The sequence below is a fragment of the Bufo bufo genome, chromosome 5, assembly GCF_905171765.1.
Source record: "Bufo bufo chromosome 5, aBufBuf1.1, whole genome shotgun sequence".
NCBI classification, from domain to species: Eukaryota; Metazoa; Chordata; class Amphibia; order Anura; family Bufonidae; genus Bufo; species Bufo bufo.
This window is the reverse complement of record NC_053393.1, coordinates 109956384-110244741: the sequence shown is the minus strand read 5'-3', so window position 1 is coordinate 110244741 and position 288358 is coordinate 109956384. Positions and strand designations below refer to the sequence as shown.

Sequence of the window (288358 nt, the reverse complement as noted above, 5' to 3'; positions counted from 1 at the left end):
GATATTGTTCCACTATCTTTCTGCGCAACATTGTGGGAATTGGTGATCCTCTACCCATCTTGGCTTCTGAGAGACACTGCCACTCTGAGAAGCTCTTTTTATACCCAATCATGTTGCCAATTGACCTAATTAATGTTTATTGGTCTTCCAGCTCTTCGTTATGCTCAAATTTACTTTTTCCAGCCTCTTATTGCTACTTGTCCCAACTTTTTGGGGATTTGTTGACACCGTGAAATTTTGAATCAACGTATTTTTCCTTTAAAATGATACATTTACTCGGATTAAACGTTTGATCTGTCATCTACGTTCTATTACAAATAAAATATTGACATTTGCCATCTCCACATCATTGCATTCAGTTTTTATTCACAATTTGTTTAGTGTCCCAACTTTTTTGGAATCCGGTTTGTATTTTTACCATGGAGGTTACTTTTAGGATGCCTGCACATGGTGCAGATTTTCATGTGGAAAAACCGCAGCATAATAGAGTACCAGCAAATTGTATGAGATTAGACAAATCTCATCTACACGTTCTTTTTACCTTAGGTGCAGAAATAGACCTGATATGTGGATTTTGAAATCTGCGGCATGTCAGGTGTTGCTGCATTTTTCTTGAGTGGATTTCACCCTTTTCAATGGAAGGATGAGATCTGCAGGAAATCCACACCAAAAACCACATAACCACACTGTGCGGCTTTGGTGAGGAATCCATGCAGATTTTCTGCACACAAATCTGCACAGTGTGCAGCTGGCCTAAATGTACAGCAAGGTGTATGAGATTGCACAAACCTCATGTACACTTTGCCGTGCGAATTTAGAAATCTGCAGCATGTCGGCTATATTTGTGGCTTTGGTGTGGATTTCACTCTTTTCAAAGGAAGGGTAAGATCTGTGGCAAAACTGACCTAATACACACCGAAACCCGCAATTAACACTTGTGGTTTTTGGTGGGGTTTGGGTTCAAAGACATAAATTTGTGTGGATATTCTGTACGTTGACCTGCACACTTTGTTGATTATGTGCAGTTTTTCCACATGGATGTTTCTGTGGAAAAAACACTGCATAATACAGTGCCAGCAAAGTGAATGAAATCTGACACATCTCATGTACGTTTTGCATATTTTTTCCAAGCAGAAAATGATCTGCTGTTCCCATTTTAAAATGTACAGCGTCAATTATGTGTGCTAGTTTTAGTGTGGAATTTGCAATATATAGGGTGAAATCCATGGCAAATCTGCAGTAAAAGCCACAACAAATTTGCATGTAACACATAATTATGCCAGGTTTTCATTGCGGATTTGGTTCTCTTGAACAGTTTGTCCACCTACACAAAGATTGTATGGAGCAATAAGTCATATGGACAGGGATCATATCCCAACACCAAATAAAAGGAATACAAAAATCCAAATCTATTATGGTGGGGGTATCTATGTAGGTACTGTGACACAGTAAAGGGAATTGTATGTGGAGGCAGGTATTTTCCTCCCAGTGTGTGCTGCTGGACTAATTAGCAGTCAAGTAAGGTCAAACCTTTGTGTCAGGTGGAGGTAGGAGTCACTCCCGTGGTGGCTCTGCTGGACTCAGGGAGTCGAGTGACTCTTGTGAGGGCTTCCCTGGTGCAACCCACCAAGTTTACGGGGACGGAAAGTCGGGGTGCTCAGCATACATGGGGATTTAAAAGAGTACCCCACTGCTCTGGTGTACCTAATCACGTGTGCCAGCAGGCAGATCCATGAGGTGGCCGTAACCACCAGCATGCACTATAAAGTAATACTAGGAAGAGACTTTCCATTGTTCCCAGCCCTGTGGCCGGCCGTTGTACATACCGATCCCCGGGAGATAGGGAAAGCTCCAGTAGCGAGGCCTGGCCCAGTTGTGGTGTTAGAACACCAAAAACCCAAGGCGGAGGAGCCCACGGTAGGTCCAGTGGGTGAGGGGGATACAATCCCACTGAATAGGATAGGTAGGGAGCATAGGAAGATAGCTCAGCCAGCCCAGAATCGGGCCTATAATCTGGGGTCCGTAACTGTTGCCGGGGAGATCCGGTTTTGGGTTTTGGGCCTCCTGTACAGTAAGTTCCTCACTAGGTGGCAGGGGCCCTACAAAACATCTAAGAAAGTTGGAGACACAAATTACAAGGTACGCCAGCCAGGTCAGCAAAAGCCAAGGCAGGTCTACCATGTCAATCTACTAAAACCTTGGAAGGTTAGGGAGACCTGTACTGAGAACAGCCCGCGGCTGTTCTAGGGGAAGAGATTCCGATCCCTCTGCTACAAGGGAAGCGGCTGCCACAGAAAAGATTACTGACAGCCTTTTCCACTAAACATACTCAGGGGGCCAGGCAGTTTGGGTTACGCCCCCTCCGTAACCCACCGAGATATTGTCACTGAGCCCCAGGCAAAAGTCTGGTTAAAGCCGTACCGGGTGCCAGTGGCTTGGCGGCAAGCCATCTCTGAAGGAGCGATATGGAGTTGGCCACGGCCTGTCACCACCTGGACAAAGAGAGGAAGTCCTGGGTCACCAGATGGCTCTGGTCACTGCAGAACTGTGAGTTCACGGTGGAGTACAGAGCAGGCCGGAAACGCGGAGGAACTGTCCCGGGTGCACTGTTTATGCATGTGTTCACCCCCTCAAGGTTGAACAAAGGGGGGTATGTGACACAGTAAAGGGAATTGTATGTGGAGGCAGGTATTTTCCTCCCAGTGTGTGCTGCTGGACTAATTAGCAGTCAGGTATGGTCAAACACCGGACTGGATTGCAGGTGCCGGTCCGGGTTTTTGTTAACACCTAGCTGCCTTAAAAGACAGCTGGGTTCATGCAGAGGGATCTCTGTATTGGGATCTAAGGCTTGTGGCGGGGAGGAGGGCTGAGACCCTATGTGAGGGGAAACAGGCCTACTAAAGCCTGCTGATGGACTCTTGTTGACAGAACAGGCCGCATGGTGTGAACTGACACCAATCCTGCAAGGTGACATTTTTGCTTGAAAGTGTTTTTTTGTTCTGTGAACTTTCTAACGTGTGAATAAACACTGAACTTTTGGTTTACAAACTGATTGGTGCCTCTATACTGCGTCTGCTTATCCTGTTTACCAGAGCGAATCCCCACAGTACATTGAAATAAAATAGGTACATATGAGATTGTAGATATTATAGACATGAGAATGATTGATTGATTGCTAGACATAGAGGGATGGATGGATAGATATAAGAGATAAATAGATACAGTATGAGAATGATAGATAGACATTAGATATATAGATAGATAGACAGACATATAGACAGACTGACATAGAGGGATGCATGTATAGATATGAGAGATAAATAGTTACAGTATGAGGATATGTAACACCCCAGAGTGATGTTACCACTTCTGCACCTTGCTTTTATCTTTCATGGTCTAACCTGTATGTCACCTATATATTTATTTCCAGGTCCCTCAACATTGTGCATTTATAATACTGTTATGTAACTGTTCATTTTATGCACCTGGTTCACCAGCAGGTGGCAGCGTTTCTGGCAGAGCTATCCTAGATAGAATGGAGCTTACCATTACACCCCCCCCCTTCCCCTCTGGAGAGAAGTGGGTTAGTCCTACTTCCTGCAAGAAGGGTGGGGACCAATTAGAGCTAGAATTTAGTTTACCCTGTCAGCTTGTCAGTACAGCAGAGTGAGAGAAGGATAGAGCAGAGTTGAGTTTGCCTGCCAGTTTAATGCTAAATCCTGCTGGAACCAAGACAAAGCCTGTGAACTGTCTGAAGAAAAGCTGCCATTAAACTTCATCTGAAGGTCTGGACTCAAGTTCTTTCCAATCCCTTAATTGTTCCCCCTTTTCATTGCTTCGGAGCCAAAGCCTGGGGTCCAACAGTATCCACGTAGTAGCACCGTGACACATAAAGAGACATTTAGGCCACACTACACCACTCGGCATTTCCTACATCTGGGACGCGTTATAGGCGGTCCCTGGTGGGAGGTGCCCGTTGCAGATAGATATATAAACAGACTGACATAGAGGTATGGATGGATAGATATGAGAGATAAATAGTTACAGTATGATGATAGATAGATAGATAGATATCTTACTTGTATCTTAGTGCTACTTTATTTGCATATACATAGCTCGCTATCATAGCATGGTAGCTTGCACCTGCTATTAACCCTGGAGAAATCAATCAGCAGGCACTCTGGGACAATGCCGAGGGGAGTTCTGTGACCCCCCCATATCGGCGATCGATGCAAACCGCAGGTCAATTCAGACCTGCGGTTTGCAGTGCTTTCGGAAGTTTCTGATCCCCGCGGTCTGTGACCGCGGGGATCAGACACTTCAAAATGACCTAAATTTTTGAATTTCCAGGATGGCCGAGAGGTTAGCAAGCATTGCTGACACTCTTTTTGAAACGGCCAACATCTGTGCTTTGATGTCAGCCGTTTAACCCCTTCCATGCCGCGGTCTTGACGGGATCACAGAGGGAGGGGGCCCCCTCACTCCCCATCACCCGCTGCTCTGTTGTGGCAGTGGGTGATGGTTACCATGGCAACCGGATGCCTTCACAGGCTTCTGGCTTTCCATGGTGCTGATCAGACTTCTGCTAAAGGCAGAAGTCTGATTAGACTAAGTGTAAAGTGAAAATACAGTACTGTATTATACGGGTGATGGGGAGGGAGGGGGCCCCCTCCCTCTGTGATCCCGTCAAAGGGGGGAAAAGAAAAAATAGTCTGTTTTCACGTTTTTTTTATTCAATATGACAAATGTCATATATCACGTAAACAAAATTAATGAAAGGCACTTACTAATGTATTGTGATTGTCTATATTGCTTCCTTTGCTGGCTTGATTCAATTTTTAATCACATTATTACACTGCTCATATCCAGGCGTCATGACCACCCTGCAATTCATCAGCGGTGGTCGTGCTTGCACACCATAGGAAAAAGTGTCACCCTCTCTGGTGGTTGGGACCGTGGGAATACTTACAGAAACACTTAAGAAAATATGAAAACAGACTATTTTTTCTTTTTTCATTTTCCCAAAAATAATATATATATATCAGTGGGAGAAAACAGAACTAGATCGCACATCCACAATGCTATGCTTTGATCTAAATAAACTCAGCGCCATATTGAAGTGTACAGCCCCCATACTATATGCTGTACAAGAGGCATTAGTGTACATTTTGATCAAAAAGCATAAGCCCACTCACCACACCAAGTTTGAGTGGGAACTACTCTGACAAAAAAGCGCAGCATAATGCGTGGCAAAGTGGCACTTCCCTAGTAGGCGGCGGGACCCAGGAGTCAAACAAAGAAATGTGTCAGCCTCTCTGGTGGTTGGGACCGTGGGAATACTTACAGAAACACTTAAGAAAATATGAAAACAGACTATTTTTTTCTTTCTTCATTTTCCCAAAAACAAAAAATTATAAAAAATGACATAAAATGTCTCACTTATCACAAAAAACATTTTAAAAAAACGCAGACATTATCTAAATGACCAAATAGGAAAAGATAAGTTATGGCATTTAAAGACACATAATTGAAAGATGAGTCTGTTAGGGAAGGGGGAGGGGATAAATGGTCTTGAATTAGTCAATAATTATTGTCATTTACTTAGAGAAGATTAAAAACTAAAGAAAATGGCATTTCTCTGTAAGCAGAAGGAGCTGTTCCCTGACTATAAACTTCAAGCACATTTGGCCACAGGACAGCAGAACCATCGTTCTACCAATACTTTTCAATGCTGATTTGTGTAGTAACATGCCTAGAGATGCGTGTCTGCCCTGTCGCCCTCATCCAAGACTCCAGAATCATAATTAGGCTTTCCTTCACAAAGATTCAGTTCACTGCATAGCCCCGTACCTAAATTCCCAGGCTTGATGGGGCCCATCCTTGGCACCTAACACAGGGGCCCACTCCCTGCCAGCATTCCATCCTCTTACTCAGTGTCTCACAGCTGATAGGTGTTACACGCTGCAGTTCGTTCTTCCTGACTAGCAAAAGAAGCTGGCATCAGAACGTTGTATTTGGGCCTGGAATTCACGTTCTTCTGGAGCAGCAAGGAAACCTGGCATCAGGACGTTGTATTAGGGCTTGGGACTCCCCTCTGAGAGCTGCTTTGTATGAGCATCCCTGACTCAGTCAGACTTAGGTCACCCTTCTATTACAGGGACAGCCATTCATCCGAAATGAAATACCTGGCTGGATGTGGATGGTCGAGGCTTCCCCCAGCAAAATCAGCTGCTTTCTGGAGATGTTGAGAGAACATCAGCTGATGACTCCAGCGGCCACATTTTCAGTGAACAAGGAGTGAAGGAATGACAGCTCCTTTAACTTAGGGGTTTGCTACGAGGTCTGAAATAATTTAGGGTTCTGGTCAGAGGTTAGAATACATTTTTTGGCTTGGTTTGGGTCTGAATTAATTCAGAGGTCAGGTCTGGGGTCTCAATTACATATACAGCAAGCTGTAATGCACAGTGTGCTCTGACTGCTTTTTCCTGCTTCCAGTACATCAACTTCAGGAACTGAATGTTCACTTGTCACCTTATATGTATAATCCACAATTAATATTGACACAATATCAGGGGCGTACATAGAAATCATGGGGCCCCATAGCAAAACTCAGAATTGGGCCCCCCCCCCCGATCAAAAGTTTAATTATTAAAGCTGATTAGTGAAGGTGCGGGGTACATTAGGAGCTAAATAAAAGGTTAGGGTGTGTTAACATCACGTTTTTGCCATCCGTTTTTATTTATATGTTGGGGGGGGGGGAGGGATAAAAAAGTGCTGCACCCTATGCTTTTCTATCCTGCAGAGTCCAGTAGAAAAACCGTATAGGTTAACATATACATTTTTCTTTCAAACTCTATGATGAAGGATGCCACTGTATGTATACATGAAACGAATGGAAAAAACGGGACATGAACTCGGCCTTACCCTTTAAGTTTTATTTATTTTATGATAGGTGTAAATCAGAGGAGAGCCTATAGGGTTAATTACTGCAGCAGAACTGTCCACATAGGTCAATGTGACCCCTGGGACTGATCTTCTGCAGGTCCACAGCATTAGATCTCTGTCTCACAGCTCAACTTCTCCCTTTGTTATTAACAGGGAGCAGAGCTGAGCAATTTTAGTCATGTCCCATCCTTCCCTCAGAGGTAGTCTATCTGGAGCATCCAGCACATGCCACAGGTCCCATATGAAAGAATACATATGCCCTACAGTGAGCAGAGCGGAGGCTCCTGTCTGACCCTCACTGCTGCAGCAAACAGCCCGTCTTCCTGTCAGCTCCATCATGCAGAGCGCTTCTGCTTCCTTCTGCCCTCTCACACAGCCTAGGAGTAGTGAAGGCAGTGCTGTTGACAAGCAAAGAGAAGGGCAGGAGGACCAAGAGGAGGGTCAGCATGTGGGACATCACTGCTGAGAAAAGTAAATGCAGGGCTGGTACTTACCGCACTGCTAGCTGTGGGAGCAAACTTCCACCAAAGACCTCACAGAGGGGCGGGCACATCAGGCACTGAGCTGCTTCCTGATTGGAGGAATCGGCTGCTCACTCTCCCTGCTCCTCCCCTCCTTCCCGCCTGCTGTTGTCAGCGCAGCACTAGCGCTGTGCATAATGCCAAATGAAAATGTAAATATGTAATGGCACTGGGGCGTTTGGGGTGGCAATGTACCCCTCATTGACACTGGGCCCAGGGCTGCCGACCCAAACGCCCCATTGCCGGTATTTATCTCTCTACTGTTAACTAATGCAGCGTGTATTCAGGTCGGAAAGGGGGCGGAGCCATGCAGCCTGGTCGGGCCCCCTAACCTCACGGGCCCCATAGCGAGTGCGTGGTCTGCCTATATTGACGGTACAACACTGCACAATATAATGTTATTCAGTTCACCTACGGTATGTGGTTCCAATGTTATGGCTGATCGGTGTGTAATGTACTGTGCACCGCAGTTGGGCAGCCATATAGCAGAGCAAGTTTTCATTGCAACTTTAATTCTGACGCCCTTTCCTTAGGTGAGGCCATCAGTGCTTGATTTCTTGGAGTCTGCCATGTCCCCTTCATAGTATACACAGGCACAATGCACTGCCCCTTTCTGCAGACCATGCCCAATTCTAATAGGCCACACATCCTTTTCATGACATGGCACTGCCCCCTCGGTGTACATTTGGGTGCCAGAGCTGCATCTGATCCCACACACAGGTTCATGGAGGACTGTAGTACGGGAAGTGCCAGAAGTCTTCCGTGATGCCCAGGAGATTTGCCAACTCATGGAATAGATCTCTCCATTTGTCAGGAGCCTCCTGGATATTCTTCTTTTTTCTTTTCTTTTTGCTTTTTATCTCAAATACAGAATTAAATTAAACATATCGCAAAAAAAGTTAAATACAAAAGCAGAGAAATAAAAATTTAGAAAATTTAGAAAAAGAGTCTCTTAATGGCTGGGGGTAATAATTGCTCCACTCACAGTCGCACACATCAGTTGTGCTGCACTCAGGGCTCGGGCTGTTGTGTGCTCCTCCAGTCCCAGGCTGTAGAGAACAGAGAGCTGCTGATTGGTGGATTAGAATCTGATCAACCAATCAGCACTTCCCCTCAGAGACATGAATGATAATTGCTGTTACCAACTGTCATTCCTGGTTACCGGCTGCAGGAGGAGGAAGATCTCTCCCAGCTCTGCTGCATCACACCCCCCTCTGTCTGCAAGAGAGAAGCATCCGTGTGTCTGTAGTGAAGTCTGCGACCCCTCTTTAGATCATAGTAAGTTCTGACATTGCAGGAGGGGGATCATTACTGTACCAGGGAACTGTATGGGATGATTTATGTGTATGAAGAGGTTCATCTAAAGCACTGCATAAGACGAGCGGAGCTTGTTCATAGCAGCCAATAAGGTTCCAGCTTTCAGACCATTTGGAAAGTGCCTTTGGTTCATCTATTCACTGCCCCCTTTATCGTACTGGTCACTTCCCACCCTAATTTACAGATCACTGCCTTATCTTACAATTCACTTCCATATATTACTGGTCACTGTCCTAACTTACTGGTTATTACCCTACCTTACTGGTCTCTATCCGCCCTATTTTACTGCTAACTGTCCTATCTTCAATTCACGGAGATTGATGATATAGAACACCAAAGAAGATATGTTGGGAATTATGGGTTATCTCAATGTCCTGTTTTTGGGTATGGTCATGAATCAGTAAAATCAGTTTTTTGATACTACAATTGGGGTTATGGATGATATTTATTGTGGGTGACTCTCACAATTTACCCATTATTAATTACTGTATCGCCCATTATCGTATGTATCAGTGATCTTAATAGTCTGACATTTCCACTGTCCTGTCTTAATGGTCATTACCCTATCTTACTGGTTATTATTCATCCTATCTTACTGGTCTCTGTCCTATCTTACTGCTTACTATCTCCCCTATCTACCTGGATGCTTCTCTATCTTCCTGGTCAATGTTCCCCCTATTTCACTGGTCACTGTCACTGGTCAGACAAACAACAGCAACCATGATAACACCAAGGTAAGGAGAGGCGATGATTAAGGCTACTTTCAAAATGGCGTTTTGGCTTTCCGTTTGTGAGATCCGATCAGGGCTCTCACAAGCGGTCCAAAACCGATCAGTTTTGCACTAATGCATTCTGAATGGAAAAGGATCCTATCAGTATGCCTCAGTTTGCCTTCGTTCCGTCTCCATTCTGCTTTGGTGTCCGTCTGACGAAACTGAGCCACAATGTAAGTCAATGGGGACGGATCCGTTTTCTATGACACAATCTGGCACAATAGAAAACGGATCCGTCCTCCATTGACTTTTAATGGTGTTCAAGACGGATCCGTCTTGGCTATGTTAAAGATAATACAAACAGATCCGTTCAGAACGGATGCAGACGGTTGTATTATCTCAACGGATCCATCTGTGCAGATCCATGACGGATCCGCACCAAACGCGAGTGTGAAAGTAGCCTAATTATTAAAGGGAACCTGTCACCGGGATTTTGGGTATAGAGCTGAGGACATGGGATGCTAGATCACCACTAGCACATCCGCAATATCCAGTCCCCATAGCTCTGTGTGCTTTTATTGTGTAAAAAAAACTATTTGATACATATGCAAATTAACCTGAGATGAGTCCAGTCCCTGACTCATCTCAGGGACAGGACTCATCTCAGGTTCATTTGCATATGCATAAAATCGTTTTTTTTTCACACAATAAAAGCACACAGAGCTATAGGGACTGGATATTGCGGATGCGCTAGCGGCCATCTAGCAACCCATGTCGTCAGCTCTATACTCAAAATCCTGGTGACAGGTTCCATTTAAGTCCCCTGCTTTTGGTAGTTCATAGCACAAGGAGAGATGTATCATTCCTGTACACCAGAAAACTGATAAACAAAAGTTGCAAATTCTGTTTAAAATGTTTGTAAATGGCGTTTTACTGCCAGCCTCTCCATTTTTTGAAAGGGGTGGACTTAGACATCAGCCCCAGAAGATTTACTTGATGTATGCCAGTTTTCTGCTGTACATGATGACCGAAATCTATGGCAGCTGTGAGCTGGTCAAGAATTCATTCAGGGCGCATAGACTGTCAGAGGATGCCCTTAATTTGTAACCAGGCGTGAACTTCATGATAAATTAAATGCATCCCCCTGCTCTTGATAAATTTCCCCTGAGATGTTTGGTGAGTGGAAAACAACTCCAAACATGTTCTGACAGTTGCTGGCTACTATGGGATGATGGGAGTTGTATTTCTACAGCAGCACTTGCTGAGCCAGAGGCAGTGGCGTAACTAGAACTGACTGGGCCCCACACCAAATTATTGAATGGGCCCCCCTCATGGGCAACTTCTTCACAACCCCCCCCCCCCCCCCCCCCCCCCCCCTATGCAAGCCCCAGTCCTGCAGCTAGTCAAAATCACTCACTCAGACCAGGCCCTGCTGTGACTTTGTCCGTTTCCCACACATATACTGCATATCATGTCACTGTATATAATACTATTGTGGGGGCCCTTTTACAATTTAGTCCTCATCTCAGGTGGGCCCCTTTTGAGTTCAGGCCCCGCAGTAGCTGCGTCCCCTGCTTCCACTATAGGTACGCTCCTGCCTTTCACAATATTACAGCTATACACACTATACAATGCCAATAAAAGGTCTGTTACCATAATTACAAGAAAAATGCAAAAAAAAGTACTCAAAACAAATATAATTAGGGAGAGTTTACATTTCCGTTTCATTTTCCGTTCTTCTAATGTGTCAGAAGAACGGAAAAAAACAAAAAACTGGATGTATCTTGTAAAAAAAAAAAAAAAAAAAGGATCCTGTAAACAAAAGGATCCTGCTGCATCCATTATGCACATTTGGCATCCGTTTGAGCCATTTCTAAGATCTGTTCTATGAGACGGAAAAAAGTACTGCGTACAGGAGTTTTCTTTCTGTCTAAAAAACGGATCTCAGGTAGAAATGGCTCAAACGGATCCCAAATGTGCATAACGGATGCAACAGGATCTATTTGTTTACAGGATCCTTTTTTTCTGTTCTTCTGACAGATCAGAAGAACCGAAAATGAAATGGAGATGTGAAGTCTTGCTTACTTGAATACACAGAATAAAATAGCATAACCAATTTCAAGCAAGTACAGGAATAGCATTTCCCCTATGCATTCTCAGTATGGGGCTGAATGTATAAATATACACAGGCATTCATTATATAGTATTAGGCCTGTTTCTCATTTCACATATGCATTTTATGCATTGAAATTTCCACCAAATGCCTCCACTGGTGAGATAACTAGGTTCTGTTACATATATATATATATATATATATATATATATATATATATATACAGTATAATAGATAGATAGGAGATAGATGATAGATAGATAATCACACACACACCTTTCACATACATACACAGGGCCGGCGCCACCAGTAAGGCGACTTAGGCAGTCGCCTAGGGCGCCATGCAGCAGGGGGAGCCCGGCGCCCGTTGCGGTAAGAAAAATAAAAAAAGTTGCTTATATAAGTTTGGGCAGCCTGAGCGGCTGAGGCTGAGCGCTTGCCGCTCTAAAGAATCCTGCCTGCGCCTGCTGTGTGCTGTTGTTAATGTAGAGTGGCCGAGCTCTGTTCGGTCCGCGGTACAGGAGCTTTTGTTTCCTGTACCCGGCCGGACTGAAAGGAAGTGCTCACTTAGTGTTCACTTCCTGTCAGTCCGGCCGGGTACAGGAAACAAATGCTCCTGTACCGCGGATCGAACAGAGCTCGGCCACGCTACACTAGAGGTGGGGGGGAATGAGAGTGACAAGGGGGGAGGGGGGGGTGGAAATAATGAGTGACAAGGGGGAGGGGGTGGAAATAATGAGTGACAAGGGGGGGTGGAAATAATGAGTGACAAGGGGGAGGGGGGGGGTGGAAATAATGAGTGACAAGGGGGGGGGGGGTGGAAATAATGAGTGACAAGGGGGGGGGGGGGGGTGGAAATAATGAGTGACAAGGGGGGAGGGGGGGTGGAAATAATGAGTGACAAGGGGGGAGGGGGGGGGAAATAATGAGTGACAAGGGGGAGGGGGGGGGAAATAATGAGTGACAAGGGGGGAGGGGGGTGGAAATAATGAGTGACAAGGGGGAGGGGGGTGGAAATAATGAGTGACAAGGGGGGAGGCGGGGTGGAAATAATGAGTGACAAGGGGGAGGGGAGGTGGAAATAAAGAGTGACAAGGGGGGGTGGAAATAATGAGTGACAAGGGGGAGGGGGGGTGGAAATAATGAGAGTGACAAGGGAGGGGGGGAATAATGAGAGTGACAAGTGAGGGGGGGAAATAATGAGAGTGACAAGGGAGGGGGGGGAATAAGGGGGAATGATGAGAGTGACAAGGGAGGGGGGGTGGAAATAATGAGAGTGACAAGGGAGGGGGGGAGAGAGTGACAAAGGAGGGAGGGTAGAAGAGAGTGACAAGGGAGGGGGGGGAATAATGAGAGTGACAAGGGAGGGGGGGAGAGTGACAAAGGAGGGAGGGGGGGGAAAGAGTGACAAGGGAGGGGGGGGGAGAGTGACAAAGGAGGGAGGGGGGGAAGAGAGTGACAAGGGAGTCCTATTTTTTTCAGGATCGGAATTGCGGATCCGGGTCCGCAGTTCCGGATAGGGGCCGCACGTTGTGCGGCCCCATAGAAATGTATGGGTCCGCAATTCCGTTCCGCAAAAAGAAACGGCTACAAGAAGCTGGATTAACCCTAAGGAAAACATAGCAGTTCTTTTAATTTAAAAGCTGAGAAAGAGGTGGAACATGATATGGGCAGATCATCTGATAGGGGGGGAAGGCGGCAATTTTTATCTTGCCTAGGGCGGCAAAAATCCTTGCACCGGCCCTGTACATACACTTGCCTTTTATGCAGGCTAGATGGATTTGTCAGGCTGTGGAGGATCCAGAAGAGTTTCTAACCCCCCGAGCACATGGCTGGGTGTCTCCTCCTCAGAGAGCAGTGCAGGCCCCCACCCCCCCACTCTGTCCCGACTAGACACTGACAGCAATTTGAGCAAAGAGCACTACTGCCCTGCCGTAATATGACAGTAAGTGAAGAGGGGGGGGGGGGGGGGGGGGAGTTCTTAAGGAAGCTCCAGGGAGATTTTTTTAAGTAGCAGCATAAGCTGCTGCTGACAAGAGCTGCTGTTATCTTCAGTGCGGCCCTCCACTATACGCTGCCTGTGAGGCCAGAAGTTTACATCATAGTACATGCAACCCTGCCCTGCTGACACCCCTGCTACTGCTCCCGGGCCCCTTCTAAGCTCGGGGCCCCGAAGCAGCTGCTTCCCCTGCTTCCCTGATAGTTACGCCCCTGGCCAGAGGTTGGAGACCATTGTTCTAGAAGTTTAAATAATTTCTTGCATCAATCGTTATCAGGGTTTTGTTTTATTTCTAGTTTACATCAAATTTTATATATCTCCTCTATTGCCTCCACAATTGCTTGGAAATTATTTATATGTTGTATTCTTCCTTGCAGGTGTGCACATGTCCATTTTGTAGGAAGGATGACATCACCGCTACAGAGTTGACCGTCTGATACCCTAGCTTGACTGCCCACCTCTCCTGAAGACCCCCTCAGTCGAGTGGACGACATCATCTCTGAAAGAGGGTCCCACAGATGCATCCTAGCAGTTTGAGCACCACTCCCACAAGAGTGAATGCCCTGAGTGATTTCACTGGGGAATTACTAGAGGGTGGTACTTGTGTTGGGATGCACCGCTGGCTGACTATCATCATTGTATAAGATATTGTTTAGGTGTGTGCTGTCAATAACCCCATAAAGATTTGTGAATGTTTAGATTAAATGGCTACTACCAGACAACCAGGAATGGATGTCTAACATCCCATGATCTATGCAGCTTATCTGGATACTTCATGCAGTACGGGAAGTCTAAGTGGCCATTTATGGACAGGTAGGAAAGATAGTTAGCTAACAAATGAGAAATGCATATATGAGTAATAATGTAATGATCAAAAGAGGAAAAAATGTGGCAGGAAAGAATTAACTCTGATTTCTTGTATCAATCATTATCAGAGTTTTGGTTCATGTCTGGTTTCTTTCCACTTTCCTGCTTCTCTTATATTATATAACATTCAATTATTTCCTGGAAATGATTCATATGTTATATTCCTAGTTAAGGGCTTGGATATGTCCATTTTGTAGGAAGGATGACATCACAGCTACAGAGTTGACCGTCTGATAGCCCAGCTCGACTGCCCACCTCTCCTGAAGACCCCTCAGCTTTTTGAGAGTTGGGTGGAGGACATCATCTCTGAAAGAGGGTCCCACAGATGCACCCTAGCAGTTTGAGCACCACTCTTACAAGAAGAGTCAATGCCCTAAAAGCGTGATTTCACCGGGGATTACTCCAGGGTGGTCCTTGTGTTGGGATGCACCTCTGGCTGGCTGTCGTCATCCTTTTAGGTAGATAATGAAGTGTGTGCTGTCAATAACCCCATAAAGAAGCGGAATGTTCATATGAAATGGCTACTATGAGGTTTTCAGGAAGGGATATCTAACATCCCATGATGTATACAGCTTACCTAAATACTTCATGCAGTACATGCAGTTTAAGGGGCCTTTTCTAGACGGCTAGGACAGATAGTTAGCTAACAAATCAATGAGAAATACATATATGAGTGATAATGTAATGATCAAAAGAGGAGAAAATGTGGCAGGAAAGAATTAACTCTGATTTCTTGTATCAATCATTATCAGAGTTTTGGTTCATGTCTGCTTTCTTTCCACTTTCCTGCTTCTCCTCTATTGATATAACATTCAATTATTGACTGGAAATGATTAATATGTTATATTCCTAGTTGAGGGCGTGGATATGTCCATTTTGTAGGAAGGATGACATCACAGCTACAGAGTTGACCGTCTGATAGCCCAGCTCGACTGCTCACCTCTCCTGAAGACCCCTCAGCTTTTTGAGAGTTGGGTGGAGGACATCATCTCTGAAAGAGGGTCCCACAGATGCACCCTAGCAGTTTGAGCACCACTCTTACAAGAAGAGTCAATGCCCTAAAAGCGTGATTTCACCGGGGATTACTCCAGGGTGGTCCTTGTGTTGGGATGCACCTCTGGCTGGCTGTCGTCATCCTTTTAGGTAGATAATGAAGTGTGTGCTGTCAATAACCCCATAAAGAAGCGGAATGTTCATATGAAATGGCTACTATGAGGTTTTCAGGAAGGGATATCTAACATCCCATGATGTATACAGCTTACCTAAATACTTCATGCAGTACATGCAGTTTAAGGGGCCTTTTCTAGACGGCTAGGACAGATAGTTAGCTAACAAATCAATGAGAAATACATATATGAGTGATAATGTAATGATCAAAAGAGGAGAAAATGTGGCAGGAAAGAATTAACTCTGATTTCTTGTATCAATCATTATCAGAGTTTTGGTTCATGTCTGCTTTCTTTCGACTTTCCTGCTTCTCCTCTATTGATATAACATTCAATTATTGACTGGAAATGATTAATATGTTATATTCCTAGTTGAGGGCGTGGATATGTCCATTTTGTAGGAAGGATGACATCACAGCTACAGAGTTGACCGTCTGATAGCCCAGCTCGACTGCTCACCTCTCCTGAAGACCCCTCAGCTTTTTGAGAGTTGGGTGGAGGACATCATCTCTGAAAGAGGGTCCCACAGATGCACCCTAGCAGTTTGAGCACCACTCTTACAAGAAGAGTCAATGCCCTAAAAGCGTGATTTCACCGGGGATTACTCCAGGGTGGTCCTTGTGTTGGGATGCATCTCTGGCTGGCTGTCGTCATCCTTTTAGGTAGATAATGAAGTGTGTGCTGTCAATAACCCCATAAAGAAGCGGAATGTTCAGATGAAATGGCAACTATGAGGTTTTCAGGAAGGGATATCTAACATCCCATGATGTATACAGCTTATCTAGATACTTCATGCAGTACATGCAATTTAAGGGGCCTTTTCTAAACAGCTAGGACAGATAGTTAGCTAACAAATCAATGAGAAATGCATATATGAGTGATAATGTAATTATCAAAAGAGGAGAAAAGGTGAAAGGAAAGAAGTAACTCTGATTTCTTGTATCAATCATTATCAGGGTTTTGGCTCATGTCTGGTTTCTTTCCACTTTCCTGCTTCTCCTCTGTTAATATAACATTCAATAATTACCTGGAAATGATTAATATAAAATAATCCTAGTTAAGGGCGTGGATATGTCCATTTTGTAGGAAGGATGACATCACAGCTACAGAGTTGACCGTCTGATAGCCCAGCTCGACTGCCCACCTCTCCTGAAGACCCCTCAGCTTTTTGAGAGTTGGGTGGAGGACATCATCTCTGAAAGAGGGTCCCACAGATGCACCCTAGCAGTTTGAGCACCACTCTTACAAGAAGAGTCAATGCCCTAAAAGCGTGATTTCACCGGGGATTACTCCAGGGTGGTCCTTGTGTTGGGATGCACCTCTGGCTGGCTGTCGTCATCCTTTTAGGTAGATAATGAAGTGTGTGTGTGTTGTCAACAACTCCATAAAGATGTGTGAATGTTCAGATGAAATGGCTACTATGAGGCGGCCAGGAATGGATGTCTAACATCCCATGATCTATGCAGCTTATCTGTATACTTCATGCAGTACAGGCAGTCTAAGGGGCCTTTTCTAGACAGGTAGGATAGATAGTTAGCTAATAAATCATTGAGAAATACATATGTGTGATAATGTAATGATCAAAATGGTGAAAAACGTTAAAGAAATAAATCATTTCTGATACCCTGCCTGCCTGTAATCTAATTTCATTCATATTAATAATATATTCTGTTGTGCTTGAGAAAATTATACTTATACACGCATAAAAACTTTTTTAACAAGAAGACCTCATATCTTGAGGACCCGTCGAGCCTACCATCAACACCCCCACATTCCAAGAAGACAGAAGACAACTACACATATCTCTTGAATTTGACTGCTCGCATTCTAATAAGTTGTTTACCATGTTCAATACTACATGCTCTTTGCATGCTGTATGTGACTATATTGTAATCTTACAATATATTGCCATATTACTTTATTGCAATCCCCTGCGGGGACCCTTAAAATGAGTGGAGAGGCAATTCTACTTGAACTAGATGATCGCGTTAATTGTCTTATGAAGAATGCCTTCATTAAACTGGGCAATGTTAACCAGTTGTTGACTGCCCATTTATATACATCTGGGGGGGTGTTGCATTTAACTACACAAGGACATTTCTGAGTGTCCTTGCAAAGTTAGGATACTTTCACATCTGCACTTTCACTTTCAGCTATTGAGATCCGTCATAGGATCTCAAAAGTGGGGAAAACGCTTCAGTTTTGTCCCCATTCATTGTCAATGGGGACAAAACTGAACTGAAGGGAACAGAGTGCACCAAAATGCATTCCGTTCTGTTTCATTGTGTTCCAATGACGCACACAAAAACACTGCAAGCAGAGCTTTTGAGTGCGTCCTGGGATGCAGAGCAAGACGGATCCGTCATGACTCTCAATTGTGACAAATTCGTTTTCTCTGACAAAAAAAAAAGATCCGCCCCCCCTTGACTTACAATGGTTTTAGAGACGGATCCGTCATGGCTATTTTAGAGATAATACAATCGGATCCGTTCGTAATAGATGCAGAAGGTTGTATTATCATGACGGAAGCGTTTTTGCTGATCCATGATGGATCCAGCAAAAATGCAGATGTGAAAGTAGCCTTAGCAGTTGCAAGGACATCATGCAGCTGCAGAAGCAGTATTCCCCCTTAGCTGGGGCTAATATGTTGGCCTCTTTTACAGGAGAAATCAGCAATTAAAAGAAATCTTAAAAAATAAAATGTATAAAAATTATAAAACACTACCAATCAGGGGCATTGCTGGGGTCTTAAAAGATCCAGGGCCCAAGCCCCAATGCATATGGCTCCAGTCGACACCCCACCGCTCGCACAAGCACTAAAGATTTTAGGCTACTTTCACACTTGCGATAGCAGGGTCCGGCAGGCATTATAGTGATTGGGGCCGGAGCAGACTTCTTGTGGCATGGTGGGCTAGCGTTAGCACGGATCCGGCAGGCTGTTCCCCCACTGGAACAGAATGCCGGACCCTGCTACCGCAAGTGTGAAAGTAGCCTTAATTGCTTTACTTGCTGCATAGACACTATCAAACATACAGGACTATACAGCAGCACATACTTCTCACATCCAGAGCCTCCCAGGTGACGTCTACTCTGATGTAGATGTTTTCTTTCATCTTCTCCTAGACAACTTATTTCAGCCGTGCCCCATCTCTGCAGAGATTAACGCATAGACATCTTAGGTTCCTCACTTTTCTATCATTCTCCCTATCCTCAAGTCCCACAAGATTCATCTTGCTGCTCTCTGTGCTCCCCAATACCCCCAAATACTATCCAGAAGAAATAATAGTGCCAAAGACATAGTTCCCCCTATAGTAATTGTGCTCCTCAAAGCCCCACCAATAATAATTCCCTTCATTAGTAATAGAGCACCCTACAGTGCCCCTGTTATAGGACATATCAATTATTAATATTTGGGATTTAATATTAATAATTAATATAAAAAAATAGGCAACTGCCTACTTCCTATCTCTATCTCTCTGTTCCTTTACCTTTCTGAACTGTGTGTCTGTACTGAACTACAGTGGCGGCGACTGAAAACTCTATATACAGTATTATGATTAAATACATTTATTAAAACAATACAAAGTTTACAGTCTATTATTTTCTACTATGTATATATTTATACACATGAACTGTAAATATATATATTTATACACGTTAAATATATATATATATATATATATATGGGGGGGCGTGGCCTGGACTGGGAGCGCAATAACTGCTTAGCTCAAGAGCTCCCTTCAGGCATCCTGCAAAAGCGACTTATAAAGCAGTGGCTCACCAAAAACTTGGCAACCATCAACCCCTGAAAGACCCCCACTCCACAAAAGATGCCCAAGCGGGGTAAGAAAGAAGCTCCTAAGCTTCTTACAGCTTTTTTTCAATGGCAAACAATGGCGCTCTCAATCCCGCCACCGCGAGACAGGCGGAAATGGACTCCATGAAATCCAAAATGGCGGACCAAGAAGACCGCAACCGGCGGAACAATGTAAAATTCCGCGGCATTCCAGAATCCGTATCACCAGCCAACTTGGTCAAATTTCTCCAGAAACTGATCATCACTACACTCCATGCTACAGATACGGATGTAATTATTGAAAGGGCCCACAGGCTACCAAAGCCTAAATCTCTCCCTGACTCAGTACCAAGGGATACAATTGCACGTATCCACTTTTATCACATAAAGGAGCAGCTCATGCAGGAGGTGAGAAAGAAAGGCAAGCTACCTGACCCCTTCCAAGAGGTAACACTCTTTGCAGACCTCTCGCAGCACACCTTGGCAGCAAGGAGAAAACGACTACCCCTCACCAAAAGCCTTTGTCACCACGAGATTCCATAGTGGGGCTTCCCAAAGAAGTTTATCATGACCAAAAATGGAGATCAGCACCTCATCACCTCCCTGGAAAAAGGACTCCATTTACTGCAAAGTTGGAGGCTACACCATCCAGATGCCGTCTCGCCTAAATTCCCCATACAGCCGTCTAGAATACCTATAGAGTGGCTATCCACATCACGGGACACGTGAGGCCTTCATACTGTATTCCAAAATGCAGGACACTATTTTATGATTCAACTCCCCAGAGTTGTGTTACGAAACTCTTTTACCCCGCTACAATCTGCTAAGAGAATTAAAGGAAACCTGTCACCATGATTTTGCGCATAGAGCTGGGGACATGGGCTGCTAGATGGCCACTAGCACATCTGCAGTACCCAGGTCCCATAACCTTGCCGGCTGACGTCACAGAGCTGGAGCGCCAAAATCTCGCGATGCGCGAGCTAGCGCATGCGTAGTTCGTTCCCTGTGCTGATGCCAGCACAGGGAATGAACATGATGCCGACACTGCGCATGCGCTAGCTCGCGCATCACGAGATTTCGGCGCTCCAGCTCTGTGACGTCAGCCGGCAAGGAGGAGATTCGGAGGACGCGGGGCGGTGCTGGGCTCCTTTCCGCTTGACTCATCTCCAGCTACAGGACTCATATGAGGTAATTTGCATATTACTCAAAACGGGTTTTCAACACAATAAAAGCGCAGAGAGCTATGGGACCTGGGTACCACAGATGTGCTAGTGGCCATCTAGCAGCCCATGTCCCCAGCTCTATGCGCAAAATCATGGTGACAGGTTTCCTTTAACTTTGTATCTGATGTAATTTTACATAATAACCTCACAACTGTGCATTATAAGCCTTGTTAAATGTATATTGTTGTCATTCTTCATGTTTACCAGCAGGTGGCAGCAATGTTCTGGCAAGGAGCTAGGTTCAGTTTAGTATTTCTGAGCAGGAATAGTTCATTCCAGCTTGGCTCCCCCCTCTGTAAGCAGAGTGGACTGTGTCCATATCCTTACAACAACATCCAAGAGAGTATATAATTCCATCAATATAAAATATATATTTATTGATAATTTTTAAGAGTGTACAAAACACTGTCATAAACAACATAAAGTACGAGTTTCCAAAGTTGTGGCTTTATTGCACAGGTAATTTGACGCTATAGATGTGGTGCTACAACTTTGGAAACTCGTACTTTATGTTGTTTATGACAGTGTTTTGTACACTCTTAAAAATTATCAATAAATATATATTTTATATTGATGAAATTATATACTCTCTTGGTTGTTGTTTTATTGAATTATTGAGCATTCCGGTCATGTTTGCCCATACTAGCTGCAGACCTTGTTGTGTAGTAATGTGTCCATATCCTGCCTCATGGTGAGACGTCCTTTCCTGCAAGCTCCGGTACATGAGAGAGCAGAAGCATAAATTCCTGCCAACCATTGCCAATACCTGCTGGGACCTAAGACTAAAGCTGTATCTTGCTTGGATGAAAGTTACCATCAGTAGAGACAAGTTTGAACTTTACCAAAGGTCTGGATCTCAATTACTGCTGCAAATCCCTCTATTACTCCTACTAGCACCACACTCAATTTATTGCAAGTGATCCAGGAGTCCAGCCGTACTCAGGTAGGAGACACCGTTGACACTATACCCACTACCATACAGAGACATTACACCACTCTGGCATTCCTAACCTGGTGCGTGAGTTACAACACCTTAAAGGGCCCTGCGACAGTACCTTGCGCATGCTGCAATTGGCGTCACAAACAAAACTATAGACTATCACCTACATCTGACCCAGCCATTGCATAATTTGGCATCGGAGTGCATACCCTGGTCCAGCTCATTGCACATGGTTTGTGCAAAATGTGTGGATGTAGTTGACTATATCAAATAAACATTTAGAAGAATAGGTGCACTACTGTGGTGGATTCAATCAACAAAATCTGACTAAACCCTCATACTAATTAGAAAGAAATCGTCATGTACTATATGATGTCTGATTTGCATTTTTTACATTGCTCATGGAATAACATATGAGCTTCAACAAAATCTGACTAAACCCTCATACTGATATGAGACTTTAGCCAATATATACTTATATGAAGGACATACCGGAGCCCTCGCACCACATCAAGGTATCTCAGGTGGCACGGGACCTCACACTAACCTACCTATGCCATATGGGCAGTACCAGGGGAGCTGTTTGCTGTGATTCGGACCTTACACTTCTATAATTTGCCCACTGGCCCCTGGTACTGCCCATATGGCACAGGTAGGTTAGCATTAGGTTCCGTGCCACCTGAGATACCACGGGCTCCGGAATGTCCTTCATATAAGGATATATTGGCTAAAGTCTCATTTTTAACATCAGTGTGAGGGTTTAGTCAGATTTTGTTGTAGCTCATATGTTATCCCATGAGCAATGTAAAAAATGCAAATCAGACATCATATAGTACATGACGATTTCTTTCTAACTTAAAACCAGCCCTGTACCTCACATGGATCCAGAGATCTGCCCATTCATTGCCCCACTTGCTCTGATTTATTTCAAGCTGGCAGCTCAGGAGTTGTGCACTTTCTCAGGGTAGAGATGAACGTACCAGTTCGCAACAAACCGGGTTCATTACAAATTTTGTCAAATTTCTGCCAGCAGACAAACCTGAACCTTTTTAGTTTTGTATCAAACAAATCTAGTAAAACAGCGCAGGGGTTGGGTGGGGGGAATAATTTCAAAACACGTGTATTACCAACCAGACAATAGATGTAGCATTTGAAATCTCAGAGAAAACACCTGAAATACTAGTCCAAACTCTGTATCAGGGCATCTCCACATTTACATTTATTAATTTTTTTGTTTAGCTTTAGGAAATAGCATATGTGTGTCTTACAATACAGAGGGTAGCAGAGAATAGCATTTATGAGTGATAACTAAGGTTAAGCGAACCCGAATTGTAAAGTTCGGGTTCGTACCGAACTTTAGGATTTTTGGACACCGGACCCAAACCCGAACATTTTCGTAAAAGTTCGGGTTCGGGGTTCGGCGCTTTCTTAGCGCTTTTTGAAAAGCTGCACAGCAGCCAATCAGCAAGCGTCATACTACTTGCCCCAAAAGGCCATCACAGCCATGCCTACTAATGGCATGGCTGTGATTGGCCAGAGCAGCATGTGACCCAGGCTCTATATAAGCTGCACGTCACTCTGCTGTTACAAGTGTAGGGAGAGGATGCTGCTGGACTTGTGATTTCAGGGAGAGCATAGGAGAGAATCTAACTCAGCGATCTACAGACAAACAGTTGTGTGGGTGCAGGGCACTATCGTTTTACCCTGCCCTGAGCTCATTGACCAAAAATACTAACTTTTAGAATTCTGTTAGTTAGGTGGGTGGCAGCGGCGGCCATTTTATGCATGCTCAGTGCACCAGCACTGCATCTGAGCTTTTGGGACATTACAAATCACAATTTTTTTGGGGCAAACTACAACATCTGGATTAGTCAGTGTGAAATTTAAGGTAGAAATACACCCATCATTTTCTGGGGTTTGAAAAACACACTTTTTTTCTCTCAAAAAACAGTATTTTTCAGATCTGCAAGTGTTAAATTCAAGTTTAATATATACAGCATTCATATTCTGTTAGCAAAAAACGACTTTTTGTGCAATCTACAACATCTGTATTAGTCAGTGTGCAATTTAAGCTAGAAAGACACCCATCATTTTCTGGGGTTTGAAAAACACACTTATTTGACAAAAAACACTATTTTCAGGCCTGCAGCAACAGGTAAGTATGATGCTTCTAATATTGTAATATTGCTAAGTAACCATGGCAACCAGGCCTGCATTAGCACGTGTGAAATTACAGGCTTATATGCTGCTGTCAAATTCAGTTGTTAAACAAACAGTCGTTTGGGCTCCAAAAATTTAGTTGGCAGCCTTTGATGCAGATGTCATTGTGAGATACACCCTTAATACATTTGGGTTACATTCAGAGATTTTAAATATCACCATTTGGTGCACCAATATTGAATTCAGGCCGACAGAGGTTCAGGCCCTGTGAGATACCTCCCTACATACAGGGGTTTGAATTAGGCATTTTAAATACAGCCTTTTTGTGCAAAGATATATTTACTTCAGGCCTACACAGGTTTATTCCGTGTGAGATAGCCCCCTACATACAGGGGTTTGAATTAGGCATTTGGAATACAGCCATTTTGTGCAAAGATATATTTACTTCAGGCCTACACTGATTCAGGGCGTGTGAGATTCCCTCTATACATACAAGGGTTTGAATTAGGCATTTGAAATACAGCCATTTGAAATACAGCCATTTGAAATACAGCCTTTTTGTGCTAAGATATATTTACTTCAGGCATACACAGGTTCAGACCGTGTGAGATACCCCCCTACATACAGGGGTTTGAATTAGGCATTTGAAATACAGCCATTTGGAATACAGCCTTTTTGTGCAAAGATATATTTACTTCAGGCCTACTGTGCTGTTCTTTTCAAATTTAATTCCTGCACTGTATTATTATCTCCTTTTACCATGTTGTTTCAATGTATTGTTCTCTGGATCAGTATCAGGTTGCATTTGCTTTGTTTCATCACTGGGGAACTGTACAAGGTCCTTTTCGGCCATTTCGATTTAAGGTGCGCTGTCTCTTTAAGAAATTGAACTTTTGAATTGGGGGCTGAAAATTGCAGTGCGGCTCAGATGAGGCACCCCGATGAGGTTCCTAAAGTGTTTTGAGTGAATTGCGGGGTTTTGGTTTGAGGGAGGCCCCGCGTGCGTGAACAGTTCTTATATCATGTGAGCAAGGGTTAACATAGGATGTAGAAAGTGGCTTGGCGAGTAGTGGAGGACTTCCAGGCGAGAGTATATCTACTGCGGACACGCCGTGCTTCCCCTTAGGCCTCATGCACACGACCGTTGTGTGCATCCGTGGCCGTTGTGCCATTTTCAGGTTTTTTTTCCGCGGACCCATTGACTTGAAAATGCACCGTTTTGCAGCCGCATCCGTGATCCGTGTTTCCTGTCCGTCCAAAAAATATGACCTGTCCTATTTTTTTGACTGACAACGGTTCACGGACCCATTCAAGTCAATGGGTCCGTGAAAGAACACGGATGCACACAAGATTGGCATCCGCGTCCGTGATCCGTGGCCGTAGGTTACTTTCATACAGACGGATCCGAAGATCCGTCTGCATAAAAGCTTTTTCAGAGATGAGTTTTCACTTCGTGAAAACTCATATCCGACAGTATATTCTAACACAGAGGCGTTCCCATAGTGATGGGGACGCTTCTAGTTAGAATATACTACGAACTGTGTACATGACTGCCCCCTGCTGCCTGGCAGCACCCGATCTCTTACAGGGGGCTGTGATCAGCACAATTAACCCTTCAGGTGCTGCACCTAAATGGTTAATTGTGCATATCATAGCCCCCTATAAGAGATCAGGGGCTGCCAGGCAGCAGGGGGCAGACCCGCCTCCCTTCCCAGTTTGAATATCATTGGTGGCCAGTGTGCGGCCTCCCCCCCTCCCTCTATTGTAATATCATTGGTGGCCTGTGTTCGGCCTCCCCCGGCCACTCCCCCTCCCTCTATTGTAATATCATTTGTGGCCAGTGTGCGCCCCCCCCCGGCCCCCCCTCTATTGTATTAATATCATTGGTGGCCAGTGTGCAGCCTCCCCTCCCCCCCCCCGATCATTGGTGGCAGCGGAGATTCCGATCGGAGTCCCAGTTTAATCGCTCTGGGGCTCTGATCGGTAACCATGGCAACCAGGATGCTACTGCAGGCCTGGTTGCCATGGTTACTTTGCAATATTACAATATTAGAAGCATCATACTTACCTGCTGGCTGCTGTGCTGTCTGTGTCCGGCCGGGAGCTCCTCCTACTGGTAAGTGACAGGTCTGTGCGGCGCATTGCTTAATGATCTGTCACTTACCAGTAGAATGAGCTCCCGGCCGGACACAGACAGCGCAGCAGCCAGCAGGTAAGTATGATGCTTCTAATATTGTAATATTGCTAAGTAACCATGGCAACCAGGCCTGCATTAGCATCCTGGTTGCCATGGTTACCGATCGGAGCCTACTTGAGCAAGCATTGAGCCAAGGCCTTGATTCAGTCTGCTTACCACCAGAGGAGACAGACGATCCAGTTGATCGCACCAGCGACTATGTACTGAAACAGTTATCTCCATCACCCCCAGTGTGCAGTACTGTCCAAACCAATAACACTGAAACCTCAAAGTCAGCTCTACCAGCAGTGCCAGCGATACCCACAGCACCCAAGCAATCCAATAACAGTCACCCAGACGCGCCCTCTCAAGGGCAGTTATTACAGCAAGATGGCTACCAGGTGTTTCCTGGCCTACTTCCACAGCTCAAGCAGCAGTCATCAGAATCTACAGAGGCTAGACCACAGCTCAACCCTGCAGCAACATCATTCTACCCGGAAGCATCTCACCCTTTCACGCCACGCAGCCTATACGCCCCAGGGGCATCACAAGCTGTCATGGCAACAAGCAGTGAGAAATCAGATATGTCTGAGTTTGCCAGGTTTATGGTGAGCAGAGAGCTAATTAACACCAGTCTCTCAAAATTTGATGACCATGCGGAGAGCTACAGAGCCTGGAAGGCAACCTTCAAAGCCGCCATCGCCAACCTCAACCTAACCGCAGAGCAGGAGCTCGACCTCTTGATCAACTGGCTGGGCCCAGGCTCCACAAATCGCATCAAGAGCCTTAGAACTGTCTATGTGGGACAAGCAGAGGCAGGTCTCGCTGCAGCCTGGCAGAGACTCGAACGCACCTTTGGCAGTGCAGAAGCAATAGAGAAGGCACTATTCAGGAGACTGCAGAACGTCCCCAAGATCAGTCTCAAGGATGTCCATAAGCTTCAGGATTTAAGTGATTTGCTCATGGAACTGGAGCTCGCCAAAAGAGACCCTCGTCTGTCCGGGCTGTGCTACCTGGATACAGCCCATGGGCTGAACCCAATTGTCGTGAAGTTACCATACAGCCTGCAAGAGAAGTGGGCGGCATCAGTCTCAAGGTACAAAAGAGTGCATGACGTCACTTTTCCCCCATTTATTCATTTCTGTAGGTTCATCGATGAACAGTCCCAGATGAGGAATGACCCCAGCCTCGACTTTCTGGAGTTCAATACTACAGCCTCAGTGACACCATCATCAAGGTATGAAAGTATTGTGCATAAACACAGAGATTTTAAGAGCAGCGTGAATGTTAGAAAGACTAACCTACCATCATCTGCAGTACCCACTAGTAAACAGTACACTACCTCATCAGGAGACAAGGCCTTCAATATTGAATGTCCCATTCATAAAAAAACACACTCACTGAACAAATGCAGAGGATTTAGATCCAAAAGCATACAGGAGTGCAAGAAAGTCCTCACCGAGCTTGGGGTATGTTTCAGATGCTGCGCTTCATTGGAGCACATGGCTAAGGACTGTAAATCCATTATCAAGTGTGAGGAGTGTCATAGTGAAAGACATGCCTCAGCTATCCACCCAACTCCACTCACAAGGGATTCACCGGCTGCTGTCACCACCAGTCCTGCTCCAAGTCATGGCGGGGAGCCCCAGAACCACGCTAACGCAGCCACTGCCATTTCCTGCTCATGCTTGGACGTATGTGGGGAAGGCCAGAGTGAGAAATGTTGTGCCCGTATATGCCTAATCAAGGTCTACCCAGAGGGGCTACCAGAAAAGGCAGTAAAAATGTATGCCATCATTGACGACCAAAGCAACCGCTCCCTAGCAGGACCTAAATTCTTTGAAGCCTTTGGAATAAAGGGACAGTCAGAACCCTACATCTTAAACACCTAGAGACTAGCGGCATAGAGACTAGCGGCAGGAGGGCACAAGGATTCATCGCTTGTTCCGTCGGTGGGAATACGGAAATACCTCTACCGACACTGATTGAATGCGATCAAATACCCAACCATAGGGATGAAATTCCTACCCCGGAAGCTGCATTTCACCATCCACACCTAAGGCACCTAGCCAACGTTATCCCACCTATGGACAACAACGCCGAGATTCTACTCCTGCTTGGCAGAGACAATCTAAGGGAATACAAGGTGCGTCAACAGTGTAATGGTCCCGACTATGCACCATACGCCCAGAGACTGGACTTGGGATGAGTGGTCATAGGAAATGTATGCTTGGATCAACCAAAAATCCGCTCATTCAAAACGTACGTGCGTGGAGATGGACGCACAACTTGCATTAAGCCTTGCCCTCATCACTATGAGGTGAAAGAGAAGCCTCCAGACCTCATACAACCACCTGATGACATTCCTCCCTCCTTTGCCGACAACTTGGGAAGATTAGTCTTTCACACAAGCAAGGACGATGATAAAGTAGCTTTGTCAGTAGAGGACAGAGAATTTATCAAGATAATCGACAATGAGTTCCTTAAAGACGAAACCAATCACTGGGTTTCTCCATTACCCTTCCGAGCTACCAGGGTGAGACTCCCGAACAATAGGGAACAAGCTCTGTCTAGATTTAACTCTCTTTCAGCGTACCATGAACAGTAAGCCTGAGATGAGAGAACACATCGTTGCCTTTATTGACAAAATATTCCGTAACAACCATGCAGAACCAGCTCCATCCTTAGGGAAGAAGGACGAGTGCTGGTACTTGCCTTCATTTGGAGTGTATCACCCACGGAAACCTAATCAAATTAGGGTTGTTTTCGACTCAAGCGCCAAACATCAAGGTGTATCTCTTAATGATGTCCTTCTCACAGGTCCTAATCTGACGAATAACCTAGTTGGAGTGCTGATGAGGTTCAGAAAAGAGCTCGTTGCCATCACCGCCGACATTGAACAGATGTTCCACTGTTTCGTAGTCAGAGAGGACCACCGGAATTTCCTCAGGTTTCTGTGGTACAAGAATAATGACACCAACGCAGAGATGGTAGAATATCGAATGAGGGTACACGTATTTGGAAACAGCCCTTCACTTGCCGTGGCGACTTACGGCCTTCGGCGCACTGCATTAGAGGGGGAATCCGAGTACGGTAAAGACGCCAGAGACTTTGTAGAAAAGGACTTCTACGTAGACGATGGACTCAAATCACTACCGACTGAAGAAGCGGCTATTGATCTGCTCAAAAGGACTCAAAGTATGTTGTACCAAGCTAAACTTAGATTACACGAAATTGCTTCAAACAGCCTGGCCGTTATGAGGGCCTTCGAATCAGGCGATCATGTACCAGGATTCAAGGACATTAACTTGGGACTGGACAGTCCACCTGTGCAGAGGAGCTTGGGCCTCAGATGGGATCTCTCGGCTGACTCCTTCGGTTTTCAGATAAGTTGTGCAGACAAGCCATTCACAAAACGAGGAGTCCTATCAGTAGTAAACAGCCTATTTGATCCGCTGGGATTTGTAGCGCCCATCACCATACAAGGTAAATCTCTACTGAGACAGTTTTCTGAAACAGTCAAGGATTGGGATACCCCACTTCCCTCCGAGAAAGAGCAAAAATAAAGAGCCTGGAAGCGATCCTTGTGTGCCTTGGATGAGATCCACATCCCGAGATGCTATATTAAAACCTCACTTTCCTCTAGCATAAAGAAAAGAACTCCACGTGTTCTCGGACGCCTCCACGGAGGCCATCGCAGCGGTTGCCATCCGTGACAGAACCCAACAACCAAAATCACGTTGGATTCGTCTTTGGTAAGGCTAAGTTAGCCCCCAAGCCCGATCATACTATTCCCAGACTGGAACTTTGTGGGACTGTGTTGGCAGTGGAGATTGCGGATTTCATACAACAAGAACTGGGTGTCGACATAGCCGAAGTCCAGTATTACACCGACAGTAAGGTCGTTTTAGGTTACATCCACAATCAGACCAAGCGATTTTATGTGTACGTTAGTAACCGCATAGAGAGAATCAGGAGGTCCTCCAAACCTGAACAATAGCACTATGTACCATCTGAACTTAATCCAGCAGATCACGCCACTAGGCCTATGTCTATAGGTTCCTTTACTAACTCTACTTGGCTTACAGGTCCAGAGTTTCTGCTTGGAGAGGCGGACGAATGTGTACAGGAAGTTTTCAGCATCCAGGATCCGGATAATGATCCAGAAATCCGCGCTGAAGTTAGTGCATTAGTCACTGGAACAAAGGAAAACGCCAGCTTCGGTTGTCAGCGCTTTGAACGTTTCTCCAGTTGGATGAGACCCATCGAGAACGTCCCTGATGGGTGAACAGGACTGTATCTAGCTTCGCAAATCTTATTCATTCCAAGTTGGAAAACAGGACTAATCTATGTTTTTGCATTCTAACATGTTCTTTTTACAGGTTGTTTATATTTTATGGACACTCGTCATAGTGAAATCCCCAAAGTGAATTTCAGACGGGGAGTGTGCTGTTCTTTTCAAATGTTATTCCTGCACTGTATTATTATCTCCTTTTACCATGTTGTTTCAATGTATTGTTCTCTGCTGCCATCTGCTGGCCGGAATTCGTATGCTGCACGCCTTGTTCTTTGTTAAATAAAGTTTTTCTCTCTGGGCGTGGTTTTAGCAGCCTTTGTCCTTGTCACTTCCTGTAGCCATTTTCAGTGCTGCATTCCTTTGTGACTGGAGACACACACCTCGGCTTGTGAAGGCATCAGTTTTTGACTAGCAGTTAGCCTCAGGAAAGACATCCACGTGACAGCATCTACTGCATTCCTGTATTGCATCACCATATGTCACTTCTCTGGATCAAATAAACCCACGTTTGATTGTATCCTCATGTCTACGTCTGGATCCATCTAACCTGAGCATCTGCCGGTCAGGTCTGCTCCACTGCTTGGATACGAAGGTAGGACGGTCACAAAGTCATTATCAGTTACACCTTCATTCGCCTTCATGTGGGGACAGAACACCTACACTGATTCAGGGCGTGTGAGATCCCCTCTATACATACAGGGGTTTGAATTAGGCATTTGAAATACAGCCATTTGAAATACAGCCTTTTTGTGCAAAGATATATATACTTCAGGCCTACACAGGTTCAGACCGTGTGAGATACCCCCCTACATACAGGGGTTTGAATTAGGCATTTGAAATACAGCCATTTTAAATACAGCCTTTTTGTGCAAAGATATATTTACTTCAGGCCTACACTGATTCAGGGCGTGTGAGATACCCCCCTACATACAGGGGTTTGAATTAGGCATTTGAAATACAGCCATTTGGAATACAGCCTTTTTGTGCAAAGATATATTTACTTCAGGCCTACACTGATTCAGGGCGTGTGAGATCCCCTCTATACATACCGGGGTTTGAATTAGGCATTTGAAATACAGCCATTTGAAATACAGCCTTTTTTTGCAAAGATATATTTACTTCAGGCCTACACAGGTTCAGACCGTGTGAGATACCCCCCTACATACAGGGGTTTGAATTAGGCATTTGAAATACAGCCATTTGAAATACAGCCTTTTTGTGTAAAGATATATTTACTTCAGGCCTACACAGGTTCAGACCGTGTGAGATACCCCCCTACATACAGGGGTTTAAATTAGGCATTTGAAATACAGCCATCTGAAATACAGCCTTTTTGTGCAAAGATATATTTACTTCAGGCCTACACAGGTTCAGACCGTGTGAGATACCCCCCTACATACAGGGGTTTGAATCAGGCATTTGAAATACAGCCATTTGAAATACTGCCTTTTTGTGCAAAGATATATTTACTTCAGGCCTACACAGGTTCAGACCGTGTGAGATACCTCCCTACATACAGGGGTTTGAATTAGGCATTTGAAATACAGCCATTTGAAATACAGCCTTTTTGTGCAAAGATATATTTACTTCAGGCCTACAGAGGTTCAGGCCCTCTGAGATACTACCTCTAGATACAGGGGTTTGAATTAGCCATTTGAAATACAGCCATTTTGGGCAAAGAAATCTTTAATTGAGGCCTAGTCTGGTTCAGGCCGTGTGAGATACACCCATTACATACTGTCGTTCTTTTTTACTATTAATTAAACACCCATGTAGGGTAAGATCCTAAATTCAAAAAATATGAGGAGAGCGTCAAATAAGGGACGTGGCCCAGGTCGTGGTGCTGCTGGTGGAGCTCCTGTTGCAGGGAGAGGACGTGGTCGATCTGTGCCAGCTACAAGCAAAAGTGAAACCCCTTCCTCAGGTGCGAGTAGGCGACAAAACCTGCAGCGGTATTTGGTCGGGCCTAAAGCTGATCTACGAATGGTGAGGCCTGAACAAGTACAGGCCATAGTAGATTGGGTTGCTGACAGTGGATCCAGTTCCTTCACATTGTCTCCCACCCAGTCTCCTGCTGAAAGACCACAGTTGGCACCTGCAGCCGATGTCCATCAGTCTTTCACCTCACCCCTTTGCAAATCAGCTAAGCAGTCTGAGCCCCAAGTCATGCAGCAGTCTCTTCTGCTTTTTGATGACTCTGTTAGCAGGGCTTCCCAGGGCCATCCACCTAGCCCTGCCCCAGAAGTGGAAGAGATTGAGTGCACCAATGCCCAACCACTTATTTTTCAAGATGAGTACATGGGAGGACCATCGCAGCACGTCTCGGATGATGACGAAACACAGGTGCCAACTGCTGGGGCTTTCGAAAGCGTGCAGACCGACAAGGAAGTCAGGGGTGAAGACTGGGTGGAAGATGATGTGGAGGACGATGAGGTCCTCGACCCCACATGGAATCAAGGTCATGCGAGTGACCGATGTAGTTTGGAGGAAGAGGCGCAGGGTGCAAAAGCGGAGCGGCCATCCTCTAGACAGTACGCCTCCTACTGACCACTGCAGAAAGGGACCGAGCACACCAAAGCCAGCTCCAAGGAATTCCCTGGCGTGGCAGTTCTTCAGACAATGTGCTGGCGACAAGACACGAGTGGTTTGCACGCTGTGCAATCAGAGCCTGAAGCGAGGCCAGGGGCGGGATAAGCGGTCGGGCACTTCGGACATGGTCCAAGGGCCCGGCCGGGAAGGGGGCCCGCCGGCTGGCCTTTGGGGTGTGCGGAGGGCGGAAAAAAATGAATGACCTTTTTTTTTTCTTTCTTTACCTCACTTGCGCGGCGCGCCTGCAGCTTCCCGAGTCCCGCCCATCCCCAGCCTGCTGCTTGTGATAGGTAGCCTGGCCACCACTGACACTGCCCTCTGCCTCAGCAACATGGGCTCAGGGCAGGCCACGGGGGCGTGACGAGCGGTGCCACGGCGGCGGGAAGCAGGAGACAGGAGTGCAGCCACAGGTCCTACCTAGAGGTGAGCTGACTGACTGTGTGTCAGCCGCCCTCAGCCAGAGCCCCAGATTGAAGACGCTGAACGCAGGTCACACAGCCAGCAGCAGGAGAGAGCTGGACAGGAGAGTCAACTCAGGACAGCTGTTAGGGTAGGTGGTGACGTGGTGTGATGATGATGAATCATACAGTGTTTCAGATGTCTGAACTATGGACTGGAGTCTGTCGGTGATCTTCTAAGTTGGAAATGATGAGAGAAGTCTTCCATTAAATGCAGGCAGGCAGTGGCCTAGCTAGCAGCCATGAAAATGTACCAAGGGCATGGGCAGGCACAGCAGCATCCATTAAATGCAGGCAGGGGGGCCTAGCTAACAGCCATGATAAAAATGTACCAAGGGCAGGCACAGCAGCATCCAACAAACTGGCCTAGCGCTTGTAACATCCTGAAGTATGTCACTAAACCTCTGTATCCCTGCTACAATACAATAATGTCAAGTGTTAATGTATTGTCAACTAGTGTAATGTGGCTGTGCATTATCAACTTATGTACTTCTATGACTGTTTAATATGTATTTGCTGTAATTTTCCATGTACACCAGCAGCCTGACTAGGTGTGGAGGTACTTATCTTCTCCTTGCTTTGGAATCTGTACTTACAGGACTGCTCGCAGGGAATGGTGGTGGCTTCCTGGAGATCTGATAGTTCTGTAGATGGCTGCTTCCTTGGTCTACCAGCTGAGGTAAGGGACTCAGGCTGGGAAGGTTGATCTTGGGCCTCAGCAGAGGCTTGAATCCTTGGTTGGAGTCCCTGTTTCTGGGAGCTCCTATCAACACAGCCTACCCCAACAGGGGGTGGCTGGTACACTGCATAGAACTTTCTTCCCTCCCCCTGAAGTAGGATGTGGGAACAGTCCACTCCTCCTCAGATAGGGGGAAGCTAGCCTGGAATGGTCTATTCCAGTCTAGGAACTAACTCTGTCCATGGTTTGTTTACATATTGCTGCCACCTGCTGGTGTACATGGAAAATTACAGCAAATACATATTAAACAGTCATAGAAGTACATAAGTTGATAATGCACAGCCATATTACACTAGTTGACAATACATTAACACTTGACATTATTGTAGCAGGGATACAGAGGTTTAGTGACATACTTCAGGATGTTACACGCTCATCTGCAATTTTGCGGAACGGGTACAGACCCATTCATTTCAATGGGGCCGCAAAAGATGCGGACAGCATGTCCTATACTTGTCCGCAAAAGAATAGGCATTCTCTATATACAGCCGGCCATGTGCGCTCTTGCAGAGGTCAGCAGGGAGACCATGACCGGTCTGTGGGCTATACAGCCCCATACAGCAAGTCATGATGCCTTGTGATGTGTTCTTCTTAGGCCACGACCGCCTAAGAACACACAAGGCATCATGACTTGCTGTAGATGGGGCTATATAGCCCACAGACCGGTCATGGTCTCCCTGCTGACCTCTGTGAGTGAAGTGTGAGTGTTCTATTTTAATAGTATGGGCATTTTCAGTCAGGGTGATACCCATGATGTTTATATTTTATTGTTATTTAGGTATTTATATTTTTAATTATAGCCAGCCCCAGGCCCAGAGCCAGTCAGCCCCAGAGCCAGCCAGGCCTCAGGCCCAGTCAGAGCCAGCCAGGCCCAGAGACAGCCAGGCACAGGCCTACAGCCAGCAAGCCCACAGCCTGCCAACCAGCGAGCCCACAGCCAGCAAGCCCAGAGCCTGCCAATCAGCAAGCCACAGCCTGCCAGCCACCAACCATAATTAAGGTAGGAGACAACTTGGCCTAGGTATCAGTGAGCTATGTTGTGTTGTTATAATGTGAATAGGAACCATAGTGTTGGAGAGACCCCCCTCCAGGAGCCATTAGACGCCATTGTAGTCTCTAATGTGACCTGGGGGGGACTCTTTCTAAAACACTCTCTGAGATGTCCTCTGCCAGAAAGGCCGCCCTTGATGGCCCATTAGAAAGAATCCCCTCCGTTGTAGTCTCTAATGGGGGCTGGAGGGGATTCTTTCTAATGGACACTGAGATGGCCTCTGTTAGAAAGACCCCCATCCAAGTCTATTAGACTGACTCCATTGTAATGGGGCCTGGAGGGGATTCTTTCTAACACACTCTCTAAAGGACGCTGAGATAGCCTCTGCCAGAAAGGCCGCCCTCGATGGCCCACGATCGTTGCCTCTGCCTCGTACCCCCCTCCCTGTTAAATAAAGACCCTTTATTTACTTAACTGATCCCTGCGCCAATATCCCTCAGCACTGATTATTATTGCACTTTTGTTCTTTGTGTAGTGCGTGGCTGGAGGCGGGATAGGGGCGTGGCTGGAGGTGGGACATGGGCGTGGCTGAAGGTGGAACATGGGTGGGGCCTGGAAGGGGGCCCTTGATTTATTTTGCCCGGGGGCCCTGAGGGTTCTCAGTCCGCCCCTGAGCGAGGCATAAACGTTCTCAACCTGAGCACAACCTGCATGACCAGGCAATTAAGTGCAAAGCACGAGCTGCAGTGAAGTAGACACCTCAAAAACCAAGAAAGGTCTCTGGCTCCTCCTGCCTCCTCTTCTGCTGCAGTCGCGGCCTCTTCATCCACCTCTGGAGTGACAGTGCCACCTGGCACCCCACAAACAGAGGATCTGCCAGCAACACCAACACCTGGGTCACCAAGCATCTCCACAATGTCACACGGAAGCGTTCAGCTCTCCATATCCCAAACGCTGGAGAGGAAGAGGAAGTACCCCCCTAACCACCCGCGATCCCTAGCCCTGAATGTCAGCATTTCTAAATTACTTGCCTTTGAAATGCTGTCATTCCGTCTGGTGGAGACGAATAGTTTTAAAGGCCTTATGGCGGTGGCTGTCCCACAGTACGTCGTGCCCAGCCGCCACTACTTTTCAAGGTGAGCCATCCCTTCCCTTCACAACCAAGTAGGGGACAAAATCAGGTGTGCACTGCGCAACGCCATCTGTGGCAAGGTGCACCTGACTACGGATACGTGGACCAGTAAGCACGGTCAGGGCCATTATATCTCCATGACAGCACACTGGATAAATGCAGTGGCGGCTGGGCCTGAGGCGGATAGCAGTTTGGCGCATGTCCTTCCACCACCGAGGATTGCAGGGCACTTCAGTTTGCCTCCTGTTGCTTCCTCCTCCTACTCCGCTTTCTCATCCTCTACCAGCTCCTCATCTGGTCAGCGTAACACCTTCACCACCAACTTCAGCACAGCCAGGGGTAAACGACAGCAGGCAGTTTTAAAACTTATCTGTTTGGGGGGACAAACCCCACACCGCGCAGGAGCTGTGGACGGGCCTTGAACAACAGACCGATGAGTGGTTTGTGCCAGTCAGCCTCAAGCCCGGCCTGGTGGTGTGCGATAATGGTTGAAATCTCGTAGCAGCTCTGGGACTAGCCGGTTTGACGCACATCCCTTGCCTGGCGCATGTGCTGAATTTGGTGGTGCAGAGATTCTTTAAAAATTATCCCGACATGTCAGAGCTGCTGCATAAAGTGCGGGCCGTCTGTGCGCGCTTTCGGAGTTCTCACGCTGCTGCTGCTCGCATGTCAGCACTGCAGCGTAACTTCGGCCTTCCCGCTCACCGCCTCATATGCGATGTGCCCACAACTCCACCTTGCACATGCTGGCCAGACTGTGCGAGCAGCAGCAGGCGATAGTGGAGTTTCAGCTGCAGCACGCACGGGTGACTCGCTCGGCGGAACAGCACCACTTCACCTCCAATGACTGGGCCTCCATGCGAGACCTGTGTTCCTTGTTGCGCTGTTTCGAGTACTCCACCAACATGGCCAGTGCCGATAACGCCGTTCTCAGCATTACTATCCCAATTTTATGCCTCCTTGAAAAAACGCTCCTGGCGATGATGGAAGAGGATGTGGCACAGGAGGAGAAGGTGGAGGAAGAGGGATCATTTTGTAGGGTTTCCGGCCAGTCATTCCCAAGTGGCTCCGAGGGTGGGTTCCTGCACCCACAAACCCAAGGTAGACAATTGTCCAGCCAGGGCACAGTTCTGGAGGTTGAGGAGGTGGAGGATGAGGAGATGGAGGAGGAGGAACCATGTTCACAGCAGGGTGGCACCCAGACCAGCTCATGGCCATCACTGCTGCGTGGATGGGGGGATACAGAGGACACAGACGATACACCTCCCACAGAGGACAGCTTTTTGTTGCCTCTTTGCAGCCTTGCACACAGGAGCGATTACATGCTGCAGTGTCTCCGCAACGACTGCAGAGTTGCCCACATTCTAACTTGTGCTGATTAATGGGTGGCCACGCTGCTGGATCCCCGTTACAAGGACAACGTACCGTCCTTAATTCCGTCACTGGAGCGTGATCGAAATATGCGCGAGTACAAGGGCACGCTGGTAGACGCGCTGCTGGTGGCATTCCCACCTGACAGCAGGGGCACAGTGGAAGCACAAGGCGAAGGCAGAGGACGAGGAAGAGGTCGCTAACGCAGCTGGGGCACCGCCAGCACCTCAGAAGACAGGGTTAGCATGGCCGACATGTGGTAAAGCTTTGTCAGCACGCCACAACAACCAGCACCACCAGCTGATATGGAACATCGTAGCAGGAGGCAGCATTTCACCAACATGGTGGAGCATTATGTGTGCACAAGCCTACATGAACTGAATGACGGGTCTGCCCCCTTCAACTTCTGGGTCTCCAAATTGGGCACATGGCCTGAGCTTGCCCTTTACGCCTTGGAGGTGCTGGCCTGCCCTGCAGCCAGTGTATTATCTGAACGTGTGTTTAACACGGCAGGGGTCGTCATCACAGACAAGCGCAGCCGCCTGTCGACAGCCAACGTGGACAAGCTCACGTTCATTAAAATGAACCAGGCTTGGATCCCACAGACATTTATACCACCATCAAACATACATTCTTGTACTCAAGTCAAGTGCAATGATTCTTTGTTTTCTTTTTTTTTATTGGTCCCAATATTTTGGGTGCTACCTACCCCAATAAAAAATAAATAAAAAACATTGTTGGCTACCTCCTTCTCCATTGCTGCCTCCACCTACAACACCACATTCACCGCCTCCTCAACCTCCGACTCCATATCCACCTCCTTCTCTGAGTTGCAGGTTAATAATTTGTAATTTTTAGTTATTTTATTTAATTTTAAGTTATTTCCCTATCCACATTTGTTTGCAGAGCAGTTACCATGCTCTTAAGCACATGTTACTGCCTTTTACATCCCTCTAGCCTTTTCAAGGACTATTTTATAGCCATTTTAATGCAAAAAAGTGCCAATTTTAGTGCCCCAAATTGAAAAAATTCTTATTTTCAATTGTTGGGTGACATTTTACCATTTTTGGCGTATACAAACCCATGCTGAGCCTGGGTGACAGGGGCCTAAATCTCTCAAAATCCTCTGTTCTATTGCTGGGTGACATGAACCCCCTTTTCCCGTGAATAAACCCCTGCTGTGCCTGGGTGACAGGGGCCTAAATCTCTCAAAATCCTCTGTTCTATTGCTGGGTGACATGAACCCCCTTTTGCTGTGAATGAACCCCTGCTGTGCCTGGGTGAAAGGGCCTAAATCTCTCAAAATCCTCTGTTCTATTGCTGGATGACAAGATCAGCTGAAGTAAGCTGATCACTACCGCCTGTTGAATTGTGGTGTGCCAACAATAAAAGACATTTATTACTTTGATTTCCACCACTAAAAGGCTACTGTGTATTTATCTGAAGGCTACCATTTGGGAAATCCCTACACTACCCAGTTTTGTGTGTTTCCCTGTGTGGTCCAGGTAGTGAGTGCTCGGCCATTATAGTTATTTGTGTCTTAAGTGTGTCTTTAAGTTCAAGAAACCAGATTTGCAAACCGTTCCATACTTTGTTCCATACTTTGTGTGATTGCATACATATAGGCCCAAAATGTCAAGAAAACAGAAGGGTTCCAAACAAAAGACCCAGAGCTAGAATGTGGGTAGTTGCAGCAGCAGCGGCTACACAGACGGATGTAGTAGTAGTAGGTCGTAGTTTTCACTGCTGGCTTTGGAAGGGCACAGCATTATTATTGAGGAGAAAGTAGTTGAGATTGTGGATTGGATGGCTCACTCCTCCTCTTTGTCGCAGCAGGGTGGCATGGGGGCGACTTCTGAGTCAGGGGTCACAGCGTTCTTCCTGTTCCTCCTCCTTGCAGCCCCAGAGATTCTAATTGTCTCATTCTTCACTGCCCCTTCCTAGTGGGGCCCCTTCCTTTTTCCTAAGAAGTGGCAAGTGGCGAGTCTCCCTGATAACGACTTATGAGAGAGAAGCCACCATTTGGGCTGCCTTGGGGAGGATGCTCAGGAGGAGGCTGGGGACCCCATGCATAGTTGTGTTAGTGGTAGTAGCAGTGGCACCTGTAGCCACAGTACTGGCTGTGTGGGTAGCAATAGTGACAGTCGGGGCAAATGCAGAGCAGGGGAGTGAGCTGAAAAAGCTCACCATGATATCTCACAGTCTGATAAAAGTGGCAGGGAGGATCAGGATTCCAATAATTGTGTGCTGGACAGGACCTGGGAGCTGAATGGGGGTGCTGAGAGAAGACAACATTAGTGGAGGAGGGCGGTGGTGGCAGCGCCAGCAATAAAGAGCAAAGGCGAAGTACCTCCAAAAGACAACCAGAGCCACATCTGCTTCAGGATCTAGGCATGCCACTGGGACTGTAGGTGGTTTAGGCCCAAAATGTGCCAAACCTAAGCCAAGCTTGGCTGCCTGTAGCTATGTGCGAGCAACTTCCATTTACCGTTTTTTCCCCACAAGGCAGGCACACGTAACCACAGCCGTGTACAAGATCTGCAGGATTCAAATGAGCCATGGGTGTGCCAACACAATCATAGGTACCAGAGCTCTATTGCAGCACATGAGGCGGCATCACCAGATCATTTTGGAAAATACAAATAACCAGCATTTCCAATTAGAACTAGTCTGTCCTCCTTCTCCTGATCCTCTTTGTGGGAGGACCAATCTGAATCGCCAAGCAATATAGTGTCCTTGTCATCATCACCTGCTAAGACTGCTTCTTGTCTTTGGCTCTTTATTGTGACATCTATAACAGAGTGTTTGGGCATAAAAAAAACTTTTCTCCATTAGCCATTAGTTTGTCTATAAGCTGACCCCCCCATCTAGCGACATTGTTTGCACTGCAGTACGATTGTAGTAGTGCCTTGTAATCTCAAATGTCGCAGAACACAGGCCTCTCCTTGCGATTCTAGCTGTGTGGCAAGCTACACTCCATGCCCACGGTGGACACCTGGAGCAGCTGTTACATGGGGGACTGTACATGACATGTCTTTTACGGCCCACTGTTTTTTGTGCCAGCGGAGAGGCAGTTGACACTTAGCCCATCTCCAATAGCAGCATGATATGATACAAGGAGCCATAACACAAAATGAGGCAGCACCTCAGCAACATGGCCAGGACAGGTTCCTTTGAACCCCCACCCTCCTTTACCCACAATTTTATTGGAACCGATCCCAAAGAAGGCACTTATCCATCTCCTCCACAGACACTCTCTTTCTATTTTTTCTTGGCCATCCTCCAGTGTGATCTCTGGGAGGGTTTCATCACTATTATTACTACTACTACTACTACTACTACTACTACTACTACTACTACTACTACTACTATTACTACTACCCATAGACAGCCAACCTACTGCCTTGTATGTTCCATGCCATGCTGCTTCTGCTGTCACTGCTATTCTTTCCACTTCCATACTGCACTGCTGCAGCTCCTAATTAAACGGAAGAATTTTTATAGGCCCGTTCACAACGAGCCACTTTTTCTTATGACAATTAACACTTGTGTGTGTCGTATCGTCAGGCATTTTAGCCCTGTCATGGAATAATCTTTGGGCACTTGGTCCCCCAATAAGCCACTTAAAAAAATATAAAAAATGATCCCATAACTAGTGATGGATGAACATTGGCCGGGACGATTCATGAATGCGATCAAAAACCTTCAGGTCATATTTGCAGCCTGCAAACATTTACTAGAAATACACAAATAGTCCCACAACATGGACAGTGATATACCAGAGGGGGATCATTGGCAAAAACTCCCACAAAAAATATGTATTTTAATCAGGGGCCATTTTTATGCGTCTTAAAGGGAAATTCTCAAAAATGTGCCCTGCTGGAGCCTAGATAAATTTTATTTCCTAACGGTTTGATGTATACAAATGTGCAGCACTCCACGTTTTTGTATCCTGCAGAGTCTACTAAAAAAAGGCATACGTTAATGTACTTTTTTTTTTTCTACCATGGAACTGTATGGTGAACGGACGCCACTTTACGGCATCAGTCTGAGGCATCTGTTAACGCATACATTTTTGGTATGCATTAAATGGATGGCAAAAATAGGATGTGAACCCAGCCCTAGTGTCAGAATAAGCACCAGTACACAGCGGAGCAGCGTGGCGGAGAGGGGAGGCCGCCATGTACTGACAGAGCGCTACCTGGTCCTGGTGGTCAGGGATGAGGACTGTGTTTCCCAAGGATCATTTTCTACTGGGAAATACAGGGCACAGTATAATACACTAGAATCTATAAAATGTAAAGATATTAGATAGGAGCGGATGATACACCCACATATGGGCGTTCCTTTTATTTTGGTGTCGGAATAACATGCAACCTTCTCCCATCCCCCTTCCCTTATAAATTCACAATTTTTTTAAATCCACTATTTTTTTTAAAAAACTCCATGCATAAATAAAATTATAAAAATAAGGTTACAACGTTTTTTTCTTATCACAGTACCAACTTCTATCATAATACCAAAATAAATAAATCACATACCAACTAATGTCATTTTCTTATTCTCATATCTTCATAATAATTCACACATCCAGATTCTTCTCCGCTTAATAAAATAACTCCGCTTAACCAATACATCATAAATATTGTCTAGGATTATATCTAATCAAACCATTGTCCATAAAGAACACTCACCCTCACAATTTGTTCCAGCAATCAAGGACTTATTTAATCCAACCGTCTTTCACTATTCAACCAAACAAGGTTTCAAATCCAGGTCGATGTTCAGACCCTCCGGCTGTAGAGACCGAATTCTAAAAATCCATTCCACCTCCCGGCAGTTAAGGCTAGGTCTACACGACGACATTTGTTGCGCGACATTTTGTTGCACCAATGTTGCGCGACATTTTTTATAATGGCAGTCTATGGTGTCGCACTGCAACATGCAACATGCTGCGACTGCGACGCAACAGTCGCAGAAAATCCATCGAGATGGATTTTTATGCGACTGTTGCGTCGCAGTTGCAGCATGTCGCATGTTGCAGTGCGACACCATAGACTGCCATTATAAAAATTGTCACGCGACATTGGTGCAACAAAATGTTGCGTGACAAATGTTGCGCCCTATTTGTCGCGCAACTTATTGTCGCGCGACAAATGTCATCGTGTAGACCTAGCCTAATTGCCGCCACCGGATCTCCTCCTCGCCAGTTCTGTTTGACCCTTTCTATCCCTACGAACCATGACCCCTTAGGATTTTTTCCATGCATTTTTTTAATGGACTGTGTGTCTCGAGCCCTTTTCTGATGTTATTAAAATTATCTTGAATTCTTGTTTTGAGTTTTCTCATGGTCCTCCCAATATAAATTAGTCCACAAGGACACTTCAGGAGATTACCCCCATACATTCACTGGAGATTTCCCCCTTGATATTATAAATCTGACAATTTTTCGATTCTACTTTTTGGACATTTCTCATCTTTTTATCTTCCAAGGTGCGATTTCTGCAAGCAATACGGAAGCCGTACCATGTGAATTGGTTCTTACTCTCTTTCCCAACCTTCACTGGAATATGGCTGTGTACAAAAGCATCCCTTAAGTTCGATGCTTTCCTAAAAAGGAGTTCAGCGTGGGGGGTGTCCGGGCCCTCTGGGGGAGCGAGCGGTCTTGGGGGGGCCAGTGTGAGTGGTGGGACTGTGTCGTCGTCGGTGCAGACGCAGGCGGGGGGCGCGGTTGAGGAGGAGACGGTTCGGTTGGATGATAGGGCAAGGGGTGAAGTTTATGTGTGCTTTGAGGGCCCTTTGGGGGCTCATTTGAAGCAGGAGGTGAGGGAAAAGATTTGGAGGGGGGAGTATGTAGAGATTTTTTCTTTGCTTCCTCTAGATAAATTTAATTTGGATAGAGTGAGACGGGATGAGGGTAAGAAGGAGGAGGAAGAGAAGCGAAGATACCGCCTGATACCGCGTACGTTTGCAAACTGGCTGCAGGCGTTCGCGATATTAGCAAGCGTAATTGGGGAGAAGGTGCTGTTCGGCGTTGTTCTGCTATTTGGATGCAGTTGGGGAGGCGTACAGGGTGTATGGGGGAATAGCGTGGCTGCGGTACGATGAACAGTTCCGGCAGCGGAAGGCGGTGAGGCCAGAGATTAAGTGGGACCACAAAGATATAGCTTTGTGGTTGAAGGTTACTGCGCTGGTGAGACAGGGCCAGTCCTTTCGGGGGGAGGCAGGAGGTAGTGGGCAGTCTAATGTTGCGTCAGCGTCAGCAAAGGGGCTCTGTTTCGCATTTAATGATGGAACATGTAAATTCGGAGCTAAGTGCAAATTCAAGCACGAGTGCTCAGTGTGTGGAGGGGCTCACGGTGCAGCGCGATGCTTTAGGGGGACCAGACAGAGGGGGGGGGATTTCAATAGCAAAGGGGGAGACGCCGGTACGTCTGGAAAGGATGGGCCCGTTTCTAGACAGGTATCCGGATAGAGAGGCGGAGGTGTTGTTGTGGGATGGGTTTTCAGTTGGTTTTCGGATCCCGTTTGTTCAGTGTGAAGCGGTTTTGCTTAGAAAAAATTTGAGGTCAGCATTGGAGCATCCGGAGGTGGTGGCTGAGAAACTGGGCAAGGAGGTCAGTCTAGGTAGGATGGAGGGCCCCTTTTCGGCTCCACCATTGCCGAATTTGCGGGTGTCACCATTGGGGGTGGTTCCGAAGAAGGAGGTGGGTAAGTTTCGGCTTATCCACCATCTGTCTTTTCCAAAAGGCTCGTCGGTCAATGACGGTATTGACCCCGCCTTGTGTTCGGTGGTCTATACCTCATTTGATGCGGCAGTGCAGTGGGTTAAGAAGTTTGGGAGGGGGGCGCTGTTAGCAAAGACTGACATCGAGGCGGCGTTTCGGTTGTTACCGGTGCACCCAGACTGTTTACACTTGTTGGGATGTTATTGGGGGGGGGGGGGGGTTTGTGGACAGGTGCCTGCCTATGGGCTGTTCCCTGTCCTGCGCGTATTTTGAGGCGTTTAGCTCATTTTTGGAATGGGCGGTGGCGGACTCGGCGGGGTGTGAATCCATCATTCATTACCTAGACGATTTCCTATGTATTGGTCCGTCGGGTTCTAGGGTGTGCGCTTTATTGTTGCATACTTTGGAGTCGTTGTTTGGGGTCTTTGGGGTCCCGTTGGCTACGGACAAGACGGTAGGGCCGGTTACAGAGTTGAGTTTTTTAGGGATAGTGATTGACTCATGTAGGATGGAATGTAGGTTGCCCTTAGATAAGTTAGAGGATTTGAGGGGAGAGGTGGCAAGGGCGTCTCGTTTAAAGAAATTGCAGTTGCGGGAACTGCAGTCGCTGCTCGGGAAACTCAATTTTGCTTGCCGAATCATGCCTATGGGGAGGGTGTTCTGTAGGAGGTTGGCTATGGCAACGGGGGGGGGGGGGGGGTGATTTCGCCACATCATTATGTGCGTTTAGGTAAGGAGTTGCGAGCGGACTTGAGGGTGTGGAGTTCCTTTCTGGAGCGTTATAACGGTCGCTCGTTGTTTATGGGTGATGTGGTGAATTCTTTTGATTTCGAGTTGTTTTCGGATGCAGCGGGTAGCAAGGGCTTTGGGGTTTATTGCCGGGGGCAGTGGTGTGCGGGTCAGTGGCCTGACAGTTGGGTGGAGCGAGGCTGGGTGAAGAACGTGGCTTTGTTAGAGCTGTTTCCTATTGTAGTGGCGGTGGTTTTGTGGGGTGACAAGTTCCGAGATAGGAAGGTACGGTTCCACTGTGATAACCTGGGGGTGGTGCAGGCGATTAATGGGTTGTCGGCTTCGTCGGAGTTGGTGGTGAGGTTGTTGCAACGTTTGGTGTTGGAGTGTCTGTTGATCAATGCCTGGGTGGTGGCGGTTCATGTGCCGGGAGTGGATAACGGGGTTGCTGACGCTCTTTCTCGTTCACAGTGGGACCGTTTCCGGCAGTTGGCTCCAGAGGCGGAAGAGTTTGGGAGGGAATGCCCGAGTTGTCTATGGGAGGTACTGGACGAACGGTAGCAAATCTTATTCAGGCATCGCTGGCACCTAGGACGTGGGAGTTATATCGGAAATCATGGCAGTACTGGGAGGATTGGTGCAGTAAGTTGGGTGTGGGGGAAGGGGAGTTAGAGGTCCCAATGTTGTTGTTTGTGGGGCACTGTAGGGAAGAGGGGTGGTCGGTGTCAAGGATGAATAATTGCATGGCCGGTTTGGCATTCGGTTTTAAGTGTAGGCAGCGGCCGGATGTAACTAAGTCATTTTTGGTAATGCGGGCGATGAAAGGGTGGCGAAGGGCGAGTACGGGGGGGGGGATAACAGGAGACCGGTGTCCTTCGGGTTATTGTTGAAGTTGGGGGAGCAGCTGGGGGGGGTGTGTTTTTCCGCCTCAGAGGTTCGGTTGTTCCGGTTGGCATTTTCCTTGGCGTTCTTTGGGGCGTTAAGGGTGGGGGAGTTGGTGAGTCCGTCAGTGCGTAAGGCTGGGGGGTTACGGATGGCGGATGTGGAGTTGTTCCAAGACAGACTGGAATTCGTTATTCGCCGGTCCAAGACGGATGCGGAAGGTCGGGGTCGGAGAGTGGTATTGTTTGGGGTCCCGGATTGCGCCATGTGCCCAGTGAGGAGTTTACGGGATTACTGGGGGGACAGGAGGAGTGGGATGTTGCCGCTGTTGGTGCATGAGGATAATTCCTTTTTGTTGCGTTTTCAGTTTGCGGCGTTTTTTTCCTGGTTCGTTTGGGCTTGGGGCCGGGGGGGTACTCGAGTCATTCTTTTAGGATTGGGGCGGCAACGGAGGCGGCGAGGTGGGGGTTGGGCGACGAAATCATAAAAAGGATTGGTCGATGGGAGTCTGTGCGGTTTAGATCGTACATTAGATTGCATAGTCTGTGAAGGAGCGGCCGGGGGGGGGTCGGGGTAGGATAAGTGGATGGTGTTATGCAATGTCATTATTGTTTGTTCTTGGGTTTGTTTCTCTTTGCAGATGCAGTGCCGGCCCTAGTTTGGATCCTCGGGCATTCGTATGTCTTTTGGGGGGCCGTCCGGGCAGCGGTTCGGCCGGACGGTCAGCAACTGGGGTTCTCGAGGTCCGTGGCGGTGGTGAGGTGGATAGGGCGAAGAGGTATGGTTTGGGCTGGGGTGTTGCCGGAGGTTCACAGGTTTGCAAGGCAAGACAGGGCACCCGAGGTCTTAGTTCTGCACGTGGGAGGTAACGACCTGGTGGCGCGGCCGTTCCGGGAGTTGTTGCAAGGGATAAAATTTGACTTGCTGCGGTTGTGGGTCTTGTTCCCGCGGATGGTGACGGTATGGTCCGATATTGTCCCTAGGAAGGTGTGGAGGGATGCTCGTTCAGTGGTAGGTGTTAATAGGGCACGGGTTAAGGTGAACCGTGCAATGGGACGGTTCATGGCCAAGAATGGTGCTGTGGCAGTGAGGCATTTGGAGCTTGAGAAGGGTGTAGGGGGGTTTTGGCGGGCGGACGGGGTGCATTTGAATGCGGTTGGCTTGGACATGTGGAGCCTTGCAATCCAGGAGGGGATTGAAGTGGCCTTGCGTTTGTGGAGGAACGCGCAGACTTAAGGCGGTCAAGTCTGTGCGTTGGTGGCGGGGGGAGGTCCTTGAAGTTGGTCATATTCACAGAGGAGGATGCTGGGAGGGCTCAATGGTTGGGGCTGGACTCCCAGTGGTGACGGATTTTAAAGGGGCCATTCAGTGGTGCTTCTGAGCTGGAGGACAACGGCTGGAAGCAAGATGGCTAACCCACTGGGGTATTTGCGGTTGTTTGGGGGCTTCAAGGACTTCCCCTCGGGGGGGTGGAGAATTGTTATTTATTATATGTTATGTTTATATGTTAATAAAAGACGGCTGCTGTGGCCGATTTATTCCAACCCAGGTGTCCGTGTGTCATTTTGGGGGGATGTTGGGATGTGATAGAGGTGAGGGTTGGTTATGGGGTTTGGAGTGAATAGAGGGGAGTATGGTTAAGGGTCGAACGGTGGGTAACCAATACCACCGTCAAGGTTTAATCACAGAATGACACTTCTATCAGCACGCTAGCGTGTGTCTTAGGTTTTTCTGAATAACACTATCAATACCTTTAATGTAAGATTTTCTTTTTGGGATAGATTTCAAGTAGGCCTCAAATACCACAAACTAGTTATTTTCAGAATGGCAAATTTGGGAATGCTTTTTCAACCCAGAACAAAAAGTCTGCTTTTACGGTCACTACAAATAACTTGACCAGCTAAAACTGTGCAGATTTGGTTGAATAGAGATGTGAGACCTGTTTTTTTTTGCGCTGTGTGACAGTTATAGGTTTAATCACAGAATGACACTTCTATCAGCACGCTAGCGTGTGTCTTAGGTTTTTCTGAATGACACTATCAATACCTTTAATGTAAGATTTTCTTTTTTTGGGATAGATTTCAAGTAGGCCTCAAATACCACAAACTAGTTATTTTCAGAATGGCAAATTTGGGAATGCTTTTTCAACCCAGAACAAAAAGTCTGCTTTTACGGTCACTACAAATAACTTGACCAGCTAAAACTGTGCAGATTTGGTTGAATAGAAATGTCAGGTCTATTTTTTAGGCGCTGGGTGACAGGCTCAACTTGCCCCTGATGTAATATATGGCCAAAAAATAACCACACTGTTGATGGTTAAATACACTTGGGTGACACAGGCTCAGCCTGCACCAGATGTAGTATATGGCCAAAAAATAATCAGACTGTTGATGGTTAAATGCACTTGGGTGACACAGGCTCAGCCTGCAGCTGATGTAGGATATAGCACAAAATAACCACACTATCGATGGTTAAATACACTTGGTGATAGCTCGTGCTGGCGCACCACAAGTCACAAAATGGCCGCCGATCATCCCATGAAAAAAAGTGATCAAAAAACGCTCTGGGCAGCCTCAAAAAAGTGAGCAAGTCAATAATTTCACTTCAATGATCCACAGCTGCAGATCGATCACAGAATGAAGTCTTTTGGAGGAGTTAATCTGCCTAATCTCGCCCTAACGTCGCAGCTGCAACCTCTCCCTATACTGATCATAGCAGAGTGACGTGCGGCGCTACGTGACTCCAGCTTAAATAGAGGCTGGGTCACATGGTGCACTGGCCAATCACAGCCATGCCAATAGTAGGCATGGCTGTGATGGCCTCTTGGGCCAAGTAGTATGACGCTTGTTGATTGGCTGCTTTGCAGCCTTTCAAAAAGCGCCAAGAAAGCGCCGAACACCGAACCCCAACCCGGACTTTTACGAAAATGTTCGGGTTCGGGTCCGTGTCACGGACACCCCAAAATTCGGTACGAACCCGAACTATGCAGTTCGGGTTCGCTCATCCCTAGTCATGGGTCAAAGTTCGGCGCAATGCAAAAGAATATGGTGAATGCGGACATCGCCATATGTTCGCATGTTCGCCCGACCCCTGGGCGAACCGCAAGGCCATCACTACCCATAATACAGTTTGTGTTTAAACAACATCTGCCCAGATAAAGGATAACATTTTGGAAGCTTTGAAATATGAAAAAGCATAACACACTTGATGGCACAATGTGTATTTAAACACGCTGCTAACACGGTAAAACGTGCGTTTTCCTTTATCTATGTATGCCAGTGTCACTCCGACATCATTTACTATTACTGTCATTGCATTCCAGAGCTTGGGGAGAAAAGAGGGAAAAGGCAAAAATTCATAAAAAAAGAATGAAAAGAGCTAACATGTTATCCTAAAACTTTTGAGTCTTAGGAGACTATAGGGCGTTATATACCCATTTCCAGGGTAATTGGGGCCAATTTGGTTCGGCCTGATCCAATTTGGGTTAAAACCAAACTTTTTTAAAAATGCGGTGAACCTGAACTAAACCAAATCTCGACAGGTTCGCTCATCTTTATCTGAGGGGATGTGTCCTTTCTCCTCGAGCTAGTGCCAATTGGAGGACAGAACTTAGCATATATGTCATTGTCAACCTCAGGGAACTTGACAGAGAATTTTAAAAAGGGCAAACAGAAGGTGGCGCTATACAGATAGCCATCAGTGAATAACTTGCTATACTCCGTTTTTAATTACATGCAATTACAAAAGTATTCAGATCAAGGACTGGTTTGAAAAATGTAGAATATTTTTCATAGGACAACACATTTAAGTTAGAGCAAATTTTATGCAATAAACTGTGTTACACAAGGAAGACCTTATCTTAGCCAAAACTGACATTTTATTTGCAATTCTACATGACATTTTACAATATATGGATTTGTATTATATAGCAGTTTATGTCAGCTGCCTAACCATAATGAAGTAAAAGTAAGTAACACACCTCGTCATATAAATATCAGAATCACAGATCTTTACAGTGTTACATTATGGACAATACATAACAAACATTTAAAGTCCGACAAACAGAAAGAGATGATATTGAATAAGATAATATTTTAGGTCAATGTAATTATAAAAAAAACAAACAAAAAAAAAACTGTTGTGAACCTGTCACATTAAACCTGGTATCTGAGCTGCAGGCAGTATGTTATAGAGCAGGAGGAGCTGAGCAGATCAATATATAGTTCTGTAGGAAAAGATTCAGTAGAACTTGCAATTTATGCATCATTCTGAGCTTTGAAGTCCAGGAGACAGTCCTATCAGTGATTGTCATCCTCCCCTCTATGACTGTGTATCTAGAGATAGCTGTCAGTCACTGATAGGACCGCCTCCAGAATGAGCAGGTAAACGCGTAAATTGCAAGTTGTACTGGATTTTTTCCTATAAAGCTATATATCAATCTGCTCAGCTCTTCCTGATCTATAACACGCTGCCAAGGTTCTATCTTGCAGGATTTAAAGGGAAAGTAACAGTCCTAATTTATTGTACAGCAGGTACCTGGGAAGTTAGAAAAAGTCTAAGGGGGTCAGATCGGGAGACCTTGGGGGCCATTCAACTGGCCCACGACGACCAATCCACTTTCCAGGAAACTGTTCATCTAGGAATACTCGGACCTGACACCCATAATGTGGTGGTGCACCATCTTGCTGGAAAAACTCAGGGAGCGTGCCAGCTTCAGTGCATAAAGAGGGAAACACATCATCATGTAGCAATTTCGCATATCCAGTTGAATGGCCCCCAAGGTCTCCCGATCTGACCCCCTTAGACTTTTATCTTTGGGGTCATCTGAAGGCAATTGTCTATGCTGTGAAGATACGAGATGTGCAGCACCTGAAACTACGGATACTGGAAGCCTGTGCTAGCATTTCTCCTGCGGTGTTGCTATCAGTGTGTGAAGAGTGGGAGAAAAGGGTTGCATTGACAATCCAACACAATGGGCAGCACATTGAACACATTTTATAAGTGGTCAGAAACTTGTAAATAACTCACGAAAGGATAAAGTTATGTTAAAACCAAGCACACCATTGTTTTTCTTGTGAAATTCCCAATAAGTTTGATGTGTCACATGACCCTCTTCCTATTGAAAAAACAAAAGTTGGATTCAAAATGGCCGACTTCAAAATAGCTGCCATGGTCACCACCCATCTTGAAAGGTTTCCCCCTCACATATACTAATGTGCCACAAACAGGAAGTTAATATCACCAACCATTCCCATTTTATTAAGGTGTATCCATATAAATGGCCCACCCTGTATAATGATTAGCATAAAAACTTGATGCAGATAACAGGTTATTTTCTGACGATAAACAGTTCATCCAGCACTGAAGGGTTAAAAAGTATTTCCAGCTTTGAGGATGCATGCTAAAAACATCCCAGGGCATACCGCTTTGCTATAATCCATCAACGTTTCAACTGTTACACAGTCTTACTCATGACTGTCATTGGAGTCACGAGTAAGACTGTGTAACAGTTGAAACGCGTTGACAGATTATGGCAAATCGGTATGCCCTGGAATGTTTTTAACATGCATCCTCAATAAAGTTGGAAATACTTTTTAACCCTTCAGTGCTGGATGAACTGTTTACTGGATTTCACATGCAACGGGAGCAGAGGCTTTATACTGCTATAGAAGCTGGCGTGAGTTCTTTTTTTCGTTCATTGTGATTTTCTGACAATGCATTGCCTTCAAACAAAACAAATTAAAATATTTGGGACTGCTGTAACATCAAATATTTCTCTATGTAAAGCTTATTGTCAATGGACAGATCCTGACATTTTTATTGAATTCATTACATTTTCCTATGAGTGTTTGTATTTCCTGACAATATACAAGTACCTTTACTCTATCACATCAATAAATCCAGTTATTGACACAGGGGTCACCAGTTATAGCACTGATATTTAATATAAAGACTAAACAAAATATGAGTAAGTTAAAAATGTATCCGCAGTCTGGCTGTAGAATTAATTTTAATCAACTTTCAGAAAATACAAATACTTTATTTTTCGGCATAAACTCCCTAATCACTGTTGTGCAGGTTTGAATCCATTGAGTTAGTTCATTTGTGACTGGATGTCCCACTTGCACCTTGCCCCACTTGTAACCCCCACTTATGACTTGTATAAATGAAAAGTAGCATGCAGAGATTCATTATTGTGGTCTAAGGGTATATCTGGTGCCGATATTTATCGAAGACTTTGTGCACAGTATGGAGAAAGGGTTTTGTTGCGAAAAAGTGTATTATGAATGGATAGAGATGTTCAAGGCAGATCAAGTGTCAGCCATGAAGAAGGACAAGATTGATGACAACCTTGAACGTGCATGTGAACTGATTCTGTTGGATAGATGAATGACAATGGATTGTGTGGCAAATCATTTGCAAATCGGCCACGGCTATGCGGTGAAGACATCGGAGCATTTAGGGTCCTCATCTCAGCTAAAAATATTTTTAATCGGAATACAAAACCTTTTTGACAGTTGACAAAGTGTATTGAAAAGCAGGGGATTATGTTGAAAAAAATTAAGTATTTGTTTTTTCTAAAAATGGATTAAAATAAATTTTACCTCCAAAGTTTGGATAACTTTCTACCCTCAGAATTTGATGGAATTACAGAGGGAGCATGCAAAGCAGTGAAGAAGAGTGGCCCAACTGATTGTCAAGCAGACCTCCGGTTTCAGAGATCAAGAACAAAGGGGGAGATTTATCAAACCTGATGCAAAGGAAAACTGGTTTAGTTGCCCGTAGAAACCAGATCAATCAGAATGATCTTTTCATTCTCTAAAGAATCTCTATGGGCAACTAAGCCAGTTTTCCTTTGCATCAGTTTTGATAAATCTCACCCAAAGTTTCAATGCAGCGGGGAGGTTGTATAGCCAGGCCCCATCAGTTGCAGTACATACTAGATGAACTTTTTTATACAAAATTATTTTGAAAAAAAAAATCCCTATGTCCTTTGTATGAAAACAGGGGCATACATCATGAACGCCTACAGAAGTCCTTCAGAGCTGGGTGCATGAGACTTGAAGGGATATTTCTGTCTTGACATTTATGGAATATTTACAGGAAATGCCAAAAAACATTCATGTGTCAACATTGTGTGTCTCTCTGGATGAGAAATTGTCATGGTAAGTATGTAGTAAGCATGCTTGACTGTTTTCAGAACTCCCAGAGAAGTGAACTATGAGAGCTACACGTAAGTTTCCACCTCTTCATTCACAGTCCCAGAGATGGGACTCGCATCTATCGGACATTTATGACACATGCTATGGATATGCCATAAAAGTCCAAGATGTGAGCACCCCTTTAGGTTTAAAAAAAACAACTTCTTTCATTTTAGATTTGCATATGTGAGTTTAGGGTACTTTCTCACTTGCGTTAAAGTTTTCCGGTATTGAGTTCTGCCCTCGGGGCTCAATACTGGAAAAAACTGATCAGTTTTATCCTAATGCATTCTAAATGGAGAGCAATCCGGTCTCTCTCACGTTTTTTGGCCGGAGAAAATACCGCATCATGCTGCAGTTTTCTCTCCGGCCAAAAATCCTGAACACTTGCTGGAATGCCGGATCCGGCATTATTTTCCATTGAAATGCATTAATGCCGGATCTGGCCTCAAGTGTTGCGCAGACCTTTAAAAATGTGAAAAAAATAAATACTCCATCAGTTTTTCCGGATGACAACCAGAAAGACGGATCCGGTATTGCAATGCATTTGTGAGACGGATCCGCATCCGGATCCGTCTCACAAATGCATCCGTTTGCATCCGGATTGCCGGATCTGGCAGGCAGTTCCGGCAAGTGTGAAAGTTCCTTTAGAGAGGAAAGGGAAACAAGGGCCACTGCACCTGTGGTGGATAGTTACCGTATAGGAAATTGTGATATGCACCTAGAGGGGTTTCTGCAGAATTCTGGTGTACATTGAAAACAGGTCAGGAAAGCAGGTTGGAAACTTGGTCAGAAGTTCCCCATAAGCAGCAAAGATTTTTTTAATTTATTTTAACCCTGGGAGGGATCATTGGCCTCAGACTAGAGATTTTTTACATGGCATCCCCAATGGATAGAAAGCTATGAATCATTGGTCTAGAATAACACCCTTTAGAGATACATGGGGACATGTATCATTTGTGGTTGTTTTTGTGTCAGTTTTAAGTCTGGCTTTGCTTTGTGTGCCTGCACCAAATTTCTGAAATGGTGCACCTTAATAATATATTTGGAGTGAGAGTGAGTGTAATGTGGTTTACACCTTTATGTGTAAAAGTAGACCAGAGGTTTGCCTGATGTAGGTTGCAACTTTTTTTGCAAAAGTCTCACATAGTAAATGAGCCATAATCCAGGTCTAATCTCACTTTTGGCCCTTAAACACAGACCACTTTGAAAAGGGGCGAGGAACACCAAATGTTGCAAAATTGACCAAATGTCTCAGAAAAAAGCGCAGTTGCCATGACTTGTGACTTTTGTAAGAAAAAAAAACTGACCTATCCGATTTGATAAATGTCCCCCACAGTTCTTACTTAAATTTGTCAATGAATCTCATAGTGGTGGACCTGTTTAGGAAAGGCACACGATGTAGACCATGACTAACACAGTTCAATTCAGCAGAAACCTCCATCCCTTGAAATGTTTTCATGATTAAATACAGTATCTAGGCACTTTTACATTTTACAGCTTTCATCACACAATCCCATTTGCTTTCTTTGCGTTCCATCTTCTGTTTCTTCGGTTTATTATTTTTAAAGAAGTCCTGTTGGTCTTCATCATCTGCCTCTGATACAATCTCCATTTTCTCAATGATTAGCTTGATAAGTTCATGTTGCTTCTGCATTATTGTGGACAGATCCTTCAACCTAGGATTAAAAACATATTATTGATATTTGTGGACAATACATTTCAAATATAGAGATATTTATTTGAAAATGAAAATAACACATTCAAGATGTCACTGTCACGGACGTTTCCGGCGACAGTGAGTGGCAGGAGATCAGTGAGACTGGCAACATGTAGTTTGATCTGACAGGTTTTCCTTGTGGATCAATAGGCGTTTGTGTTGTTTCTGGTAATTTCCACACCCCTTGCCTCAGGTGTTGCTAATGTGGTCATTTAACCTTTCTTATTTATTGTTGCTTCTCCCACAATGCTGAGCAGTTTATAGCTTCAGTTTCTGTTGTGGATAGCTGATGTGTGATAGCTTGGCGGAGTTCCTGGTGCTTCCATAGCCCCTTGAAATTAAGTCTTTCCCTTTTTGTATTTTGTTTGGGCTCTGTGTGTTCCATTTCCCTATTGTTTGTATTAGGCCTGAAGGAGACTCCTATTCGTCCATCCTTTTGGAGGAACAGGTAGTCTCGTCCCTGCCATTAGCACCAGGATCCTATAGGGCGAGATAGGACTCTAGGTATTTCTGCGTATGAACTCACCTACCTCTGGGGTTTGTTCATACTGGTAGTCAGTCAGGATTTTGCTTAGGGTTTTACTAGGAGGTGTCCATCTTCCTTCCCTAGTTTTCAGGCCTGATTACCTGTCCCCCCCTTCCCTCTTATGCTCAGTGTGGTGTTTCCCTCCCACACTGAAGCGTGACAGTCACATTCTTTTCATAATTACATTGGTGTTTGAGCAGCGGCATAATGAACCGAGTTGCAGAGGATACAACCATAATCGCCCACTCACTAAATTTGTGACTAATTCTAGAAGGGCAGCGCCAGGGCCTGATGCTGGAGCTCATATAATGCAGGTGAATTGAGCACTCTGATGGGGCCCAGCATGAAGTACAGTGACCGTACATGTGATTAAGACTGGGGGCAGTGGGGGGCATTATTAGGGGCAGTGGGGGACACTACTGGGGGCAGTAAGGTACACTGCTGGGAACAGTAGGTGACATTACTAGGGGCAGTGGGGGGTACTACCTGCTGGGTCAGTGAGAGACATTACCAGGGACAGTGGGGGGACATTACCGGGGGCAGTGGAGGACATTACTGGGGGCAGTAGTAGGGCACTATAGGGATATTAGTGTGGGCGATATAGGTACATTATTAGGGGGGTTTTGTTACCAGAGACCAGGGGTGTAACTATCGTGGTTACAGAGGGTCCAACCGGGGGGGGGGGGGGCCCGATCCAAAGTAAGATCCTAACAGGAGCGTAATTATAGCTAGCCATAGCAGCCAGAGCACTTGCTACTGGGCCTCCCTAACATTTTGCAGTTCAACTGCAGTACATAATGGATGGAGATTCTGCTTATATATTTTCCCCCGGTGACTTTCCAAAGCAGCTGATCAGCAGGGGTATATGCTGTTGGACCCCAATGATCTGATATAGGAGACCTATCCTGAGGATAATCCAGCAATATCTAAGTACATGAAAAAACCTTTAGGTGTTAGCATTATGTGTGCAGGTTGTGCACTAGCCTGAGCAATAGTGCATGAAGTATCGCTAGCAAACCCTAAACACTAGTATGTTTAATAACTTTTTAATTCATGCTTAACTTGAATTATATTTATTACAAGTAGAGAACAAGGAAGGAATGTTAAGATATAGCAAGTACATACCTATTTTTCTGCTTCCAAAGTTCCACTTCCATTGGAGCATCATTGTTGGGAGCTTCAACGCTAAAGTCTTCACAAGCAAGGAAATAGCGAAACATATTCTAGAAAAATGCAACATATATAATTTCAAATAATACTCATAGAAAATACTGTATATCATACAGCACATGACAATTTATTTCTAACAAAACTAGAACCAGCCCTGTACCTCACATGTATCCAGAGCTTCCTCCATTCATTACTACAATTGCTCTGCTAGAATTTCTTCACGATAGCAGCTCAGGGGGCATGTCCTTTCTTCTGTAGCTCTCTCCCTATCACTGACCAGGGGTGTGTCCCTTCTGGTGCGGCTCTCTCACTATCATAGCTCAGAGGGCATTTGCTTTCTGCTGAAGGTCTTTCACTGTAACTGTCACAGTTTTTAACAGTAGATATGGTTGTTGGCAGTTGAAGGATGGAATATATATTTAATTTACAAAAGAAACTAGTTTTTCATGCTGAATTATATTAAAATAACATTTAGGGTGAATTCACATGACCATATGTATTTTGCAGTCTGCAAAACAAGGAAACGCAAAAATTACGGATAACGTCGGAATTGCATCCTTTTTTGGTGGACCCATTGTAACAATGCCTATTCTTGTCTGCAAAATGGACAAGAGTGGGACATGTTCTTTCTTTTTTGTAGGACTGTGAAACGGACAGCACATAGTGTGCTGTCTACACTTTTTGCTGTCCTATTGAAATGAATGGGTCGACATCCAATCCACAGAAAATGCGGATCAGATGTGGACAAAAATACGGTCTTGTAAATGAGGTCCAAAAGGGGTTTTCTGGAAGTAGAATATTGATGGCTTATCCTCGGAATAGGCCATCAATATCTGATCAGGGGTTTGAAGAGGCTGCAGCATTCGGCTGAGCGCGGCAACCTCTTTCTAGACCAGTGACATCACGTTCATTGGTTACATGGCCTATATGCAGTTTAATCCGATTCGAGTGAATGAACACAAGCACTATTCAATGTATGGTGCAGAGATTGGATTGTTGTGAGAAGGCTGCAGTGTCACCATAGCAGTGGGTCTTCTTCAAACCGCCGATCAGCAGGGGTGCCCGGAGTCAGATCCCAACCAATATAATTTTGATGACTTATCCTGAGCATACATCAATAGTGAACTACCAGAAAACGCATTTAATGTTGGAACAATCCTTTTAAATGATTAATCACATTTAGAGATGAGCGAAGTTCTCAAAAATTTGATTTGGCTGCTTTGCCGAATTTCACTAAGAAATTAAAGTGCATTTCTTTGTGAGTCGCGGGCATAATAACAGGGAACGGTGATTGCGCCACCACCCGTCATTGAAACCCTCAGATGCCGTGTTCATTGCTCACCTTATCTATTTTAACGTGAAGAGTCCGCTGCAGCCATCTTGATTGAAAAGCGCAAATTCTTGCGCAGTGTGTGATGTCATCATGACGCAGGCCGGCATGGTGACATCATACGTCACTACGCACGAGATTTCGCCCGGGATCGTCAATAAAGATGGCTGCGGAAGACTCTTTGTGCTCAAATGGATGACATGAGTTCGAATTTATTTATTTTTTATTGCCATTTTAGGGTAAATTTACAAGGAAATTCGGCTTCACGGCAAATAGAATTTTCCCTAAAATTCGGATCTAAGTCCACTTCAACATTGTACAGAAAAAGGTGTGAAAAAAATTAATAAGTTAAACATGATATTAAAACTAAACGATACTCACTGATTTGATAGCAACACCCCAAATTCTTGGTTGATTGGGGTAAACAATAGAAAAGACTTGATCCACCCTCTTCAAGAACCAGAATGGCAGTTTCTTCTCTAAATTTGTATGAAGATTCACCTAAGCATAAAAGATACAAATAAATATAAGTATTAGTATTAAATATAAGTATTACCGCTAGATAGATAACCAGATAGACAGACAGATAAAAAATTAGACAGTATAAACAGCATGTTTTCTTTTCTTTTTAGTTTTATAGTATATAGGAAAATAAATTACAGAAATAGAAAAAAATAAATTTTCTCATTTCACTTTTAGTATTCAGTCTAGTAGCTTGACCAAACAAAGTTAAAGTAAAATAATAATATTCTCTCTCTCTCTCTGACACATGTGTACTTTGCTTACCTGCATGTGATAACAAGAATAAAAATAATAAAGGTACCCATATTTGCTCCAGTGTGCCTCCTGCTCTTGATTAGTATATGGACTTTCTTTAATAGCCACATTTACTACTTTTTAACAGAAAACTGATCATTTCAGTTCCCTGTCATTTCTGTAGGATCAGGCAGGGGCAAGGTTGTTCAAATGTCTTTATAGGGGTTGTGCACCTTTTGGGGGGAGGGGTTTTCAAATCTCCCCTCTTGACCAGACCTGTGAAGGGATGGTCTGCTCCGCTCCCTTGCTGTAAAGCATTCGGCTTGACATGGCTGCTAGTGTTGAGCGTGAATATTCAAAAAGCTAATTTTTATCGCGAATATCGGCACTTTGAGAATTTGCAAATATTTAGAATATAGTGCTATATATTCGTAATGACGAATATTCGTTTATTCTTGAATTATTTTTTTTTAACACAGTACACATCAGGTGATCATTCCTCCCTTCTTCTAGCTTGTGGGCCAATGAGAAGGCTTTGTCACAGCTTAGCAACATCCCTAGCAACCAATAGGAAAGTTGCCTACCCCTTACTATATAAGCAGCTATTTCCTAAAGTTTATTGCAGTTATGAAAGAGACAGCAGTGACATTACTGTGCTCTGTGCTTTGTTGTATTACATTAGACAGTTAACATATATATATATAATTCAGATAGTTAGGGGGAGATAGTCAGTGTAGGTTAGATTAATCTATAGTGTAGCTGATAGGTTGTGCTGTCTATACATACATGCTACAGACATTGTGCTGTGATGTCACAAGTTGCACGTATAGCGAAAAAATATGCGCATCATTAATTGCCGGAAATTCGCAAGCGCAACTATATTGGAGCACTCTATCTGCATATAAAGCTATTCTAATGTTCTGCCGTGCCAACCATTTTCTCCAGTCTCAGGAAACTTATACCAGATTGAAAAATGTAGCATAAGTGACCCATGCCGGTATTTTGCGCGCATTACGAGAATAATACATTGCCGATTTTTGCAATCAAAAATATAATCTCGAATTTGCAACTATATGACGAAATATTGCGAATTCGAATATTGCCCCTGCTGCTCATCACTAATGGCTTCAGTAAATTGCTAGCCGTGTCAGTGACCTGCTCCCCATGCATAGTGAAAAATGGTCATATGACGCAAGGCATGCAGGTCACCACTCCAAAACTTGCACAACCCTTTTAATGACAGACATTAAAATAGTGTGTATATAATAGCCAGATCTCTCCCCCATCAAGAATGTCTGATATTGGATGGAATGACACAGATCTCCTATGCACACCATCCAACAACCACTTTGGCTGAACTATGGGTTCAAGTGAAGATAAAAGAGCTTGGAATGACATACCACAAGAGGATATCCAGCATCTGTATGACCTTTACCATGCTAGAGTGGCAGCCTGCATAGCAGCAAGGGAGATGCCACCCAATATTAATGTGACTCTGCCTCTACATATACCTTGCTGCAGAACTTAAATGAATGGGTGCACCACCTTAGTTGTGTCATCATTGACCAAGCACCACTAGCAGTTTATGCTTTGTCAATCTCAGCTCAATCACATTAAGTTTTCCAGGTGTTCAGTTTCCTGTAGTGCATACAGTATATTCAGTGTATAAAAAAACCTGCTAAATCATATAGCCATCATCTTCAATCACTGTCTTCACAGCACTTTTCTATTTTCATTATTTTGCTCCCATCCTTCATATGGTATAGTTTTTTTCATCATATCTCCTCTTAAATGTGTTAGTTACCTGCATTGCAATCCTTTTAAGAGCTGCATTCCGCTGTACTTCTGCAATGTCACCGACAGCCAGACCAATCTATAGGTTCAATAGAAGACAACTTGGTTAGTACAGTCACAATATTGCAGAAGATGAAAATAAATCATGTATAGATAATGTTCATTCTTTCTCAGACAATTCTATCTCATCTTCAAGAAGGCAATATTTTAATACACCAAAAACTAGAGTAACCAAATTTGACTCCTAGGTAAAGATTAAAGGCTATGGGGCATTTTTTTTTTATGATTGCATTTTACTCATTTGGGGCTAAACATATTAAGCCGTTCTGTCACAAACAGTTAACTGTTTTTTTTTTAGCTGTGTGCAACCTGCTTTCACTTTCACTTTGTGCCAGTCATCTAATAATGTCGTGTCCCACATATGTGTGTAAGGGCCACTCCAAAATGTTTAATTATAGTTTTCCTTTGTCACAACTGCTGTCACTTGTCACAAGTTCCTATTACAGGCTGGTGGATGCACTACACACATCCAACACTAGGTGTCACCCTCACACCATATATATAGGTTAGCACACAGGAAGAGACAGGAGATTAGAAATCGGAGTTTAGGAGTGAGGAGTTAGGAGGAGAGGAGCCAGGCTTGGCTCTGTCCTCTGGGCCTTGCCCCAGAGAGTGAAACTACTTCAGCCCATGTAGTTCAAGCCTAGAACTTATTGATCCATAACTGTAATATCCCTACTAGTAACCCTTCCGGGGACTTTTTACGGGATTTTTAGCTCATAATGAGTACAATACACTAATACAAAATTGCCCCCAAAAGGTGTATATAGCCTTTAGGTTACTTTTCACTTCTTGCCTCATACAGATAATTAACCGAAATACGATACATGTCACTCCCCTTTTAACATTCTAGTATTGTTTTGCCCATTTCAACCTTTCATTTGGAAGAAACCTGACTGAAATATAATGTAATTCTCTGAGAATGCATTTTACCTCAAAAAAATTATGTGGCAGTATACGTTGTATTGAACTTGTACATCGGGACCAACCCGAGTTCGGTTCCAAGTTTTAAAATGGTTTTCCAGTTAAAAAATCAAGTATCCTGCGACTTTACGAATAACTAACTGCCTCATCAGAGGCTGTACATTTTAATGCTGTACGGAGAAGGATCTCCGTATAGCATTAATCCGATGTTCTGAGCAAAGCAACTTTGGATGTAGCATCCGAAGCTCGCTTTGCTTATCACTAATCATCACTGATCTTGCCTTTGAGGGCATGTTGTGCTCTTTCTTCTGGACCCTGAACTGTAGACATGATGTTGAGTCTTGGGGCAGGTTTTTTTCCCAGCAGGGCTTCAGGCAGGCTTGGATCTGTGATGTTCAAACTGGGAAGGGAAGGAGAGGCCGAGATCTGATGCTACAGACACTCCCCATGAGTCTTGCACCAGGATGTAAACACAGGGTGCGGGACACAAATGACAATTGCGCTAGTGGAGTCAAAATGCACTCAGAACTTCATCATCTGACTGAAAAAATGCAGTAAGGTTCAAATCACCCATGTTCCCCTGCACCTATCAACAACATATCTGGTTAACTCAGTCCATCAGAACAATGATGAAAAAACCTCAACAATTTTCAGTTCTACAGTATATTAAGTATAACTTACAAGTAAATTCATCAGAAGAATTGGGATTAGCAAAGTGAATATAATCAGATGGAGAAACGTTAAAATGGGTATTTCAATCTGATCATGAAGAAATGGTTCAAGAAAGCTATCATGATAGTTAATATCACCAAGCATCATGGTAAAGGTCTGCATGAGGGAAAGGACAGGGGTCTTGAATGCAATCTAGAAAAGAAGGGAAAAAACAGAGAAGGAATTCACATAATCCAGTTTTGTAGCAAAACAATATTCCAACTCAATAATAACTGTGATATTACTACTACTACTCCTAGTACTACTCCTCCTCCTACTACTACTACTACTACTAATAATACAGTAGTGTTATAAGAAAGCATGAACAATACTTGTCTCCTCTATTAACGGGAAAGTAAAAGAAACCTGATCATTGGACCAACTGTGGGAACTATAGAACAGAAATACAAGATGTTTTCATGAGGTCACGAGAAATAGCTATATTACACCATAGACACCAGTGTGCATATAGTACCGTATGTGAATCCTAAGCACAGTAATATGGTCATGTATGGTAAAAATATTGGGCTGGGCAGAAGCCACATAATCGTTTTGGCCACTAAAAGGTCACAGCGGCTCCTTTTTTAACTGGCTCCTAACCTGCTGTACCGTATGTTGTCAAACCAATGTAATAAGTATATTAATGGATTATAAAAAGTTTACATGGTAACTTACAGTAAAGTATCTGTTTGTCATTAATATAAAGTTAATCTTTAAATGCAGATTTTTTCATTGTTGACCTAGACTCTGGAAAAAGTTCCAATTACAATTAACATGCATTCAGTTCAGGCAAATGACCATGGCCACAGACACCATACCATCACTGTTTGTTTAGGGCGAACAGATACAAAATGAAATGACATTATTTTCCAGGCATAATTAATTAGGTGAGGATTTGTCAGCCACCATACAAATGTCTATGGGAAGTGTCCATCCTTCTGTGACTATACATTATAGTTTACTACAGTCAGGGGCGTAGCTATAGGGGAAGCAGGGGAAGCGGCTGCTTTGGGGACCAAACTCAGCAGGGACCCACCCAGGAGGAGGACTAAAAGATTTTATTGTCAGTGCCCTCTCAACAGTATTATACAATGACAATTTATACAGCAATACTGTAGGAAAAGGATGGAGAGGGCTTCCGGGCCTCGTTACAGAGCGCAGTCTTGACTAGCTACAGGAGTGGGGGTTGCACAGGAGTCAGTGGTTGCGAAGAAGTTTCAGGGGAAAGGGGGGCATTCAAAATTTTTTTGTGGGGCCCAGTCATTTCTAGTTACGCCACTAAGGGGGTACCTTAATAGTGCCACCTGCTTTTTACCCTTAAAAGTAATACATACCTGTGGAGTGAGTAGTACGTAGAAACTTAATGCAAATCCCAAAATCAGGAAAAAGAAGATGACTATAATTCGCACGAGTGTTCTCAGGATCTCCCAAAACATTACTATATATATACCACACGATTCAAATCTAAAAGAATTTTTTAATATATTAAATTGGCTACTTATTTTGAGAGCAATATAATAAAAAAGCATGAATTACATTAAAAACTAGCTGTGTATGTTCCCAATTTACAGGGATATACAGTAAATTTCCTTAGCGGGTGCATCTACAGTATATTCTTCATATTCTTTTAACCACCTCAGCCCCCAGTGCTTAAACACCCTGAAAGACCAGGCCACTTTTTACACTTCTGACCTACACTACTTTCACCGTTTATTGCTCGGTCATGCAACTTACCACCCAAATGAATTTTACCTCCTTTTCTTCTCACTAATAGAGCTTTCATTTGGTGGTATTTCATTGCTGCTGACATTTTTACTTTTTTTGTTATTAATCGAAATTTAACGATTTTTTTGCAAAAAAATGACATTTTTCACTTTCAGTAGTAAAATTTTGCAAAAAAAACGACATCCATATAGAAATTTTGCTCTAAATTTATAGTTCTACATGTCTTTGATAAAAAAAAAATGTTTGGGTAAAAAAAAAATGGTTTGGGTAAAAGTTATAGCGTTTACAAACTATGGTACAAAAATGTGAATTTCCGCTTTTTGAAGCAGCTCTGACTTTCTGAGCACCTGTCATGTTTCCTGAGGTTCTACAATGCCCAGACAGTACAAACACCCCACAAATGACCCCATTTCTGAAAGTACACACCCTAAGGTATTCGCTGATGGGCATAGTGAGTTCATAGAACTTTTTATTTTTTGTCACAAGTTAGCGGAAAATTATGATTTTTTTTCTTTTTTTTTTTTTCTTACAAAGTCTCATATTCCACTAACTTGTGACAAAAAATAAAAAGTTCTATGAACTCACTATGCCCATCAGCGAATACCTTGGGGTCTCTTCTTTCCAAAATGGGGTCACTTGTGGGGTAGTTATACTGCCCTGGCATTCTAGGGGCCCAAATGTGTGGTAAGGAGTTTGAAATCAAATTCTGTAAAAAATGACCTGTGAAATCCGAAAGGTGCTCTTTGGAATATGGGCCCCTTTGCCCACCTAGGCTGCAAAAAAGTGTCACACATCTGGTATCTCCGTACTCAGGAGAAGGTGGGGAATGTGTTTTGGGGTGTCATTTTATATATACCCATGCTGGGTGAGAGAAATATCTTGGCAAAAGACAACTTTTCCCATTTTTTTATACAAAGTTGTCATTTGACCAAGATATTTATCTCACCCAGCATGGGTATATGTAAAAAGACACCCCAAAACACATTCCTCAACTTCTCCTGAGTACGGGGATACCAGATGTGTGACACTTTTTTGCAGCCTAGGTGGGCAAAGGGGCCCATATTCCAAAGAGCACCTTTCGGATTTCACTCCTCATTTTTTCCTGAATTTGATTTCAAACTCCTTACCACACATTTGGGCCCCTAGAATACCAGGGCAGTATAACTACCCCACAAGTGACCCCATTTTGGAAAGAAGACACCCCAAGGTATTCCGTGAGGGGCATGGCGAGTTCCTAGAATTTTTTATTTTTTGTCACAAGTTAGTGGAAAATGATGATTTTTTTTTTTATTTTTTTTTTCATACAAAGTCTCATATTCCACAAACTTGTGACAAAAAATAAAAACTTCCATGAACTCACTATGCCCATCAGCGAATACCTTGGGGTCTCTTCTTTCCAAAATGGGGTCACTTGTGGGGTAGTTATACTGCCCTGGCATTCTAGGGGCCCAAATGTGTGGTAAGTAGGTAAATGACCTGTGAAATCCGAAAGGTGCTCTTTGGAATGTGGGCCCCTTTGCCCACCTAGGCTGCAAAAAAGTGTCACACATCTGGTATCTCTGTATTCAGGAGAAGTTGAGGAATGTGTTTTGGGGTGTCTTTTTACATATACCCATGCTGGGTGAGATAAATATCTTGGTCAAATGCCAACTTTGTATAAAAAAATGGGAAAAGTTGTCTTTTGCCAAGATATTTCTCTCACCCAGCATGGGTATATGTAAAATGACACCACAAAACACATTCCCCAACTTCTACTGAATACGGAGATACCAGATGTGTGACACTTTTTTGCAGCCTAGGTGGGCAAAGGGGCCCATATTCCAAAGAGCACCTTTCGGATTTCACTCGTCATTTTTTACAGAATTTGATTTCAAACTCCTTACCACACATTTAGGCCCCTAGAATGCCAGGGCAGTATAACTACCCCACAAGTGACCCCATTTTGGAAAGAAGAGACCCCAAGGTATTCGCTGATGGGCATAGTGAGTTCATGGAAGTTTTTATTTTTTGTCACAAGTTAGTGGAATATGAGACTTTGTATGAAAAAAAAAAAAAAAAAAAAAAATAAGCATTTTCCACTAACTTGTGACAAAAAATAAAAAATTCTAGGAACTCGCCATGCCCCTCACGGAATACCTTGGGGTGTCTTCTTTCCAAAATGGGGTCACTTGTGGGGTAGTTATACTGCCCTGGCATTTTACAGGGGCCCTAATGTGTGGTAAGTAGGTAAATGACCTGTGAAATCCTAAAGGTGCTCTTTGGAATATGGGCCCCTTTGCCCTCCTAGGCTGCAAAAAAGTGTCACACATGTGGTATCGCCGTATTCAGGAGAAGTTGGGGAATGTGTTTTGGGGTGTCATTTTACATATACCCATGCTGGGTGAGAGAAATATCTTGGCAAAAGACAACTTTTCCCATTTTTTTTTTATACAAAGTTGGCATTTGACCAAGATATTTCTCTCACCCAGCATGGGTATATGTAAAATGACACCCCAAAACACATTCCCCAACTTCTCCTGAGTACGGCGATACCAGATGTGTGACACTTTTTTGCAGCCTAGATGCGCAAAGGTGCCCAAATTCCTTTTAGGAGGGCATTTTTAGACATTTGGATACCAGACTTCTTCTCACGCTTTGGGGCCCCTAGAATGCCAGAGCAGTATAAATACCCCACATGTGACCCCATTTTGGAAAGAAGACACCCCAAGGTATTCAATGAGGGGCATGGCGAGTTCATAGAAATTTTTTTTTTTTGGCACAAGTTAGCGGAAATTGATATTTTTAATTTTTTTCTCACAAAGTCTCCCGTTCCGCTAACTTGGGACAAAAAATTCAATCTTTCATGGACTCAATATGCCCCTCACGGAATACCTGGGGGTGTCTTCTTTCCGAAATGGGGTCACATGTGGGGTATTTATACTGCCCTGGCATTCTAGGGGCCCTAAAGCGTGAGAAGAAGTCTGGAATATAAATGTCTAAAAAATTTTACGCATTTGGATTCCGTGAGGGGCATGGTGAGTTCATGTGAGATTTTATTTTTTGACACAAGTTAGTGGAATATGAGACTTTGTAAGAAAAAAAAAAATAAATTCTGCTAACTTGGGCCAAAAAAATATCTGAATGGAGCCTTACAGAGGGGGGGGGGGGGGATCAATGACAGGGGGGTGATCAATGACAGGGGGGGTGATCAATGACAGGGGGGGTGATCAATGACAGGGGGGTTGATCAATGACAGGGGGGTGATCAGGGAGTCTATATGGGGTGATCACCACAGTCATTGATCACGCCCCTGTAAGGCTTCATTCAGACGTCCGGATGCGTTTTGCGGATCCGATCCATCTATCAGTGCATCCGTAAAAATCATGCGGACATCTGAATGGAGCTTTACAGGGGGGTAATCAATGACAGGGGGGTGATCAGGGAGTCTATATGGGGTGATCACCACAGTCATTGATCATGCCCCTGTAAGGCTTCATTCAGACGTCCGGATGCGTTTTGCGGATCGGATCCATCTATCAGTGCATCCGTAAAAATCATGCGGACATCTGAATGGAGCTTTACAGGGGGGTGATCAGGGAGTCTATATGGGGTGATCACCACAGTCATTGATCATGCCCCTGTAAGGCTTCATTCAGACGTCCGGATGCGTTTTGCGGATCGGATCCATCTATCAGTGCATCCGTAAAAATCATGCGGACATCTGAATGGAGCTTTACAGGGGGGTAATCAATGACAGGGGGGTGATCAGGGAGTCTATATGGGGTGATCACCACAGTCATTGATCATGCCCCTGTAAGGCTTCATTCAGACGTCCGGATGCGTTTTGCGGATCGGATCTATCTATCAGTGCATCCGTAAAAATCATGCGGACATCTGAATGGAGCTTTACAGGGGGGTGATCAGGGAGTCTATATGGGGTGATCACCACAGTCATTGATCATGCCCCTGTAAGGCTTCATTCAGACGTCCGGATGCGTTTTGAGGATCGGATCCATCTATCAGTGCATCCGTAAAAATCATGCGGACATCTGAATGGAGCTTTACAGGGGGGTGATCAGGGAGTCTATATGGGGTGATCACCACAGTCATTGATCATGCCCCTGTAAGGCTTCATTCAGACGTCCGGATGCGTTTTGCGGATCGGATCCATCTATCAGTGCATCCGTAAAAATCATGCGGACATCTGAATGGAGCTTTACAGGGGGGTGATCAGGGAGTCTATATGGGGTGATCACCACAGTCATTGATCATGCCCCTGTAAGGCTTCATTCAGACGTCCGGATGCGTTTTGAGGATCGGATCCATCTATCAGTGCATCCGTAAAAATCATGCGGACGTCTGAATGGAGCTTTACAGGGGGTTGATCAATGACAGGGGTGTAATCAATGACAGGGGGGGTGATCAGGGAGTCTATATGGGGTGATAACCACAGTCATTGATCACGCCCCTGTAAGGCTTCATTCAGACGTCCGGATGCGTTTTGCGGATCTGATCCATCTATCAGTGGATCCGTAAAAATCATGCGGACATCTGAATGGAGCTTTACAGGGGGGTAATCAATGACAGGGGGGTGATCAATGACAGGGGGGTGATCAGGGAGTCTATATGGGGTGATCAGGGGTGATCAGGGGCTAATAAGGGGTTAATAAGTGACGGGGGGGGGGTGTAGTGTAGTGTAGTGGTGCTTGGTGGGACTTTACTGAGCTACCTGTGTCCTCTGGTGGTCGATCCAAACAAATGGGACCACCAGAGGACCAGGTAGCAGGTATATTAGACGCTGTTATCAAAACAGCGTCTAATATACCTGTTAGGGGTTAAAAAAAACACATCTCCAGCCTGCCAGCAAACGATCGCCGCTGGCAGGCTGGAGATCAACTCTCTTACCTTCCGTTCCTGTGAGCGCGCGCGCCTGTGTGCGCGCGTTCACAGGAAATCTCGCCCATCGCGAGATGACGCATATATGCGTGACTCTGCGCAGGGCTGCCACCTCCGGAACGCGATCCTGCGTTAGGCGGTCCGGAGGTGGTTAAATATACTCCATGTAATTATTTCAACCAACGTGGAAATGCGATAAATTTTAATAATTTACATACAATTTAGCATCATTGTAGAACTCTAGACAGATAGATATACAGATATAATTTGACAAATGGGGTTATCTCTACATAGTCTGGCACAGCACTGATTGGCCACATATAACCTTTCATAACTATGAACTCGTATGATTTATTACCTTTGAAGATAAATCAAAAAGTTGACCCATGAAGTAAACACAGCTCCTGCAGCACATTGCCATTTCCAACTAGGCTCGTATAATGGATTTGTACAGAGAGATGATGCAAAAAGGATGCTGGTAATATGGATTGTCCAGTCTATAACATTACTGCTGTCAAGTAGATACTTGAGTTTCTAAAATGTAAAATCATATACAAAAGCATATGATAATAAAAAGTTCAATGCATTAGCTCATTTTCCAGGTCTGATTTACCCCTACATATTTAAAACTATATGAATCTACCCTGAGTCTATGTAGTTTAGAGTGCACAGAATATGTTAAAGGCTATGTAAACCTCCAGGGGCATTTTTTTATGATTGCATTTTATTTATTTTGGGCTAAGAATATTTTTTCATTTAGTGTTAATTGTCCTTTCACTTTGTGGCCGTCATCTAATAAATCTTATCTCTAAATTACTAAAAGGCCATAGACTTATTTATGCCACATTTTTATCAGTAAGATAAGAATTGAGCAACAATGAGTGTTTATAAGATTAAAGATAAGGAGTTGTCAGAGGAGCTGCCTGAGAGAATCTCAAGGATGTACAGAGACAGGGCCTCAAAATTTTGAATAAACTGAAAAAAATATATTTTTAGCTCAAAATGAGTACAATGTAATAATAATAATAATAATAATAATAATAATAATAATAATAATAATATCCGCAAAGGTGTACATAGCCTTTAAGGTCAGAATCACAGTGGGGAATTAGGGGCAATTTTTATGTGATTTTTGCTATAGTTTTTGTGCAGGTTTTTGAGGGCAAGTTAGGATTGTTCCCAAAAGTATATACATTTGTATTCATTTATTTTTAAAAAGATTGTGTATGGCATATCAGAGTATGGGAAGGAAGAAAGCAGTATGCAGGAGGAAGGGGAGAGTTATATATGCTATGAGAAGTGAGAACCTAGGTGAGGCTGCAGGGGAGTATAATCACACACTACTCAAGATCAGTGTCTGGACAGGGATAATAGTAAACAGAAAACCATGGCACACCTCAGATTTGATGCAATTATATCCTTTATTAATCTACAATCAGTAAACAACCTCGATTGGTTCAAAAATGTATCTAGTATTAATGCAATGAGTGGACAGCAGTTCATGTTTTGTTCCCAGCCTGGACCTTGATCACAAGTCATATAGAAGAAGGTCAGGATTGTAGGAATAAAGCATAATACATGTGGTGCCAAACAGCTCTGTGGTGAAAAAGGGGTACTTTTCTCATACCAATCAACGTTATTCACTGAGGATTCATTAACTGTATCCTAATTTCCATTAAATCTGAGGACTTTTGTGGTTTTCTACTTATTTTTGTCACTCTCCACTAAGTACGGTACCTTCACGCTATTTTTAGAGTGCATGCTCTCTACTATTTCTTTCTGTAGAGGGATACAGCATTGCTGAAACAGGAGAGCTAGGGAAGACATCATAATCCCAGACACACAGAAATCACATCTTGTATATATTACTACTTCTTAAGAGCACAGCAGAGGAATAATTAAGTGACAATTTGGGGCTAATCAAACATTTTGCTTCAGTGCCTCTTATTTTCAAGCTACATATCTGGTGGCAGTGTTCTGTAATACATAAAACTATTTATAATCAGGAAAGTCATATCTTCATTATGTCACATACCTGTTGAAAGATCTGAACAATTTCTTTTACAATTCCAAACATACTCATGAGCATTACAATGCCCAAGCAGGTGCGTATGAAATATGTGTCCTGAAAGTAAACAAGATAGAGAAGTAGCGCATCCTTAAACACAACTCATCAATTACTTTGTCCTCATCTCATATCAATACAGTCGTAAACGTATTCCAGAAAAAAAGTCACTTGTATCACACATTTTCCAGCACTTTTTTACTCTGCATCTATAATTTTTTCCGAGCTCAGCTCCTGGAAGAGACTAGCTGAATGATGTTCTCTGACACTCAGGAGCACTGCACTTTCTGCACTGTGTTGTTGTCTTCAATGAAGATGACTGCGACGGCCTCTCCACAATCAAATGGATGAGGTGAGTATGTACTTTTTTTTTAACCCCTGAAAGGCCTCAATGTGACTCTCAGATTGCGCGATCAGCGTTGAATGCGATTCATGAGGAAGTACTTTGTAACAAATCAAATTTCTTGTCTAAGTTCGGCGAATCAACCGAATCGAATTTTTGAAACCTTTTCCCATTACTAATTATAATCCTGCCTGTGATCATAATGACATGACTGCTGAGAAATGATCACTATTCACTATTCTAAAATATATGTTTAACATAAAAAATATGATATAAACAAAAGGTCATGTTCTGGTGGCACATTCCCTTCAACTGTGATTGACATGTTTACTGTATATTGTTTTTCTTTCACTCTTTCTTTTAGAGTGAATCTATTCATTAGACACAAAATCCTATCCAAACAAATTTGAAGAAATTCTGATTCTGAATTTTTTTTTTCAAACATTTAGGTCTTATTTTGAGTCTAACAAATTTGCTCATCTCCAGTGAGAACCATGAATTCAAAGAATGTGAAATGTGAAAGAATGCAAACCTACCTCAAGTCGTAAAGGTTTAACTTCTGCAGTTGAATTGTTACCGTTGGGTGCCCTAGCATTTACTATCAGAAGTGTAAGAGGAATAAGTCCCAGTGAGTAAATAGCCAGGTTTAAAAGATGAGCTTTAAAGCCATATGCTCTCCTGGAATACAAGCAAAGATGTAAGTCAGCAGAATTACAGGTAATATACACATAGCATTTACTGTACAGTCGTGGCCAAAAGTTTTGAGAATTACATAAATATTGGAAATTGGAAAAGTTGCTGCTTAAGTTTTTATAATAGCAATTTGCATATACTCCAGAATGTTATGAAGAGTTATCAGATGAATTGCATAGTCCTTCTTTGCCATGAAAAGTAACTTAATCCCAAAAAACCTTTCCCCTGCATTTCATTGCTGTCATTAAAGGACCTGCTGAGATCATTTCAGTAATCGTCTTGTTAACTCAGGTGAAAATGTTGACGAGCACAAGGCTGGAGATCATTATGTCAGGCTGATTGGGTTAAAATGACAGACTTGACATGTTAAAAGGAGGGTGATGCTTGAAATCATTGTTCTTCCATTGTTAACCATGGTGACATGCAAAGAAACGCCTGCAGCTATCATTGCGTTGCATAAAAATGGCTTCACAGGCAAGGATATTGTGGCTACTAAGATTGCACCTCAATCAACAATTTATAGGATCATCAAGAACTTCAAGGAAAGAGGTTCAATTCTTGTTGAGAAGGCTTGAGGGCGTCCAAGAAAGTCCAGCAAGCGCCAGGATCGTCTCCTAAAGAGGATTCAGCTGCGGGATCAGAGTGACACCAGTGCAGAGCTTGCTCAGGAATGGCAGCAGGCAGGTGTGAGCGCATCTGCACGCACAGTGAGGCGAAGACTTTTGGAAGATGGCCTGGTGTCAAGAAGGGCAGCAAAGAAGCCACTTCTCTCCAAAAAAAACATCAGGAACAGATTGATCTTCAGCAGAAAGTATGGTGAATGGACTGCTGAGGACTGGGGCAAAGTCATATTCTCCGATGAAGCCTCTTTCCGATTTTTTGGGGCATCTGGAATGCAGACCCCCCCATCCTATAACAGTGCCATCCACAGACCCCACCCCATAACAGTGCCATCCCCAGATCCCCCATTAACAGTGCCATCACCATCTGGGGGGTTTCTTTGCTGGGCTGGACTTTTATAGCCCCCCCAAATTTAGCTTTGCATCCCTGTTCTCTAAAGGGGCGGTTTTAGGGGGTGGTCCTATGGGTGGGTAGGGGTGCGGCCAGGGGAGGGGGGGGTGAGTTCCACCACCTTTTCTCTGAGAAAAAAAGCCCTGGTTATCAGTAATAACACCGTACAGAAGTCAATCTAAACACTTGCCTTTTCAATGACATATATCCTAATAATACATGAATAGTATACTCTCGCCTCACCTACATACCATTTCATGAGCAGATATTCTTTACAGACTGGATGTGACAAGAGCTCCACACGGTTGTGTTGTACCATAGCCTACAATAGAGAATGTGGGGAACAAAGTTACAGTTTCCAATGTACGTCTTTACAGTAGTGTGATGACATACTGTGTGTAGAGAGTATGGGAAGAAGAGATATGACACATATTCAAACAGATTTTTACAGCTATCATTAAGTTTAAAGGGGTTTCCAATGAACTTTTTGAGAAGTAACCGGAGATCACCAGAGGGTCACAACTAGAGATGAGCGAATATTTCAAAAATTTGATTCACCGGTTCGCTGAATTTTTATGGAAAAATTTGGTTCGATCCGAATATATTCTCGGCGAATTACGTTAAAAAAACAGCTATTTTCTGGCTGCTAAGAGCCTTTATAGTGGTGTAGAACACTGTGCCTTGTAGTAACACGCATAGTGAGTCTGCTGTGGTAGTGATATAATATTGTGAGTCAGTATGACATGCAGAAGACAGGCATCGTTCTTAGAATCACTGCACACTCACTTATTAGGGCAGTCACAAGGCCAAAACTGACCAAATACAGTAACTCAAGTATGAACTCAACCTTACAGGTCGATGTTAGTGCCAAGAAGAAACGCACTCCTTTTACACCGTCGTCAGCGGATTCACATAGATGTCTACAGAACCTGTTCTATTAGACGCTTAAACAAGTAGAGCCCCCCGACAGAGTGGAGAGGGTGTCAGCAGTAAGTTTGTGTTGACGTCACTGATTCATTTGCCCTTCCTCTGATCCATCAGAACAATAACCCACAAAAAACGGATCCTGTCTGTGGAGCATACTCCTTCACTCGGTCAGCATTTGCTCAATAATCCATTAGTATTGCTAATGCCCAAAAAAAACAGGACTGGATCTAAAACAGAGATGCTACGTGAATATTAATATTTGCATGTCTTCTGTGTTTGGGTTTGTTTTGTACCCACTAGTGTTGGTCGAGCACCAAAGTGCTCGGGTGCTCGAGTAGAACACCTCGGGATGCTGAGATGCTCTACTGAGCACCCGAGCACAATGGAAGTCAATGAGAGAACCCGAGCATTAAACCAGGCACCCCCTGCTCTGAAGAGGAGAGGGTGTCTGGTTCACAGGAAAAGATCAGAAATTGATGGAAACACCACTCAAATGGTACGGAAACAGCATGGGGAGGATGTCTGGATGCATCTTGGACTCTCAGGTCGATGCTCGGAACGATGTTGTCCGAGTAGTTTGCCACTTTTACAGACTGACAATAATACACACAAAACCGAAGATAACATAAATTTTAGAGGAAAAATTGTTATATTTACTTGTATATAAAGTGCAAGTGCTGCCAAAAATTACAAGGTAGAGGCACTCCGATACAACCTGTATATCACATAAAGGAGGGCCTCATTCACATTGTGGAACAATTGTTCAGGTAGTGGGACTCCTACACTCATAAAGCCTATGCACTAAGGGAAAGGGCTGCCAAAAAATACAAGGAACCGGCACTCCAATACACCATTTATTACACATAAAAATTATGATTGATGTCCTGCTGGTGACCCTCTAAAACATTAGGGGTGAGGGCCTGCTGCTGAGCTGACCATCCAAAAAAATTTGTTGGCGAGGGCCTTATGCCGAGCTGACCGTCTAAAACATTTGGTGGGCGAGGGCCTGCTGCCGAGCTGACCATCTAAAACATTATGGGTAAGGGCCTGCTGCCAAGCTGACCATCTAAAAAATGTTTTGGGCAAAGGCTTGGTGCCAAGCTGATCATCTAAAAAATGTTGTGGGCGAAGGCCTGCTGCCGAGCTGACCATCTAAAACATAATGGGCGAGGGCCTGCTGCCAAGCTGATCATCTAAAAAATGTTGTGGGCAAGGGCTTGGTGCCAAGAGGATCATCTAAAAAAAATTGTGGGCGAGGGCCTGCTGCCGAGCTAACCATCTAAAACATTATGGGTGAGGGCCTGCTTCCGAGCTGATCAACTAAAAAAAAATTGTGGGCGAGAGCCTGCTGCCGAACTGACCATCTAAAACATTATGGGCAAGGACCTGCTGCCGAGCTGGCAATCTAAAAAAAATTATGGGCAAGGGCCTGCTTCCGAGCTGACCATCTAAAACATTATGGGTGAGGGCCTGCTGCCAAGCTGACCATCTAAAAAATGTTTTGGGCGAGGGCCTGCTGCTGAGCTGACCATCTAAAAATGTAGGGGTGAGGGTCTGCTGCTGAGCTGACCATCTAAAACATTATGGTTGAGGGCCTGCTGGTGATTCTCAAAAACATTATGGGTGAGGGCCTGCTGGTGACCCTCTAAAACATTATGGATGAGGGCCCGCTACAGAGCTGACCCTCTAAAACATTAGGAGTGAGGGCAGCCTAATAAGCATGTTGATATGATGGAGGTGGAGAAGGACGAGAAAAGGGAGATTGAACCATATACCCTTTTTAGTGGTGGAAGGGGTGCATGGGAATACAGTGTATTCAATACTTCATAAAAGCCACATTTAGAGTGCCTTTATGTTCAGCTGCTTTACTCTGGTGGAGTAGAGAAGTCAGGGGCAATCCAGGCCTTGTTCATTTTGATAAGAGTAAACCGGTCAGCATTTTCAGTTGACAGGCGGATGCGCTTATCAGTTATTATGCCCTCAGCAGCACTAAATACATGCCCTGATAAGACGCTGGCGGGGGGTGGGGGGGAGGGCAGGCCAGCACCTTCAAGGCGTAGAGCGCCAGTTCGTGCCATGTGTCAAGCTTGGACACCCAATAATTGTAAGGCACACAGGGATCACTAAGGACGCTGACACGGTCTGCTACGTACTCCTTCACCATTTTCCAAAATTTTTTCCTCCTTGTGACAGTAGGCCGCACATCAGGTTGAGGGTGCTGGCTGGGTGTCATAAAACTTTCCCAGGCCTTGGAGAGTGTTGCCCTGCCTCTGTTGGAACTGCTGTGTGCAGGGCCGGCGCTTCCATAGAGGCAAGGGGGGCAATTGCCCCCGGGGCCCTGAGTCCTTAGGGGCCCCCCCGTGCCGGCCCGCAACTAACTTTAGGCAGGCAGGACAGTCAGTGTCACACGGAGATGAGCGCTTCCATTGTGGAAGCGCTCATCTCCAGTCATCTGTATCGCTGTCCTCAGGACAGCGATACAGATGGCTGTGCGGCAGGGGAGGGAGAGGTGTGTCCCTTTCCCTTCCTCTGATAGGCTGCCGGCCTAGTGCCTGCAGCCTATCAGAGGCCGACACAGGCCGTACAGCGCAGGACACAGGCCGAAAGAGGCCTGCATCGCATCGCTGCCAAGGAGGTAAGTATAAGTGTTTTTTTTTTCGTTTTTTTTTCTGTACAATACTGGTGGCTACTGTCACATGATGGGGGGGCTCAGGCTACTGGCACATGATCGGGGGGCCCTATGGCTACTGGCACGATAGGGGGCCCTATGGCTACTGGCACATGATAGGGGGGCCCTATGGCTACTGGCACATGATAGGGGGGCCCTATGGCTACTGGCACATGATAGGGGGGGCCCTATGGCTACTGGCACATGATAGGGGGGGCCCTATGGCTACTGGCACATGATATAGGGGGTCCTCTGGCTACTGGCACATGATATAGGGGGGGCTCTGGCTACTGGCACATGATATGGGGGGCATCTATGAGGGCACATTTTACTGGCACATTATTGGGGGACATCTATGGGGGCACTTTTTACTGGCACATTATTGGTGGCACTATAGGGGCATCTACTGAGGCCACAAAGAACGGTTATTTTATATGGGGGCTCTGTATAGGGACATTATATACTGGGACACATTGTGGTGGGTACTATCGGGAAGGGGGGAGAGGAGTACTATGGGGTCATCTACGGGGGACACTTAGGGGTATTTTATGCTTACAAATTATGGGGGACACTGAGGGCATCTACTGGGGCACTATATATCGGGCATTTTATACTGGTACATTATGGGGGGCACTCGGGGGGAGAGGAGCACTATGGGGGCATTTACTGGGGTCACTATATAGGGGTATTTTATACTGGCACATTATGGAGACACTATGGGGACATTAGCTCAACTGGGGGCATTACAAAGGGGTATTTTTTGCACTGTCACATTATAAGGAGAATTATTACTACTGGGGGGGGGGCATTATGGTGGGCTTTATTACTCCCCCATGGTATGACCCCCTAGTAGCAGCACCAGACTCTCCCTGCTCTGCTATCCCTCTGCCTCTTCTCCAAATCCTTATTATGAAAAGTTTCTCATTAGGATAAAACACAACACCAGCTCCGCCGAGCCCCCGGCCAAAGTGTTGAAGTGGTGTCCGAGATCCCCAAGGGCCAAGCCAAGTTATTGTAAGTTTTTAGTTTTTATATGAAATATGTTTATGTTATACACATATAGGCTACACTGTGCCCCAAAATATACAGTTTCTTCTGTAAAAGTCATCAAGTGTCATGGGCGGGCCCCTTATTGTTTTTCGCCCCAGGGCCCCATTTCACCTAGAACCGGCCCTGGCTGTGTGTTCCCCTCGTCTCCCCTCCTCGGTTGGCCAAGGAACTACGTACTCTGCAGCCAGCGTTATCAGCTGGAAATTTTTGGAGCAATATTTCCACAGGGAGCTTCTGGTATTGCACCATTTTGCTTGTCCTCTCCACCACAGGAATGAGAGATGAGAAGTTCTCTTTGTAGTGGGAATCAAGAAGGTTGAGCAACCAGTAATCGGTGTTGGCCAAAATGCGTACAACGTGAGGGTCACGGGAAAGGCAGCCTAACATAAAGTCAGCCATGTGTGCAAGAGTCCCAACAGACAAGACTTTGCTGTCCTCCTCAGGAGGATGACTCTCAATCTCCTCATACTCTTCCTCCTCTTCTACCCATCCAAGCTGAACAGATGGAATAAAACTTCCATGGGTACTACCCTATGTAGCAGAGGCAACCGTCTTCTGCTCCTCCTCATCATCATCCACATGCAAAGCGTCCGTCTTAATTGTGAGCAGCAGGGGCGTAGCTATAGGGGGTGCAGAGGTAGCAGTCGCTACCGGGCCCAGGAGCCTGAGGGGGCCCAAAAACCCTTGTGCCACATAAGACACTGGCATTATAGAAAGTGCATGCTGGTCAATTTACACCTCTGGCTGGAGGGAAGGGGTTAGGTCAAGAATATGGCATGAGGGGGTGCCCTTTCAATGTTTGCCTCTGGCAGCAGGAAGACTATATGCTCCCCTGCCCCTTGCCAACAAGCACTAAAGGAATGGGGGCCCAAGCTGAACTCTTGCACCAGGGCCTGTGTTATTGCCGCTCACCATCTGTGTTGATTCCTCAAAGTTGCATAAAACCTCACAGAGGTCAGACATCCATGCCCACTCATCGCTTGTGAAGAGCGGAAGCTGACTGGAAATGCGACGACCATGTTACAGCTGGTATTCCACTACTGCTCTCTGCTGCTCACAAAGCCTGGCCAATATGTGGAACGTGGAGTTCCAGCGCGAGCTTACGTCGCACAACAGTCAGTGAGCTGGCAATTGCAAGCGCTGCTGCAGCGTTTCCAGACCGGCAGAAGCTGTCGATGACTTGCGGAAATGGGCACACACGCGGCGCGCCTTCACCTGTAGCTCAGGCAAATTGGGGTAGGTTTTTAGAAACCGCTGAATCACAAGGTTGAACACGTGGGCTATGCATGGAACGTGTGTGAGCTTGCCGAGCTTCAAAAGGTGCCACCAAGTTACGGCCATTATCAGACACAACCATGCCTGGTTGTAGGTTGAGTGGCAAGAGCCATAGCTCAGTCTGGTCCCTTATCCCCTGCCACAGCTCTGCGGCGGAGTGCTGTTTGTCACCTATGCAGATCAATTTAAGCACGGCCTGTTGCCGCTTCTCCACTGCAGTGCTACACTGCTTCCAGCTACTGACTAATGTCTGACTGGTGCAGCAAGATGATAATTCAGAGGAGGAAGTGGAGGAGGAGGCGGAGGAGGAGAAGGGGGGGTTGCAGCCGCTAACGTAGGTGGCGGCGGAATCCCTGACGACTCGCTCCCGGCCTCCACAACGTTCACCCAGTGTGCCGTCAGGGAAATGTAGCGTCCCTGGCCAAAAGCACTTGTCCATGTATCAGTAATTAAGTGGACCTTCCCAATAACTGCTTTGTTCAGGGCATGGGTGATGTTACGGGACACATGCTGGTGTAAGGCTGGGACTGCACACCATGAAAAATATTGGTGGCTGGGGACAGAGTACCACGGGACAGCTGCCGCCATCAGGCTGCGGAAAGCCTCAGTATCCAGAAGCCTAAATGGTAACATTTCCAGGGCCAGCAATTTGGAAAGGTGCGCATTTAGTGCTATGGTCTGTGGGTGGCTGGGTATTTGAGCTTTCGTTCAAAGGCCTGGGGTATAGACATCTGTACGCTGCGCTAGGACACATACAGTTGCAAGAAAAAGTATGTGAACCCTTTGGAATGATATGGATTTCTGCAAAAAACTGGTCATAAAATGTGATCTGATCTTCATCTAAGTCACAACAATAGACAATCACAGTCTGCTTAAACTAATAACACACAAAGAATTAAATGTTACCATGTTTTTATTGAACATACCATGCAAACATTCACAGTGCAGGTGGAAAAAGAATGTGAACCCTTTGATTTAATAACTGGTTGAACCTCCTTTGGCAGCAATAACTTCAACCAAATGTTTCCTATAGTTGCACATCAGACGTGCACAACGGTCAGGAGTAATTCTTGACCATTCCTCTTTACAGAGCTGTTTCAGTTCAGCAATATTCTTGGGATGTCTGGTGTGAATCGCTTTCTTGAGGTCATGCCACAGCATCTCAATCGGGTTGAGGTCAGGACTCTGACTGGGCCACTCCAGAAGGCGTATTTTCTTCTGTTTAAGCCATTCGGTTGTTGATTTACTTCTATGCTTTGGGTCGCTGCCCTGTTGCAACACACATCTTCTGTTGAGCTTCAGCTGGTGGACAGATGGCCTTAAGTTCTTCTGCAAAATGTCTTGATAAACTTGGGAATTCATTTTTCCTTTGATGATAGCAATCCGTCCAGGCCCTGACGCAGCAAAGCAGCCCCAAACCATGATGCCCCCACCACCATACTTCAAAGTTGGGATGAGGTTTTGATGTTGGTGTGCTGTGCCTCTTTTTCTCCACACATAGTTTTGTGTGTTTCTTCCAAACAACTAAACTTTGGTTTCATCTGTCCACAGAATATTTTGCCAGTACTGCTGTGGAACATCCAGGTGCTCTTGTGCAAACTGTAAATGTGCAGCAATGTTTTTTTTTGGACAGCAGTGGCTTCCTCTGTGGTATCCTCCCATGAAATCCATTCTTGTTTAGGGTTTTTAGTATCGTAGATTCGCTAACAGGGATGTTAGCATATGCCAGAGACTTTGTAGCTGACACTCTAGGATTATTCTTCACCTCATTGAGCAGTCTGCACTGTGCTCTTGCAGTCATCTTTACAGGACGGCCACTCCTAGGAAGAGTAGCAGCAGTGCTAAACTTTCTCCATTTATAGACAATTTGTCTTACCGTGGACTGATGAACGGCAAGGCTTTTGGAGATACTTTTATAACCCTTTCCAGCTTTATGCAAGTCAACAATTCTTAATTGTAGGTATTCTGAGAGCTCTTTTGTGTGAGGCATCATTCACATCAGGCAATGCTTCTTGTGAAAAGCAAACCCAGAACTGGTGTGTGTTTTTTTTTATAGGGCAGGGCAGCTGTAACCAACACCTCCAATCTCATCTCATTGATTGGACTCCAGTTGGCTGACACCTCACTCCAATTAGCTCTTGGAGATGTCTTAGAGGTTCACATACTTTTTCCACCTGCACTGTGAATGTTTACATGATGTGGATGTGCTAGCTGATGGTGCTTGCGAAGGTGCAGGTGCATGGTGGGAGGCATCCGGACCTGTGTCTTGGACAGGGGATTGGCCAGCACATAACACAGGGGTAGAGGAGGCAGTGGTGTGACCCGCAGACATTGGTCGTGGACCCAGGCGTTCGGCCAACCTATTATGGTGCTTTGATGCCATGTGGTGGATCATGATGGTGGTGGTGAGGTTGCTAGTGTTCACGCCCCTGCTCATATTGGTACGGCACAGGTTGCAAATTCTTTTATCATCCACACTTTCCTCAAAAAAGCGCCAGACTGCGGAACACCTACCCCTTGGCAAGGGAGATTGCCGCAAGGGTGTGCTCCGGGGAACAGTTGCAGGCCTGTTTGGTGTGGCCCGCCTTCTGCCTTTTGCCACCCCACTGCCTCTTCCAGCCTGTTGCAGTGCTGCGGATCCCTGCCCCCCTGTACTGCTGTTCTTGCTCGGCTTGCCACCTTTCCAGGTTGGGTCAGTGACTTCATCGTCTACCACCTCCTCTTCCACTTCCTCACTCTGGTTATCCTCCTGACCTGTTGAGACCTATCAACAACCTCCGTTATAGACAACTGTGTCTCATCCTCATCATGAACCTCTTGTGACACTCATTGCGGTTGACTTATTGGCAACTGTGTCTCATCCTCATCATTCACCTGGTGAAACACTAATTGCCATTCCCCACTGTCATCTTTTTGTGACTGTGGATGCTCAAGAGTTTGGGAATCAGGGCACAAGATCTCCTCATGTCCCTCTCCAAGCGGGCTTGGCGAGAGGGCCAAATCAAGGAATGGCGATGAAAAGAGCTCCTTGGAATATCTGTCACGGCTGAGGATGGGGAAAACCCTCAGCCATGCGATGCCAGAAGATGGAAGATCGCTACTTGGCCAGTTCCACAGAATTTGGGAGCAGGTCACCTCCTAGAGCAGGGGTGTCAAACTCAAATTCATCGGGGGCCGCATCAGCAGTTTGGTCACCCTCAAAGGGCCGGAAAACTTACAGTTACTTGGCTTGGCCCTTGGGGATCTCGGACGCCACTTCCACACTTTGGCCGGGGGCTCGGTGGAGCTGATGAGGTGTTTTATCCTAATGAGAAAGATTTCATAATAAGTATTTGGAGATAATAGCAGCCCCCAGTAATAACAGCCCCCAGTAATAACAGCCCCCAGTAATAACAGCCCCTCTGTGCCAGTAATAACAGCCCCCGCCAGTAATAACAGCCCCCTTTGCCAGTAATAACAGCTCCCCCTTTGCCAGTAATAACAGCCCCCCCTTTGCCGGTAATAACAGCCCCCCCTTTGCCAGTAATAGCAGCCCCCAGTAATAACAGCCCCCAGTAATAACAGCCCCTCTGTGCCAGTAATAACAGCCCCCAGTAATAACAGCCCCTCTGTGCCAGTAATAACAGCCCCTCTGTGCCAGTAATAACAGCCCCCGCCAGTAATAACAGCCCCCTTTGCCAGTAATAACAGCCCCCCCTTTGCCAGTAATAACAGCCCCCCCTTTGCCAGTAATAGCAGCCCCCAGTAATAACATCCCCCAGTAATAACAGCCCCCAGTAATAACAGCCCCTCTGTGCCAGTAATAACAGCCCCCAGTAATAAGAGCCCCTCTGTGTCAGTAATAACAGCCCCTCTGTGCCAGTAATAACAGCCCCCAGTAATAACAGCCCCTCTGTGCCAGTAATAACAGCTCCCAGTAATAAGAGCCCCTCTGTGTCAGTAATAACAGCCCCCAGTAATAAGAGCCCCTCTGTGTCAGTAATAACAGCCCCTCTGTGCCAGTAATAACAGCCCCCAGTAATAACAGCCCCTCTGTGCCAGTAATAACAGCCCCCAGTAATAAGAGCCCCTCTGTGTCAGTAATAACAGCCCCTCTGTGCCAGTAATAACAGCCCCCACCAGTAATAACAGCCCCCTTTGCCAGTAATAACAGCCCCCCCCTTTGCCAGTAACAAACAGCCCCCCCTTTGCCAGTAATAACAAACAGCCCCCCCTTTGCCAGTAATAACAGCCCCCACCAGTAATAACAGCTCCCCCTTTGCCAGTAATAACAGCCCCTCCTTTGCCAGTAATAACAGCCCCCAGTAATAACAGCCCCCGCCAGTAATAACAGCCCCCCTTTGCCAGTAATAACAGCCCCCCCTTTGCCAGTAATAACAGCCCCCGCCAGTAATAACAGCCCCCCCTTTGCCAGTAATAACAAACAGCCCCCCTTTGCCAGTAATAACAGCCCCCCCTTTGCCAGTAATAACAGCCCCCGCCAGTAATAACAGCCCCCCTTTGCCAGTAATAACAAACAGCCCCCCCTTTGCCAGTAATAACACCCCCCGCCAGTAAAAGTATTGTACATAATAAAAATAATAAAAAAAAACACATACTTACCTCCATGTCAGTGATGCGATGCAGGCCTCTTCTGGCCTGTGTCCCACACTGTATGGCTCAGGCAGCGCGATGACGTCATCGCACCGCCTGCGCCGGCCTCTGATAGGCTGCAGGCACTAGGCCGGCAGCCTATCAGAGGAAGGGAAAGGGACACGCCTCTCCCTCCCCTACCGCAGCACAGGCAGGCATCTGTATCGCTGTCCTGAGGACGGCGATACAGATGACTGGAGATGAGCGCTTCCACAATGGAAGCGCTCATCTCCCTGTGCCCAGCCGCCAGCTCGCTCGCCTGCCGCATATCGGCGGCGGCTGCGCGGGTCACATGACGAGGCCTGGCGGGCCGGATTCGGCCCGCGGGCCTTGTGTTTGACACCCGTGTCCTAGAGCTTCCCTAATCTGACCCTGACTCCTAGCTGCATGAGCCGCCCTTGAAGGTAGGAGGGCTCATGCTCAGGAACCTCGGATCCCTACTGACCCTGCGCCGATCCCTGAGCTAGGAGCTGGGTAGACAGCCCGTTCCTCCTGGACGCGGAGAAACAGGAGTCTAAAGTGGCCAAGCTACAAGGGGAACAGAAACAACTTATGGCAATGGCAGGTTAATGAAACAAACACAACACTAACCTGCCACAGACAACAAAGCCTGGAACCCATGTGCAAGTGCTGCTGTCCAGAACACAAACGAACACAGCACACACCACACATCACACAGGAACCCAGGACCATAAGCTGCAATAACAATGAGACCACACACACACCTTCATAACACCATGTAACGTAATTTATGACCACAAGGGTGGCCCTCACTGACAGATGGTATTAGCCAGGAGGATGACTTCAGCTAACCATGGCTGAAGTACCCCTCAGAGTCTGGCATCCAGCAGGAGCTGAATAGCCCCAAGTGGCCACACCCACACCCAGTGTTCACAAACTAAGAAGTGAGTTAACCCTTCCTACACCAGGCAAGGGAAAAAGCCAATTAAAGGGGAAGTGTCCAAATAAACATCACACTGCAGCTGTTACCGTAGGCAACGACATGCGTGGCAACCATGTCCTGGGAGTCAGCCAGAAGGCCGAGACACTGCCACCACATGTACACAATACCAAACGTTGCCACGGGCAGCCACAGTGAAGGGAAGTGTCACAGTGCACGCCTACATAAATCTCGTGCACACCAGACATACAAAGTGCATACATACACAGACACCCAACCAAGTGTAACCGCATGCACTTGACAGCAAGCTGCCTAGCAACAGCTCAGGCTGCTATACTGCCAAGTACCAAATCATGTTGCCAGCGGCAACCACACGTGAGGCAACATACCAGCAGCCCTCACCATGTGGTTGACAATAAAACCAAACCGCAGGCAACTGCATGCGGATCCTGAGTCACGACCATGACCACAGTCGTGACAATATCCGAGTGTGGGACCACTTGTTTGCCAAGACTCTCCATGGTGGGAGGAAAGAGTATCATGGTGAGGATTCTGTTGACCAGACTCTTAGCTACTGAGACTGGACTTTGTGGAAGACAGGGTGGTGCTTAACTGACTGGAAGCATTATCTGCTGCAATCCAACCGACCACCTGGTCGCACTGGTCTGACTTTGAAAGTGGTGTCCTGCGCCGCCCCCTGCAAACTGAGACATGAAGCTAGGTATCGTGAATGAGTGTGTTTCTTATGCTCTGGCAGCAGGCACAGTTTCACCGCACCCAGGGCCACGGCCTCTGTGTGCACCATCAGCAGCACGGCCACTTCCCCATCCCTTACTGCTCGCCTTGCGCATATTAAATGGTATATATGCTTGCAAGTATGTCACACGTACAGTAGCGCAGGCTTTATAAGTGTATGCACAAATAAAGTACACAGAATGTTACAGAAATTTTTAGGATGCACAAACGTTATACAGGAGGTATAGCGCAAGTAATGTCCCCGTTCGTCACCGCCTAAAAAAAAATTACATTGAATGAATGTCACTGATATTTAGGATGCGCAAATGTTATACAGGACATATAGCGCAAGTAATGTCTCTGTCACAAGCGGCAAATAAAAAATTACACTGAATTAATGTCACTGATATTTAGGATGGGCAAACGTTATACATGAGATGCAGCGCAGGTAATGTCGCTGCCACCAGCAGCAAAAAAATTAGACTGAATGTCACTGATATTTCGGATACGCAAACGTTATACAGGAGATGTAGCTGAAACCGTCCACAGTGGACACCGTCTACAGAAAAAGTACACTGGATGTCACAGATATTTTTAGGCTGCGCACACGTTACACAGGAGATGTAGTGCATATAATGTCGCTGTCACCAGCGGTGAAAAAAATTACTCTGAATGTCGCTGATATTTCGGATGCGCTAACGTTATACTGGAGATGTAGTGCAGGTAATGTCGCTGCCACCAGCTGCAAAAAAAATTGTCTGAATGTCACTGATATTTCGGATACGCAAACGTTATACAGGAGATGTAATGTAATGATGCTCAGGTAATGTAACTGTCCACAGCGGACACCAACTACGGAAAAAGTACACTGGATGTCACAGATATTTTTAGGCTGCGCACACGTTAGACAGGAGATGTAGCGCAGATAATGTCGCTGTCTGCAGCGGCCTAACAATTGCAAGCTATTTAGCGCAGGTTGCGCAAAAAATATATATTGCTGCCAGATACAACTATAGTCCTTAAAAGGACTTTTGGGTCTCTAACAAGTTTTAGGAATTTAGTGCAGGCTGCACTAAAAATATATATTGCTGCCACACACAATAGTCTTTAAAAGGACTTTTGGGTCTCTAACAAGTTTTAGCAATTTAGCGCAGGTTGTGCTAAAAATATATCAACAGCATCAGTAGGAGGCCACAGAGTGGCACAATGACAGAGTGTGGAGGTGGCGGCAGAAGCAGCATCAGAAGGAGGCCACAGGTTGGCACAATGACCAAGTGCAGAGGTCGCGGCAGCATCAGGAGACCACAGAGTGGCAAGGTGACACAGTGTAGAGGTGTCAGCAGCTTTAGGAGGCCACAGAGTGGCAAGGTGACATAATGTGGAGGTGGCGGCAGCATCAGAAGGGCACAGAGTGGCAAGGTGACATAGTGTGGAGGTGGCAGCAGCATCAGGAGGCCATAGTATGAGGAGGCCACAGAGTGGCACGACGACGAGAGATTGCGGAGGTGGCAGCAGCATGAGGGGGCCACAGAGTGGCACGAGGACAAGAGATTGTAGAGGTGGCAGCAGCATGAGAAGGCCAGAGAGTGTCCGCTTCGTCTATTCATTTATAGGGAATATGGGACAGAACAGAAGGTTAAAATTTCTCAACTTTATAAAGTGTTGCTTAAAACACGATTTAATAATACGCGTTCTCCGTCGCAAAAGGCTTTGCAAATTTATTGTCTGTGAATTTCCCTCAAAGATTGGGATAATATATTGGCGAATTTAAGCTTATTTTCTTATAATTTAAATCAAGTTTTGATTCAATTTAATAATTAATATTTAATAAATTTAATAATAAAAATTAAGTGTTGCCTAAGACAGAAGAGAATCCGCCAGTCTTCAGTTTATTCGACGACAGGGTTACGAAGGAGAAAGCATTCCAAAAAACAATTTCTCTCCACCTGGAGACGAATCCTGTCAAGATTGATGCAAGTGCGGTATCGGCTGCTCATCGACCCATATACTTATGGGGAACCTACCTGGCATGAACAGACAATGAGAAGACAAAGCATCAAGATAGCTTTGAGCCCGGATAAGTCTAGAAGTTCATCAAGATACGTCACTAAAGATTTTACCGCATATAACTGCAGCGCTGACCGCTGAATAAATTTTGTTTATCAACCGAAATACTTCAATAAAGATTTTACTGCATATAACCGCAGCGCTGACCGCTGAATAAAATTAGTTTTTCGACTGAAATTTGTCACTAAAGGTTTTGCCACATATACACTGCGTGCAGAATTATTAGGCAAATTAGTATTTTGACCACATCATCCTCTTTATGCATGTTGTCTTACTCCAAGCTGTATAGGCTCGAAAGCCTACTACCAATTAAGCATATTAGGTGATGTGCATCTCTGTAATGATAAGGGGTGTGGTCTAATGACATCAACACCCTATATTAGGTGTGCATAATTATTAGGCAACTTCCTTTCCTTTGGCAAAATGGGTCAAAAGAAGGACTTGACAGGCTCAGAAAAGTCAAAAATAGTGAGATATCTTGCAGAGGGATGCAGCACTCTTAAAATTGCAAAGCTTCTGAAGCGTGATCATCGAACAATCAAGCGTTTCATTCAAAATAGTCAACAGGGTCGCAAGAAGCGTGTGGAAAAACCAAGGCGCAAAATGAACTGAGAAAAGTCAAGCGTGCAGCTGCCAAGATGCCACTTGCCACCAGTTTGGCCATATTTCAGAGCTGCAACATCACTGGAGTGCCCAAAAGCACAAGGTGTGCAATACTCAGAGACATGGCCAAGGTAAGAAAGGCTGAAAGACGACCACCACTGAACAAGACACACAAGCTGAAACGTCAAGACTGATTTTTCTAAGGTTTTATGGACTGATGAAATGAGAGTGAGTCTTGATGGGCCAGATGGATGGGCCCGTGGCTGGATTGGTAAAGGGCAGAGAGCTCCAGTCCGACTCAGACGCCAGCAAGGTGGAGGTGGAGTACTGGTTTGGGCTGGTATCATCAAAGATGAGCTTGTGGGGCCTTTTCAGGTTGAGGATGGAGTCAAGCTAAACTCCCAATCCTACTGCCAGTTTCTGGAAGACACCTTCTTCAAGCAGTGGTACAGGAAGAAGTCTGCATCCTTCAAGAAAAACATGATTTTCATGCAGGACAATGCTCCATCACACGCGTCCAAGTACTCCACAGCGTGGCTGGCAAGAAAGGGTATAAAAGAAGAAAATCTAATGACATGGCCTCCTTGTTCACCTGATCTGAACCCCATTGAGAACCTGTGGTCCATCATCAAATGTGAGATTTACAAGGAGGGAAAACAGTACACCTCTCTGAACAGTGTCTGGGAGGCTGTGGTTGCTGCTGCACGCAATGTTGATGGTGAACAGATCAAAACACTGACAGAATCCATGGATGGCAGGCTTTTGAGTGTCCTTGCAAAGAAAGGTGGCTATATTGGTAACTGATTTGTTTTTGTTTTGTTTTTGAATGTCAGAAATGTATATTTGTGAATGTTGAGATGTTATATTGGTTTCACTGGTAAAAATAAATAATTGAAATGGGTATATATTTGTTTTTTGTTAAGTTGCCTAATAATTATGCACAGTAATAGTCACCTGCACACACAGATATCCCCTTAAAATAGCTAAAACTAAAAACAAACTAAAAACTACTTCCAAAAATATTCAGCTTTGATATTAATGAGTTTTTTTTGGTTCATTGAGAACATGGTTGTTGTTCAATAATAAAATTAATCCTCAAAAATACAACTTGCCTAATAATTCTGCACTCCCTGTAGCTGCAACAGTGAATGCTAAATATATTTTTGTCTACCGAAAAATGTCACTAAAGGTTTTACCATATGTAACTGCAAAAGTGAACGCTGAATATATTTTGTTTTTGTACTGAAATAATAACTGCAGAAGTGAAATGCGTATATTTTTTTCTTTTTGTACTGATATAAGCCAGTAAATGCTTTTAGCAGAAATAAATGCACCAGTGAAGTGCACATATATTTTTCTTTCTGTACTAAAAGCTTTTGCCACAAATAACTGCACCAGTGAAGTGCGTATATATTTTTCTTTCTGTACTGAAATAGGCCACTAAACCCTTTCAACACATATAACTGCAGAAGTGAACTGAGAATATATATTTTTTTGTACTGAAATAGGCCACTAAACGCTTTCAAGACATGTAACCGCCGCCGACGTGAACTGAGAATATATTTTTCTTTTTGTACTGAAATAGATTACTAGACGATTTCAAGACATATAACCGCCGCTGACGTGAACTGAGATATATTTTTCTTTTAGTAATGAAATATTCCACTAAACGCTTTCAACACAAATAACCGCCAAAGTGAACTGAGGATATATTCTTATTTTCTTACTGAAATACAAAATAACACATATAACCGCCGTAGGTAGGTAGGTAGGCTGCTGAGAAGCAGGTGGTCTACCCCAGGCACGTTTGGCTCCCGACCTCCCACTGCTGCCACCCTGCTGACTCACTGCTGCCACCCTGCTGACTCCCAGCCATGCTTTCAACACATAACCACTGACGTGAACTGAGAATATATTTTTATGCTGAAATACAAAATAACACACATAACCGCCGCACTGACTGACTGCTACCGCCGCTACTTCCATGAACCCCTGCACCACTACTCCCTGGGTAGGTAGGCTGCTTCGAAGCAGGTGGTCTACCCCGGGCACGTTTGGCTCCCGACCTCCCACTGCTGCCACCCTGCTGACTCCCAGCCATGCTTTCAACACATGTAACCGCCGACGTGAACTGAGAATATATTTTTCTTTTTGTACTGAAATAGGCCAGTAAACGCTTTGAGCAGAAATAAATGCACCAGTGAAGTGCGTATATATTTTTCTTTCTATACTGAAATAGGCCACTAAATGCTTTTGCCACAAATAAGTGTACCAGTGAAGTGCGTATATTTTTTTCTTTTTGTACTTTAATTGGCCACTAAACACTTTTGCCACAAATAAGTGCACCAGTGAAGTGCGTATATTTTTTTCTTTCTGTACGCTTTCAACACATATAACTGCAGAAGTGAACTGCGTATATATTTTTCTTGTTTGAAAAGATGCAAGCCACTAAAGACTTTTCAACATAGCACTTGCACCCCAAGAACAAGTTGCTGGAATGACAGAGCTGTATAATAGCTATTTGGATCCCCAAATAATCTTTCCCTGCACTTGTAAATCGCGTTTCTAGCACTGTCCCTAGCGCCTTCTGACGTCTCTCCCTGCACTAAGATGCTGTGAAATGATTCCTCCCTATCCTTTCCCTGCACTTGTAAATCGCTTTTCTGGCACTGTCACTAGCGCCTTCTGACGTCTCTCCCTGCACTAAGATTCTGTGAAATGATTCCTCCCTTTTTATTCCCTGCACTTATAAATCGTTTTTTCATTTTTTTTTTCACAATGGGGTTTTTCCAATTGCTGTCCCTAGCGCCTTCTCACCTCTGTCCCTGCACTCTGAACGCTGGAAAATGTCTGACTCTAAGATGGCCGCCGTATTTATAGGGCTGTGACATCACAGGGCTTGCTGGCTGCTGATTGTCTGCATGCATGGCATTATGGGTCAGCCCGCCTTTCCAGAGTTCCTTACCCCATGTCCTCGCACGTATAGCCGCCATTTTAGGAAAAATTGTGATTCGTTACCACAAAGAGCGAGAAATTCGCATTCATTGCAAATAGAATTTTTCCAGAAATTCGGATCAAATTCCAATTCGTCTGATTCGATTCGCTCATCACAACCTTCTCTCAGCTCACCAAGCACAGCGCTGTACATCATATAGCGGCTGTCCCCTTGGTATCACAACTCAGTCCCTTCACTTCAATGGTGCTGAACTACGCTTAGATCATGTGACCGATGAAAAAGGTTGCAGTGCTACTGCAAGCACGGGTACGTTCTCTAACAGCCAATGAGAGAGGGTCCCCGATAGAGATGTTGCGAACATAAAATTTTCCGTTCACGAACGGCGAACGCAAATTTTCGCAAATGTTCGTGAACGGGCGAACCAGGCGAACCGCCATGTACTTCAATAGGCAGGCGAATTTTAAAACCCACAGGGACTCTTTCTGGCCACAATAGGGATGGAAAAGTTGTTTCAAGGGGACTAACACCTGGACTGTGGCATGCCGCAGGGGGATCCATGGCAAAACTCCCATGGAAAATTACGTAGTTGACGCAGAGTCGAGTTTTAATCCATAAAGGGCATAAATCACCTAACATTCCTAAATTGTTTGGAATAACGTGCTTTAAAACATCAGGTATGATGTTGTATCGATCAGGTAGTGTAAGGGTTACGCCCGCTTCACAGTGACAGACCAAACTCCCCGTTTAACGCACCGCAAACAGTCCGTTTGCACAACCGCAAACTCCCCATTTGCACAAGGTTGGATACCAAGCTAGCCATGTCCCGTTCCTTGTCCTCACTGACGTCATTGAAGGTCTCTTCCTCCAACCAGCCACGTACAACACCAAGGGTCCCTGAAAGGTGACAACAAGCCCCCTGGGACGCCTGCTGTAGGTGGTCTTCCACCTCCTCAAAGCCGCGTTGCCGCAGGTCCAGCAATCGACAACGACAAGGCTGCTTCTGGTGGTGACCACAACTCTTCCTCTTCATGCTCATCTACGGCCTGATCCAGCACTCTTCGCAGGGCACGCTCCAGAAAAAACGCATATGGGATGAGGTCGATGATGTTGCCTTCGGTTTGACTGACCAGGTGCGTTCAGTAACGCGGCCAAAAAATTCCCAGCTCTGCAGAGGCTGTCCTCTTTTTTTTTTTATTAAAAAAAAAAATCTGTTCTTAACAGTTTAATCTCTGTTTTGTCCCCTATCAGGGGCCGGTGTATGGAATAGATTTTAGGAACCGGGAGATGGAAAAATATGCTTGATCGGTCCTCTTACTTCCAATTTGGGGCACTGCGCGTATGCCTTGCAATGTACTGTGCCACCAGATATGAGTGGTGTGTTTAAGTAGTACTATTCCTATCAGTTTAATCCCTGTACGTCTCCTATCAGGGGACGTGTATGGAATAGATTTTAGGAACCGGGAGATGGAAAAAGATGTTTGGTCGGTCCTCTTACTTCCAATTTGGGGCACTGCGTGTATGCCTTGCAATGTACTGTGCCACCAGATATGAGTGGTGTGTTAAGTAGTACTATTCCTATCAGTTTAATCCCTGTTACGTCCCCTATCAGGGGACGTGTATGGAATAGATTTTAGACAACCGCAAAGAGTTGTCAATAGTTGACACACTCGTGACATAAATTTTATTCCTCTATGCGTCAATCTTGGTGTAGTGATGACTGTGCTCGTGCGCACGTTTGGGAGATTGCAGGAGATGGGGGTTTTTCAAAGTCTATGGTTGTGCTGAGGTAGTTCAGTGACAGTTAAGTGACCCAGGAAACAATGATTCTGCAGTGTGGGCCCATTGCTGGCCTAGTAGGCTTTAATGATCACCTTAGATGATCACAAAGAAAATTAATGTTTTTTCTATGCAAAATTATCCAGCCGATCTCTTTTGGTCTGTTCACAATGAAGCAACGACCTTATCATCTGGGGTGTGCCAACATTGCCATTGCCAACACACTCATAGAGGTGGTCGCTTCATTGTGATACGCAAGCCCCTTCACCACAACAAGGTAACGATCACGAAGGGGAATTGACACATGTATGTGCCTTTTTTTGTTTTGTTTTGTTTTTGCAGCCACAGTGCAGCACCAGAGGCCAGAAAAATTAGGCATGTACACATACCTGAAAAATTAGGTATTGTTGCAGCCGCTGCTGTAGCAGCGGACAGAAAAATTGATGTTTACCAGGCAGAAAGTGCACTAAAACATTGCGGCTTGAACCCTAGTTGGTGGCGGATAAGTCACGCAAGTCATCCGGCATGCAGAGATAAAATACAGCAGCGTGTAGACCATTTTTAGCCCAAGGCAGCTCATCTCATCACCAGGCTTTTTTTAGTCAAATGTATCGCCCACTGTCAGTCCCTTCGGGATCCATGCCTCATTCATCTTAATAAAGGTGAGGTAATCTAGACTTTTTTGACCTAGGCGACTTCTTTTCTCAGTGACAATACCTCCTGCTGCGCTGAAGGTCCTTTCTGACAGGACACTTAAAGCGGGGCAAGCCAGAAGTTCTATCGCAAATTGGGATAGCTCAGGCCACAGGTCAAGCCTGCACACCCAGTAGTCAAGGGGTTCATCGCTCCTCAGAGTGTTGATATCTGCAGTTAAGGCGAGGTAGTCTGCTACCTGTCGGTCGAGTCGTTCTCTGAGGGTGGACCCCAAAGGGCTGTGGCGATGCGTAGGACTTAAAAATCTCTGCATGTCCTCAATCAACAACACGTCTGTAAAGCGTCCTGTCATTGCCGGTGTCGTAGTGGTAGGAGGAGGATTACTTTCACCGCTTCCCCTGTTGGATTCCCATTGTGCTGTAACATCACCCTTATACGCTGTGTAAAGCATACTTTTAAATTTATTTTGGAACTGCTGCATCCTTTCCGACTTGCGGTAATTCGGTAACATTTCAGGCACTTTCTGCTTATACCGGGGGTCTAGTAGCTTGGCCACCCAGTACAGGTCGTTCTCCTTCAGCCTTTTTATACGAGGGTCCCTCAATAGGCACGACAGCATGAAAGACCCTATTTGCACAAGGTTGGATGCCGAGCTACTCATGTCCCGTTCCTCGTCCTCACTGATCTCACTAAAAGTCTGTTCTTCCCCCCAGCCACGTACAACACCATGGGTACCAGATAGGTGACAACGAGCACCCTGGGATGCCTGCTGTGGTTGGTCTTCCTCCTCCTCCTCAAAGCCACATTCCTCCTCTGACTCCTCTTCCTCAGACTCCTCTTCCAGCGTTGCCGCAGGTCCAGCAAGCGATGCTGATAAGGCTGTTTCTGGTGGTGATGGTGACCACAACTCTTCCTCTTCCTCTTCACGCTCATCTACGGCCTGATCCAGCACTCTTTGCAGGGCAAGCTCCAGGAAGAAAACAAATGGGATGATGTCGCTGATGGTGCCTTCAGTGCGACTGACTAGGTTTGTCACCTCCTCAAAAGGACGCATGAGGCTACAGGCATTGCGCATGAGCGTCCAGTAACGTGGCAAAAAAATTCCCAGCTCCGCAGAGGCTGTCCTAGCACTCCGGTCATACAAATACTCGTTGACGGCTTTTTCTTGTTGGAGCAGGCGGTCGAACATTAGGAGTGTTGAATTCCAACGTGTCGGGTTGTCGCAAATCAAGCGCCTCACTGGCATGTTGTTTCGCCACTGGATATCTGAAAAATGCGCCATGGCCGTGTAGGAACGCCTGAAATGGCCACACACCTTCCTGGCCTGCTTGAGGACGTCCTGTAAGCCTGGGTACTTATGCACAAAGCGTTGTACAATCAGATTCAACACATGTGCCATGCACGGCACATGTGTCAACTTGCCCAAATTCAATGCCGCCAACAAATTACTTCCTTTGTCACACACCACTTTGCCGATCTCCAGTTGGTGCGGAGTCAGCCACTGATCCACCTGTGTGTTCAGGGCGGACAGGAGTGCTGGTCCGGTGTGACTCTCTGCTTTCAGGCAAGTCAACCTCAAGACTGCGTGACACTGTCGTATCCGGGATGTGGAATAGCCCCTGGGAAGCTGGGGGGGGGGGGGGGGCAGTTGATGTGGAGCAAGACGCAGCAGCAGAAGAGGACTCAGTCGAGGATGTTTTCGAAGAGGATGGAGTAGGAGGAGTAGAGGAGGTGGCAGCAGGCCTGCCTGCAAGTCGTGGCGGTGTCACCAACTCCTCTGCAGAGCCACGCATTACATGCTTGGCAGCCGTCAGCAGGTTTACCCAATGCGTAGTGTAGGTGATATACCTGCCCTTACTGTGCTTTGCAGACCAGATATCAGTGGTCAGATGGACCCTTGCCCCAACACTGTGTGCCAGACATGCTATGACTTCCTTTTGCACAATTGAGTACAGGTTGGGGATTGCCTTTTGTGCAAAGAAATTTTGGCCGGGTACCTTCCACTGCGGTGTCCCAAAAGCTACAAATTTTTTGAAGGCCTCAGACTCCACCAGCTTGTATGGTAAAAGCTGGCGGGCTAAGAGTTCCAACAAGCCAGCTGTCAGACGCCAGGCAAGGGGGTGACTTTGTGACATTGGGCAAGGAGGACAGCAGTGGTTGACGTGGCTGAAGATGCTGGACCAGGAGGAGGATGGCGGCTTTGAGTTTGTGTGATGCTTGTACTCATGTGTTGATCCCATAGGCGTTTGTAATTTGAGATCATGTGCCTTTGCAAAGCAGTTGTACCTAGGTGGGTGTTGGACTTCCCACGACTCAGTTTCTTTTGGGACAGGTTGCAAATGACATCACTGTTGTCAGAGGCAGACACAAAAAAAAATGCCACACTGCTGAGCTCTGCAATGAAGGCATTCTGGTGGTGGCAACAGCATGCGATGATTGGCGTGCTGTCTGGCTGACCCTGGGTGCCGATGCATGCTGTCTGACTGTGCCACTAGCTCCTTGCGACGACCTCCCCCTGCTTCCAATTCGTCTCCTCCTCCTCTCTGTCTCCCCATCTGAACTTTCCCCCTGTTCTTCTTCCCTCTGAGCGGGCACCCACGTGACATCCATGGACACATCATCATCATCAACCGCTTCACTTGTATCTGACAACTCAGCAAAGGAAGCAGCAGCGGGTACAACATCATCATCATCACACCGTACGTCCATGTGTGTAATGCTGCCTGACTGAGACATATCCCTGTTATCTACATCCTCTGGCAATAATGGTTGCGCATCACTCATTTCTTCCAACTGATGTGTAAATAACTCCTCTGACAGATCAAGTGAAGCTGCTGTGGTGCTAGTGTTGGTGATGGCAGCAGGCGGGCGAGTGGTAACTTGAGAGGTGCCCGAAGTTGAGCTGGAGGAGGATGGTGCGTCAAGGTTCCGAGCGGAAGCTGTAGAAGATTGGGTGTCCTATGTTAGCCAGTCAACTATGTCCTCAGAACTTTTCGAGTTCAGGGTACGTGGCCTCTGAACACTGGGCATTATTCTAGGGCCAAAGGGAATCACAGCACCACGACCACGACGGCCCCTGCGGCCTGTCTCTGCCTGTGATTATTTTTAGATTAGTTTAGTTGTACTATGCGTGCAAGCTACTGTAACACAAGATATGAGTGGCACTGTGCACTGGCAGAAGTTGGCAGAGTAGACGCTGTAGGCCTGACACACACGCTTGCAGACAACTGACTGCTTTTCTATCACATTCAAAAATTATTATTTTTTTTAAATGTAATCTACTGTGACACCAGATATGAGTTGCACTGGTGACACTATGCACTGGCAGGGCCTGAAACACACACGCTTGCAGGCAACTGACTGCTATTCTTTTACAGTCAAAATATTATTATTTTTTTTAAATGTAATCTACTGTGACACCAAATATGAGTTGCACTGGTGTAACACTGTGCACTGGCAGGGCCTGAAACACACACGCTTGCAGGCAACTGACTGCTATTCTATTACAGTCAAAATATTATTATTTTTTTTAAATGTAATCTACTGTGACACCAGATATGAGTTGCACTGGTGTGACACTGTGCACTGGCAGGGACTGAAACACACACGCTTGCAGGCAACTGACTGCTATTCTATCAGTCAAAATTATTGTTGTTTTTTTTAAATGTAATCTACTGTGACACCAGATATGAGTTGCACTGGTGTGACACTGTGCACTGGCAGGGCCTGAAACACACACGCTTGCAGGCAACTGACTGCAATTATATTACAGTCAAAAAAGTTTTTTTTATTTTTTAAATGCAAGCTACTGTGACACCAGATATGAGTGGTGGCACTGGGCAAGTGGGCACAGTATACGCTGTGAGCCTGACACACACGCTGGCAGGCAACTGCAATTAGATTACAGAGAGAGAAAAAAAGCAGACTGATGTTCTAGCCCTAAAAAGGGCTTTTTGGGGTGCTGTCCTTACAGCAGAGATCAGATGAGTCTTTCAGGACTGGAGTGGACACTGAATACACTAGCCTAGCTATCGATTTCCCTATTAAATCAGCAGCAGCTACACTGTCCCTCCTCTCACTAAGACTGCAGCTTCCGAATTAATCTAAAATGGATGCTGTCCAGGAGGTGGGAGAGTCTGGGAGGGAGGGTATGCTGCTGATTGGCTGGAATGTGTCTGCTGACTGTGAGGTACAGGGTCAAAGTTTGCTCAATGATGACGAATAGGGGGCGGACCGAACAACGCATATGTTTGCCCGCCGCGGCGAACGCGAACAAGCTATGTTTGCCGGGAACTGTTCGCCGGCGAATAGTTCGGGACATCTCTAGTCCCCGATGTCGAACACTCATTATTCAGATACTGATGACCCTCTCCAGAGGATAGGTCATCAGTTAAAAAAATGTCAGAAAACCTCTTCTCTATAAATCCACATGCAATTAGTTCCCCCTGGTGGTTAATGAATGCAAACTAGAATGCTTGCTTTGAAAGTCTTTTTTAACTGCTCATTTCCATATGGATTAAGCCGCAGATCACTAAGTATATGGTATTATTTCATTCAGCTGAGCTAGCAAGCCATTGTGCCTGCTTTAATGGTGAATGTCCCGGTGACTAGCGTTGATCGCAAATATTCTAATCGTGAAGTTTTATCGCGAAAATTGGCACTTCGAGAATTCGCGAAGATGTAGAATATAGTGCTATATATTCCTAATCTCGAATATTCTAGATTTTTTTCATCAGTAACCTCCCTTCTTGCTTGTGGGCCAATGAGAAGGCTGCAATGTCTTTGTCAGAGCTTAGCAACATCCCTAGCAACCAATAGGAAAGTTGCCTACCCCTTACTATATAGGAAACTCCCCAGCAGCCATTTTCTGCAGTTTTTTTGCAGTTCTGAGAGAGCAGTGACATTACTGTGCTCTGTGCTTTCATCTGGATCCTATTCCTTATCCAATTACATTAGATAGTTAGTTAGCTCATATATATAATACAGATAGTTAGTTGGAGATAGTCAGTGTAGGTTAGATAGTGATATAGTGTAGCTGATAGGTTCCAGTGCAGGGTGTTAGGTAGTGTGATAGGAATTACTGTTTCTCTGCTGTGCATACATACATGCTACAGACATAGTGCCGTGATGTCACAACAATACTTAGTGCACCAATCAGTAATATCTACTCAGACCTGATAAAATGTAAAGTTGCATGTATTGCCCAAAAAATATGCGCGTCATCAGTGCCGATTTGCTCAATCGCGAAAATATTGACGAGATCATGAATCCTAGAATTTGCGAATTTATTGTCAATAATTTGCGAAAATATTGCAAAAACGAATATTGACTATGCAGTTTATCACTACTGGTGACAGACTCCCCCCCCCCCCCCACACACACTTAAATCATACAATAGCAGTAAGTAAAATACCCCACAAAATCACCTCATGAACCATACATCAAAACAAACTAAGAAACACAGTGTCTTACATTTAATGTAGTAAGGGGCTCATATAAGACTTTGCTTTCAGGTGTTGCTTGTGCTTTTTTTTTCTTAAAGGATAGAGGACATTGCAGATAACGGAAGTTGTACTCAACCTGATGAACAAGAAACGTTTTTGATTAAATTAATATCTGAATCTCTGCTGCATACTTAATCACAAAAATCAACAAAATGACACAAAATATTTTTCTGTTGTAGTGATAGGGCAGAAAATGTTGAATCTTTTTCATATTTAGCTTAGGGCACTTTCACACTAGCGTTTTTGCTGGATCCGGCAGGATTCCGCAAAAATGCTTCCGTTACTGATAATACAACCATCTGCATCCGTTATGAACGGATCTGGTTGTATTATCTGTAACATAGCCAAGACGGATCCGACATAAACTCAATTGAAAGTTTTCTATTGTGTCAGATTGTGTCAGAGAAAACTGATCCGTCCCTGTTGACTTGCATTGTGGGTCATGACGGATCCGTCTTGCTTCACACACATCCCATGACAGAAATAAAACCGTAGCATGCAGTATTGAGATCCGTTATAGGGTAAATAAAAACGCTAGTGTGTAAGTAGCCTCTTTCACACGGGCGTCACGGATTTTGGCCGGATAAGATGCGGGTGCGTCGCGTGAAAATGCGTGATTTTTCCGCTCGAGTGCAAAACATTTTAATGCGTTTTGCATGCGCGTGAGAAAAATCGGCATGTTTAGTACCCAAACCCTCACCCAGACTTTTTCACAGAAGTTCGGGTTTGGATTAGGTGTTGTGTAGATTTTATTATTTTCCCTTATAACATGGTTATAAGGGAATATAATAGCATTCTTAATATATAATTTATAAGTAAACTAGTGATGGAGGGGTTAAAAAAAAAATCAAAAAATTATTTTACTCACCTCATCCACTTCCATCCTCTTCTTTCTTCTTCTTTGAGGAAAAGGACCTGTGGTGACATCACTGCGCTCATCACATGGTCCGTCACATGGTCCATCACCATGCGAACAAGTGGATGAGGTGAGTTAAATTATTTTTTTATTTTTAACCCCTCCAGCACTATTTTACTAAGCATTCTGTATTCAGAATGCTATTATTTTCCCTTATAACCATGTTATAAGGGAAAATAATAATGATCGGGTCTCCATCCCGATCATCTCCTAGCAAACATGAGTGAAAATCGCACCGCATCCGCACTTGCTTGCGGATGCTTGCGATTTTCACGCAGCCCCATTCACTTCTATGGGGCCTGCGTTGCGTGGAAAACGCACAAAATAGAGATTACTGCGATTTTCACGCAACGCACAAGTGATGCGTGAAAATCACCGCTCATGTGCACAGCCTCATAGAAATGAATGGGTCCGGGTTCACCTCACGCATTGCACCCGCGCGGAAATCTCGCCCGTGTGAAAGAGGCCTTACAAACTCCTGTGTTTTTTTTATATTTCTAGCACTTTATTATAGGTATAATAACTTTTAGCACCAGAACATTTGGTTTGTTTGTCTAGGCCAAAAAATGAATTATAGTCATGTCCAGGACCGCTAACAAAGTAAATATAAAAAAACAAACAAAAAGATACAATAACAAAGACTGGTAAAATACATGTGTGGTGTTTGCTGGAGGCAATTTTGATTAATGTAAAAGAAGGAATATCAGACATTATATAGTACATGACATTTTAGTTGTAAAAAGGAGAGTTCAGCAGTTCTCACCTGCCCTTCCTTCACCTGTGAGCATGGAAAATCCGTGTCAGGCCCGGGTAACACAAATGCAAAAAGGTTCAAGGAATCCAGCTCCACTTCGATAAAGGAATCTTTATTTTGCTTGCGGTAAAATCACATCCAATTGTAGTTACAAAAAGTCTTGTCTACGCGTTTTGGGCTACTAGAGACAATTCCAGCCCTTACTCATGACACAGTAAGACATTAAAAGTGGCACTATTTATAAGAGAGACTGCACCTGTCTTCACTAATTGTGATCACAAGACAGGTGCAGTCTCTCTTATAAATAGTGCCACTTTTAATGTCTTACTGTGTCATGAGTAAGGGCTGGAATTGTCTCTGGTAGCCCGAAACGCGTAGACAAGACTTTTTGCAACTACAATTGGATGTGATTTTACCGCAAGCAAAATAAAGATTCCTTTATCGAAGTGGAGCTGGATTCCTTGAACCTTTTTGCATTTATGACATTTTAGTTGTAACAAAGCCAGAACCACGCGGATCCAAAGATTTTCCCATTCATTGCTGCAATTGCTCTGATAGATTTATGTCAAGCTGGCAGCTCAAGGGGAGTGTACTTTCTGCTTGAGCTTAGGGAGTGTATCCTTTCTTCTGGAGCTCTCTCCCTATCATAGCTCAGGAGGCAGTTGAAGGATGAAACTGAGCATGTGCGGCCTTCTCGGTGAGTCGGACAAAGAAACAGAAAAAAACAAAAACAAACAGCAGGTGGCGGTATACAGATACATTTTAATTACATGCAATTACAAAAGTATTCAGAACCAGGTGCTGGTTTGAAAACTGTAGAATATTTTTCACGGGACAACCCCTTTAAATATGTCTAGAGCTGTTTCTTCCATTTTATGCCACACATCTACTGGAGTGTGATTGCACAAAAATTTTTAGAAATTTTAAGAAGTTGCAATTTCTAAATGTGTCTACTGGCCAAGCAGCAAGTTACATGTACATTCACTTTTCACTCCACTTTTACAAATTGACATGTGCGGTGCAAATGGCTCTAATTTATGGTACAAGTGGTTAATAAATGTGCCCCACAGCTGAGATTTCTGGAGACAATGTTGGACTAAGACGCACCAGAATTTCAAAATATCTTCATTTGCACAAAGTTGTCTAAATAAAAAAGGTCTTTGTTGTCAGTGGCAACCAATCATAGTTTTGTATTCTGCTCTTGAAAAATGAAAGCTGTAATGTTACTGGTTGCTATGGACAACAAAGAGATTTTTTCTTTTAGACAGTTTTCATAAATTTGCCCCAAATTATACAGTACATTCACTACCTAGCATTATTGTTTAAATACAGTAATTATTGTGAGCAGTGTGCATTGTGTTTGAGTATGGTTGTGTAAATGAAAATGTCTTTCTGATAGCATGATGATAGAAGTATTAACTGTAACATAAAATGGATGAATGGACAGATAGGCAGACAGATAAATGGACAGCTGGACAGATATATAGATAGCTGAATAGATTAGATAGATAGATAGATAGATAGATAGATAGATAGATAGATAGATAGATAGATAGATAGATAGACAGATAGACAGACAGTTGGCATGTTACATCCACAAACTTCAATGTATTTTATTTGGATTTTATGTAGTAAACTAATATAAAGTAGCAAGTACAGTCAGGTCCATAAATATTGGGACATCGACACAGTTCTAACATTTTTGGCTCTTTACACCACCACAATGGATTTGAAATTAAACAAACAAGATGTGCTTTGACTGCAGACTGTCAGCTTTAATTTGAGGGTATTTACAGGTGAACAGTGTAGGAATTACAACAGTTTGCATATGTGCCTCCAACTTGTTAAGGGACCAAAAGTAATGGGACAGAATAATAATCATAAATCAAACTTTCACTTTTTAATACTTGGTTGCAAATCCTTTGCAGTCAATTACAGCCTGAAGTCTGGAACACATAGACATCACCAGACGCTGGGTTTCATACCTGGTGATGCTCTGCCAGGCCTCTATTGCAACTGTCTTCAGTTCCTGCTTGCTCTTGGGGCATTTTCACTTCAGTTTTGTCTTCAGCAAGTGAAATGCATGCTCAATCGGATTCAGGTCAGGTGATTGACTTGGCCATTGCATAACATTCCACTTCTTTCCCTTAAAAAACTCTTTGGTTGCTTTTGCAGTATGCTTTGGGTCATTGTCCATCTGCACTGTGGAGCGCCGTCCAATGAGTTCTGAAGCATTTGGCTGAATATGAGCAGATAATATTGCCCGAAACACTTCAGAATTCATCCTGCTGCTTTTGTCAGCAGTCACATCATCAATAAATACAAGAGAACCAGTTCCATTGGCAGCCATACATGCCCACGCTATGACACTACCACCACCATGCTTCACTGATGAGGTGGTATGCTTAGGATCATGAGCAGTTCCTTTCCTTCTCCATACTCTTCTCTTTCCATCACTCTGGTACAAGTTGATCTTGGTCTCATCTGTCCATAGGATGTTGTTCCAGAACTGTGAAGGCTTTTTTAGATGTCGTTTGACAAACTCTAATCTGACCTTCCTGTTTTTGAGGCTCACCAATGGTTTACATCTTGTGGTGAACCCTCTGTATTTACTCTGGTGAAGTCTTCTCTTGATTGTTGACTTTGACACACATATACCTATCTCCTGGAGAGTGTTCTTGATCTGGCCAACTGTTGTGAAGGGTGTTTTCTTCACCAGGGAAAGAATTCTTCGGTCATCCACCATGGTTGTTTTCCGTGGTCTTCCAGGTCTTTTGGTGTTGCTGAGCTCACCGGTGCGTTCCTTCTTTTTAAGGAAGTTGTTTTGACCACGCCTAATGTTTTTGCTATCTCTCTGATGTTTTTTTTGTTTTTTTTTTCAGCCTAATGATGGCTTGCTTCACTGATAGTGACAGCTCTTTGGATCTCATCTTGAGAGTTGACAGCAACAGATTCCAAATGCAAATAGTGCACTTGAAATGAACTCTGGACCTTTTATCTGCTCATTGTAATTGGGATAATGAGGGAATAACACACACCTGGCCATAGAACAGCTGAGAAGCCAATTGTCCCATGACTTTTGGTCCCTTAACAAGTGGGAGGCCCATATGCAAACTGTTGTAATTATTACACCGTTCACCTGATTTGGATGTAAATACTCTCAAATAAAGCTGACAGTCTGCAGTTAAAGCACATCTTGTTCGTTTAATTTCAAATCCATTGTGGTGGTGTATAGAGCCAAAAATGTTAGAATCGTGTCGATGTCCCAATATTTATGGACCTGACTGTATGTGTGAAGTGAAAAGAAAATGATATATGGTTTTCAACATTTTTTATAAATATAAATATGAAAAGTGTGGGGTGCATTTGTATTCAGCCCCCCCCTGAGTCAATACTTTGTAGGACTGCCTTTCTCTGCGATTACAACTACAAGTCTTTGGGGATATGTCTCTACCAGCTTTGCACATCTAGAGGCAGGTCAGAGCGTCTGTGAACAGCAATTTTCAAGTCTTACCACAGATTCACAATGGGATTTAGTTTGGGCTGGGACTGGGCCATTCTAACACATGAAAATGATTTGATCTAAACCATTCCATCATAGTTCTGGCTGTTTGTTTAGGGTCGTTGTCCTGCTGGAAGGAGAACCTCTGCCCCAGCCTCAAGTTTTTTGCAGCCTGTACCAGATTTTCCTCCAGGATTGCCCTGTATTTAGCTCCATCCATCTTCCCATCAACTCTGACCAGCTTCTCTGTCCTTGCTGAAGAAAAGCACCCTCACATTATGATGCTGCCACCACCATGTTTCACGGTGGGGATGGTATGTTTAGGGCGATGTGCAGTGTTAGTTTTTCACCACAAATAGCGGTTTGCATTTAGGCCACAAAGTTCAACTTTGATCTCATCTGACTAGACCATCTTCTTCTGGGCTGTCAGTTGAGGTGGACAGCCTTGTCTTGGTAGGTTTGCTGTTGAGTCATACTACTTCTATTTTCAGATGATTGATTGAACAGTGCTCTGTGAGATTTTCAAAGCTTGGATGTTTTTTTAAAGCCTAACCCTGCTTTACACTTCGCCACAACTTTATCCCTAACCTGTCTTGTATGTTACTTGGTTTTCATGATGCTGTTTGATCAATAATGTTCTCTAACAATCCTCTGAGGCCTTCACAGAACAGCTGTAGTTATACTGAGAATAAATTACACACATATGGACACTATTTACTAATTAGGTGACTTCTGAAGGCAATTGGTCACACCTGATTTTATTTAGGGGTATCAAAGTACAGGGGGCTGAATAAAAATGCACACCACACTTTTCAGATTTTTATTTATTGAAAATTTGTAAAACAAATTTTCACACATACTTCCTACTTTGTGTTGGTCTATTACATAAAATCCCAATAAAATGCATTTAAGTTTGTGGGAGTAACGTGAAAAAATGTGGAAACGTTCAAGGGGTATGAATATTTTTTAGATAGATAAATAGATACATTGGTGACAACTCACATAATAATCCCAGTTCTTCTTGTCTCCTGGTGCTTCAATCATACATCTATCCAACAGATGCTAAAAGACAAAGAAAAAATATAACTCTATTAATCCTCAGTATCCTCAGTAAAGTTCATCACTATCTGATCAGAGGGGTCAGACACCTTCAGACTCTTCCGAGGCCAGTGACATCACATTTATGGGTTCCATGGCCTGTGTGTAGCTAAGTCTCATTCAAGTGAATGGGCCTGAGCTGCAATATCAAGCATTATCATTCTACAATTTACGGCATTGTGCTTGGTAAGCAGTGAGGCGGCAACAGCATTCAGTGGCCCTCTTCAAACAGCTAAATAGTGTGTGTCAGGAGGTAGAAATACTGGATTTGGTCAATTATTGATTGAGGGAAATGATCCACTATCCCTCTCTGTGAGTGACAAAAGTATGTGAACCTCTGCTTTCAGAATCTAGTCTAACCCCCTTGTTCAGCAAAAATGGCAGCTAAACATTTCTGGTAATTGTTGATTAGTCCTGAACTTTCAACAGCTCATCTCCCTGTACAAAGCACCTTCAACTCTGTTATGTTGGTTTCCCCCTATAAACCGCTTGTTTCAGGTCCTTCCACATTTCTATTGTTCTAAGGTTAGGACTTTGACTTGGCCATTCCAAAACTTAAACTTTTTTCTTCTTTAACCATGCTTAGATATAACTAACTGTGTGCTTAGGGTCATTTTCTTGTCGCATGACCCACATTCTCTTGAGATTCAGCTCATGGACAGATGTCCTGACACTTGCTGTATAATTCAGAATTCGTTGTTCATCAATTATGGTAAGCTGCCCTTGCCCAGCAAAACAGAATCAAACCATGATCAGATTAGGTTTTTATGCCACTACTGTGGTGTAAATGAGTTGCAAATTATGATGATATGTGCCCCTTAATTTGCAGCTCTGTAACCTTCTCGGCACTTTTACAAAGGTGGTGTTTAGTAGGAGGGGCCCGGCTTCAGGCGCCCTGCCGGATTTACTATAACTTATGCTAGTTTCAGGCATAAGGTATAGCTAAAACTGTTGCAGCCCAAGGCTGGCGTAGACTTCAGTTTCTGCCAGAGACTGACAGAGATTTATTATTTATTTATTAAGCGACAGAAAATCAACATTGACGTATGGGGAAAACCGGGCTTAATAAGTGTCCCTTACTGTTCCAACAGCCTTCTTTCTTGTCCATGTGATTTATAGCAAACTGCAGACAGGCAGCATTGTTTTTTTGGAGAGCAGTGGCTTTCTCCTTGCAATCCTGCCATGCACACCAGTGTCCAGTGTCCTCCTGATGGAAGACTCATGAATATTAAACATTAGCTAATGTGAGAAAGGGCTTTAATTCCTTAGGGGTAACCTTGGGATCCTCTGTGACCTCGCTGACTATTATACACCTTACTCTTGTCATGATCTTTGTTGGTTGACCACTCCCGTGGAGGGTAATAATGGTCTTGAATTTCTGCGGGAGGGAGTATCTGTGGGAGCTAAATTATTTGTGTGCATTGCTGAGTGGCTGTGCCTGACTTTATTGTAAACTATGACTTGCTTTTGCTGCCAGGTTTATTGCATAGCAGCTGAGAGTATACTGTGATTACATTTTTTTTTCTCTTCCTTCTCCAGGGTGTTGAACAGGTGAGTAATTAGGGTGTGGCTGTCTAATTAGAAGAAGTTAAATAGCCAACCTTGAGGGCAGCTCAGTCCTTTGAATCCAAAGGGAAAAAAAGCAGGCTGGTTTGAGAGCTGCATTTATACAAGCAGATAAACGTGAGTTTGTGAGCGTTTGCGTGTTTGAGTTCAAGTGTGTGTTTGTATTAAGTGTGTGACTTTAGATTACGTGACTTCAGATTCAGGAACTTTAGGAGGGTACTACAGTAAGTTACATTCTTATCACTGCACTATAATGTATTTTCTCTTTTCTTGCGTAATCCCCATTTAGTATGTGTTCCATTATTGACAGCGCAGTACAGTGCACATCTTGTCTAATGTATGCAGTCCTGGAACAGCCGCTTGAGGGTGCATATCTTTGTTCAAAATGTGAGCAAATTGCCCGTTTGGAATCGCACATCAAGTATCTAACCGGATGAATTTCAACACTAAAAAGCGTTGACAATTTGGAAAAGAGTTTGATGCTCACTGAGCAAGCACTCTATGGGGTAGATGTGGGGGAGGGTGGTAGCGGGGAGGCTCAGGAAAGTGACGTAGCTAGCTGGATAACAGTTAGAAATCGGGGTAGGGGGAAGAGTGCCAGGGAGGCTAGCCCTGATCTGACACAACCCAACAAGTTTGCACGGTTGGCAGATGAGGGGGATGTCCGTTCAGGGAGAGAACTGCTGCAGCCGGACACTTCCTCTGCCAGTCAGGGGAATATCAGCTCCCATAAGCAGGGGACCAGAAAATCAGGGCAGGCCAGATAGGTGCTGGTAGTGGGAGAATCAATTATTAGGGGTACAGATAGGGCGATCTGTCACAAAGACCGGGATCATCGAACGGTGTGTTGTCTTCCTGGCGCTCGAGTTCGACACATCGTGGATCGGGTTCACAGATTACTGGGAGGGGCTGGAGAAGATCCTGCAATCATAGTCCATATCGGAACCAATGACAAAGTTAGAGGTAGGTGGAGTGTCGTTAACCCCTTAAGGACTCAGCCCTATTTCACCTTAAGGACTTGGCCATTTTTTGCAAATCTGACCAGTGTCACCTTAAGTGCTGATTACTTTAAAACGCTTTGACTTACCCAGGCCGTTCTGAGATTGTTTTTTCGTCACGTATTGTATTGTCAAAAAAGTTTATTTTTTTGCATAAAGAAATACAAAATTTACCAAAAATTTAGAAAAATTTGCAAATTTCTAAGTTTCAGTTTCTCTACTTCTATAATACATAGTAATACCCCTAAAAATTGTGATGACTTTACATTCCCCATATGTCTACTTCATGTTTGTATCATTTTGGGAATGCCATTTTATTTTTTGGGGATGTTACATAGCTTAGAAGTTTAGAAGCAAATTTTTTAATTTTTCCGAAATTTTCCAATTCCCACTTTTTATGGACCAGTCCAGGTCTGAAGTCACTTTGTGAGGCTTACATAATAGAAACCACCAAAAATGACCCCATTTTAGAAACTACACCCCTCAAGGTATTCAAAACTGATCTTACAAACTTTGTTAACCCTTTAGGTCTTCCACAAAACTTCATGGCATATGGACATAAAATTTAAGAATTTCGATTTTTTGGAAAATTTTCCAATATATAAAAATTTTTACAGGAACAAAGCAAGGGTTAACTGCCAAACAAAACTCAATATGGGTTGCCCTGATTCTGTAGTTTGCAGAAACACCCCATATGTGGTCCTAAACTACTGTTTGGCCAAACGGGAGGACATAGAAGGAGGGGAACGCCATATGGTTTTTGCAAGGCAGATTTTGCAGGACTGGTTTTGTTTATACCATCTCCCATTTCAAGCCCCCTGTTGCACCCCTAGAATAGAAATTCCAAAAAAGTGACTCCATCTAAGAAAGTATACCGCTCAAGGTATTCAAAACAGGGTTTACAAATTTTGTTAACCCTTTAGGTGTTCCACAAGAGTTAATGGCAGATGGAGAAACAATTTAGGAATTTCTATTTTTTGGAAACTTTTCCATTTTAATCCATTTTTCCCAGTAATAAAGTAAGGGTTATCTCCCAAACAAAACTCAATATGGGTTTCCCTGATTCTGTCGTTTGCAGAAACACCCCATATGTGGTCGTAAACTACTATTTGGCTAAACGGCAGGACATAGAAGAAGGTGAACGCCATATGGTTTTTGAAAGGCAGATTTTGCTGTACTGGTTTATTTACACCATGTACCCTTTCAAGCCCCCTGCTGCACTCCTAGAGTAGAAACTCCATAAAAGTGACCCCATCTAGGAAACTACGGGATAAGGTGGTTGTTGTTTTGGGACTATTTTAGGGTAATATGATTTTTGGTTGCTCTTTATTACACTTTTTTGAGGCAAGGTAACAAATAATTTAAATTCTAAAATTGTTTCTACATTCGCTATTTAGTTTTCTGGAACACCTAAAGGGTTAAAAAAGTTTGTAAAGTAACTTTTGAATACCTTGAGGGGTGTAGTTTCTTAGATGGGGTCACTTTTTTGGAGTTTCTAGTCTAGGCTACATAAGCTTCTAATGGGACATGGTGTAAATAAACCAGTCCATCAAAATCTGTCTTCCAGAAACCATATGGCGTTTCCTTCGTTCTATGCCCTGCCGTGTGGCTATATAGCCATTTACAACCATATATGGGGTGTTTCTGCAAACTACAGAATCAGGGCAATAAATATTTAGTTTTGTTTGGCTGTTAACCCTTGCTTTATTACTGGAAAAAAAGGATTCAAATGGAAATTTTGCCCAAAAATTGGTGTTTTGGCACCGTTTTTATTTTATATTTTTAATGCTGTTCATCCGAGGGGTTTGGTCAAATGTTATTTTTATAGGGCAAATTCTTACGGATGCGGTGATACCGAATATATCTACATTTTAAAATGTATTTAGATTTTACATTATATTATCATTTTAGGAACAAAAATTTTTTATTTTAGTATCTCCATAGCCTGGGAGCTACAGTTTTTTTGTTTTTTGTTGGGCGACTATCTAATGTAGGAGCTAATTTTTTGCGGGATGAGATGGCGGTTTTATTGGCACTAATTGGGGGTGCATATGACATTTTGATCGCTCGCTATTACACTTTTTGTATTGTTAGGTGACAAAAAATAGCTTTTTTTTCCCCTTTTTTTTTTTTTAACGCTGTTCATCCGGGGGGGTTGGGTTAAATGTTATTTTTATAGAGAAGATTTTTACGGACGCGGCGATGCCCAATATGTATGGCTCTCAGACTTTGGAGACACTAAGCAGGCATCCTCAAACTGCGGCCCTCCAGATGTTGTAAAACTACAATTCCCACCATGCCCTGCTGATAGCTGTAGGTTGTCTGGGCATGCTGGGAGTTATAGTTTTACAACATCTGGAGAGCTGCAGTTTGAGGATGCCTGCACTAAAACTAATATTTTTGGGGGAAATAAAATTGTTTCCGTGTCTCCAAAGTCTGAGAGCGATAGTTTTTTATGTTTTCTAGGGGACTGTTGGGGATTATAAAAATGTAGTACTCCATGGAAGTGTGATACTCCCTGAAGCAATCGATAACGCAGAGGCCCGGATGATCGGGGCAAGTGTCACATTGAGTGGTGGTGTCCTTCCGTATCCCCCTCCTGTGACACACTCTGCATCTTTTTTGGGTTCGTCCCTTCTTTCCAGTATGGGGAACCACACCTGGAAAATGTTGGCCAGGGACGATCCGGGCGCCTCCAATTCCCGAGGTACTCCGGCCTGCTCTTTCCCGGTCTAAAAAAATCTGGTCCTTTAGGACTGTCTCATAGAATTGGAGGAATGTCCCTGTGCTGCCAGCGCTTCGGGATAGTACAAAAGCATTGTACAAGACAACCTGTACCAAGTAGACCGCAACTTTTTTGTACCATGCCCGGGTTTTGCGCATGGCATTATATGGCTTGAGGACTTGCTCAGAGAGATCAACTCCTCCCATATACCGATTGTAGTCGACGATACAATCGGGCTTGAGGACCGTTGCCACGGTACCTTGCACAGGGACAGGGGTGATGCTGTTACCGTGGATTGTGGACAGTATAAGGACATCCTTCTTGTCCTTATACCTGACCAGCAACAGGTTTCCACTGGTAAGGGCACGGGTCTCACCACTGGGGATAGGTACCTGGAGGGGGTGGGCAGGGAGGCCGCGCTGATTTTTCCGCACGGTCCCACAAGCGGACGTGGATCTGGCGGCAAGGGACCTGAACAAGGGAATGCTTGTATAAAAGTTATCTATGTACAAGTGGTAACCCTTATCTAGCAGTGGGTGCATAAGGTCCCACACGAGTTTCCCGCTAACACCCAGAGTGGGGGGACATTCTGGGGGTTCAATACGGGAATCTCGCCCCTCGTACACACGAAATTTGGAAGTGTACCCTGAGGTACTCTCACAAAGTTTGTACAGCTTCACGCCATACCTCGCCCGTTTAGTGGGAATGTATTGGCGGAAACTGAGTCTGAGAGACTCATCAACCGCGACCTCCCTTCCAGGTACGTAGGCCTGTGGAAATTTGGCCCCGAAGTGATCGATGACCGTCCGTATCTTATACAGATGGTCATAGGCAGGATCACCTCGGGGAGAACATGCTGCATTATCTGCATAATGCAGGCATTTCCGGATGGCCTCAAACCAGGGGCGTGTCATGGCCATACTGTAGAGTGGGGTCTGGTAGAGGACGTCCCCACTCCAGTATTGCCTGACACTGGGTTTTTGCACTAGACCCATGTGCAGCACGAGGCCCCAAAACGTCCTCATCTTGGCTGCACTGACCGGTGTCCAGCTACCGGGTCTAGCCAAAAAGGAGCCCGGGTGCTGAGCAACGAACTGTTGGGCGTACAGGTTCGTCTGCTCCACCATCAGATTCACAAATGGGTCACTGAAGAAAAAACTAAAAAAGTCCATTACAGTGAAGCCCACTGTGGGAATCTGGATTCCTGGATTGCCAACAAAATCCACTGGGGGACACCAGCTAAGTTCACCGGTAGGGGGCTCCGGTGGGCTTATTTGGTGGGCCGGGAAACCAGTACGAGCCCCAGGGCGGCTCTTACTGGTGTGGGCCACAGGGTCCCTAGCATGTGGGGCCCCTGGCTCCGCCTGGCGGCGTCTCCGCCGCCTTGGGGGCTCATCGACATCAGATGATGATGAGGAGGATGTGGATGACAAGAGGAACGTGGGGTCATCCTCATCCTTACTGGGGCTCTCGGAGTCAGAGGCAATCTGGGCGTATGCCTCCTCGGCCGAGAACATCCGGCGGGCCGTGGGTATGTGTGTGTGCGTGTGTATGTGCGTGCATGTAAAACTTTATTGTATGTGCGTGTGTGTGGGGGCACGGGTGTTCACGTACTTTTTAGTAAAAAAAAGTGTTTAGAAAAAAAAAAGTTCAAACTTGCTGATCAGCGGTACAACGCTGTCTGGGGGGGGGGGGGGGGGGAAGTGGCAGCACTCCTGGGTGGGTCTAGGGTCTCACAGCTAAGTGCTGTGGACCCCAACCACCAGAAACAATAATGCAGATAAAGTTTTTTTTTTTCTTTTTCCCTAACTAACTCTCCCTTCTATCCCTGCCTAATCGTGCCTCTCCCTCACTGACCCTAACCTACCTGGAGGGTGATGGGTGCAGGAGGTTGATGGGTGCCGACAGGGGGTTCGCAGGAGCTGGTGCAGAACGGTGCTGGACGGTGCAGGTGCAGCAGCAGGAAGAGGAGGGGAGAGAGGAGCCCCGGGAGTTTGAATCTCCCGCCTCTCTCCCCGCACCAATCAGCACCAAGAACAGCACCGCCAGCACCAAGGACAGCAACGCCGCCCCCAAATGCTCGGACTGTGATTGGTGGTGTGTAATCACACCACCGATCACCGTCCTTTTCCGGTTCATCGGGTCACCGGAGACCCGAATGGACCAGAAAACGCAGCAAACCGCAGGTCTGAATTGACCTGCGGTTTGCTGCGATCGCCGATGCGGGGGGGGTCACATGACCCCCCCCCGGCGTTGTGACAGGATGCCCGCTGAATGATTTCAGCGGACATCCTGTTCCGATTAACCTCCGCCGCAATGTAGTTTTAAACTTATGACGTACCGGTACGTCATGGGTCCTTAAGGACTCGGCAAATATGCCATACCGGTACGTCCTAAGTCCTTAAAGGGTTAAAAATGATTTTAGGGATTTAGATCAAAAGCTTAGGGCAAGGACCTCAAAGGTAGTATTTTCCAAAATACTACCGGTACCACGAGCCACACATGAAAGGCAGTGGGAGATTAGGGAGGTTAACAAGTGGCTCAAGAACTGGTGTACGAAGGAGGGGTTTGGGTTCCTGGAGAACTGGGCCAACTTCTCTATTGGCTACAGGCTCTATCGTAGGGATGGGCTGTACCTCAGTGGGGAAGGGGCAGCTGTGCTGAGGAGAAGATGGCTAGAAGGTTGGAGAAGTGTTTAAACTAGGGACTGGGGGGAGGGTAATTAAGTTATAGGATGGGAAGATTGGAAGAACTGGAATTAGTGATGTGTGGGAGAACTATGACATAGTAGGAATAACTGAGACATGGCTGGATGATAGCTATGACTGGGCAGTTAACGTACAGGGTTACAGTCTGTTTAGAAAGGATCGCCAAAACCGGAGAGGGGAAGGGGTCTGCCGTTATGTAAAGTCCTGTCGAAAGCCCACAGTCCGAGAAGATATAAGTGAGGGACATGGACATGTGGAGTAACTGTGGGTAGAAATAGATGGAGGCAAAAACAATAATAAATTACTAATAGGAGTTTATTATAAACCACCTAAAATACCAGAGTCCACAGAAAATCTGCTACTAAAGGAGATAGATGAGGCGGCAGATCATAATGAGGTCGTTATTATGGGGGACTTCAACTACCCAGATATAGACTGGGAAACTGAAACTTGTATATATCATAAAAGAAACAGGTTTTTGGCAATAACCAAAGACAATTACCTTTCCCAACTGGTTGAGGACCCGACTAGAGGGACGCCCATACCGGACTTAGTATTAACCAATAGACCTGACAGACGTGCAGGTTGGGGGACACCTGGGAAATAGTGACCATAAAGTGATAACCTTCCAATTATCATTCAAAAGAGTGTTTCTTCAGGGAGGAACAAAATTACCAAACTTCAAAAAAGCTAAATTTAGCCAACTAAGAGAGGCCATAGGCCTAACTAACTGGGACAGTCCTCAAAAATAAAAATACAGCCACAAAATTGGATATTTTTAAAGCATCCTAAAATCTAATTATAAGAGGTACATACATTATGGGAATAAAAGGTTAAGGAACAAGAAAAAAACAATGTGGATAAATAGAACTGTAAAGAAAGCAATAAATGACAAAAAGAAAGCATTTAAATCACTAAAACAGGAGGGGGGCGAAAATGCATTGAAAAACTATAAGAAAAAAATAGAATATATAAAAAACAAATAAAAGCAGCCGAACTAGAGACCGAGAGATTAATTGCCAAAGAGAGCAGAAATAACCCTAAAATGTTCTTCAATTATATAAATGGTAAAAAGTATAAATCTGAAGGTGTTGGCCCCCTGCTGAGTAATGAGGGGGGAGTTGCAGAGAGCGATGAGGAGAAAGCAAAGCTATTAAACATTTTTTTCTCCACTGTATTGACTGAAGAAAATAAACTGTCAGATGAAATGTAGAATGTAAAAGTTAATTAATAAAAGTGCCCTGCCTGACCCAGGAAGAAGTACTTAAATATCCTAAGATAATTAAGTAATGTCATAGCCAGACCCTTATTTCTGATATTTAAGTACTCTATACTGACTGGGAGTGTTCCACAGGATTGACGCATGGCAAATGTGGTGAAAATATTCAAAAAGGGTCCAAAAACAGAGCCCGGAAACTATAGGCCGGTAAGTTTAACATCTGTTGTGGGTAAACGGTTTGAAGGTTTTGTAAGAGATGCTATCTTGGAGGATCTCAATAAAAATAAGCAAATAAAGCAATATCAGCATGGCTTTATGGGGGTTCGGTCATGTCAAACTAATTTAATCAGTTTCTATGAGGAGGTAAGTTCTAGACTTGACAGCGGCGAATCAATGGATGTCGTATATCTGGACTTTTCCAAAGCATTTGACACTGTACCACATAAAAGGTTAGTATATAAAATGAGAATGCTTGGACTGGGAGAAAATGTCTGTATGTGGGTAAGTAACTGGCTCAGTGATAGAAAACAGAGGGTGGTTATTTATGGTACACACTCAGACTGGTTCACTGTCACTAGTGGAGTACCTCAGGGGTCAGTAGTGGGTCCTATACTCTTCAATATATTTATTAATGATCTTGTAGAAGGCTTGCACAGTAAAATATCAATGTTTGCAGATGACACTAAACTGTGTAAAGTAATTGACACGGAAAAGGACAGTATACTGCTACAGAGGGATCTGGATAGATTAGAGACTTGGGCAGAGAAGTGGCAGATGAGGTTTAACACTGACAAATGTAAGGTTATGCACATGGGGAGGAATAATGCAAGTCACCCATACATACTAAATGGTAAAACACTGGGTAACACTAACGTGGAAAAGGACCTAGGAATTTTAGTGAACAGCAAACTTACCTGTAAAAACCAGTGTCAGGCAGCTGCTGCCAATAAGATAATGGGTTGCATCAAAAGGGCATAGATGACCCTGATGAGAACATATGAGAGAAAATGGAGAACCGCACTCTGAAAGTTCCGGTGCCAATCAAAGGCTAAAATAGCCACATTCATGTAGTAGAAATTGAGGCACTCAGATTTTGGTTGCATTTAAGAATTTTTTTATTCATGCATTATTTTCATGTTCCAGTTGCCCAATTTATGCCGAAATCAGAAAAATAGAAAAAACTGACCGGACGTTTCGGTCTCAAACGGACCTTCCTCAGCGGTCATAAATTATTTTATCTGTGTGGCATATGGAGTAATCGGCAGGGCGCTGGAGGTGCCGATATTCACGATAAAAATTTGCGATTAGAATATTATTGATTAACACTATTGGCGGAAACTAAACTCTTTAGAGATGGTTTTATAACCCATTCCAACCTGACAAGCATTAACAACTCTTCTTCTGAAGTCCTCAGAAATCTCCTTTGTTTGTGCCATGATACACTTTCATAAACGTGTTGTGAGGATCAGACTTTGATAGATCCCTGTTCTTTAAATAAAACAGGTCACCCACTCACACCTGATTGTTATCCCATTGATTAAAAACCCTGGGCTCTAATTTCACTTTCAAATTATCTACTAATCCTAAAGGTTTACATACTTTTGACACTCATGTGATATTGAATCATTTCCAAGTCTATTTTTGATCCATTTGATTTGGTAATCATTATCTACCTTGTGTGAAAATCTGATGTAGTTTTAGGTTATATATACAGCATATATATGTATTTATATATATATATATATATATATATATATACACACACATGTACATATATACGTGTACACACACATTTTTTCTCTGTGCAAATATGTTTCATTCAGTTTCTGAGTAGACATGAAAACCAAAAATGGTGAGATCATGGGAAGTAGTCTAGATGTGACTGTATTGTATGTGCGTTGTATGCAGTCTACTGTAATCAGACAACATGGGGAGTCATATGAACCTATCAACAAGTTAATAAACAATGCCAAAAGCAATTACAAAATTCCATTTTTATTTGCCATGTTAAATAGAATAAACCCGCACCTTGAAGCCCTCTGGGAGATGATTTACCATTTCCAGAATGGGACATTGAAAACTAGATTTGTGTGAAAATGTGACGAGCACTTCTTCCCACCTACAATAAAAAAAGAAGTGTAATAATACTTACCCATACACAACAAAACTTTCATAGATAAATGTCCATACATACTGTTCACAATAATACATACACAGCTACAGTGACTTTTAATGAAAGGCAATTCTACAATAAACTTTCCCATAAAATGCATCCAGATACATTAAAGTTATTGCAAGGAATTAATAAAACATGGAATTATTACTTGTAGAGCCAATACCACTCTCTAGACACAACAGTGACACCAGACACCATGGACAAGAGTGGTGCTGGTTCGGAAAGAAAACAGTCTTGTTATTCTAATCTCATACAACCTCTAATCTCATACAACTAATTGGTGTAATCTTAAAGGTATGGCACTTTCACTTCTGTGTGTTCAGATGAATACTAGACTATGGGTAAAGACAGTATGCCAGATGGAAATTCAGAAGACTTTTACTAAATATTGTTATTATATGAATTGTTTCCTTTGTGAATTATCAACATGGCACCTGAATCATCGCCACAAGATTAATTAAAGTGCCATTATCTCAAAAACCTTTAATAGTGGCAGTCTGGGTGCCTAGACCCTCACTGATCATGGGAATAAAGGGACAAAAATGTTAGCATAGCAAGTCTTAGCATAGCTACAGTATCTAGTGTATATATACGGTTTTATGACATTTTACACCCTATTTTACACCCTTAAAATATGGCTTAGCTGTTCTTTACATCTGTCATAGACTGGAATGGAGTTAGATGACCCAGACCTTTTACAGCCGCCTCAATATTAATTAAAAACATGGATGCAAAGTCAACTTTGTTAGAAGGCCCTCATCCTCTAGATAGCTGTGGTTCTCAGAAATGGGACCCATACCAATCAGACATTTTAGGGCCCAGTCCCATGACAGTAGTCAAAGAACTGCCACATTATTTTCATCTGTCATTGACTGATCTATTTCAACATAACTGGCTAATCAGTTTAAGGAAAGAGCAGAGATATCACTGATTTCTGTATTACTTTATGTGCTTGCATATAAGACAGAATCGTGTTTTACCTATCACTCTGAATTGCCATCAAGACCACATCCTTTCTTCCTCCACGTATTGCCTCATGAATAAAAGAAGCCTCAAGTACATTTAAAGTTACTGCTGCTCCACTTTCCAGCAGAAGACCAACAGCTTTGGAGTGTCCCTCACGAGCGGCTAGATGAAGAGGTGTGTTCTACATTAAGTAATAGATATCTGATTAGTGCAGAGAAGGACAGCATAAAACAGCAATCAAAAGCCACATTTTGCAGTGAATATTTTTTTCTCTTACATTAGGAATTCTTATAGTTAATACTTCAAGATTCAAGTCCTTCCTTGCAACTCCATCTCTTTCTATCTTCAATCTATGTGCAGTCTTCGTTAAATAATTTTATCATCTTATCGCCCCACAATCAGGTTCAGGGGCAATTTATCCCCAAATTATGGACACCCAAACATTTATTTGGACAAATTGGAAAACCATAATGAATGATACAGATTATGGGTAACACATGTCTGTACCTCATTATTCTGATAATAGTTAATTATGAATATTTACTGTGAACTGTAAAACAATCAAAATTACTAGAGACCAGCAAAGTTTTGAAAAAGTCAGTAAATGCATTGTCTAGCACACAGGAAAACAGATGAAGGTATGGTCTGGCACACAAGAGGGCTGATAAAGGCGTGGTCTGGCACATAGGAGAGCTAAAGACTTCTATCACTGGAATATGTTTTAGAAATGCCATAAATAACCATACTAATAAAGATTAATGGATTTTGTTGTACTTGCATTGTTTCAGTTATCAGTTTACCTTTTCTTTATCTGCTTTATCAATAAGTGCAATAGATGTATCCAGAAGAACCTTGATGGTACGAGTGTAACCTCCAAAGGCTGCACAGTGCAAGCCTGTCCATCCACGATAATCACTTAAAATAAATAAACCAAAAGCAGCAGTAATGAGGAAAATACTAATAAAATTACATGGTGGATAAAAAAGTTTTGGTTTTATCAGAACCTCCTCTAGCAGAATGATGGTAATGATGAAAAGGATGCTGATAAAACAATAGAAATTGGTCCAGCAACTAATTGGTGTAATCTTAAAGGTATGGCACTTTCACTTCTGTGTGTTCAGATGAATACTAGACTATGGGTAAAGACAGTATGCCAGATGGAAATTCAGAAGACTTTTACTAAATATTGTTATTATATGAATTGTTTCCTTTGTGAATTATCAACATGGCACCTGAATCATCGCCACAAGATTAATTAAAGTGCCATTATCTCAAAAACTTTTAATAGTGGCAGTCTGGGTGCCTAGACCCTCACTGATCACGGGAATAAAGGGACAAAAATGTTAGCATAGCAAGTGTTAGCACAGCTATCTAGTGTATATATACGGTTTTATGACATTTTACACCCTATTTTAGCAATTGCACATTGAACAGCTTTTACAAAAGACCTCACTGTCGTACTTCATGTGAAAACCATACCTGCCCTTTCTACAGTACCTGCAGAATTTATTTTTCCCTATTGAATCAATAAGAAGATAATATAAGAAAATTGAAACAAAAGTATGAGTTCTAAGTGACATTGCTTTTCACTGTAGCATGTTGGCTATTGACCTTAGCCAAGTGGATACCCCTACACACCACCATTGCTCTCAGTGATGGTAGATGCAATATATAATATCCTGTACAGCTCAGTAGTCTCTCCTATGTAGACATGTGCTATGAGAACACTAATTCTTGCAGCCATCCATCTGCATTTTTCTCCACAGCTTCCCTTAGTTGACTGTATACTGACCCACTACAACTTTTTGCTTTAAAAGGTTCTGACAGTGGGGGATGTCCAGAATCATAAATCTTCTTCCCTGTCTCCTCCATTTCAGTGTTTCAGATTTATAATAATTTGGATTCCAGACGTCAAAAGAAATCAGAGAAGAGATCAAACAAGAAATCAACAGGGTAAAGGGGCTGTGCCTGGTTACAACTGCCACTGTAACAAACCCTATAGTTATACCACTGGTGGAAGGACCAGATTAATGTACTTTGAAATCACTCCACACGTTTCGGACAGTACATTTCCAGCAACATGCTGAGCATGCCACTAAAGTTCTGTATATTACCAATAAGCCTACATGAGGGTGAGATAAGTATACTTCCAAAAGTGATTCATATTTGACTTATTTACATATGTGGAGGAAGGAATAGTTTAATTGAAGTTTATGTTCATACCTTAAAAGAAGAGCTCCCCTCTTGAGTAAAAGAAAAACTATTCTGTCATGTCCATTTTCAGCAGCTAAATGCAGAGGTGTCATTCCCTTTTCATCTGCATCATTGAGAAGCGTAGCATCGGGCACAAATCTTAAGAGCCGGTCACATGTGTTGTAACGACCATATCTTTGATAGGAAACAGAAATATTGGTTTATGAATATAAAGAATCTAGTCACTATAAATGTAAAAATGCATGCAAAACCTATGCATTCAACATGTCTTGTGTGAACCCAGCCTTAAAGAGTCACTGCTATTTCACACACTTTCATTTCATTTATTGAATTTTGTAATTAGCAAATTTGTAAATCACTTCATTTAAAAACTATGCCTGCATCCACCTAAAAAAAGCTGTAAAGTTGTAGTCTCACTTCTACCTAATTAAGACGGCAGAGAGGAAGTGGGGGCGTGTCAGAGCTAGCTGAGCCTGATAAAAGAACTGCTTCTACACCACTTCTGATGATAACGGGAGTATCCTGCTTCTCTGTAAGTGTAATTTATCCCTCCTTATCTGTTCTTTGAGCAAATATAGTGTAAACTAAGTGAAAGAAAGTCACAGCAGTACAGTACTAGCAGATTCCACAGAAGGGAGACACCCCCTGCTTGTAAGAGAAATGAATCTAGCTGTGCAGTTAAAACAGGGAATAATTAGGCTAAAAAGACATTAGGGAAGCCCAAAAAGACCTATATATAGCTCCCTTATTTATGGATGTCCTGGACAATCCATGCTAAACATGAACATATTCAATCTTATGATTTTCTTCAGATTATTAGATTGTCCTTTAACAACACTAGGGAATATACTAAGCTTTGTTGTGCCCTACAAAATATGCGCCATAAATGAAATCCTATGCTGATGTACTTCCTAACCTTTAAAGGGAATGTATTACTGATATTTTATTTCATAACTAAAACATGCCTGAGCTGCCCTCTGCTCTCTGAACAGCAGTTCAGTGATCGGCTTGACAGCAGCCACCCAGACACAAACAGTATCCTGGAACTGACTCATTGCCTTCTATAGGAGCATGTCTGGGACATTTCCAAAGGTCCCTATGCAGGAAGGGGGAGGAGATGAACCTTCTACATCATCTATCAACAATTATTTGATCCTGTGTTATCTTCCAGAGTTCTACAATACAGGTGTTATCTGTCATTGTAACCCTTCTTCTTGTGAGGATAATGAGATGACTGAGAAGTGATCATTACTGAGCAGAAAGTGTCAGCCTGTTGTATCAATAGTATGTGTAAAAACCTTTCTGGATTAGTTTTACATACTGTATAGATAGGGATGTAGAAAATAGATATATGTTTGAGCTAAACTTTGATTTAAAGAAAGGGTCATTTTCTGACAATGCATTCTCTTTCACTTTTCAATGTATGGTAGTTTGTTAGCAAAGTCCTCCTTCTTTCTGAACTCCAGCAGCACCGAAATCTCCAATCAGCAGAAATCCTCTGCTGCAAAGTTGCTGTTGATTACTGACTCTCTGATGGATACAGATACCTAGGGCTAATCAACTACATGACAAAGTAACATCTTGAGGCCCACATATATGTTAGTGTATTGTCAACTGAATCCTGATGAGAACAACGGGTTTGGCCAACACTCCACTGTGTGCACGGAGCTCCCAACTCTCCCCTGACAGAATGAGCAAAATGAGTATTTTTGCCTGATCATTTTATTTTGTTCTCCCTGGGGAGAAGCAGCCACCAGAAATCTCTGGCAGTGGCTTTCTCCCCTCTCCCTATCAAATACACATACACACATGGAGGAGGCGAGGGGGAGCCGGGAGTTATGTCTGTCGCCCAAACTATCATCCATCTGACAGTTATTGAAAATGTATGGCCGCCTTTAGGCTAGACTCACTTCTGAGGCCAAACTACAGTATTCTATTCCAGCATAGGAACAGAATACTGGAATTATCAGATCCGACACGTACCAGACACCACTAGCGCCCAGTGCTCCACAGCAGTATTTTGTCCTGTTTTTTCTTATTTATATTTTTTTTTGCTGGAATCTGCAATGGAGGCTCCTGCCGGAACCTTTGCTGCAGATGTGAACTTAGCGTTACAGTAAGTACTGCAGCATGATTTTTAATGTATAACTGGAGATATACATTAAAGGGTCATTAACTTTTCATTTTTTTTTTATATATCATAGAGACATATTAAATTCAAAAGTTTAGATCAGTGGGCGATCATGGACCCCCATGATCTCTAGACTGAGGGGAGAGAAGGTGTTCATAGCACGCTCTCCAATGCTGAGGACTGAATCAAGATGGACTCATAGACTTCTACTGAGCCTGTCCTGTGCAGTGAGGAGAAACTTCTCTCCCCTTGTTTATCAGACTCCCATTGATCTAAACTTTTAATACTGTATGTCGTTATGACATATGAAATGTTTTTCAAAAAGCTGGTGATCCTTTAACATTATTACAACCAATAAAAGTGTGCTACAATACCAGAGTGCATAAAACGTACAAAGCAGCAAAGTGCAGAGCTGATCTTTTATTCTTGGTTTTGGAATACAGAGACACATTAAGTCCAAGAAGATTGTTCACAGAGTTTGGAACACCATGGCGGCAGGCATAATGTAGTGGAGTGCAACCATCTGTGTCTTCATCACTCACGAGATTCTTTACGTCTGCCCTCTATAAATAAAAATTGTTGGAAAATATCCATTAAATGTAAATAGTCGACATTATCTGTGTTGAAAGAGACATTTAGATCTAACATCATTTACAGTAAATCTATATAGTTTTATCCAAAACGTGAACTTGTTTTATGTAAAGATGAGCAAACCACTCAAGATTTTTTTCAGGTCTGGTTTGCCAATTTTTTAAAAAAAAGTTTAGTTGAGATCCAAATCGATTCAGGGAGAACCAAAGTTGCTCCAATTGCCATGAGAGTTGGTGTATTACCCCCTCTAGCGTTCTAGGTCTCATAACTTAAAAAAAAAAACTTGTTATGTCTTTTTGTTTATTTTTTATGATTTTTTTTTCTCTTCCCCTCCCCAAGCTATGGAACGCAATCACAGCAATAATAAATAATGTCTGAGTGACTCTGACATACATAGCTATGGGTAATCGCACGTCTGATGGCGTTAAAGTGAACAATACCTAAAAAAATTGAACAATACCAAAAAACATTATTACAGCCTTGTGGAAATGTAATTCACGAAAACCGACAATTGAGACTAGTTTCTCAATTTCACATTAACACTCAGAAGAAGATTGCTGCATTACCGTGAGCATTGCTGCAGTAATCATGTATATATGCTGGTTAATTAAATTGAACACCCCCCCACCCAAAAAAATAAAATAATTACAACTGTATGGAAATGGAATTCATGGAAATGACACTCAATTTCACGTTCAGATTCACAGGTAGATTGCTGCTATACCTTGTGTATTGATGCAGTAATTACATATATTTGCTGCTTAATTAAATTGAACCCCACAAAAAAGGATTCTGTGTGCTAGGAGGCACAGCCAGCCACAGCCATAGCTTCTGTCTTCACTCTCCCTGGCTGTTAGCTTCCCTGCTTATCCCTAATCTACACACAATTGTTCTTTGTAAGCTTAGCCTTTCCTTTTACTCTCCCTAGCAATAGAATACAAGTTTGATTGATTTATTATTGTCCCTGACCCAACCACCCTCATTCACAGCCCAGCACAGAATGGCATTCTGCTCGTTCTGCTAGGGCACCTCCCGGCCTACTTCAGCATTGATTGGCTCAACCAGGCTCTCTGTCAGCCTAGGAGCCAATCAGGCAAGCCCTCCCCCCCCCCACTTCCTCTTCATGCAAGACCCCTTCTTCCTCCTAAATGCTTTTTTTTCATTCTGACATGTGCACTAAAATGGCGCTATGCACCGCTTTATTGGATTAGTGTAAAACAAACCTGAAAAGATTCTGAACTGGCTCACTCATCTTTGGGTTTCATGGAAACTATTGTAGTACTACTATACCGTATTTTCCCCCCAAAAAATGGGGGGGAAATGCCCCTGCGTCTTATGGGGCGAATACTGACATTTTTACATCACAGGCTGCGATGTATGAGCGAGCGGTGAGGGACTGGGAGGAGGAGCTGGGGGCCGGCAATTGCGGCGGGGCCGGTGCAGTCACTGTACTCCGGCCCCGCCGCTCCAGTGCTACACTATACAAATATAACATGTATTATTCAATTAAAAGTGATTAAACATGCCCCCCACTTTTAATATTACTGTACACCCTAACAGCTTCTGTAGAATGTAGGCAGGCCGGGCGGGCGGCAGCGTAACTCCCTGATGTCACGTGCCTGCGCCGCCTACATTATGAATGAAACAGGCGGCGCAGGCACGTGACGTCAGTGAGTGATGCGCCGGCCGCCCGGCCTGCCTGCCTGCGTTGTACAGAAGCTGTTAGAGTGTACGGTAATATTAGAAGTGAGGGGGCATGTTTAATCACTTTTAATTGAATGAGACATTTTATATTTGTATACTGCAGCACTGGAGCAGTGTGTGTGTGTGTGTGTGGGGGGGGAATCTGTGGATGACAGTTTTATGGGAGACATCTGTGGATGGCAATGTTAAGGGGTGGGGGGTCTGTGGATGGCACTGTTATGGGCTGTGGGGTCTGTGGATGGCACTATTATGGGCTGGGGGGTCTGTGGATGGCACTGTTATGGGGTGGGGGGTCTGTGGATGGCACATATATAACAGTGCCGCCCACAGATCCCCCATAACAGTGCCATCCACAGATCCCCCATAACAGTGCCATCCACAGATCCCCCATAACAGTGCAATCCACAGATCCCCATAACAGTGTCAGCCACAGATCCCCCCGTAACAGTATCCTTCACAGATCCCCCCATAACAGTGTCCGTCACAGATCCCCATAACAGTGCGTCATCCACAGATCCCCCATAACAGTGCGTCACCCACAGATCCCCCCATAACAGTGCGTCATCCACAGATCCCCCATAATAGTGCCATCCCCAGATCCCCCATAACAGTGCCATCCCCAGATCCCCCCATAACAGTATCCTTCACAGATCCCCCATAATAGTGCCATCCACAGATCCCCAGTAATAGTGCCATCCACAGACTACCATTAGTTCCAAACCCACCAAAAGCACACCTTTTGGTTAAAAATATTTTTTTTCTTATTTTCCTCCCAAAAACCTAGGTGCGTCTTATGGGTGAAAAATATGGTAATTTAGAGAGTGAATGTAGTGCTGCTGACATGGGTATACACAGCACAGAAATGGACAATAATGCGTGAGAGTCAAGATTTAAAATGTACTTATTGTTTTTGCTTTTTTATATTCATAGAATTAAAATATATACAAAATAATTGCTGATTGTTCGCCTGCTTCCCTTCACACTGCCATTAAAGAGGTTATCTCATGTTTAATGTAAAAAATGAAAATCAGACATCAAATAGCACATGGCAATCTCTTTCTAACAAAGCTAAAACCAGCCCACACAAAAATCCAGAGATCTTCTCATTCATTGCTCTAATTGCACTGCTAGATTTATTTCTGCTGCAGCTCAGGGGGCATGTCCTTTATGCCGCAGCTCTCACCCTATCACAGTTCAGGGGATGTGTACTTTCTGCTGCAGCTCTCCCGATCACAGCTCAGGGAATGTGTCATTTTTCAGGGTGTATGTTCTTTCTCAGGGGGCATGTTTTTTCTCCGGCAGTTCTTTCTCTGTCACAGCTTCTTAACAGTAGATAAGGCTGGTGACAGTTAAAGAATGGAATTGAGCTTGTGCGATGACCTCAGCAATGTTACTTGGGTGGACAGAGAAATAAGGAAAACAACAAACAGCAGGTGGGGCTATGCAGATACATTTTATTGAGTAACGCAATGATTATACTAAAATTTTAATGACATGCAATTACAAAAGTATTCAGATCCGGGTCCAGCCACTTAAATTTAAAACGTTTTAAATTACGCAACACTGGCTCATTGCAGTCACCATTAGGAGTAGATTGCGAAAGACCGATATAATGACATTACAGTGAATTCCTGATGAGGCAGTGCAGAGAATGGTAGTGGTAGAGGCCCTGATGAAGTGTTGTGTCACAGTTTACTCCCTGGGGCCATTGCTCCTGAGTAGAGTTGAGCGAACCCTAACTGTAAAGTTCGGGTTCGGTGTTCGGCGCTTTCTTGGCGCTTTTTGAAAGGCTGCACAGCAGCCAATCAACAAGCGTTTAGCTGTGTGCCCTTAGAAGCCATCACAGCCATGCCTACTATTGGCCAAGTGATTGGCCAACTGCAGCATGTGATCCAGCCTCTATTTAAGCTGGAGTCACGTAGCGCCGCCCGTCACTCTGCTCTGATTAGTGTAGGGAGAGGCTGCAGCTGCTGTCAGGGAGAGATCAGGGAGAAATATTAAGAAGAACTGCCTTTTTACTCAGCGATCTAAATCCAATGTGTTTTGTGGGTGCAGTGCACAATTATTTTAAGCCTGCACTGAGCCAACTTCTGCTGAAAACGAACTTTTTTTTACTTCAGTTTGTCACTATCAATACCTAATCGGCAGCCATTTTATGCAACGATAGTGCATCAGCACTATCTATCTGCATGTCTGCTAGTCCAGAAATACAGCTTTTTTGCTGACTGTGCTTAAAAAAACTTTTTGTTCATATACTGGTCATCTTTGATTACACGTGCATAGGTGACAGTCACATTTAGGCCACAAATACGGCCATTTGGTTACTGCGGTTAAAAAAAAACTTTTTTTTCATATACTGGTCATCTTTGATTACACGTGCATAGGTGACAGTCACATTTAGGCCACAAATACGGCCATTAGGTTACTGCGGTTAAAAAAAGACCGTTTGTGCATATACTGATCATTTTTTATTAAACGGGCATTGATTACAGTCACATTTAGGCCACAAATACGGCCATTAGGTTACTGCGGTTTAAAAAAAAACGTTTGTTCATATACTGGCCATTTTCGATTAAACGTGCATTGATTACAGTCACATTTAGGCCACAAATACGGCCATTTGGTTACTGCGGTTTAAAAAAAAACTATTGTTCATATACTGGTCATTTTTGATTAAACGTGCATTGATTACAGTCACATTTAGGCCACAAATACGGCCGTTTGGTTACTGCGGTTTAAAAAAAAAACGTTTGTTTATATGCTGGTCATTTTTGATTAAACGTGCATTGATTACAGTCACATTTAGGCCACAAATACGGCCATTTGGTTACTGCGGTTTAAAAAAAGCGTTTGTTCATATACTGGTCATTTTTGATTAAACGTGCATTGATTGCAGTCACATTTAGGCCACAAATACGGCCATTTGGTTACTGCGGTTTAAAAAAAACTTTGTTCATATACTGGTCATCTTTGATTACACGTGCATAGGTGACGGTCACATTTAGGCCACAAATACGGCCATTTGGTTACTGCGGTTAAAAAAAAAGTTTGTTCATATACTGGTCATTTTTGATTAAACATGCATTGATTACAGTCACATTTAGGCCACAAATACGGCCATTTGGTTACTGCAGTATAAAAAAAATTTTTTCTCATACACTGGTCATCTTTGATTAAACGTACATTGATTACAGTCACATTTAAGCCACAAATACGGCCATTAGCTTACTGCGGTTAAAAAAACGTTTGTTCATATACTGGTCATCTTTGATTAAACGTGCATTGATTACAGTCACATTTAGGCCACAAATACGACCATTTGGTTACTGCGGTTTAAAAAAAACTTTTGTTCATATACTGGTCATTTTTGATTAAACGTGCATTGATAATTCTGTCACATTTAGATTACAAATACGGCCGTTTGGTTACTGCGGTTTTAAAAAAAGTTTGTTCATATACTGGTCATTTTTGATTAAACGTGCATTGATTACAGTCACATTTAGGCCACAAATACGGTCATTTGGTTACTGCAGATTAAAAAAAAACGTTTGTTCATATACTGCAGCATGTGACCCAGCCTCTATTTAAGCTGGAGTCACGTAGCGCCGCCCGTCACTCTGCTCTGATTAGTGTAGGGAGAGGCTGCAGCTGCTGTCAGGGAGAGATCAGGGAGAAATATTAAGAAGAACTGCCTTTTTAAAAAAAAAAAAAAAACTTAAGGAGTTTGAAATCAAATTCAGGAAAAAATGAGGAGTGAAATCCGAAAGGTGCTCTTTGGAATGTGGGCCCCTTTGCCCACCTAGGCTGCAAAAAAGTGTCACACATCTGGTATCTCTGTATTCAGGAGAAGTTGAGGAATGTGTTTTGGGGTGTCTTTTTACATATACCCATGCTGGGTGAGATAAATATCTTGGTCAAATGACAACTTTGTATAAAAAAATGGGAAAAGTTGTCTTTTGCCAAGATATTTCTCTCACCCAGCATGGGTATATGTAAAATGACACCCCAAAACACATTCCCCAACTTCTCCCGATTACGGAGATACCAGATGTGTGACACTTTTTTGCAGCCGAGGTGGGCAAAGGGGCCCATATTCAAAAGAGCACCTTTCGGATTTCACAGGTCATTTTTTACAGAATTTGATTTCAAACTCCTTACCACACATTTGGGCCCCTAGAATGCCAGGGCAGTATAACTACCCCACAAGTGACCCCATTTTGGAAAGAAGAGACCCCAAGGTATTCGCTGATGGGCAAAGTGAGTTCATGGAAATTTTTATTTTTTGTCACAAGTTAGTGGAATATGAGACTTTGTATGAAAAAAAAAAATAAAAAAAAAAATAAGCATTTTCCACTAACTTGTGACAAAAAATAAAAAATTCTAGGAACTCGCCATGCCCCTCACGGAATACCTTGGGGTGTCTTCTTTCCAAAATGGGGTCACTTGTGGGGTAGTTATACTGCCCTGGCATTTTCCAGGGGCCCTAATGTGTGGTAAGTAGGTAAATGACCTGTGAAATCCTAAAGGTGCTCTTTGGAATATGGGCCCCTTTGCCCACCTAGGCTGCAAAAAAGTGTCACACATGTGGTATCGCCGTATTCAGGAGAAGTTGGGGAATGTGTTTTGGGGTGTCATTTTACATATACCCATGCTGGGTGAGAGAAATATCTTGGCAAAAGACAACTTTTCCCATTTTTTTATACAAAGTTGGCATTTGACCAAGATATTTCTCTCACCCAGCATGGGTATATGTAAAATGACACCCCAAAACACATTCCCCAACTTCTCCTGAGTACGGCGATACCAGATGTGTGACACTTTTTTGCAGCCTAGATGCGCAAAGGTGCCCAAATTCCTTTTAGGAGGGCATTTTTAGACATTTGGATACCAGACTTCTTCTCACGCTTTGGGGCCCCTAGAATGCCAGGGCAGTATAAATACCCCACATGTGACCCCATTTTGGAAAGAAGACACCCCAAGGTATTCAATGAGGGGCATGGCGAGTTCATAGAAATTTTTTTTTTTTGGCACAAGTTAGCGGAAATTGATATTTTTAATTTTTTTCTCACAAAGTCTCCCGTTCCGCTAACTTGGGAAAAAAATTTCAATCTTTCATGGACTCAATATGCCCCTCACGGAATACCTGGGGGTGTCTTCTTTCCGAAATGGGGTCACATGTGGGGTATTTATACTGCCCTGGCATTCTAGGGGCCCTAAAGCGTGAGAAGAAGTCTGGAATATAAATGTCTAAAAAATTTTACGCATTTGGATTCCGTGAGGGGTATGGTGAGTTCATGTGAGATTTTATTTTTTGACACAAGTTAGTGGAATATGAGACTTTGTAAGAAAAAAAAAAAAAAATTCTGCTAACTTGGGCCAAAAAAATATCTGAATGGAGCCTTACAGAGGGGTGCTAAATGACAGGGGGGTGATAAATGACAGGGGGGTGATCAATGACAGGGGGGTGATCAATGACAGGGGGGTGATCAATGACAGGGGGGTGATCAATGACAGGGGGGTGATCAGGGAGTCTATATGGGGTGATAACCACAGTCATTGATCACGCCCGTGTAAGGCTTCATTCAGACGTCCGGATGCGTTTTGCGGATCCGATCCATCTATCAGTGCATCCGTAAAAATCATGCGGACATCTGAATGGAGCTTTACAGGGGGGTAATCAATGACAGGGGGGTGATCAATGCCAGGGGGGTGATCAGGGAGTCTATATGGGGTGATCACCACAGTCATTGATCATGCCCCTGTAAGGCTTCATTCAGACGTCCGGATGCGTTTTGCGGATCGGATCCATCTATCAGTGCATCCGTAAAAATCATGCGGACATCTGAATGGAGCTTTACAGGGGGGTAATCAATGACAGGGGGGTGATCACCACAGTCATTGATCATGCCCCTGTAAGGCTTCATTCAGACGTCCGGATGCGTTTTGCGGATCCGATCCATCTATCAGTGCATCCGTAAAAATCATGCGGACATCTGAATGGAGCTTTACAGGGGGGTAATCAATGACAGGGGGGTAATCAATGACAGGGGGGTGATCAGGGAGTCTATATGGGGTGATCACCACAGTCATTGATCATGCCCCTGTAAGGCTTCATTCAGACGTCCGGATGCGTTTTGCGGATCCGATCCATCTATCAGTGCATCCGTAAAAATCATGCGGACATCTGAATGGAGCTTTACAGGGGGGTAATCAATGACAGGGGGGTGATCACCACAGTCATTGATCATGCCCCTGTAAGGCTTCATTCAGACGACCGGATGCGTTTTGCGGATCCGATCCATGTATCAGTGCATCCGTAAAAATCATGCGGACATCTGAATGGAGCTTTACAGGGGGGTAATCAATGACAGGGGGGTAATCAATGACAGGGGGGTGATCAGGGAGTCTATATGGGGTGATCACCACAGTCATTGATCATGCCCCTGTAAGGCTTCATTCAGACGTCCGGATGCGTTTTGCGGATCCGATCCATCTATCAGTGGATCCGTAAAAATCATGCGGACGTCTGAATGGAGCTTTACAGGGGGTTGATCAATGACAGGGGGGTAATCAATGACAGGGGGGTGATCAGGGAGTCTATATGGGGTGATCAGGGGTGATTAGGGGTGATCAGGGGCTAATAAGGGGTTAATAAGTGATGGGGGGGGGGTGTAGTGTAGTGTAGTGGTGCTTGGTGCTACTTTACTGAGCTACCTGTGTCCTCTGGTGGTCGATCCAAACAAAGGGGACCACCAGAGGACGAGGTAGCAGGTATATTAGACGCTGTTATCAAAACAGCGTCTAATATACCTGTTAGGGGTTAAAAAAAACACATCTCCAGCCTGCCAGCGAACGATCGCCGCTGGCAGGCTGGAGATCAACTCTCTTACCTTCCGTTCCTGTGAGCGCGCGCGCCTGTGTGCGCGCGTTCACAGGAAATCTCGCGTCTCGCGAGATGACGCGTATATGCGTGACTGTGCGCAGCGCTGCCACCTCCGGAACGCGATCCTGCGTTAGGCGGTCCGGAGGTGGTTAAAAAAACTTTTTGTTCATATACTGGTCATCTTTGATTACACGTGCATAGGTGACAGTCACATTTAGGCCACAAATACGGCCATTAGGTTACTGCGGTACTTTTGCCGTCAATGAACCCCTGCTGTGCCTGGGTGACAGGGGCCTAAATCTCTCAAAATCCTCTGTTCTATTGCTGGGTGACATGAACCCCCTTTTGCCGTGAATGAACCCCTGCTGTGCCTGGTTGACAGGGGCCTAAATCTCTCAAAATCGTCTGTTCTATTGCTGGGTGACATGAACCCCATTTTCCCGTGAATGAACCCCTGCTGTGCCTGGTTGACAGGGGCCTAAATCTATCAAAATCGTCTGTTCTATTGCTGGGTGACATGAACCCCCTTTTGCCGTGAATGAACCCCTGCTGTGCCTGGGTGACAGGGGCCTAAATCTTTCAAAATCGTCTGTTCTATTGCTGGGTGACATGAACCCCCTTTTCCCGTGAATGAACCCCTGCTGTGCCTGGTTGACAGGGGCCTAAATCTCTCAAAATCGTCTGTTCTATTGCTGGGTGACATGAACCCCATTTTCCCGTGAATGAACCCCTGCTGTGCCTGGGTGACAGGGGCCTAAATCTCTCAAAATCGTCTGTTCTATTACTGGGTGACATGAACCCCCTTTTGCCGTGAATGAACCCCTGCTGTGCCTGGGTGACAGGGGCCTAAATCTCTCAAAATCGTCTGTTCTATTGCTGGGTGACATGAACCCCCTTTTCCCATGAATGAACCCCTGCTGTGCCTGGTTGACAGGGGCCTAAATCTCTCAAAATCGTCTGTTCTATTACTGGGTGACATGAACCCCCTTTTGCCGTGAATGAACCCCTGCTGTGCCTGGGTGACAGGGGCCTAAATCTCTCAAAATCGTCTGTTCTATTGCTGGGTGACATGAACCCCCTTTTGCCATGAATGAACCCCTGCTGTGCCTGGGTAACAGAGGCCTAAATATATCAAATTCCTCTGTTCTATTGCTGGGTGACATGAACCCCCTTTTGCCGTGGATCAACCCCTGCTCTGCATTGCTGACAGGGAGCTAAATTTAGTGAAAACATCTGTTACTGATCGTAAGATGTGCGAGTACAAGCGCATGCTGGTAGACGCGCTGCTTATGGCATTCCCACCTGACAGCGGGGGCACAGTGGAAGCACAAGGCGAAGGCAGAGGAGAAGGAAGAGGTCGCCAACGCAGCTGGGGCACCGCCAGCACCTGGGAAGGCAGGGTTAGCATGACCCAAATGTGGAAAAGCTTTGTCAGCCTTGGAGGTGCTGACCTGCCCTGCAGCCAGTGTATAGTGTGAACGTGTGTTTAGCATGGCAGAGAGAATTATCACAGGCCGCAGCCAATGTGGACAAGCTTACGTTTATTAAAATGAACCAGGCATGGATCCCACAGGACTTGTCCGTACCTTGTGCAGAATAGACATTTATACCAGCCTCAACCATCCATTCTTGTACTCAAGTGCACTTATTCTTTGTTTTATTTTGTTATATATCCCAATTTAAAAATAAAAAATAACACAAATCAGTGTTGGCTACCTATACCTCCTTCACCGCCGCTTCCACCTACACTGCCACGTCAACCTACACCGCCACATCCACTCATCCACCGCCCCCTTAACCTCCTACTCCTAGATCCAGATTTTTATTTTTTATTTTTCTGTATTTTATGTTATTTTAAGTAATTTCCCTATCCACATTTGTTTGCAGAACAGTTGTCATGCTCTTAAGCACATTTTGATGCCTTTTGCAGCCCTCTAGCCCTTTCCAGGATTATTTTAGAGCCATTTTAGTGGCCAAAGTTCAGTTCGGGTCAAGTTCGAGTCCCGAACCCGAACTTTTTTTTCAAGTTCGGCCGAACCTGCCAAACCCGAACATCCAGGTGTCCGCTCAACTCTACTCCTGAGGATTGGTGCCATAGAAATGTAGTTGGAAGAATGAGGCCAAATTTGAATGTATAACAGTCACTTTGTACTAAGTGCAAAGTATAAAGTCAGGTACATTCAATAGCAGCTGATTCAAAGTGTAATTTCTGACACCAATAAGGAAGTATGGAGGCATTTTAAATGGCTGCAACTTAGGGGTTTAAATATCCACTATTAGGTCTAGACTTTAGCTTGAACTAGCCTAGTAGTAGTCTTGGGTCATAGATATCTGAGATATAATCCCTCACCTTACAGCAGTAAATAATATGCAGGTTTTCAGCTTTTCACTCTGTTGTCTTTACTCTTAATTATTTGCTTGTGGCTGGATTACATTGATCTCTCTGCAGAATCTTTTACAGGAGCTCTGCAGTGTGCTTCCTCTCTCAGGCTACACAGGAAGTCCCCCTCCTGGCAAGAAGCAGGACCAGCCCATGCCTACCAAGAGGGGAGGAACAGGGTGGTTAGCCCTATTCCTGCCAACCTTTTTTCCATCCATATCCCTGCTAGTACTTATGGCCAAAACTAGAGCTGAACGATGTTTTGAAAAATTTGATTAGCCAACTTCGCCAAAGTTAGCCAAGAAATTTGATTTGTTACAAATTAATTAGTCACAAATCACTATAAATCAGGTACATCCAGGCCATTCTGCTTTATGGTATGGCCACACAGAGCGGCCATGCTGTGGGCGGGTTTCGGCCATGCTGCGGCGAAGAACCAGGCAGCCAATTAGTTTCCTGGCTTCTTATTTTCACTTTGTCACCGTGCAGCCGCCATTTTAGAAGAAACTGATTCGTTACCACAAAGAGTGAGAAAATTCAGATTCGTTGCAAATTTGCAGATACCCAAAGACATGGGTTACTACAGCAGCTACAGGCAAATAGAATTTTGTCAAACCTTAAGGAAAGCAGGGAGTTTGAAGCTCTGAAGCAGAAAATGCAGCATAGATTCACATAAAGTATTATGGAGACTTACATTTTCTTAAAGATTGTCTAAGCAAACCTATAAGTACAGTATGTAAGCATTCACAATGTACAAAATGTACCTGTAGAAATTCCTCTCTGATGTTCTTTAACCCTCCTGGCTGCAATACTGTCAGATGAAGAAAATTCCTTCCAAAATTATCCGTCAGCTTTACATCAGCTTCTAAAATTGAATATATGTCAGTGCATCAATAAATCAGAAATCACTCCCACAGTCCTGGCCACCATAGAGGCTGGAGCATTTTCCTATAGTGTGCAAGCACGCCCGCCACTGATGGATTGCAGGGTGGTTGTAACTCCTAGAAACGAGCAGTGTATAATGGGATGGAAAAATGAATCAAGCTAGTAAAGGAGGCAATATGGATAATCAAAAATAAATTAGTACGTGCCTTGTATTAACTTTCTCTACATGATAAATGCCTTTTGTTGAAGTGAGACATACCCTTTAATAGATTGTCATCTCTCCACCAACTGTGGTGATGTGTACAGTATAAGTGCTGGGAGACGTGTATATCCCACCCAGATAACTCAGCTGGGTGAGATAACTGAAATCCATAAAGCTGCAATGGTTTCAGCAAAGTGTAATTTGTTGAGACAGTTTTGTCTAGATGTTGTTCTGGGCTGGATTTCATGTGGACTGGGGATAGGTTTGGTAGTGGGATCTGCCAGTCAACACCCTTCCACTACATACCGTATATTGTCTTTTGCCTGCTGCTGTAATCAAGGAGGAATAAAACAACCCTCTGTGTATGAGTTAGAGGGACAAAGGCTAAGGAAGCCTGGGAGAGAGGGGAGCCTGAGAGGCTCTGTGTGGTCTCAGCCAGGAGGGCTGAGGGACCACGAGACTTTGTAAAGCCTGAAGTTTGGGGGGCCCAGTGACGCTTACGGAAAGAGGGTCACACAGTCAGAGTCGGGTGGACTTCTGGACCATCTCCCCCCAAGGGTGCTGGTGTGGTCACAGCCTGGAGGCTGCTGAACTGTGTCTGAGGAAGCCGGATCTAATCCCGTGTGTGAATGGCGCTCTGTAGGAGAGGTAGAGACAACACGTGTATTAGGTAGAGCCCAGATGGGCAGGTGTTTATGTGTGTAATGGTGCTGAAGTGCCAAAATAAAGCACCTTTTGTACTTGAACCGCGTTGTCAGATGAGAAATCTGTGATTGCGACCCCCTGAGAGAGAGTGATCCCTTACACAACTAAAAGTTTAAGAAATGTAGAATGGCAACTCTGAATCATACAGTCTAGTGCCAGAGTCATATCTTTGTATTGCTTATTTTATACTGTAGCTTGTTTACTTTCATTCAAAAGCAATGTTCCACCATCCAGAAGCTTGAGAGCCATATATTGTTCTTGTGTCCTTGTATGTGGCTCACCAGCTGGTGGCAGCTGTGAATATCATTGTTCCCTAGTGGGCCCAGGCATATTATTGTGCTATTGATTATTTTAGCACAACAATCAAACCTACCACCAGAAATGACCCACTGGGTAAGCACCATATGACTCGGTCACATCTTTGACTTTTAATACTCAGTGTGTCTTGAAGTCACTTTTCAGATGTTGAAGTGGTTCAGGAGCAAGAGAAGGTTAGGGACCTCAATTGTCTTCGTGTAGCTTAACAATTGTATGTTCAACTTGTGGTTTAGTCACTGTGGCATTTTATCTCAAAGCACCAGAGATGTTGCTACAGCCTTTGCTTCACCTGGGGGGAAAAAATTCTGTTTGCTGCACTAGTCCTGTATCAAGATACCCTTACCAGGGAAGAATGACTAGCTGGGGTTGCTGCTAAGACCCAACACCCAAGGCACACATCCAACCAGTTAAGTTTCCTGGTCACAGTGTTTCTCAGTATATCACAGTGATGCTTTTGAATTGCATGCCAAATATTTGCTCCAAAAATAAATATAAAATAAAAAAATAATATTTAATAAAATTAAATAAAGTATTTTTTTTTTTTAAAAGGGATCAAAATATGAAGAACAACAAATATGTTTTACAGCAAGTTTTGAGGTTTTTTATTAGGAGTTTAGCATTCATGTATAGTACTCAGATTTACTATAATATTGCCAGAAGACTTGTAAGTGTTTGATCTATACCTTTGTCAAGAAGTAAATTTACAATCTTCCAAGAAGAACAAGAAGTAGCCATCAGAAGAGGCGTGCGCATCTCGTTATCCACACTGTCAATATTTGCTCCCTGTAAATAAGAGAACAATGTGAGCACACAGTGGAGGAAGCATGAGATAAAAATGTAAAACCAATATTAATTGTACAGAAAACTAGTGAAAAGACTCTCATCTGTGGTCTCTAATAGACTAATGCTCTACTATAGCACCATAAAATTTCAAAGTTAAACACCAAAGAATGAAAAGAGCTAAATTATAACATGAGGGCTATTTAATATATATAGGATCCCTTAGTCTATGTATGAAAAGCAAATATTTTTTCAAAGGTTCAAGGTCTACTATAATGCTATTTGAGAGAAGATAACAGCCAATGCATGCCATCTGACCCCTTAGATGCCATTGTCAATAGTGACTGTGGCATCTAAGTGGTTTCAGAGGGGCACTGTCACCAATAGCCACTCCAGCAAAAATGATTTATGGGGTGTAAGTGCGTTTACATTGCAGCTGGGGTTCTAATTAAGGATCTTTGTGTAACTAATGAATAGTATAAATAATAATTCAATCACATTTTATTTTAAAAAATCCCTGTTAAAATTATCTTTTTCCCTGAAAAATTTGTTTTTTTAATAAAAAAGAAAAGAAAAAATATCCACATAATTTGTATCAATGCATCCATAACAACCTAAACTTATCCTGCACATTGCAAGAATTCCTAGGTTTGGTGTATCCATCACACAAAAAGAAAAAAAAAAAAAAACAATAAAAAAGTCTTATGTACGTAGTCCTAAAGGATACCAATAAAAACAAGTTGCCCACAAAAATAAAGGGTTTTTATTGTAGTAAAGTAGAAAGTAGTAAGTAGTAAAGCTTAAAATGTATATAAATTTGGTATTACTGTAACTTTACTGACCTAAAGAATATAGTTATACTGTTATTTACGACACACAAAATTTTTGTTTTTCAGTCCCCTACAGAACAAGCTAATAAAAGTTAACGAATTAGAAAAACAAACCCTCTTTGACTTGAAGCAGTGCTTTAGTAATCAACTCCATCCACAACACAGTGGAGCTGTGTAGTTCTGGTTCCTATTTCCAGTGCCGGAGCTATGGCAGAACAGCTTTTATCAGAGGAGGTGCCAGGAGTTGGAACCCTGCCTATCTGATTTTGATGCGATATCCTAAGGCCCCTTTCACACGGGTGAGTATTCCGCGCGGATGCGATGCGTGAGGTGAACGCATTGCACCCGCACTGAATACCGACCCATTCATTTCTATGGGGCTGTTCACATGAGCGGTGATTTTCACGCATCACTTGTGCGTTGCGTGAAAATCGCAATGTGCTCTATATTCTGCGTTTTTCACGCAACGCAGGGCCCATAGAAGTGAATGGGGTTGCATGAAAATCGCAAGCATCCGCAAGCAAGTGCGGATGCGGTGCGAATTTCGCGCATGGTTGCTAGGTGACAGTCTATTCACTGTATTATTTTCCCTTATAACATGGTTATAAGGGAAAATAATAGCATTCTGAATACAGAATGCTTAGTAGGTGATCAATTGAGGGTTAAAAAAAAATAAAAAAAATAAACTCACCTTCTCCTCTTGTTCGCGTAGTTCCTGGTCTCTTCTTTACTTCTTTAATGATGAACTACCGGCTAGGACCTGTGGTGACGTCAGATCACATGCTCCAATCACATGGTCCATCACCACGGTGATGGACCATGTGTTTGGAGCATGTGATCTGACGTCACCAAAGGTCCTTTAGCCCACAGCTCATCATTAAAGAAGTAAAGAAGAGACCGGGAACTACGCGAACAAGAGGAGAAGGTGAGTTAATTTTTAATTTTTTTTTAACCTATTGATCACCTACTAAGCATTCTGTATTCAGAATGCTATTATTTTCCCTTATAACCATGCTATAAGGGAAAATAATAACATCTACACAACACCTAACCCAAGCCCGAACTTCTGTGAAGAAGTTCGGGTTTGGGTACCAAACATGCGTGATTTTTCTCACGCGAGTGCAAAACGCATTACAATGTTTTGCACTCGCGCGGAAAAATCGCGGGTGTTCCCGCAACGCACCCGCACATTTTCCCGCAACGCCCGTGTGAAAGAGGCCTAAGGATAGGGCGTCAATATAAATGTCCCATCAATATAAAAGTAATCTGTATATACTGCTCTAAAAGCCAGATTAAACATGTAGCTTTTTCAGGGTCTGTTCAGGGAAAAACTAATGGTTTTGCACGCAAGTTTGCATTCAATATTTTTTCCACATGGATGCAATTAGTTTTTGATTCATTTTTTACACATGCGAAGTAAAATGGATTGCATCCGGATGCCTTCCATTTTTCACACAAGCCCCATTAATTTCTATGGAGCCAGGGTTGTGTGAAAAACACACAATATAGAACATGCTATGATTTTTCCTGAACGCAGAGTGAATGGCTATGTGCACAGACTGATTTCATTAAGTGGGTCAGTATTCAGTCAGAATGCTACACGTTCACAACACGCATCACATCCAGAGGTAAAACGCTCTCATGAGGACAGGGGCAAACTGGGAACTTAAAGTGACCCTGGAAAAAATACTAAAAGTGGCCCCGTTTTAATCCCCTCGAAATTGATGAAAGGCAGGGCCAGCAATACCATATCGTGGCACATTATACCACCCCAACAGAGGCAAATATCACAGTCCATCACAAAATACATCCCCAAAAACTTCTAATGGCCGGCCGTGAGGAGGGCCCAGGTGGCCTCCTTGGCATCGGCCCATGGTGAGATTTCCCTGTAAGGTCTATGGCCAATCCGCCCCTGCAAGTGGAAGAGGCCTTAGGGTCCAGGCACAAGCCTTCACCATGCACGGAGTGGTCCTTTATATGGACTTGTCAGCATGCTGTGTAATGCCAAACAGAGCCTGTTTGAGGCACTAAATATGCACTAGCCACAGAAGGAATTCTCCTTGGGTAAAAAAAAAATGCCACCTGACAAACAAAAACTCCTCTTGTGTGTTCTGTGTTTTATACTTTTCAAAGATCTTCAGCTAACATCTGCAGCTGGCAATTTACCTAAAAAATGCACCAAAAACACAGGTAGAAAAAAGTCAAGTGTCTACTAAAAGTTGCAGAACACCTCTACTAAAAATCACATGTAAAGGCAACCTTAAGATGACTCAGAGAACAGTACTTACATGGTGAGTCTTAATAAAGGGAATCCTCTATAATAATAAAAAATAAATAAATAGTGGTGCTAGGTGGACACTGGGCAAAAAAAAAACCTTATTTTTAAAGGTTTGTAAATATTTTTTGTATTAATCTCTGTCCTCTGTTTCTATAGCTACCATGTATATATGTATATGTAAAATGGAGTAGTTTGAATTTGGACCAGTTACTAGCTGTCACGACGGACGTGCACTCAGAATAAACGATAACACACCAACCAGGCTCTGGACGAGAAACAGGGGAAGGGTCACCTCCTAGTTCATCCCTGACCTCTTTCCCTGCGCTGCTCAGCCCACAGGCAGACCTTGAAGGGAGGTGTGCTGTGTCCTCCAGCCTGGACTGACAAAACCCTGAACTCCCTGAGATGGTGAAGTGGGAGGATAGGAGCAGCCTGCTCGCACAGAACCTGGATGGGCTAGATGACACAAACAACCAAGCTAGAAATGCCACTTATCTCTGAGAGCAGGAACTGACAGCCAACCTTCCCTCCAAACTTCCCAGACCAGAATGATCAGTATAATCCGCTCAGACCACTTAGCTGGAGGCCATTTAAACTAATGACTCCACCCAGTGCACCTGATGAGAGGCGAATCCAGCACGACACCAAAACAAATACTAAACTCGTGCTGCTATCCTGGCCGACCTTCGCACATCGTCAGAGTGGGGCATGACACTAGCTATAGGAAGAAGTAAGTGGTAGATGGAAAGATAGATAGATAGACAGATAATCTAGTAATCTATTCAGCTATTAGTTTACCTTCATATAATGGCATTGTTGATCAATCATTCACTGGCCAAATGATGAGGCAGTGTTGTAGGCAGGTCCAAACTGACAGAAGGTGGGGAATCAGAAGTAGGCAGGGAGAACAAAAGTAGGCGGTGCCAGCAATACCGTAGTGCAGCACAAAATACCGACCCAGCAAAACCAAATACCACAGTGCGGCATAAACTACTACTGTATAAGCATCCTGAGGATGGACATACAGTTGATTTCAGGAGGGCACTTGCGGGCACCAGCCAGGTGCGTTAATTAATGCTGAGAGCATTAGATTGCTATGTACCAGCCCAGCGGCCACGAGAAGAGCTCAGGTGGCCCCCTGGACATACTCCCATGGAGAGTTCTCCATGTAGGGTCTATGGTCAGTCCACCCCTGATCATAAGTGTTGTTTTGTGGTTCTCAGAAGGGAACAATAAACTTGCACGTTTCATTATTTGGACTTTGAGAACTACCAAACAACCCTCCCCCAAGGAGTGAAATTTGATTTGAAATGAATGGCCCTTTGTTAGGTAATATGCTGATGGGAGTGATTCACAAGGGTATTTAGAAACATGATTTTAATTTCCTCGCCATATTATTTAGTAATGTTTTCTGTGCCATTAGTTTTATCGATTGCGACCAGACATATTGCTCTAACTAGCCATGATTACTAATAGTAGTTTTATTACAAGTCATTATTGATTAAGTGCTTAGTTTATTGTAGAAAATTGACAAAAATATTGCAACAGAAATCATAAAACATTTTATCTGTTTATACAGTTAATTGAAAATGTAGTTACCATTGATAATAAATACTCTGCCAGGTCCACATGATCAAATAGGCACGATCTGTGGAGGAAAAACAGCACCAAGATGGTAAATGCAAGAACAAAAAGCAATAGTTAAATGGTTAATAAAAGCAAACATGATTATAGCCTTTAAACTATGAACTTTTTTTTAAATATAAAATGAACATTATGCATTCACTCTACTCATTTCTACACACATAAGTAAAGAAAGCTAAAATTCTAACACTTCTAGGTAAAAAAGCAAATAAATTATTTTGTATTATTTTTTCCTTCCCTTTTCTAAGGGAGATACCGCATGCTGGGTATTTTCTCCGTCCAAAGTTCCGGAACACTTGCTTAAATGCCAGATCCGGCATTATTTTCCATTGAAATGCAGTAATGCCAGATCCGGCCCCAGGTGTTCCGGAAAAACGGATTCGGTTTTGCAGTCTGCGCATGCACAGACCTTTAAAATGTGAAAAAGATAAATACCAGATCCATTTTTCCAGATGACAAGCAGAGAGACGGATCCGGTAATGCAATGCATTTGTGAGACCGATCCGCATCCGGATTCGTCTACAAATGGTATCCGTTTGCATACAGATTGCCGGATCCGGCAGGCAGTTCTGGCAATGGAACTGCCTGCCGGAATCCAACAACGCAAGTGTGAAAGTACCCTTAATCCCAATGAGAATCTTTGACAAGACTTGAAAATTGCTGACTGACGCTCTCCATCCAGTCTGACTGAGCTTGAGCTATTTTGCAAAGAAGAATGGGAAACATTTCAGCCTCTAAATGTGCAAAACTGCTAGAGACATACGCCAAAAGGCTTGCAACTGTAATTGCAGCTAAAGGTGTTCTTACCAAGTATTGACACGTTCCAGAATTGTATTTATAACTTAAAATGTATTTATTTATAACTATAAATTTTATTATAACTTCACACACACTTGCTACTTTGTGTTGGTCTCTCACATAAAATCCCAATAAAATACAATACATTTTGTGGGTGTAACGTAAAAAAAAATGTGAAAAGGTTCAAGGGGTATGAATACTTTTTCAAGGCACTGTAGTTCTCTAACTTTGTAAAATTAAATAAAGACTGCATTCAAATTTATTCCCCTGAGACCTGATCTTGGGTTTTACAGCTGACAGCAGATCATCCTGGATTCGGAAAGAATGTACAGAAGTAGAAAGGCTGAAATTGTCACATAAAAGGAATCTGCTACCATCAAAATGCAGTGCCATATGTCAAGTGGGCGGCCCTATCAGTGATTGACAGCTAAATCTGCATGACTATGCATACAGGGAAGGCTGTCAGTCACTGAACAGGTCCACCCACAGAACTCCTAAGCATAAAAAGAGCAGATATTTAAATGTATAAATTACAAGTTATATTGAATCTTTTCCCATTAAAGCTCCTCCTGCGCTATAACATGCTACCTGAAGATTGCACTGCATTTTCATGGTGACAAGTTCCCTTTAAAATGGATCGGACAGGTCCAATTTGACCTATCTGAGGGCAGCATAGATCAGAGGGATGCATTTCAAACAGGACTTTGCCTGTACTTCATTTTGTTGCACAAAATAAATGTATAGCCTTTATATTCCGGCCCCAAAACCACAAATCAACCACTGCTTGGCTGAGTGCAAACAAAAGATATACGTTTCTCAGATATACAAGTGGCTTATTACCAACCACTAGAACAAAATTACATTGACGTGTTTCACCTCACAAGAACAAATGTCCACTTTGAGGCTCACAATCACAGTAACAGCCTCCCCAGACAGGTTCTCACTCCTCAGATGGCTATCTCTCCCTACAGCACTCTTTACATCTTGCCGGGAAGAGAATGAAAGGCCCCATTACCAACTTGCCTATCATTCCATAAAAATCCAGGCCTAAAAACAGGACTTACCAAAGTCCTTAGTAAACTATTGTTTCCTAGGGATACTCAGCGTTCCTGGAATCCATATATCTCATCCAGATTTCTCTGGAAGAGATACTGTACATACTTCCTGGAGCCTAGTATACATATGAGAGGAATCTTGGGGAAATATAATGATTTTTCCCATCACTGTCTCACAATATATAAAATTAGCTCAAGCAGGGAAGCATTAAAGACCTGACAGATCTACTTCAAGTATGTATTTGTGCATTGAGCTGCACTTCTACAGAGATACTGTACATAGCTGAGAGTTGCTTTAACCCCTTAAGCCCTATTTCACCCTAAGGACCAAGCAATTTTTTGCAAATCTGACCAGTGTCACTTTAAGTGCTGATAACTTTAAAACGCTTTGACTTATCCAGGCCATTCTGAGATTGTTTTGTCGTCACATATTGTACTTCATGACACTGGTAAAATGAAGTAAAAAAAAATCATTTTTATTTATAAAAAAATACCAAATTTACCCATAATTTGTAAAAAATTGCAAATTTCCAAGTTTCAATTTCTCTACTTCTATAATACATAGTAATACTTCCAAAAATAGTTATTACTTTACATTCCCCATATGTCTATTTTTTGGGGAAGTTACAAGGCTTAGAAGTTTAGAAGCAAATCTTGAAATTTTTCAGAAATTTTCAAAAACCCAATTTTTAGCGACCAGTTCAGGTCTGAAGTCACTTTGCGAGGCTTAAAAAATAGAAAACACCCAAAAATGACCCCATTCTAGAAACTACACCCTCAAGGTATTCAAAACTGATTTTACAAACTTTGTTAACCCTATAGGTGTTCCACAAGAATTAATGGAAAATAGAGATACAATTTCAAAATTTCACTTTTTTGGCAGATTTTCCATTTTAATAATTTTTTTCCAGTTACAAAGCAAGGGTTAACAGCCAAACCAAACTCAATATTTATGGCCCTGATTCTGTAGCTTACAGAAACACCCCATATATGGTCGTAAAACGCTGTACGGGCACACGGCAGGGCGCAGAAGGAAAGGAATGCCATACGGTTTTTGGAAGGCAGGTTTTGCTGGACTGTTTTTTTTTTACACCATGTCCCATTTGAAGCCCCCTGATGCACCCCTAGAGTAAAAACTTCATAAAAGTGACCCCATCTAAGAAACTACACCCCTCAAGGCATTCAAAACTGATTTTACAAATGTCGTTAACCCTTTAGGTGTTCCACAAGAATTAATGGAAAATAGAGATACAATTTCAAAATTTCACTTTTTTGGCAGATTTTCCATTTTAATAATTTTTTTCCGGTTACAAAGCAAGGGTTAACAGCCAAACCAAACTCAATATTTACTGCCCTGATTCTGTAGTTAACAGAAACACCCCATATGTGGTCGTAAACCGCTGTACGGGCACACGGCAGGGTGCAGAAGGAAAGGAATGCCATACGGTTTTTGGAAGGCAGGTTTTGCTGGACTAAAGATTATGACCAATCTGCCAAAGCAGAGCCTCTTAAAGATGGTGATTATGTATGGCTAAAGAACAACCATCGCACAAGCAAGTTGGATAGTAAGTGGGAAAGAGAACCCTACATCATTTCAGATATCCCAAATCCAGCAACTGATACCTACGAGATCACCAGAGAAAACAAATCACCTCAAATAGTTCATCGCAATTACTTGAAATTATGTAACAAGGAGAAAAATACTCCAAGAGGAATTCTTCCAGATGAGAGTGTTACAGAGGAACATCAACCTCCAATTCAAGTGCCTGAACTACCAGCTAAGTCAGTAGAGCCTATACAAACTGTTGAAAGGCTAATGAAGGAAACAGATCCACTACAATGGTTCCTTACACCCTGGTTAAACATTGCTCTGCCTGCACCAGTCAGTACAGTGGCACATCAGCCAGAGGAACCACCTCAAGAAAAAGTTCCGGAAGTACAAGAAAATCCAGAAGTACCAAGTTCCCCCGAGCCAAGGTTAGAGGAAGAACCCCTACTTCGTAGATCCAGTCGGATTACAAAGGAACAACTACCTGCTCGTTATAGGGAATATTTAATTTCGAATCAATGGAGAGACTTTCCAGATACTCCATTTTAATGTGGATTACAAATTTCACTTTTTGATGAGACTACAGAGCCCGAGTAAGAGACTTCTTGACTCTGATTATTTGCCTTACTCCAAGGACTCTCTACGGTCTTATTTGTTTTGTTGATGCAACGTTCAAGCCTGTGCCCAGAGATGGACTCAAACGCATCTAAGCCTCTGTGTTTGTTCATCATCTTTACATCCCCTATGCTCAGGGAATGGACTCATGCCCTGTGAGCCTCCTGATTGTCACCATGTTCATCATTTTCCCCATTATGGACTATCCTGGTTTTATTGTTCCGCTGTGCCAGCTCAGCACCCCTGTTCATCAATTTTCAGAGAAAAGAGACAATGCCCCTTTTCCACTTGTTTACCACCAATTGTGATGTTTTGCCTGATAATTTAGAATTGTGCCTAACCAATTGCTTTTCAGATCTCAAGAAAAAATATTGATAAGGGTTATGGTACTGTTCTTTATGGCTGCAGGATTGTTATCTTTTGTATTTTTCAGGAGACCTACATCTTCGTGTCGAGGCCGACACAGGTTAAACAAAAGGGGTATGCAGCATCCCACTACCCTCGTGGGTACTGCAAAGTTGTTGTATTGTATTTATATGCCTTTTATAGCCTGTTGTTAAACTGCTATATGTCCTTATGCATAATCCCCGCTAACAGGTGTATTAGCATGCATTTACACTGTGCTCACCACTAGGGGGAGATAACACCTCCCATATATAAAGCTTAGCTCAGGCCTAGCCAGTTCAGTCTAGTGAGATCAGGTTTCAGAACTAGTTCCAGTGGCAGTTGAGAGAGACCAGTTGTGCCAACTGCAGCCTGTTATCCTCATTTTCTCAGCTATATCTCAGCCCAGAGCTGAAGCACTAGATTTATTCAGAGACTACTACTGTAAGGAGACCCCCAAAGGGTTATTGGACACCTCTTCTGAGTGCCTTAGGACCTTTGGACTCCACCGTGAAGCATATTTCAGCCTTTGGCGACTTCACAAGCCGGGACCAGGACCATTCCTGAACTCTACTACTAGTAAGGCTACAATTTCCCCTTATCTCATATCTAGAGAGGGACCTACACCTGTCAGCAGAGGACTAGCAGCAGGTTTATCTCTGTACTGAGACTGTTTAATGCATTGGATGAACTGTTATCAAGAGTCATCTCCAGTAAAGTTCAACTTTGAGTTTCACCTTGCTCGCCTCAGACTGGGTTCCTCTATTAATACAACAGTAAATGGTTGTACCTCCATACAAAATGTACTGGCGTCACGATTACAAGGGACCTTGCCACTGGCACATTAATACAGAGCACCAAGGGCACCTCAAACCAACATCTGGCCAGTGTCCCTTACACCAGGGAGTGCCCCAGAGAATCCTTGTGCCATTCTCCTTTTCACTTTTATGCAAGCCTGCCCAGGGACGACATAACCACGAGTAACCAGAACTGTATTTACCTCGGCCCACCTATTGCTCACACCGTGACCTCACACATAATTCCCCTGCAAGGTCTGGCATATATAAGCTAACTAACTAACTAACTAGCTAATGTAATGTGACACAGCAAAGCACAGAGCACAGCAATAACACTGCTGTCTCTCTCAGAACTGCAAACAAATTTAGAAAATGGCTGCTAGGGAGGTTCTTATATAGTAAGGGGTTGGCAACTTTCCTATTGGTTGCTAGGGATGTTGCTAAGCTCAGACAAAGACATTGCAGACTTCTCATTGGCACACATGCAAGAAGCAGGGAGGGATCATGAGTTCAGATTAAATAAAATCTAGAATATTTGTGAATACGAATATGTAGCACTATATTCTAAATATTCGCGAATTCTCGAAGTGCCAATATTCACAATTAAAATTCGCAATTCGAATATTCACGCCCAACATGAATTCTTTAGAAAAAAACTGTGATTCTGGTGGTTGTTGATCACTTCAGCAAGATGTCGCACTTTATAGCATTATCAGGTCTACCTAATGCTAAAACTCTTGCACAAGTGTTTGTCGATAACATTGTGAAGCTACATGGTATTCCCTCTGATGTGATGTCTGATAGGGGAACTCAGTTTGTTTCCAGATTCTGGAAGGCGTTCTGTACTCGCCTGGGGTACAATTGTTCTTCTCTTCGGCCTTTCATCCTCCGTCGAACAGACAGACTGAACGCACTAACCAGAATCTGGAGACTTATTTGAGATGTTTTGTCTCAGAGAATCAGGAGGAGTGGTCTTCATTTTTGTCTTTGGCCGAGTTTGCCATAAATAACCGTAGGCAGTAGTCCACTGATAAGTCGCCATTTTTGGGGGCATATGGGTTCCATTCGCAGTTTGGCACATTTTCTGGCACTGAGACTTCTGGTACACCTGAGGAGGAAAGATTTTCCTCTTCTTTGTTATCTATTTGACGGAAAACTCAAAATAATAAAAAAAAAATTAATAAAAAGGCAACAACTATAAACGTATGGCTGACAAGAGACGTATTAGTGGTCCGGACCTGAGAGTGGGTGATTCTGTGTGGCTGTCCACAAGAAACATTAAGTTGAAGGTACCTTCTTGAAAGGTGGGTCCAAGGTTTATTGGTCCAAATAAGATCTCTGCCATTATTAACCCGTTAGCCTTTCGTCTTGAACTTCCGCAGGCTTTAAAAATTCATAATGTTTTTCACAAATCATTGCTGAAGAGATATGTTGAACCTGTTGAACCGTCCTCCTTGCCTCCCCCTCCTGTCATGGTGGACGGTAATCTTGAATTTCAGATCGCCAGTATAGTGGACTCACAAATTCTCCGTAGATCCCTTCAGTATCTCGTTCACTGGAAGGGTTACAGTCCAGAGGAGAGAATGTGGGTTCCAGTGTCCGACGTTAATGCGTCGCCTTGTGAAAGCCTTTCACAGGGCTCATCCGGATAAGGTCAGTACTGGGTGTCCAGAGGTCACCCGTAGAAGGGGGGGTACTCTCAGGGTCCCTCCCATGACAGAGGTTAGAAGATCTGAGAGACTGGCTGCACGTGAGGTTATCTGACAGCCTCTCTGTTTCCACTTGTTGCAGTGTTGTTGTTGGTAATGACCACACCTCTTGTCTCAGGTGCAGCTTGTGCTCCTCTATTTAGTCTGGACTCACACTTTATACCATGCGGTTGATATTATCTGACATTTTCTATTGAAGATAAGTTTACTTTTCTTTGTATTTTGGTTGTTCCCATTTGCTCGTTGTTTACTAGGCCTCAGGGAGATGCTGGTTCGTTCATCTGGGAAGGAAGCAGTAGTCTCAGACCCTGTCACTACACCTAGGGCTACTCAGTGTTATGAGGGCCTAGGTTTCCAGTGTATAAATATTTCCCACCTTTAGGGTCTATTCAAACAGGAGTCATGGCTAGGTTTACGGTTTCCTAGATGGTTACCCTTTTCCTTTCCCTAGCCCTGAGGCCTAGTTCCTGGTTATTTTCCTTCTGTTGTTATTCTGGTGCTCCTCCCCTCCCCCTTCATCGTGACACACAAACTATTAAGTACAGTTCATGCTGCAAGTGATGTAGGATTAGTAGAGGCACCAATGTGAATGGCACAAATTCATTAGTGATCGCTATGTGTTTGCCTTAAAGGGGTTGTCTCACTTCAGTAAGTTGCATTTATCATGTAGAGGAAGTTAATACAAGACACTTACTAATGTATTGTTATTATCCATATTGCTTCCTTTGCTGGCTGGATTAATTTTTCTATCACATTATAGACTGCTCATTTCCATGGTTACAGACCACCCTGCAATCCATCAGGGGTGGTCGTGCTTGCGCAATATAGGAAAAAGCACCAGCCTATGTGCGCTCCCATGGTTCCTGCCACCAGAGGGGCTGATGCTTTTTCTTATAGTGTGTAAGCACGACCACTACTGATGGATTGCAGGGTGGTCTGTAACCATGGAAAAGAGCAGTGTATAATGTGATGGAAAAATTAATCCAGCCAGCAAAGGAAGCAATATGGATAATAACAATACATTAGTAAGTGGTTTGTATTAACTTCATCTACATGATAAATGCAACTTACTGAAGTGAGACAACCCATTTTAATTATATTATGACCACATTTGTGTCACACTTTTACATTTAGCCATGTATTTATGCGTGTATTGCTATAAAAATCCTTAGTGCTAACCATTGTCCTATTTTGAGTTCTCTTTTAGGGATTACGCTGGAACAATATATTATAATGTCTTGTCTGAGTATTGGAGAGGCATTTACCAAAAACGTTTAATGTCATTAAATTCTGTGCTTTATTACTTGTGGGGCATTATTACTACAGGGGGCACTATAGGGGAAAGTATTACTACTGGTGGCCATTATGGTGGGCTTTATTACTACTAGGGCAACATGGGGGACATTATTACTATTGGCTGCACAGTAGGGGCACTATTACTACTTAGTGTACTGTGGGAGAGAATTATTGCTATTGGTGGGACTTTTGGGAGCACCCTGGCACAGTATCAGCTTAGCATAATTATTTTTGAAGGACACTATGTTTATAGCACTATTACTCTCATTACCACTATTTTCTGGGAGCAATTATTTTGAAGGTAATGTGTGTCAATAGTTATTGAAGGGGGCACTATCTGTGTGGTACTAGCATTAATAGGGGGACTATGTTTCTATCTGCAGTATAGTATTGGGGGTTTCAGGATGGGGGTGTTCAGATGGTTTTATTTGACTCCAATAAAAGCAAAAAATACCAGGCTAAATGTAAAATGGTGCCACAAATATGTACATAAGCAGATAGCATAGCTCTTCAGCAGTGTCCAAACAGGACAATTTACCTTGAAGGGATCACAAAATGCTGCCACTGACCTGTGAGACCTATTGAAAATATGCTTTGAATAAGAGGTATCCTGCTGGGTGAAACCGCAGACATGATTTAGTCTACCTTTATTAGAATATGGAAAATGTTTCTATTTCCAACGTTGCATGTAAATATAAGGTATCTGTTTTAACAGCATGCTAATTTGCTCTCTGTTTCTGCATAATGTTATATGACACACGTTTATGTTGATTTGCCAACAGATTGATCATCTAATTTAATTGTTATGGGGTATATAGCCAGTATTTTTGCCTGCATCGCACATACTATGAGACAGATTGTATGGATCAAAAAGTAAGCAATATTTTTATAGATGAATATGTCCACTGTTCCAGAATAAAACCTTTGATGTTTTACCTGATTGTCGTTTGGATTGCTGGCTGTTCTTCTGTACAGGTGTGTTACAGCATGCTCAAGCTGCCGTGCACCTATTAAAAAAATACTGTGGCCCTGGTGAGCTGACTTTTTGAGCTGACTGTGTTCCTTTAAAGGTATAGAGATGCATATTTCTGTCCTTAAAGGGCCATTTAACTTAATTAGTAGTTCATAATAACTCGCTGAAGGAAGAAGTTTTACATAGTACTTACCCTCCCACACTCCACCGATGTTGCCATCTCCGCTGTACTGGGGGCTCTTCCGATTGTGTCTCAACTGGATGTCACCGCTTCTTTTCCTGCTCAGTTGCATTATAGCCAAGGCAGCTGAACAGAAAAAGAAGAGTTCACATTCGGTCAGGACCAGGGCGGAAGAGCGCACAGCCTGCGCAAGATCAGGGACGGGTGAGTACTATGTAAAAGAGCTTAGTTTCACAGGTTATAATGAACTAATAATTAAGGCTACTTTTACACTTGCGTTGTTGTTTTCCATTATTGAGATCCGGCAAAGGTTCTCAATACCGGAAAGAAAACATTTCCGTTTAGTCCTCATGCATTCTGAATAGAAAGAGATCCATTCAAGATGGATCAGGATGTCTTCCGTTTCGGCAGCATTTCGTTTTGTGACCGGACATAAAACCGCTGCAAGCTGAGGTTTTGTTTCTGGTCATAAAAACGGAAAAAATGGATCCAGTACTGAAAACAATGAAATTCAATGGTGAAGAATCTGGTTTTTTTATGGAGCCTAAAAAAACGGATCCACCACCCCTTGACTTTCAATGTATTTAGTGAAGGATCCGTTTATTTTCATTTTGATTTCACACAACCGCATCCTAACGGAACGGATGCATCCTGATGTGCAAAATTAAAAAGGATCCATTTAATTCTGGTATTGAAATCCTCTGCCGGATCTCAATACCGGAATTAACAACGCAAGTGTGAAAGTGGCCTAAGTGAAATCACCATAGAATTTCTTTAAAGGGCTTCTGTCACCCCACTAAAGTGATTATTTTTTTTTGGGCTAGTTAAATTAGTTATATTGCGATATATGAAAATATAATGGTGTTACTTACTTTGATCCAGCAGTTTCTTCCAAAAACGAAGTTTTATAATATGTAAATTAGGTCTCTACCAGCAAGTAGGGCGTCTACTTGCTGGTAGATGCTGCAGAAAACCGCCCCATCGTCGTGTTGATTGACAGGGCCAGCCAGGATCTCCTCCTCCGGCTGGCCCTGTCGGCATTTCAAAAATCGCGCGCCTGTGTTCATTCGGCGCAGGCGCTCTGAGATGAGGAGGCTCGTCTCCTCAGCACTCCCTCAGTGCGCCTGCGCCGATGACGTCTTCTATTTCGGTGATGTCATCGGCGCAGGCGCACTAAGGGAGTTCTGAGGAGACGAGCCTCCTCATCTCAGAGCGCCTGAAACGAATCAACACAGGCGCGCGATTTTTGAAATGCCGACAGGGCTGGCCGGAGGAGGAGATCCCGGCTGGCCCTGTCAATCAACAAGAGGAGGGGGCGGTTTTCTGCAGCAGCTACCAGCAAGTAGCCGCCCTACTTGCTGGTAGAGACCTAATTTACATATTATAAAACTTCGTTTTTGGAAGAAACTGCTGGATCAAAGTAAGTAACACCATTATATTTTCATATATCGCAATATAACTAATTTAACTAGCCCAAAAAAAAAAAATCACTTTAGTGGGGTGACAGAAGCCCTTTAACATTCCGTGGGATGGTTTCATATTAATGTAATCTCGAAGCACGATGTGAATTATTAGTGCAATCACCATTCTCTGTAAAGATCTATGCTACAGCAGTGGTTCTCAGCTTTAGGCCTCATGCACACGACCATGCCGTTTTTTGCGGTCCACAAACCGCGGATCCGCAAAAAACGGAAGCCGCCCGTGTGCCTTCTGCAATTTGCGGAACGGAACGGGCGTCCCATTGTAGACATGCCTATTCTTGTCCGCAAAACGGACAAGAATAGGACGTGCTATATTTTTTTTGCAAGGCCTCGGAACGGAGCAACGGATGCGGACAGCACACAGAGTGCTGTCAGCATCTTTTGCGGCCCCATTGAAGTGAATGGATCCGCACCCGAGCCACAAAAACTGCGGCTCGGATGCGGACCCGAAAAACGGTCATGTGCATGAGGCCTTAGTCCTTAGGATAGTTATAGTTAATGGGGCCGGCGGGCATTCAGGCAGCAACTGGCAACGTCGGATCCAGCAGGCTGTTCCTGAGCAGAACAGCCTGCCAGATCTCTAAATGCGAGTGTGAAACTAGCCTTAGGTATAACCTAAGGATCATGATTTGAGAATATCCCATATATACCTGTCGTAGGTCCCAGTGCATTGACAAGAACTATATCACCTGCTGAATACTAAGGAGATCCTGAAAATATGACATGCTGGGGATTGAAAGGAGGAAGATGGGGGGGGGGGGGGGGGGTGTCAAGAGGACTGGGGCAGAGAAACACTTCTATGTAACACCAGTGCATGTGCATGTGATATACCTTACATATCTGCCAGGTGAAAGAGATAGCTGTTCCCCCCCCCATATGATTGTATGTGTCCTCAATATGCAGAGAGGACTAATCCGCTGCCAGATGCTTCTTGTGGTGGCTTATCTGCTATGAGAACAAAGGATCGGTCATGTTGAGATTTCTCTGACCCTTCTTTCCTCTAACATTTTAACCGGGTGAGTTGCGACACCACAATACACATTAGATGGCTAGCCATTCATTTTGTCACATTTGGCTGGTGTTAATCTAATGTGTATGGACAGCGTATCTGTGGGTGTTTGTCCACAGAGATATCAGGTAGGAAGTGGGAACGGGTGAGTCAGTCTTCCTTTGTCATGTAATCCTCTATGACAAATATTATTTATGATCAGTTGTACTGTAAATGACATTTTTAAACAGGTAAATGCTAGTAATCTATAAAATGCCAGACAACAATAAAAACTCACTCCTTAATGGTAAATAAGAGAATACTAAATGTAACAAATCATTACAGTATATGTACTGCTAAAACTGCAAAGCTTAACCCCTTCCAGATACAGTAATGTTTCACCTTCCTCACGGCCTATTTTTGCAAACCTGATGTGTCAATTTATGTGTTAATAACTTTGAAATGTTTTTACGTATCCAACAATTTTGAGACTATTTTCTTGTAGGGTTGTTGCGGGTATCGAAATTTCGATACCCAATCGATACTTTTGTCCCGGTATCGATACGATACCGGGATTTCCGTTTTTTCGATACTGGGCTGCGCTTCTGCGCAGTCTAGTATCTCTGAACATGAGCGCGCTGCTATCGGCGCGCTCATGTTCTCTCTCAGCAGCACGGGGAGAAGGAAGCTGTCCTCCCTCCCCCTGTGCTGCTGCCGCTGCCACCAATGAGAAGAGAGGGGCGGAGGAGGGGCGGCAATGAGAAGAGAGGGGCGGAGGAGGGGCGGCAATGAGAAGGGAGGGGGTGGAGGAGGGGCGGCAATGAGAAGAGAGGGGCGGAGGAGGGGCGGGCGCACTGCGCCACCAATGATAGGATTACTATCGGAGCGATGGGAGGAGACATCAGCTTCACTAGTGGGCGTTCCTTTTCCCTGCGCTGCGATTGGACAGCGCTACAGCCAGGGAGAAGGAACGCCCACTAGTGAAGCTGATGTCTCCTCCCATCGCTCCGATAGTAATCAGCAGCATGTGGAGCAGGAGAGAAGACAGTAATGGGGCACTGCGGGCGAACGGAGCGGCGCCCAGGACTAAATGGTGAGTGCTGAGACATCGCTGGGCGCCGCTCTGTGTGGCCTAATAGTGAAAGTCTGGACTCATATACAGTAGTCAGTCTTTAACACATACAGGAGGCGGGTGCCGGCAGCAGAATCGCATTGCCGGCACCCTGCCCCTGACAGGGAGCTGCGATCAGCGGCAGTTAACTGCCGCTGATCTGCTAGTACCCGCCTCCTGTATAAAGGGGTAAAATCATTGGTGGTGCAGTGTGCCCCCCCCCTCAATCCCCCCATCCCATTAAAATCATTGGTGGCACAGTGCGCCGGCCCCTCTCAACCCTCCAGTATTAAAATCATTGGTGGCAGTGGCCACAGGGACCTCTCCACTCCCCCTCATTGGTGGTGCAGTGGCAGCTTTTGATCGGAGCCCCAGCTGTGTAAGCCTGGGGCTCCGATCGGTTACCATGGCAGCCAGGAAGCCCTGGTTGCCATGGTAACATCCCTGATGCTGTGTGCACAAAGCACAGAGCAGCAGGGACAGTGTGGAGTCCTATTCACCCTGATAGAGATCTATCAGGGTGAATAGGAAAAGGGATGAAAGATCCCAGGTTCTAGCCCCTAAGGGGGGAAATAGTTATTAAATAAAAAGTGAAAAAAAAAAAAACACTAAAATATGAAGTATAAATCACCCCCCTTTTCCCAATTTCACATATAAAATATATAAATAAACATATTACATCGCCACGTCAGAAAAGTCCAAACTATTAAAATATAAAAAAAAAAACTAGGTGGTGAATGCCGGAACAGAAAAAATAAAATAAAAACAGCGCGATTCGCCATTTTTAAAAATGAGGAATGCACGTGGCTTTTTTTGTTTATTTTTTTCGCGTGGTATCGAATGGTATCGAGTATCGCAATACTTTTTCATGGTATCGAAACCGAATCAAAAATTTGGTATCGCAACAACTCTATTTTCTTGTGACATATTGTACTTCATGGTAGTGGTTAATTTGAGTCTGAGTTTTAAATTTATTTATTTTAAAAAATCAAAAATTTTCAGAAAATTAGAAAAAAATCTGCTATTTTTTTTAAATTAGATTTTCTCTGCTTCTAAGGGCTCATGCACACGAACATATTTTTTTATTCACTTCAAAGGGGGCGCAAAAGATGCAGACACTGTGTGCTGTTGCTATCCATGTGTCCAGAATGGGTGTTTGAAGGGCAGATTTTGCTGGAATGGTTTTTGGGCATCATGTTGCATTTGAAGAGACCCTGAGGTACCCCGACAGTGAAAACCCCTAAAAATTGAAAAACTGAAAAGCCAGCTCTCTATTTATTATAATGTGTTTCCTGATTGTAGAAACCATACAAGTGGCCTAAAACTGTTGTTTGGATATGCAACACAAATTCTAAGTAAAAATGCACATTTGAGTTCTAATTTGGTCATTTACACAGTATTGGCTGACCATTGAAGAAGCTCTGATGTGAAATTAAAAAAGAACTGATCCTGTCTTACAAATTACACCCTAGTATTTTTTTTTTTAGGAGAGTATTGACACCCCACACGAGTTTCATAAATTTTCAAAAAACACTTGGCCGTGAAAATCCAAAATTTGCTACCAATTTTTACTTGAATACGGCAACATCCCATATGTGGTTGTAACCTGCTATATGGGCATACCGCAGGGCTCATTCAAGGGAAGGGGTGTCACTTTGGCTTTTGGAGGGCAGATTTAGCTGGAATGCTTTTCAGGTGCCACGTTTCATTTGAAGATATCTTTAGGTACTCCTACAGTGAAATCCACCAAGGAGCAGCCCCATTTTTAAAGTACACCCCCAAGAAATGTATTGAGGGGTGTAGTGAGCATTTTGACAACATAGTTATATATGGAGTATATAAGTGTAGTGCCCTGGAGCAAAGAGTACTTTGACATTTGGACATTTTTGGACATTTGCCTATTTCCCCTATGCAGAGTTAAAACTTCTTACTTTATTTCACCTAAAAGGGTTAACTTGCACTGTTTAATACTGTGTAACTGCATTTTATATATATATATATATATATATGTTGTGATATATATCCTGTTTATTATCACTGTATTTACATGGCTCTGTGGAAAGGGTTAATGAATACTGAGAGACTGTTAGGGCTTTGATTGAGAAGCTGGTAATTTTCCACAGGTGCCATAGGGTTTAAAGAAGACCATGTTTTGGAGGGGAAAACCCAGACTTGTTTACCACCATGTTTTGGAGGGAAAAACCCAGGCTTGTTTACCACCAAAAAGCAGACAGATTGACATTTTAAATGTCTGGTTTTAGTTATGTTGTTATGTCTGGAAACTTGTTTTTGTCTGGAAAACCTGCTGTGTCATTACCATTGAGTATCATTGAAGCTCTAATATAAGTCTATACCAGATGGGAAACAATGTATCTGTTTGTGCTGGGTTTCTCCCCTCCACCCCTCCCACTAGAAGGTTCTAGTCTAGAAAAAACTCTATATAAGGAGAGCAGTCAGAGACCCTAGTGTGCTGCAGGTAGGGAACAGTGCTTGGAAGAGGAAACTCTGCCAAACTACTGAGTGACCAGAATAAGACGCTGAGACGAGGATACGCTGCCACCGACCCTGGATCACCAGCCTTTTACCATGGTACAAGCCTTCTGAAGAGAAAGAGGGACAGCTAGCTCAGGCCTTTCCTCAGCATCAAACTCTTCTTCTGCCAGGGAGGAGACTGGAGAAGCCAGCCCAATGCCTCACCTGTATTGTTTTGTACCTGAATTCCTCCAGTAAAGAAGCACCCTGGTTTACTGCAGACCCTGTACTTATTTCCCATTGTGGTGCACCACGCCTTACTATCCCTTCCGGAGAGCAGAAACACGTGGTGACACCTCGACGGTGTCCGGGGGACCCAGCGTAGCGTTGGGGCCACCCCAAACTCGGCCACTGCATAAGGGGTAATAAGGTCATAAAATTTCTGGGCACATAAAGGATAAAATGAATTATCCATGGATATGTGATAACAAGTGTTGAGCGAGTCGAGCTTCTGATCCAAGATCTGAAGTCGATTCACTCAAAACTTTGTTTTGATGCTGTGCAGAGACCCATCAACATGCAGCATTAAAATGTATGGCCTCCAGCGAAGTGAAATTCATTATCACCAAAGTCTTAAGAGAAAACCATAGACCCATGGAGCAAGCGCTCCTGCAGGAAACTAAGAACTGTCACCTGCAAGACTACGCGGCCCAGGCAGCGACCGTCGATGCATAAGTATGCACCTGGTAATTTCTTGTGAACATGTGAAAGGAGCACCGGGAGCCACCTTGGAAGCCGCCAATCCCCTTCGAGGACCCTCCGGAATGACATAAAAGGTGATCCGTATGGCGGAAGGGATCGGAGGCTGCTAAACAGATCTTCAGAGCTCTGACAACGTCCAATGGTATAACTCCATTTCCTTAGGGTGAAGGAGATGGGCACAGTGAGGGAAGGACAATTTCCTCGTTAATATGGAAGACAGAGACCCCGTTCGGAAGAACAGAAGAGACAGGCCAGCGAACCTGGAAGGTTGACCCTATGAAGGTTGAACCTTGACCCTATGAAGAACCAGGAAGAATTCTCTGCAGAGAGCACCGCCAACTCAGACACCCGTCTGATGGAAGTGATAGCGACCAGAAAAAACTACATTCCAGGACAGGAGTCAGAAAAAAACAAAACCTTCCACAAGGTACTCCAGGGAACTTGAGAGCGCATGAAAGATAGAAGGCGACGACGCCTGACTCTGCAGGAACTAAGGGCCAGACAAAGGTCCAACCCTGATTTTAGAACAGGACCGTGAGGGAGAAAAAACTAAGTGGCAGAACATTTCCGCTTCCACAGAAACCCAGGAAGAACCTCCAGGTCCTGAATAGATCCTGGACGATGCAGGCCTGCGGATGACATCCACCGAAAAAAAACCTTCGCATGGAATGGCGGTCTTAATAGCCACGCCGGCAACGAAGAGACCTAAAATACTAAAGGAAGATCAGACTCTGCAAAGGAAGGACATCTCTGAGTAGCAGTGACCAGGACGTCCCCTGGAAGGAGACTAGGTCAGCGTACCATGTGCGACGGCCAATCCCCAGGGCGACTAGGATAATCGGAATACCCTCCGTCCTGATCTTCCGTAGAACTCTGGGTAGGAAGCGGAAGGGGGAAAACGCAAGGAGGGAGAACCCTTACCAAGGGAAAGGGGCGTCCACTCCGCAACCTGCCGGATCTCTGCTCGGGAGAGAAAGGTGGGAAGCTTCCGAGACAGTCTCGAAGCCATCAAGTCCACATGTCTAAAAAATGTTGTGGGCGAGGGCCTGCTGCCGAGCTGACCATCTAAAACATTATGGGCTAGGGCCTGCTGCCGAGCTGACCATCTAAAAATGTTTGTGGGTGAGGGTCTGCTGCCGAGCTGACCATCTAAAAATTTAGGGGTGAGGGTCTGCTGCTGAGCTGACCCTCTAAAACATTATGGTTTAGGGCCTGCTGGTGACCCTCAAAAACATTATGGTTGAGGGCCTACTGGTGACCCTCTAAAACATTATGGGTGAGGACCCGCTGCTGAGCTGACCCTCTAAAATATTAGGAGTGAGGGCAGCCTAATAAGCATGTTGATATGATGGAGGTGGAGAAGGACGAGAAAAGGGAGATTGAACCATATACCCTTTTTAGTGGTGGAAGGGGTGCATGGGAATACAGTTTATTCAATACATCATAAAAGCCACATTTAGAGTGCCTTTATGTTCAGCTGCTTTCCTCTGGTGAAGTAGAGAAGTCAGGGGCAATCCAGGCCTTGTTCATTTTTATTAGAGTTGAGCTAAACTAAGAGAAAGAAATACCAAATACAGCCGCACCTCCAAAAATCAATGATAATTTATTGAAGACACAAAATTTAAGACATAAAATTTAAAACCATGGACAAATGCAACCTATTCCCACTGAAGGGAGAGATTGATGAAAATGAAGCAAACATCATCCAAGAATACCATGAGCAATGTGGTGCTAACATGAAGGAAATACATCCATAAAGCCAAAATAATATACTTATCAGGTAGCACAGTGGTAACACAGGAAGAGAAATAGTAATGATGGGCAACCCTTCAGTGGGACAAGCAGGAAGAAATCCTCACGCGTATAGCTAGTAACCAACTAGCTTCATCAGAGGTCCATGTAAGTCTGAAATGGTGCTTCAGGGTTTTTATACTAACGATAATTAACCTATGAAGAAATAAATCTGTGGTCAAACCTGTTAAGGCAATTAGAGGAGGAGAAGGGCAGGTGGACACATCAAGGTGCGCCGCCTGCCCTTCTCCTCCTCTAATTGCCTTAACAGGTTTGACCACACATTTATTTCTTCATAGGTTAATTATCGTTAGTATAAAAACCCTGAAGCACCATTTCAGACTTACATGGACCTCTGATGAAGCTAGTTGGTTACTAGCGATACGCGTGAGGATTTCTTCCTGCTTGTCCCACTGAAGGGTTGCTCATCATTACTATTTCTCTTCCTGTGTTACCACTGTGCTACCTGATAAGTATATTATTTTGGCTTTATGGATGTATTTCCTTCATGTTAGCACCACATTGCTCATGGTATTCTTGGATGATGTTTGCTTCATTTTCATCAATCTCTCCCTTCAGTGGCAATAGGTTGCATTTGTCCATGGTTTTAAATTTTGTGTCTTCAATAAATTAGCATTGATTTTTGGAGGTGCGGCTGTATTTGGTATTTCTTTCTCTTAGTTTAGCTCATGCTTTTTTCTATACCAGGCCTGCACTCCTTCACTTTACTATTGGTGTGCCCCCAGCAGTTTATTATTACATTTTTATTAGAGTTAACCGGTCAGCATTTTCAGTTGACAGGCGGATGCGCTTATCAGTTATTATGCCCCTAGCAGCACTAAATACACGCTCTGACAAAACGCTGGCGGCGGGGCAGGCCAGCACCTCCAAGGCGTAGAGCGCCAGTTCATGCAACATGTCTAGCTTCGACACCCAAAAATTGTAAGGCACAGAGGGATCACTGAGGACGCTGACACGGTCTGCAATGTACTCCTTCGCCATCTTCCAAAATTTTTCCCTCCTTGTGACACTAGGCCACACATCAGGTTGAGGGTGCTGGCGGGGTGTCATAAAACTGTTCCAGGCCTTGGAGAGTGTTGCCCTGCCTCTTTTGGAAGTGCTGTGTGTTCCCCTCGTCTCCCCCTCCTCGGTTGGTCAAGGAACTACGTACTCTGCCACCAGCGTTGTCAGCTGGAAATTTTTGGAGCAATATTTCCACAAGGACCTTCTGATATTGCACCATTTTGCTCGTACTCTCCACCACAGGAATGATAGATGAGAAAATCTCTTTGTAGCGGGGATCAAGGAAGGTGAACAACCAGTAATTGGTGTCCAAAATGCGTACAACGCGAGGGTCACAGGAAAGGCAGCCTAACATAAAGTCAGCCATGTGGGTCAGAGTCCCAACAGACAAGACTTTGCTGTCCTTCCTCATTAGGACGATGACTCTCAATCTCCTCTTTCTCCTCTTCAACCCATCCACGCTGAACAGATGGAATGAAACTTCCATGGGTACTACCCTCTGTAGTGGAGGCAACCGTCTCCTGCTCCTCATCATCATCTTCCAATTTGCGCTGAGAAGACAAACTGAGGGTGGTCTGGCTATCACCCTGTGTACTGTCTTCCCCCATTTCCACCTCTTCCACATGCAAAGCGTCCGCCTTAATTGTGAGCAGCCAGCGTTTGAGTAGACACAGAAGTGCGATGGTTACGCTGATAATAGCATTATTGCCACTCACCATCTGTGTTGATTCCTCAAAGTTGCGTAAAACCTCACAGAGGTCAGGCATCAATGCCCACTCTTCACTTGTGCAGAGTGGAAGCTGACTGGAAAGGCAACGATCATGTTACAGCTGGTATTCGACTACTGCCCTCTGCTGCTCACAAAGGCTGGCCAACATGTGGAACGTGGAGTTCCAGTTTCTGCTTACGTCGCACAACAGTCGGTGAGCTGCCAATTGCAAATGCTGCTGCAGCGTTGCCAGACCGGCGGAAGCTGTCGATGACTTGCGGAAATGGACACAGACGAGGCACACCTTCACCAGTAGCTCAGGTAAATTGGGGTAGGTTTTGAGAAACCACTGAACCACTAGGTTGAACACGTGGGCTAGGCATGGTATGTGTGTGAGCTTGCCGAGCTCTAAAGCTGCCACCAAGTTACGGCCATTATCAGACACAACCATGCCTGGTTGTAGGGTGAGTGGCGAGAGCCACAGCTCAGTCTGGTCCCTTATCCCCTGCCACAGCTCTGCGGTGGTGTGCTGTTTGTCACCTAAGCAGATCAGTTCAAGCTGGCCTGTTGCCGCTTCCCCACTGCAGTGCTACACTGCTTCCAGCTACTGACTGATGTCTGACTGGTGCTGCAAGATGATAATTCAGAGGTGGAAGTGGAGAAGGAGGCGGAGGAGCAGAAGAGGGGGGTTGCAGCCATTAATGCAGGTGGCGGCAGAAACCCTGATGGAAGTAGGGCCCGCAATCCTTGGCGTCGGTAGCACTTGTACCATCTCAGGGAATGACTTGCTCCCGGCCTCCACAACGTTCACTCAGTGAGCCGTCAAGGAAATGTAACATCCCAGGCTAAAAGTACTTGTCCATGTGTCAGTCGTTGTCCATGTGTCAGCACGTAACACAGGGGAAGAGGAGGCAGTGGTGTGACCCGCAGACACTGGTTGTGGACTCAGGCGTTCGGCCGACCAATTAGTGTGCTTTGATGCTATGTGGCGGATCATGCTGGTGGTGGTGAGGTTGCTAGTGTTCACGCCCCTGCTCATTTTAGTATGGCACAGGTTGCAAATTACAATTATTTTATCGTCCGCACTTTCCCTAAAAAAGTGCCAGACTGCAGAACACCAACCCCTTGGCAAGAGAGGTTGCCGCAAGGGGGTGCTCTGGGGATTAGTTGCGGGCCTGTTTGGTGTGGCCCGCCTTCTCCCTTTTGCTACCCCACTGCCTCTTTAAGCCTGTTGCGGTGCTGCGGATCCCTCCCCCTCTGTACTGCTGTCCTCGCTCAGCTTGCCACCTTCCCAGGTTGGGTCAGTGACTTCATCGTCCAGCACCTCCTCTTCCACTTCCTCACTCTGGTCATCCTCCTGACTTGTTGACCTAACAACAACCTCAGTGATTGACAACTGTGTCTCATCCTCATCATGAACCTCTTGAGACACTAATTGCCGTTGACTTGACTTATTGAAAATTGTCTCTCATCATCATCATCCACCTTGTGAAACACTAATTGCTGTCCCCCACCGTCATCTTATTCTGACTGTGGATGCTCCAGAGTTTGGGAATCAGGTCACAAGATCTTCTCATGTCCCTCTTCAAGCGGGCTTGGCGAGAGGGCCAAATCAAGGAATGGCGATGAAAACAGCTCCTCGGAATATCCAAGTGTGCGATCACTTGTTTGCCAAGACTTTTCATGGTGGGTGGAAGGAGTATCAGGGTGAGAATTCTGGCTACTGAGACTGGACTTTGTGGAAGACAGGGTGGTGCTTAACCGACTGAAAGCATTATCTGCTGCAATCCAACCGACCACCTGGTCGCACTGGTCTGTCTTCGATAGTGGTGTCCTGCACCACCCTGCAAACTGGGACATAAAGCTAGGTATCGTGGATGAGTGTGTTTCTTGTGCTCTGGAAGCAGGCACAGTTTCACGGCACCATCAGCAGCACGGCCACTTCCCCGTCCCTTACTGCTCGCCTTGCACATATTAAATAGTATATATGCTTGCAAATATGTCACATGTACAGTAGCACAGGTTTTGTAAGTGTATGCGCAAATAAAGTACACAGAATGTCACAGATATTTTTAGGATGCACACACGTTAAACAGGAGGTATAGCGCAGATATTGTCACTGTCATCAGCGGCAAAAAAAATTTCACTGACTGTCACTGATATTTCAGATGCGCTAACATTATACTGAAGATGTAGAGCAGATAATGTCGCTGCCAGCAGCAGCAAAAAAATTTGACTGAATGTCACAGATATTTCGGATATGCAAACGTTATACAGGAGATGTAGTGCAGGCAATGTAACTGTCCACAGCAGACACCGTCTACAGAAAAAGTACACTGGATGTCCCAGATATTTTTAGGCTGCACACAGGTTACACAAGGACTTTTGGGTCTATAACAAGTATAAAAACTAAAATATTGTTAATACAATCTCTACACTATCTCTCCCTTCTGCTCTTCAGCTCTCCCTGACTAATACTGAGCCTAACATGTGTCATCGGGTGCTATATAGCACCTGATGACGCGTTTCGGCCAGCCAATCACTGTAATGCCAGCAGCCAATATGGCTACAACATTACAGTGAATGGCAGTACTTACCTGTACGTTTATTGGCTGCGTAGCAGCCAACAAACGTGCGGGGAGAGACTTGAGCATCGCGCTCGGGCACACGAGGTATATGGCCGAACACCGCGATGTGAACTAGTGTTCAGCCGAACATGTTCGCCCAACACTATTAAGCACCTGATCTGAATGATCAACCCCTCCTATGTATGTATTGCAGTCAAGGAAGCAGTTTGCTTTGTTTGGGGATAGTGATACTTCGTACAGGAGCAGGAGAGGTGCTATTATCGTGAACTGTGGTGGACAAGGACATCCCTTTTGCAGCTTTTTACACTTCACATCTACTCTTTAACATATCAGACTGTGGCTGTATATGGCTATTTCCATACACAGAGTCCGTCCTGGGGGCATCCCCAAACAGTTAGCATTCTGACAGTGCGTGGGGATACCACTGTATATTTAAAATGTATTTATTCTCTACTTTTAAATTACTACCCAATTACAAAATCACAACATTCTGTATGGGAAACTTACACCTTACAAGTGTGGTAGAAAACACAGTTATTTGCAGAAATAATTTATATTACTAAAAACCTTCATGGGTATTTATGCACAATTCCCTGGTATCTACAGATAGATCTCTATATACCAGGATACTTGAATAGCATCAATAGTCTAATTATTTAGTCATCACAAAAAAATCTGTGAGAAAAATAAATTACAGCAATCTTTCTTTAAACACACCCAAAAATGTGTTTATTATAATTTATTTTGCAACATTACTAAACAACTCAGACTTTTTTTGTTATCCCAGGATTCAAACTCAGAGCCGCACAATGTTATCAATGGAAGGAATTTGATGTATTCACATACAAAAATCTACATTTTATGTATTCAAGCAACATCTAATTCATTTAGTAAACACAAAAAATATAATTTAATAATTGAATAAATGACTGAATAAATTACAACAAACACATTTTTGCATATATACAGTATATACAGTATATATATATATATATATATATATATATGTAATTTATTTTGCTCAATTAGATTTTCGTGATTACTAAATAAATCAGACTTTTGCTGTTGTTCCTATGACCTGGGATATAGCGATGTATCTATAGATAGCAGTGCATTGTACATAAATACTAGTGAAGGTTTTTAGTTACAGACATTCCTCGTGCCTGTGGCTCCGCTGGTAAGGTCTTTGTCTATGATACAGAAGGTCCTGGGTTTGAGATGCGGCAGTAACTATTTGAATAAAAGTTTTTAAATACACATGGGTATTCTCAAGCATTATTATAATGCTGCAGGCCTCAGTTATATGGGGGAATGACTTTTATTTTAACCCCTTTCCGACATCTGCTATACATATACAGTGAAAGACAGAGCTTTAATCATGGAAGAAGCTGAGCAGATGCCATGGCTGCTGGTTACCTCCTGCTTTACACAGCCTAGAGGCAACTTTCCTATTGGTTTCTAGGGATGTTGATAAGCTCATTGGCCCACAAAAAAGAAGGGAGGCTACTGAAAAAAAAAATCTAGAATATTCACGATTACGAATATATAGCACTATATTCTACATCTTCGCGAATTCTCAAAGTGCCGATATTCGCAATAAAAATTCGGGATTAGAATTTTTGCGATCAACACTAGTCCCCAAGGGGGACTTAAGTGAAAAATAATTGACAACATTTTTTAAAAATAAAAAAAATTAAGAAAATATAAAAATTCAAGTCAGCTCAATTCCACATATTAACAACAAAATTAAACAATAAAAAATGATTTCTTTCATTGTTGCACACAAAATGCTCATACTATTAAAATATAAACGTATTTATTCCGTACTGTGAATACTGTAATGGAAAAAAAATCGAAATTACGGATTCGCCTTTTTTTGTCACTTCTACCTCACAGAGGTGGTCACACTTGCTCAGTTCAACTTCCACCTATCTACTGTTAGAATCTGTGACTATTACAGGAAAATAGTTACAGCAGAAATTACTCAAATTACTGAGCTGCAGCAGAAAGGACACATTCCATGAAAAGACATGCCCCCCTGAGCTATCATCCTGATATAAATCTAGCAAAACAATTTGAGCAATAACTAGGGAGATCCCTGGATCCATGCGAGGTACAGGACTGGTTCTAGCCTCATTAGAGGTTGTCATGTACTATATTATGTCTGATTTTCATTTTTTACATTACTCATGGGATAACCCTTTTAATTAAAAGATTTACACCAGTTTTCTGGCCTATGACAAGTTTGCTTCATGATAACCAACATATTTGACAGTAAGCAGAGGAACGCAGAAGTACAAACTTACAAAACTTTAAAAGAGGAATGCACGCGGTTACTACACTTTTGTATTCAAGATCATAATCAACTTTTCAATCGGTTTTGACAGGAGTTTGCTTTAAGAAAGCAGTTTAATTACAGGATTTGTTTTTTCAGACCATGAAAAAGAAGTTAATTGATGGAACATAAAAAAAATAATATTTGCACTTAGCTTAAGGGTGTGCTTATACTTTGCAGGCAAATAAAATTTGCATTTTTCTTCTATTTGTGAATTTTGACATTCAAATTTAATTGAAATTTAACTGCTGCATGTGAACATACTGTTACGAGTGAATGCATTATTTTATGATTTATTGATTTGTTGTTCACTTGTCTGTTTGCAACCTAAAATCAGCTGGCTAATATTTGTTTTTTTATTATCTGACCACACAGCAATTGTAATAATTGCACATTCTCGTTAATCAATGTATGTGTTATAGACAGCATTTCAATAAAATGTTTCAGTCCTAAGAAAACACAGGAAATCATTATTAAATACCTGCAGTGACTGGTATCAGTCTTTTAATAGTAGAGATATAATTTGCTATAATTTGACTATTAGATTAGATTACTAGATATGTTTTGAACCTGTAAAACCCTGCTGTAAATAGATGGGGAGATTAGTAATCCTGATTTACTGTGTAAACTTTCACTAGATACTTTAAAAACCTTTTTACATGACTCCTTGGAATACTCCATTCCGACAATTACACTGTTTAATTGTGGCACCAATCATTGGACGATTGCATATTTACTGTTGCAAATTAAATCAATGCTTGCTTTCAGCAGGAATCTGCTGCAAGAAAAATATTAATCTGTCTGTGGACGAGCGACCATAGTAGCAGCTCTAATCTTTGCTTAAAGGGGTTATCCAACCTCTATAATGACCCCCCCCCCCCCCCCCCCCCCCCCCCCCCCCAATGCCCGGACCCATCGTATACATGGGTCTGTCTTATTTATCATTTATCATTCTCCACGCCAGTTCTTGGCGTGGAAAATGACTTAAATCTACTCCAGCAAGGGAGCTGGCGTAGATTTTAGTATGTCGCACAGCCAACTGAAGGAAGCACCAAAGTTATGTAAAGGCCTGCGCCTCCATATAACTATGGCACATCCACCAGCAGCGCAAAGGGACTAAGACCACCGCCTAAATTGACAGTCTTAATAAATGTCCCCCTTAGTGTGAGTCACCTGATTAAAAAACTGTTTTTCTTTTGTTTATCTGAGGCTCTGTTCCCCTAGTCATAATACTTTTTCTTAATATTCAAATACGACTTTGGTGCAATGAGGGCTTGCACCCAAGCTTTGCTACTTTCTCTGGCCACCCACTCTCTCACTACTTTACCACTTCTTGGCTCTGTCAATTAAAGCAGCCAGTGAGTGTCTGGCCACAGAAATGATCAGAGCTTGGGAGCAACAAGAGCAATGATTCTGCCCCGTTGCACCAAAGGCCTAATTTGCACATAAGGAAAAAGTATCATACCTTGGGAACGGAGCCTTGGATCAACATAACAAAAACAGTACTTTAATCAGGTGAACCACAACTATGTCTGTGTCTGTGCAAACGGTTGGATAAGAAGGTCACTGCTGATAGATTCTCTATACAACTGCACCATATTAATCAAAGTGGCTGATTCTGGATAGATCTAATGCACCATTAGACAGTTTAGTCTAAAGGCCCATTCAAACAGATAATCACACTGATTTCAACTTAAATGCCACATTGGACAATCTACTTCTTCTTTGATGTGAACAATAGAACGACTGCCAAAAAAGTCAATGGAAACACTTGTAAGGATGGGTTCGCACTAGCATTATGCCATTCCGTTATAGGTTCCATTTATAATAAAATATAACGGAATGGTCAGACAGAATGCAAAGCGGAAGCCTTTAGTCGACAGAACTTTGTTTCTGTCCTGCATAACGGAAACCAGACGGATCCATTATGATTGCCCATAGACTTCTGTTAGGACGGAGAAAAATGGAATGCCTCTTAAAGGATTCGGTTTTGCATTCCTATTATTGTCCTATTATTGTTCACATTATGGACAAGAATAGGACTGTTCTGTTAGGGGCCAGCTGCTCTGTTTCGCAAAACATGAAATGCACACAAACGTTATCCGTATTTTTTGCAGATCCGTGTTTCACGTACCACAAACTACATACGGTCGTGTGCATGAGCCTAATAAATATGGCCTGATATCTTCTCTACCTAAACAAAGCTGCTCCATTCCAGTGACCAGGGTCATATCTTCACTGCCCCCAGCCCCCTGTGGACTAGATGTGTGACATTCCATCTGTCATCACATGAACTGCTGCAGCCATTGATTAGCCTTAGTGGTGATGCGTTCCCAAGGAGCATGTGATGACTGAGTTCAGTGAATGGCTGCAGAGGACCTTGTGAGAATGAGGTCAGTGAATAGCTGCAGAGGTCTATGTGTGATTGAGGTCATTAAATTACTTTAGAGGTCCATGTGATGAAAAACGGTATGTCACACAAGGGACCAAAAACAGCATGGACAGGACCCTCAGCACTGGAAAGGAACTCCAGGCACAGCAAATTTTACTCTAGAATATGCACCAAAATTTTGGTAGATTTTTGGCACACATTGCAGCAACCTGACTAACATCCGTTTTGTGAGGCAAGCCATTTCCTGCTAAGAAGCGTCCCTTATGGTGCAAGGCATGTACAACATAATTCTGCCGCATTTGGATTAATGTATCTCCCCTATTATTTTATAGAAGCTTTCTTACTTATGAAGTGGAGTTTCGTTATTTCCATCTGGCAGATCCAAAAGGTTCTTTTCACCGGAGTATGATGACACCATAAATTTCACGATTTCAGTTGCTCCTTGTGAAGCAGCAAAATGGAGCGGGGTGGCATTATCAATCTGTGAAAGAAAAATTATTGGTTAACACGAGAAGGGACAGGAATTGCATCAAATCTGTAAATAAATTACACTTTGGTAAAATAGCAACTACCTGTTTGAGGTCTACTTTTGCGCCATATCCTACGCATGCTTTCACAACTTCCAAACGCCCATTTTGTACTGCCACATGGAGTGGACTGCTTTTTTCATTATCTGTGAAATTGATGTGATCCTCAATGCTAAATCCGAATTCTTCACCTGAAAGAGAAGCTCTTCAAAGGTGAATAAATGGCGCCTGTTCAATGAGTTATTATAGGTAGTGATGAGTGAAATTTTCAAAAATTCTATTCGGCTGCTCCGCTGAACTCATGTCGGCACACACGAGAATTGGCACGTTTTCTATAATCTAGATGGCCACGACAGCCTCTCTGAGATCACATGGATGTTGTATGTTTTGTTTTTTTCCACCATTTCAGGAAAAAGGGATTCAGTGCCACGAAGCGCCAACAAATTCAGATTCGTGGTGAATCAAATTTTTACTTAAAAATTTTGATCTAATTCCATTTTTTTAACTTCAATTCGCTCAACACTAATTATAGGTAATAAAAATAATAAAAGAAGGGGATATAGGACGGCTCAACCTCTGATTGGGGATGGCAAGGTGCACCAATCTGATGTCGCACTCAGATCATCAAGGAAATTGTGTCAAAGAAATGAATGGGCACTCTTATATCCGGAACACAAATAGAATGTGGTAGCACTATCTATATTTATTAATGCACAAAATAGCACAGAGATCAGAATCAAGATATATGGGTACTTTCCCTATTATATCTAGTGGATATTAAAATAACATAAAAATAAAATATAGGCCTGTAAATACACAATACACAATCATAAAAGCATAAAAGTTTGCTATAAACTTGCTAAAAATGCACAGTAGATTGCAATCCTAGTTTGGACGGATTGGATAAAATGGCTTCTGAGGTCAGGACAGATCGATCCCATAGATATTGCAGATAGGCTGAGTCCGTCCAATCCACAAAATTGGGATGGATACAGACACTCCCACTGCAATACGCTAATGTAGGATAGTGTCCGAATATAAGTGAATCCAATAAGGTCCTGCTCCCTATAAGTGAGTGAATTAAAAAAAAACAAAGTGGATGAATTTCAAAAGTATCAAAAATATACTAATAGTGCTGAAAAATCACTAGTGGTAAATCAAAGTCCATTCATATATAATCGTGCTGGAACAGATTTGTGAACGTGCATATAAGTCCAACAATATAGAATAGAATATATCATGAGTGCTCAAAATAATAATATGGTATTCGGCCACTGAGGAAGAAGGCAGGATAGCCTTTGAAACGCGTCTGGCGTGGAGGAATATTAGACTTGGATCTGGCAATAACCGGCAAAAATTAAAATAACAACACTCCTGTTGTTTTGGAGAAAGCGCTTTCATTAATCCTCTTTGACCATACTCTGGCAATATACGAGGAACATCAAGAAGCAGGTGCAATTAAATCACCTGAACGAGTGCTGCGGGGAATACGAGAAACGCCCACTACAAACAGAGGGCTAGACCGTGAATTGACCACGAGCCAAGCAGAGATAGATCTCTGACCCGCAGCCGGATCCCTATACCAACTTGAACGATCCACACGGACCCGGTATGAAGCAGTAAGACAGCATTCAAATTCATCTTTGAGAGGTAAGCTTACCTTTTACTCACGCTACGTGGGACGCCACGGACTGGACACCATCATTTAGCGTGAGTACCTAACCACTCTATGCTATTTAATACTGCTGGATATCCGACTGAAATTTTCTGCTAGAAAACCAAGCAGCTTACAATATTGTATCCAAGCTCCTTGATTGCAACAGTTTGGCAACAGCTTCTCTTCCAGGAAAGCAGCTACGAGTGAGACATAATCTCTGCATTGACAGCGCTCAGCAATAGTTTACCTTCCAGGAAAGTGACTACGAGTGAGATATAATTTGTGCATTGATAGTGCTGAGCCCCTACAGACCGAGGGCAATGCACGACCTAGGACTGTGACCGAATACCATATTATTATTTTGAGCACTCATAATATATTATATTCTATATTGTTGGACTTATATGCACGTTCACAAATCTGTTCCAGCACGATTATATATGAATGGACTTTGATTTACCACTAGTGATTTTTCAGCACTATTAGTATATTTTTGATACTTTTGAAATTCATCCACTTTGTTTTTGTTTTTAATTCACTCACTTATAGGGAGTAGGACCTTATTGGATTCACTTATATTCGGACACTATCCTACATTAGCGTATTGCAGTGGGAGTGTCTGTATCCATCCCGATTTTGTGGATTGGACGGACTCAGCCTATCTGCAATATCTATGGGATCGATCTGTCCTGACCTCAGAAGCCATTTTATCCAATCCGTCCAAACTAGGATTGGAATCTACTGTGCATTTTTAGCAAGTTTATAGCAAACTTTTATGCTTTTATGATTGTGTATTGTGTATTTACAGGCCTATATTTTATTTTTATTTTTATGTTATTTTAATATCCACTAGATATAATAGGGAAAGTACCCATATATCTTGATTCTGATCTCTGTGCTATTTTATGCATTAATAAATATAGATAGTGCTACCACATTCTATTTGTGTTCCGGATATAAGAGTGCCCATTCATTTCTTTGACACAATAAAAATAATAAGCAATACTAATGATACCTTTTTTTAGAACCAGATCCATGCACTTTAAAGACCCTGCAAATGTAGTCATGTGTATTGGAAAGCATCCGATCTTGTTTCTTTTACACAGCTTTGCATCACGATTAAACTTAGAGACAAAAAGAATATATTAATGAAATAACAATAAAATCACTTTTTAAAGGCATTTTAAATTATATTATTCTACTTATTTTGAGCTAAAAATAATTTTTTTCAATTGGTCTTAAATATTTTCAACAGTTTTCCTCTACCGCCTTCAGTTTTCACCGCATCTGCAAACTGCTTTTCCTTCTCCGTAAATCTGTCAGAGAGCTGTTCTGATGGCTTGATCTGTATCCCTTATACCTAATTCCCTGACAACTCATAAACACTCACTCAAGCTCAAGCTGAATTCTTATCAGTTTCAAAAGAACTTAGCTTAAGGTCCCTGTACAATGCTCAATTGAGTAGACAATTGTCAGGAAGGAAGCGTTCATCAGTGAAGTAGACCACTACATTTACATGCAGAGATCATCTTCACAGTATGGAAAGAAGTGATTGTCAATGCCATCGCTCGTCCCCATACAGAATAAATAGTTTCCCGGCAGCAGAGGCTGTTTAGACGGCACGATCTGCTGCAGGCAAACAATGATTTAGGTGACCGTATGAACGATCTAATTACCAGATAAACAAGAGTTTTGCTCGTTCATCGGGAATTGGCGGCACCTTTATACCGGCACATCATCGTTAATGAACATTCCTACGAACGATTGTTACCGATGATCTGCCAGATGTTCGACAGTGTAAAGGGGCCTTTAGATGACTGTTAATAACCTGTTTGGAAAGCAAAGTTAGGGGTTAAAGAGCCAGCTGACAGAACAGTTCTCTGATGGATCCACTGAAGAAGGAGACGCAATAGTCTAAAGATACACCAAAGTCCTCAGAGGTAAAAATACCATATGATAACTATTGTATTGTACAACTCATTGTAGCTAAGTGTTCTGTCTCTGAATACTTTATGTGTTCTTAGTTTATAATTTAAATGTGTGTGTATTGTCACACACTGAATGTTGCTCTTTGATCAGTCTAAATAAAGAAGTACTATGATCTGTTTACACTTTCATTTACATGAACAAACAGATTTATCAAGGCCAAACACATTACTATAGAATCTGTATACTTACCAGCATTACTAAGGCTTCCGAATTATCCTTATAGCAAGCTTGCATAATCGGAGTATTCCCAAGGTCACCTTCCAGGTTAACATTGGTAGTACTGCTATCAAGTAATGCCTGTGAAAAAGCAAATAAAATATCAGCTTTAACTACAAACTCGCTTTTTTATAGTATTCATACATAAAGCTCAGTTTGCACTGGCATTTTGGCTTCCATTCATGACACCATGACCATAGGCTGGATATTCAGTGCTCCAGACCTGAGGATATCTGCAATTGTTAGTTAAGTTATGTCTTATTATTCTATGTACAAGGTATGGTTGGCAGGGATAGGGTTAACCACCCTGTTCCTCCCCTCTTGGCAGGAGTGGGCCGGTCATGCTTCTTGCCAGGAGCGAGAGTTCAAGCTAGGACAGTGTGGAGTAAGGGGACATGTCCTATTGCACCTGCTCCAAGAGTCTTAGGGACCAGTCTTAATCCAGCTTTCTGTGAGATCACCACTCCACTCCTCCCCGTCCCCATCTGGTCTCCGTGCTGCTGTGACGGGGACCCAATGTCTTGGTCGGAAGCCCAATACCTTTCTTAGGCATCGTGCTGCCTTCCCTGTAGCCTGTGAGATCCAGCCCCCTGTAAGTGTATTACTGAGTACAAATGTATTGTAACGCATTGTACAGGGGATCAGACCCCCAAAAGTTTTGCATAATAAGAAAATTAAAAGTAAGTAAAAAAAAAAAAAAGCTTTCTTTACTTATAATTAAGTAATAAAAAAATAGGAAAAAAAAAAAGAAAAGTATACATATTAGGTATTTCCGCATCCGCATCGACCGGCTCTATAAAAATATCACATGATTCACCCTGTCAGGTGAATGCAGTAAAAAAAAAAAAAAAAAATGCTATTTTTTGGCCACCTTCCCTCACAAAAAGTGTAATAGCAAGCGATCAAAAAGGCGTATGCAAGCCCAAAATGGTACCAATCAAACCGTCATCTCATCCCGCAAAAAATGAGACCCTACCGAAGACAATCGTCCAAAAAAAATAAAAATAGGGCAGTCAGAAAATGGCAACACAAAAACAAGATTTAATTCTGTTCAAAAATGCATTTACTGTGTAAGGCCTATTGCACACGACCGTATGGCTTTTTCAGTGTTTTGCGGTTCGTTTTTCACGGATCCGTTGTTCGGTTTTTTGTTTCCGTTTTTCCGTTCCGTTTTTCCGTATGGCATATACAGTATACAGTAATTACATAGATAAAATTAGGCTGGGCATAACATTTTCAATAGATGGTTCAGCAAAAAACGGAACGGAAACGGAAGACATACGGATGCATTTCCGTATGTGTTCCGTTTTTTTTTGCTGCCCCATTGACTTGAATGGAGCCACGGAACGTGATTTGCGGGCAATAATAGGACATGTTCTATGTTAAAACGGAACGGAAAAACGGAAATACGGAAACGGAATGCATACGGAGTACATTCCGTTTTTTTTGTGGAACCATTGAAATGAATGGTTTCGTATACGGAACGCAAAAAACAGCCAGTAAACGGGGCCCGCAACGCCCGTCTTAAAGAGGCCTTAAGGGTTAACAAAGTTAGTAACATCGGTTTTGAATAATTTGAGGGGTGTAGTTTATAAAATGGGGTCATTTATGGGTAGTTTTCATTATGTAAGCCCCTCAAAATCACTTTATATCTGCATTGGTGCTTAAAAAAATGGTTTTGGAAATTTTGTTGAGAAAGCCTGAGAAAGACCTTTACGGTCGAAACGTCGCATTTTTTTGCTGGTGAAATAAATATCACATGACCTAACCTCACAGATGAACACCGTAAAAAATAAAAAATTAAAACTGTGCTAAATAAACAATTTTTTGTCACCTTACATCACAAAAAGTGTAATAGCAAGCGATCAAAAAGTCATATGCATCCCAAAATAGTACCAATCAAACCGTCATCTCATCCTGCAAAAAATGAGACCCTACCTAAGATAATCACCCAAAAACTGAAAAAACTATGGCTCTCAGAATATAGAGACACTAAAACATGATTTTTTTTTTGTTTAAAAAATAAAATCATTGTGTAAAACTTACATAAATAAAAAAAGTATACATCTTAGGTATCGCCGCATCCGTATCGACTGGCTCTATAAAAATATCACATTACCTAACCACTCAGATGAACACCGTAAAAATTTTTAAATAAAAACTGTGCTAAATAAACTATTTTTTGTCACCTTACATCACAAAAAGTGTAATAGCAAGCGATCAAAAAGTCACACGCACCCCAAAATAGTGCCAATAAAACCATCATCTCATCCCGCAAAAATAATACCCTACCCAAGGTAATCGCCCAAAAACTGAAAAAATTATGGCTCTTAGACTATGGAACACTAAAATATGATTTTTTTTGCTTCAAAAAAGAAATCATTGTGTAAAAATTACATAAATAAAAAAAAGTAAACATATTAGGTATCGCCGCATCCGTGACAACCTGGTCTATAAAAATATCACATGATCTAATCTGTCAGATGAATGTTGTAAATAGCAAAAAATAAAAACGGTGCCAAAACAGCTATTTCTTGTTATCTTGCCTCACAAAAAGTGTAATATAGAGCAACCAAAAATCATATGTACCCTAAACTAGTACCAACAATACTGCCACCCTATCCCTTAGTTTCTAAAATGGGACCACTTTTTTGGAGTTTCTACTCTAGGGGTGCATCAGGGGGGCTTCAAATGGGACATGGTGTCAAAAAAACCAGTCCAGCAAAATCTGCCTTCCAAAAACCATATGGCATTCCTTTCCTTCTGCGCCCTGCCGTGTGCCCGTACAGTGGTTTATGACCACATATGGGGTGTTTCTGTAAACTACATAATCAGGGCCATAAATATTGAGTTTGGTTTGGTTGTTAACCCTTGCTTTGTAACTGGAAAAAAATTATTAAAATGGAAAATCTGCCAAAAAGTGAAATTTTGAAATTGTATCTCTATTTTCCATTAATTCTTGTGGAACACCTAAAGGGTTAACGACGTTTGTAAAATCAGTTTTGAATGCCTTGAGGGGTGTAGTTTCTTAGATGGGGTCACTTTTATGGAATTTCTACTCTAGGGGTGCATCAGGGGGGCTTCAAATGGGACATGGTGTAAAAAAAAACAGTCCAGCAAAACCTGCCTTCCAAAAACCGTATGGCATTCCTTTCCTTCTGCGCCCTGCCGTGTGCCTGTACAGCGGTTTACGACCACATATGGGGTGTTTCTGTAAACTACTGAATCAGGGCCATAAATATTGAGCTTGGTTTGGCTGTTAACCCTTGCTTTGTAACTGGAAAAAAATTATTCAAATGAAAAAAATCTGCCAAAAAAGGGAAATTTGGAAATTGTATCTCTATATTCCATTAATTCTTGTGGAACACCTAAAGGGTTAACAAAGTTTGTAAAATCAGTTTTGAATACCTTAAGGGGTGTAGTTTATAGAATGGGGTCATTTTTGGGTGGTTTCTATTATGTAAGCCTCGCAAAGTGACTTCAGACCTGAACTGGTCCCTAAAAATTGGGTTTTTGAAAATTTCTGAAAAATTTCAAGATTTGCTTCTAAACTTCTAAGCCTTGTAACATCCCCAAAAAATAAAATATCATTCCCAAAATGATCCAAACATGAAGTAGACATATGAGGAATGTAAAGTAATGACTATTTTTGGAGGTATTACTAAGTATTATAGAAGTAGAGAAATTGAAACTTAGAAATTTGGAATTTTCTACAAATTTTTGGAAGTGACACTGGTCAGATTTGCAAAAAATGGCCAAGTCCTTAAGGTGAAATAGGGCTGAGTACTTAAGGGGTTAAGACTACTCTCATACTAGTGGCACGGACCTCTGGCAGGCTGTTCCGTCGGGTGAACAGCCTGTCGGATCCGTCCTGCCGCTAGTGACCGTGTGCCCCCGGACTGCCGATCCATCCCCATTGACTATATTGGGGGCGGGGCAGAGTTCCGGTGGAGGCACGGCTGCACACGGCGAGAGGCTGCCGGAATAAATGTCGGACGTGTCGTAGTTTTATTCCGACAGCCTCTCGCCGTGTGCTGCCGTGCCTCCGCCTGAACTCTGCCCCGTCCCCAATATAGTCCGGGGGCACACGGTCACTAGCGGCAGGACGGATCTGACAGGCTGTTCACTCGACGGAACAGCCTGCTAGAGGTCCATGCCGCTAGTGTGAAAGTAGCCTAAGACAGCATGTACTAAGACAGCATGAAAATGCTTCCTTCAAGGGTATGTTTGTGTAAATGGCCAAGTTCTGAAATGGTAAAAAACTAAAATAAATAGAATGATGCTGCCATTAGCACCCATCAGATCACAGCCAAAGACAAGTTATGGAACAAAAAGAGCAACTGGTTAATATAGTCACTGCCTCCTTGTGTAAGGTTTTTATAAATGATCTCATATAAATTGGTGAAATATGACTAGGGTGATTACCTCTACAATACTGTTATAATGCAAGTAAATGGCCTGGTGAAGAGGAGACATCCGGTAGTAGTTCAGTATGTTTGGGTCAGCTCCTCGGCTCAGAAGTATTTTCACGCTGTCCAGTTGGTTCTTCTGAACAGACCAATGTAGAGGTGTGCTGCCTTTATTATCCACGGCATTAAGGGCTAAAAAAAAAAAAAAAAGACAAGTATAAATGTTAGGTATTGAGCCATGCATAATATAAGATATTAGCACAGAGCTCACCTGCTCATCGTTTGGAAGGTACGAAGGTGCTTGGAACACAGCACCAAAAGTAAATCCAAAAAAGAGGAGAAAATTCCAGCTTCCCAGTAAAAACGATGGTTATTATTCAACAAGCGATAATAACTCCAATAGATGGAATTTTTATTGCTTGTTGAATAAAGACCATGGGCCAGATTTATCATTAGCTCAGGTCAGAATAATGGAGTGAAAAAGTCCCAAAAAAGTCCCAAAAGCTAAAACTGCGCACAAATTTGCGACTTTTTTCTGCTCTGCACTATGCTCGCCAGTTTTCTGAAAGTGGGCGTGTTTTCTTATGTAAATGAATCTCTAGACAGATTTACTATCGGGACTATTTAAAAAAGTCGCAAAAAAGTCGCAAAAAAGTCCCAATTTCACTCCAGTGAGGACCATGCTTATCTTATGAGACTTTTTAATAGAACATGCAACTTTTTCATAAAAACATGCGACTTTTTCATAAAAACGTGCGACTTTTGTAAAGCTGCTTACTGACAGATAAACTGCTACCGTCAAACCACATTTATTACAGTCTTAAAGGGCCGATCATAAATCTGACTTGGCTAAAACTGACTTTAGCCATATGTGAAAGTGGAGTGAGCTGTAAGAGTAATGATAAATCTGGCCCAATGTTTTTACTGGGAAGCTGGAATTTGCTCCTCTGTTTTGGATTGAGCCATGCATGTCACATAAAAAACTGGGGCTGATATGCAGAAATACGGATCCATATTTAGGCCTCCACTGCCTTACAATCAGCACATACAGCCGTGTTTACCAGTTTCGATCATCTCTATAGTCTAATATGAACACTGTGACTTATTAATGTAGTCATCATAAGTTTTATAACCTTACATTTTAATTATTATTTTTACGCTATCTACCCATGCCATCATCGTTAGATGATAGCATTTTAGTATACTCTCTAAACATGCCTTACATTTATTATACAGACTGATCTAAGGGTACATTGTGACTTGAGATTAACTATATCACGATGAAGGAAATTGGCTACTGACCTAAGTAAATACTGTTAACTGCCTGAAACACAGTCGCTAAAATAATAAAAAGAAGGGTAATCGTTCACAACAACTAAAAAACAGGCAAGGCGTCAGAGTGTACGTTGTGCATTACTAGACAACTACTCCATACACCGCTCGTCACAGCTGCGCTTACAACGGTTTCTTAATATCCTCCTAATGTGCCCAATTAGATGCACGGCAAAGGGATGGAAGAGTAATATGTATATTATTGATCCTCCAACCTACCCTAGGATATACAAGTACAGGGAGTTAGGGGTGACCACGTCAATAATATACATATTACTCTGCCATCACTGTGCCGTGCATCTAATTGGACACATTAGGATATTAAGAAACCGTTGTAGGTTTAGCTGTGAAGAACTGTGTATGGAGTAAAGTAGTTGTAATGCACCATGTACACTCTGACGACTTGCCTGTTTTTTAGTTGTTGTGAACGATTACCCTTCTTTTTATTATTTTCTTCAATAAAAGTTATATTTTAGCAACAGTCTTTCAGGCAGTTAACACAATGTGACTTGACGTCACTTTATCCATATAAAGGAAGCAAAGGGTAACGGTTGACAGTATCTTACATGTTAAAAATTTTGCTTTCTTAATCATGCTTCCCCTGCCTTCCCTGGTGACAGAGCCTCTGTGCTCTGAAAGTTTCTGGTAAGAATCACCCCTATAATACTTTTGTCATTTTTGACATGTAATTATTTAACATGACATTTAAAACCCTGCAACATAATTAAATTCATGGTCATCTGTATAATAATTGCTGTCATACAGTAACATAGTAACATAGCTTGCAATTACAAGTGGAGCATCCCACATATGGGTGTAAAAAGGGACACTTTAAATATCTGTGTATTTGCAATGTATGGTATTTCCTATTATCAGGCTGGCATTGTCATTGCACCCATTTGCTCCTAGGTGGTGCTGGCGTCACTCATTTATATAGCTTGGGATGTGTCTAGAGCAGGGCAGTGTAGTGTATTGTAGTGAGAGAGGAAAGCAAGTGTATGGAGGAGAGAAACAGGCCTTATCCACTATGTAGCTGCAATTTCATTCCTCCGGGACCTGATCAATCCTGGAGAGGACAAACTAAGAGTAGTTACAGCAGCTTAGCACTGGACAGGAAGTCTACGTCTAAATATAAAGCAAGCCTCGTGAATGTTAGAGCTGAGTCTGGCCTATGGACTTCACAAGCACAAGTGACCAAGAGTAACTTTCCAAGTTCCTGGACACAGCCGGATGACCAAGGCGCCAAGTTGTCCTTATTCACTAGAAGCCTTCCGGGATATAGTGAACCTGAATACTTCAGTAGAGCATCCTGCAAATAATGTCGCAGAGAATTTGCCTGCCATGAGGGAGAAACGCCCTTATTGGATAGCTCAAGGTAAGTAGAAAACAGTATATTTAGTACCTGAGTGCTATGGAAAGTGGACTTAAAGTAAATCTAATTATTCTTCGCCTGTAAAGCTAAAGAACTAGAGAACTCCCTAACTGACAATTGCCTAAACCTGATAAAAGAAATACTACTGAACCTATTTCTGAGTCATCACTCATGCCATACAAATGAACTGTATCTCTACTGACTACCTGAAGACAATTGATTCAGTAAATGTTCAACTGTTTGATTACAACCGACTTCTCATAATTTCTGCTACTACACTCAACATTTGCACCTTACGGTGCCGGCGTCACGAACACAGGGGCCCAGCCACCAAAGCACCTTAAACACCTATACCATCAAGGGCACCTCAACTTCCATCTGGCTGGTGTTCCCTGCAATAGAGAATGCCCCGGAGGATTTAGTGCTGTCTTCCCCATCACTGCACTCCGGCCCAGAGAGGCTCTGCTAACCGTGAGTACATGAACTACTACCCCCATCGGCCCACCGTATCCTCACGTTGCCCCTGTGGACCCGGTCGCTGCACAAGGCTGAACAAAAATCACATATGTCTGTAAGCCGTGTACCAGGGTGGGCTACCCAGGATACATTGAAGTCCCAAACAAGGAAAACGACTCTGACAACAGCTCTTGTAGAACAAACTTTGTTTTATTGTTACAGGATATCAAACACACTCCCAAATGCAGTGAACATAAAATCTGATTACATACACTCAGCCCGGAGGCTGAGACCCCTGTGTCCACAGCCCGGCGCCCTACGGTGGTAGCCGGAAAACACTTGTGCAATTTACTTGCTGCGAGCAGAGCTAACTATGCCTCGCCATACCTGTTATTAACCTGAAGAGCAGGAAAAATCATGTGTGTGTGAGATACAGGCTAGCCTGCAGTGTGACACAGCAGCTTACAATATTACCAGACTATACAGTACTATCCCCCTCCCTTTTCCCAAACTGTAATGTGGCACATGCCTAATATATATCATTCACGATAACACACTGGGGTAACTGGAGATTATGATGAAGTACTCTCTGTTCTCCGGAGCGAACGAGAACTTTAACTGATAAGTCCTTGTGATAAACAAGCAGCAATTCTTGGTAGCCTGCCACTCAGCAACACTAACTACTATCTATAGTATTTAGGTGCCAATCTTATATTGAGGTGAGTGCACACTCTGTCTTACCGACCCGGGTCTGCTCTGTCTCCACTGATGACTGCAAACTGAACAAAGGCTGATCTAACACACGTGTGGTACCGCAGGGTCCGTGGCTTTGCTTTTCAGCTCTCATCAGCGGTCCTGGCAGCTGTACTCCTTCTCCTGGACGGGTTCCAGGTCCTTGACATGATCAGCTTCTCTTGGCTTCGGTCCTGGATGCAAAAGGGTGATTCCACGCTAGGATGTTAATGGATTTCTTCTCTCACACACTTTTCCAGTCTGCAACTATGATGGAAGCCAGCTCCCTTCCTCTAGACACACATCACCACCTCCTGAATATTTAAATCTGAGCAGTCTGTTTAGCTGTGTGGGGAAACAGCGGCCTCTTGTGGCTAAACAGCAAAATAACAGTGTTCATGCAATAAAAGCTGTTTCACAATCTCACATGTCTATCCAGTTCAGCCTATTATCCTGTAAATCTGATCCAGAGGAAGGCAAACATACCCATCAACTAAAGCCAATATTACTATTTTCTGGAGAATATTCTGGAATTACTTCCTGCATCAACAATCTTTCTCAAGAAATCTAGTAACTATAACCTGTAATATTATTACACACCAGAAATACATCCAGGCCCCTCTTAAACTCTTTTAGTGAGTTCACCATCACCACCTCCTCAGGCAGAGAGTTCCATAGTCTCACTGCCTTTACCGTAAAGAATTCTCTTTTATGTTTGTGTACAAACCTTCTTTCCTCCAGACGCAGAGAATGCACCCAATCCTGGGGATAAATAGATGATGGGATAGATCTCTGTACTGACATATTTATACATAGTTATTAGTAGAGATGAGCGAATTTCTGAAAAAATTTATTCGGCCGGTTCGCCTAATTTTCTGAAAATATTCGATTCGATCAGAATTTATTCGTGGAGAATCACGTCAAAAAACTGCTATTTTCTGGCTGCAGAGAGCCTGTGCAGTGGTGCAGAACACTGTGCCTTACAGTAACATGCATAGGGAGTCTGCTGTGGTAGTGAAACAATACTGTAAGTCAGTATGACACGCAGATGACTGGCGTCGCTCTTAGAATCGCTGCACACTTCACTTATTTGGGCAGTGTGACACAGTGAGCGGTTTTGTCTGGGAAGGCAGGTATTTTCCTTCCAACATGTGTGGCTGGGCTGGTTTCCAGCCAGATGAGGTCAAATACCGGACCGGAGTTTAAGTGCCGGTCCGAGTTTTGGCAGCACCTGGCTGTCCTTAAATAGGCAGCTGGGCTCAGCAGCTGGGTCTCTGTGTTGGGATCAGAGGTTTTGTGCCGGACTGGAGGGTTGAGACCCATGTGCAGGGGGAACAGGCCCCCTAAAGCCTGCTGTGGACTACTGGAGGCAGAACTGCCAACAAGGTGACTTGTGCAATATGAACTTTCCATTGTGTGTGAATTAACACAAAAGACTGCAAAGTGACATGTTGTTCTGTGCAAATTGACCTTTTCTTTTGTGTATGAATTAACAACAAAGACTGCAAAGTGACGTGTTGTTTTGTGCAACTGCCGCAAGTGTGAATAAATACTGAAGTTTGAGTTAAGAACTTGTATTTTGCCTCTGTACTGCGTCCGCTTATACCCTATCTAACCAGAGCAAAACCACACAATTGGTGGAGGATGCAGGCAAGGTCAGTGAGGCTGGCGTGAAAGCCGAAATACTTTAGTTTTTTTCCTGGCAAGGTTGTATGTCTTACATCAAACCAGCGAGATTACAACCCTTGTCCCTCAACAAAATGGAAGCTATCGTGAAAGCCCTTGTGGAGGCTAACCTGCAGCAGAGGGAGGCTAATAAGCAGCAGCAAGAAACAAACCAGCTGCTGTTACATGTGATGGCTTTACAGTCGGCAGGAGCATCCCAGAGCGTCCACGATGCCTGGAAAGCGATCCGTGCGGCGATCCCCAAGATGACCTCCTCGGATGACGTCGAAACCTATCTGGCGGTGTACGAAAAGGTGGCCGTGAGGGAGAAGCTACCCCGAGATCAAGGGCTGAGGTCGTCGCTCTGTTCCTGGAATCCGTACCCCAACATGTGTATTTTGACTTACCGGACGATCAAGAGGCCGATTACCCGACAGTAAAGGGTGAGATTCTGGCAAGACTGGGAGCGAATGTGTTGGTCCAGGCCCAGCAGGTGCATCAGTGGGAGTTTAACCCGGCTGAACCCGCGAGACCTCAGTATTATATTCTATTACACCTGTTGGAAAAATGGCTGCAGCCTGACGTGCTGAGTTCCACTGCTATGCTCGTCCGTCTGCTGACTGATGTATTCTGGAGGGCTTTGCCATACCCTCTCCAGCACTGGATCGGCCATGTGTCTCCTGGTAATGCCCTTGAGATGGTGGACCTGGTGGAAATGTTATGAGGCTACCAGGGATCTACAGGGAGGTTCTTTTGGGAGGGGGGCAGTCAAACCCCGTAAATCTCCACCCCAGACCCGGCGACTTGTGCCAACAAAACCTGCCTGGGATGTACTCCCTACGGACCTGGCTCCGATAGTCTGCTGGTGCTGCCAGGAGCTTGGCCACGTAAGGGCTGATTGTCCCCATCAGAGTGAGCCCATGGACACCAGTGATGAGTGGCAGGGGCAATATTCGAATTTGCGATATTTAACAAATATTTGGTCAAATATTCGTCATATATTTGCGAATTCGAGAATTCGTGATCTCCAGTCATTATTTTCTTGATTGCGAAAATTGGCAATCGGAAAATTCGCACAAAAAAATTTCCGATACAAAAATTTGTGATCAACACTACTCCTAAAGTCAAAGATATTGCAGCCTTCTCATTGGCCCACAAGCAAGAAGCAGTGAGGGATCATAGGTACTGATGAAAAAAAATATTCGCGATTACGAAGATATAGCACTATATTCAAAATATTCGCAAATTCTCAAAGTGCCAACATTCACCATAAAAATTAGCGATTAGAATATTCACGATTAGGCGAAACCGAACTGTAAAGTTCGGGGTCGTACCGAACTTTAGGATTTTTGGACCCCGAACCGGAACATTTCAGTAAAAGTTCTGGTTCGGGTTCGGTGTTCGGCGCTTTCTTGTCGCTTTTTGAAAGGCTGCGGTTAACTGTCTGACCTACTAATGGCATGGCTGTGATTGGCCAGTGTAGCATGTGACCCAGCCTCTATATAGGCTGGAGTCACGTAGCGCTGCACGTCACTCTGCTGTGCTTAGTGTAGGGAGAGGATGCTGCTGGTGATTTCAGGGAGAGAATAAGAGAGAGTCTTTGATCAAAATGAGTGTGCAATTTAAGCTAAATACACCCATCAGTTTCTGGGGTTTTAAAAACACACTTTTTTGCCAAAAAACACTATTTTCCTGATCTGCAAGTGTTAAAATCAAGTTTATATATACAGCTTTCATATTCTGTTAGCCAAAAAACACTTTTTTGGCAATATACAACATCTGGATTAGGCCTTGCAGCATCAACACGTGTGAAATTACAGGCTTATATACTGCTATCAAATTCAGATATTAAACAAACACCCGTTTGGGCAAAAAAAATGTAGTTGGCAGCCTTTTATGCAGATGTCATTGTGAGATACACCCTGTATATACAGGGCTTATATTCTTTCATTAATAAAACACCCTTTTTGGGGCAAAATACACAATATTTCAGGTCTTGCAGCATCTTGACATTTGAAATTCCTGGGTTATATACTGCTGCAATATTGAGTTATTAAACAAACACCCGTTTGGGCAAAAAAAGTTTATTTGGCAGCCTTTGCTGTATATGTCATTGTGAGATACACCCTTAATACATTTGAGTTATATTCAGATATTTGAAATACCGCCATTTGGTGCACAAATCTTTAATTCAGGCCTACTGTGGGTCAGGCCGTGTAAGATACACCCTGTATATACAGGGCTTATATTCTTTTATTAATAAAACACCCTTTTTGGGGCAAAATACACAATATTTCAGGTCTTGCAGCATCTTGACATTTGAAATTCCTGGGTTATATACTGCTGCCATATTGAGTTATTAAACAAACACCCATTTGGGCAAAAAAAGTTGAACAAACAAATCTAACTGAGGCCTAGTCTGGTTCAGGCCGTGTGAGATACACCCTTTACATACAGGGGTTTCATTCAGGTATTTGAAATACAGAAATTTTGGGAAAACAAATCTTTAATTGAGGCCTACTGTGGGTCACGCCGTGTGAGATACAGCCTTTACATACAGGGGTTTGATTCAGGTAATTGAAATACAGCCATTTTGGGCAAACAAATCTTTAATTGAGGCCTACTGTGGGTCATGTCGTGTGAGATACACCCTTTACATACTGTCAATCTATTCTACTATTAATTAAACACCCATTTAGGGCAAGATCCTAAATTCGAGAAATATGAGGAGAGCGTCAAATAAGGGACATGCCCAGGTCGTGGTGCTGCTGGTGGAGCTCCTGTTGCAGGAAGAGGACGGGGTCGATCTGTGCCAGCTACACGCACAAGTGAAAACCCTTCCTCAGGTGCGAGTAGGCGACAGAACCCGCAGCGGTATTTGGTCGGGCCTAATGTGGCTCTATGAATGGTGAGGCCTGAACAAGTACAGGCGATAGTAGATTAATCTAGTAGTCTAAGCCCCAGGTCATGCAGCAGCCTCTTCTGCTTTTTGATGACTCTGTTAGCTGGGTTTCCCAGGGCCATCCACCTAGCCCTGCCCCAGAAGTGGAAGAGATTGAGTGCACCGATGCCTGACCACTTATCTTTCAAGATGAGTACATGGGAGGACCATCGCAGCACGTCTCGGATGATGAAACACAGGTGCCAACTGCTGGGGCTATCGAAAGTGTGCAGACCGACAAGGAAGGCAGGGGTTAAGACTGGGAGTGACCTATGTAGTTCAGAGGAAGAGGCGGTGGTCGCACAGAGCCACCAACACAGCAGAAGAGGGAGCATGGTGCAAAAGCGGAGTGGCCATCCTCTAGACAGTACGCCTGCTACTGCCCACCGCAGCAAGGGACCGAGCACACCAAAGCCACCTCCAAGGAGTTCCCTGGCGTGGCAGCTCTTCAGACAATGTGCTGATGACAAGACACGAATGGTTTGCAGGCTGTGCAATCAGAGCCTGAAGCGAGGCATAAACGTTCTCAACCTGAGCACAACCTGCATGACCAGACATTTAAGTGCAAAGCACGAGCTGCAGTGGAGTAGACACCTCAAAAACCAGGCTCCTCCTGCTTCCTCTTCTGCTGCAGTCTCGGCCTCTTCATCCACCTCTTGAGTGACAGTACCACCTGCCAGCCCGCAAACAGAGGATCTGCCAGCAACACCAACACCTGGGTCACCAAGCATCTCCACAATGTCCCACGGAAGCGTTCAGCTCTCCATCTCCCAAACGCTGGAGAGGAAGAGGAAGTACCCCCCTACCCAACCGCGATCCCTAGCCCTGAATGCCAGCATTTCTAAATTACTGGCCTTTGACATGCTGTCATTCCGACTGGTGGAGACGGATAGTTTTAAAGGCCTTATGGCGGTGGCTGTCCCACAGTACTTCATGCGCAGCCACCACTACTTTTCCAGGAGAGCTATCCCTTCCCTTCACAACCACAACCAGTAGGGGACAAAATCAGGTGTGCACTGCGCAACGCCATCTGTGGCAAGGTGAATCTGACTACGGATACATGGACCAGTAAGCACGGTCAGGAACGTTATATCTCCATAACAGCACACTGGATAAATGCAGTGCCGGGTGGCCTTGAGGCGGATAGCAGTTTGGCGCATGTCCTTCCACCACTGAGGATTGCAGAGCGCTTCAGTTTGCCTCCTGTTGCTTCCTCCTCCTACTCTGCTTCCTCATCCTCTACCAGCTCCTCATCCGGTCAGCGTAACACCTTCCCCACCAACTTCAGCACAGCCAGGGGTAAACGACAGCAGGCAGTTTTAAAACTTATCTGTTTGGGGGGCAAACCCCACACCGCGCAGGAGCTGTGGACGGGCCTTGAACAACAGACCAATGAGTGGTTTGTGCCAGTCAGCCTCAAGCCCAGCCTGGTAGTGTGCGATAATGGGCAAAATCTCGTAGCAGCTCTGGGACTAGCCGGTTTGACGCACATCCCTTGCCTGGCGCATGTGCTGAATTTGGTGGTGCAGAGATTCCTTAAAAATTACCCTGATATGTCAGAGCTGCTGCATAAAGTGTGGGCCATCTGTGAGAGCTTTCAGCGTTCTCACCCTGCTGCTGCTCGCCTGTCAGCGCTGCAGCGTAACTTCGGCCTTCCCGCTCACCGCCTCATATGCGACGTGCCCACAAGGTGGAACTCCACCTTGCACATGCTGGCCAGACTGTGCGAGCAGCAGCAGGCGGTAGTTGAGTTTCAGCTGCAGCACGCACGGGTGAGTGGCTCTGCGGAACAGCACCACTTCACCACCAATGACTGGGCCTCCATGCGAGACCTGTGTTCCTTGCTGCGCTGTTTCGAGTACTCCACCAACATAACCAGTGCCGATAACGCCATAGAAATGGCCACTTCTATGCCTCCTTGAAAAAACGCTCATGACGATGATGGAAGAGGATGTAGCACAGGAGGAGGAGGAGGAAGAAGGATAATTTGGTAGGGTTTCCGGCCAGTCATTTCCAAGTGGCTCCGAGGGTGGGTTCCTGCACCCACAAACACCAGGTACACAATTGTGCAGCCAGGGCACAGTTCTGGTGGATGACGAGGTGGAGGATGAGGAGATGGAGGAGAAGGAACCATGTTCACAGCAGGGTGGCACCCAGACCAGCTCATGGCCATCACTGGTGTGTGGCTGATGGGATACAGAGGACACAGACAATACACCTCCCACAGAGGACAGCTTTTCGTTGCCTCTGGGCAGCCTGGCACACATGAGCGATTACATGCTGCAGTGTCTCCGCAACGACCGCCGAGTTGCCCACATTCTAACTTGTGCTGATTACTGGGTGGCCACGCTGCTGGATCCCCGTTACAAGGACGACGTACCGTCCTTAATTCCCTCACTGGAGCGTGATCGTAAGATGCGCGAGTAAAAGCGCACGCTGGAGGCATTCCCACCTGACAGCGGGGGCACAGTAGAAGCCCAAGGCGAAGGCAGAGGACGAGGAAGAGGAAGAGGTCTCCAATGCAGCTGGGGCACCGCCAGCGCCTCAGAAGGCAGGATTAGCATGGCTGAAATGTGGAAAAAATAATGTGAACAAAAACAGATATACAGTCAGGTCCATAAATATTGGGACATCGACGCAATTCTAACATTTTTGGCTCTATACACCACCACAATGGATTTGAAATGAAACTAACAAGATGTGCTTTAGGCCTCATGCACACGACCGTTGTGTGCATCCGTGGCCGTTGTTCCGTTTTCCGTGATTTTCTGCGGACCCATTGTCTTTCAATGGGTCCGTTGAAAACACGGAAAATGCACCGTTGTTCATCCGCGGCCGTGATCCTTGTTTCCTGTCCATCCAAAAAATATGACCTGTCCTATTTTTTTGACGGACAGCGGTTCACGGACCCATTCAAGTCAATGGGTCCGTGAAAAAACACGGATGCACACAAGATTGGCATCCGCGTCCGTGATCCGTGGCCGTAGGCTACTTTTACACAGACGGATCGCAGAACCATCTGCATAAAAGCTTTTTCAGAAAAGCTCATATCCGACAGTATATTCTAACACAGAGGCGTTCCCATAGTGATGGGAACGCTTCAAGTTAGAATATACTACGAACTGTGTACATGACTGCCCCCTGCTGCCTGGCAGCACCCGATCTCTTACAGCGGGCTGTGATCCGCACAATTAACCCCTCAGGTGCCGCACCTGAGGGGTTAATTGTGCGGATCATAGCCCCCTGTAAGAGATCAGGTGCTGCCAGGCAGGAGGGGGCAGACCCCCCTTTCCTGTATTTAACTCATTAGTGGCCAGTGTGCCCCCCCTCCCTCCCCTGTATTTAACTCATTGGTGGCCAGTGTGGCCCCCCTCCCTCCCCTGTATTTAACTCATTGGTGGCCAGTGGGCCCCCCTCTCCCCCCCCCTAATTAAAATCACCCCCCGTCATTGGTGGCCAGTGCGTCCTCCCCTCTCCCCCCCCTAATTAAAATCACCCCCCCATCATTGGTGGCCAGTGCGGCCTCCCTTCTCCCCCCCCCTCCAAATTAAAATCCCCCCCATCATTGGTGGCAGCGGAGAGTTCCGATCGGAGTCCCAGTTTAATCGCTGGGACTCCGATCGGTAACCATGGCAACCAGGACGCTACTGCAGTCCTGGTTGCCATGGTTACTTGGCAATTTTTAGAAGCATTATACTTACCTGCGATGTCTGTGACTGGCCGGGCGCTCCTCCTACTGGTAAGTGACAGGTTTGTGCTATAAGCAATGCGCCGCACAGACCTTTCACTTACCAGTAGGAGGAACGCCCGGCCGGTCACAGACAGCGAAGGTAAGTATAATGCTTCTAAAATTGCTAAGTAACCATGGCAACCAGGACTGCAGTAGCGTCCTGGTTGCCATGGTTACCAATCGGAGTCCCAGCGATTAAATTGGGACTCCGATCGGAACTCTCCGCTGCCACCAATGATGGGGGTGGATTTTAATTAGAAGAGGGGGAAGAGGGGAGGCCGCACTGGCCACCAATGATGGGGGGGTGATTTTAATTAGGGGGAGGGAAGAGGGGAGGCCGTACTGGCCACCAATGATGGGGGGGGTGATTTTAATTAGGGGGAAGGGAAGAGGGGAGGCCGCACTGGCCACCAATGATGGGGGAAGGTTATTTTAATTAGGGGAGGGAGGGGGGGCCCACTGGCCACCAATGAATGTACAGTAATACAGGGGAGGGAGGGGAGGCCCACTGGCCGCCAATGAATTTAAAACTGGGGAGGGAGGAGGGTGTGCCCCCTCCTGCCTGGCAGCACCTGATCTCTTACAGGGGGCTAAGATACGCACAATTAACCCCTCAGGTGCCGCACCTGAGGGGTTAATTGTGCGGATCACAGCCCCCTGTAAGAGATCGGGTGCTGCCAGGCAGCAGGGGGCAGTCATGTACACAGTTCGTAGGATATTCTAACTTGAAGCGTCCCCATTACTATGGGAACACCTCTGTGTTAGAATATACTGTCGGATCTGAGTTTCACGATCTAACTCAAATCCGATGGTATATTATAACATAGAGGCGTTCCCATGGTGATGGGGAGACTTCAAGTTAAAATATACCATCGGATTTGAGAAAAGTCCGATCCGATGGTATGTTAACTCCTGACTTTACATTGAAAGTCAATGGGGGACGGATCCGTTTGCAATTGCACCGTATTGTGTCAACGTCAAATGGATCCGTCCCCATTGACCTGCATTGTAAGTCAGGATGGATCCGTTTGGCTCCGCACGGCCAGGCGGACACCAAAATGACTTTTTTCTTCATGTCCGTGGATCCTTCAAAAATCAAGGAAGAACCACGGAAGAAAAAACTGACACGGATCACGGACCTACGGACCCGTTTTTGCGGACCGCAAAAAAAACGGTTGTGTGCATGAGGCCTTAACTGCAGACTGTCAGCTTTAATTTGAGGGTATTTACATCCAAATCAGGTGAACGGCGCAGGAATTACAACAGTTTGCATATGTGCCTCCCACTTGTTAAGGGATCAAAAGTAATTGGACAGAATAATAATCATAAATCAAACTTTCACTTTTTAATATTTGGTTTCAAATCCTTTGCAGTCAATTACAGCCTGAAGTCTGGAATGCATAGACATCACTAGATGCTGGGTTTCATCCCTGGTGATGCTCTGCCCAGGCCTCTACTGCAACTGTCTTCAGTTCCTGCTTGTTCTTGGGGCATTTTCCCTTCAGTTTTGTCTTCAGCAAGTGAAATGCATGCTCAATCGGATTCAGGTCAGGTGATTGACTTTGCCATTGCATAACATTCCACTTCTTCCCCTTAAAAAACACTTTGGTTGCTTTCGCAGTATACTTTGGGTCATTGTCCATCTGCACTGTGAAGCGCCGTCCAATGAGTTCTGAAGCATTTGGCTAAATATGAGCAGATAATATTGCCCGAAACACTTCAGAATTCATCCTGCTGACACATTGTCAGCAGTCACATCATCAATAAATACAAGAGAACCAGTTCCATTGGCAGCCATACATGCCCACGCCATGACACTACCACCACCATGCTTCACTGATGAGGTGGTATGCTTAGGATCATGAGCAGTTCCTTTCCTTCTCCATACTCATCTCTTCCCATCACTCCGGTACAAGTTGATCTTGGTCTTATCTGTTCATAGGATGTTGTTCCAGAACTGTGAAGGCTTTTTTAGATGTTGTTTGGCAAACTCTAATCTGGCCTTCCTGTTTTTGAGGCTCACCAATGGTTTACATCTTGTGATGAACCCTCTGTATTCACTCTGGTGAAGTCTTCTCTTGATTGTTGACTATGACACACATACACCTACCTACTGGAGAGTGTTCTTGATCTGGCCAACTGTTGTGAAGGGTGTTTTCTTCACCAGGGATAGAATTCTTTGGTCATCCACCACAGTTGTTTTCCGTGGTCTTCCGGGTCTTTGGTGTTGCTGAGCTCACCGTTGCGTTCCTTCTTTTTAAATATGTTCCAAACAGTTGTTTTGGCCATGCCTAATGTTTTTTCTATCTCTCTGATAGGTTTGTTGTGTTTTTTCAGCCTAATGATGGCTTGCTTCACTGATAGTGACAGCTCTTTGGATCTCATTTTGAGAGTTGACAGCAACAGATTCCAAATGCAAATAGTGCACTTGAAATGAACTCTGGACCTTTTATCTGCTCATTGTAATTGGGATAATGAGGGAATAACACACACCTGGCCACGGAACAGCTGAGAAGCCAATTGTCCCATTACTTTTGGTCCCATAACAAGTGGGAGGCACATATGCAAACTGTTGTAATTCCTACATCGTTCACCTGATTTGGATGTAAATACCCTCAAATTAAAGCTGACAGTCTGCAGTTAAAGCTTGTTCGTTTCATTTCAAATCCATTGTGGTGGTGTATAGAGCCAAAAATGTTAGAATTGTGTCGATGTCCCAATATTTATGGACCTGACTGTATATACACTCCCTCCCAGTAGGTCACATGACCAAATTAAATATGCAAATTATAAATCAATTATGAGAGAGTAGTGGATGCATGGAATAGCCTTCCTGCAGAAGTGGTAGCTGCAAATACAGTGAAGGGGTTTAAGCATGCATGGGATAGGCATAAGGCCATCCTTCATATAAGATAGGGCCGGGGGCTATCCATAGTATTCAGTATATTGGGCAGACTAGATGGGCCAAATGGTTCTTATCTGCCGACACATTCTATGTTTCTATGTTTCTATGTGAATTATCTAGATCTCACCAACTATCCGTTTTACCCTTAGTAGTTGACTCTATGGTAATGATTCCTTCATGAATTTAGGATGATCACTTTTAAGCAGAAGCATGTTATTCCATGCTTCTGTTTAAAAGTGATCATCCTAAATTCATGAAGGAATCATTACCATACAGTCAACTACTCAGGGTAAAACGGATAGTATCAGAAGAAAATAAATTAGAAGCCAGATTGGAGGAAATGTGCAATAAGTTCAATCAGAGAGGTTATCCAAAAGCTATGGTACAGAGACACAAACATAGGGTGTAGAATAACTCCAAACGAGAAGATTTACTCAATGAGAATAGACCACAAAAGGAGAGTAGAAGAATTCCCTTTGTCTCAACATATACAGCACAAAGTAAACGAATAGCAGGTCCTCAAAAATAATTGGCACATACTAACACAGACATTTCCTGATATTGAAGAATTCCGTAACACCCCCCTCCTTTCATATAGAAGGTCACAAAATCTAGGGGACAGACTGATACATGTCGATATAAAACATTCTGAAATACCCAGAGTTAAAAAGAAATACTGTTTTCCCTTATATGTGGGAGAGACAACACAGGAACTCAGAAATAGAGTTAACCAACATCGCTACCTAATACGGAAATTACTCTCTATAGAGAGACAGGAGGACACCCCAAGAAACGAAACAATGTTTCCCAACTTTGATTCCGGGTGATCGATGGGATACTACCTCAAAGGAGAGGAGGTGATAGAGAAAGATTATTGAAAAGGTTGGAATTGAGGTGGATTTTTGAACTACAAACACTTGAACCCAAAGGCCTTAACAGGGAATTCAAAATAGGCTCACTGTACTGAACTGGACAGAGACATGTTCTCCTCCACACTGTGATAGGACTATTATACATAATCCTAGCATTGAATATGTTTTATTGAAGTGATGTACCCAACTATTAGGGGTTGTGATTTATGAATTAATATATTTATTTATACATTCTTTAAACTTTTTCTATAGGTATCTGCACTATTGGTGGAGACTGGGGGCACAATCGGAGAGGGGACCTCTGCTTCTGGAAAGTTCAGGCAGCGTGACTACTATATTAGGATCACTAATGTAACGTATACCTATTGATACCTCTGACTATGTTTTTTATATACCTGCATAATCTTCACAGTGTGACCTCTACCATCTCTCTCGTACCTTTGCCTCTTGATAAATGGCCTTCTCTAAGCTAGAATTGTAGGGTCTAGATTATCCACAGATGAACAAAGGGCTGGCATGAATGGGACGACCCCAGTAGAGACTTTACAAAAGGGAGAATCTGGGAACGCATGACCCCTTTATCCTATTGGGTAAATCAAGTGGCTGCGGTACGGGTGGGGGCGACTCTCCCATAGTAATGAGTGAAGCTCCCCTAGCCTATTATATGTAGAATGTCCTAAAGGGATATACCTCCCCCACACAACCTGGGGTAGCGTGTTCCCCATCAGCGACTAAAACATATGAGAATAGGAGACGACCCCAATGTAAACCCTTCTTTTTCAAAAATAATGGGGGTATGTTTTCTCCTTTATGGTTGATTGAGCCCATGAACATGGTTTTTAATCACTTGACCTGATACTCTGTTATTTATTGAGAGAAGACCGTTGCTCAATCCCGGCATTATGGATATTGATTTAGTGAAAGAGTTCATGCTGCTTAAATTAGAATCTATATTCTGCCACTGTAAAAAAATAAAGGGAACACTTAAACAACACAATGTAACTCCAAGTCAATCACACTTCTGTGAAATCAAACTGTCCACTTAGGAAGCAACACTGAGTGACAATCAATTTCACATGCTGTTGTGCAAATAGAATAGACAACAGGTGGAAATTATAGGCAATTAGCAAGACACCCCCAATAAAGGAGTGGTTCTGCAGGTGGTGACCACAGACCACTTCTCAGTTCCTATGCTTCCTGGCTGATGTTTTGGTCACTTTTGAATGCTGGCGGTGCTTTCACTCTAGTGGTAGCATGAGACGGAGTCTACAACCCACACAAGTGGCTAGGGTAGTGCAGCTTATCCAGGATGGCACATCAATGCGAGCCTTGGCAAGAAGGTTTGCTGTGTCTGTCAGCGTAGTGTCCAGAGCATGGGGGCGCTACCAGGAGACAGGCCAGTACATCAGGAGACGTGGAGGAGGCCGTAGGAGGGCAACAACCCAGCAGCAGGACCGCTACCTCCGTCTTTGTGCAAGGAGGAACAGGAGGAGCACTGCCAGAGCCCTGCAAAATGACCTCCAGCAGGCCACAAATGTGCATGTGTCTGCTCAAACGGTTAGAAACAGACTCCATGAGGGTGATATGAAGACGCAACGTCCACAGGTGGGGGTTGTGCTTACAGCCCAACACCGTGCATGACGTTTGCCATTTTCCAGAGAACACCAAGATTGGCAAATTCGCCACTGGCGCCCTGTGCTCTTCACAGATGAAAGCAGGTTCACACTGAGCACATGTGACAGACGTGACAGAGTCTGGAGACGCCGTGGAGAACGTTCTGCTGCCTGCAACATCCTCCAGCATGACCGGTTTGGCATTGGGTCAGTAATGGTGTGGGGTGACATTTCTTTGGAGGGCCGCACAGCCCTCCATGTGCTCGCCAGAGGTAGCCTGACTGCCATTAGGTACCGAGATGAGATCCTCAGACCCCTTGTGAGACCATATGCTGGTGCGGTTGGCCCTGGGTTCCTCCTAATGCAAGACAATGCTAGACCTCATGTGGCTGGAGTGTGTCAGCAGTTCTTGCAAGACGAAGGCATTGATGCTATGGACTGGCCCGCCCGTTCCCCAGACCTGAATCCAATTGAGCACATCTGGGACATCATGTCTCGCTCTATCCACCAACGTCAAGTTGCATTACAGACTGTTCAGGAGTTGGCAGATGCTTTAGTCCAGGTCTGGGAGGAGATCCCTCAGGAGACCGTCCACCACCTTATCAGGAGCATGCACAGGCGTTGTAGGGAGGTCATACAGGCACATGGAGGCCACACACACTACTGAGCCTCATTTTGACTTGTTTTAAGGACATTACATCAAAGTTGGATCAGCCTGTAGTGTGTTTTTCCACTTTAATTTTGAGTGTGACTCCAAATCCAGACCTCCATGGGTTGAAAAATTTGATTTCCATTTTTTTTTGTTGTGTGATTTTGTTGTCAGCACATTCAACTATGTAAATAACAAAGTATTTCAGAAGAATATTTAATTAATTCAGATCTAGGATGTGTTATTTTTGTGTTCCCTTTATTTTTTTGAGCAGTGTATATATATGTATTGGTATTTATGGAGCTTAATTGCTCTAAATTACATATAAAGTCGTGGCCAAAAGTTTTGAGAATTACATAAATATTGGAAATTGGAAAAGTTGCTGCTTAAGTTTTTATAATAGCAATTTGCAAATACTCCAGAATGTTATGAAGAGTGATCAGATGAATTGCATAGTCCTTCTTTGCCATGAAAATTAACTTAATCCCAAAAAAATCTTTCCACTGCATTTCATTGCTGTCATTAAAGGACCTGCTGAGATCATTTCAGTAATCGTCTTGTTAACTCAGGTGAGAATGTTGACGAGCACAAGGCTGGAGATCATTCTGTCAGGCTGATTGGGTTAAAATGGCAGACTTGACATGTTAAAAGGAGGGTAATGCTTGAAATCATTGTTCTTCCATTGTTAACTATGGTGACCTGCAAAGAAACGCGTGCAGCCATCATTGCGCTGCATAAAAATGGCTTCACAGGCAAGGATATTGTGGCTACTAAGATTGCACCTCAATCAACAATTTATAGGATCATCAAGAACTTCAAGGAAAGAGGTTCAATTCTTGTTAAGAAGGCTTCAGGGAGTCCAAGAAAGTCCAGCAAGCGCCAGGATCGTCTCCTAAAGAGGATTCAGCTGCGGGATCGGAGTGCCACCAGTGCAGAGCTTGCTCAGGAATGGCAGCAGGCAGGTGTGAGCGCATCTGCACGCACAGTGAGGCAAAGACTTTTGGAAGATGGCCTGGTGTCAAGAAGGGCAGCAAAGAAGCCACTTCTCTCCAAAAAAAACATCAGGGACAGATTGATCTTCTGCAGAAAGTATGGTGAATGGACGGCTGAGGACTGGGGCAAAGTCATATTCTCCGATGAAGCCTCTTTCCGATTGTTTGGGGCATCTGGAAAAAGGCTTGTCCGGAGAAGAAAAGGTGAGTGCTACCATCAGTCCTGGGTCATGCCAACAGTAAAGCATCCTGAGACCATTTATGTGTGAGGTTGCTTCTCATCCAAGGGAGTGGGCTCACTCACAATTTTGCCCAAAAACACAGCAATGAATAAAGAATGGTACCAAAACACCCTCCAACAGCAACTTCTTCCAACAATCCAACAACAGTTTGGTGAAGAACAATGCATTTTCCAGCACGATGGAGCACCGTGCCATAAGGCAAAAGTGATAACTAAGTGGCTCGGGGACCAAAACGTTGACATTTTGGGTCCATGGCCTGGAAACTCCCCAGATCTTAATCCCATTGAGAACTTGTGGTCAATCCTCAAGAGGCGGGTGGACAAACAAAAACCCACTAATTCTGACAAACTCCAAGAAGTGATTATGAAAGAATGGGTTGCTATCAGTCAGGAATTGGCCAGAAGTTGATTGAGAGCATGCCCAGTCAAATTGCAGAGGTCCTGAAAAAGAAGGGCCAACACTGCAAATACTGACTCTTTGCATAAATGTCATGTAATTGTCGTTAAAAGCCTTTGAAACGTATGAAGTGCGTGTAATTATATTTCACTACATGACAGAAACAACTGAAACAAAGATCTAAAAGCAGTTTAGCAGCAAACTTTGTGAAAGCTAATATTTTTGTCATTCTCAAAACTTTTGGCAACGACTGTAGACATATAAATGGACATACTCTGTGGTTATAATTGAGGCCAAGAACTGTCTAATATTGGTACTGTAAAATTACCTGAAAGGGTTAAATCAAGAATTGGAGCAGCGGCATACATGATATAAAGATAATGCTGAATCAATTATTTTGAGCAGAGACATACGTTACATAAGGATAATGTTAAACACAGACGGAGCTGCTGAAACATCACACTGAGGACTCGATGTGACACGCCCACATGTTTTGTTTAGAACGTTACTATAGCAACACAAGGAGCACATCAGCGCAAGGAATTTAGCCTCATACCCGATGCGCATGCGCACGCGCACTAATCACGAAGGAACGCTAGAATGAGAGTGCCCTCTGGGTGCCTGCACGTGTTCCCAGCGCGTGCGCACCTCCAACAGGGAAACGCTGAGATGCGCGCGCTTTTCTGACAGCATAGAACGATGAGGAAGGTCCCCTCCAGGATGTGCCATCCAGACTCCTACCAAGGTTTTTATAAGTAAACACTCTTGTTATTGTATAATTATACTTAAGGGAATGACACTGTGTGAAATATATACAGGGTAATGACAAGTATACTCAGATATAAAAGATTAGACAACAGGTTGGTGAGATCTAGATAATTCACATAATTGATTTATAATTTGCATATTTAATTTGGTCATGTGACCTACTGGGAGGGAGTGTATATATATCTGTTTTTGTTCACATTATTTGTTGCTTGAGAAAGACCATGACGGTCGAAACGTCACATTTTTGTTGGTGAATAAATCCTGCATAATTGAAGACAAGTGAGTGCTGCGGTTTTTCATATACGACGCATCCAAGGGGTATCTTCAGACTGGCTCCCAACACGGCTGGCACCACCACAAGAAAGGTTTCATTTTTTCATTGTGCTGCTATTAACATTTTTTCTATGAAATGTGGTAAAGCTTTGTCAGCACGCCACAACAACCAGCACCACCAGCTGATATGGAATGTCTTAGCAGGAGGCAGCATTTCACCAACATGGTGGAGCAGTATGTGTGCATACGCCTACACGTACTGAATGACGGGTCTGCCCCTTCAACTTCTGGGTCTCCAAATTGGGCACATGGCCTGAGCTTGCCCTTTACGCCTTGGAGGTGCTGGCCTGCCCTGCAGCCAGTGTATTATCTGAACGTGTGTTTAGCACTGCAGGGGGCGTCATCACAGACAACCTCAGCCAAATGTCCACAGCCAATGTGGACAAGCTCACGTTCATTAAAATGAACCAGGCATGGATCCCTCAGGACTTGTCCGTACCTTGTGCAGAATAGACATGTATACCGGCATTAACCAGCCAGCCATTGCAGCGCAATTGCTCATTCTTGTATTTTGGATATTTCACACTTTTTTAGAGTGTACCCTAAATTAAAAAAATTAAATTAAAACCAAAAACCTGTGTTGGCTACCTCGTCCTCCTCCACTGCCGCTTCCACCTACACCGCTACGTCCACCGCCTCCTCAAACTCCTACTCCATATGGAACTCCACCTCATAAATCAAATTTTTTATTTTTTTTTGTACGTATTTTATATCATTTCACTACTTTGTCAGTTACATTTTCGGGTGAAATTCACAAATTTTTGGGTGTAATGTACCACTGCGATACCTAGAAGGCCGGTTAAAAAAAAATTAAAAATTGTCATTTACATTTTCAGATGAAATTCAACAATTTTTGGGTGTATAGTACCACTGCTATACCTAGTAGACCGTTAAAAAAAAAATATAAAATTGTCAGTTACATTATCTGGTGAAATTCACCAATTTTTGGGTGTATAGTACCACTGCTATACCTAGTAGGCCGGTAAAAAAAAAAATGTAATTGTTATTTACATTTTCGGGTGAAACTCACAATTTTTTGGGTGTATATTACCACTGCTATACCTAGTAGACCGTTAAAAAATTAAAACAAATTGTGAGTTACATTTTCTGGTGAAATTCACAAATTTTTGGGTGTGATGTACCACTGCTATACCTACTTGGCCGGTTGAAAAAAAAAATTGTCAGTTACATTTTCAGTTGAAATTCAACAATTTTTGGGTGTGAAGTGCCACTGCTACACCTAGTAGACAGGTTAAAAAAAAACAAAAAAATTGTCATTTACATTTTCGGGTGAAATTCACAAATTTTTGGGTGTGATGTACCACTGCTATACCTAGTAGGCCGGTAAAAAAAATAAAAAAAATTGTTATTTACATTTTCGGGTGAAATTCACCAATTTTTGGGTGTGATGTACCACTGCTATACCTAGTAGGCCGTTAAAAAAATAAAATAAAATTGTCAGTTACATTTTCAGTTGAAATTCAAAAATTTTTGGGTGTGAAGTACCACTGCTATACCTAGTAGACAGGTTAAACAATAAAAAAAATTGTCTGTTACATTTTATGGTGAAATTCACCAATTTTTGGGTGTGATGTACCACTGCTATACCTAGTAGGCCGGTTTAAAAAAATAAAATTGTCATTTACATTTTCAGTTGAAATTCAACAATTTTTGGGTTTGAAGTACCACTGCTATACCTAGTAGACCGGTAAAAAATAAAAAATTAGCAGTTACATTTTCTGGTGAAATTCAGCAATTTTTTGGTGTGATGTAGCACTGCTATACCTATTAGACCGTTAAAAAAAAAAAACATTTGTCAGTTACATTTTAGGGTCAAATTCACCAATTTTTGGGTGTAATATACCCCTCCTCTACCTAGTTGACAGCTTAATAAATTTCAATAATTTTTATTTTACATTTTCGGGTGACAATAAACAATTGTTTTCTGTCATAGAACCCTGCTCTACCAAGTAGGCAGGTTAATACATTTCTGTAATTTTTCTGTTTCATTCTTGGGTTGACATTATACAATTTTAGACGTGAATAAACCCCTGCTCTGCATAGGTGACAGGGAATAAAATTTCTGAAATGCTTCTTTAATTGATGCATGCCACCTCCTTTGATTCAATGCTTAAACTTAAACAAGTTGTACCACATTTGCACTTCAATAATTTGTCCCACATTTCCGCTATACTCTTTTGGCCAACATTTGCGCCTCAATAGCTTTTCCCACATTTCCGCTTGACTCTTTTGGCCCACATTTGGGCTTCTGTAATTGGCACAACATTTGCACCTTAATAGCTTTTTCCACATTTCCGCTTGACTCTTTTGGCCCACATTTGGGCTTCTGTAATTTGTACCACATTTGCGCCTGAATAGCTTTTCCCACATTTCTGCTCGATCCCAATTTTTTAAAATAAATTTATCTTCCTTAAATTTGGTCTCTTTTTCTCACGCTCCCTCTCCGGCCTGGAACCCTGATTCCCCGCCACCCGTGATCACCATGGTAGGCGCATAAAAGAACATCGAAAGTTGGTAGAGCAGATATCAAATTGATAAAATGTAGACAAACAGCTCACCCCACAATTCTGGAGTGGGTGCTCAAGTCTCAGTTGATTCACTCAAATCAAACCAGGGGGCATATAAATAATGTATTTTGAGACTGGCACTCCCTCGTATGGAATAGATATCAATCGTAGTAGTATTGTCTAAGTAGTGTTTAATATGGCAAATAAGCTACAATCTTGACATAAAATATATCACATAAAATACAATACAATACTTAATACTTCACAATCGCTGCAGCTGACAAAGTTAAAATTATCCCTAAGAAAACCAAAAAAATCTAAAACTCCAATAAAAAATCCATAAAAATCCAAAGAAAGAAGGGCAACATAAATCCTAAATGGAAAGATGTACTGCACAGACCAAAGGTAATAGTATGGCTTGACCAATCAGTCTATGTTTAAATTAATCTCTTTTGACCTTTAGATGTGGCAAGATAATCGTTCAAGACACCTTTTCTCCAATATTCGGAGATGTCCGATTTAAATGTTCAGTATATCATTCTCCCATATTCGGGAGATATCCGATTTAGACACAAAGTTTGGTTTTTACTCACGGTGACTTTCTATTTTCCCTCGATCCAAATATTCGATTTTACTCACGGTAAACTTTTCGTATTCCCGCGGTTAGGATGTTCGGCGTCTCACTTGGTTTGTGCGTCACTGGTCTCTCTTGATCGTTGTGCACAAGTCTCAGATCTGGTCATGTGACCGAGGTATGTTATCGCGAGAGGTGGACTTTTGCTAACCGGTTTAGGTAGCTGGGATTCCGAACTTTTGCTTTCTGTATTGGAGCGCTCCAAATTTTTGCATATGTCCGGAAAAATTGATGCACGAACTTCCAGTGAGAATATCTTCTTAGGGATGTCTTTAATAGCACCAAACGCGTTTCGGGGATCTCTTTTCCCCTTCCTCAGTGGTCACATCCCAACTTCCTGTGATTCCTTTTATATCCCTTTCAGGACTCATACAAGATCTGGTCTGGGGTAGAAGATCTGGTCTGGAATGAGAAAATCCGGTCTGGAGCAGAAAAAACGCACTTTCAGATCATATGCGTTTTTCATGCGTTTTTTTGGGGAAAGGTGCGTTTTTTGGGTATGTTGTGCCCAATGGTCTCATTAGTCTACTCTATAAAATAAATTTTCCCAGAAGATTGCTTAAGGGTAAAATTCATAAAAATTCCATATACAATATATCTCAATATACATAAGTCTAGTGTCTACAACATAAATATCCTGTAAAAAAGTCCGTTCTGGATTCTCTATCATGGTGTTCATATATTTATAAAATGTATACATACTATAATGAATCAATAAATATTAAATTACACAGATCATTATAAAGATAATAAAAAAGGTCGTAAGAGGTAAGTGGTGAATAATAATAGTGAAAAACAGTTTGTGAAATCAAATCAATAATGTTTATATGTAATATACAAATATTTACACGTGACAATATTAATATGAAAGTGACATATTAATATGAAAGTGACAATGTGTTATTCAGTGTTGGATGGTGAGTGGGCCCATCACAGAGGAGGGGTCGCAGTGCTGATAGACAGCCAGACATGCGACCCCTCCTCTGTGGAGGGGCACACCCACCAAATTCTACAGGAATCCAAAGATCTCTAATTCTGCATTGAGGCCTTTAGGAATGAGGCTTCCAAATTCATAAATTTTCCTAGATTCTGCTCTAGACATGGTTTCTACATGTTTGCCTCCTCGACAATTTTTGTCAATCCTTTCTAGAGCAGTGAATGTTAACCCCTTTTAGTTTTTATTGTGGGTCTCCTTGAAATGTCTAGAAAGAGAATGTTTTATATATTCATTTTTTATATTTGTCAAATGTTCCGAAATTCTTGTTTTCAAAGCTCTTTTGGTCTGGCCTATATACTGTTTTCGGCACGGGCATTGTATTATATAGATTACACTGGTAGAATCACATGTAAGAAAATGCTTAATTTCTACCGAAAATGAGTTTTGAGTTGAGGTAACCTGAGTAGTTTTCTTAGGGAATGTCGTGTTTTTACAACCACGACATGTCCCACATATATAAAAACCTTTAAGTCCAATCCAATTATGCATTATAGTTGGTTTCTTATCTTTATACTTGATTGAAGGGGCTATCTTAATACCTAGATTGGGTGCCCTGGTATATGTTATTTGAGGTACCGTAGGTACCAATGGACCCAAAAGTTTGTCTTGTAGGATATGATGCCAATGTTGTTTAATTATTGCATTATTAGATGTGGTTTGTTGTGTTTTTGGTAAGAAGAAAGTTCTTCTAGGTATATTTCTTACTTTCGCAAGTGCTTCCTCTATGGTTTCGGGTGGATATTCTCTTTCTAAAAAAAATTCTTTCATAGTCGACGCCTCATTCTCAAATTGTAAATTCTCCGTACAATTACGTTTTAGATGCCGAAACTGGCCAAAGGGGACATTTAAAAGCCAATTCGGTAAATGACAGCTAGAGTATAAAATAAATCTATTCCTAGCTATAGGCTTGTGATACGTGCTACAAATGTATTTTTTTATCTTTCTGGGTAATTAATAGATCTAGATATTCTATTTCTTTTCTATTCTCATTTGTTGTAAACACTAAGTTGTGGGTATTTTTATTTAATCCTGCTATAAATGCTACAAGTTCTTCCTCTTTTCCCTTCCATATCAGTAGCTATGTGCTACTGATATGGAAGGGAAAAGAGGAAGAACTTGTAGCATTTATAGCAGGATTAAATGGATAGGTTTTTATAGATGTGGGAAATGTCGTGGTTGTAAAAACACGACATTTCCTAAGAAAACTACTCAGGTTACCTCAACTCAAAACTAATTTTCGGTAGAAATTAAGCATTTTCTTACATGTGATTCTACCAGTGTAATCTATATGATACAATGCCCGTGCCAAAAACAGTATATTGGCCGGACCAAAAGAGCTTTGAAAACAAGAATTTCGGAACATTTGACAAATATAAAAAATGGAAATATAAAACATTCTCTTTCTAGACATTTCAAAGAGGCCCACAATAAAGACTGTAAGGGGTTAACATTCACTGCTCTAGAAAGGATTGACAAAAATTGGCGAGGAGGCAAACATGTAGAAACCATGTCTAGAGCAGAATCTAGGAAAAATTATGAATTTGGAAGCCTCATTCCTAAAGGCCTCAATGCAGAATTAGAGATCTTTGGATTCCTGTAGAATTCGGTGGGTGTGCCCCTCAACAGAGGAGGGGTCGCATGTCTTGCTGTCTATCAGCACTGCGACCCCTCCTCTGTGATGGGCCCACTCACCATCCAACACTGAATAACACATTGTCACTTTCATATTAATATTGTCACGTGTAAATATTTGTATATTACATATAAACATTATTGATTTGATTTCACATATTGTTTCTCACTATTATTATTCACCACTTACCCCTTACGACCTTTTTTATTATCTTTATAATGATCTATAGTGATGTCGCGAACATAAAATTTTCAGTTCGCGAACAGCGAACGAGAACTTCCGCAAATGTTCGCGAACTGGCGAACCGGGCGAACCGCCATAGACTTCAATAGACAGGCGAATTTTAAAACCCACAGGGACTCTTTCTGGCCACAATAGTGATGAGAAAGTTGTTTCAAGGGGTCTAACACCTGGACTGTGGCATGCCGGAGGGGGATCTATGGCAAAACTCCCATGGAAAATTACGTAGTGGACGCAGAGTCGGGTTTTAATCCATAAAGGGCATAAATCAACTAACATTCCTAAATTGTTTGGAATAACGTGCTTTAAAACATCCAGTGTGTGTATACGATCAGGTATGATGTTGTATCGATCAGGTAGTGTAAGGGTTACGCCCGCATCACAGACATTGACAGACCAAACTCCCCTTTTAATGCACCGCAAACAGTTCATTTGCACAACCGCAAACTCCCCATTTGCACAAGGTTGGATACCAAGCTAGCCACGTCCCGGTGATGTCATTGAAGGTTTCTTCCTCCACCCAGCCACGTACAACACCAAGGGTCCCCGAAAGGTCAATTGAATTGATTTTTCGAACGGGGAGATGGTTAAAAAAACGCTGGCTCCCTCCCCTTTGTTTTTATCCACGGTGACTGCGTCTGCGCCGTGCAATTTACTGTCACACCCGATATGAGTGGTATTTTCTGTAGTACTATTCTCATCAGTTTAATCCCTCTAACGTCCCCAATCTGGGTGCCATTTATTGAATAGATTTTTCGAACGGGGAGATGGTATCAGTGGTTGGCACTGGCAGTGGGCACACTACAGTCAGTAGAAGCGGGCCTGACACACACTGGCAGCAGGCAAGCAACTGAAATTACACTAAAGTGTAAAAATTAAATGCCTTATTTATCGGCAAGCTACTGTGCCACCCGGTATGAGTGGTTGGCACTGGCAGTGGGCACACTACAGTCAGTGGAAGAGGGCCTGACACACACTGGCAGCAGGCAAGCAACTGAATTTAGACTACTGTCTAAAAATTAAATGCCTTATTTATCGGCAAGCTACTGTGCCACCCGGTATCAGTGGTTGGCACTGGCAGTGGGCACACTACAGTCAGTGGAAGCGGGCCTGACACACACTGGCAGCAGGCAAGCAACTGAATTTAGACTACTGTCTAAAAATTAAATGCCTTATTTATCGGCAAGCTACTGTGCCACCCGGTATCAGTGGTTGGCACTGGCAGTGGGCACACTACAGTCAGTTGAAGTCGGCCTGACACACACTAGCAGCAGGCAAGCAGCTGAAATTACACTAAAGTGTAAAAATTAAATGCCTTTTTTATGCAAAGTCCTGTGCCAGCCGGTATGAGTGGTGGGCACTGGCAGTGGGCACACTACAGTCAGTGGAAGTCAGCCTGACACACACTGGCAGGCAACTAACCTTAGATTAAAGTGTAAAAATTAAGTGCCTTTTTTTAAGCAAAGTCCTGTGCCACACGGAATGACAGGGGTGAGCACTGGCAGTGGGCACACTACAGTCTGTGGGCCTGCAGCTCCTCACACACAGGCAGGCCAGGCAACTGCAATATGTATATAAAGGAAAAAAAAAAAGCAGACTAATGTTGCAGCCCTAAAAAGGGCTTTTTGGGGTGCTGTCAGGACGCTGTCCTTACAGCAGAGATCAGATGAGTCTTTCAGGACTGGAGTGGACACTGAATTCACTAGCCTAGCTATCGATTTCCCAATTAAATCAGCAGCAGTTACAGTCTCCCTCCTCTCACTAAGACTGCAGCTTCAGAATGAATCTAAAATGGATGCTGTGCAGGAGGTGGGAGGGTCTGGGAGGGAGGGTATGCTGCTGATTGGCTGGAATGTGTCTGCTGACTGTGAGGTACAGGGTCAAAGTTTGCTCAATGATGATGTATAGGGGGCGGACCGAACATCGCATGTGTTCGCCCGGCAGAGGCGAACGCGAACAAGCTATGTTCGCCGGGAACTGTTCGCCGTCGGATAGTTCGGGCCATCTCTAATGATCTATGTAATATTTAATATTTATTGATTCATTATAGTATGTATACATTTTATAAATATATGAACACCATGATAGAGAATCCAGAACACACATTTTTACAGGATATTTATGTTGTAGACACTAGACTTATGTATATTGAGATATATTGTATATGGAATTTTTATGAATTTTTCCCTTAAGCAATCTTCTGGGAAAATTTCTTTTATAGAGTAGTCTAATGAGACCATTGGGCACAACATACCCCAAAAACGCACCTTTCCCCAAAAAAACGCATGAAAAACGCATATGATCTGAAAGTGCGTTTTTTTCTGCTCCAGACCGGATTTTCTCATTCCAGACCAGATCTTCTACCCCAGACCAGATCTTGTACAAGTCCTGAAAGGGATATAAAAGGAATCACAGTAAGTTGGGATGTGACCACTGAGGAAGGGGAAAAGAGATCCCCAAAACGCGTTTGGTGCTATTAAAGACATCCCTAACAAGATATTCTCACTGGAAGTTCGTGCATCAATTTTCAGACATATATATATATATATATATATATATATATATATACCACCAATAGAAAATAACTCACAAAAAAAATGTGTGAGTGCACGTGCTCAGCCTGCACGTAGGGTAGAACACCAAAAAAGAAAACAAGGCTAGCACAGGTAATGATGAATGTAAACTTTATTATAGTCTCAACACGAGACAAAATGTTTTAAAATACACATAACAAACAACAGTACAATGGTGAGTGGAGAGCACTCAGAATAATGGTGCACCACTGGATAACAGAACGTATCAAGGCTAGAAAGATAATAAAAATGTCCTAAAATATATATATGGCCCAAGCCAGATATCAAATATATAGAGCTAGCCAAAGCTATCAAAACTAGATCAGAATAAAATACAATACATACCAAGATATAAAGTGTAATATGACCAGGTGCATAAGTATATTATATTGAAATAGCCATTAAGAGAGCCATGAGGTGAATACCTGAGTGGTGAACCAACAGAGCCCCAACGCACGTTTCGCGTAAGCTTCTTCCCCTGAAGAAGCTTACGCGAAACGTGCGTTGGGGCTCTGTTGGTTCACCACTCAGGTATTCACCTCATGGCTCTCTTAATGGCTATTTCAATGTAATATATATATATATTTTAGGACATTTTTATTATCTTTCTAGCCTTGATACATTCTGTTATCCAGTGGTGCACCATTATTCTGAGTGCTCTCCACTCACCATTGTACTGTTGTTTGTTATGTGTATTTTAAAACATTTTGTCTCGTGTTGAGACTATAATAATGTTTACATTCATCATTACCTGTGATAGCCTTGTTTTCTTTTTTGGTGTTCTACCCAATTTCCAGACATATACAAAAATTTGGAGCGCTCCAATACAGAAAGCAAAAGTTCGGAATCCCAGCTACCTAAACCGGTTAGCAAAAGTCCACCTCTCGTGATACCATACCTCGGTCACATGACCAGATCTGAGACTTGTGCACAACGATCGAGAGAGACCAGTGACGCACGAACCAAATGAGACGCCGAACATCCTAACCGCGGGAATACGAAAAGTTTACCATGAGTAAAATCGAATATTTGGATCGCAGGAAAATCGAAAGTCACCGTGAGTAAAAACCAAACTTTGTGTCTAAATCGAATATGGGAGAATGATATACTGAACATTTAAATCGGACATCTCCGAATATTGGAGAAAAGGTGCTTTGAACGATTATCTTGCCACATCTAAAGGTCAAAAGAGATTAATTTAAACATAGACTGATTGGTCAAGCCATACTATTACCTTTGGTCTGTGCAGTACATCTTTCCATTTAGGATTTATGTTGCCCTTCTTTCTTTGGATTTTTATGGATTTTTTATTGGAGTTTTAGATTTTTTTGGTTTTCTTAGGGATAATTTTAACTTTGTCAGCTGCAGCGATTGTGAAGTATTAAGTATTGTATTGTATTTTATGTGATATATTTTATGTCAAGATTGTAGCTTATTTGCCATATTAAACACTACTTAGACAATACTACTACGATTGATATCTATTCCATACGAGGGAGTGCCAGTCTCAAAATACAGATATCAAATTGGATCGTGAACATCACGGGGACGTGCGACATTGTGGGGCAGTAAGTATGCACACACCTACACAAACTAACTAACAGGGGTCAGCCCCTGCAACTTCTGGGTCTCCAAATTGGGCACATGGCCTGAGCTTGCCCTTTACCCCTTGGAGGTGCTGGCCTGCCATGCAGCCAGTGTATTGTCTGAACGTGTGTTTAGCACGACTTGAGGGTTATATTTCCCAATGTTTTGGGGTGTACACTAATTTAAAAAAATAAAAATAAATATAAAACCAAAAAGCAGTGTAGGCTACTTCCTTACTTTCACCTACATCGGCACATCCACCGGCTCCTCAAACTCCTATTCCATTTGGACCTGGCCCTCCTAGATCAAGATTATTATTTTTTTTTTTTACGTATTTTATGTTATTTAATGTCATTTCCCTATCCACATTTGTTTGCAGAGCACTCGCCATGCTCTTAACCACATTTTTATGCCATTTGCAGCCCTCTATCCCTTTCCATTACATTTTTACAGCCATTTTTGTGCTCAAAAGTTCGGGTCCCCATTGACTTTAATGGGGTTCGTGGTCAAGTTCGGGTCCTGAACTCGAACTTTTTTGTGAAGTTCGTCCGAACCCGTCGAACCTGAACATCCAGGTGTCCGCTCAACTCTATTAACGATCAACACTAATGGACACTAACTATGGCTACCGCCACTCATTATATACCAGGAAGCTGTGTGCCTCCGGTACCCCAGAGACTATAGACAACAACCACTTGTGCCAGGTGAAAGTAGGAAACACTCTGCCAGCGGCATTGCTGGACTCAGGGAGTCTGGTGTCCCTGGTAAGGGCTACACTGGTACGGCGCGCTGAGTATTCTGGCTGGAAAGTCATGGTGATGTGTATTCATGGAGACTTGAAAGACTACCCCACCGCTATGGTGTCTCTGTCCATTGTTGCCGGCAGGTGGACTCATGAGGTGGCCATTGCCACCAATCTCCACTATGACCTAATAATAGGGAGAGACTTCCCTGGCTTCAACACTTTCTCGGGAGTCACCTGGGGCTGCAGAGAACTCAGGATCGTATTATAAAGCGGTTTTACTGGCCCAGCATATTCAGAGAGGCGGAAGAGTTTTGTAAGTCTTGCCTGACCTGCCAGATAACTAGCCCCAAGCCACATTTCCGTAGTCCCCTAGTACCTCTCCCGATTATCAAGGCACCGTATGACCAAATAGCTATGGATCTCATAGGCCCAGTACCGAAGTCTGCCAGAGGGCATCAACACATCTTAGTCATCCCAGACTACGCCACTCTGTACCCGGAGGCGGTGCCACTGCGACATACCTCAGTCAAACTCATAGCTAAGGAGTTAATGGTGATGTTTTCCCGAGTAGGACTACCTAAAGAGGTTCTGACCGACCAGGGGACCTCTTTTATGTCCAAGGTCATGAGGGAACTCTGTAAGTTGCTGCACATAAAACAACTACGGACGTCCCTTTACCATCCGAAAAACGGACAGTCTGGTAGAAAGGTTTAACCAAACATTAAAACATATGTTGAAAAGGGTAGTGTCTAAAGATGGGAAGGACTGGGACCTCCTTCTGCCCTATCTCATGTTTGCAGTGCAAGAGGTACCCCAGGCCTCTATTGGGTTTTTTCCCTTCGAACTGCTATATGGCAGACACCCTCGCGGTCTCTTGGTCGTGGCCAAAGAGGCGTGGGAACAACAACCCACTCCACATAAAAGTGTCATTGAGTACGTTACCCAGATGCAAGATCGGATAGAGACAGTGTTGCCACTTGTTAGGGCGCATATGGAGGCAGCTCAGCGAGCCCAGAGTCGGGTCTATAAACGACAGGCTCGGGTCCGGATATTTAACCCGGGTGATCGGGTTTCGGTTCTGGTGCCGACCGTGCACAGTAAGTTCCTGGCTAGGTGGCAGGGGCCCTATGAGGTACTCGAGAAAATTGGAGATGTAAACTACAAGGTACACCAGCCAGGGCGGCGAAAGCCGGAACAGGTTTATCATGTGAATTTACTCAAACCGTGGAAAGATAGGTAAACCTGTACTGAAGACAGCCCCCAGCCGGGTTTTTTAGAAGAGTTTCCGGCCCCTCTGTCTGATGCAAAAGAAGCGGGTGCCACAGTAAGAATTGCTGACAAACTCTCCTCTAAACAGACTCAGGTAGCCAGGGAGATCGTTAGTCTTGGACCTCCCTGGATGCACTTCCAAAATCTAGTATGACATTGTCACTGAGCCTCAGGCAAAAGTCCGGTTAAAACCATATGCCTGACGGGCTGTATCACTATAAGGTGTTACCCTTTGGTCTGCATGGCGCCCCCGCCACTTTTCAGTGACTTATGGACATTGTGCTTCATTCAAATCGTCGGTATGCTTCGGCTTACCTAGACGATATTGTGATCCACAGTACCGACTGGGAAAGTCACCTACCCAAAGTGCAGGCCATAGTGGACTCCCTTCGGAAGGCTAGACTAACTGCTAACTCGAAAAAAAATGCGATAGGGTTAGAGGAGACTAAGTGCCTGGGGTATGTCATTGGGCGTGGAGTCATCAAACCCCAAGTAAACAAAATAGAGGCGATAAGAAATTGGCCCTGATCTGTCACCTCTAGGCAAGTAAAGTCATTCCTGGGAATGACAATTACATGAGGTTTGTTCCCCACTTTGCTACAGTGGCCGCACCATTGACAGGGCTCTTGAAGGGACACAAGTCAGTGATGGTTCAATGGGATGATCGGGCGGAAGAGGCTTTCTCCTCCGCTTTGAAGTCGGCCCTGTGTGGGTCCCCGGTTTTGGTGACGCCCGACTTCAAAAGGCAGTTTATAGTACAGACCGATGACTCCAAAGTAGGCCTTGGTGCTGCACTGTCTCAGGAAGTCAATGGGGAGGAGCATCCCGTTGTCTTCCTCAGCCGTAAGCTCAACCCAGCCAAGACCAGGTATAGTATAGTGAAGAAAGAGTGCCTGGCCATCAAGTGGGCGTTCGCGTCTCTTCGCTATTATTTGTTGGGGAGAAAAATCTGCCTGGTGACTGACCATTCCCCTCTCAAATGGATGAGCCAGGCCAAGGACAAAAATGCCTGGGTCACCCAATGATTTCTCTCCCTACAAAACTTTATGTTTTCGGTGGAACACAGGGCAGGCCGGTTACAGGGAAACACGGATGCCCTGTCCTGGGAACACTGTCTGGCGTGTGTTCACAACCTCAGGGTTCAACAAAGGGGGGGTATGTGACACAGTGAGGGGTTTTGTCTGGGAAGGCAGGTATTTTCCTCCCAACATGTGCGGCTGGGCTGGTTTCCAGCCAGGTGAGGTCAAATACAGGACCGGAGTTTAAAGGGAATCTGTCACCTGGTTTGAGCATATTAAAGTGTTACTACTGCCATGTACAGTAAAATACATTATTTCTTGCTGTAGTCTTCATTTTTTGTTTCATGGTTTCATTAGCGATAAAATCCACTTTTTATGTTATGCAAATAAGTGTCCAAAGTGCCCAGAGGGGCGTTATTATCTTTCTCTGGAGCCCAGTAACTCCCCCCTACAGTGCCCAGTCTTTCTTTAGAGCCCAAGCACGCCTCTTCCAGCATAAGTAACTGCCCACACCCGAACTCTTTGCCGCCGCCCCCCTCCGCTATGTGAAATTTCATGCAGGCGCAGTACCGGCGTGGACTGCCTGCACGATGTAAAAGCTCCTGAGGGCAACAGCTTCAAATATGTCACTCGGCATGCGCCGAGCCCAGTGACAAATTTAAAGCTATTACCCTCAGGAGCTTCTACATTGCGCAGGCGCAGGCAGTCCGCGGTACTGCGCCTGCGTGAGATTTCACTGAGCGGACGCAAGGAATCTGTGGGCGTAGTTACATCCAAATAATCACATAGCGAAGGGGGGCGGCGGCAGCAAAGAGTTCGGGTGTGGGCAGGTACTTATGCTGGAAGAGGTGTGCTTGAGCTCTAAAGGAAGGCGGGCTGGGCACTGTAGGGGGGAGTTACTGGGCTCCAGAGAAGGATAATAACGCCCCTCTGGGCACCTTGGACACTCATTTGCATAACATAAAAAGTGGATTTTATCGCTAATGAAACCATGAAACAAAAAATGAAGACTACAGCAAGAAATTAGGTATTTTATTGTACATGGCAGTAGTAACACTTTATTATGCTCAAACCAGGTGACAGATTCCCTTTACGTGCCGGTCTGGGTTTTGACAGCACATGGCTGTCCTTAAATAGGCAGCTGGGCTCAGCAGCTGAGTCTCTGTGTTAGGATCTGAGGTTTTGTGCCGGACTGGAGGGCTGAGACCCATGTGCAGGGGAACAGGCCCCCTAAAGCCTGCTGTGGACTACTGGAGGCAGAACAGCCAACAAGGTGACTTGTGCAATATGAACTTTCCATTGTGTGTGAATTAACACCAAAGACTACAAAGTGACGTGTTGTTTTGTGCAAATGCCGCAAGTGTGAATAAACACTGAAGTTTGAGTTATGAACTTGTATTTTGCCTCTTTACTGTGTCCACTTACCCTATCTACCAGAGCAAAACCCCACAGCAGTTACGGCCAGAAATGACCAAATAACTCAAGTGTGAACTCAGCCTTAAAGGTCAATGTTAGCGCACTCCTTTTACACGTCAGCTGATTCCACATAGATGTCTACAGAACAGAACTATTAAATGCTTGTACAAGTAGTGCCCCCCGACAGAGTGGAGAGGGTGTCAGCAGTAAATTTGTGTTGACATCTCTGGCCGAATACTGCATGAGCTCGAGCGCAATCCTCGAGTCTCGTCCCTGCACGTTTGTTGGCTGCTACGCAGCCAATAAGTGTGCAGGTAAGTACAGCCCTTCACTGTAATGCCGTAGCCATGTTGGTTACTGGCATTACAGTGACTGGCTGGCCGTAACGCGTCATCGGGTGCTATATAGCACCCGATGACACGCGTTCGGCTCAGTGTTAGTCAGGGAGAGCTGTGCTGAAGAAGGTAAAGATAGTGTAGGGAGTTAATATTTTTTTTTTAAGTTGAAAAACTTGTCAGAGACCCAAAAGTCCTTTTAAGGAGTATTGTGTGTGTGGCAGCAGCAATATATAATTTTAGCGCAACCTGCGCTAAATTGCTAAAACTTTACAGACCCAAAAGTCCTTTTAAGGACTATTGTATCTGGCAGCAATATCAATTTTTGGCGCATCCTGCGCTAAATAGCGTGCAATAGTTAGGCTGCTGCAGACAGCGACATTATATGTGCTACATCTGTGTAACGTGTGCGCATCCCAAAAATATCTGTGACATCCAGTGTATTTTTTCCATAGACAGTGTCCGCTGCGGACAATGATATTACCTGGGGTACATCTCCTGTGTAACGTTTCCACATCCCAAATACCTGTGACATTCCCTGTAATTTTATATTATCCGCTGGTGACATAAGCGACATTATCTACAGTATTTCTCCTGTGTAGAGATGGACTTGCGGTTCGCCCAGCAGTCGTTCCGCAGCGAATTTTGCTCGTTCTCGATTCATCGAACATGCGAACATATAGCGATGTCCACTGGCGCCATATTCTTTTGCATTGTGCAGAACTTTGACCCATGACACATCCATCAGGTGGTACAGGACAGCCAATTGAGATGTTTCAGCAGATGGACACACCCCCCACCCTATAAATAAACCCAATCTGGCAGCCATTTTACATTCAGTCTTTTGTCAGTGTAGAGAGAGGTTGCTGTGTGGAGCAGGGACAGACTGTTAGGAACACCAAACGCTAGCTAATAGGGCCACAAAAGTCATTTTAAGGACTGGTATAGGTGTGATATACTTATAATATACTTTCTAACATAGAAAGCATATTATAGTGCATTTGTATTGTGCAGCAGTTGTGTGCGGTTCTGCTGCGATACTGCAGCTATACAGAGGGAAAAACGCTATTGGAATAACTAACCATATATAAAAGACCTGGTGGCACAGCTGCAACTCAATAAATCCAGAACATTTACACAAAGGTCCACTTGTACCTCCTTTCTTTTCTACAGTATCAGTGGTGCACAATCCTCACAAGCAGTCAATATAGTTCACATAGAAGAGGAAGAAGAATAGGCAGCACTCACCACTGAAGTATTTTCTTCCTTCAATGTTTATTTCCAAAGCTCAATACATAGATTACACACGACTGGGTGCAGTATGCCAATTTTCACATGCAGCAGCGGCGACTGCCGTTTTTCACACAATTGTGCTTCGTCAGGCCCCTATGTAACCCCGTGCTGCCTTCTTATCACATAGGCGTCATGTTACCATAGATACAATAGCAACTCGGTGCATGACAAGAAAAAAACCTTGTGTAAACTACAAAAACATAAAAACATGAAATACAAAACAATACGTTATAAAATCATGCTCAAATCATTCCGATCATTAAGACCCAGAGGACCCAGGGCCCCAGTGCGTATTATCCACCTGGCCTCCTTTTGCAACAACTGGCGATGCCGATCGCCACCCTGAGATGGAACAGGTACTAATTCAAGTCCTGCAAATCTGAGTGTTTCTACATCCCCTCCACACACTTCTTTTATATGTTCAATCACCCTCAGGCAACCTTTTCCAGTTTTTATAGAATAAAAGTTCTCTCTAATTCTCTCAAATAAGCACCTTATGGTCTTGCTTATGTAAAAACGGCCACAGGCACAAATCAACACATAGACCACATAGGTGCTTCTACAGGTAATGAAACTGTCCACTCTCTGACAATTTCCACATATATCTAGGAATCTTTTTTGGGAGTTATAGCTGCAAAATGAGCATCTACCACACTTAAAATTATCTTATGGCAGCCTCTCCTGCAACCAATTTCTCTTTTTCTCTTCTGAAAACCTGCTCCTGACTATTTTGTCTCGAATTGTGTGACTCCTTCTAAAGGTTATTAAAGGTTTTTCATTCACCTGATCCATAAGACTAGCATCTTTTTTTAGAATATCCAAATTCTTAAATATGGCCGCTTATATGGAGTCAGCCATTGGTCTAAATTGAAACGAAAACGTACATCTCTTTTTCTCATCATAGCCCTTCACATAAACTCTCTGTTTTCCTTTTACATTTTTGTATTTATCTCCAACCAATAACTCACTCTGAAAAAAATTCCTAGCTCTATCCATAGTTTCTTCTAACAATTTCTCAGGATAATCCCTATTCAATAGGCGACACTTTAATTCTAGGGCTTGTTTGTCATATCTTTTTCACTATTGATAAGTCTGAGTCTCACAAACTGTCCATATGGGACAGATTTTTTGACATTATGGGGATGAAAACTGTCGTAACGGAGTATGGAGTTGGTCGCTGTAGGTTTGCGAAATCCCTCCGTGACCAACTCCCCACCCCGCACACCAACAGACACATCCAAAAATTCTAAGTGCAATCCCCCAAAATGTATGGTAAACTTCATGCCCATGCCATTACTTTCATTTAAATAATGCACAAAATTTTCACATTGGGACTCAGTTCCTGACCATATTAGGAAAACATCATAAACAAACCATAAAAACAGTTTTATGTTGCTCAATATGGGTTGCTGGTTGAAAATACACACTTATCCTCTAATCTAGCTAAATAAATATTTGTACCTACTTTTTGCCTATACCAGACATTACCAAAATTAAACACATTATTGGCAAGAATAAACATCAAGGACTCTTGTATAAATTCCCAAAAAGTGACATTCTGCCAAAATGCTTCACGACGTCCAGAACCGCCGCCACTCCTGCAAGATGTGGAATGCACGTATAAAGTCTCCTAACGTCTAGGAACACCAATTAATATCCCTCCTGCCAATGAAAAGGTCGGCCCGGGGGTTGGCTCAGTGATTTGTGAATTTTCAGAATGAAATACCACGAGGGATTTATTGGAAATGCTGGTATCAATTTTTCTAACATGCAATTGGGGAGAAAACCGTTAGTGACATATTTGAGGAGATTTTTCAGTTGTTGCTCTTTTTAGGACTAGTTCCAACAGCTGCAGAGAAAAACTGGCATAAAAATTCCTGCCACTTTTTCACGAATTCATCATCATATTCATATTGCATGCATAGGATATTTGTACACTCTTAGGCCCCTTGGAACTCTTCCACTATCTTTATATCATTTTATTGAGTTCAAAGTCGAAAAGAGGCGCACCTCTTTATGGGCTAGTTGTGTCACTTTAGCCTCCAGAGTTTTAGTGCTAAGGTTTTGCAAAGCGTCTTTGCGTAAAAAAAGGCATCTGCCCCTTCTCTGCCGTCATTTTAAGGTAGGTACAGAATCTTCGGACGTCATATTTTGACAATAAGTGGAATTCTGTCCAAATCCAGACAGCGTGCTCTACCAGTTAGAAGCAGAAGACCATATAATGAACCATGTATAAAAAACCTGGTGGCACAGCTGCAACTCAATAAATCCGGAACAGTCACACAAAGGTCCACTTGTACCTCCTTTCTTTTCTACAGTATCGGTGGTGCACAATACTCACAAGCAGTCAATATAATTCACATAGAAGAGGAATAAGAATAGGCAGCACTCACCACTAAAGTACTACCTTCTCCGCTACGACAGTTTTCATGAGACTCAGACGGACAATTTGTGAGACTCAGACGTATCAATAGTGAAAAAGAGGGATATGACAAACAAGCCCTAGAATTAAAGTGTTGCCTATTAGATAGGGGTTATCCCGAGAAATTGTTAGAAGAAACTATGGATAGACCTGAGAATTTTTCTCAGAGTGAGTTGCTGGTTGGAGATAAATACAAAAATGTAAAAGGAAAACAGAGAGTTTACGGTATGTGAAGGGCCATGATGAGAAAAAGAGATGTATGTTTTCGATTCAATTTAGTCCAATGGCTGACTCCATACGAGCGGCCATATTTAAGAATTGGGATATTCTAAAAAAAGATGCTAGTCTTATGGATCAGGTGAATGAAAAACCTTTAATAACCTTTAGAAGGAGTCACACAATTCGAGACAAAATAGTCAGGAGCAGGTTTTCAGAAGAGAAAAAGAGAAATTGTTTTTTTATGCAGTGTAACAGCAAATTCGCTTTGCAAAACCTTAGCACTAAAACTCTGGAGGCTAAAGTGACACAACTAGCGAATAAAGAGGTGCGCCTCTTTTGGACTGTGAACTCATTAAAATCATATAACGTTAGTGGAAGAGTTCCAAGGAGCCTAAGAGTGTACAAAGATCCCATGCAATATGAATATGATGATGAATTCGTAAAAAAGTATCAGGAATTGTATGCCGGTTTTTCTCTGCAGCTGTTGGAACTAGTCCTAAAAAGAGACACGCTAGAATATGAAAAAATCAAGGAGGAATTGAATAAGGCAAAATTGGAGTTAAAAACCTGATTCACTGAAAATCAGCTACTGCTTTTTGATAAGCGATTAAATAAGAAATTGATACGCAAGCAGAGGTTAAAGAAAGGAAAAAGGATACATTCTTGCAAGACAGGCAGGACTGTGACTTGGGGAGGGTCTTTGATTGGAACATTAAGAAGAGAAGGCAAAGTAGGAGAAAAACTAACCGCCAGCCTAGGAATGATCGGTGCACTACTGATTCAGATTCGAGTGTGTCTGAAAAAAAATAAAAAAGCGCAACCTAATAGCATAAAATTGAGTCAAGACCCTTTAGGCATTTCACCCTAAGGGGCCGCAGGAAGTCAAACAGGAATCAGAAAATCGCAAAAAGAGACAGGTCTCGTGGAGGTGACTAGGATACAGCCTAGTCGAGCAGTTCAACCCAGTCATGTTAGAAATAGATTTGTATAAAGCTACACGTAAACTTTTCCTTCAAAAAATGTTCCATGACAAACCCCAGGTCGAGGTATTCACAAAAGAAGGTGAAATACCATTACACCCGGATCCTCTGGGCTTTAATATAGACACTAGATTCAGTGAGAGAGAAGTGGTATGTTTAAAACTCCTTTCAGAGAAAAGCCTTGAGGGTCCTGAGGAAAAAAAATCAAGAATCCTATTTTACAGGAGGTGTTAGATCCACATTTTGCCCCCCTATGCCGGCCGGGAGTAGCATTGATATTTTTTACCATCAAGTCCTGAAGGATGTGCAAGCTATTTTTTATCCTAGGGCACATGAGAATTTCAGTAAAGAACAAAAAAATGTTTTAGATTGGATTCAATCCCGTGAGGATAATATTGTGAAATATTGTGAAACCGGCTGACAAGGGAGGCATTGTGGTCTTAATGACCAAAGAATATTATGTTAAAGAGGCATTAAGGCAGCTCAGTGATGAAACAACTGAAAAATCTCATTCTCAAATATGTCACTAACGGTTTTCTCCCCAATCGCATGTTAGAATAATTGATACTAGCATTTCCAATCAAACCCTCGTGGTATTTCATTCCGAAAATTCACAAATCACTGAGCCAACCCCCGGGCCACCCTATTGTGGTGGGGGTTGGCTCAGTAACAGAGCCGTTGTCTAAGTACATTGATTGGCTTCCAATTTAAGACAGTGCCTCAGCTTTTTTAAGGGACACCAATGATTTCATCCTAACTCTGAGAGATTTTCATTGGCAGGAGGGATATCAATTGGTGTCCCTAGACATCGAGAGCCTTTATACGCGTATTCCACATCTTGCGTAAGTGGCGGCGGTTCTGGATGTCGTGAACATGTTGGCAGAATGTCACTTTTTGGGAATTTATACAAGAGTCCTTGAAGTTTATTCTTGCCAATAATGTGTTTAAATTTGGTAATGTCTGGTATAGGCAAAAAGTAGGTACTGCGATGGGAACTCCGGTCTCTTGCACATTTGCAAATATTTATTTAGCTAGATTAGAGAATAAGTGTGTCTTCTCAACCAGCAACCCATATGTGAGCAACATAAAACTGTTTTTACGGTTTGTTGACAATGTTTTCCTAATATGGTCGGGAACTGAGTCCAATGTGAAAATTATGTGCATTATTTAAATGAAAGTAATGGCATGGGCATTAAGTTTAACATAAATTTTGGGGGATTGCACTTAGAATTTTTGGATGTGTCTGTTGGGGTGCGGGGTGGGGAGTTGGTCATAGAGGGATTTTGCAAACCCACAGCGACCAACTCCCTACTCCGCTACGACAGTTTTCATCCCTATAATGTCAAAAAATCTGTCCCATATGGACAGTTTGTGAGACTCAGACGTATCAATAGTGAAAAAGAGGGATATGACAAACAAGCCCTAGAATTAAAATGTCGCCTATTGGATAGGGGTATCCTGAGAAATTGTTAGAAGAAACTATGGATAGAGCTGGGAATTTTTCTCAGAGTGAGTTGCTGGTTGAAGATAAACACAAAAATGTAAAAGGAAAACAGTTTATGTGAAGGGCTATGATGAGAAAAAGAGATGTACGTTTTCGTTTCAATTTAGACCAATGGCTGACTCCATACGAGCGGCCATATTTAAGAATTTGGATATTCTAAAAAAAGATGCTAGTCTGAAAAACCTTTAATAACCTTTAGAAGGAGTCACACAATTCGAGACAAAATAGTCAGGAGCAGGTTTTCAGAAGAGAAAAAGAGAAATTGGTTGCAGGAGAGGCTGCCATAAGATAATTTTAAGTGTGGTAGCTGCTCATTTTGCAGCTATAACTCCCAAAAAAGATTCCTAGATATATGTGGAAATTGTCAGAGAGTGGACAGTTTCATTACCTGTAGAAGCACCTATGTGGTCTATGTGTTGATTTGTGCCTGTGGCCGTTCTTACATAAGCAAGACCATAAGGTGCTTATTTGAGAGAATTAGAGAGAACTTTTATTCTATAAAAACCGGAAAAGGTTGCCTGAGGGTGATTGAACATATAAAAGAAGTGTGTGGAGGGGATGTAGAAACACTCAGATTTGCAGGACTTGAATTAGTACCTGTTCCATCTCAGGGTGGCGATCGGCATCGCCAGTTGTTGCAAAAGGAGGCCAGGTGGATAATACGCACTGGGGCCCTGGGTCCTCTGGGTCTTAATGATCGGAATGATTTGAGCATGATTTTATAACGTATTGTTTTGTATTTCATGTTTTTATGTTTTTGTAGTTTACACAAAGTTTTTTAAAACTTACCTTCTTGTCATGCACCGGGTTGCTATTGTAACCATGGTAAAAAGACGCCTATGAGATAAGAAGGCAGCACCGGGTTATGTGCTGACGTAGGTGCCTGACGAAGTACGATTGTGCGCGAAACGGCTGTCACCGCTGTTGCATGTGAAAATTGGCCATCTGCACCCAGCCGTGTGTAATCTATGTATTGAGCTTTGGAAATAAAGATTGAAGCAAGAAAATACTTCAGTAGGGAGTGCTGCCTATTCTTCTTCCTCTTCTATGTGAACTATTGGAATAACTAATTGCAACTGGTGTGATATACCAGTTGCCCCCCTAAAAAAAATGATTGAGGCAGGAGTGTGATATACCTATAATATACTTTCTATATAGTGCATTTGTATTGTGCAGCAGTTGTGTGCGGTTCTACTGCGATTCCCCAGCTATACAGATGGACAAACTCTATTGGAATAACTAATTGCAACTGGTGTGATATACCAGTTGCCCCCCAAAAAAACTGATTGAGGCAGGGGTGTGATATACCTACAATATACTTTCTATATAGTGCATTTGTATTGTGCAGCAGTTGTGTGCGTTTTTGCTGAGATACCACAGCTATACAGAGGGACAAACGCTATTGGAACAACTAATTGCAACTGGTGTGATATACCAGTTGCCCCCCAAAAAAAACTGATTGAGGCAGGGGTGTGATATACCTATAATACACTTTCTATATAGTGCATTTGTATTGTGCAGCAGTTGTGTGCAGTGTGAGACCGCAGCTATACCGAGGGACAAACGCTGTTGGAACAACTACTGTAATTGCAACTGGTGTGAAATACCTGTTGCTCCAAAAAAACTGATTAAGGGGTTTGATCTACCTGCTTCCAGCAAATACTCATTTATCGGTTCTATATACCTGCTTTCACAAATACTGCTCTTCTATAGGGACTTTGTCACAGGGTCATTTTGAAAATGACAGGCAGAGGAAGAGGCAGGCCATTCCACAGGGGTTGTAAGAGAAAGGGCAAGAAGAGGGGGAAAGGCGCTCATAGGGTGGTATGTACGTGATAAATTTAGGCTCACCTTGTATGATTGTGCTAACGTAGGCACAACGCTAGTGTACGTCGGTGATAGTGGGAGGTCGGTGCTGCCAGTGTCGTCTGGTCCTCACTTGGAGGGGTTGCTAACCCTTGTGAGGTGAACAATACAATAGGAAGGGATGGAGCCCGTGAAAGTGTCTGAACCCTTGGTAGAGACACTAATGGCGCAACTGAACGACCAGGTGAGTACTAGATACAAACTTTTCTTTATTCAAGGTTGACAACGCGTTTCGGAGCAAACAGTGATCCTTTTTGAAGTCTGGTATGCTGTGACTAATGATAGCTGGTGCATTCCTACTTGGCATGATGCCGGGCGTAACCTACGGTTTGTATCTAATACTCACCTGGTCATTCAGTTGCGCCGTTAGTGTCTCTACAAAGGGTGCAGACCCTCTCACGGGCTCCATCCCTTGCTATTGCAGGGGTGGTAGGAGTCGGGCAGGTGTACCTGGCCGGAGCCTAAGAGGGAAGTTGGAGAAGGTGCGTGCGATTACGTCAAAGGACTCACCAGAGTTGGTTGAGTGGCTAACTCAGCCTTCCGCTTCTGCACCCTCCTCATCCACTGTATCTGCACCCTCCTCACTCTCTGCTGTGTGCACCCCCAAAGACACCACCACTACCACCGCCATAGCCCCTCCAGTCAAGTCAGAGGAATTATTTTCCCATCCATTCCCAGACCTTACCGATAAGCAGCTATTTTTGGCATTGGATGAGGAAGAGGAGGTAGCAACGGCCGCCAACCAGTGGTCTGACGACAGTACCCAGATCAGCTCAAGAAGGGAGGTTCCCGCTGTTGCTGCCCACTCTGAGATCTCTAATGTCAATGGTGGTGAAGGTGACGATGATGACGTGTCGATGGACGTCACGTGGATGCTCACAAGAGAGGAAGAGGAGGGGATTTCAGAGGGAGAGATGGAGCAGCAGATAGGAAGTAGAAGCAGGCAAAACTCGCAATGCACAGGAGGCAAAAAGAAGACTGCAAATGTATCTGGAGCAAGCCATCCACCATGCACGGTCACATCTGGCGCTCCCAGGACGCTGGCACATGGCTCCGCAGTGAGGGCTTTTTTTAACGTGTCAGCTGCTGACAATAGTGTTGCCATCTGCAGCCTGTGCTGTCAATGCATAAGTCGCGGTAAGCCCAACACTCACCTAGGGATGACAGCCTTAAGAAGGCACCTGGCCTCCCATCACCGAGCCCAGTGGGAGCAACACCATCAGAACACACAAATCCACACTCCCGGCGCTCCACGTCCTGCCTCTACTCCTTCTTCTTCTCCTCCCATTTGTCCTCCACTCCACCTTCCACCGTGCCGTTGTCGCATTCATCTGGCAAAAGGCAGGCTTCCGTGGCCCAAATGTTCGAGCGTAAAAAGTTGATGAACTGGTGGACTCAGAGGCCTTTAGCAAATTTGTGGCCATTGGAACACCGCAATGAAAGGTCCCCGGAAGGAAATATTTCACCCAGAGGGGCATCCCGGAGCTATATGGCCAGGTTCAGCTGCAAGCGAATGTATCTGTGGCACACAGTGTCGGTGCCAAGATACATCTGACCACAGACACGTGGTCTAGCAAACACGGGCATGGAAGGTACATAACTTTTACTGCCCACAGGGTGAACCTTCTGACGGCTGTCAAGCATGCAACCCGTGGCACCCGTGTGGATTTGGTGTTACTGCCACAGATTACATGCAGGCCTGCTTCTTCTCCTCCTCCTACTCCATCCTCCTTGGCTGACTCCTTCTTTTCCACTGCTACCGCCTTTTCCGCTGAACCCCCCAAGCTCCCCAGAACCAATTTGACGTGCCAGGTGAGACGTTGCCAGGGTGTTCTGCAGCTGTTGTGCCTGAAAACCAAGAGCCACACCGGTCCTGCACTCCTTTCAGCTCTGCGGTTACAGGCCGATCAGTGGCTAACTCCACTCAATTTGACAATTGGTAAAGTGGTGTGCGACAACGGTGCCAATCTGCTGAGCGTGCTGAAACAGGGCAAAATGACACATGTGCCGTGCATGGCACACGTCCTGAACTTAGTCGTGCAGCGATTTGGTTCCAAATACGCCGGGGTCCAGGATGTCTTGCGGCAGGCTAGGAAAATCTCTGGCCATTTAGAAGATCTTACACAGCCATGGCTCGCCTTGCTGACATTCAGCGACGACACCACATGCCCGTCATATGTCTGATTTGTGACTGCCCGACACGGTGGAATTCCACCTTGCATATGCTTGATAGGCTGCTCCGGCAGAAAAGTGCCGTTAACGACTACCTGTACGAACTCTGCAGCAGGACAGGTTCTGTGGAGCTTGGGTTCTTTTCACCACTCCAGTGGCTGCTCATGCGCGACGCATGCAGACTTCTGCGGCCATTTGATAAGATCACCAAACTGGTCAGTCGCAGCCAGGGCACCATCAGTGACATCGTACATTATGCCTTCTTTCTGGAGCGTGCATTGCGTTGTGTCATTGATCAAGCCGTCGAGGAGCAGGAGCAGGAAGATCAGCAGGATTCTGAAGAGGAGGAGGATGGTGCCTGGGCTGAGGAGGAGGAGGAGCAAGAAGAGCAGGCTTTAAACTTTTCTGGGATCCCTGGTGTTTTCCGTGGCAAGGCCCTTGCTCTTAATGTTTTTGAGGGTCACCAGCAGGCTATCAATCATAATTATTCAAGGGTGTATGATGCCCTCCTTTATGTGTAATAAAGGGTGTATTGGAGTGCCGGTTCCTTGTAATTTTTGGAAGCCCTTTAACTTAGTGCAAAGGCGTTATGAGTGTAGGAGTCCCACTACCTGAACAATTGTACCACAATGTGAATGAGGCCCTCCATTATGTGATATACAGGTTGTATCGGAGTGCCTCTTCCTTGCAATTTTTGGCAGCACTTGCACTTTATATACAAGTAAATATACAGGAAAGAATGTTTCCTAACAATTTTTCCTCTAAAAGCAATTTTATCTTCAGTTTTGTGCGTATTATTGTCAGTCTGTAAAAGTGGCGTACTACTCGGACAACATCGTTCCCAACAGCGATCTGGGAGTCCAAGATGCATCCTGACATCCTCCCCATGCTGTTCCCGAACCATTTTGATGGTGTTTCCATCAATTTCTGACCTTTTACTATGAACCAGACACCCTCCCCTCTTCAGAGAAGGGGGTGCCTGGTTTAATGCTCGGGTTCTACCATTGACTTCCATTGTGCTTGTGTGCTTGGTAGAGCACCCCGAGCATCCCGAGGCGTTCGACCCGAGCACCCCAACACGCGAGCACTTTGGTGCTCGATCAACACTAGGCACTGGTCAAATAAATGATGATGTCAACCAGGCTAGAAAGGCAAAATAGTGCCCAGTCATGGAGTGGGGGGGGGGGGGGGGGGGGGGGGTGGGACGACAACATGAGAAGTCCACAGAGTGGCCCAGTGACATAGTGGTGAGATGGCAGCAGCATGAGGAGACCACAGAGTAGTGATGTTGCAGCAGCATGAGGAGACCATAGAGTGGTGATGTGGCAGCAGCATAAGGAGACCACAGAGTGGCACAATGACAGATTGTGGAGGTGGCAACAGCAGCACGAGGAGGCCACAGACTGGCAAGGTGACACAGTGTGGAGGTGGCAGCAGCAGCAGCATGAGGAGGCCACCGAGTGGCCCAGTGACAAAGTGTTGAGGTAGCAGCAGCATTAGGATACCACAGAGTGGTGATTTGGCAGTAGCATGAGGAGACCACAGAGTGGTGATGTGGCAGCAGCATGAGGAGACCACAGAGTGGTGAAGTGGCAGCAGCATGAGGAGACCAAAGAGTGGCACAATGCCAGAGTGTGGAGGTGGCAGCAGCAGCAGCAGTAGTATGAGGAGACCACAGAGTGGCACAATGCCAGAGTGTGGAGGTGGCAGCAGCAGCATAAGGAGACTACAGAGTGGCCCAGAGACATAGTTGTGAGTTGGCCGCAGCATGAGGAGACCATAGAGTGGTAAGGTGACATAATGTGGAGACCACAGAGTGGCACAATGACAGAGTGTGGAGGTGGCAGCAGCAGCATGAGGAGACCACCGAGTGGCCTAGTGACAAAGTGTTGAGGTAGCAGCAGCATGAGGAGACCACTGAGTGGTGAAGTGGCAGCAGCATGAGGAGACCACAGAGTGGCACAATGACAGAGTGGGGAGGTGGCAGCAGCAGTATGAGGAGACCACAGAGTGTCACAATGACAGAGTGTGGGGGTGGCAGCAGCAGCATAAGGAGACCACAGAGTGGCCCAGAGACAAAGTTATGAGTTGGCAGCAGCATGAGGAGACCACAGAGTGGCAAGATGACATATTGTGGAGGTGGCAGCAGTATAAGGAGACCCCAGAGTGGTGATGTGGCAGCAACATGAGGAGACCACAGAGTGGTGAAGTGGCAGCAGCATGAGGAAACCACAGAGTGGCACAATGACAGAGTGTGGAGGTGGCAGCAGCAGTATGAGGAGACCACAAAATGTCACAGTGGCAGAGTGTGGAGGTGGCATCAGCAGCATAAGGAGGCCACAGAATGGCAAGGTGACATAATGTGGAGGTGGCATTAGCAGCATGAAGAGGCCACAGAGTTGACAGAATGTGGAGGAGGCAGCAGCATGAGGAGACCTGAGTGGTGAGGTGGCAGCATCATCATCAGGAGACCACAGAGTGACCCGGTTCCAGAGTAGGGAGGTGGGTGGCAATAACAGTACCCACTGACGATGGTGGGTGTAAGAAGGAGCACTTGGCATCAGATGTGTGGCATCAGGGGGGTGGCAGCATCAGAATAGTAGTTGAGGCAGGTAGCCGTAAGAAACCGATCTCTTTTTCAAGGTTTGGGTGAGGCAGCATGGATAATCTAATCTGATGCATCAGGCATTGGTGGGTCGAAATCCTGGCTGATCCACATCTGATTCATCTTGACAAATGTCAGTCTCTCGACATTTTGGGTGGATAGGCGAGTTCTCCTTGGGGAAGCTATGGCCCCCGCCGCACTAAACACCCACTCTGATGTCACACTACTAGCCAGGCAGGACAGCTTTTCCAGGGCAAACTCGGCCAGTTGCGGCCTCAAATCCAGTTTGGCTGCCCAGTAGTCCAGCGGATCTTCAATGTGGGGTGGCAGGGTGCTGTCCAGGTATGCCATCACCTGCTGGTTCAAGTTCTGCTCCAGGTCTAGCTGCTTCTGCTGGTGAGTAGTTTCTTCACTAGGCGGGTTAAGAAAGCTACTCATCAACGACTCTAGACTCAAGCTGCTGCTGATGGAGCTGGTACTGCTCCTAGCCCCACCACAGCAGCCATGGCAGTGGAACGAGAGTGCAGAGGGCCCCTCCCCTGGTCAGACCTGAGAGAGGATGGACGATGGTGCAGATAGGCAGCTGCCAACTAACTACATAGGATGCCTTTATAGTAGTTCAGTTTGTCCTCCCTCTCAGCGGGTGTAAAAAAGGCCCTCACTTTGGATCGATAGTGAGTGTCCAACAAGGTGGAGAGCCAGAAATCATCCCTCTGCTGAATGGTGACAATTCAGCTGTCACTACACAAGCAAGTGAGCATGCAGTGGGCCATTTGTGCAAGTGACTCGGAGGGACTCCCTGCCTCCATCTCCACTGCATACTGCCACGGTGTCCCTGGGTCATCTGCCTCATCTTCCTCATTTCTCTCATGCTCCTCCGGCTGCTCCTGCTCCTCCTCTCTTGTCACCTGTGTAGAAAAACCACCCATTTTGCCACACATTGCTTGTGCTCCAATGTCATCCTCCTTCAGTTCAGCCCCCACAGGGCTCATGTAGCCATGATATGTAGGCGGCACGTCTCCAGTCCCCTGACCAGCCAGATATACCAGCATCTATTTCAGGATATGAAGCAGTGGAATGACGTTGTTCATCCCATAGTCCTGGCGACTGACAAATAACGTGGCCTCCTCAAAAGGCCTGAGCAAACGGCAGGTGTCACGCAAGAGCTGCCACTGGCTGACATCGAAGTTACACAGGGGAGTACTCCTATCCGCTTGGATCATCAAAAAAATAGTTGATGGCCTTTCTCTGTTCGTATAGTCGGTCCAACATATGGAGGGTGGAATTCCAACGGGTTGAAACGACGCATATCAGCCTATGTTGGGGGACGCCATTCTGCCGCTCAAGGAGGGTTTGTTTGGCAGTGTACGAGTGGCTGAAGTGCATGCAAAGTTTCCTGGCCATTTTAAGGATGTCGGAACCGCTTGACAACCAGATTGAACACGTGTGCCATGCAGGGCGCATGGCTCAGCCTTCCTTGATGCAGCGCTGACACCATGTTCTTTCCGTTGTCACTATGGTTCCGATTTTGAGTTATCACAGAGAAAGCCAGGATTCGATTTCTTGCTAAGGAACACATAGCAGTTCCTCCCGTCTGCGACTCCATTCGCCCAGGCAAACGAGGTGCAGAACAGCGTGACACCGCCGTGACCTGCACATGTGGTATGCTGGAGTAGCACTGTGAATTGTCCCTGCAGTGGAGGCTGAGGACACTGTGGTGGATGAGGATTCAGAGGTGGACATTGTCGCAGGACCAACGGAGTGAGAACGTGGAGGCAGAAGCGGCGTCATCTGGCCAAGTTGCTAGTGAGGCTGTGCAGGAACCACATTCACCCAGTGGGCCGTAAAGGACATGTCTCTGACCGTAGTTACAGCTCCACAAGTCGGCACTGCCGTGCACTTTGGCAGACACCGACAGACTCAAGGACTGGCCCAGATTCTGTTCTACATATTTGTGCAGGGCTGGTACTGCCTTTTTGGCAAAGAAATGACGGCTTGGGACTCTTCACCTTCACCACTGAAATGTGCAGAGTCCACCACTTGGAAAGGGAGGGACTGCAGTATCAGCAACTTGGCCAGGAGCATGTTCAGCTTATGCGCGATAGGTTGACCACAGGCATATTGCTGTCTCTTGGCAATCGCTTCGGTGATCGACTGCTGATGAAATGAGTGATGAGGAGTAGGAGGACAAGGAGCAGGAGCATCAGGAGTGGTAGATGATGGAAAGGACAGACAGCTCCCTTCGGCTGAGGTGGTGGAGCCGTGACTGCCTGAAATCGGGTGCGTGTCACTGAGTGATGCAGCAGGCTGGACCACCACATCGGAGCCACGGTTGTCCCAGGCCACTTTATGGTGACGCTGCATACGTTGATGCAGGGCCGTGGTGTCAGCATTGACACCCTGGCCACGCTTTACCTTATGCACACAGATTCAGCAAATGGCCATGTTCAGTTCACCTCCTCTGGCGGCTTATCAAAAAACTGCCACACTGCCGAGTAGGTGATTTTACCTACTCGGCAGTAGTTTTTTTTTAACATTCTTTTTTAAGAATGCTATTATTTTCCGTTATAACCATGTTATAACGGAAAATAATAAAGTGAAGTTCAGGTCCCCATTGACTTAAATGGGGTCCGGGTTCGGGATGAAGTTCGGGTCAAGTTCGGGTCCTGAACCCGAACTTTGACCTGAAGTTCGTCCGAACCCGGCAAACCCAAACTTCCACGGGTTCGCTCAACCCTAGTTACCACGAAGCTTGAGTAAATTGGGATTCGGTGCAAATCAAATTTTTCCTGAAATTCGGATCGAATTCCACTTCGTCAACTTCGATTCGCTCATCTCTAGTTATTACATTTCCCATCAGTCGTTTATTTTTCAAAAGTGAATAACTGTAATTTTGATCATCTTTCTGGGTACTGTAGTCCACCCTTTCCAGTTATTACTTTAGTTGCCCTCCTCTGAACCCTCTCCAGCATTGCCATCTCTGTCTTGTTCGTAGCAGCCCATATGTGGTCAGTGATTTTTAAAGTGGCAGGACTTTGTTCTCATCACAGGCATCTATGCCCCATCTGATGCAACCCATTATCTTATTGGCCTTGGCAGCAGCTGCCTGACACTGTTTGCTACAGTTAAGTTTACTGTCACCTAAAATTCCTAAGTCCTTTTCATGTCAGAGTTACCCAATGTTTTACCATTTTGTATCTAGTGGTGACTTATATATTCCCTTCCCAGGTCCATAACCTTACATTTGTCAGTGTTAAACCTCATTTGCCACTTCTCTGCCCAACCCTCCAATCTATCCAGATCCATGAGTTTAGTGTCATCAGCAAATATTGATACTTTACTGTGCAAGCCTTCTACAAGATCATTAATAAATATATTGAAGAGAATAGGGCCCAATACTGACCCCTGTGGTACCCCACTAGTGACAGTGACCCAATCTGAGTGTGTACCGTTAATAACCACCCCGTGTTTTCTATCACTGAGAAAGTTACTTAGGCCTCATGCACACGACTGTTATGTGTTTTGCGGTCCTCAAATTGCAGATCCGCAAAACGCGGATGGCGTCCGTGTGCATTCCGCAATTTGCGGAACAGCGCGGACAGCCATTAATATAATTGCCTGTTCTTGTCCGCAAAACGGACAAGAATAGGACAGGCTATATTTTTTGGCGGACCACGGAACGGAGCAACAGGTGTGGACAGCACACGGAGTGCTGTCCGCAACTTTTGCGGCACGATTGAAGTGAATGGTTCCGCATCCAAGCCGCAAATACTGCGGCTCGGATGGGGACCAAAACAACGGTTGTGTGCATGAGGCCTTACCCACATACAGATATTTTCTCCCAGTCCAAGCATTCTCATTTTATGTACCAACCATTTATGTGGCACAGTATCAAATGCTTTGGAGACGTCCAGATATATAACATCCATTTACTCGATACAGTCTACAACTTACCTCTTCTTAGAAACTGTTTAGATTAGTTTGACAGGACCAATCCCTCATAAATCCATGCTGATACTGTGTTATACATTTATTTTCAATGAGATACTCCAGGATAGCATCTCTTAGAAAACCTCCAAATAATTTACCCACAAATGATGTTAAAGAGGACCTTTCGTGGGATTATGTGTTAGTACTTTTTTTTTTCTAAAATACCCTTCCGTTCCGCCGATATGTCCCCCGCTGTTTTTGGTACCTGATATGTTAATTTAGACCATCGGTACAGGGAGGAGGAGACATTTTGTTTTTTCAATGGGCGTGTCCTCCTCCCTCGCTGTAGCGCGGTCCATTTGCAGCGGACCGTGTCACAGCCAGGGAGAAAAAACAGCTCACCTTCTCCCTGTGACTGGCTGCGGGACCCGCACCTATCAGACAATGGGGCCATATCCTAGCGATATGCCCCCATTGTCTGTGATGGTAATACCCCTTTAACATAGATGCACAGGTTATGATTCCCTATGTAGATTTCTGGAGAACCACAAGTCCAGAACTTTAGATGACCATTTCCTTATCAATATCAGCAGTTCATATGAGAAAAACTTAACATACTGTAGATTAATAAGAGTTATTCCTATAATTTTCTAGATTCCCGATGAGCTGGGAACAACTTGGTCTAATAGTAAAATGGTCAATTTATTTTCAAGATCAATAATGAGGTTCATAAATTTGGAATTTATAAACAGTATATTGTATTTACATTTAATTACTCAAACACTAGCCATAAAAAATTCTCATAAGAATGACACCTGTTGACTCCTCGTGATAAGAACAGATAAGAATAGGAAAACATATGCTTTCTTATCTGTTCTCAGAATATCAAGCTGCCTTCTATAATATAACTATAATTACTAATTTAGTGAATTGATGTGTCTTTCCTTTGTATGACAGACTACACATGCTGTTATACCACAGATCAATCCTCTTAAAGTGGCCGTACATCTTAAAAAACTGTTGACCAACTGCTGTTTCTCCCAACTCACTCATTCACATGTGATGTTTGGTCCATCATCGGTTGGTGGAAAGTCAGGAGGCTCCCATAGACCTAAAGACCTCTTTATATGGGCTAATGATCAGGGCAATTTTCGGAAAGGAGTCTTCATAGGAATGCTCATTCCTATTAATTGTCCTGTGTGAAGCTGGTTGTTAGGCCTCATGCACACGACCGTATTTCGGGTCCGCATCCGAGCCGCAGTTTTTGCGGCTCGAGTGCGGACCCATTCACTTCAATGGGGCTGCAAAAGATGCGGACAGCATGTCCTATTCTTGTCCATTTTGCGGACAAGAATAGGCATTTCTACAATGGGCCGCCCGTTCCGCAAATTGCGGAAAGCACACGGGCGGCTTCCATTTTTTGCGGATCCGCGGTTTGCAGACCGGAATGCAAAAAAACGGAATGGTCGTGTGCATGAGGCCTTAGGTTGTTAGCAGGAATGCATCTTTGATGCAGATACCTCAATTAACAATTCTGGGCAGCAAGATTGTTTTGTGTAAACAGACATTTGCTGCTCAGAAACTGAGGACAAGCAATCACAGTAGCAATTGATTGCCCCAATATAGAGGAGATGATTGCTGAATGTGAATGCAGCACTCACCTCCTCTAATGAAAAGGTAATTGCGTGCTGAGTTGGCTTGTGTAAATGGTGTTTAGGCCAGTTGGCCAGGCCCAATTGTAATAAAGGGTTCGGAATTCTGACGACTTCTGTCTTATCTGTATGAGGGCCGTAAGGGTATGTTCACATTGCTAAAATATGCCACTGATTCAGCAGCGGAAATGGGACATTTTCTGCTGCTAAATTCATATTCAAGACTCCACGAACAGTTTGCCTATTGACTTTAACCGCCTCACGTCCGCCCATAGGATATAAACGTCCTATGGGTGGACGTCTATTTCTGACAGCACGTTTTAAAACGTCCTGTCAGAAATAGCAGCTGCACGCTAATCGTGCAGCTGCTGATCGGGTTGCCCGCTGTCAGTGACAGCAGGGCAACCCAGAGATAAGGCAGGGACAGTGCCCAGGTGTCCCTGCCTTCACGATCGCTGCAGACACAGCGCTCACCGAGCGCTGTGTCTGCAGAGCAGGAAGCGCTGTGCGCTTCCTGTTCCGGCCCGGCGGTCATGTGACCGCCGTGACCGGAGAGTGCATGAGCTGTGTGAGGTCTCTCAGAGACCTCGATCAGCCCTGCTGTGAGGCTGTACAGCGCAGGATTGCTGCTGTACAGCCTCTATAGGGGTGCATTTCTTCTGTAACTGGGGCTACTATGTCAGCCCCAGTTACAGGAGAAATCAACAGTGTAAAAAAAAATAAAAAGTGAAGTAAATGTCCCCCAGAGGTCTTGTATGACCTTATGGGGGACGAAAAGTGTAAAATAAAATAAAAATAAAATAAAGGGTTGAAAAAATAAAATCAAAAAAAGTTTCACATGTAAAAAAAAAAAAAATCCCAAGTAAGGAATAAAAAAAAAAATTAAAAATAGAAAAAATAAAATAAAATAGACATATTTAGTATTTCCGCGTCCGTAAAAACCAGCTCTCTAAAAATATCACATGACCTAACCCCTCGGGTGAACAGCGTAAAAAATAAATAAAAAAAACTGTGTCAAAACAAGCAATTTTTGTCACCTTGCATCACAAAAGGTGCAACACCAAGTGATCAAAAACGCGTATGTCCCACAAAATGGTACCAATAAAACCGTCACCTCATCCCGCAAAAAATGAGCCCCTACATAAGAAAATCTCTCAAAAAATAAAAAAACTATAGCTCTTAGAACATGGAGACACTAAAACATCATTTTTTTGGTTTCAAAAATGCTATTATTGTGTTAAAGTGAAACAAATAAAAAAAAGTATACATATTAGGTATTGCCGCGTCCGTAAAAACCAGCTCTATAAAAATATCACATGACCTAACCCCTCGGGTGAACACCGTAAAAAAAAAAAAATGTGTCAAAACAAGCAATTTTTGTCACCTTGCATCACAAAAGGTGCAACACCAAGTGATCAAAAACGCGTATGTCCCACAAAATGGTACCAAAAAAACCGTCACCTCATCCCGCAAAAAATGAGCCCCTACATAAGAAAATCTCTCAAAAAATAAAAAAACTATAGCTCTCAGAACATGGACACATTAAAACATAATTTTTTGGTTTCAAAAATGCTATTATTGTGTAAAACTTTAATAAATGAGAAAAAGTATACATATTAGGTATCGCCACGTCCGTAACAATCTGCTCTATAAAAATGTCACTTGACTGAACCCCTCAGGTGAACGCTGTAAAAAATAAATAAATAGAAACTGTGCTAAAACAACCAATTTTTTGGTCACCTTGCCCCATAAAGTGTTATAATGAATGATCAAAAAATCATATGTACCCAAAAATAGTACTAATAAAACTGGCACCTTATCCCCTAGTTTCCAAAATGGGGTCACTTCTTGGGAGTTTCTACTGTAAGGGTGCATCAGGGCGCTTCAAATGGGACATGGCATCTAAAAACCATGTGGAGTTCCTTTCCTTCTGCGCCCTGCCGTGTGCCCATACAGCAGTTTATGACCACATGTGGGGTGTTTCTGTAAACCGCAGAATCTGGGTAATAAATATTGAGTTTTGTTTGGCTGTTAACCATCGATTTGTTAGAGAAAAAAATTGATTAAAATGGAAAATCTGCCAAAAAAGTGAAATTTTAAAATTTGATCTCCATTTTCCTTTAATTCTTGTGGAACGCCTAAAGGGTTAACAAAGTTTGTAAAATCGGTTTTGAATACCTTGAGGGGTGTAGTTTCTACAATGGGGTCATTTATGGGGGTATCCACTATGTAGGCCCCACAAAGTGACTTCAGACCTGAACTGGTCCTTATAAAGTGGGTTTTGGCAATTTTCTTAAAAATTTGAAGAATTGCTTCTAAACTTCTAAGCCTTCTAACGTCCTAAAAAAATAAAATGACATTTCCAAAATGATGCCAACATAAAGTAGACATATGGGGAATGTTAAATAATAAATATTTTATGAGGTATCACTTTCTGTTTTAAAAGCAGAGAAATTGAAATTTAGAAAATTGCGAATTTTTCAAATTTTTGGGTAAATTTGGGATTTTTTCATAAATAAAGGTGAAATATTTTGACTCAAATTTATGACTATCGTGAAGTACAATGTGTCACGAGAAAACAATCTCTGAATGACTTGGATAAATAAAGGCGTTCCAAAGTTATTACCACATAAAGTGAGATATGTCAGTTTTGCAAAATTTGGCCTGGTCAGGAAGGGGGCAAAGGGCCCAGATGGGAAGTGGTTAATTAAAATGCTTCAGAACTGGCATGTTACCTTTTAGAAGTAGATTTGATAGTGGATTTCTTAGAAGTCAAGGGGGAAGCAGAAAAACCCTCAACCAAAAACTCTTCAAAAATGCTTGTGAACATCTGTCTGTCTGTGAACCACCACCAAATTACAAATCTGTCATCTACTGATCTACTGATCTGTTACTGATTTTTCAGCTGTGGTTTTAGCCATGTGAACATACCTTTAGGGCTCATGCACACAACCATATGCCCTCTCAGCCATATGTCCCAGAGCGGCATACATCGTGCGCACGGGAGAGCACAGCATCATAGGTTGCTATGATGCTGTGCGCATCTGGCCGCCTGCGGGGCTATTGTCCCGCACTCTTAATATCATATGAGTGCAGGACAATAGTCCGGCGGGCGGCCCGATGCGCACAGCATCATAGTAAACTATGATGCTGTGCGCTCCCGTGCGCGCCATATGTCCCAGAGCGGCATACATCGTGCGCACGGGAGCGCACAGCATCATAGGTTACTATGATGCTGTGCGCATCTGGCCGCCTGCGGGGCTATTGTCCCGCACTCTTAATATCATATGAGTGCAGGACAATAGTCCGGAGGGCGGCCCGATGCGCACAGCATCATAGTAAACTATGATGCTGTGTACTCCCGTGCGCACGATGTATCGGGACATATGGCCCGCTCACGGACCTTATGTCTCGGAGGACATACGGTCGTGTGCATGAGCCCTAAACGTGTATTTACATACACAGGTTTTCCAGACTTTTATCTGTGGTTATGGCAAAGTTGCTGTAAAATCTATAGCATTTTTATCACAACTTTCCTCAAATAATGGCAGAAAAATGGCACAAAAAGTCACATGTAAATAACATAATTCTGCAAAAAATTTATTTTTAAAGGAGCATAGACTTAAGTATTAAGATACCCTTTGCTATGACACTTGAAATTTAGCTCGGAAGGCCTTCCATTTCTCTTGATCATCTCTGAGATGTTTCTACAACTTCATTGGAGTCAAGTGGTAAATTCAGTTGACTGGACATGATTTGGAAAGACACAACCCTGTCTATATAAGGTCTCACATCTGACAATTATCAGAACAATTATCAAATATCAGAGCAAAAACAAAGCCATGAGAGCTCACTGATAGGATTGTGTGGATGAAAATGTCTGGTACAAAAAAAAAATATAATCTGCTGAACTAAAACCAAGAACTCAATGGTCACTGTGGCTGAGCTCCAAATATTCTGTGTACAGATGGGAGAAACTTCCAAAGGTCAACCATCATTGCAGCATTCCACCAATCTGGGCTTCATGGGAGAGTGGCCAGAAAGAAGCTTTCAATCAGTAAAAGACACATGAAAGCCACCTGGAGTTTACAAAAAAGCACCTCTCAGCCTGTGAGAAAAAAAAAATCCCTGGACTGATAAAACCAAGACTGAAATTTTTGGCCTCAATTAAGAGTAATATCTGGAGGAAATAAGGCACTGCTCATGACCTGTCCAATACCATCCCTACAGTGAAGCATTGTAGTGGAAAAATCATGCAGTGGGGGGGAGGGGGGTTCAGAGGCTGGGACAGGGAGACTGGTCAAAGTACAGAGATAGTCTTAAGGATAACCTGATCTAGATTGCTCTGAACCTCAGACCTTCCAACAAGACAATGACCTTAAGCACCATTCAGCCATTACAACACAACAGTGGCTTAGGGACAACTCTGTGAATGTCCTTGATTGGCCTAGCCAGTGCCCTAACTTGAATCCGATCTAACATCTCTGGAGAAACTTGAAAATGACAGAGTTTGAGAGGATCTGCAGGGAAGAATGGCAGACAATCTCCAAATCCAGGTGTGCAAACCTTGTGTCATCATACCCAAAAGCTTGAAGACTAATCGCTGCCAAAGGTGCTTCAAGTACTGAGTAAAGGGTCTGAATACTTATGTCAATGGAATATCTTAGTTTTTCCCTTTTCAATAAATTTGCAAACAGTTTTAACATTCTGGTTTCACTGTGTCATTATGTGGTATTGAGTGCAGAATGATGGGGGGAAAAAACAGCATTTTATTTTTTATTTTAGCACAAGGCCATAACATAACATAAAGTGCCCAAAGCATATACAAATGATCCATGTGTGTCTATTTTACCCTGGCCCTATCTGCTCTTGGCAGTATTTGTGCATTCATTAAAGAGGTTATCTTACAAATTTAAAACTCTTTTTTACTCAATTTTCTTCTTTATGGAGAACTTTCTTCCCTTTCTGTGGGTGGGCAGCTGCTCACACGAGACAATCAGACATCTATATCTCACTGGATGCATTGCAATTAGCACTTTATACCTCATTCCTCACTTGCATACTAAATTGTCCCCTGCATATAGGTCCAGAGATTCATATAGTATCTAGTGCCACCACAATTTCCTTCTTCACTGTCTAGAGAGATATAGCTATATACTTCTATGAATTTAAAAATGGCATGAATAAATAAAAGCTGGCTGGACCCCTTCACCTGCTTCTCAATGAGATCACTACGCCAGCACTGGGGGAGGGGAACAGTGAAGCTTTTGAGCATGTTATTCCAGCACTGAATGCAGGAAAAGGTGGACCAGAAGGATAAACAGCAGGGGGCGCTGCCACAGAAAAAAAATGTAAACGACATTAAAGAAACAATATGTTTACGGCTTGTATATTATACCAATAATGGGTTTGAAATTATCTATTTAGTGCCTAGTAATACTTCTTGTGGAATAACCCCTTTAAAATATTTCTGGACCTGGATGACTATGGCCTATGTAAGGAGGCAATGTGTAAAGCTTGAAGAGGAAGATGTATTTCTAAACTGTGATCTTCTTTTTAAGTTGTAATTTCATGCATTAGACAATATATGCATATACTTGAAATCATCACACATAGGAGAATTTGATGAAATAGAAATATATTACCTTCATCAGAAGTCTCATTGATGATCATTAACATCAGCTCCAACTGGGCAAGTTTTGAAGCATAATGAAGTGGTGTGGCCTCATTATCATCTCTAGCCATCAGACTTAGAGGATTCTTCAATATGAAACTCCGGATGCCGCAAACGTGGCCTTCTTGAATTAGCTGAATTATAATAATATAATGATAATTTACATCATATACAGTATACATACAAGCAAACATACAAGCAAACATATCTTTCACATCATAGCTCCAAACCAAGAATATTTTGAATGATGTAACAAAAAGTATTTGTTTTAACAAAGTTAAACTACATATATTTATGCAGCTGGCGAGAAACAGTACTAGGCACAATACACACTTGTGTATAAAGGCTCGGCACAATAAGGTAAGGTGCCCATAGACATTATCCCCTTTAGAGACCAGCCTGTTTTGGGCCTTAGAGTTTTAGATAATGTTTTTCATTTTTTTATTGTCACATTCCAAGAGCTATAACTTCTTTATTTTTCAGGTGATGTAGTCGTATGTTTTTTGCAGGAAAGTTGCAGGCTTTAGTGGCACCATTTTGAGGTACACCTAACTTACTGATTACCTTACATTAAAGAGGTAGCCTGGGCTTTTAATATTAATGACCTAATCTCAGGATAGATCATCAATATCAGATTGACTGGGAAGCAACACCCGGCACCCCGCCGATCAGCTGTATGAAGAGACAACACACACAGTGCACATGTGCCATCTCCCTTCTCTCTTCCTGTTCACCGCTGCAGTCTATGGTCTTTATATTAAAAGCCCGGACAACCCCTGTAACTCTTTTTATGGGGAATGTGGAAAAACAGCAATAAAGTCACATACATTTTAAATTCATATAATAATAAAATTTAAATAAATATGTGGTGAGGATTTTTGCATATTTTTCCATCGGAAGAAAGGAAATTGTGTTTTTATTTATTTATTAACACTATTTTTGTAACCATTTGCAAGTCCCACAAAGAGACTTTGACAGGCAATCTTTTGATTGCTTCTGTAATACACTGTATTGCTGATGCAGTATAGTATATTATACTTTCTTTGCTATACTGACAGCACCAGCAGGCTGCAATAGAGAGGCGCCGGCTGATACAAATATTCTGCAGGCAGGTCTGGAGCCTTCATTAGGCACCAGACTTCCATGCGAAGACATCGACACATCACTATCTAACTCGTAGGGTGCTGATGAGAGACAGAGGCAGTCCCCTCCAGTTAAAGGGGTTTTCCAAGACTTTACCAATTAACATGACGTCATATGGCCTAGGGAAAGCTGAGTGAAGGTTGTGGCACTACTGTGAGAGCTGCTGCCTTCTCAAACAGCTGATCGTCAGGGATCATGGGTGTTAGACCCCCACCAATCAGATACTGATGACCTATCTAGAGGATAGGTCATCAGTTGTGAAGTCTCAGAAAACCCTTTTAAACCACTTAGATGCCAAGGTCGCTATTGACCACAGCATCTAAGAGGTTAAACAGCCCAGATGACATATCCTGCCATTCATGGCTGCTAGAGGAGGGACCCAGCTCTTATGTGAAAGCCCAGATCTTGCTCTCCACTGCACGGGTCTCTTAGAGTAAGCTGTGGCAAAAAGGCATATGGGCGTCACTAACGGTCAAGTGCGGATTGGAAACTTAAAGAGGACCTTTAACCACTTCTGACATGTCTTTTTTCATAGCTTCATGCATTCCCCACGTAATAATAATTCTGGAGCATCTATTCTTATGGCTCTATGTTGTGCCATTCCTTTATTATTTCTACTAGAAGTTATGAATGAATTTCTAGCAGTCTGCAGTAAGGGTACAGAGGGGTGGTAACAAGTTGGGGGCGTGTACCTGCAAAGTCTGAAAATGGCAGCACTGATTTGATAGAGTGAGTCTGCGCAGGTACACTCCCCAACTTGTTACCACCCCTCTGTACCCTTACTGAAGGCTAATAAAAATTCATTCATAACTTCTAGTAGAAATAAAAAAGGAGTAAACATAGAGCCATAAGAATAGATGCTCCAGAATTGTTATTACATGGGGAATGCATCTAACTATTAAAACAAACATGTCAGGAATGGTGAACGGTCCTTTTTAAAGTGGCCCTGGAAAAAATCGAAAAGTGACCCCATGTTGTAAGTGGGACAAAATTGACAGAAGATGGGACAAAACAAGTAGGTGGCGACAACAGAAATAGGTGGGGCCTACAATACCATAGTGCAGCCCAGCATACCGCCCCAGCAGAACCAAATACCACAGGGCAGCACAAAATACAGCCGCCAAAACCACAGTATGAAAGTGTATCACCGTCATGAGGACTGTAATGCAGTTAAATTCAAGAGGGCACCTGTAGCCGTTGAGCATCAGATCATTATGTACATGGTCCGCGGCCATCAAGAGGGCTTGAGTGGCCCCCTGGGCATCGGACCACTGGGAGATTTCCCTGTAGGATCTATGGCCAATCTGCCCCTGTTAATGGGTTAAAACAGCCTTACTGTAAGAGTTTGGCTGAAAAACATCATGGCATGCTCCACTGGATGTTGTATTTCACAGCTATTATCAACAAGAAGCAGCCTTAATCGAAGAAAAACTCCATATTATGGGCTTGTACAAAACACCAAATGACAGCACACAGTATCCCTATAGCTCAGTAGCCAACTTCCTACTGATAAGAGTCAAAAAAGTCAATCTTTATACAAAAGATGGTCGCGCTGCCAGGTATACATCTCAATTCACATGCTCAAGAGAAGTGGCAATCTCCTTTGACACAACTAGCACACCTGAGTCCCGCCGGATAGTAGCCTTTTCTCAAAGCAACCTTCCTACGGAATCAAAGTTTCGTGTACATAGTGAAGGGCCGCAAAGTTGAGTTAACGAAACACTTATTATATTCACAAAAAAATCAGGAATAACACGCCTTAAATAATGATAAAATCAGGTCCATCAGGTCCATCAAACACAATGCCTGACCTAGGTTTCGCCGATAAGGCTTCCTCGGGGGCGATCATACCACCCTTCTTTGCACACTGCATTATAAAGGGTTAATCTTCATCCCCTCCCCTTCCTTTGCATACAACACCCACCCAATAAATTATATTCTTTAAAACATTTGATACATATATTACTGCACATGTTACATATTCTTCCTTAGGACCATAAATAATCATAAAACATACATAAATACTGAATAAATAAGAACATAAAAATAGATCATATCCGATATCAGAATCCAATACAGACCCACTCCTATTCGGAGCGCTGCAGCTGTCCCCAATATTACAAGAAACAATATCCAACATGGTCATACATCCAGCCGCAGATACTCTAAAATCGGTCCATTCTGTACTGTTTAATTAAAATGACCTCCCTCCTATATTCCTTAATTTCATTCATAACTTCTTCCCTAGTCACATGATATCATACCGCCAATAGCTAACCACTATCGGCTACACCCACTTCACACCCACTTTTTACTTGACCAATAAGCAGGGATCTCACACTATTCCACCAGACAGGGCTTCAAATCGAAATCAATGTTTAAACCACGGGGCTGTAATGTCTTCATTTTGAATATCCATTCCACTTCTCGTCGATCTATCTGTCTCACAGGGTCGCCTCCTCTCCAGTCCAATTTCACCTTTTCCACTCCTGCAAACCACAGACCTCTCGGGTCCTTACCATGCATTTTCTTAAAATGTATTGATACACTATGACTTTCTAACCCTTTCTTTATATTGTTAATATGCTTCTGTATCCTTGTCTTAAGTTTACGCAATGTTCTCCCTATATAAAACAATCCACAGGGGCATTTCAACAAATATACTATTCCCATATGTTCACAACCTATTTCCCCTTTTATTTTATATTCTTCTCCACTTCCTGCTACTATTTTTTTTATCATCCTTGCTGCGGTTTCTGCATGCAATGCAGAATCCACACCATGTGAACTGATCCCTCTCTTTCTTTTCCATTTTCACTGGGATGTAACTCCGGACAAGACAACTCTTCAAATCACTATTAGGCTACATTCACACGTCAGTATTTTTCTATATCCCGATTTTCGGTCCGTTTTTTGCGGATCCGTTGTTCCTGAAAATGTTTCCGTATGTCATCCGTATGTCATCCGTTTTTTGCGGATCCTCAAAAAACAGAAACATGTATAAATTTCAATAAGCAAATAAAGTTTGGATTTCTTTGAAAAAAATAAATAAATAAATAAAATAAAAATTAAAATGTAATTTCCAGGAACGGAATCCGCATAAAACGGATGACATACGTAATGACATCCGAATGTCTTCCGTTTTTTGCGGATCCATTGACTTTGTATTGTACCAGGATCCGATTTTTGCGGAAAAGAATAGGACAAGTTTTATATTTAATCGGACATGCGGAACGGAACAACGGAAACGGACAGCACACATTGTGTTGTCCGATTTTTTCCAGGACCCATGGAAAATGAATGGGTCCAGAACTGGTCCTGATCTGTTCCGCAAAAAACGGAACAGATCAGGAAAGAAAAAACGGACGTGTGAATGGACCCTTAGTGGGTATTTCATCTACATTTCAGATGGCTGATATATTTTATTTTAGATCTAATTTTAAATGTGATTTTGATTTAGTATTTACTTCTATGAGTGTGGAAAAAAATCCTGACAACTTAGAAGCTATTTTCTCTGAGTTAGAGAAGGAGCTAATTAAGGAGGTGAGAACCACCTGGTACATCATAGCCCTGGAGAAATATTTGGTGGATGGAAAAATCCCTGAGGGATGAGGGATTAAGGTGGCAGTTGCCTTTTAACTCAGAAGAAAAAGAGGATTTTGATGAATGTGGCATGAGAGTGCTGAAGTTTATTATAAGGAAAAGGAAAAGAAAATTGGTCCAAATTAATGAAAATATTGAGAAATTTAAACATCATCTGCATCCGTATAGAGACAGAAGGGAATATGGAGATCTGTCCCAAAGATGTCAGGACAATATGATAAGATCAGAAAAAGAAGTACGGATAAAAAATACAAGAAATATATAAAAATATGTGAGGATTATAAATGTAATAAGGTATACAAATGGAGGAGTAAGGGATATGAGAGTTAAACGAGCAATAAGGACAGTAGTCAAAGATCCAAAAAGAATTCCCCCAAAAACAGTAAATGGGATTCAGAGAGAAGTAGACAAAATAGGGTGAAGTCCAGGGAAGAACAATCCACAAAAAAGAAAATCTAACCAAGGAAGGAGGGGAGGAAGGAGAAAACAGCTCGAAGGCAAAGAAAATCAGGGAGAAATGAAAGGGATATATAATTTGAGCTCCCATCAGCTGACAGATTCAGAAAAGAGGTTATTGAATAAGGATTTTAAGTTTGCCCCTACAAAAAAAAACAAAAAACAAGTTTGCGATTTTTTGGGATATACATAAATATGTGAGACAACTAAATATGGGCAAATATGCGATCAATAAAAAAAAAAGAAACGGTTAGAAAGTCATAGTGTATCGATGCATTTTAAGAAAATGCATGGTAAGGACCCGAGAGGTCTGTGGTTTGCAGGAGTGGAAAAGGTGAAATTGGACTGGAGAGGAGGCGACCCCGTGAGACAGATAGATCGACGAGAAGTGGAATGGATATTCAAAATGAAGACATTACAGCCCCGTGGTTTAAACTTTGATTTTGATTTGAAGCCCTGTCTGGTGGAATAGTGTGAGATCCCTGCTTATTGGTCAAGTAAAAAGTGGGTGTGAAGTGGGTGTAGCCGATAGTGGTTAGCTATTGGCGGTATGATATCATGTGACTAGGGAAGAAGTTATGAATGAAATTAAGGAATATAGGAGGGAGGTAATTTTAATGAAACAGTACAGAATGGACCGATTTTGGAGTGTCTGCAGCTGGATGTATGACCGTGTTGGATATTGTTTCTTGTAATATTGGGGACAGCTGCAGCGCTCCGAATAGGAGTGGGTCTGTATTGGATTCTGATATTGGATATGATCTGTTTTTATGTTCTTATTTATTCAGTATTTATGTATGTTTTATGATTATTTATGGTCCTAAGGAAGAATATGTAACATGTGCAATGATATATTTATCAAATGTTTTAAAGAATATAATTTATAGGGTGGGTGTTGTATGCAAAGGAAGGGGAAGGGATGAAGATTAACCCTTTATAATGCAGTGTGCAGAGACGGGTGGTATGATCGCCCCTGAGGAAGCCTTATTGGCGAAACCTAGGTCAGGCATTGTGTTTGATGGACCTGAATTTATGATAATTTAAGGCGTGTTATTCACGATTTTATTATGAGTATAATAAAAGAGTTTCGTTAACTCAACTTTGCGGCCCTTCACTATGTACCCGAAACTTTGCTTTGAGAAAAGGCTACTATCTGGCAGGACTCAGGTGTGCTGGTTGTGTCAAAGAAGATTGCAGCTTCTCTTCAGCTTGTGAATTGAGACGTATACCTGGCAACACGACCACCTTTTGTATAAAGACTGATTCATTGTGATTTACCTGCATCACACGGAGGTCAGCGAAGCCGATTTGACATCAAGAAACGCAGTGGTGAACTTTTTATTTTTGATTTCTTTTTATTTAAATATTTTTTGAATTTCTTAGATGACAATGTCAGTGGGGTTGAGAGAACTGAAAATGTTTTATAGGCACCACAGACATAATTAAGACATAATTAAGTATAGGAAAATGTATAAATATAGGAATAAGTCAGAGGGCTTACTAGAAGTCTGTATTCCAATGCAAAATCTAAACAACTGCCCCCAACTTAGCATTCATCTCCAAGTATAAAAAGACCACGTGCTGGGCTACTTCAGACACAGTGTTCGTGGGCCATGTCTTGGCTATAGCCTAGCTCTCTATGCAATCCTAGAGAACCCCTTTTTAAATAAGTTTTCCATGAGTTCGATATTAACCCATAGTAAGGATAGATCCTGAATATATCAGTGGGGGTCCGAATACCATACCCCCAATTAACTGTTTGAAGAGGCCATGACGCTCCTCATAGTGTAACAAGCACAGTGCCATGCATTGTATAGTGGATGTGCTTGGTATTGCAGCTTAGACCAATTCACTTGAATGTAAATGAGCAGTGCCTAGGCCACGTGACCGATACTCGTGATGCCAGTGCCATGGCCTTTACATTAGCAACGCGGCCTCTTCAAACAGCTGATTGGCCGGAGTGAGGATAGGTAATTTATACCAAAATCCTAATAAAAAAAACTTTAAACAAAAACAGAATTCCAGAGCAAACCTTTAGAAGGTAATTGCACCCAATATGCCAAAAATTTATGTTATGGACATATTACTCTTATGATTGTGTTGGATGTTTTTATTTGTAAGATATGGAAAGCTCCTCTGTTTTACTTGCAAGCATTGATATGTGGTTTGTTCGTATTTTATTCCATTTCTAGGGCAGGTTAATGGGGGAAAACAGTCATGTGAATTGTACGATGCTTGTGCTTTCAACCAATATGTTTAGTTTATAATTAATGTGCAAAATGTGTAGTACTTGCATACTTGCATGTGTAGTACTATAGTTCATCATACTATGTTTGTGGCTTCAAGATAAGTCATGATGATACTGGATGGTGGTTTTCAACATGGTTATGTGTAGTCGGTGACTTGTGGAAGGGGGGAAGCTTACTGGTTAGAGTCTATAGTGATGAGCCTGCAGGATGATGGAGTTGTGTTGTGGTAACAGTCCCAAATTGCCTATTGAAAAGACTGGTAGGTCCAGTGAAGGGTCATGAGAAGTGCCACTCAGGTGGTGTGCGGGGAGCATCATAGCATGGAACCAATACAGCCACTTCCAGCTGAATTTGAGGAGATTCAACCATCTCAAGGGTCCACTAGTTTTTCAAGTGAGTTTGTGGAAGCTGCCACGTGCTGTGTTTGTGGTTATAATGTTGTGTTCAAGATCTGTGTCCTCTACATGTGGAGTGAACTGTAACCATTATGCTTAACACCCACCTGGAAATTAAGCTTGCATCTGATTAAACTGCTTGGACTACCTGTTTGCTGTCAACATTACACCATGCCTCACCAGAACATGTTATTTTGTGGCGCACCCTACTACTCTAGTCCATGCTATACCACTGTTGGGCTCCCTACAAACATAGAGTGCAAGAAAGGCTCACGTTAATGAATTCATCCCATAGAACAGGGCTCGACAAATCCCAGGCACGAGGTCGCCATGGCGATCAGGAATTTGGTCCTGGCGCTCGGGTATTTGTCAGCCCATTTTCAAAGGTGCACAGGCGACGGGTGCGGCGTGCCGGAGGGGGGCCCGTTCTGTCTGGAGGCAGCAGGAGTGGAGATGAACGCCTCCATTGTGGAAGCGCTCGTCCCCATATTCATCTGTATCGCCGTCCTCAGGACAGCAAGACAGCTGAATGGTGCGGAGGAGCACGGGAGAGGTGTCTCCATTGCCCGTTCCTCTGATAGGCTACAGGCCTAGTGCCTGTAGCCTATCAAAGGCCGGTGCAGGCGACGCAATTACGTCATCGCACCGCCTGAGCCTACAGTGCGGGACACAGGCCGGAAGAGGCCTGCATCGCATCACTGACAGCAGCATAAGGTAAGTATATGAGTTTATTGTTTTTATTATTTAAAGAATACTGTGACAAGTAGGGGGGTGGGGGCCCTATATACTTGCACAATATGGGGGGCGGGCACTATGGAGAAGAGGGGAAGCACTATGGGGCCCTATATACTGGCACAATATGGGGGCACTATGAAGAGGGGAAGCACTATAGGGGCCCTATATACTGGCACAATATGGGGGGCACTATGGAGAAGAGGGGAAGTACTATGGTGGCCCTATATACTGGCACAACATGGGGGGCACTCTGGAGAAGAGGGGAAGCACTATGGGGGCCCTATATTCTGGCACATTATGGGGGGCACTATGGAGAAGAGGGGAAGGAGCACTATGGGGGCATCTACTGGGGGCCCTATGTACTGGCATGCATTATTGGGGGCCTCTATGGAGAAGTAGGGGGGAGCACTATGGGGGCATCTACTGGGGGCTTTATGACGCTGCTCCGCCTGGCTCCTAACTTTTTTTAGCTGGCTCCTAGATTCCAAGGAAATTTGTCAAGCCCTGCCATAGAACATCACTGCTCTCTATTCTCCCATTTGATGTATGCTTTGAGATGCAGAGCAAGCACAGTATCCTCGTCTTCAGCACAGGGAGAACATGTAGAGGACATCTCTCTGTCTCTGTGCATCCCTGCTCTCCCTTACATTCGGCCGTATATCAGCTGCAGCTAAGCATGTGACTCCTCTGAACCACCAATGAAATAAAAAAAATGAAAATGCCCATGCAAATATGGTGCTTCTGGGAAATGCAGTGTGCAGTGGTTACATGGTAGGAGAAGAAGGACTTTGCAAGCCGTGGAAAGCAGCAAAAACGGCAGACAAAGTGAGATTACTTTAGGGTGGGGAAGTTCATTTCCACAATTCATGAGGACATTGGGCATTTGGAAAAAGGGACAGATTGTGGAATAACCCCTTTAATTGGCAACACAGTCCCGCAATTCAGTGTACGCCATTCCATTATGCATTGGATCCCATTTGTTCCTTCACTAGAAGTAAGAACGTGTGGAGAAGTGGAGTAGAAATGTGCATTGCTAGAGCCAGCTTGACAATTGAGAGAATAGGACATGTGGTAATGAGTGAGTTGGAACTCGATCAAAATGGCCATGCAAACAGAGATCTGATTAAAAACAAACCAGGACTCTGGAGGAGCGCATGAACAGTTCTAGCTCCATACAGAAAAAAAAACTAAACTTCAAACTATGGAAAGTGCCATATAGCAACCACAAGTGTATATTCTAAAAGAGGCTGAGGGCGACCTGTCACCATGAGAATTCAGTGTCTCTGCAGCATGTTATAAAGCAGGAGGAGTTGAGCAAATTGATGTATAGTTTTAGGAAAAAGATTCAGGAAAACATGTAATTTACTTAAACGTCTGCTCTTTCATTGCTTAGAAGTCATGTGGTGGTCCTACTCACTGACTGATCGTTAGCTCTCTTTGCTCTAGTAATGAGCGGCATAGGCAGTATTCAAATTCACAATATGTAGCAAATTTTTGCCCGAATATTCGCCATAAATTTGCAAATTCGTGATCTCCATTCATTATTTACTGGATTGCGAAAATCGGCAATGTAATATATTCGCGATCAAAAAATTGCGATTAGAATATTCGCGATCAACACTAAGGGGTAGGCAATTTTCCTATTGATTGCTAGGGATGATGCTAAGTGCCGATATTTGCAATAAATTAGCAATTAGCATATTCGTGAATACGAATATATAGCACTATATTCAAAATATTTGCAAATTCTCGAAGTGGCGATATTCGCGATTCGAATATTCACGCTCAACACTATCACTGATAGGGACATCTTCTTGACTCTTAAAGGAGTTGTCCAGAATGTTGATATTGATGGTGTATCCTCAGGATAGGCCATCAATATGAGATCAATGGTGGCCTGACACTCTGCATCCCTGGTGATCAGCTGTTACCTCGTAGCTCCGTGCTAGAAGTCATCACCGGATGGAGCTGGTAGCGCCAACGCCGCTCCCACTGAAGTGAATGGAAGCAGCACTGCGGTTACTAGCTCTGTACACTGCTACAAGGTAACAGCTGATTGGCAGGAGTGCAGGGTGTCAAATCCATGCGATTTGATATTGATGGCCTATCCTGAGAAGAACGCCATCAATATCTACATCCTGGACACCCCTCTAAGCACAGAAGCAGATTTAAGTTAATAATTTAAAGGTTTTATTGAAAAATGTTTTACTTTTACAATAAAACAATATATCAATCTCAGCCCCTCCTGCTCTATAACATGCTGGCTGTAGATTGCACTGCATTTTATTATGACAGGTTTTCTTTAAGTGGCTTTTCTGACACATTAAAAGGGTATTCCATCACCCAAGACCACTGTCGATCATCTGTTTGAGAAGGCAGCAGTGCTCGTAGCTGATCCGTGGGGGTCCTGGGTGTCGGACCCCCACCGATCAGATTCCGATAACCTATCCAGAGGATAGGTCATCAGTTATAAAATATTGGAAAACCCTTTTAATTTTTATGAAAGGTTTATGCCAGTTTTGCAATAAACAAGAGTAGAAGGGACTTGCAGTCATTGCAGGAACTCATCTTGCATCTTACGTTGGGGACCGTGGAAAAGATTCAAGCACCATTTGACTAGTTTTAAAAAATAAGTCCCACTGTGTTTAAATTCCACAACTTACAATTTCTATACGGTACATAAGACGAAATGCATATGCTGGAAATTTTCTATTTTTCAGGTATCCACCACAAATCCAAACAAAATCAAGCACAAAAAACCCATATATAGAGCTTTCTTTGGATTGTAAACCTAAAATTTGCACTGATTTTCTCTGTAGTGTAAATGTAACTAATGTACTCTATTGCAGATTTTTTATTCCAGACTGAAAACTAATCCTAAAACAAAAGATCTCAGTTCCCCACCCCCAAAGCCAATGGACAATTTAAAGATAACACTGTAAAATGTAAGTATGATATATGGTTTATTAAAGATCAGTTTAGTAGTAGGCGGATCTACCGCCGAGACCCACACCGATCACAAGAACAGGGCCCTAGACCCCCTGCAGGCCCCCTGAAATGAACGGAGCGGCCCGATAGCTGAGCGTTCATTTCAGGGGGGCTGCAGGGCAGGGGCGTCGTTAGGTCAAAACATTTGGGGCTTGAGCCTCGGATGTTTTGTCCAGTGCCCCGAATGTTATGCTGGATTGCTGGTAGCATTTTTTGGCTATTCCAGGAATCTTTTATATTGATTGGACCTGGGCAACCCCACAGATCATCCCCCACCCCCCCTTGTACTTGTTCTGCTACTTTCCTGCTGCATCGGCATGAGTTCAGTCACTTCGGTGACATCGGTGCTCAATCCTGTCCTGCGGCGCATAATCCCGCCAGACCTTCCAAGGGAGGTCAAGGGTCTCGCAGGATCACGCGCCGCAGGACGGGATTGAGCACCGATGTCACCGAAGTGACTGAACTCATGGCGGCGCAGCAAATAAGTAGCGGAACAAGTACAAGGGGGGTGGGGGGATGATCTGTGGGGTTGCCCAGACGGCTAGGCTTTTCACAGTAGTTATTAACCCCATTCAGCAGTCCCCCATTCACTGAAGGCGGGACTGCTGAAAGGGGTTAATAGCTACTGTGAAGGCGGGACTGCTGAAAGGGGTTAATAACTACTGTGAATGGGGGACTGCTGAAAGGTGTTAATAACTACTGTGAAGGGGGGACTGCTGAAAGGCCTTAAAGTAAAAGGGGGGTCGGGGGATGATCTGTGGGGTTGCCCCGTTCACTGAAGGGGGGATTGCTGAAAGGGGTTAATAACTGTCAAGGGTGGACTGCTGAAAGGGGTTAATAACTACTGTGAATGCCCCCTGATGGGGGTGTGGCTTCATTGGGTGGGGCGTGGCTTCACGGGGGCGTGGAATAGTGGGCTTGTGCCCCGGATGTTTTCAGACCCTAGCAACGCCCCTGCTGCAGGGGGTACGGGGCCCCTGTTCTCATGATCGGGGGGGGGGGGGGGCACCAGTAGGGCCCCCACAGATTTAATAACTTTAAAAACCGGAATACCCCTTTCCTCTGGATAGATCATCAGTATCTGACCAGTGGGGGTCTGACACCTGGGACCCCCAACGAGCAGCTGTTTGAGAAGCCACCGGCACTCGCAGAAGGGCTGCGGTCTTCTCGCAGTTTAGCCTAGGTCTTGCAGGTGCAGCTCAGCCTCATTGAAATGAATGGGGCTCAGCTGTGATAACAAGCACTGCTGCTGTACGATGTTTGACGCTGTGCTCAGTAAGCTGAGAGAAAGCCGCGGCACTACTACAAATCAGAATTTTTGGTGATTTAATTTGGGTGAATTTTTCAAAATGATGTTAGCAATTTTTTACGATCAGAATACAGGAAAGATTAAGAAAGACGATCAAATGACCCAAGACGGTATGCATGTATACACACCAACAAGCATTTCCTACAAAAACTGTACATTTTTTGGACTATTAAAAAAAAAAACTTAAAAAATACTACAGTGCACTGTTTTATTAAAAAGGTGGTTTGTTTACCTCCAACTGCCATGCGTTTACCCATGGTCCTAAACAACATGTCACTGTCACTTTGGTGTTAAATAGCTTGATTTGAGTTGCATAAGGTCCTAGGAGTCCCCATAATGTCATCCACAGAGTAAGGGTACTTTCACACTTGCGTTTTTCTTTTCCGGCATAGAGTTCCGTCCTAGGGGCTCTATACCGGAAAAGAACAGTTTTATCCCCATGCATTCTGAATGGAGAGCAATCCGTTCAGGAGGCGTCAGGATGTCTTCAGTTCAGTCTTTTTGACTGATCAGGACAGAGAAAAAACCGCAGCATGCTACGGTTTTATCTCCGACCAAAAAAACTAAAAAAAAATAAAAAAAATTTCCATAGGAATGTATTAGTGCCGGAATGCCGGATCCGTCCTTCTGGATGACACCGGAAAGACGGATCCGGTACTGCAATGCATTTTTCTGACTGATCAGGATCCTGAATAGTCTTACAAATGCCATCAGTCGGCATATGTTTTGCCGGATCCGGCAGGCAGTTCCGGCGACAGAACTGCTTGCCGGATCACTCTGCCGCAAGTGTGAAAGTAGCCTAACTGGAGCACTTATTTAAACCCAAATCAAATCACTTGACTGAATCTAATTTCCAGATATTCGACCATCACTAGTTGTGATATATGAGATGGAGGCATCTAATTGCAGGGCTGTATGGAAATGAGATTTGCCTCTGGGCTACTCTTTCTGTGGGTGCTGCCCTACAATGTTGGCAGCCATGCACTCTTGTGCTCCTGTGACGGTCGGACAAGTCATCTTATGAAATGTGATCGAAATGTGAACTCTCTCATGTTCATTTTGGCTTATCCATGTTACGTCACTATTTGAATGTGGACAGCAGGTTGTATGTGTTGACAGGCTCCAGCGAAGCAGTGAGCAATTCTATTACCCTGTGGGTACATGCCTATCATTTACATTTACTTTTTTGCACAAAAGCCTAGATATACTGTAAAAAATGACTTCTTCATAGGGATATACAGCAGCGTAAACTCACATACCTTAAATATATGCTGTGGGTCTTCCTGAATGGAGGTGCTGGAGTCAGAGTTCAGGATGACCCCATCATATGGGTCACTGTCCTTCTCCCCTGGGGGATGGAACATTCTCCTGATAGATTTCCTCATATTTCTTCTGTAGTTGAGCCCTCTTGGTTATTTTCTTCTTCCTAGAGATAAAAGAGTCAGAGTCACCACAGATATTATAGCAGGATTGTGCAGCAGTCAGTTCTGGAGGTGTCTGTACCAGTGAGACCAAGAATATAATTACATTCCCCGCTGGGTTCTTAACTTGACCTCCAACGCCTCCCGAGACCTATGGGGGAAATATAATGGTCCAGTGTTGTGTACTGGGATGAGAAGTGTTCAATGCATGCTGTCCTAGATAATGTAAGTAAATGCGAGGCTGCAGCACAGAAACTCCCTCACCAAGTCCCGCCTCGACATGGGAAGTCAATCTCAGGAGCGAGTCCTGACAGGCTATGTGTGAGACTTCTGCACAGTACTCAGGAGATCAGTGCTAGGGTCGCCATGCCATGTGCAGACCCCTAGCTCACAGGCTGCAGTGACCAGGAAATGCTGTTCTTTATGGTTATCTACTGGGAGCCCTGAAAGAGTCAGGAATGTCCCACTCTATTATCTGCTGCAGTTTGCAGTGTGTAACTTTTTTAACCCACGAAGGATATGAATGTACAGTCAGTAACGTTTAGCTTGTGTTACTCGAGGCTCTATCTGTCTCCTGACAACAATTATAGCTTCTAGCTTAAGGTACTTTCACACTTGCGTTTTTCTTTTCCGGCACTGAGTTCCGTCCTAGGGGCTCTATACCGGAAAAGAACTGATCAGTTTTATCCTAATGCATTCTGAATGGAGAGCAATCGGTTTAGGATGCATCAGGATGTCTTCAGTTCAGTCTTTTTGACTGATCAGGATGGAGATAATACCGCAGCATGCTACGGTTTAATCTCCGGCCATAAAAACTGAACACTTGTCGGAATTATTTTTTTACAAAGTAATGTATTAGTGCAGGATCCGGCATTCAAAATACCGGAATGCCGGATCCGTCCTTCCGTGCAGAACGAAAGAAATGTGGAAAAAAATTGGAACGGGTTTGTTTGTCCGTATGACAAACGGACAGACAGATCCGTTCTTGCAATTCATTTGTAAGACGGATCAGGATCCTGATCAGTCTTAAAATGCAATCAGTTGGCATACGTTTTTCCCGGATCCGGCAGGCAGTTCCGGCGATGGAACTGCCTGCCGGATTCCTCTGCCGCAAGTGTGAAAGTAGCTTTACTCTGGCAGGCTGTTCCGGCAGGGAACAGCCTGCCGGATCTCTCTGCATTCTGGCATTGCCGGAAGCTACCACATTGCCATCCGCTCAAATCACTATAATGGGGATCGGCGGAGATCTGGCTGAAACACCGAAAACATGGAGGGTATCCGACGGACAAAAAAACTGTGCAGTGGTCCTCATCTGGCCAAGACTCGTCATGTTTGCCGGTTTGCAGCCGGATCTCCGCTGGTCCCCATTATAGTGAATGGGGTGGACAGCAGCGGGTGTCAGGTAGCGTTCAGCAATGCTGGATCCAGACTTCTCTGGTAGCCTGCTCCCTGCTGGAGGTGTCTAAAGCTAATGTGAAACTAGCCTAAACTACTGTTATTTTGTTCTACTTCGAGGCCAGGTGGAGGCTCTCCCTGGTGGGGGATTATTTTGATTGGTATTGCAGGAGTGTAGCCTCTTCATGACGGAAAATTGTTCTGGGAAACACACAGTGAATTGCCCCAGAGGAACACTGCAAAGGGTTTATTAGTGGTGAAAGGATCAATTAAGTTTACTATTATAGCACTTATTTCTTTGTGCACTATGTATACCTAACAGCAATGTATGGGCAATATATGGTTAACTAACTGGCAGACCTGATTAGGTTACTAGGGTGAAGTACCTGTTCCGCCTCCCTGCTTAGTTAGTAAGTGCTAACGGAAAAAAGCTATAGGCAAGACTTATATGTGTGAGCAGACATAGGTCTGACAGCAGTGCCAGGTTGAGTGACAAACTGCAGCCCATAGGCTGAATTCACACGTCCGTGGAACACGGTCCGTGAGATACCGGATTGGCATCTGGCTGAGTGCAGGAGCGCATGGCGTCATTGGTTGCTATGACGCCGTGCGCTTCGTGCCGCCGCTGCTGTACAGTAATACACTCGTATAGATCATACAAGTGTATTGCTGTACAGCAGTGGCGGCACGAAGCGCATGGCATCATAGCAACCAATGACGCCGTGCGCTCCTGCACTCAGCCAGATGCCAATCCGGTATCTCACGGACCGTGTTCCACGGACGTGTGAATTCAGCCTATGGGCTGCAGTTTGTCACTCAACCTGGCACTGCTGTCAGACCTATGTCTGCTCACACATATAAGTCTTGCCTATAGCTTCTTTCCGTTAGCACTTACTAACTAAGCAGGGAGGCGGAACAGGTACTTCACCCTAGTAACCTAATCAGGTTCCTTTTAAACATATGTGTCTAAGGCCTCATGCACACGACCGTTGTTCTGGTCCGCATCCGTTTCTCCGTTCCGTGGCCCCGCAAAAAAAATCTAACATGTCCTATTCTTGTCCGTTTTGGGGACAAGAATAGGCATTTCTACAATGGGCTGCCTGTTCCGTTCCGCCAACTGCGGAAGGCACACGGGCGGCTTCCATGTTTTGCGGATCCGAAATTTGCGGACCGCAAAAAACGGAACAGGCCTAACTGCAGTTCCTTGGACCCAAAAGAGGAAAATATTCTCGGCGGTCCAACCCCCATATCATCAATAAATCCTAATAGGTTTTACACTAGCAGGAAGTGAGTGGCTCTAAAGGCAACTCCAGGTTTTTATTTTTCTCCTGGACCATTGGGGCCCACCGGAGGATCCTTTGTTACTCTGGTTGGCCAGTCTGATGCATGTGCCCTATTGCAAGGGGAGTTCTGTTCTGCAACTAACTTGACTGTGCCATATTTTCCTTCTGGGTCATACAATATATCCCTGCAAAAAGTAAATCTTTCACACTTGCGTTTTTGCTAAATCCGTCAGGGCTCAGCAAAAATGCTTCTGTTACTGATAATACAACCATCTGCATCCATTATGAACGGATCCGGTTGTATTATCTTTAACATAGCAAGGACGGATCCATCATGAACTCCATTGAAAGTCAATGGGGGATGGATCCATTTTCTATTGTGTCAGAGAAAACTGATCTGTCCCCATTGACTTGCATTGTGGGTCATGACGTCTTGCTCCTCATCCCATGACGGAAAGAAAACGGCAGATTGCTGCAGTTTGCTCACCGGTATGGGAATGCAACCAAACCGAACGGAATGCTTTTTGGAGCACTGGGTTCTGTTCAGTTACGTTTTGTCCCTATTAACAATGAATGGGGACAAAATGGAAGCGTTTTTTTTCCCCAGAAAATAGAAACTCTAGTGTGAAAGTAGCCTTAAACACTGATAACCATTCTTCAGTAGGACCATCAGCACAAGAAGGTAGACCACTACATAATCACATTTCTACACTCATCGGTAGCAGGTAACAGCCATTTTCATACATGCAAATAAATTAGCTCATACACTGTCCAGGTGTATATCTGAAAGACCGTGTGTAATCCTTGGGTTAATTAATAACTATATCTTAGTACTATAAATCCTCAGAGGAAGCAAGGAAGACTATTTGCTCATTGTTATTGCTAATTGGATTACAGTGTTAGAGCGGAAGGGGAGCCAGTCTGTAACCAATTATGTATGATGCTAGCAAGGATTATCTAGATGATCTTGGTATAATTAGTACTAATATCCTTTACCTATCCAGTAACAGTGAATATTTAAAAAACAAGTAATTAATTACTTGAAGTTTTGCCATTCCAGCAATAGGAGGCAATGTCTTGTTCCCTCTCCAGTGGCTTGTATGACATCTCAACGGACTTAAAGGGAACCTGTCACCGGGATTTTGTGCATAGAGCTGAGGACATGGGTTGCTAGATGGCCGCTAGCACATCCGCAATACCCAGTCCCCATAGCTCTGTGTGCCTTTATTGTGTAAAAAAAACTATTTGATACATATGCAAATAAACCTGAGACGAGTCCTGTCCCTGACTCATCTCACATACAGGACTCATATCAGATTAAGGCCTCATGCACACGACCGTTGTTGTGTTCCGTTCCGCAAAATGGGGTTCCGTGATCCGTTTCCGTTTTTGTTTCCGTGTGTCTTCCTTTATTTTTGGAGGATCACCAGACATAAAGGAAAGTAAAAAAAAGTCTAAGACAGGTTTGCCATGCAAATTATAGGAAAAAAACGGACGCGGACGCGTCAATGAGTCCGCAGTAAATCACGAAAAACGGCGCAACGGACACGGAATAAACAACGGTTGTGTGCATGAGGCCTAATTTGCATATGTATCAAACAGTTTTTTTTACACAATAAAAGCACACAGAGCTATGGGGACTGGGTATTGCGGATGTGCTAGCGGCCATCTAGCAACCCATATCCTCAGCTCTATACACAAAATCCCGGTGACAGGTTCTCTTTAAGGTGCATTTACACATGCCGAGGAGAAGCAGATTGTCGGGAAGGAAGCGTTCCTTCCCGTCAGTCGGCAGCTCGTTAAGAGGAGGTGAAGACCTGCATTTACATGCAGCGATCATCTCCACAGTATAAGGTCGAGAAATCAATTTTGCTCATCCTCATACATCTGCATCCCTTCTGGTCAGCAAATTGCTGTTTAGACCGTACAAACGATAATTTAGGTGCCTGCACGAATGACAGGATCACCCGATGAATGAGCATTTCGCTTGTTTATCAGGTGATCTGCTGTACCTGCAGACGGGCAGATTGTTGGGAATAAGCATTTGCAGGAACGTTTGTTCTCGATAGTCTGCCCAATAATCCACATTTGACATTAAAGTCATATTGTCGAATTTTAATAATGGGATGACCTTGCATATATGCTCTAGGAGTAAGAGCATAGTATAACCATTTTGCTTTGTTTGTCTACATTGATCTATAGATCAAATTCAAGCTAAATTTTATAAAATTTGAGTTGTATCTGAATCAGAGAGAGAAAGGGAATTCATGAAAAAAAACTAAGTTAGACTAGAGAGAAAAAATACAAGTCGTAGAAGACCTCAGAGTTTCATCTACAATTTTTCAGGCCAATTTGAGAATTTTCGAATTTAGTAGAATCGATTGGGCACATATCGAATTGGTCACCTGATTTGACCAAATCACACCCGAATGGAATTTAAAAAAATTTGCTCATCACTACTGCTTACAAAAATCATCTCTCCTCCTTCTCTCTTTGAAGAACCTAGCATGTCCATGTGTTAAATGAACAACCATAGGTTTTAATAGTCACTGAGTAATACTTTATTTGCCCAGTAGTGGCACTATAGAGGAATTTAACAGTTGTTGTCAGTAGGTTTCCTTAAAGAGGACCTTTCATTAGTTTAAAAACTAAAAACTAACTATTTCAGTGGGCAGAGCGGCGCCCAGGGGTCCCCCTGCACTTACTAGTGTGTCTGGACGCCGCTCCGTTCGCCCGGTATAGGCTCCGGTGTCTACAGCTCCCTCTGTTGTACTGGGCAGAGTTTTTGTATTAGGGTTGTCCCTTGCTGCAGCGCTGGCCAATCGTAGCGCACATCTTATAGCCTGGGACTCCCTCTGCCCACTGATATAGTTAGTTTTTAGTTTTTAAACTAGTGAAAGGTCCTCTTTAAAGAGGTTTTGACACTTCAGCAAGTGGCATTTATCATGTAGAGAAAGTTAAAGGGGTTTTCTCAACTCATCAAGTTATATTTATTATGTGCATGACATTGATATAAGTAACTTACTAATGTAGATGAATTAGCAGAAATGGCTCTGGTCCCCACTATCTTACTTCTTCCTCCTCTTTATACACTGCTCGTCTCTAGGGGTTACGGCCACCGCTGCAGTGTAGCAGCGGTGGACGCGATTGCGCACAGCTAGAAAAAAAATCCGGCCCTTCTGGTGGCCGGGAATTGCGCAGCAGCTCCCGTTCCAGTCCACCTCTCTGTCATTCTCTCCTGTAAGATACAAATCGCAGCAACCACTTACCATAGGTTGTCACGATCTGTACAGGGTCTGCTCCGCTGAGACTGCTGGTGTTTCAGATAGTCTAGCAGCCTCATGAGCGTGTATGTGTAGTCAAGGGGCGGGATTATATTATCCCAGCGCCTCATGCCTGCTCCATCAATCACAGCAGAGGTACCGCCTCCCCACTACAGCTCAGGAAGTGCCCCAGGAGCCGTGCACTGAGGACTGAAAAAAGGAGGTGAGACAACCCCTTTAATACAAGCCACTTACTAATGTATTGTGATTGTTCATATTGCCCCCCTTGCAGGCTGGATTCATTTTTTCATCATACTAGCAGCACGGTGGCTCAGCGGTTAGCACTGGTGCCTTGCAGCGCTGGGGTCCTAGGTTTAAATCCGACCAAGGATAACATCTGCATGCAGTTTGCGTGGGTTTCCTCCAGGTACTCTGGTTTCCTCCCACAATGCAAAGACCTACTGATAGGGAACTTAGATTGTGAGCCCCAATGTGTACAGTGTGATGCTAATGTCTGTAAAGCGCTGTGGAATATAGTAGCGCTATATAAGTGCAAAAAAAAAATAAACCTTGTTTCCATGGTTATGACCACCTTCAATCCATCAGCAGTGGCCGTGCTTGCAGACTATAGGAAAAAGTGCCGGCCTCTCTGGTGGACGGGACTGCGGGAGTTCACATAGGCTGGTGCTTTTTTCATAGTACATGAGCAGTGTATAATGTGATGGAAAATGAATCCAGCCAGCAAAGGAGGCAATATGGACAATCACAATACATTAGTAAGTGTTGCTGTCTAAAGTGAAGACAAATAAGTCACAGGGGCCTGATGAAATACACCCAAAATTATTAAAAGAGCTTAGTGGTGAGCTGGCAAAACCGTTAACAGATTTATTTAACCAATCATTAGGAGTCGTCCCGGAAGATTGGAAATTGGCAAATGTCGTGCCCATTCACAAGAAAGGTAGTAGGGAGGAATCGAGCAACTATAGACCAGTGAGTCTGACATCAATAGCAGGCAAATTAATGGAAACCCTATTAAAGGATAGGATTTTGGAACATCTAAAATCCCATGTATTGCAAGATGAAAAACAACATGGGTTTACTTCAGGGAGATCATGTCAAACAAATCTTATAGATTTTTTTGACTCGGTGACTAAAATAATAGACGGTGGAGGTGCAGTAGACATCGCATATCTAGATTTTAGTAAGGCTTTTGACACTGTCCCACATAGAAGACTTATCAATAAACTGCAGTCATTGAGCATGGACTCCCATATTGTTGAGTGGATTAGGCAGTGGCTGAGTGACAGAGGGTTGTAGTCAATGGAGAACATTCAAAACAAGGTCATGTTACCAGTGGGGTTCCACAGGGATCTGTACTGGGACCAATTTTGTTTAATATCTTCATAAGTGATATTGCAAAAGGCCTCGATGGTAAGGTTTGTCTTTTTGCTGATGACACAAAGATATGTAACAGGGTTGATGTTCCTGGAGGAAAACGCCAAATGGAAAAGGATTTAGGAAAACTAGAAGAATGGTCAGAACTCTGGCAACAGAAATTTAATGTGGATAAGTGCAAGATAATGCACCTGGGGCGTAAAAACCCAAGGGCAGAATATAGAATATTTGACACAGTCCTGACCTCAGTATCTGAGGAAAGGGATTTAGGAGTAATTATTTCAGAAGACTTAAAGGTGGGAAGACAATGTAATAGGGCAGCACGAAATGCCAGCAGAATGCTTGGATGTATAGGGAGAGGTATAAGCAGTAGAAAGAGTGAAGTGCTTATGCCGCTGTACAGAACACTGGTGAGACCTCACTTGGAGTATTGTGCGCAGTACTGGAGGCCATATCACCAGAAGGATATAGATACTCTAGAGAGAGTTCAGAGAAGAGCTACTAAACTAGTATGTAAATGAAGAAAAGAAGGTCCCGGAGACAAATGAAGTTCCTCTTTCAGCTTTTTCTTTAATATTCACGTAAATTTACAGACATCACCACCTTCCACATGACGTGACGTTGACGCGTTTCGGGTAGACACCCTTAGTCGTAACATCATGCCAAGTGTGGCATTCCTATTTAAAGGGGTTTGGAGATCACTCCCCCCCACAACCGGGAAAGAGTCTCCAACTCCATAGGTTGCCACACACTTTGACACACCTTTTCATTTCCTGCGTCAATTACTGGTATAATTAGTAACACACTATGTGAGCATTGACCTGGGCATGTTAACCCTGGGAGTACCAGGACGCTCATTCGCCGCCAATAGCCGCACAGTGTGAACATCTCATCATTAATTAAAACCGTATAATATACCTGTTCAAACACATTACATAAAATGAAACAAAAAGTGACCTTCAGTACTATTACAGATTATGACCTGTTATATTATAACAAGTTATGTTAAACAATTCATTTATAATGCTATTGTTTTTTGCCAAATGCTAAAAATCAAAAAGGCTCCTTGTTGCGATTTGCAGACCACAGTAGTACTCCTTCAAAGCAGCAGTCATGATGTATATATGACACAACCAGTCGCATGATTTGCAATAAAACATGAATACACTGCTTTGGACCGTTTTAGACAACCTGACTGCGAAGAGAGAAAAGACGCCTAGTCTGACCGCAGTCATATGAGCTTGGTAGACGAATGAACAGAGATTATTAATATAATTTAGATGTTCAAGAATGCCTATATACATTAGATCACAATGCGTGCATCTAATTACATAAATAACACCCTAATTACAATTTGTATGTGCAGCACATGCTTCCCATGCAAACTTCCTCGATTTTACGCTCCGCGGCAACCCGGGTGAGGTAGTGCACACCATCACTTACAGGAAAGAAGTGGCAGGCAATTCTATACTGAATGCCAAAAGTCACCATCCCATCCACACCATCAGGGCAATCCCGGTGGGGGAATTCACACGTACAGCTAGAAATTGCAGTGAAATAGGAAAATTGTAGGAAGAATTCAATAAAGTGGAAAAAAGATTGAGGGACAGAAATTATCCAATGTGGATGATCAAAAGGGGGAGAGAGATAGCTTCTAAGAAAGAAAGAAAAAACATGCTATTCGGAAAACCAAAGAACAAGTCTGGCAAAAAACTAGTTGCGGGTGGCGTCGGGGTGCTTGGAGACAGTGACCAGGACAGAATCCCCACTTTATCTTTAATTTATAGCAGTGAATTTAATGCAATCAGTTCTGCAATACAAAAATGTCTGCCTATATTGTATGATGATCACATTCTATACCAAGCGCTTAAATCAGGGTGTAGAATAGTGTCTAGAAAGGCAACAACTCTGTCCTGCTCGCTGTCTCCATCCCTGTACACCGCCTCCAACAAAGGATCAAATTTCAGGCAGAATTGGCTTATTTACAAAGGATTCACCAAATGCGGAGGGAATCCCTGTAAAACCTGTGAATATGTGCTGCCCACAAAGCTATTTGAGAATTCAGACCATACGTGCAAATATCCCATCCGTAGTTACATAAATTGTAACACGGAGGGTGTTATTTATGTAATTAGATGCACGCATTGTGATCTAATGTATATAGGCAGCACATCCCGCAAATTTAAAAACCGTATTCTTGAACATCTAAATTATATTAATAATCCCAACAGTTTAAATATTTCAAACGTGGCTAGACACTTCATACATATACATGCACGACAGGTGTCCTTCTTCCAGGCTTTTGCCATCGAGCGAGTTCTGGCCCCTAAAAGGGGTGGGGACCATCGAAAGAAAATCCTTCTCAGAGAAGCCTACTGGATTTTTAGACTTGCTACTAGAATTCCAGCGGGTCTTAATTTGAGAAAAGAACTGACCTATGTCTATCAGTGAAATAGCCAATGATTAAATAAATAGTACAGCAAATACATATTGCTGAACATATAGCATTATATATATCTACCAAATGAATGGCTATAATATTTTGGGCTGACTGGTCTTGCACACATCTCTGTTCATTCGTCTACCAAGCTCATATGACTGCGGTCAGACTAGGCGTCTTTTCTCTCTTCGCAGTCAGGTTGTCTAAAACGGTCCAAAGCAGTGTATTCATGTTTTATTGCAAATCATGCGACTGGTTGTGTCATATATACATCATGACTGCTGCTTTGAAGGAGTACTACTGTGGTCTGCAAATCGCAACAAGGAGCCTTTTTGATTATTAGCATTTGGCAAAAAACAATAGCATTATAAATGAATTGTTTAACATAACTTGCTATAATATAACAGGTCATAATCTGTAATAGTACTGAAGGTCACTTTTTGTTTCATTTTATGTAATGTGTTTGAACAGGTATATTATACGGTTTTAATTAATGATGAGATGTTCACACTGTGCGGCTATTGGCGGCGAATGAGCGTCCTGGTACTCCCAAGGTTAACATGCCCAGGTCAATGCTCACATAGTGTGTTACTAATTATACCAGTAATTGACGCAGGAAATGAAAAGGTGTGTCAAAGTGTGTGGCAACCTATGGAGTTGGAGACTCTTTCCCGGTTGTGGGGGGGAGTGATCTCCAAACCCCTTTAAATAGGAATGCCACACTTGGCATGATGTTACGACTAAGGGTGTCTACCCGAAACGCGTCAACGTCACGTCATGTGGAAGGTGGTGATGTCTGTAAATTTACGTGAATATTAAAGAAAAAGCTGAAAGAGGAACTTCATTTGTCTCCGGGACCTTCTTTTCTTCATTTACCTGCAGCCTGCTACGGGAACACTCCCCTAGGGCCTCTGGAGCCGGGACTATACATTCTTTCACGGAGGTGAGCTGGATTAAGTGTTTATCTACTAAACTAGTACATGGATTGCAGGATAAAACTTACCAGGAAAGGTTAAAGGACCTTAACATGTATAGCTTGGAAGAAAGACGAGACAGCGGGGAAATGATAGAAACTTTTAAATACATAAAGGGAATCAACTCGGTAAAGGAGGAGAGCATATTTAAAAGAAGAAAAACTACCACAAGAGGACACAGTTTTAAATTAGAGGGGCATAGGTTTAAAAGTAATATCAGGAAGTATTACTTTACTGAGAGAGTAGTGGATGCATGGAATAGCCTTCCTGCAGAAGTGGTAGCTGCAAATACAGTGAAGGAGTTTAAGCAAGCATGGGATAGGCATAAGGCCATCCTTTATATAAGATAGGGCCAAGGGCTATTCATAGTATTCAGTATATTGGGCAGACTAGATGGGCCAAATGGTTCTTATCTGCCGACACATTCTATGTTTCTATGTTTCTATGCCTTGTATTAACTTTCTCTACATGATAAATGTTATTTATTGATGTGGCAAAACCCATTTAAAGATTACAGTCTCCCAGGTTTCCTGCAGCAATACACTCTGTGGTCCGCTCTATTAAATGATCAACTTGTTTAAAGTGGACAACCCCGTAAAAGACACATCCTACTGAAAGTCAAATATTGGAGCACCCTGTAAAACTGTTTATAGCTTTATTTGATATGCATATTTACATAGAGGAAACCACATATACCTCATCATTGACATTTCATTTTACTAGATAATAGCAGAAGGCCCCGGCTTCTCACGAGTATATTTCATCTTTTTCATTTTATGTTTGTGTGTGTCGCTAGTGACCTCTATAGCACCCCACCCCCTTAACAGTGACCTCCACAGCCCCTACCCCTTAGCACTGACCCCCCCCCCCCACAGCCTCCTTAAAATGTGACCTCCACAGCAGCCCACCCCCTTACCTTTGACCATCATAGCAGCCTGCTCCTTTAACAGTGACCTCCACAACACCCCACCCGCCCCCCTAACAAAGACCTCCACAGCGGGGCATTATTGTCTTTAATTGACAGTATATAAAACTCCACAGAATTAGTAGACTCTTAGGGCTCGTTCACACGACCGTTGGTGTTCTGTTCCCGTATTGCGGTCTGCATTTGCGGATCCGCAATAAACGGGCTCCGTTCCGTTGTCATTCCGCATCACGGATGCGGACCCATTCATTTCAATAAGTCCGCAAATCCGGAGATGCAGAACGGAAGCACGGAACACTACGGAAGCACTGCGGAGTGCTTTCTGGGGTTCTGTTCCGTGCCTCCGCAGCGCAAAAAGATAGAACATGCTCTATCTTTTTGCAGAACGGAGGGATCGTGGACCCATTCAAGTGAATGGGTCTGCGATCCCCATGCGCCTGCCCCAGGGAAGGTGCCTGTGCATTGCAGACTGCAATTTGCGGTTCACAGCATGGGCACGGGACACTAATGGTCGTGTGAACGAGCCCTTAAGGTCATGTGAGTTACATCAGCCTCTACAACAACGTTGGCTAAGTGTCACAATTGAAATCATATCAACTCACACATAAGTTGTCTTATACTAAGGGACTATTCACACGTCCGTGAATGTGTCCGCATCCGTTCTGCAATTCTGTGGAACGGGTGCGGACCCATTCATTCTCTATGGGGCAGGAATGGATGCGACACAGTGTGCTGTCCGCATCCGCATTTCCGAAGCGCGCCCCCAATCTTCCGGTCCGCGGCTGGTAAAAAAATATAGAAAATGTCCTATTCTTGTCCGCAATTGCTGCAGTACGCAGCCCTGCAGGGTATTGCGATGGTGAGGTCAAGGTTAATAGGCAAACGAGCGTTGCTCTTGGTTACTCACAGTTCATAGGAGACCCTGGGCAGGCGTACAGCAGTGATGGAGAGGCTGGCACAGAAGTCCTCTGGGGCACTCTCAGTGTATAGGGACCAGGCCGGTGGTAGGTGAGGTGCCCTGGGTGTTGCAGATTTAATGTGCCGGTGGCAAGATCCCTTTAAGATTTGTGATGCCAGTGCCGGTAACGGTGGCACACCGATTTATAATAGGAATAATTGAGGAACACAGTGTTGTGGTGAACCAAAACTTCCTTTTACTGGAAACAATCAACTATTTACAGTCTTTTGTTCAGTTCCATATGTCAGCAGCAGTCACAAGCAGGCTTATACAAATGGCAGGCACAATGTTCTTGCAAGATACTCAGAGGGTTAACACACTTACAGATTAGGCTGCACTTTTCCTCAGAAATCCTGTCTGTCTTTATCCCAAGGCCCGTACGCCCTATTGTTGGCTTTATCCTTGGTTAGGGAAACTTCCTCAGGTATATGTCCTTGCTTTCAAATAAATCCTTCTGCCCTTCACCTCTCTTGTCTGGCTGGAATACTGGCTCTTCTCTGCTCTGTTATGGTAACTTGGTTTCTCTCAGGAGGCAAACCTTTCTCCTGGTGGGGCAACTAGAAGCCTGGACTGTCTAGCTGCATGTCAGAACCTGGCCTTCAGCTCCTGCCTGGCTAAAGTGCCCACTGTGAACTGACTCTACACCACTTTCCCTGAACAGGACCTGACTATATATATTAGGGGTTCCCTAGCTCCCTCTACTGTCTAGGAGGAGGAACTGCACCCTAACAGGCCTGATACACAGATAAAGCAGGGAAAATGCACATAAAACATAGCAATATACATTAAAATGTAATGTAAAATACAATGGCCCTGTTCCACCGGAGGTGGAAAACAACGTGGCCCAATTGACCCTTGTGTAGTGCCCACATTTACCTAGTGGGACACTACATTGCAAACAAGAATAGGCAGTTCTATGGGGGTGCCGGCTAGGTGTATTGCGGATCCGCAATGCACTACGGACGTGTGAATGGACCCTAACAATGTCCTTTGTTGCCTTTAGCAACAAATCAGAGCTCATATTAATGACCTGTAGCAAAGTAGAAGCTGAGCTGTGATTGGTTGCTATATGCAACCTGATAAATATCCAGGCTAACTGTAGTTTGGCGTTTAGGTTACTAAGCGTATGTTTTGGCAAATAATTGGAAAGTGCGGGGTGAAAATTTCCACTCAAAACATAGTCTATGATGTTTCCCGAGTCACAGGAGCTGTGTGTGTGTATTCCTTTAGCGGACATACATACATACACTCAGCTTTATATATTAGATTGTCTCGATATCATACCTATGTTGATGATGATGTTTTTTGTTTCACTTACCGCTACACTTACGGTAATTACTTACTTACACTGTCAATTTAATTTGTTACATGATATCGTGAGAAGACTCGTGGAAGAAATGTATTTAGCTCCTGCTGTTATCACGTTTAATTTCCTGTTAACCGGATATTTGTATTGGTATATTCCTGTATTGTTCTTGCAGACATTATTACATTACAGATACTGCAGACCACAATGGCAAATACCGTCTATTTCAGAATCATTACATCTGAGCCAGAATCCTAAATGGGCACTAAATTAAAACATTATTTAAAAGGAAACTACCCATTTTACACATGAAGCATTACTTCTGAAATATTGATTGTAATTACGCCTACTAATTCTTGAAGGCCTCCATAACCCTTAGGTTGTTGCTGGCAGAACAATCAGGACCGGCAGCCTCCTGACTCTACAGATGGCATTAGGGGAGCGAAAAATGCCCAATCCTTTAGTATTTGGGGAATACTATATCTCCTTATGGACAGTGCCTTAAATTGCATGAGGATTCCTATGGGCCAGGCAATGCTCATCTTGAATTCTGAGAAGAAGGTATGCAATAAGTTCTTAACAAGCTTTGCCTCCAATGCCACCAGATGTAAGGTAGCTACGTAAGGTGAGCTCAATAGCCAAGTGGACATTCTCCTCAGCGACTGACAGCTATCTACTGTATGTATACACACCTATAAAGGGAAATTTGGCAGTCACTGATAAGATGGTCCATTTGGCTGCAAAGCTGAAAAAGGCTTTACTGAATACATTTCAAGTTTTGCTTAATCTTTTCCCATAAAGCTATATATCGATCTGCTTATCTCCTCCAGCTCTGCACCATACCACCTGCAGACTACACTGCTTTTCCATGGTATCAGGCTTCCGTGCTGCTCACCATTATTGGCACCTCTTCATTTTTTTCATAGACTGTACAATATCTTCAGAAATAAAATTTTGCCAGAAGAATTGCGGTTTGTCAAGGTACTCTTTGGCAAAGATCAGTCGTTCCTTTTTATGTCTGTTCTTCAGCAATGGTTTCTTCCTTGGGCTTCACCCATAAAGCATTGCTTGGTTTAGTGTGTGGCATATGGTACTTGTTGAAACCATTACCCTAGACCAGGGGTACTCAACTGGCGGACCGCGGTCCAAATATGGACCGCGGTCGCCAGTTGTCCGGACCCCGGCCATCCTTCAGAGCGCTCCTCCTCTCCTGCACACTGTACCATGCAGGAGGAGGAGCTTACCGGCGCACTTCCTCCTGTCCCAGAGCGCAGTAAGACAGGGCTCCCTCCACATGTAGCGCTCCTCCTCTCCTGCACACTCTGGTACGTGCAGGAGGAGGAGCTTACCGGCGCACTTCCTCCTGTCCCAGGGGCGCAGTGAGAGACGGCTCCCTCCACATGCAGGCACCAGCGCTTTCTCCCTCAGTGCGCTCACAGGTCCCTCCTCCCCTGCAGCAGCGGCAGCACGTAAGGGAGCTTCAAGCTCCAAAGGACACTTACGTGCTGCTGGAGAGGGGGGGGACATCACCACTGCCACCAATGGAATAAATGTCACATTTGGGAAGGAAGGGGGGCGTGGAGAGGGCTGCAGGAAAGGACTCCAGTCAGTGTCATGCTCCCATCTCTCCTGGGCCATCTTCTTTAGGTAACCTGATTAAATAAAGTGATAAAGCCCCATCAAACCATGATAGTTTTGTTCTGCATCCAATTCCCATTATTGGGGCATTGGATGCGGACCCCTTAGTTTCAATGGAGCGGAAAAAGATGCAGACAGCACACAGTGTGCTGTCTGCATCTCTTGTGGCCCCATTGTAATTAATGGGTCACATCCAATCCCCCAATAATGGGAATTGGATGCAGAACAAAACTATCATATGTCTGTTCTGTGGCTTGGGTTGCCACCCGGCCAGTAGTTCACCAGCAAGGCTGGTATTTTAGTTCCCTTGAGGGTGACAGAATTTTCCTGTAAGGACTGTTAAGCGACTTTCACACTTGCGGCAGGACGGATCCGACAGGCAGTTCATCCTGTCAGATCCTTCCTGCCGCTATTTCGCCGGACTGCCACTCCCCATTGACTATAGCGGGAGTGGAGCTACAGCGCAGCATGGTAGTGCACGGCGTGAGGCCGCCAGACGAAAAAGTCGGACATATAGTACTTTTAGTCTGGCGGCCTCTCACCGTGCTGCGCCGTAGCTCTGCCCCATCCCCATTATAGTCGATGGGCACAGAGCAGCGGCACGGCAAAGTAGTGGCAAGATGGATCTGACGGGGTGAGCAGCCTGTCGGATCCGTCCTGCTGCAAGTGTGAAAGTACCCTTACTAATGAGCGCTTCTATCATGGAACGCCCATTAGTACAGCATTTACCTCCACCGCTACTTGTGCTAGTAAAAAAATTAATAAAATTACGGTACCTCCACCTCCATTTGCTCACGCTGTGGAGAACACTCCCTGCTGACTAGAAGCTCAGGACAGGACCTACAAGACGTCATCACGTTGGAGCACCGGTCCTGAGCTTGCAGTCAGCAGCGAATGCTCACCGTAGCCCGGTGAATGGGGGCAAGCAGAGAAGGGGGGCACTAATGGGGGCATTACTCTTACTGGGGGGCACTAATGGGGACATTATTCTTACTGGCCACTAATGTGGCAATTACTAATTCTGGGACTTACCCTGGGCGCTCCACTATAACGTCAGAGCGCCCCACGCGCATGGATCACATGATCGCATGGCATCTTTACTGTTGGCGTTCAGCTCGGACCTTCACCTGACTGCAGACCCAGGTATGTGGACCTTTAATAAAACTAGTTGAGTACCCCTGCCTTAGACTGTTCCAGGTTGGCCTTCAGGTCTTTGGATGTTTGACGTGGTGTTTTTTTCCACCATTCGCACCAACCTTCAAAGACATCTCTTGTCAATTTTCTTCTTTCCCCCACATCCAGGGAGGTTCTTGATGGTCCCATGCTTGGCAAACTTATTAATAACATTGAAACTGTTGAAACTAGTATACCAAGGTCTTTGGAGATGGCCTTATACCCTTTGGAAGTCTTGTGTTTGCTAATAATAGCAGTTCTGATGTCCTCAGACAGCTCCTTTGTCTTCACCATTGTGACAAAGGAACAGGGTCTAACATGGCTTTTTTAAACACTGAAGTCATCATTCATTGGCTAATTCATGTCATATGGGCACCGACAATTTATATCATAGGTGATTCTCATTTGTAATTTAAAACAGGCAAGTCAAAATGTGTTTCCATACTAATTAAATGTAAAGGCCGCCAATACCAGTCACATCAAGCTTTACGTTTTCTATTTTTCCCTCCCATTGATTTTTGTTTTAAATTGTTGTTTATCATTTGCTCTTTTGTATTTAACATGAGTGCTCTATACAAAAAAGCTGTTTACACTTTATTCATATTTTTGCAGGAGATATTCCACATTATGGACTTAAACTTCATGGGTGCCAATAACGATTAGCAGGACTGTAAGTGTGTGTTCACACAAGCTAGATTTCTTGAATAAATTTATGCGACTGTTCCATTCATCTGAATGAGTATTTTCATTTTCATATAAGTATTTTCATTTTATTAATTCCCGGAGAACCCCTTTAAAGGCCCCAGGACGAGAATGCTCATCCTAAATGGCCGGTACTTTGTGCTCCAGTATGAGTATTCTCGTCCTTCGGTCCTTCATCCCCCCCCATGTGCGGTGCCGCGATCAGCAGCATGGATTCGGCTGTTAGTAGAATGGATTCAGAACAGTCTAAGTCCTCATGCAGAGGACCGTATGTATTTTGGAGTCCGCAATCTCCGCAGGCCCCATTGTCAAAGTCCCGTCCTCAAAACGAACAAGAATAGGGCACGTTCTATCATCTTGTGGAAAGGACTTGCCGACATATGGACGTGAACAGCCCACGGTACGCTGTCCGCATTTTGGCAGCCTTATAGAAATGAATGGGTCTGCTTCCAAAAATGTGGATCCATGCGTGAAAAATATGATCTTGTGCATGAGGCCTTGGATAGAAGTGGCACGGGTAAAACTGTGCTGTTAGATCACAAGTCTGATAGTCAAAAGCTAAACTGCTGTCTAGGTTAATTTGAAAAAGGCTAGAATGGGGAAGAAAATAGCTTTAAATCGATGCGAAAACAGTAAAGTGAATGATATTTTAAAAGGAATTGCAGTTTAACAATTGCCATTATTAGTTAGTACTAAGAAAGAATTTACCCTCATCAATGATTGAATATTGTCCAAATTAAAGACCAGTTCAGACAAAGCTTTTTGGTGCTGATTTTGGAGCATTTCTGCCTCAAAATCTACTCCAAAAAATGCCTCAAAACAGCTTTCCATTCATTTTAGTGGGAGCTAGCACTTGCTTTTTTACTTTTACACGTGTAAAAAAAAGCAGCATACCCTATCTTGGGGCAGAATATGCACAGAATTTCCCATTGAAATGAGTAGGAAGCAGAAAAAAGTCCTTGCGTTTTGTGTGTGTTTTCCGTGTTTTTTTTTTTCTGGAGCAGATCTGCTTTAAAAACCTTAAGCTGAAAATTTAGCTTTGTATTCAACACATTGGTTAAAAAAGGACGCATCAAAAACTGCATTAAAAATGCGCTTTTTTCACCCTGAAAAAAGCACGTGGATTCCGCACTGATTTTTTAAGCTTGTTTTTCAGAATCAGTCGTGTGAACTGGCCCTAAAGCTTACTGAGACAAAGTACATATTAAAATGCATTAGAGGAGCCGCTAATTAATTTAGATCCAGCCACACGTATAGGGTATTTACACAATTACATAAATCAAAGGATTGACAAAGATGTTAATGATATGCAAGTGATGTAAACAAAATATTCAAAACATCTCAATTTATTCAGTATGGAGTGTTAGCGCTGTGCACAGAATGACATGCACTTACATGCCTTGGCATGCCATCAATGAGGTATTAATGGTAGTCTGAGGAATGTTCTGCCATATTGAATATACTTGGGCATCCAAATCATGAAAATCCACTTCTGGCAGCTCTCTTTGCAATTTTCGATCACTGATGTCCCAGATGTGTTCAATGGGAGACAAGTCCGGAGATGCTGCAGGCCATGGTAGCACATTTAGGCCACACAGGTTGCTCCCAGTAGCACAAGCAACATGCAGTCTGTCCTGGGACACTTTGGATAAATGGCCATACCACTGGTTCCATGACCAAATCAATGTAATGCTGGGCAGTTAGTGGAGTTGAAATGAAGACTAGAGGGATCCAGCTACTTTACAATATGCCACCCCACACCATAATCCCAGGAGTAGGACCAGGGTGACGTTCCCTTGTGAAGACATTGGCCATGTGGTCTCCAGACCAAACTCAAGCTATCGTTGTATCTGAGACAAAAGTGGAACTGATTGCTGAAGAGGATAGACCTCTAGTCCAGCCTCCATTGTTGTCTCGCTGAGCACCATGATAGCCTATGACAGCAATGAGGTGAGGTAAATGGAACATCTGTAGCTGGAAGCCTGGTTTGTAGTCCAATGTCATGCAAACACCATTTGATGGCTTGTGTAGACACTGACCCTAAACATGGAATGTGACATCCAAATTCATTTGCTGAACAGAATGGAGGACTAAGCGCCATTCTTCTTATCAGACGATCCATCTGTGCAGAGGTTCACCTCTGTGCACTTTTTGCTGCCATTGCTGTTGTTCTCCCAACCAACGAGCCAATATTGAACAGTGCTGACATAGGTTCGTAGCAAACCGAGGTCCATGAGTTCAAACCAAGGACCATGAGTTCAAGCATTCTGTCCCTCTCAGTTTGCAACAAGTGACAATAACTGGCACGTCGATGAACGTGAGGCATCATACAATTATCCCTCAATTTTCATAACTTTATGGCTTGTCCTTCTTGGACTTTCAATGTCAATATAAAGAAGTACATACACATAAGAAACCTCTGCCATATTGTTGATAAAGTCGTTGTGCACACAGATTGTGTTGTGCAGATGCATAATATGATGGTCATAACCTGCTAAGGGACTTTACATTTAACCAACATTAATTCAATCTGCATGACCAGTCCAAGAAATAATAATCCTCCAAATTTCTCTTGCCCCTTTAAACAGATCACATTTAATTCATATAAGATGGCGCCAATCACATTACTTTTATTGATAAACCATTTGTAACGATTCCTTACAATGTAAATGCTGTAACATTAGTAGTGATAATCTATTGAATTATTAATACAGAGGATTACTTATTGGAAGGAATTCCTGTGCTGTATAATTTCACTGCAGCTTTATTGTGAGATACAATTATAAAGGAGTTTTTGGAGTACAATACTGATGACCCCTCCTAAGGATAGATTATCAATATAGATCAGTGGGGGTCCATCACCCAGCACTGACACCGATCAGCTGTTTGAAGAGGCTATGACGAGCATTGTGGCCTCCTCACAGCATGCCATGCACAGCGCCATACATTCTATAGTGGCTGAGCTTGATGCTACAGTCCAGGCCCATTCATTTGAATAGGACTGAGATGCAACTAGGCCACGTGATCAATAAACATGACATCACTGGCCTCGGAAGAGGCCAGAACACCACAGCCTCTTCAAAAAGCTAATCAGCAAAGGTGTCGGGAGTCAAACCCCCACCAATTAGATGTTGATGACCCATCTTGAGGATTTGGAATCATTAGGCATATTATCATTTTCCATTGTCCATCTTAATACATATGTGATGCTTGATATAAAATTACAGATAATACTATAATTGTCCACAATTTATTGTCACAAGGAGAATTAAAATCGCAACTAGAAGATATTAAATTTGTTGGTATTGGACTAAACAGAAACTTTTGAAGTTCAAAGCAACTTTCATCCATACAGCAGCTCTGCAAATTATAGAACATCTCCTTTTCCCATCCATTTTGCAGACAAGAACAGGCATTTCTACAAAGAAGTTGTGGCATGTAGTGATGGATGAACATCTGCCAAGACGGTTAGCGATCGCGCGAACGCGATCAAATGTTCGTGAACCGCAAGTTCGCGGCGGGTCCCATTCATTTTAATGGCAGTCGAACCTGAAAAACCTTCAGCTCATATTTGCAGCCAAGAAATAATTACTAGAAGTGCACAAATAGTCCCACAACATGGACAGTGACATATCAGATGTATTATTCGAATTTGCGATGTCCATTTTTTTTAATGCGAAATATTGGCAATATAATTTTCGCATACGCGCATGCGCACACTGGTTATAATTATTTTTTCCAATACCAGCAAACAAATGCTGCAGTACCCAAATACACTACAGGGAGTGCAGAATTATTAGGCAAATGAGTATTTTGACCACATCATCCTCTTTATGCATGTTGTCTTACTCCAAGCTGTATAGGCTCGAAAGCCTACTACCAATTAAGCATATTAGGTGATGTGCATCTCTGTAATGAGAAGGGGTGTGGTCTAATGACATCAACACCCTATATTAGGTGTGCATAATTATTAGGCAACTTCCTTTCCTTTGGCAAAATGGGTCAAAAGAAGGACTTGACAGGCTCAGAAAAGTCTAAAATAGTGAGATATCTTGCAGAGGGATGCAGCACTCTTAAAATTGCAAAGCTTCTGAAGCGTGATCATCGAACAATCAAGCGTTTCATTCAAAATAGTCAACAGGGTCTCAAGAAGCGTGTGGAAAAACCAAGGCGCAAAATAACTGCCCATGAACTGAGAAAAGTCAAGCGTGCAGCTGCCAAGATGCCACTTGCCACCAGTTTGGCCATATTTCAGAGCTGCAACATCACTGGAGTGCCCAAAAGCACAAGGTGTGCAATACTCAGAGACATGGCCAAGGTAAGAAAGGCTGAAAGACGACCACCACTGAACAAGACACACAAGCTGAAACGTCAAGACTGGGCCAAGAAATATCTCAAGACTGATTTTTCTAAGGTTTTATGGACTGATGAAATGAGAGTGAGTCTTGATGGGCCAGATGGATGGGCCCGTGGCTGGATTGGTAAAGAGTAGAGAGCTCCAGTCCGACTCAGACGCCAGCAAGGTGGAGCTGGAGTACTGGTTTGGGCTGGTATCATCAAAGATGAGCTTGTGGGGCCTTTTCGGGTTGAGGATGGAGTCAAGCTCAACTCCCAGTCCTACTGCCAGTTTCTGGAAGACACCTTCTTCAAGCAGTGGTACAGGAAGAAGTCTGCATCCTTCAAGAAAAACATGATTTTCATGCAGGACAATGCTCCATCACACGCGTCCAAGTACTCCACAGCGTGGCTGGCAAGAAAGGGTATAAAAGAAGAAAATCTAATGACATGGCCTCCTTGTTCACCTGATCTGAACCCCATTGAGAACCTGTGGTCCATCATCAAATGTGAGATTTACAAGGAGGGAAAACAGTACACCTCTCTGAACAGTGTCTGGGAGGCTGTGGTTGCTGCTGCACGCAATGTTGATGGTGAACAGATCAAAACACTGACAGAATCCATGGATGGCAGGCTTTTGAGTGTCCTTGCAAAGAAAGGTGGCTATATTGGTCACTGATTTGTTTTTGTTTTGTTTTTGAATGTCAGAAATGTATATTTGTGAATGTTGAGATGTTATATTCGTTTCACTGGTAAAAATAAATAATTGAAATGGGTATATATTTGTTTTTTGTTAAGTTGCCTAATAATTATGCACAGTAATAGTCACCTGCACACACAGATATCCCCCTAAAATAGCTAAAACTAAAAACAAACTAAAAACTACTTCCAAAAATATTCAGCTTTGATATTAATGAGTTTTTTGGGTTCATTGAGAACATGGTTGTTGTTCAATAATAAAATTAATCCTCAAAAATACAACTTGCCTAATAATTCTGCACTCCCTGTATAAAGAAAGTATGTTATTGGTATATAACACCCCGCTTCTATCAGCTGTTTTGGGGGGCGAATGGTCTATCACACCAGTTATAATAATTTTTTCCAGTACCGTTTGTCACTGTGTGTAGCAGAGGGAACGCAGCAAAACAGGCAAAAAATTCTGCAGTACCCAAATACACTATAAAGAAAGTATATTGGTATATAACAACCCGCTTCAGTCAATCGTTTTGGGGGGACTGGTATATCACACCAGTTATAATTATTTTTTCTAATTGCGTTTGTCACTCTTTGTAGTTGTAGTATTGCTGCAGAACCGATCACCACTGCTGCACAATACAAATCCACTATCATATGCTTTCTATGTTAGAAAGTATATTATAAGTGTATTACACCCCTCTGTACTGCACACTTATCAATAGCACACCTATACCAGTCCTTAAAGAGGACCTTTCACTAGTTTAAAAACTAAAAACTAACTATATCAGTGGGCAGAGCGGCGCCCAGGGGTCCCCCTGCACTTACTAGTATGTCTGGGCGCCGCTCCGTTCGCCCGGTATAGGCTCCGGTGTCTGCAGCTTCCTCTGTTGGGAGCCCCAGGCTATGAGCTGTGTGCTACGATTGGCCAGCGCTGCAGCAAGGGACAACCCTAATACAAAAACTCTGATCAGTACAACAGAGGGAGCGCAGACACCGGAGCCTATACCGGGCGAACGGAGCGGCGCCCAGACATACTAGTAAGTGCAGGAGGACCCCTGGGCGCCGCTCTGCCCACTGATATAGTTAGTTTTTAGTTTTTAAACTAGTGAAAGGTCCTCTTTAAAAGGACTTTTGTGGACCTATTAGCTAGCGATTTGTGTCCCTAACAGTCTGTCCCTGCTCCACACAGCAACCTCTTTCTACACTGACAAAAGACAGAATGTAAAATGGCAGCCAGATCAGGTCTATTTATAAGGTAGGGGGTATGTCCATGTGCTGAAACTTTTTAATTGGCTGTCCTGTACCACATGATGAATGTGTCATGGGTCAAAGTTCTTTACAATGTAAAAGAATATGGCGGACGCGAATATCGCCATATGTTCGCATGTTCGGCGAATCACTAACAAGCGAAGTTCGCCGCAAACAGACCGCCGGGCGAATGGCAAGGCCATCTCTAGTGGCATGCACATGGCGGGTATCCTTATTTTGCAGATCTGCAGTTTGTGGACTGCTAAATACATACGGTCATGTGCATTTAGCCTAACTATGGACATTTAATATGTTCTCATCAGAGTCTTCGCCTATGATGCCAAAATGGATATGACGTATATGCTTTTCAGTTGCCTCCATCTGCTTATTTTAAAGGGTAATTGTCATATTTTTTATTTTATTTGCTAGTTTATTAGAGCTAGGCATGTATACCTGAGTTAGTCTGTCAATGATTGTCAAAAGATCTGTAATTACCTTATAACAGCTTTCATTAATGTCCTCCGTCTCTTTCCACTGATCCCTTAAACGACCGTTGCTATGGCTTGTCTGTCTCCCCTTTAGTATCAACAGAAGACAGAGGGGCATTGCATGCCTGCATTAGGCTTCAGAGTGAGGAGGCGTTTCTCTCAGTAATCTAATTGGATTAGCAGAAATTACAATGGGCGGCTTCCCTCCAGGGCCCTCTATATATCGCTTCCCAGGTGTAGGAATACTGAGTGGTATAGTACAGCCTAAAATGTCTCTTTATGTGTGTCATGGTACTACTACATGGATACCGCTGGACCCCAGGCTTCGGCACCGACGCAATAAATAGGGGGAATAATTGAGGGATTTGAAAGAAAGATTGAGTTCAGACCTTGTATGTAGTTGAACAGCAGCTTTACTTGAGTAAACGTTCATCAGAAACAGTCTTCAAGCTTTCTCTTGGTCCCAAGCATTAAACTGGCAGGCTTCTTCAATAACTCTGCTTGCTTTCTCTCTCTCTGCTGTACTGATAAGCTGAATAGGTAACTTGGCTTCCTCTGTAAGCTGCACTTTCTCTCTGTAGCCTGACTCTAGGTGATGCCAGGGAACTTTACTCCTGGCTCCTAAGGCTTCAAGCTATAGCCTCCATGGCAGAGCTTAAGGTGCTCTCACCGGTGTGGGCATGTCCAGCAGAGACATGCTCCTGCACACCCTTCCCTTAGCATGGGGTAAGCTATACTAACTGGAAGTTCTGCTCCACCCTTCCTGCAGAAAGTAGGACTCGCCCACTTCTCTCCAGAGGGGGGTTAGAATGGAATGGTAAGTTCCATTCTATCTAAGTATAGCTCTGCCATGTTTGCTGCCACCTGCTGGTGAACCAATCACATTACATTTGAACAGTTACATAACATTAGAAATGCACAGTGTGGAGGACCTGGAATAAATGCATAAGATGACATGAGGTCAGACCAATAAAGACAGTAGCAAGGTGCAGAAGTGGTAACACAACTCTGGGGTGTTACAGAAGCCGCTGGCTACAGTAAGTGTGTATGCAAAGTGAGGGAAGGCAGTTTTGGCCTGAGAGATCCTCATATTGTAGGGGTTAAAACAGCCGTAACTAAGGGAGAAACTCAAGAAAAACATTGGTATGTGAAGAAACTAAAGATTGCTTTATGCATAATGCTGCAGCAGCAATAACATATGCTAAAACTGTTTTTTTTTTTTTATAAAAACATGAAAGTTACACTTAATTTTTTTTGCCCAATTGGGGTAGGAATGATTGGCTTATTCTGATATTACACTGTTCCTTTATTGTAACGTAGCTGACAAGCAGTTTTCCTATATGATGTAACCCACAAGAGCTTAATAGACACTAAAATCCATCCTCCAGACGTTCAACCTCAATTCAATAAAAGTTGGGACTCTGTATAAAATGTAAATAATTTAAATAACATAGAATACAATGATTTGCAAATCTCATAGCGCAGTGGTCGGGTTTGAGGTGGCCCCAACGCTACGCTGTGTCCCCCGGACACCGTCGAGGTGTCACCACATGTTGCTTCTCTATGGAAGGGATGGTAAATCGGGGTGCACCCCAATGGGAAATAAGTCCAGAGACTAGGGTCTGCAGTAAACCAGTGTGCTTCTTTACTGGAGGAATCCAGGTACAAAATAATACAGGCAAGGCATAAGGCTGGCTTCTTCAGTCTCCTCTCTGGTAGAAGGTTTTTATGCTGAGGAAAGGCCTGAGCTAACTATCCCTCTCTCTCTCAGAATGCTGGTACCCTGGCCATAGGCTGGTGATCCAGTGTCTGTGGCAGAGTATCCCCGTCTCAGCATCTTCTTCTGGTCACTCATGTAGTCTAGCAGAGTGCTCTTCTAAGCACTAATCCCTAACTGCAAAACACTAGGAGCTCTGACTGCTCTCCTTTTATACAGTGTCTGGCTAAACTAGAACCTTCTAGTGGAAGAGGTGGAGTGGAGAAACTCAGCACAAACAAATACAATGTTACAAATCCTGTCTCTCATAGACTTGCATTAGAGCTTTAATGATACTCAATGGCAATGACACAGTCGTTTTTCCAGACAAAAACTGTTTTTTAGACATAACATCATAGCTAAACCAGAAATCCCAAATGTCAGTCTGTCTGGTTTTGGTGGTAAACAAGTCTGATGTTTTCCCTCTAAACATGCTCTTCTTTAAACCTTATGGTAGCTGTGAAAAAATTACTAGCCTCTCATTATTAGCTAGAAAGTCCCAAAAGTCGCTTTGTGTTCATTAACTCTTTCCATGTTGTGCAAATACGGTGCAAATGAACAGGATATACAGTATCTTACAAAAGTGAGTACACCCCTCACATTTTTGTAAATATTTTATTATATCTTTTGTGGGGATTTGCTCTAGTAGACATGCTAGCAGACTCAGTATAGAGGCAGCCACAAAGTCTTTAACTTAAACAGTTCAGTGTTTTATTCACACATAAGGAAAAACAAAAAGTGACATTTTGCAGTCTAGGTGTTTGTTCACACCATGAAAACTCCACAGAACAAAAACCACCTGGTTTGCAGTTTCTCCACCTGTGGTCCATAGAAGGCTTTAGGGGCCTGTTTCTCAGCATGCGGCTGCCAGCCCTTTTGCACGGCACAAGTTTTCAGATCCCAAAACAAACAGGGACTGACAGCGCTCCACTGTCAGAGAGGAGGAATTCATACACAGCTGAGACTGCTGGCTGGGTTTGATATAGGCCAGTAAATACCCAACCTGGAGCGTGGGGAGAAACCACCCACCCAGCACTTTGGCTACTCCCAGTAAGAGCCGACCCAGATCAACTTACAACCATACTAAAATAGCAACGTGTCAACCAGCACTAGCTGCCGGTGACACTTGAAAATACCGGCTCTTACTTCACAGAGGCCAGGAACCTTGGTAACACATACCTTCCGTCAATGACGGACCCTTGCGCCTTCCTACACTTTTCATGGGACAACATTAAAGATATGACACTTTTATAAAAATGTAGTCAGTGTACAGCTTGTATAACAGTGTAAAATTGGTATTCCCTCAAAATAACTCAACACACAGGCATTAATGTTTAAACCGCTGGCAACAAAAGTCAGTAAACTCCTAAACGATAATGGGCAAATTGTGCCCAAAGTGTGAATATTTAGTTTGGCCACTAGTGTTGATCGAGCATCAAAGTGCTCGGGTGCTCTGGCCGAACACATCGGAATGCTCGGGTGCTCTTCGGGAGAACCCGAGCATTAAACCAGGCACCCCCTTCTCTGAAGAGGGGAGGGTGCCTGGTTCATAGGAAAAGGTCAGAAATTGATGGAAACACCACCGAAATGGTTCGGGAATAGCATGGGGAGGATGTCTGGATACATCTTGGACTCCCAGGTCGCTACTGGCAACGATGTTGTCCGAGTAGTATGCCACGTTTACAGACTGACAATAATACGCACAAAACCAAAGATTTTTTTTTATTTTAGATAAAAAATGGTTAGGAAACATTATTTCCTGTACATTTACTTGTATATAAAGTACAAGTTCTGCCAAAAATTACAAGCAAGAGGCACTCCGATATAACCTACTGTATATATCACATAAAGGAGGGCCTCATTCACATTGTGGTACAATTGTTCAGGTAGTGGGACTCCTACACTCATAAAGCCTATGCACTAAGTGAAAGGGCTGCCAAAAATTACAAGGAACTGGCACTCCAATACACCCTTTGTTACACATAAAGGAGGGCATCATACACAGCCTTGATGGCCTGCTGGTGACCCTCTTAAACATTTGGAGCAAGGGCCTGCTGATCTGACCATCTAAAACATTAGGGGCAAGGGCCTGCTGCTGAGCTGACCCTCTAAAACATTATGGATGAGGGTCTGCTGCTGAGCTGATCATCAAAAAAATTATGGTTGAGGGCCTGCTGCTGAGCTGACCCTCTAAAACATTATGGGTGAGGGTCTGCTGCTGAGCTGACCATCAAAAAAATTATGGTTGAGGGCCTGCTGCCGAGCTGACCATTAAAAAAATTATAAGAAAGTGCCTGCTGCTTAGCTGACCACTGAAAAAATTTACAGTGTTCAAAGCAGGCCGGGTCACCTGAATACTTCAACTAGGAATAATGGAATAGGACTCCAGTTTTATTTTCTTGGTTTTCGGAACTGGGGCCATGATTAAGAGGGACAGCCAGGGGCATCCGTATTGTGCCGCTAGAGGTAAAATTCTTGGACCGGCGCAAGACGAACCAAAGCAAAAGCATTTGCCAAGAAAGTTTTTATTAATTAAAAACGAAAGTCGGAGGTTCGAAGACGATCAGATACCGTCGTAGTTCCGACCATAAGCTATGCAGACCGGCGATCCGGCGGCATTATTCCCATGATCTGCTAAGCAGCTTCCGGGAAACCAAAGTCTTTGGGTTCCGGGGGGAGTATGGTTGCAAAGCTGAAACTTAAAGCAATTGATGGAAGGGCACCACCAGGAGTGGAGCCTGCGGCTTAATTTGACTCACCACGGGAAACCTCACCCGGCCCTGACACAAAAAGGATTGACAGATTGATAGCTGTTTCTCGATTCTGTGGGTGGTGGTGTATGGACGTTCTTAGTTGGTGGAGTTAATTCTGATAACGAAAAAGACTCCTCCGTGATAACTAGGGTTATTTCCTCCGTTGTCCACCCGGACCAGAATGGCTTTATTCAAAATAAAGGCACACACCATAATCTGCATCGGCTCTTTGCCAATATACAAGCCACCGGGGGGACTACCCGCTCCATCCTGTCACTGGATGCCTCTAAGGCCTTTGACAGGGTGGAGTGGTGTTTCCTCTGGAGGGTTCTGATGAGGATGGGCTTCGGGGAAAGATTTATAAACATCCTTAAACTACTGTATAGATCTCCCACGGCAAAATTGAGTCTTAATGATTTCCTGACCACTAGCTTTGATTTAAATAGAGGTACGCGGCAGGGTTGCCCACTATCCCCATTGCTATTCGATATTTACATTGAGCCCCTAGCTCTGGCCATTAGACAGGATGATCAGATTAAAGGATTTGGAACACTAGGAGGGTATCTCCTTATATGCGGATGATGTCCTTTTTTATATAGACCATACGGAAACAACTCTCCCCAGAATTATTCAAATGGTTAAATCTTTTGGTGAGGTGTCTGGTCTTCTTATAAACTGGTCTAAGACCAGTTTGATGTTAATAGACCCATTACCTCAGAAGGAGGCTTTTGGGACTCAGTTGGAGATCGTTGACACTTTTCAATACCTGGGTTTGATTATATCAACCAGGGTTGAAAACTTTGTATAACTCAATCTGATCCCCCTAATAACAAAAACTAGAGCAAAAATAGGGATTTGGTTGAGACTTCCCCTATCCAGAGCGGACCGAGTTTAGTTGGTTAAAATGGTGATACTACCACAATTTTTGTACGTGCTCAGGAATACACCTACCTGGATAGAAGATAAGTATTTTAAGCTCATGGAAAGAATAATGAATGATTTAGTGTGGGGAAGAAAACGAGTTCGGTTAAAATTGGAACATCTATATAAACCATTGGAACATGGGGGTCTAAATCTCCCCTATCTCAAAGGGTATTTTATTGCAGCCCAGTTACTGATGTGTTATGAATCAAAAAATAGTGCTCTTCTAGGGAGCTTAGTAGGGAGTGATGCCCATAATAATATTTTCACCCTTTTGGAATCTGGGCTACTGACTAGCCTAAAGCGGGGTCATAGAGAGTTTAAAAAACTACTTTTGAAAGTGTGGGCCACTACTAGAACATGGTTGAAGATAAAGGGTTCACTCACATTCACGCCTCTTTGGCATAACGTACACTTGCAAATGTTAGATGGTATTGCAGCGGACACATTTTGGCAAAAGAACAGGATTTTTTATATCTCACAAGTAGTTAAGGATAGAGAGATTAAGTCATTCACAGAGTTATCACATAAAAGTAGAAAACCTTTCATGGTTTAGGTACTTCCAGCTGCGCTCAGCACTATTTAGTCTGGACGATAAATCAGTCCTCGATATAGATAGTTCATCTTTTTTAAATGATTGGATAGGGAGGACACCTTTAAGAATGAAGATTTCAAATATATATAAATTACTAGTTAAGGCACGGTTTTGTGATACGCAGTCACCAGGACAAAGAGCCTGGGAGCTCGATTGTCCGAATATACAATTAGAAGGATGGGGGAATATCTTTACGAATCTGGGATCACTATCTCAGAACTTTAACCATGTTCTAATACATTTTAATATCTGCCATAGATTATATGTCACCCCTACATGGCTAAATAAATGTGGGCTAAGAGATTCATCCAAGTACCCCAGATGCGACACCTCAGGTGCAGACTACCTCCACATGATCTGGTCCTGCCCAGAGCTCATAAAATACTGGAATAGTATTAATAACTTTCTTATTTATAAACTTAAAATACGAATCCCCTTTGAACCACAAGTGTTCCTGCTCAATGAGTTTTCCACAATAACCACCCACAAGTATCAAAAGATTCTCTTAGGCAGGATACTACTGTTAGCTAGAGTTTTGGTTAGTCTGACCTGGTTTGCTCAGCACAGTCCAGAATTAAATACATGGATAAATTTAGTTAATAAGGTAAAAAACTACGAGCAAATTATGTATAGGCAGAGAGATGTGGATGAGAAGTGGAGTAAGATATGAGGCGGCTGGAAGATCTGACTGAATGTAATAATTAATAATAATAATTATTTAATTTATATATTTTATTTTTTTATTTCATTTTTTTTCTCCCCTCCCCCCTGTCCCCCCCCTTTTTTTTTTTCTTGGGGGGGGGGGGGCAGAGGGGGAGAGGAGGGCGGACGCACCACAGGTTCAGGTTTAGGGTGGGAGGGAGGGGGGTTGGTTTGGGGGTAATAGGGATACGGGGAAAAACATATTGAGGAGTGTTGATTTAAATTTCTTGTTCGTTGTGTTATGTTTTGATATATTAATAAAGATAATAAAAAAAAAAGAATGCTATTATTTTCTCCTAGCAACCGTGCCTGAAAATCTCACCGCATCCGCACTTGCTTGCGGATGCTTGCGATTTTCAAGCAGCCCCATTAACTTCTATGGGGCCTGCGTTGCGTGAAAAACGCACAAAATAGAGCATGTTGCGATTTTCACGCAATGCACAAGTGATGCGTGAAAATCACCGCTCATGTGCACAGCCCCATAGAAATTAATGGGTCCGGATTAAGTGCGGTTGCAATGCATTCACCTCACGCATTGCACCCGCGCGGAAATCTCGCCCGTCTGAAAGAAGCCTTAGTGAGATTTTTTGTGGGTGCAATACAAAATCTTTGCAACCCTGACAGAAAGCTAATCATAAATCTGGCTGTTAATTCTGTGGGTGACCTACAGCAATTTATTTGTGGGTGCAATAATAGGGAAAATAATATAGTTAATCCGTCTGTTAGTTCGGTGGGTGACATATACCAATTTATTGTGTGAAGTATACCTGCACTGCATACGTGACAGGGAAATTGATATAGTTAATCCATCTGTTAGTTAGGTGCACGTCATATACCCATTTATTGCGTGAAGTACACCTGTACTGCATACGTGACACGGAAATAAATATAGTTAATCCGTCTGCTAGTTAGTTGGGCGACATATAACCATTTATTGTGTGAAGTACACCTACACTGCATACGTGACAGGGAAAATAATATAGTTAATCCGTCTGTTAGATTGGTGGGTGACATCTAACCAATTTTTGTGTGAGGTACACCTGCATTGCATACGTGACAGAGAAATTAATATACAGGGTGGGCCATTTAATGTGCCACAAACAGAAAGTTAATATCACCAACCATTCCCATTTTATTAAGGTGTATCCATATAAATGGCCCACCCTGTAGTTAATCTGTCTGTTAGTTCGGTGGGTGACCTCAGAGAATGAGGAGAGCATTAAATAAGGGACATGGCCCTGGTCGTGGTGCTGCTGGTGTTGGTGGAGCTCCTGTTGCAGGGAGAGGACGTGGTCGATCTGTGCCAGCTACACGCACAAATGAAACATCTTCCTCAGGTGCATGTAGGCGATAGAACGTTCAGCGTTATTTTGTAGGCCTGAATGCCACTCTACGAATGGTGAGGCCAGAACAAGTAGAGGCGGTGGTAGATTGGATGGCTGACACTGCCTCCAGTTCCTTCACATTGTCTCCCACCCGGTCCCCTGCTGAACACGCAGAGTTGGCACCTGCAGCCCATGGGCATCTGTCTTTCACCTCACCCCCTTGCAAATCAGCCAAGCAGTCTGAGCCCCAAGTCATGCAGCAGTCTCTTATGCTTTTTGATGACTGCTGGCAGGGTTTCCGTGGGCCGTCCACATAGCCCTGCCCCAGTCATGGAAGAGATTGAGTACACCAATGCCCAACCACTTATGTTTCAGGATGTTGACATGGGAGGACCACAGCAGCACAGCAAAAGAGGGAGCAATATGCAAAAGCAGAGCGGCTGTCCCCTAGCCAGTACACCTGCTACTGCCCACCGCACCCAGGGACTGAGTACACCAAAGCCAGCTCCAAGGAGTTCCCTGGCGTGGCAGTTTTTCAGACAATGTGCTGACGACAAGACACGAGTGGTTTGTACGCTGTGCAATAAGAGCCTGAAGCGAGGCATAAATGTTCTAAACCTGAGCACCACCTGTATGACCAGGCATCTAAATGCAAAGCACCAGCTGCAGTGGAGTAAACAACTCAAAAACCACGAAAGATCTCAGGCTCCTCCTGCTCCTTCTTCTGCTGCAGTGTCGGCCTCTTCCTCCCCCTCTGGAGTGACAGTGCCACCTGCCACCCCGGAAACAAAGGATGTGGCAGCAACTCCACCACTTCCGTCACTGCCACCAAGCATCTACACAATGTCCCATGGAAGCGTTCAGCTGTCCATCTCACAAACACTGGAGAGAAAGAGCAAGTATCCCTCTACCCACCCACCCACGATCCCTGGCCCTGAATGCCAGCATTTTAAAATTCCTGGACTTTGAGATGCTGTCATTCCGTCTGGTAGAGACAGAGACTTTTAAAAACCTTATGGAGGTGGCTGTCCCACAGTACGTGGTACCCAGCCGCCACTACTTTTCCAGGCAAGCCATCCCGGGCCTGCACAACCCCAGTGGCGGACAAAATTAGGTGTGCACTGCACAACGCCATCTGTGGCAAGGTCCACATAACCACCGATACATGGACCAGTAAGCACGGGCAGGGACGTTATACAGTCATGATCAAAAGTTTAAGACCACTTGAAAAATGGCAAAAAATTATATTTAGCATGGCTGGATCTTAACAAGGTTCCAAACAGAGCTTCAACATGCAACAAGAAGAAATGGGAGTGTGACAAAACATTTTTTGAGCATTTAATTTAATGAAAACAACGAATAAACTGAAACAGGCTGTTTTTCAGCTGATTAAAAGTTTAGGACCACACCTCCAAAAAAAAACTAAGCCCCCCCAAAACAGAAATCCAACCTCCAAACATGAACTCAGTAATGAGTAGATCCGCCGTTATTGTTTATCACTTCAAAAATTCGTTTCGGCATGCTTGATGCAAGCGTTTCCATGAGGTGAGTGGGAACATTTCTCCAAGTGGTGAAGACGGCCGCACAAAGACCATCTACTGTCTGGAACTGTTGTCCATTTTTGTAAACTTCCCTTGCCATCCATCCCCAAAGGTTCTCTATTGGATTTAGATCAGGGGAACATGCAGGATGGGCCAAAAGAGTGATGTTATTTTCCTGGAAGAAGTCCCTTGTCCTGCGGACATTGTGTACTGTAGCGTTGTCCTGTGGAAAAACCCAGTCGTTACCACACAGACGAGGGCCCTCAGTCATGAGGAATGCTCTCTGCAACATCTGGACATAGCCAGCGGCCGTTTGACGCCCCTGCACTTCCTGAAGCTCCATTGTTTCACTGAAGGAAAAAGCACCCCAGACCATTATGGCGCCCCCTCCACTGTGGCGCGTAGAAAACATCTCAGGTGGGATCTGCTTGTCATGCCAGTAATGTTGGAAATCATCAGGACCATCAAGGTTAAAAAAAAATCTCATCATAGAATAAAACATTCTTCCACCTTTGAATGTCCCATGTTTGGTGCTCTCTTGCAAAGTCCAAACGAGCAGGTCTGTGGCGTTCAAGGAGACGAGGTCTTTAAAGACGTTTTTTGTTTTTGAAGCCCTTTAGTCTCAGATGCCGTCTGATGGTTATGGGGCTGCAGTCAGCACCAGTAAGGGCCTTAATTTGGGTCGAGGATCGTCCAGTGTCTTGACAGACAGCCAATTGGATCCTCCGGCTCAGTTTGGGGTCTTCCACTTGACTTTTTTGTTCCATAACCCTCAGGATCATTTAAGAATTTAAGAAATTTCAAATGACTGTGTTACTGCGTCCCACCTCAGCAGCGCTGGTGCGCTGTGAGAGACCCTGCGTATGCAGTTCAAGAACCCAACTACATTCAAAAAGGGAGAGTTTTTTTGCCTTTGCCATCACAACGTGTGACTACCTGACAGAAAATGACAATGAATCTACATCTTTGCACAGATTTGGCCTTTTAAAGGCATCTGGTCCTAAACTTTTGATCAGCTGAAAAACAGCCTGTTTCAGTTTATTCGTTGTTTTCATTAAATTGAATGCTCAAAAAATGTTTTGTCTCACTCCCATTTCTTCTTGTTGCATGTTGAAGCTCTACTTGGAACCTTGTTAAGATCCAGCCATGCTAAATATGTTTTTTTGCCATTTTTCAAGTGGTCTTAAACTTTTGATCAGGACTGTATCTCCCTAACTGCACACTGGGTAAATGCAGTGGCGGCTTGGTCTGAGGCGGATAGCAGTTTGGTGCATGTCCTTCCACCACCGAGGATTGCAGGACATTTCTCTTTGCCTCCTGTTGCCTCCTCCTCTTACTCCGCTTCCTCCTCTACCGCCTCCTCATTTAGTCAGCGTAACACCTTCACCACCAACTTCAGCACAGCCAGGGGGAAACGACAGCAGACTGTTTTGAAACTCATCTGTTTGGGGGAAAAACCCCAAACCACGCAGGAGCTGTGGACGGGCATGGAACAACAGAACGATGAGTGGTTGGTGCCACTGAGCCTCAAGCCCAGCCTGGTGGTTTGCGATAATCGGCGAAATCTTGTAGCAGCGCTGGGCCTAGCAGGCGCATGTGCTGAATTTGGTGGTGCAGAGGTCCCTGAAAAATTACCCTGATATGTCAGAGCTGCTGCAGAAAGTGTGGGTCGTCTGTGCGCGCTTTCGGCGTTCTCACCCTGCTGCTGCTCGCCTGTCTGTGCTACAGCGTAACTTCGGCCTTTCCGCTCACCACCTCATATGCGACGTGCCTACAAGGTGAAACTCCACCTTGCACATGCTGGAGAGACTGTTCAAGCAGAAGCAGGCGATAGTGGAGTTTCAGCTGCAGCACGCACGGGACGTGTGTGCCGTGTTGCGCTGTTTCGAGTACTCTACCAACATGGCCAGTGCCGATGACACCGTCCTCAGCGTTACTATCCCACTTCTATGTCTCCTTGAAAAAACGGTTCAGGCGATGATGGAAGAGGATGTGGGCACAGGAGGAAGAGGAGGAGGAAGAGGGATCATTTCCACGATTATCAGGCCAGTCTTTTACAAGTGGCTCAAAAGATGGGTCCCTGCACCAACAGAGGCCAGGCAGACAATTGTCCATCCAGGGCACAGTTCTGGAAGAGGAAGAGGATTATGATGAGGAGGAACCGTGTCCACAGCAGGGTGGCACCCAAATCAGCTCATGGGCATCACTGGAACATGGCTGGGAAGATACAGAGGACACAGACGATACACCTCGCACAGAGGAAAGCTTGTCATTGCCTCTGGGTAGCCTGGCACACATGAGCGACTACATGCTGCAGTGCCTGCACAATGACCGCCGAGTTGCCCACATTGTAACAAGTGCTGATTACTGGGTGGCCACCCTGCTGGATCCCCGCTACAAGGACAATGTGCCATCCTTAATTTCGTCACTGGAGCGTGATCAGAAGATGCATGAGTACAAGCACACGCTGGTAGACACACCGCTGATGGCATTCCCACCTGACCCCAGGTGGTCAGTGAAAGCACAAGGCGAAGGCAGAGGAGGAGGAAGAAGTCGCCAACGCAGCTGGGGCACCGCCAGCACCTCAGAAGGGAGGGTTAGCATGGCCGAAATGTGGAAAAGCTTTGTCAGCACGCCACAACAACCAGCACCACCAGCTAATATGTCACGTCTTAGCAGGAGGCAGCATTTCAGCAACATGGTGGAACAGTAAGTGTGCACACGCCTACACATACTGACTGATAGGTCTGCACCATTCAACTTTTGGGTCTCCAAATTGGACACATGGCCTGAGCTTTCCCTTTACGCCTTAGAGGTGCTGGCCTGCCCTGCAGCCAGTGTATTGTCCGAATGTGTGTTCAGCACGGCAGGGGGGGTGATCACAGACAAGCGCAGCCGCCTGTCCACAGCCAATGTGGACAAGCTCACGTTCATTAAAATGAACCAGGCATGGATCCCACAGGACTTGTCCTTACCTTGTGCAGAATAGACATGCATACCGGCTGCACGCAGCCATTGTTATACTCCAGCGCGCTTTCTCTTTGTTTTCTTTTTTATATTTCTCAATGTTTTGGGGTCTTCCCAAATTTATAAAAAATTTAAAAAATAGTGTTGGCTACCTCCTCCTCCACCACCTCTTCCACCTAAACCGCCACGTCCAGCGCCTCCTCAACCTCCTACACCACTTTGGCCTCCACCTCCTGGTTCAAGATCATTATTTTTTACTTTTTTTAAATCCTATGTAATTTTTATTCATTTCCCTATCCACATTTGTTTGCAGGGCAATTGTCCTGCTCTTACCCCCATTTTGCTTCCTATGGCAGCCCTCTAGCCCTTGACTTCAATGGGGTGCGGGTTTGGGGTCAGGTTTGGGTCAAGTTCGGGTCCTGAACCCGAACTTTGTGGCAAAGTTCGTCCGGACCCAGCAAGCCCAAACTTCCAGGTTTTCACTCAATCCTAGTGGCTGGGGAC

The 288358-nt window shown here is 43.8% G+C and overlaps 1 protein-coding gene and 1 non-coding gene across 3 annotated transcripts; one reads left to right on the top strand and one right to left on the bottom strand.

The window, feature by feature from the left end:
- Positions 1–53658: 53658 nt before the first annotated feature.
- Positions 53659–251315, bottom strand: TRPA1 (transient receptor potential cation channel subfamily A member 1). 2 transcript variants are annotated; one of them, XM_040433354.1, is made up of 28 exons: positions 251182–251315; positions 250914–251080; positions 236748–236910; positions 176502–176677; positions 172050–172157; positions 170887–170995; positions 168257–168405; positions 168032–168168; positions 140634–140682; positions 135830–135929; positions 133801–133901; positions 121872–122041; positions 119357–119521; positions 117934–118048; positions 117148–117314; positions 116020–116110; positions 104680–104739; positions 98474–98581; positions 73009–73079; positions 71590–71731; positions 70681–70770; positions 69004–69179; positions 63380–63509; positions 62016–62198; positions 60361–60429; positions 58182–58301; positions 56426–56523; positions 53659–54733 (listed from the first exon to the last, which is right to left on the bottom strand). In XM_040433354.1, the coding sequence occupies exons 2-28, from the start codon at positions 251037–251039 to the stop codon at positions 54532–54534; spliced, it is 3375 nt and encodes a 1124-aa protein (XP_040289288.1). In that variant the 5' UTR covers positions 251040–251080; positions 251182–251315; the 3' UTR covers positions 53659–54531. The 2 variants fall into 2 exon arrangements, with proteins under 2 accessions (XP_040289288.1, XP_040289289.1); XM_040433355.1 differs by having other exon boundaries at positions 168260–168405.
- On the top strand, positions 91749–91930 carry LOC121002957. The gene has a single exon (XR_005779360.1). It is a non-coding gene; the product is annotated as a U2 spliceosomal RNA (small nuclear RNA).
- Positions 251316–288358: the final 37043 nt, after the last annotated feature.

What these genes read in the sequence shown, in the direction of transcription:
- TRPA1 (XM_040433354.1), bottom strand. Translation starts at nt 251,039, where the DNA reads ATGAGGAAATCTATCAGGAGAATGTTCCATCCCCCAGGGGAGAAGGAC. An exon ending in AAATTTACTTCTTGACAAAG is followed by an intron (nt 133,902 to 135,829) that starts GTATAGATCAAA and finishes ATTCAATTTTAG; the next exon opens with AAGCTGATGTAAAGCTGACG. An exon ending in TTAAACCTTTACGACTTGAG is followed by an intron (nt 70,771 to 71,589) that starts GTAGGTTTGCAT and finishes GTTTACTTTCAG; the next exon opens with GACACATATTTCATACGCAC.